The sequence below is a fragment of the Bubalus kerabau genome, chromosome 3 (assembly GCF_029407905.1).
Source record: "Bubalus kerabau isolate K-KA32 ecotype Philippines breed swamp buffalo chromosome 3, PCC_UOA_SB_1v2, whole genome shotgun sequence".
Taxonomy (NCBI): domain Eukaryota; kingdom Metazoa; phylum Chordata; class Mammalia; order Artiodactyla; family Bovidae; genus Bubalus; species Bubalus kerabau.
This window is the reverse complement of record NC_073626.1, coordinates 170,099,225-170,387,582: the sequence shown is the minus strand read 5'-3', so window position 1 is coordinate 170,387,582 and position 288,358 is coordinate 170,099,225. Positions and strand designations below refer to the sequence as shown.

Here is a 288,358-nt window from a genome sequence, read left to right as displayed (position 1 = left end):
AGACGCTTACACTTTGGAGAGCATTACCACGGGCACAAGAATCGAGAACACTGACAAAGCTAAGAAACTGGAAAGGAAGATTTCAGCCAAACTAATTTTTTTCCACTTTCCATGATGTCATACCTTTCATTTGCTGTTTTGAAACATAAACTTCCCAACTACTTATTTTAATGTGATGTACAAAAAGTTACAAATATCTTCCATTAATTCTTTCAGAACTTCATTGCTTAGTTATTTTTTTTTTAAACAGGTGCAGTGATCACTGCAATTGCAAAGCACAAGAATGTTCTTTATTTTGCAAATTAAGACTCTGAGTCTCAGGAATCAAGAGATTTATAGGACTTTGAATGCACATAGATATTTTCTTTGTCTTTGAACAAGTACTATGCCTTAATGTGTAATATAAAAATTACGCACTGAATCACTTCTCTACAACAGTGATCTTTTTTTCCCTGATACTTTAACTTTTTCTTTTCTTTTACTTTATTTTTAAATGGAGAAATGTATATTGTGTTTGTTATATATCTTGGAATAAAAACCTCCGTGCTAGTAATCAGTACAGTCATTACAGATAGTGAAGTAGACAGGAAAAGACTAAGAGGAGAGTGGGGGATGGGTACCTTCACTTTTGTACCCAACCCAGGATGCAGTGTTCTATAAATGTTCATTAGATCCTATTGGTTTATGATCTTGTTATGTCATTCTATATCCTTGATGATTTTCTGTCTAGTTGTTTTATCAGTTGTTGAGAAAAATGCTTAAAGTGTGCAACTATAAATGTAAATTTGTCGATTTCTCCTGTCTGTTCTACAAGTTTGTTGCTTCACATATTTTGCAGCTCTGTTGTTTGGCACATAGGCATTTAAAGTGCCTATGTCTTTTTAACAGATTGACTTCTTTTTTTAAGAAATAAATATAAACTCCTTTATTTCACTCCTTTGGTAGCTTTTTCAAAAATTTGTTTATTTTTTAATTACAGGACAATTGCTTTATAGAATTTTGTGGTTTTCTGTCAAACCTCAACATGGATCAGCCATAGGTATACATACATCCCCTACTTCTCGAACCTCCCTTCCATCTCCCTCCCCAACCCCTCCCCCAGGATGATACAGAGCCCCTGTTTGAGTTTCCTGAGACATACAGCAAATTCCCATTGGCTATCTATTTTACATATGGTAGTGTAAGTTTCCATGTTACTCTCTCCATACATCTCACCCTCTTGTCCCCTTTCCCTGTGTCCATAAGTCTGTTTTCTAAGTCTGTTTCTCCACTGCTGCCCTGTCAATAAATTCTTCAGTACTATCTTTCTAGATTCTGATATATGCATTAGTATATTTATCTATTTTTGACTCACTTCACTCATATAATAGGCTGTAGGTTCATCCACCTAATTAGAACTGACTCAAATGTGTTCCTTTTTATGGCTAAGTAGTATCCCATTGTGTATATATACCACAACCTCTTTATCCATTCATCTGTCAATGGACATCTAGGTTGCTCCCGTGTTCTAGCTATTGTAAATAGTGCTGCAATGAGCAATGAGATACATCTATCTTTTTCAACCCTGGTTTCCTCAGGGTATATGCCTAGGAGTGGGATTGCTGAGTCATATGCTGGTTTTATTCCTAGTTCTTTAAGGAATCTCCATACCATCTTCCATAGTGGCTGTATCAATTTACATTCCCACCAACAGTGCAAGAACGTTCCCTTTTCTCCACACCCTCTCCAGCATTTGTTTGTAGACTTTTTGATGATGGCCATTCTGACCAGTGTGAGGAATGTACTACTATTTCATTGTAGATTTGATTTGCATTTCTCTAATAATGAGCGATACTGAACATCTTTTCATGTGTTTGTTAGCCATCTGTATGTCTTCTTTGGAGAATGTCTGTTTAGGTCTTTTCCCCACCTTTTGATTGGGTTATTTGTTTTCCTGGTATTGAGTTGCATGAGCTGCTTGTATATTTTGGAAATTAATCCTTTGTCAGTTGTTTCCCTTGCTATTATTTTCTCCCATTCTGAGGGCTGTCTTTTCACCTTGCTTATAGTTTCCTTTGCTGTGCAAAAGCTTTTAAGTTTAATCAGGTCCCACTTGTTTACTTTTGTTTTTATTTCCATTACTTTGGAGAAGGCAATGGCACCCCACTCCAGTACTCTTGCCTGGAAAATTCCATGGATGGAAGAGCCTGGTAGGCTGCAGTCTATGGGGTCGCTCAGAGTCGGACATGACTGAGCAACTTCACTTTCACTTTTCACTTTTATGCACTGGAGAAGGCAATGGCAACCCATTCCAGTATTCTTGCCTGGAGAATCCCAGGGACAGGGAAGCCTGGAGGGCTGCCGTCTCAGGGGTCGCACAGAATTGGACACAACTGAAGCGACTTAGCAGCAGCAGGAGGTGGGTCATAGAGGATCTTGCTTTGATTTATGTCACTAAGTGTTCTGCCTATATTTTCCTCTAAGAGTTTTATAGTTTCTGGTCTTACATTTAGGTCTTTAATCCATTTTGAGTTTATCTTTGTGTATGGTATTAGGAAGTGTTCTAATTTCATTCTTTTACATGTAGCCGAATAGTTTAGAAAGACTTCTTTATCACTGAGTAATCTCCCCCTCTGTCTCTAGTAATTTTCTTTGCTCTGAGATCTACTGTATCTGATATTAATACAGCCACTCATGCTTTTGAATAATATTAGCACGATACACCTTTTTCCAACTTTCTTATATAGCTATATTTGAAATTAATTTCTTATATACAGCATATAATTGAATGTTTTAAATCCATTCTGCCAATTTTTGTCTTTTAATTGGTATTTAGATCATTGAAATTTCATGTAATCATTGATATGTGCATGCGTGCATGCTAAATCGCATTAGTCATGTCAGACTCTTTGTTACCCCATCAACTGCAGCCCACCAGCTCCTCTGTCCATGGAATTCTCCAGGCAAGAACACTGGAGTGGGTAGCTGTGCCCTCCTTCAGGGGATCTCCCTGAGCCAGGGATCAAACCTGAGTCTCCTGCATTGGCAGGCATGTTCTTTACCACTAGCACCACCTGGGAAGCCCAATCTTTGATATATTAGAGCTTAAAACTATTCTTTTGTATTTTTTAAAATTTGTTTTCTCTTTTTGTTTCTAATCTCTTTCTCTCTGCCTGTCAGTTACTTATTTATTTCAGTTTTATTTACCCATAGTATTTTGAGCATATTTATTTGTATGGCTTTTTCTTAGTGATTTCTTTACATATTGCATTAAATATACATCACTTATTAAAGTCGTCTTTGGTATTAATTTTGGCTTCCCTGGTGACTCAGATGGTAATGAATCTGCCTACAATGCAAAAGACCCAGGTTCAACCCCTGGGTCAGGAAGATCTGGTGGAAAACAGAATGGCGACCTACCAGTTTGAACAAAGTGTAGAAAACTTATGACTCTTGTGTCCCTTTATTTTCTCCCCTTTACAATACCATTGTCTTAAATGTTTCCCTGCATATGCATCATTCAATGTTATAATTTTTGCTTTATTGTCAAACATGATTTAGCAAACCCAAGAGGAGAAAGGAAACCTATTGTTTTTTATCATACTACTGCTTACTGTGTATTGGATTTTTTTCCTAATATTCCAAGATTCCTTCCTTATAGTTTCTTTTCTATTTGGAGAACTTCTTTGGGCTTCCCTGGTAGCTCAGTCGGTAAAGAATCTGCCCCCAGGGCAGGAGACCCGGGTTCAATCCTTGGGTTGGGAAGATCCCCTGGAGAAGGAAATGGCAACTCACTCCAGTATTCTTGCCTGGAAAATCCTATAGACAGAGGAGCCTGGCGGGCTACCGTCCATGGGATTGCAAGAGCTGGACATGACTTAGTGACTAACCCACCACCACCAGCACTGATGACCAATTTTCTTAGTCTTCCCTCGTCTAAGAATGTCTTGATTTCACCTTCATTTCTGAAGAATATTTTTACTGGACACAGGATTTTGTGTTGATAGTTATTTTCCTCAGCAGTTTTAAAATGTTGTTGCACTTACTTCTTGCCTCCATGGTTTCTGACAAGAAATTTGCTATTGATTTGTACCATTTTTCCTTATGGGTGAGCTTCCCAGGTGTCTCTGGTAAGACAATGCAATTGATACGGGTTTGATTCCTGGTCCAGGAAGATTCCCTGGAGAAGGGACCAGCTACCCACTCCGGTATTCTTGCCTGGAAAATCCCATGGACAGAGGAGCCTGGCAGACTACAGTTTGGGTTGCAAAGAGTCAGACACAACTTAGTGACTGAACAACAGCAACAACCCTTATAGATAAAGTGATGTTTCTCCACAATTGCTTTCAATATGTTGCCCTTGTCTTTAAGTTTTAGGTGTTTGACTATGATATGTCTTTATGTAGATTTATTTATGTTTATTATATTGGGATTTTGCTCCACTTATTGAACTTATACTTTGAAGTCTTCTGCCAAATTTGGGGATATTTTTTCAACTCTTTTTCTTCACATGTTCTTGGGACTCTGTTTTTTTCCTTTCTTAGAACATTTTCTCTCTTTTGTTCAGATTAGATAATTTACATTGCTCTATATTCCAGTTTATTGATTTTCTCTTCTTTTCACTTTATTATGTTGTTAAAATCATTGTGTTATATTTTGATTACTATATTTTCCAGTTCTAAACTTTTCAATTTTTCTTTATGTATGTGTTCTATTTACCTGTAAGACTTCATTTCTTCTTTCATTCTTCCTTCTTGCCTTTCTTTCCTCCTTCCCTCACCTCTCTTTCCTTTTTCTATTTCTCCAATTTTTTTCAGGTGTGTTTGTAATCACTTATTGAAGCATTTTTATTATGGCTACTTTAAAGTCTTTGTCAGATAATTTGAAACCTCTTCGTTATCTTAATTTATTGATTTTTCAAAAACATTGTTTGAAATCTTCTTGTTCTTGGCAAGATGAGTAATTTTCTATTAAGCCTGTACATTTAGGGTATTATCTGGGAGACTGAATCTCATTTCTTCTTACAATGGGCATCTCTCAACAGTGCTCCTGCAGGACTCAGGGGCAAGTGGGGAAGTACTGCCTCATTACTGCCTGGGGGCAGGTGAGGGAAGTACGTCAAGGGATAGAATTCAGGGTGTCCTCATAACTTCCTTCAACACCTGAGAGGAAGGGTGTCCCCCTTGCTACTAGGCACAGACTGGGGCTTCAGGATGCTCCACTAAACCTTCATTGATAATGGGAGTGGTGTGAGTGCCTAGGTATCAATTCCCATGTGGCTTCATTACTTCCAGGCAGTGGGGGAAGCCCTGACTCTCCACCATGGCTCCTCTTACACTCCCCCAGTGCCGAGTGGGAGAGGGACACATTGCTGCTATGTGGCAGCAACGTATAGGCTTCAGGGACACAAAGGCAGGGCGTAGGGGTTGATACATCCTTCTGGAGGTCAAAGTCCTGGCTCCCTATTCAGCTTTCACTGAGCCAACCTGGGCTGGGGGTTTGGGATGCCTCCTAAGAGCCTAGAAACAGTAGAACAAATCTAGGGGCCACACTTGGCCTTTGATGGCATGGTTGAGAGGGACCACAGGATTTTTTTAATTTGATGTTCTGCCAGACAATTTTCTGTCTGCTGGGCTGTCCCCTTCTTGGTCCTTTGGCTAAAAAGAGGAGGCTTTTTTTTTTTTTGTCTGCACTCACGGACAGTTCTGGTTGTGTTCAGCTGCTTCAGTTCCAAGTTTGCAACATAAGAGACAAAGCGGGGGGGAAAAAAAATAGGAACTCAAAATCATGTCATTCCTTGAGTTTCAAGGTCTCTAGTTTGTCAGCTTTCTTCTGTCCAACTTTTGGTCTTCTTATGCTTGTTTTACAATCTCCGGAGCTTTTATCTGTGGCTACCAGGAGGAGGAGGGGCAAGGGCACGTCCTCCATCTCCCCCTTTGTCCTATGTGCTAAGTCGCTCAGTGGTGTCTGACTCTTTGCGAGCCCCCATGGACTGTGGCCTCCAGGCTTCTCTGTCCATGGGATTCTCCAGGCAGGAATACTGGAGTGGGTTGTCATCTCCTTCTCCAAGGAATCTTCCCTACCCAAAGATGGAACCCGCGTGTCTTATGTATCTTGCATTGGTAGGCGGATTCTTTACCACTAGCGCCACCTGGGAAGCCAGGAAATCCCATAGCTTTAGTTTTTTGTTTTTGTTTTTGTTTTTAATTTAATGAAACTAAAGCAGAATCAAGAGTACCTTCATCTTAACAGTCATTTGCAATCATCAATGTCTTCCTTCTTAAGCATCATTTTTTTGCTCAAGACACTGAAGCAGGCATTTACAGATTTGTGTGTGTGTGTGTGTGTGTGTGTGACAGCCCTTCCTTCCAGGGTCTGGTTGCTGGCCTCTGACGGATGACCACTGTCATAGTTTCTGAAATCTCTGCGCACACAGGCTTCTAACAGATGAGGTATGAGTGAGTCACAATTAAGCCAAATGAGTTCCGTGCAGAATTCTGAGAATCAAATCTAGCCCAGGTAAAGGCAAAAGCAGCTGGCAGATCAAAGACCATTGCTCTGAGCGATGAACCATGACTTGGTAGAAGACAAACAGAACTAAAATTCAGGGAGACAGTTCAAAGGAATGGTGAGCGACCAGCGGGGAATGGGGGGCATGGCCAGGAGTTGAGCCTAAATGTGGCAGAGTGGATGAACAACTTCAGGGCTCAGACGGCTTTACCTCAGGGAGAGACGAGGGGACGGGATTGTGAGGCGGGGAGAGGGAAATTCTGTCGGAGTCACCTCAGCTGGGCGCCAGCAGAGGCAGGGAAAGCTCATAAGGCGCCTCTGGCTACCGAGACACGGGCTGCCTAGGAGGAGGGCAGAAGCCGGGTAGACCGCTTGGAGCTTTGGCCAAGCGCACTTGCAAGCTCAGAGGGGACGACTGGGAGGAGACTATTTGACGGCCGCGGGGTTCAACGCTTCCCTGCCAGGGAGGAGCGCGGCTCCGACCGCCCCGCGCTGCGGTGGTCTCAGCCCGCGCGCCTCGGTGCCCGCGCGCGTCCGTCTCGGCGCTCTGGGAACCGTGTCCTAGCACCGCAGACTTCCCATCCCTCGCGCGCACTTTCCGTCTTGCCTCTCTCGACGCGCCCCCAGACAATGGATGGCAGCTCCCTGCTCTCCGCACCAAGGTAAGACCCGCTTTCCCCTCTGCCCAAGCTGACGCGCGTCAGACTCGGTTCTCAGCTCCGAGTCGCTCGCGAACTTGCCGTGGGGGCGCGGGGCTCCCCGGGACACCGAGGACTCGGAACTTACAGGAAGTCCGGCTGCGGGGGTGCGAGGAGCTTCGTGGTCTCTGTCAACTAGCCCACGGGGAGCGCTGCTGGGTGAGCCTGCGCGCCGGAGCCGCACGGGGTGGGGGAGAGCTCGTGTCCGCCTCTAGGGCGGGGGCCCCGGGAAGCCAGGAGCCGGACTTTCTGCGGACCCTGCCCGGAGAGGTTTTGCGCCTTGAGGGGAGAGCGGTTCCAAGGTAGGGATGAAAACAGGAAGGGAATAGGGCTGGGGTACAGCACCCCTACATCCCTTCCCTCCGGACCCCGTAGGCGAGTGTCTGCGGTGGCTGGTGGGGAGGTCGAGGTGGGGGCGATTGCCTCTAACTCCCGACCGGCCTAGACTGCCCCCGCCGGAGACCTGTACCTAAAAGGACCTCTGTCCGCCCCAGTCCCACCCGCCTCAGTTGCCCCCACACCTCCTGCCGGGCTCCTTAGCATCTCTGGGCTCGAGCATTTCCTGACTACCCCAGCCCTGGGATGCTCACGCCAGGAGGTGGGGGGGAGGCCACCTTAGGCGCTGCCCAGGTGGGGAACAACACGTTTTCCCTGGTGTGCGTTCCGTCCTGTTTCCTCGCTTTGCCGGTGCTCCGCGCTCGGTTCTGACTCAGTCCTTTGCGCATTTAGGAAACAGATTTTAGTATTTCAACCCGCGTAAACCTGAGGGGTGAATTGAGGCCGTCGCGCTGGGGGGGTTCCGCCAGCCGGGCAGGTGGGCTTTTGCGCTCTTTGTGCTCCGCGCGGAGCGTCCATCCCCTTGGAGGAGAGGATGCTGATGCTCGCGGATGCAGGTGTCTCTCTGCCGCCCGCACAGCCCCACCTTTCCGAGGCAGAAGGGGCTTCGTGTGGACTATTTTCTCATCCCGTACTTCCTCATTTTCCCCAAGCAAACATCTAGGCAGCTTGCAGCCGAGTGTCAGGCTCTGGAATAGATATTTGGAACTCGAATTCTTGGAGAGCACCTAAATCCACCATGCACCGGCTGAAGCAGACACGGAGCTGATACTATGTTGCCGAGTAGCCGCGACGCGGGTGGGACTGGAGTCGGGGTGGATGGACACCGCTTTTCAAACGTGTTGAAGGCTGCCATCTAGAGACTTAAGTGTTAATATTAATATTCCGTAAGGAAATAGAGCTTTTCCAACTCCACAGGCATTTCCTCTCAAACATCCCTTCCCTGGGGATTAGCAAAGGGCTCTTACAAAGGCTTCTAAGCCTAGCCTGAAGCTGCTCCAGTATCTGTGGAGTCAAACACAGTCAAAGTACCACTAAGTCATTCCTTTCTATCCTAATGCACGAAAAGGACAATAAGAACCGCAGGAAGACTTTTTAAAGCTTTAAAGTATATATTGTCACTTAGTTTGGGTCAAAGTGTGAAGCATTTTAAAATCGAACAAACTGGGTATTCACGTTCTACACCATCAGGTCTACTACCTAAGGTCTTTAGAATGGAAATAGTGAGCTGTGTGATTGCAACATTCCAATAAAATAGAGACATTTTTGATAGGAGATTGCTTGCTCTAAATCCAGTTTTGCTGATCAAAACAGTGGTGCTTGAATCAGAATTATATATCTATTAAACATCTGAGGCATTTTCTAAAATATTAGAAATACTTTATACCAATAACTCCTTAAAATTATTTCTTCTGCACGATTGTAAAATGACCTTTTGAAGAGCAAATAAACTGCCATGAAATTGCTCTGTATCTTGTAGTAGCCTGTAAAAATGTTAATATAGAATTAACACCAGCTTCAGGTATTAAATCTTTTGAATATTACTGCTTATTCGCCAAGATACAACACATTTCCACAAATCAGTGTGATAATTCAGCTATTTTATGAGCATCCTTATTAATATAAAAATAGTTAAGTTTAACCCTTATTTAATTTACTACAAGAAATACAATTTCTTCCTGCAACATTTAATTGGAAGTCATAGTGATATGCAAAAAATAAACTAGAATTTAAAAACAGTGTGTAGAAATTATATTCATTGTACCATTTCTCCACAAAACTTTGAAATTTAAATAATTGATGATTGGATACTCTACCAACTTTTCAAGAAAATGGAAATAAAGAGGAAAAATCAAATTGTTATAAATCAAGATTTGTGTTGTCTAAATCTGATATGTTTTCAGTAATTAATAAAATTAAGTTAGTGATTATAAATCATTGATTCTCTTAAGAATTATAAAAGCAATTTGATGCTCCAACAATTGGATGGATAAAACAAAAAGATTTTGTAATATATCAAGTTAATCAAAGAATATATGTTTTGTGTGGGCCTTTAGATTTTAAAATGTTTAATGAATCAAAGATATAATTGATGAAATTTTAATCAAACAATATTCTGTAGAGATTGATCTTATTTGATTCATACACTGTAGAAATTTTGAAAGATGGTTTTTTTGAAAGGAATTGTTTATGTTTTTTTGAGTTATTACACTATAGTACCTTACCTCTGTGAAAGCTCCAGCTAGTTTTTACTTTGAATATTTTCATCTTTAAATGTGCAATAAGTTATGTGGATTATATTACAGTTTTCTTAAAACCACTGTTTATTAAAGCTGGAAGGTGTCTCAAAGAAGGAAACTAAGCTGTGGAAACATGAAATGTTTCCATGTTAGTTGTATAGTAGACCCAGAACCTAAGTGTTTTCTAATTAGTAATCCAGTTCAAGGAAAAAACAAACACACAAAATCTAAAAAACAAACAAACAAAAAGTTTTGTTTGTTTGTTTGTTTTTAGCTCTAAAAGTTTAGGTAGAGATTCTTTCATCATGTCTTTTACAGAAGGTTTATTTGATTTGCCAAGGCCACATAACTAGGATTTATGAAAACAGAATAGAATCCCAGAGCGACAAAATGCGTTGTATTGCGGCAGCACATCATACTACAATGCAGCAGTCACCTCTCACAGAAGGAAAGTTGATCTGACTTATATTGATTGGTAATACTTTGGCCACCTGATGAGAAGAACTAACACATTTGAAAAGACCCTGATGCTGGGAAAGATTGAAGGTGAGATTGGGGGTAGGAGGAGAAGGGGATGACAGAGGATGAGATGGTTGGATGGCATCACCGGCTCAACAGACAAGAGTTTGAGCAAACTCCAGGAGTTGGTGATGGACAGGGAGGCCTGGTGTGCTGCGGTCCATGGGGTTGCAAAGAGTTGGACACGCCTGAGTGACTGAACAGAGCTGAACTGATTGTGTGAATGGTAAAGTTGAAAGTGGAAGTTGCTCAGTCCGACTCTTTGCTACCCCATGGATTGCATAGCCTGCCAGTCTCCTCTGTCCATGGAATTCTCCAGGCAAGAGTACTGGAGTGGGTAGCTGGTCCCTTCTCCAGGGTATCTTCCTAGCCCAGGGGAAGGGGATCTTCTCAACCCAGGAACTGAACCCAGGTCTCCCGCATTGCAGGTGAATTCTTTACTATCGGAGCCACCAGGGAAGCCCAAGAATACTGGAGTGGGTAGCCGATCCCTTCTCCATGGGATCTTCCAGACCCAGGGATAGAACCAGGGTCTTCTGCATTGCAGGCAGATTCTTTACCAGCTGTGCTACCAGGGAAGTGTGTGAATGGTCAAGTTGGTATTTTATTGTGTTATCCCATATATTCCCCTGGAGGAGGAAATGGCAAGCCACTCTAGTATTCTTGCCTGGGGAATTCTATGGACAGAGGAGTTGGACACAACTGAGTGACTGAGAACATCCCATATACTAAATTATTTGATCATCACATCCATGTGAGTTAATTATAACAAATATAATTGCCTCCATGAATTTGTTGAAAAAAAATTGAAGTAAAAAGAAATTAAATGAAGAAAATAATTAGATTTAAACATTTATACAATAGTATGTAAGAAAGCTCGATCATCTACAAGTTCTTCTGACTTGAAGTTCAATTTCCTTTTTTGTATTGATTGAAAATTCACACATTATTTTAAATGGGGGTAGAGGAAAAGAGATCCCGGTGCACAGTTTGGACAAACTCTGATGTCATTAGAACACGTGGGGGCAGCCTAAAAGCCAAATCATTGTTTAAAGCCAACAAATGCTGAAAATACCATTTTTGCAAACAGAAATAATTTGTCACCTTGACCATGTCTAAGCTTGAACTTCAAATTTAAGGAAGAAGCCTTCTTTTATTTTCTAAATCATTTGCATTTATACTAATTTTGTTCTTTTTGTTCTGTTTAGCTTACTGGATTCTATTTCAGTAATAATTTATTTTTATTGGAGTATAGGTGATTTACAATATTGTGTTAGCTTCAGGTGTACAGCAAAGTGATTCAGTTATACATGCACATATGCCCATTCTTTTTCAGATACTTTTCCCATTTAGGTTATTACAGAATATTGAGTTGAGTTCCTGTGCTGTATAGTAAGTCCTTGTTGATTATCTATGTATGTATACTAGCATGTGTATAGGAAGAAGGAAATGGCAACCCACTCCTGTATTCTTGCCTAGAGAATCCCGTGGACAGAGGAGCCTGGTGGGCCGCTATCCATAGGGTCTCACAGAGTCAGACACGACTGAAGCGACTTAGCATGCATGCATGCATTGGAGAAGGAAATGGCAGCCCACTCCAGTATTCTTGCCTGGAGAATCCCAGGGACAGAGGAGCATAGTGGGCTGCCTTCTATGGGGTCTCACAGAGATGGACAGGACTGAAGGGACTTGGCAGCAGTAGCATGTGTATGTTAATCCCAGACTCCTAGTGTATCCCTCCCCCCACCCATGGCACTCTGAATGAGAAAAACATTAAAGAGAGATATTTGAAAAAATAGATATTTTAATTTAAATTTCCCATCAGTTTAGTTTGCCCAAGCCTAAGTTTAGCCTAGCAATATTTCACTAAAGCCCATCAGAATCAAAATTTTGTCTCCGAGAATGTTAGTACTAGAGGAGGGGAAAAAAGCTGTTTTTTAAATGGAACCCCACTCCAGTACTCTTGCCTGGAAAATCCCATGGACGGAGGACCCTGGTAGGCTGCAGTCCATGGGGTCGCTAAGAGTCAGACAGGATTGAGTGACTTCACTTTCACTTTTCACTTTCATGCATTGGAGAAGGAAATGGCAACCCACTCCAGTGTTCTTGCCTGGAGAATCCCAGGGATGGAGGAGCCTGATGGGCTGCTGTCTATGGGGTCGCAGAGTCGGACACAACTGAAGTGACTTAGTAGCAGCAGCAGCAGCAATAACCCAATGCTGTAAATGAAAGTCTTCCATTCAAATTCAAAACAAACAGAGAAATTTAAGAGTACCTTTACATTTCTGTTTTTTATTTATCAGAAACTCTTTAAAAAAGAATCCATCACTCTTAATAAATTTTGGGGATCAGGGACAAATACCAGATTCTGTCTTAAATCAAAATTTGAGATTATTCTCTAGACTGAAATGCATGTTCTTTACAAGACCAGGGCTGATGTGGCCATATCCCCTAATTTACAATTCTCAGGGAAGCCCTGCTCAGGAGGTGCTGCTTCTTACAGAGAAAAAAAACTGAGACAGCAAAAGAGACACTGATGTATAGAACAGTCTTATGGACTCTGTTGGAGAGGGAGAGGGTGGGAAGATTTGGGAGAATGGCATTGAAACATGTATAATATCATGTATGAAACGAGTTGCCAGCCCAGGTTTGATGCACGATACTGGATGCTTGGGGCTGGTGCACTGGGATGACCCAGAGGGATGGTATGGGGAGGGAGGAGGGAGGAGGGTTCAGAATGGGGAACACATGTATACCTGTGGCGGATTCATTTAGATATTTGGCAAAACTAATACAATTTTGTAAAGTTTAAAAATAAAAAAAAAATTAAAAAACTGCGATTAGTAAGTCTTGGTGCTCAGGACTCAGATTCTACGTTGCCAAAGGGTAATAAACATCTGGAGAAGAGGTGGGAACTCTGAAGGCAGTTTCCCACAGAAACATTATTTTTAAAAGTCTTGAAACCCACCATTTATCCTGCATTTCCCGACCCTTTTAGGGGCACCTGATCTCCATCCTTTTGGTTCCTTTTGAAAAATATTTATCTGCTGCCAAGTAATCAATTTGTAAATGAACTGTTAGAGAATGTCTCATTCACAAAGGGTCCATTTGTCTAATATTTATTTGAATTGAGTTTTACTCTAATTAAAGCTTACAACTAAAAAGAATTGTAGGAAGAGGAAAAAATGATGTGTTTGACATTGGGAGACTATTGGGACATGTAGTGCTTGGTTCTGTTCTGAAATTAATGGCTGTAACTGCGGAATTAATTGTTTGACTTGTTGATTCTCTACCTCCTGTTTACAGTAATGCATGCTCTACATATACTGATCTGAATCCCTCTCACTTCTAACCTTCTATAATGCCATGACCTTTATTGTTACAGGACCTTTATTGGTGGCTTCCCTGGTGGCTCAGATGGTAAAGTGTCTGCCTACAATGTGGGAGACACGGGTTCAATCCCTGGGTGGGGAAGATCCCCTGGAGAAGGAAATGGCAACGGAGTCTACAGTTAATGGGGTCAAAATGAGATGGACACGACTGAGTGACTTCACTTTCTTTCTTTCTTTTAGTGTATCATGTTTCAACTTGACATGATATGAATAAGATCATCCTCTTGAAATATACAGACAAAATCAAGGCATTGAAAAAAGAACCAAAGCAACATTAATCCATTCAAAAAAAGTCCAGCTCAGAGAATCAATGTTTGTTTTTAAATCCCTCCAAAAGGCTCACAGAAGGCAGAATAAAAGCTTACTTTTTTGCAAAGACTATAGATCCTGGTTCTACCTCTTACTACTTTTGTTGTCTTAGTTGTTGAATAGCCCACATGACTCAGACATGAAATCTACTTTGTCTGACATTAGCATAGCTATTCCAGTTTTCTTTTGGGTTATCATTTTCCATCTTTTTGCTTATAATCTATCTCTTCATATTTAAAATTGTTTCTTGTAGACAGGGTATTGTATCTTACTTTTATATTTTATCTGACAATATGTTTTAATTGATGTGCTTAAATTTAGATCATTCACATTAAGATTCTAGATAGGGCTGTATTAAAAGCCACCAACTAAAGCAACAAAAGCCAAAATAAATGAGATAAGATCAAATTAAATAGCTTCTGCACAGCAAAGGAAACCATCGACAAATGAAAAGGCAAACATGGAATGAGCGAAAATATTTATGAATCATATATCTGATAAAAGATAATATCCAAGGTATACAAAAACTGATACAATTCAATAGCAAACAACAACAGCAACAAATCTAAACAATCTGGTTTTAAAATGGACAGAAAAACTGAATAAACATATTTTTCAAAGAAGATGTGCAAATGGCAAACAGGTACTTGAAAAAGTGCTCAACACACTTATTGTCATGGAAATACAAATCAAAGTCATAAATGAGCTTTCACCTCACATCTGTTAGAATGTTAGCTGTGCTCAATCGTGTCTAACTCTTTGCGACCCGGTGGACTGTAGCAGGCCAGACTCCTCTGTCCTTGAAATTCTCTAGGAAAGAACACTGGAGTGAGTAGCCATTTCCTTCTCCAGGGGATCTTGCCAACCCAAGGATCAATCCCAGGTCTCCTGCATTGCATGCAGATTCTTTACCATCTGAGCCACCAGGGAAGGCTCCTCTGTTAGAATGGCTATCATTAAAAAGACAAGAGATAACAAATGGTAGTGAAGGTGTGGAGAAAAGGGAACCCTCTACACTGTTGGTAGAAAAGTGAATTGGTGTAGCCACCATGAAAAACTGTATGGAGATTCCTCCAAAAATTGAAAGTAGAATGACCATTTGAGCCAGCCATCTCGTTTTAGGTGATGATAAAAAGATAGAATACATGGTGGGGTGGTGGGTGGAGAGAGAAAGAAAGAAAGCAGGATCTTGAAGAGATACCTGCACTCTAGTGTTCATCGCAGCATTATACACAATAGACAATGTATGTAAACAGCTTAAGTGTTCATCAACAGTGAATGAGTAAATGAATATTTATATGCATGAAGTGTAAAAGTGTTTGTCACTCAGTCATGTCTGACTCTTTGTGAGTCACTCCTTGGGCTGTGGCAGACACATGGATATTATTTAGCCATGAGAGAGATGGAAAGCCCCTTTTTTGGATTTGGAATGAAAACTGACTTTTACCAGTCCTGTGACGACTGCTGAGTTTTCCAAATTTGCTGACATACTGAGTGCAGCACTTTAACAGTATATGCCTTCGAATTGTAATATACTACGTCACACCCAGTGTAAGAGTCTTATAATTATGTGTCCAAATTGTCTTCTCTGATCCTGTGTGCTACTGTCCTATATTTTATTTTTATTTCTGTTATAGACACTATTTAATGCTACTGTGTTTGCTTTAAAAAGTTGGATATTTTAGAAAATTAAAAATAAGAAGAAGTAGATTTTATTTTACCCTCATTTATTCAGTTTCTGACACTTCATCTGTATAGAGGCAAGCTTCTCTGTCTTGTATGTTCTTTCTGTCTATAGAACTCCTTTTCACATCGCTATCATGCAGGTCTGCTGGCAGTGAATTCTCTCAGTTTTTGTTTATCTAAAGTGTCTATTTTTCCTTTACTTTTCGAACCATACATTTTATGAGTATGGAGTTGGGTTGAAAAAAATTTCTTTTCATTGTTTTAAAGATGTCGTTCCTTTGTATTTGGGCTTCTATGGTTTCTGCCAAGAAACTGTTTTCATTCTTATTTTTGTTCCTTTCTATGTCACGTGTGTTTTTTCCCCTGCCTGTCTTCCAAATTTTCTTTTTGTCTCTTGTTTGGAGCAGTTTTAATGTGATATGCCAAGGAGTGAGTATATATGTTTGTGTGTGTGTGTGTGTTGTATTTATCCTGCTTGGTATTCTCTGAGATTCTCGCTGTGGTTTGGTGTCTGATTATTAATTCTGAAAATATTAAGTTAAAATTGTAATAGGCTGGTTCGGTATGTTGCTTTATCCCTTGTAAGAACATTTTTACCTTGCCTTTTCACGTGGCTTATAATATTTTTACTGAAACCCAGATACCTTGGTAGGATAACATTTCCCCAAGTGGAAACTGAAAGTCAGTGCTACTATTTAATGCACGTGTAAAAGAATACACTTAGGCTTAGGAAGGTTAAATGACTCGCCCAAGGTCATTCAACTAGTGAGTGACAGATGTCAAACTTCACCCTTGGTTTTTACACTCCAAATCTTATGTTGTCTGACTATATCATTGTTACTCTCTACTTCCTAATGCATGTACATTCCCACCCTGGAGGCCTCCAGGACACTTATTGATGCCACATGGCTTCATTTATTTCAGACATTTTTGATCTCCTATCCCCAAGAAAGTTACTGAAGCATGCATAATGATGAGTGAGAAATGGTTCTTGCCCTTCATAAAGGTCACCAAGTAGTTTTAAAATGTCATTATTTTTTCTGAATGCCTTTTGATTCCATCTTTTTCAACATATGGCCTCTGAATCAAAAGCAGCTGCACGGACAGGTGGATGCTCAAAGAAATTTTGAGTCAGCCATAAGAAAGCAATGGAAACCTAGAGCATGATGGAATAAAACATTAAGACATTAATTTAAAAGTTTGTATCTGTATCCAGCGGAGTCTAAAAATTCAGACATTAACACCTCTATCTGAAAACCATGCTGCATTCCTGCCTGAGATAGAAGAAGTGGCATATCCAAACAAATGGCCTGAGAGAACTTCTCGTGGGAAAAAATAGCATACAGACCAGTGTACTTTTTATTCCTTTCATTTTAAATACATATTATTGATATCTTGAAATAATTAACAGAAATTCTTAGAGTATCCATGGCTTTTGAAACAAAAGTTAGTCTTTAGAAATGTAAACATATGGGAATTCCCTGGCAGTCCAGCAGTTAAGAGGTAGTGCTTCCATTGCAGGGGACGTAGGTTCGACCCCTGATCAGGGAACTAAGATCCCTTGCAGTATGGCCAACAATTTTTAAAAATGTCAAGATATTATTTTCATTTTCTATGTTAATTCAGCAAATTGCCACAAAATCAGTAGATTAGCACACAAATATATTATTTTATAATTCTGTATGTTGGAAATCTGACGTGGGCCACACTGAGATGAAATCAAAGTGTTAGCAGGGTTGCATTCTTTTCTGGAATGTTTCAGTTCAGTTCAGTCACTCAGTCATGTCTGACTCTTTGTGATCTCATGGACTGCAGCACGCCAGGCTTCCCTGTCCATCACCAACTCCCAGAGCTTACTCAAACTCATGTCCATTGAGTCGGTGATGCCATCCAAACATCTCATCCTCTGTCTTCCTTGTCTCCTCCTGCCTTCAATCTTTCACAGCATCAGAGTCTTTTCCAGTGAGTCAGTTCTTCACATCAGGTGCCCAGAATATTGGAGTTTCAGCTTCAGTATCTGGAAGGTTTGCTGCTGCTGCTGCTGGGTCGCTCCAGTCGTGTCCGACTCTGTGCGACCCCATAGACGGCAGCCCACCAGGCTTCCCGTCCCTGGGATTCTCCAGGCAAGAACACTGGAGTGGGTTGCCATTTCCTTCTCCAATGCATGAAAGTGAAAAGTGAAAGTGAAGTCGCTCAGTTGTGTCTGACTCTAGTGACTCCATGGACTGCAGCCTACCAGGCTCCATCCATGGGATTTTCTACTCAAAAGTACTAGAGTGGGTTGCCATTGCCTTCTCTGTCTGGAAGGTTTAGGAGGAATCTATTTCCTTGTGTTTTCCAACTTCTGGATACTGCTGGAAATCCTTGCCTCATGACTGCCTTCCTCTGTCTTCAAAGTCAGCAATGGTGGGTTGAGTTCTTACGTCTCATTCTTCTAACTTCTGACCTCCTTTTCAGCCTCTCTTTTCCACTTTTGAAACCTTGTGATTACATTGGATCCACCCAGACAATCCAGGATAATGTCCATATATCAAGGTCATGGATTAATAACCTTAATGCCATCTAGAATCTTGATTCTGTTTTGCCATGTAACAATATTCCTAGGTAGTGGGGATTTGAACATGACCATCTCTTTAGGCCCAGTGTTCTGTCTATCACAAGAATTAATTTAACTAAAAAAAAATGTAGCCTTCTGGCTTTCAAATTGCACTTGAGAGGCTACTAGGAGTAATTTCTCTCTCCCTTTTTCCCTCTCTCCTCATCCTCCTTCTTTATTAAATAAAGGGGAAGAATGATAGGACTGTTTGTTCCTCCACTGCAATATGCAATCCATTCAGTGTGGCCAAAGTGAAACAATCACCCAATTCCAGAATCTTATTCAGTAACATAAGGCCAGATTGGGGTGTACTTGAAGACCTAATAGAATTCACTTGTTGGCACATCTCTTTATTGCAGTGGTCATTAGTGAGAGTCAGGAAATATTTCCAATTGTGTTCCTAAGCATAAAGCCAGGTTGTCCTTGCTTGTCTCCTTTGTACGAGATATGATCTCATGATTTGCTTGAGCCAATGCAAGGTGGGGCTTCCCTGGTAGTTCAGTTGGTAAAGAATCCGCCTGCAATGCAGCAGCCTGGGTTCGATCCCTGGGTTGGGAAGATCCCCTGGAGAAGGGAAAGGCTACCCACTCCAGTATTCTGGCCTGGAGAATTCCATGGACTGTATAATTCATGGGGTTGCAAAGAGTTGGATACGACTGAGCGACTTTCACTTCATTTCACTTCAATGCAAGGTGTGCAGAAGAGACATGTGTCTCATCCAGATGGACGTGTTAAAGGGCCCATATATGATTTTGTTTCACTTCTGCTTTCTGCCATGCTACATAACAGTTCACATAGTGGCTGCTCCATCAGCCTGAGTTTCAGAAGGAGCACAGTGTGGAACACAGCCCCCATTAAATCATGCTGGCCACATAGGATAAGCAAGAAATAGATCTTTGTCATTTTAACCCTCTGAGATTTTGGAATTGTTTGATAATGCAGCATCACCCAACCCACTATGTCTGACCCTGCCACCTTTGGGGTTGGAATGGTAGGTGGTCTGGTGGGTGGGTGGCTCACTTGCGAAGGTTTTCAAAGGATCTCACAGGTTTTTGTCTTGCTCTGAACTTCAAAAGATCCTCATCACTATCTAACGGCATACTCTTGGTGTAGTGATACAAGGATGGTGTTGGAGAAAGGGAGGAATGGAATTCACCTTAACTAATTCATGAAGCAGTCAGGAACCAGGTCCTTTGGACCAGCCTCACGTAATGACAATAAATACAGTGTGGCCTGTAGGTCTCCCATCCTAAGGACATGGCGTGTGAACTAGGAGTCTCACTCATCCTGATGTCAGCTCACACCCTTCCCATTTCACAATCTCACACAGCTGCTGCTTTTTAGGACACAGTAGTGCATCCTATGGGATTCTCAGGTGGCTCAGTGGTAAAGAATCTGCCTGTCAATGTAGTAGTCATGGGTTCAATTCCTGGGTTGGGAAGATCCCCTGGAGAAGGAGATGCAACCCACTCCTGTATTCTTGTCTGAAAAGTCCCATGGACAGAGGAGCCTGGCAGGCTAGTGTCCATGGGGTCACAAAGAGTGGGACATGATTTAGTGACTGAACAACAACAACTGCATCATGTACACATTTAACTCATACAAATTCAATACTACATGTTCATTTTCCTTTTTCATTCTCCCATTTCTCTGTCTCTCTTTCATTTTTAAAAATATGGTAGTTCAGTTCAGTTCAGTTCTGTCACTCAGTCATGTCCGACTCTTTGCAACCCCATGGACTACAGCACGCCAGGCTTCCCTGTCCATTACCAACTCCCAGAGCTTGCTCAAACTCACGTCCATTGAGTCAGTGATGCCATTCAACTATCTTATCCTCTGTTGTCCCCTTTTCCTCCTGCCTTCAATCTTGCCCATCATCAGGGTCTTTTCCAATGAGTCAGTTCTTCGCATCAGGTGGCCAAAGTATTGGAGTTTCAGCTTCAGCATCAGTCCTTCCAATGAATATTCAGGGTTGATTTCCATTGGGATTGACTCATTTAATCTCCTTGCAGTCCAAGGGACTCTCAAGAGTCTTTGCTGGAGAAGGGAATGGCAAACCACTTCAGTATTCTTGGCTTGTGAACCCCATGAACAGTATGAAAAGGCAAAAAAAAAAAAATATATATATATGTGGTAAGCTTATGTTAGCTTGTATTTCTGTCACATTGCACATTTCTATATAGCATACACACACTAAAAAAGAAAAAAACAACACTTTATAAGGCTTTTTTTTTTTCTTTGCAAAATCCAACATGCCATGATTTATAAGCTTCTTAAAGGATTTTCAAAGGTTATTTTGACTCCACACAATTTTCAAGATAGTCTATGACATTAGACCTGAAATCCCACATTAGCTGCTTCTCTGCTTCCCAGTGGTTGTCAAAACACTGATTTTGGTAACCTGTCACCACAAGAAGAGGATGACTGGAAAGTTAATCAGGCAGCACTCTGTCCTGGCTCCTTCACAGTCCTGGGATGTAGCAAGACCCAGTTCCTGCCCTCATTGCATTTCATCTTGGTGGCAGTTGAACTTTGTGAGGAAGGAGACATGCTGGGAAGTTGACACACAGCACCTAGTGACTAGATGCTCTTCATTTCTTGAGGGACCTCTCAGGCTAGCCAAACTGATCAGTTCTCTTCCTGATTCTGAGTGCATTGACCTGAGGGAGAGGTGACCCCTAACTTCTTCAAACAAGTTTTCCCTAATGAGAAACTTACCTAAAATATAGACCTTTTGAAATATCATGCTCTTTTTTTTCTGTGCTGAGAAAGTGGAACCCACTGAGAATGGGATGTTGTAGCTATGAAGATGTTGATAACTGCCACTTTGCTCAACCCTTTTCCTTTACAGATTAAAAAACTGAATTCAGGAAAAGTTAAATGAATTAATCAAATTATACAAATGTTGATATTTATGGATGTGTGTGTGCCTGCTTAGTCACATCCGACTCTCTGAGATCCCATGGACTCTAGCCCACCAGGCTTCTCTGTCCCTGGGATTTCTCAGGCAAGAATACTGGAGAGGGTTGCCATTTCCTTCTCCAGGGAATCTTCCTGACCCAGGGATCAAACCCGAGTATCCTGAATCTTCTGCATTGGCAGGTAAATTCTTGACCACTGAGCCACTTGGGAGAGTCAGGGAGCCAAGAATGAATCCCTAACTAAGCTCCTGATTCCTATGCTTATCACTGCACTGGATTTATTTAAAATAATAATAATAATCAACTCCAAAATGTAGCTGGAAGCTCTTGGCATTTTCCAATACTACAGAACTTGTCAATCACCTGTGTCTAAATACCTTTCTTATTTTTCCTTAAAAAAACAATGTTTTTATGATTGCTTATGTCTCCATTTCACTTCAACTGCCAGTAATGCCAGAAACAAATCAAAAGTTTAATTATAACAGCAATTTAGGAGTTTATAACTTAAATATCTATGCCGCTTTTAACCATGATACTAACCACTTGTCATAATGTCTATTTTCCTTGGCCCTAAGTTTTAAACTATGTCTGATCATTTTATTGTACATACGTTTTCTGTGTGTGCCCATGCGTGCTCAGCTGTGTCCAACTCTTTGTGACCCCATGGACTGTAATCCGCCCAGGCTCCTCTGTCCATGGGATTTCCTAGGCAAGAATGCTGGAGTGGGTTGCCATTTCCTACTCCAGGGGATCTTCCCAACTCAGGAATTGAACCCACGTCTGCTGCATTGACAGATGGATTCTTTACTACTGTACCACCTGGGAAGCCCATGTTTTCTGTTAGTTGTCATATATTTTTAGTGGAACAAGATGGAATACACATCATTAAACCAATCATGCAATCAATTGATTTCTTTATAAGCAATGCAAGAGAATAATGTTCCTGCATATTAGAAGAATTAAATTGATCTGTGGCAAGTTGGAACTCATATGAATCAATGGCCTATGCATATTAATTAAACCTACCTTAAAGACAGACTTGCCGTATGTGAAATGTTATAAGCAATTTCTACAAAATGATTATTAGATGATTAACATTAAAGCAAAACCAACTGTTTTAGAATAAATATAAAATAAAATGTGAAAACTTTGTGAAACATAATTCTCAATTATTTATTAAACGTGATGTTATGATTGTTTAGTCACTTAGTCATGTCTGACTCTTGCAGCCCCTTGGACTGTAGACTGCCAGGCTCCTATGTCCATGGGATTCTCCAGGCAATAATACTGGAGTGGGTTGCCATTTCCTTCTCCAGGGGATCTTCCCAACCCAGGGATTGAACCTGGGTCTCCTGCATTGCAGGAAGATTGTTTACCAACTGAGCTATGAGGGAAGCCCAAATATGATGTTACACGTCTATTTTAAATGTATGTGCATAAGTAATGAATTTCAATTTGTATCAAGGATATTAGTAGCTAAAAGTGCTATTTTTGGTTTGTACATTTTATATTTTAGAGTACTTTGCTCAGGGATTAAAATGCATTAAATAAAATAATAAGAATTTTAAAATACTTTTGTTTTGACAGATACAAGGAGAATTGATAATTTTCTCACATACTTCAGTATTAACATAAGTTAAACAACATACTTAGTTGCTTCTCTTGTAAAAATTTATAATTTTTAACATAAAAAGAATATAATAAGACTTCAATAAATGACTTTTGATACCTTATGCCTATGAATAGATTGATCTGTTCAATTACAATTTGAGGAACTGACTCTTCCACTTAATTTATGAAGACAAATAATTTATCCGATTAATTCAAAACAAAAATCATATAAAAATCAAAGACTGATTGGAGACATTTTTTTCTAAGTGAAATATTGGCTCCATCTAATGTGCTTATTGCTGACTCATACACTCAGTATAACCTGATGATTTTTACCTCTTATTTAACTTTTTTTCTGAATGAATCAACGATGCTTCAAAATAGCAATTAAAAATGCATGCCCTTTACTTGGGTAATTATCAACAGTCAGTGATCTGACCTGACATTCTGTTAAACTGTTAGTCTTCCTCCCTTGCAATAATGGATAAAATATGATGACTTCATCAGAATCAGGTCATTTGGATAATGAGCTGCACTTTCATCACTTGAATCACTGTAAAAGAAGTGTCCAGAGAAGAGATTCGTGATCCAGAGAACTTGTCATCTAGAGAAGCTTTTATCCTAACCCTAGTCACCCTCAGGCCTTTTAGAGTGTAGTCATTCTTTATGAAGGAGAACAATATGCACAAACTGCTAATAACGATGATATTTTCCTCAGTATTTTTACTGATTTTCATATTTTTCCATAATACAGATAACAACATTTATAAAGAATGAATCCGAAAAGGTGAGATCTCTTACGAGTTTTAAGCTTGTAGATTATATGGAACTGGTGTGGATGTTTGGAAATGGAGGGTAAAAAAGTAAGAGGGAGGGTTTACTTTTTACTTGATAGGAAAGAATGAAATCTAATGACTTCAAAGCCATCTTTATCGTGTGAGGACAGTTGGAACCTGTAAAAGGTCACATAAATTTCCTACAGTGAAGATTCAGTTCAGTTCAGTTGCTCAGTCGTGTCCGACTCTTTGCGACCCCATGAATTGCAGCACGCCAGGCCTCCCTGTCCAGCACCAACTCCTGGAGTTCACTCAGACTCACGTCCATCAAGTCAGTGATGCCATCCAACCATCTCATCCTCTGTCGTCCCCTTTTCCTCCTGCCCCCAATCCCTCCCAGCATCAGAGTCTTTTCCAATGAGTCAACTCTTCACATGAGGTGGCCAAAGTACTGGAGTTTCAGCTTTTGCATCATTCCTTCCAAAGAACACCCAGGGCAGTGAAGATTAAATGCTACTAAATAGTGGACAAAATTAACCAGTTTGATTAGAAATGTATCTTTAAGAATAATAACATTTATATTTCAAAATCATTTCACTTTATTTATGTTTTAAAAATAAAAAGTAATTATGAATTATGTAATAATCAAATAATGGGGCTTCCTTGGTGGCTCAGTGGTAAAGAATCCGCCTGCCAATGCAGGAGACATGGGTTTGATCCCCGGTCCCGGAAGATCCCACATGCCATAAGGCAACTAAGCCTGTGCACCACAACTATCGAGCTTGTGCTCTGGAGCTTAGGAGCCCTGACTGCTGAAGCGCAGAACCTTAGAACTCCTGCTTAACACTAAGAGAAGCCACTGCATCGAGAAGCCTGTGCACTGCAACTGGAGAGTAGCCCCCTCCTCTAAAACCCACACATCGAGACCCAGCACAGCCAAAAATAAATAAATAATGGAATCAATACTGTAAAAAAAATTAAAAAGAACAAATAATTTGGTATTGATTGGATTGGAAGATCATAATTTTTCCTTGAAAATTGTGTGCTAACATGGCATATAAAGAATAAAGAAGTCAGTTCTGTAGATATATTCAAGAGCCTCATAAGTTTTGCCAGTTGTTCCTTTACTTCTTTGATTCTCAGATCAGTGCCCTGTGAAATGTCTATCATGTCATCAACCTCACTGATCTTCCCTTCTTCCAATTTAACTGATCTTAATTCAGACAGGCTCTCATTTATCAACAGTTTGACCTGTGATAAAGAGTTCTCCTTATCATTTTCTTCCCTTTCCTGAAGTTCTGCATTTTCTGCGAGATTTTTCACCTTAATTTATGAACATTTTATTTAAATAAAACTGACAACCTCTTAAATCATCAACAGGCAACTACCAAAGATATTGATGCCATGGGCAGAGATAAACACTCAAGTTTGGTTGGGAGGAATCCTCACTGGAGACTAATTGGGAGTGGTCAGTCTATTAGTTCATGAAGTGTTTGCTTTTTTTGTACAATCTTTTATTTACAAAGACTGGAACATGAATAACAAGGACATATGATGTTTAGGAGGACAATTCCCAATGATTTTAAATTTACCAGATTTTTTCCAATGAAGGCACTGCTGAAAATCTTTTTCATTTTCCCAAACATTTTCTTACAGATGAGTGAATTATCTAATGAAGCAATGCAGATACAATTGACTGTTTCAAAAACCTATCCTTCTGGGAAATTATCCACTATTTTTAAGACTGCAGAAGTCTTTCTGTTTCCAAAATATCTCACAGTTATTAGTCCTTTTTTAATGCACAGGTATTCATTTGAATTGAATGAATGAAAAGCACCAAAAGGTGTTCCAGGATAAATGTCAGTCTGCTTCTTTACCCTTTCTGTAAGACCACCGTGTTGATCAAAGTCTAAAAGCAACAAGTAGACCAACAGGATTAAAACCATGTGGTGGGTCTTTAGACAGTGTCTGTGGTGACCAGGATCTTGGTGAAACAGTTTCACGTCTAATCCTTCATAGTCACCGAGTGAGTAAGTGAGTGAAAGTCGCTCAGTTGTGTCTGACTCTTTGCAACCCCATGGACTCTATAGGCCATGGAATTCTCCAGGCCAGAATACTGGAGTGGGTAACCTTTCCCCTCTCCAGGGGATCTTCCCAACCCAGGGATCAAATCCAGGTCTCCTGCATTGCAGGCAGATTCTTTACCAGCTGAGCCACAAGGGAAGCCCATCGTCCCTGAATGCCCCTATGATAGGTCTCTTTATACCTCTGAGGAGGGAAAAAAAAAAGAAAAAACAACTCCTGCCACAGAAAGAAGCCCTTGTTTGTTACTCACTCAGTCATGGCTGACTCTGCAACCCAGTGAACTGAGCTGGGCAGGCTCTTCTGTCCATGGGATTTTCCAGGCATGAATACTGGAATGGGTTGCCATTTCCTCCTCCTAGGAATCTTCCCAACTCAGGGATCGAACATGGGTCTCCTGTGTTGGCAGGCGGATTCTTTACCAGGGATTCTCAGGCGGATTCTGAGCCACCAGGGAAGCCCGATTTATGAAGAGTTAAGGTCAAATGTAAGACATAAGCTTTTAAAAACAAAATACATTTACTCATGTATTTCAGTTCAGTCACTTCAGTCTCTCAGTCGTGTCTGACTCTTTGCGACCCCATGAATCACAGCACGCCAGGCCCCTGTCCATCACCAACTCCCAGAGTTCACTCAGACTCACGTCCATCAAGTCAGTGATGCCATCCAGCCATCTCATCCTCTGTCGTCCCCTTCTCCTCCTGCCCCAAATCCCTTCCAGCATCAGAGTCTTTTCCAATGAGTCAACTCTTTGCATGAGGTGGCCAAAGTACTGGAGTTTCAGCTTTAGCATCAGTCCTTCCAAAGAAACCCCAGGGCTGATCTCCTTCAGAATGGACTGGTTGGATCTCCTTGCAGTCCAAGGGCCTCTCAAGAGTCTTCTCTAACACCACAGTTCAAAAGCATCAATTCTTCCACGCTCAGCTTTCTTCACAGTCCAACTCTCACATCCATACATGACCACAGGAAAAACCATAGCCTTGACTAGATGAACCTTTGTTGGCAAAGTAATAATGTCTCTGCTTTTCAATATGCTATCTAGGTGGGTCATAACTTTCCTTCCAAGGAGTAAGTGTCTTTTAATTTCATGGCTGCAATCACCATCTTCAGTGATTTTGGAGCCCAAAAAAATAAAATCTGACACTGTTTCCACTGTTTCCCCATCTATTTCCCATGAAGTGGTGGGACCAGATGCCATGATCTTCGTTTTCTGAATGTTGAGCTTTAAGCCAACTTTTTCACTCTCCACTTTCACTTTCATCAAGAGGCTTTTGAGTTCCTCTTCACTTTCTGCTATAAGGGTGGTGTCATCTGCATATCTGAGGTCATTGATATTTCTCCCGGCAATCTTGATTCCAGCTTGTGTTTCTTCCAGTCCAGCGTTTCTCATGATGTACTCTGCATATAAGTTAAATAAACAGGGTGACAATATACAGCCTTGACGTACTCCTTTTCCTATTTGGAACCAGTCTGTTGTTCCATGTCCAGTTCTAACTGTTGCTTCCTGACCTGCATACAAATTTCTCAAGAGGCAGATCAGGTGGTCTGGTATTCCCATCTCTTTCAGAATTTTCCACAGTTTATTGTGATCCACACAGTCAAAGGCTTTGGCATAGTCAATAAAGCAGAAATAGATGTTTTTCTGGAACTCTCTTGCTTTTTCCATGATCCAATTCAGTACAAATATTGACCCCTTGCTGTTGTTGCTTTTGTTTATCCACTAAGTCACGTCCGAATCTTTTGCGACCCCGTGGACTGTAGCCCACCAGGCTCCTCTGTCCATGGTATTTCCCAGGCAAGAATACTGGAGTGGATTGCCATTTCTTTCTCCAGGAGATCTTCCTGACCCAGGGATTGAATTCACATCTTCTGCATTGCAGGCAGATTCTTTACCACTGAGCAACCAAGGAGGCCTTACTTTATGTCAGATAATGTCATCTAGATATGCACTAAGGAACACAATTAGATGTAGCCCCATTGTCATTGAAGTTCAGCACCAATGGGACAGAAAGACTTTAGTCAGAGGCAGTTTGCAAAATTATATGTCATGAGGATTTGTGCTTCTGAGGATTTATATCCTGAATCCTTTTTTTTCTTTTTTTCTTTTGACTCATTGATGGGTGAAATCCCTGTGGCACATGACAATTTAACTGCCAACTATCTGAAGCAAAAATAGCATTGTTTCTGGATTGGACCTACATTGAAGTTTTCCCCAGACTCCCTTTACTAACTCAGAAGCCTCTAAGTATGACCTCACCAAGCATTTGTTCTTGTTCATAATATTATTTACTAGATGCCTGCCTTCTCCACTCACTTCAAGTTAGTTAAAAGCAGATTTTATGTTTAACTTCAGTCATTATTGTGTTGGCAGTGCCTTATATAGTATTTGGCACCATATCAGTTCTGATAAATTATTTAGATGAACTAATTAAACACACACATGTTTCCTGATAATTCTTGAGCCGAGAATTTGTTGTTCAGGCACAAAATTGTGTCTGGCTCTTTGTGACCCCATGGAGTGCAGCATGCCAGGCTCCTCTGTCCTCTGCTGTCTCCCAAAGTTTGCTCAAATTCATGTCCATTGAGTCAGTGATGATATCTAACCATCTCATTCTCTGCTGCCCCCTTCTCCTTTTTGCTTTCAGTCTTTCTCAGCATCAGGATTTTCCAGTGAGTTGGCTCTTCACATCAGGTGGCCAAAGTACTGGAACTTTAGCTTCCACAACAATCCTTCCAATACATATTCAGGATTGATTTCCTTTAGGATTGACTGGCTTGATCTCCTTGCAAGTCAAGGGACTCTTAAGAGTCTTCTCCAAAACCACATTTCAAAAGCATCAATTCTTCAATGCTCAGCCTTTTTCATGGTCCAGTTCTCACATCCATACATGACTACTGGAAAAACCATAGCTTTGACTCTATGGACTTTTGTTGGCAAAGTGATGTCTCTGGTTTTTAATATGCTGTCTAGGTTTGTCATAGCTTTCCTTCCAAGGAGCATGTGTCTTTTAATTTCATGGCTGCAGTTACCATCTGCAGTGATTTTGGAGCTCAAGAAAATAAAATCTGCCACTGCTTCCACTTTTTCCCCTTTGTATATTCTAACATATGAGAGATCACGAAAGTCTGTATAAGGAAAGAGACACTGAGTCTGGGACACTAGATGTAAACATTACCTTACAAATATGCAAAATTTTAGAATATCTTGAAAGAATATACTTTAAAAGCATTCTTTGCTCTATCACAGTGTCATTGATTAGTAAACAAAAGTTTACCGCTAGCAAAATAAATACAAGCACATCTCATAGATATTACAGGCCAAGTTCCAGACCGCCACAATAAAGTGATTATCACAGTAAAGCAAGTCACACAATTTTTTTGGTTCTCCAGTTCATATAAAAGTTCTGTTTACCCTGTAATCTATTAAATGTACAGTAGATTTATGTGTTTTCAACTTAAGGTAATTATATCGCTTTTTAAACATAAAGCTACTGCACATTTAGTAGAATTGCAAAAATGTGACAGAGACAAGCAGTGAACACTGTTAGAAAAATGACACCAATAGATTTGCAGGACACAGGGTTGTCACAAAACTTCAATTTATTAAAAAAAAAAACAGTGTCTGCAAAGTGCAATATAAAATGAGGCATGCCTGTATAGTACAGTATTTCATTCAGAAAGTTCACATAGATTCAGACTATCCAGATATAAAGACTCTCTGGATTTCATGATCATGAAGAAGTCTAACATTATTATTGCAATATGCCACCTCCCCTACTTCCAAGCCCACAAATTCCACTGACAATATAAAATCTAAAATCATTCAAAACATCACACAAAGCTAAATTTCCTCCTCTCCAATAAATATTTTGACTTATTTCTGTCTTCCCCAAAATGATGGTTTTACATAAAGACCTAATTTTTCAGCTGAGGGTAGTGAATGCCAAATTCCCTTTGCTCCCTTTCCCAATGAACAAGACTCACATGATGCCGGGAAGGATTGAGGGCAGGAGGAGAAAGGGGTGACGGAGGATGAGATGGTCGAATGACATCACCAACTCAGTGGACATGAATCTGAGCAAGCTTTGGGAGATAGTGAAGGACACGGAAGCCTGGCCTTTTGCTGTCCATGGGGTGACAAAGAGTCGGACATGCTGCTGCTGCTAAGTCACTTCAGTCATGTCCAACTCTGTGCGACCCCATAGATGGCAGCCCACCAGACTCCCCCGTCCCGGGATTCTCCAGGCAAGAACACTGGAGTGGGTTGGCATTTCCTTCTCCAATGCATGAAAGTGAAAAGTGAAAGTGAAGTCGCTCAGTCGTATCTGACTCCCAGCAACCCCATGGACTGCAGCCTACCAGGCTCCTCCGTCCATGGGATTTTCCAGGCAAGAGTACTGGAGTGGGGTGCCATTGCCTTCTCCGGAGTCGGACATGACTGAGCCGCTGTTAACAACAAGAACAACACATGGCTTCAGGCTCCTAGCACCAACCACATTCCCAGCACCCATCTGGAGGGAGAATTTAAAGACACATTTATATGGAAATTACTTCCTCAGATATAGTGAGGATGGTGTAGAAGTGAAGGGCATGGTATCCTGTGATGAGAAATAAGGATGGAGAAGAAGCCAAGGTCTCCACGATGAAAGCTGCACAGTCCATTGACCAAGATGAACTTAACATTTTCCTCATCTTGACTGCACTAGTAATTACCTTTCTTGACTCTGGGAGCAGACTTCTCTTTTTTTAGAGTCCTTTTTAAAACAAAACAAACAAACAAAAAAAAACAAAAGCAAAACTTATAAATTCTTTCTCTGCCTCTCTGGAATGAAAATATTTTCAAAAGCCTCTTACCAGTTTTACAAATTAGGAATATCTTGAGGACCTAGAAGTCATCTATTTGAAATGTAAGCATCATGGGAGATAGTGTGCCCATCTTCTAGCTTCTGTGGGAGAGGGGAGCCAGGATTATGTGAGCATCTTGCTCCAAATTATGAAACTCTCCCATGTCATGAAGATATGAGAGTTTATTTTTCCTTTGGGTAAGGTCAGTTAACAAATACAAATGGCCTGTGCTCCCCCACCAACCATCAGCATCTCTGCTCTTAAACAATCTTCACCCTTTGTTTCAATGGAACTGAGTTTGGACTGCATTCTGGTCTCTGTTTCCTATTGCAATAACTTTGAATAAAGTTTGTCTTACCTGTTTAACTTTGTCTGGTAGAAATTAGCTTTGAGATTATGTTTAAGAACCTGGACTTTGTCTAAGTTAGTAGGATAGTGGTGGAGAACTCAGACTTGGAGGTTTTACAACCTGAACTAGAATTCTGTCTGTACTTCTGCTCATTTGTAAATTACTTTATCCCTCAGTCTGAATTTCTTCATCTATGACACATGAACAGGCATTGAATTCTTTCAGAGGTAATATTATAATAATGGAAAGAACGGGAGAGAATGAAAGATGTATTTGTTTTGAAAGACATATTTAGAGAATAAAATTGGAAAGATTTGGTAATTGATTAGATATTATAGATGAGACTAAAGGAATTCAAAGATAAATTCTAAGTTGTTTTAGTTTGGGAATTTTGGGTTGTTTATGATAGCAAAAGTTGAACTGAAAATTAATGAGGAAAAGCAGGTCAGGTAGAAATAAGTGGACTTTGAGATAGATGCAAGACATATAGATGAAGACATTCAGCAGGCTGTTGAGTTTTCATATCTGAAACTCAAGGGAGAAGTTTGGAGTAAAAGGATGAATCTAGACAAATATATCAGAGGTATGAGATCTCTTGGGTAAATTGTTTAACTAAGAATAGCTGTCCTTAGCAACCTAAATGTTCACCAATAGAGGAATGGATAGCAAAGAGGTGGTACATGTATACAATGGAATATTACTAAGCCATAAAAAGGAATGAAATAATGCCATTTGCAGTAGCATGGATGAACCTAGAGATTGTCATACTGAGTGAAGTAAGTCAAAGAAAAATACACGATATTGCTTATATGAGAAATCTAATAAAAGTGCAGAAATGAACTTATCAACAAAACAGAGTTACAGGTGTAAAAATAAAAACAAAAAAGCAGAAAAATTATGGTTACCTGGGAACAAGGAAAGGAGTGACTGTAGCCCACCAGGCTTCTCCATCCATGGAATTTTCCAGGCAAACGTACTGGAGTGGGTTTCCATTTCCTTCTCCAGGGGATCTTCCTGACCCAGGGATCGAACCTGGGTCTCCCGCATTGCAGGCAGATGCTTTACTGGCTGACCCACCAGAGAAACCAAGGAAGGGAGGGGAGCTATAAATGGGGAAATTGTAATTGACAAATGCACCCTACTATATATACACGTGTGTGCTCTGTCGCTTCTGACCTGTCTGACTCTGCAACCTCATGGACTGAAGCCTGCCAGGCTCTTCTGTCCTTGGGATTCTCCAGGCAAGAACACTGGAGGGGGTTGCCATGCCCTCCTCCAGGGGAATCTTCCTGACCCAGGGATTGAATCCATGTCTCCTGCATTGGCAGCAGATTCTTTACCACTAGCACAACCTGGGAAGCCCATAGCAGTCTATCTAAAATGTATATATATTTAATTTCCTGGTGGACCCCATGTTCACTCTATAGAAATGGCAATAGAATTCAGTCTCTTGGACTTGATTTTCATACTCCCTAGGACATACCTTAAGTTTGCCCCTGGTTTTTCCCACACCTGGCTATTTTAACCACCTCCTGCACTGGATGTGGTTGGTCTCTTGGCCTTATTTTAAACGGTAAAATAATACAGTCTATGCTGGGAAAGAAAGAAGTAAAATACAATCACAATTATCTTACATGCGCCTGTTTTATTTTCGCATAGCCCTCTGAGGTCTGAAAAAGAAGAAAGTAGGAGAAGAATGTAGTTAGTGGACCATTTGGACAGGAAATAGGAAGTTGCTTGGATGATCACCACTGAACGTCAGCACTGATTAAATTCACTGGATAATTAATTGCTTGATTCTCCCTGTTGCCCTGCCTTTGTGAAGTCCTAGAAGAAGCAAATCTGTGAGTGTGTTGTCCATTCTACCATTTAATTCCTGACCTTTTGCAAACACATCAGTCATAATTAACCTCAGTACACTTGGCATGTTGTTGTGCCCTTGGCATCTCCACATCAGTCTTGTGCATTTTGAAGCAGGCCAATAACGATGGCTTAATAAAAAGCAGCACTATTTAAAATTTGATTTCCTGTTTTCCTTGATAATATTACTTTCCCTTCAAGAATCATAATTATTCTACCTAGACAAAACAACTACTACCCATCTGTGGCCATCTAAATAGCCTATGAAAATATTTCAGCCTAGGTGTTTATTTCCAAGTCCATCTAATGAAGGTGTCCTAGCAATTGTAGAACAAGCAGACTCACCCAAATTCCGGTGGTCTCTGCTGGCTATTCCTGTTCTTAGGTACTTATGCTGTTCCTGAGTTTTCTTCCACTGCTTCCCCACCCTAAATATTAACTCCTTATCCCTTGTATTGATAGAACTATGTAATAGAAGCACATGCAATGAAACAGATTAAAAAATCCTCTCAAAGCAAGTACCATAAAAAAAAAAATGTAAAAAGAGAATAACAGGTGTTGTGTTGCAAATTATACAGTTGCTTTATTTTTTTCTCATTGAGTCCTGCTTTCTTTGAAACAATGAGTGGAGAACTCTGAAATATTCAGATGTATATTCAATTTTTCAGTTCGTTTGGCTGTTCTCTTTCCGTGATTCTCAGTACACAACTCTTTGTGAACACTTAATTTACTTTTATTGCTGTGTAGACAATGCTTTATAATGGAAAAATCCCAGGCGTGGAATTGGAAGACAGAGTTGAAATCATATCTTTCGGTATACTGTGTGACGTCAGCAAAATTGTTTACCTATCTTGAAGTTGTCTATTAATGATTCTCATTATTTGTGTGAAGGAAAAAAAAACCTAGGCAACCTAAATGAAAATATTCACTATATAAAATAAACATTTAAATATTTTTAGTCTCTTACATATTTTTAATTTTATGTTTTACTTTTTTCTTTCTTCTCCAATACAACATAAACTCCATGAAAGTGAGGATTTTTTTGTCCATTTTATTACTGCAAGTGCTCAGTAGTTATCTGTTGAAAGAATAAAAGTATGTGAATTCAGTTTTCTGCTTAGTGTTATAATTGCTCAGAAAGTATATTTCTCCTGCTTTTTCTACTTACAGAGTGGTTAGTGGAACTGTTAATAATATCTTGTTAGAAAGAGCTCATTTTGATTGAATTTCAGAAGAAATGAAACATTTGTGTTTCTAGATCTTGCCTTAGAAAATTAGCTCAGAAGTAAATCTGAATCAATGACCAGAAGGTCTGATATATATATCTATGACTATTTATTGGTGTTAATCCTTGCACTTGTAATTTTGGTTGGAGGGATAAACTTAATTCTGTCTTCAGTGGAGAAGACTATTGTTGTTTAATTGCTAAGTAGTGTCCAACTCTTTGCGACCCAATGGACTGTAGCCCGCCAGACTCCTCTGTCCATGGGATTGCCGTTTCCTTCTCCAAGGGATCTTCTGACCCAGGGATCGAAACCACATCTCCTGTACTGCAGGCAGATTCTTTACTGCTAAGTCAGCAGAGAAGACCAGCAATACTGATATAAATAAAGCTTTTTCATGATTCCTGTTTGTAGTTCTCCCATAGCTTCTGTTCAGTTGCTAAGTCATAACCACCTCTGTGACCCCATGAACTGCAGCACGCCCGGTTTCCCTGTCCGTCACTATCTACCAGAGTTTACTCAAACTCGTGTCCATTGAATCGAGAATGGCATCCAACCATCTCATCCTCTGCTGCCCCTTTCTCCTTTTGCTCTCAATCTTCCCCAGCATCAGGGTCTTTTCCAGTGAGTTGGCTCTTCTCATCAGGTGGCCAAAATACTGGAGCTTCAGCTTCAGCATCAGTCCTTCCAATGAATATTCAGGGTTGATTTCCTTTAGTACTGACTGGTTTGACACATTTGAGACATGCATATCAGATTTCGGGGGTAATCCTGTAGACATTATGAGAATAGAGATAAAAGTAACCTTATTTCAAAGAAGGTCTTGATGAAGGGGAAGGAGTCTTATTCTCTTAGTTGGCATATCTTAGCTTAATTCTTTCACAAGGGAAGGTATTCCTCACCATGATAATCTTCTATATAGGACACAGTCTGTTCTCTTCCGCCAAGAAACTGGCTAATGAGTTAGATGGCCCTCTGTGTGCCCTCCCTGAGCCAAGATTAACATTTCCTAAACTTTGAGGCATTGCCTGCCCTCTTTGCCTGTGCTGCACAGAAGCTCTATTTCCTGTGTGCAATGATAATTTGCTATAAATATTAAATTTATGAGATTTCTCTCAGAAATATGTTTTTTTAGCACTCTTGAACACTGAAATAAGGGAATAATTGTTTTAAGCCCTTAAGCAGCCTGGATGTCCCTACATAATCCCTCCAGTGGGATTTGCTCACTGTCTGCTCTCAGCTCACCTTTCTCAGTGGCATCTCATGAGGCAATAAAATAAAATCTCCTGTGCGAACGGATATATTGTCCTAATAATGAGGAAACGTTCATCTGCTCAGCCTCACTAAAATTCTCTGCTCTGCTTCACCTAGAAAGGATGAAATGTGATTTCCAAGAACAAATGACAGTTTCCTGAATCTTGGTGATGTGGGCATCCATAGAGTTATAAAATCTTGTGTATATTTATATCATATTTATGTTATGGCCTTTTTAGTGAACATTTTTCTGTTGCTATAATTCATATGTGGCCTAATACTTGAAGTTCTCATTAATAATAGTTGCATATAGATTATGGTATTTAATAATTTGGGTTCTAGCTGCATTTTAGAAAGTAAAGAATTTTTACTCTTACCAGGTCTTATCTTAGAAATAGCTACTACTGAATGGGTGAAAGGAGTATTCATTGCTAAACTTCCAACAGACATGCTGGTATAATTGGCTTAAAATTTTATCTATAAATTATACAAAGATATAAATTAGCTAATAATATCTGTTATTACAATTTCTGAAATGTTGCTCAAATTAAAGTATCATTTTTAACAAAAAAATTTCCCCTTTAATATAAAAGCTTAGAGGAGTACTATAAAATCTCCCTAATATTCTTTGCACTTTGAAAATGTTTTACGTGTCCTTTGACTCACATACTTTTTTCATGAAGTGGAAAATATAGAGGTATTTATTTTTTGGCTTAAAAGTCAATATATTTAAGCATTATAGCTTAGGACCTAGTATGATAAGCTGGTTTGTCTGTATTTTTATTAATTCATTCACTTATTGTTTAGTTAAATAAATTCATGAAAAAAGAGAAAATAAATGTTTATTTCCATTTTTACAGCTCATTCTAAAACCTAATAGTTGTAAAGTTATTTTTTTTAACTGAACTAGAATAAGAGTCATAGAAAAATTGGCCATTCTACCTGCCTCTCTAATATGTTGGATTGTGCTACTCAACTTCCATTAGGGTAAAAATGTTTTTGTAGAGAAAACAATTTAGAACTGGCAGGGAGAAAGCATGGATCCTACTTGAATTTTGTACATGAGTTATTTATTTAAGGTTTTTCTGAAAATGAGACCTACATACACAATGACAAAATATTGGTATAATGAATTTATAACACAAAAAAAATAAGATTTAATAAGATTATTAACAAGTCCACATAATATGTGTTCTTTGCATGGGCATTTTGATATATTACCTAGAGGTAAACTTCTTCGAAAGTATACTGCTTTTCAAGAAAGACATTGAGTGCTCTTTATTGGTGTGATTCAGTCACTCAGTCATGTCCAACTCTTTGCAATCCATGGACTGCAGTGTGCCAGGTCTCCCTGTCCATCACCATCTTCCAGAGTTTGCTCACACTCCTGTCCATTGGGTTGGTGATGACATTCAACTATCTCATCCTCTGTTGTCCCCTTCTCCTCCTGCCTTCAATCTTTCCCAACATCAGGGTCTTTTCCACTGACTCATATCTTCAAATCAGGTGGCCAAAGTACTGGAGTTTCAGCTTCAGCACCAGTCCTTCCAATGGATATTCAGGGTTGATTTCCTTTAGGATTGACTGGTTTGATCTCCTAGCTGTCCAAGAGATTCTTAAGTCTCCTCCAGCTCCACAGTTTGAAGACATCAATTCTTTGGCCCTCAGTCTTTTTTATTGTCCGTGTCTCACATCCATGTATGACTACTGGAAAAACCACAGCTTTGACCATACAGACCTTTGTAGGCAAAGTAATATTTCTACTTTTTTATATGCTGTCTAGGTTTGTCATTTGGAGAAGGCAATGGCACCCCACTCCAGTAGTCTTGCCTGGAAAATCCCATGGATGGTGAAGTCTGGTGGGCTACAGTCCATGGGGTCGATAAGAATCAGACATGACTAAGCGACTTCCCTTTCACTTTTCACTTTCATGCATTGGAGAAGGAAATGGCAACCCACTCCAGTGTTCTTGCCTGGAGAATCCCAGGGACAGGGGAGCCTGGTGGGTTGCCGTCTATGGGGTCGCACAGAGTCAGACATGACTGAAGCGACTTAGCAGCAGCAGCAGCAGGTTTGCCATTGCTTTTCTTCCAAGGAGCAAGCATCCTTTAATTTCATGGCTGCAGTCACTGTCCATAGTGATTTTGGATCCCCCAAAAATAAAGTTTGTCACTGTTTCCATTGTTTCCCCATCTATTTGCCATAAAGTGATGGGACCAGATGCCATGATCTTCATTTTTTGAATGTTGAGTTTTAAGACAGCTTTTTTATTCTTCTCTTTCACCTTCATCAAGAGGCTCTTTAATTCCTCTTCACTTTCTGCCATAAGTGTGGTGTCATCTTCATATCTGAGGTTATTGATATTTCTCTCGGCAATCTTGATTCCAGCTTGTGCTTCATTCAGCCTGGCGTTTCTCATGATGTACTCTGCATATAAGTTAAATGAGCAAGGTATCAATATATAGCCTTGATGTACTCCATTCCCAATTTGGAACCAGTCCATTGTTTCATGTCTGGTTCTAACTGTTGCTACTTAACCTGCATACAGGTTTCTCAGGAGGCAGGTAAGGTGATCTGATATTCCCACCACCTTAAGAACTTTCCAGTTTGTTGTGATCTATGCAGTCAAAGGCTTTTGTGTAGTCAATGAAGCAGATGTTTTTCTGGAATTCTCTTGCTTTTTATATGATCCAGCGGATGTTGGCAATTTGATCCCTGATTCCTCTGCCTTTTCTAAATCCAGCTTGAACTTCTGGAAGTTCTCGGTTCACATACTGTTGAATCCTAACTTGAAGGATTTTGAGCATTACTTTGCTAGCGTGGAAGATGAGTGCAAGTGTGCAGTAGTTTGAACATTCTTTGGCATGTCCTTTCTTTGGGATTGGAATGAAAACTGCCCTTTTCCAGTCCTGTGGCCATTGCTGAGTTTTCCAAATTTGTTGGCATATTGACTGCAGCACTTTCACAGCATCATCTTTTAGGATTTGAAATAGCTCACCTGGAATTCCATCACTTCCATTAGCTTTGTTCATAGTGATGCTTCCTAAAGCCCATTTGATTTCACACTGTTCATAACTATATATAAATACTTTATTAATTCCCTAGGATAGTTCATTTCAAAATGGGGGTGAAGAACAAAAACAATGTAGGAATGAAAAAAAAGTGAACATCACTACATATATCACAGACAAATTTATGATAATATTGTAAAACATTATGTCAACACATAAACGCTCAACTTAGAGTAAATGGACAATTTTGAATAAAAATATAGTTTACCAAAGTAGCTCAAGAAGAAACAGAAACCATGGTAAACATCAAAGATATTTATTCTGTGATCAAAACCCTTCCAAAAGAAAAGCTTCATCTCCCTTTGTTAGATTTCTGCCAAACATTTGACAATAGATAATTTCCATATTACACAAACTCATCCAGCAAACAGAAAAAAAGGAATAGCTTTAATATATTTTATGAGACTGGCATAACTTTGATACCAACATGACAAAAGAAGAAAGGAAATACAGTCTATCTCCTTCATGATCACAAAGGGAAAAAAACCCCAAGGAAGTTATCAGCAATCTAGGTCTCACAACATATAAAAATGATAATTATTACTATGAAGTTAAATTGAGCTCAGGAATTCAAGACTGATTTAGCATTATAATTCAATTTTTATAATCCATCAAATTAGTAATCTAAAGGGCAAAAATGTGGTTATATCAATAAATGCAAAAAAGCATTCAATAAAAAGCAACACCCTTTTCCAATTAATTGAAAAAAAAAACAAACTAGAAAAATAACAAATAGGCAAAACTTCCTTAGTAAAACTCTATAGCAAATATAATACACATTGGTATAACCCTATGGATTTTTTTTTCATTACTTTATTCAGCATTTCTCTGAAGATCCTAGCCAAGGCAGGAAGACAATAATGAGAAAAAAAAGTAAAAGATATGGAAGTCATGTGTGACTGTTTGTGACCCATTGGACTATAGCCTACCAGGCTCCCCGGTCTGTAGATTTCTCCAGGCAAGAATATGAGAGTGGGTTGCCATTTCCTTCTCCAGGGGATCTTCCAGACCCAGGGATAGAATCTGGGTCTCCTGCATTGGCAGGTGGATTCTTTACCACTGAGCCACCAGGGATGCCCAGATTGGACTTTATATGACCATAAATGGTCACTTATTGACACATGGTGCTCTACCCCATTCCTCTAAATCAAATGTCTCCTGATTTGATATCTCTGATATTTTACTGCCCTACTTTTCTGACATCTTCATCCATAAAGTAAAATTTTCTTGAATTCTAATGATGCATAGGGCTTCCCTGATGGCTCAGTTGATAAAGAATCCACCTGCAATTCAGGAGACCTGGGTTTAATCCTTGGGTCAGGGAGATCCCTGGTGGAGAAGGAAATGGCAACCCACTCCAGTAATCTTGCTTAGGAAATCCCATGGACAGAGGAACCTGGTGGGCTACAGTCCATGGGATTGAAAGAATCAGACACGACTTAGTGACTAAGCCACCAATGATGTGTAAGTAACTACCAGCAGTGGAGATGTGATGATAATTTCGCTGACTTCTCATTTATTTTGTGCTCCAACATATATTGATATTGTTAGTTTTTCATAGCTATAATGACTTTATAGCCTTTTCATAGCTATAATGACTTTATAGCCTTTGAAGTTTGAGGTAATGTACCACTCATTTTGACTGAAAGAAAGGTGCCAGAGCATGCTTACAGGTAAGTGTTGTATAGAAAATTAATTACAAGGCATTCAAAGAAGCTATAACAAATGTCTATAAAAATCTGTTGCCCTACTGTTCTCTTAATATTAACTTTAATATTAAAATAGTAAGTTTGAGTAGCACGTACTGAAAAAACCAGGTTGGAAGGCTGTGGAATTCTTATCTACTAGATGTAATTTGCCTTTTGATGCATCAAAAATGTGGAACCCAAACTTCCAGCATATTACCCAAGACAGGCACTATCTGCATGCAACTTTTGAACACATTTTTGAGTTTTTAAAAATTATCACAATTTCTTGTTTAGCTGTTTTTGTTCTTTTTAAAGACAGCCTGCTGTATGTCTTTCTCCTTGAATGATACTAAAACTTGTTTCTTCCCCACTCTACCCTTCTCCTCTCCCATGTCCTCTCCAAATCTGCTGGTGTATGTAAGTCCTTTATTGTGGGTGTGGTCCTCTCCATCAGCCATGTGGGTAGTTGAACCAAACTCACCTACCTGCCTCTCTGCTGCCTTGTCTGCCAGGAGACCCTCCCAGGAATCCAGGTTGGTCATGGGGTGTGGGGTCCTGGGAAATATACAGCCAAGTCGTGACCAGGACCCCTTCTCTCATGCCAGCATTCCACTGGTGCCCTGGTTCCCAACCCCCCAGATTTTGACCCTGACTCTGAAGGCTTCTTGGTTCACGGAACCACTTTTGCCAAAATGCAAATTGTGCTATGCACCTGACCTCTTTTTTGAACTGTCAGATTTTACCCTTTCTATGCTCCATCCCTTTGGGGTCCTTCTACCCTCTTCTAGTTTAAAGGACTGACTCCAAGTCATTAGTAGGGATTCCATCATGACAATTAGACAGGCTTAGTTACACAGTTTTCCTCGTTCTTTCAATCACAAAAGAAGGATGTTTTCCTATTTCGTTTTCATGCAGGTCTAGGCCTGGTAGCGCGGTTGGCAATGCTCCTCTATGATTCAAGTCCCCTCTTTCCTCCACAGGAGCACGCATCCAGTCTGGTGCAGCAGCAACGTCTCCTCCTACAAACCTTCACCCTTGTCTGCATTGCTCTTCTCTGGGCTCCAGGATCCCCATAAAATGGAAGACCTTAAGGAAAACACGGTTCTTGAGAAAGTTAGCATGTTTTCTAAGGGAAAGTTTTCTAAGGGAAAGAGCACAGACTGAGGGCAGCTTCACCTAGGCTTGAATCCCAAATTGTGCCACTTAATTAACTGTGTAACTCCTAGCAAACTCCAAACCTCTGAGTCTCAGTCTTCCTATGACTACAATAGGGCAATAGCATCTCTCCTGCTCTGAAGCGATGAAGTGACAAATGTAAACGTCCTATCACAGCAACCAAGGTAGACTGGGTGCTCGGCCAAGTGTGTCTACTAACATTAACCGAGACGCCCTTCGTTAACAGCAAATCTTGTAGATAGTATTGGCCCCATTTGACAGATGAGAAAGTGGAGGCTCAGGGAGATAAAGTAACTTTCCCCAGATCGAGCTAGTAAAAGTGACTCAAACTCAAATTTTCTAACTTCCAGTACACAGCAACATTGTTACTAGATCACATTATAAGAATACTTTTTTTATTTTGACATATATATTTATATTAATTGTAATTCTTCTCATGGCCTATTGTTTAGTGTGTGGATGTTATACATTTCTCCATTCTTCTGGTTTCAAATATTGCAAATATAATTTACATGAGTTTTTTGTTGATTTTTAAAAACGACAGTTCTACTTACAGCTTATTTGTACTATTTCTAGCTAAATGTTGGTTTTACTAACATTTGTATTTCAGGACTATAGATTCTCACAGACAAAGACATGGAGATAAAATTAAAAGACCATGTTCACCTTTATCTGACAATTGTGGATAGATCACCACAATTTTTGTGGTGCCATTTTTGGATCCTATCATATTTATTGAGAGCTGCCTAACTGGCAGACATTGTGCCAAATGTTTTGTACGGTTCAATAGTGAATCAGATGCTCCTTTTCACCTCAAGAACTGAGGAACAAATCTGGAAATAAAATCTGGCAGTTTAAATTTAACCTCAGCTAAATTGGAAATTCCTTCTTCATTCAATAGAAAATACAATTATGTCATAAAATGGAGATTCATGTACATTAACATTTATAGGTAAAGTTTACTTACCTGCTTGAGGTGTGTCTGACTCTTTGTGGCCCCCTGGACTGTAGCCCACGAGGCTTCTCTGTCCATGGAATTTCCCCAGGCAAGAATACTGGAGCGGGTTGCCATTTCCTACTCCAGGATGTCTTCCTGACCCAGTGATTGAAACTGGGTCTCCTGCGTCTCCTGCAGGCAGGAGAAATTCTTTACCTGCTGAGCCATCAGGGAAGCTGATACACAAATATATATATATAATATTGTCTGAGTTGGGATTTCTCCAGATACTCTCTCCAAGAAAATACAAACCCAACTCTTTGTTAGTTGTAAAAGTAGCTTGCTGGATAGCTTATGAAATCTATGCTATGACACGAGAAAAGACTTCTTCAAACTCTAATAAAAGTGTGTATCAGAGTGCTCTATTTCAAAATGCAAAAATAATTAAAAAAATAAATAAATCTAAGAGCAATGGTAACTCAAGTCATAGTTTTACAATTCTAAAAATCTGAGGGAAGAAAATCTGAGGCAAAAAATATGTCAAGAATGTTTTTTATTCTGAAGTTGCATGATCAAATATTTTCCAGGCTGACACTTGTAATGAAAATGAGGGCAACAGCATGCTCACAAAGCATGCTGAAATTATTTTTTAATTTTAAATTTAATATTGGAGTGTAGTTGATTTGCAATGTGTATGGGATCACTTTGCTATACACTTGAAACTAAAAAAGCATGCTGAATTTAAACAGGTCCCAAGCTCAACAAGTTCTGCCAGGGTAGCCTGATTTATATATTTCAAGAGGAGACAAAACTCAAACCTTTTAAGGCGCATTCTTCCAGTTTTCAAGAGTTGGCAACTAGTTTAAAATATTTTAATACTGCACAGTTTGTGAATTCTATTTAAACTCTCTTATGGCTAAATGTTTGGGATGTAAAATTACCTCAATTTTAAATTTATTTTGTTCTATTCATAAATTTTTGACATTTAACAAGCTGTACCTTTTAAAGCTATAAAATGAAAATACATTCATCTCTAAGGAATTAAGTTAATTGGACTCTATGAAAATAATCTATAATTGTAGTAATACAAATTCCAGGTTCACTTAGAAGATCCATTTATTAAATCCAAATGTATTTGCAGCAAGTCTGAGAACAGAAATGATCTGGGAAAGTTATCCCTCTACCCTTTGAAAGGAATGTTATTCAGTGTTATTCTAACACATGAAAGGCTTCCTACAGGCTTTAGAAATTTTAAAAGACAATCTGGTATACCCAATAAAGAGTTCAATACAAAACCATTAGACTATTCTGATGGTTTCAGAGAAATGAAGCCATTAGCGTTGGCTGTCCTCACCCATCAGGAGAACAGGAGCTACTTCTTTTGAGAGGATCTCTATTTTGGCATCTCTTTTAACCTGTGTAGGCAACTCCATCCGGCAGCTTCCAGCATCTTCTGCTCCTGATCTAAGTCTCATTATCCAGAATCAGTGAAGCGTTCCATAGGGTTGTCGAAGTTTAATTTCATTTTGCCAGTTATCTACGTAGACAGCTATGAAACTGTTCAACATCTTCATCCCCCAGAGATGTAAGGAAAACAAGATGTAGGCTCATACCCAGTCATCCGTGATAAAGGGTTCTTCTGCATAAAAACTTTGCCATGGAATTTACCTTTAGTTAAGGGCAGCATTTGCTGGTTCTACCAGTCACATTAGTTCATTTTAACTGTAATAGCTGGATTGTCTGTTACCTTTGATGGGACCCATGGGAACTTACTACTAAAATAGTAACCCATATGCTAAAATGGAAAATTTCATTTATTTTGAAGGAAAAAAAATTTACTAACCAGATAAATTCCTTATGAGTGTAGATATAATACAATTTTGCATCTCCATTTTTTTTTTCAGAAGCTCTGGGTTTTCAGAGCTTACAGAGATCACACATTTTATTTATTTATTTTTTTTTAGAATTTTTTTTAATTTAAATTTATTTATTTTAATTGGAGGCTAATTACTTTACAATATTGTATTGGTTTTGCCATACATCAACATGAATCCACCACGGGTTAAAATAGAGAATTCTTTTGAGTCACACACACACATACACATGTGTATGTAAAGAATGTAAAGAATCTAGAAAATGTAGCAAAGAACAACAAAGAAAATGTCACAAGTCATCCCATAAACCAAAGATAAGTTCTGTTTACATTTTTAGGGGCTTCCTTGATGGCTCAGTAAAGAATCCTCCTGCAGTGCCGAAGATAAAAGAAACATGGGTTCATCCCTGGGTGGGGAAGATCCCCTGGAGTAGGAAATGGCAACCCACTCCAGTATGTTTCCATGTATATTAAACTATGTATACATTTGTTTTAAGTAGCTCATTGATTCCACAAACATTGACTGAGCTCTTACTATACTCCAGATGTTATGCTTGGACTGAGAATGCATCATGAAAAATCAACAAATATCCCCACATTTTTGGAATTTACAGCCAGCAGGGTGGAGTGAGGGAGGACAGGGAGGAGAGACTTCTAATAAATAATAAATTTAGTAAATAATGCATCCTATAGAATGTTAGAAGATGAGATTGATACTGAGAAAAATAGAACAAAGTAGGAGAGATTGGGAAGTCCAGTGTAGGGAGGTCGGGGTGATAACAAAAGAGATCAGGAAAAGCCACATTGAGAAGGGGCATTTGGGAAAGACCTGAAGGAGGTGATGAAGGGGTTTTGCAGACAAAGACCATTCCAGGCAAGGGGACAGCTGGGGAAGGGACTAAGGCAGCAGTGTGCCTGTCCTGTTCTCGGAATAGCAAGAGTGGAGAGAGAAAGAGTGTGAAGGACACAAGGCCTCAGAGGTGATGAGATTCCAAGCATGTAGAACTGTGTGGTCCATGGCAATGACTTACAATTTTACTCGAAGTGAAACACAAACCTACAGCAAAGTTTTAAGCATAAAGATAACCTGATCAAGCTTACATTCTAGAAGGATGCCACCTATGTCAATAGTCATATTGTATAACATTTTGTGTTCAACTGTGGTCATTTAACAGGGGAGCATCTCCCCAAGTTATTTTGTATTTATGGGGAAGAGGCATACTGGTTCAATCAAAGTACCCATTAGTGAATGTATTCTTTATTTCAGTTTTCCCTGTTCATAATGTTGAATGGATATCTCAATACATGAGTCTTTATCTCAGACATTACTGTCAGTCCTCTAGCATAAATTCTTTTAAGCGGCAGTACTGAGTAACACGTAAGAAGAGGAGTCATGAAATGTGCATCCAGATTGTTTTCCAAAAGTGTCATATACATTTATGCCCTCAGAAGCAACTTGTAAAAGATGACATTATTTTGATCAACAGAATAATACGTCAGCTTTTAAAATTGATACTAACAAATAGGAGACTCACTTATTTATCAAAAAAGACTTCTTAAAATCCATACAGCAATCAGAATCAGAATGATGGAGGCCCATATTTTTCACACACACACCTACGTTTCTTACCTTTCTTCTTTTATTCCTTTTTTCTTCATTAACCCACTTTCACAGAAGTGACCTGATTTTCTTTAGTGAATCATTGTTGTATTTATTTATTGGCTTCACGGCACAGCATGTGGGATCTTAGTTCCTCAACCAAGGATCAAGTCTGAACCCACTATACTGGCTTGAGTCCATGACCCCTCTCCTCCCTCTCCTAATGTCTCTCTCTCTCTCTCTCTCTCTAATTGAAGGATAATTGCTTTACTTTAATGTGCTGTTTTCTGCCGTACATCAACATGAATCAGCCATAGGTATACACATGTCCCTTTCCTCTTGAACCTCCCATCCACCCTCCACCCCATCCCACCTCTCTACGTTGTCACCGAGCACCATATTTGAACCCCTTCTGTCATACAGTAAATTCCGATGATACCTGAAGCAAAGGCTTCACAGAAGCGTAACTCCCAGTATCTCAGAAGAAAGGGTTTGCCAAGCAAATGAAGAAGGCAAACAGAAACAGAGGAAAATACACATAAAATTTTCTAAGACATTAAAAATGTCTTAGAAAAATAATTCTTTTTTTATCTTTTAAATTATGAAAATATGAAAACACATGTATAGGAGATTTAGAAAATACAGAACAAAGTTACATGTAGTTCCACTATAGAGAAAAGTTATTCTTGTGTATTTATTAAAGTATTCATTTTTTTTTCTATTAAAATAGTAATACCTCTTTCCTCAAGAAACACTTTCAATTCAAATTTTCACTGAAGTCATATTAGTCCTCTGTAAGCTTGAATATTTCCCCCTGTTGACAAATAAAAGACTGTGTGTCTGAACAGGCCATGTATTTGTACAGCTTTAGACTCATTGACGGAGAAGGCAATGGCACCCCACTCCAGTACTCTTGCCTGGAAAATCCCATGGACGGAGGGGCCTGGTGGGTTGCAGTCCATGGGGTCGCTAGGAGTTGGACACGACTGAGCGACTTCACTTTATTTTTTCAATTTCATGCATTGGAGAAGGAAATGGCAACCCACTCCAGTGTTCTTGCCTGGAGAAGCCCAGGAACGGGGGAGCCTGGTGGGCTGCCGTCTGTGGGGTCGCACAGAGTCGGACACGACTGAAGCGACTTAGCAGCAGCAGCAATCAATTGAATCAATTCTATGTTTCCTTGGATTTAAAAGCGGTTAATTGCTCTTTATTTTATAATCTCATGGTGACAGTCAAGAGACAGCATAAGTATGTATATATTTTAGAAACTCGGGTCTGAGAACAGAAAAGGGAACTGTCACTACAACAAGTATTTATTTCTCTTTTTGAGTTACTTCTCTCTGTATGACCGCCTCTGGGTATTAACGCGTGTATGTGGAATCTAGAACAATGATACAGATGAACCAATTTTCAAGGCAGAAATAGAGACACAGATGTAAAAAATAAATGTATGGACACCAAGGAGGAAAAGGGGAGGTTGGGATGAATTGGAAGTTTGGGATTGATGTATACACACTGCTGTGTATAAAATAGACAACTAGTGAGAACCTTGGAGAAGGCAATGGCACCCCACTCCAGTACTCTTGCCTGGAAAATCCCATGGACGGAGGAGCCTGGTAGGCTTCAGACCATGGGGTCGCGAAGAGTCGGACACAACTGAGCGACTTCACTTTCACTTTTCCCTTTCATGCATTGGAGAAGGAAATGGCAACCCACTCCAGTGTTCTTGCCTGGGGAATCCCAGGGACGAGGGAGCCTGGTGGGCCGCCGTCTATGGGGTTGCACAGAGTCGGACACAACTGGAGTGACTTAGCAGCAGCAGTGAGAACCTAGTGCATAGCACACGGAACTCTACTCAATGTTCTGTGGTGACCTAAATGGGAAGGAAATCCTAAAAAGAGGGGATATATGTATATGTATAGCTGATTCACTTTACAACAGAAACTAACACAATATTGTAAAGCAACTATACTACAATAAAAATTAAAAGAAAACAAGAAAATCACAAGTATTAAATGTTTATGCATTTATTCAAAAGGTCTGCACATACTCTGTTTAATTTATTATCAAAATATGCTTAAAATCTGATAAGGAGAATCTTGAGAATAAGTCCATTTATGAGCTTAACATGGTATCATTTCTCAATTTAATATCTAGTGCTTTCCCTGTGCCAGCATTATGCTACTGCTTTACAAGACAATAACCCTATTTAACCACCAGAACAGTTCCATGACACAGCTTCTATTATAATCTGCATGTTACAGATGAGGAAATGAATGCTTAGAGAGGTTTAAGTCACATGTCCAATTTCACCCAGCTAATAAGTACTAAAGTAGAAACTTGAACCTAGACTTTCTCAAATACCAGAGCACTAGGATTTGGCTACATTGGGGCTCATTTAGAGGACATGGTCATGGAAGCCAAGGATTAGAGGGGAAATTAGAAGTTACAATGGAAAATCACATGATGTAGAGATAAGAAAAGCAGAGCAAATCACAGAGCAGTTATTTACCAGGGATATAAACTTGGATTACGTTAACCTCTAACTCCTGATCTATAAAAGAGGTATAATTAAAAGACAGTGTAAAATAGTCCATAGACACGAAGCATCTGCTATGCATTAAATGGTAGCAATAAGTTTAGAAGCAATGTAGAGAAGATTACAGAACGAAGCACTTACCCAGGTGGTTTGGTGGAAGAATAGAAATTAGTTGGGAACGGAGGTGGATACTATACCATACTATATATTACTAATGTATCTGAACTAAAATCTAGATGCAGGAGAATGCAGTGACATACATGACATGTTTTGACCATCCAAACAAATATCACCTGAACCTTTTTTAAGACATAAAGAACTTTGGGATAAGTATGTCAATAGTCATCATCTAATTGCCTTCATGGTGCATATTCATGCAACTCTAACTTAGCAGTCATAGGTACCTTTTGTCTGACATTAAAATAATATTTTCCATATAACATTCATAGGACATATGTTTTCAAAAGTTTCCCATAGCTCTTGTTAACAAAAAGGGGGAAAAAGCTAAACTATATCGTTCTTTGGCTTGATCCTCTTTTCTGAATAAGGAGTTATATTTTCAAGGTTAATTCTTGGGGTGTTGGTGCAGGCTGAGATTGTGAAACTGAGTTTTAAGGTACAAAAATAAACCCCTACGGTAGTGATGAAATTCCTGAGGCCGTTACTTGCTGCCATCTATCTACTCAAAGATAGTATATGAATTTTCAAAGCACAGCAGCTGACACACAGACTATCATTCAATAAATGCTTTTGTATTATGTATATGATCATCAATACACTCCATTCTGCACTACAGTCCTTGTATTATATTAAGCAGCTATTATTTACTTTTTCTATTATAATCTAGTTATTGTGCATAATATCTACTTATGATGGGCTATCAGGCTTTCATTGGATATGTCTGATGGATTTAAGGGTTGCCTGAATGAAAAAGTCTTCATTGAACAGTGTTTGATATAATTTAATACGGAAAATAAAGAAAAAAAAAACAACTACCAACCATTGGTGTTTACAAATTATATCCCACATGAGGTAATAATTCTATTTTTAAATAATCAGTATTGATTTCAGTTCAGTTCAGTTGCACAGTCGTGTCCGACTCTTTGCAGCCCAGTGAATCACAGCACGCCATGCCTCCCTGTCCATCACCAACTTCCGGAGTTCACTCAAACTCACGTCCATCTAGTAGGTGATGCCATCCAGCCATCTCATCCTCTGTCGTCCCCTTCTCCTCCTGCCCCCAATCCCTTCCAGCATCAGAGTCTTTTCCAATGAGTCAACTCTTACATGAGGTGGCCAAAGTATTGGAGTTTCAGCTTCAGCATCAGTCCCTCCAATGAACACCCAGGACTGATCTCCTTTAGAATGGACTAGTTGGATCTCCTTGCAGTCCAAGGGACTCTCAAGAGTCTTCTCCAACACCACAGATCAAAAGCACTAAATTCTTCAGTGCTCAGCTTTCTTCACAGTCCAACTCTCACATCCATACATGACCACTGGAAAAACCATAGCCTTGACTAGACAGACCTTTGGTGGCAAAGTAATATCTCTGCTTTTCAATATGCTATCTAGGTTGGTCATAACTTCCCTCTCAAGGAGTAAGTGTCTTTTAATTTCATGGCTGTAATCACCATCTGCAGTGATTTTGGATCCCCAAAAAATAAAGTTTGACACTGTTTCCACTGTTTCCCGATCTATTTCCCATGAAACGATGGGACCAGATGCCATGATCTTCGTTTTCTGAATGTTGAGCTTTAAGCCAGCTTTTTCACTCTCCACTTTCACTTTCTTCAAGAGGCTTTGTAGTTCCTCTTCACTTTCTGCCATAAGGGGGGTGTCATCTGCATATCTGAGGTTCTTGATATTTCTCCCGGCAATCTTGATTCCAGCTTGTGCTTCTTCCAGCCCAGTGTTTCTCATGATGTACTCTGCATAGAAGTTAAATAAGCAGGGTGACAATATACTAAAGTAGAAACTTCACGTACTCCTTTTCCTATTTGGAACCAGTCTGTTGTTCCATGTCCAGTTCTAACTGTTGCTTCCTGACCTGCATACAGATTTCTCAAGAGGCAGGTCAGGTGGTCTGGTATTCCCATCTCTTTCAGAATTTTCCACAGTTTATTGTGATCCACACAGTCAAAGGCTTTGGCATAGTCAATAAAGCAGAAATAGATGTTTTTCTGGACTCTCTTGCTTTTTCGATGATCCAGCAGATGTTGGTAATTTGATCTCTGGTTCTTCTGCCTTTTCTAAAACCAGCTTGAACATCTGGAAGTTAGCAGTTCACATATTGCTGAAGCCTGGCGAGGAGAATTTTGAGCATTACTTTACTAGCGTGTGAGAGGAGTGCAGTTGTGCAGTAGTTTGAGCATTCTTTGGCATTGACTTTCTTTGAGATTAGAATGAAAACTGCCCTTTTCCTGTCCTGTGGCCACTGCTGAGTTTTCCAAATTTGGTGGCATATTGAGTGCAGCACTTTCACAGCATCATCTTTCAGGATTTAAAATAATTCAACTTGAATTCCATCACCTCCACTAGCTTTGTTCATAGTGATGCTTTCTAAGGCCCACTTGACTTCACATTCCAGAATGTCTGGCTCTACGTGAGTGACACGCCATCATTATTATCTGGGTCATGAAGATCTTTTTTGTACAGTTCTTCTGTGTATTCTTGCCACCTCTTCTTAATATCTTCTGCTTCTGTTAGGTCCATACCATTTCTGTCCTTTATCAAGTCCATCTTTGCATGAAATGTTCCCTTGGTATCTCTAATTTTCTTGAAGAGATCTCTAGTCTTTCCCATTCTGCTGTTTTCTTCTATTTCTTTGCATTGATCGCTGTGGAAGGCTTTCTTATCTCTCCTTGCTATTCTTTGGAACTCTGCATTCAGATGTTTATATCTTTCCTTTTCTCCTTTGCTTTTCGCTTCTCTTCTTTTCACAGCTATTTGTAAGGCCTCCTCAGACAGCCATTTTGCTTTTTTGCATTTCTTTTCCATGGGATGGTCTTGATCCCTGTCTCCTGTACAATGTCACGAACCTCAGTCCATAGTTCATCAGGCACTCTATCTATCAGATCTAGGCCCTTAAATCTATTTCTCACTTCCACTGTATAATCATAAGGGATTTGATTTAGGTCATACCTGAATGGTCTAGTGGTTTTCCCCACTTTCTTCAATTTAAGTCTGAATTTGGTAATAAGGAGTTCATGATCTGAGCCACAGTCAGCTCCTGGTCTTGTTTTTGCTGACTGTATAGAGCTTCTCCATCTTTGGCTGCAAAGAATATAATCAATCTGATTTCGGTGTTGACTCTCTGGTGATGTCCATGTTTAGAGTCTTCTCTTGCGTTGTTGGAAGATGGTGTTTGCTATGACCAGTGCATTGTCTTGGCAACACTCTATTAGTCTTTGTCCTGCTTCATTCCATACTCCAAGGCCAAATTTGCCTGTTACTCCAGGTGTTTCTTGACTTCCTACTTTTGCATTCCAGTCCCCTATAATGAAAAGGACATCTTTTGGGGGTATTAGTTCTAAAAGGTCTTGTAGGTCTTCATAGAACCGTTCAATGTCAGCTTCTTCAGTGTTACTGGTCGGGGCATAGGCTTGGATTACCGTGATATTGAATGGTTTGCCTTGGAAACGAACAGAGATCATTCTGTCGTTTTTGAGATTGCATCCAAGTACTGCATTTCGGACTCTTTTGTTGACTATGATGGCTACTCCATTTCTTCTAAGGGATTCCTGCCCACAGTAGTAGATATAATGGTCATCTGAGTTAAATTCACCCATTCCAGTCCATTTCAGTTAGCTGATTCCTAGAATGTTGACATTCACTCTTGCCATCTCCTGTTTGACCACTTCCAATTTGCCTTGATTCATGGACCTGACATTCCAGGTTCCTATGCAATATTGCTCTTTACAGCATCGGACCTTGCTTCTATCACAAGTCGCATCCACAACTGGGTATTGTTTTTGCTTTGGCAAAACAATATTGAATTAGAGTATAGCTAATTTGTGCTTGTGCTCAGTCATGTCCCACTCTTTCAGCTCAGATGGTAGAGAATCTGCCTGCAATGAAGGAGACCCGGATTCAGTCCCAGGGTCAGGAAGTTCCCCTGGAGATGGGAATGGTGACCCACCCTAGTATTCTTGTCTGGAGAATTCAATTCCATGGACATAGGAGCCTGGCAGGCTACAGTCCATGGGATTGCGAAGAGTCGGACAAGACTGAGCAACTAACAATCACAATTTGTGCTTGTGCTCAGTTGTGTCCATCTCTGCGACCCCATGGACTATAGTCCGCCAGGCTCCTCTGTCCATGGAATTTTCCAGGCAAGAATGCTGGAATGGGTTGCCATTTCCTCCTCCAGGGAGTCTTCCTGACTCAGAGATCAAACCCACATTTCCTATTCTCCTGCATTGGCAGTATCACAAGGCTGAGATTTCTGATTCATGAACAGTGTAATGAGCTTGACTAAAGATTGGCCAGGGAGGGAGTATTTATCAATAGACTGGTCAGAAGATTAAAACAGTGGAATAATTTTTGGGCTCCAAAATCACTGCAGATAGTGATTGCAGCCATGAAATTAAAAGACACTTACTCCTTGCAAGGAAAGTTATGACCAACCTAGATGGCATATTGAAAAGCAGAGACATTACTTTGCCAACAAAGGTCCATCTAGTGAAGGCTATGGTTTTCCCAGTGGTCATGTATGGATGTGAGCATTGGACTGTGAAGAAAGCTGAGCACCGAAGAATTGGTGTTTTTGAGCTGAGGTGTTGGAGAAGACTCTTGAGAGTTCCTTGGACTGCAAGGAGATCCAACCAGTCCATTCTGAAGGAGATCAGTCCTGGACGTTCTTTGGAAGGAATGATGCTAAAGCTGAAACTCCAGTACTTTGGCCACCTCATGCAAAGAGTTGACTCATTGGAAAAGACTCTGCTGCTAAAGGGATTGGGGGCAGGAGGAGAAGGGGATCACAGAGGATGAGATGGCTGGATGGCATCACCAACTCAATGGACGTGAGTCTGAGTGAACTCCAGGAGTTGGTGATGAACAGGGAGGCCTGGCGTGCTGCGATTCATGGGGTCGCAAAGATTCGGACACAACTGAGTGCCTGAACTGGTCAGAAGATGAAGAAATTTACACATCATGTGATTTTTAAAGCAAATGAGTTTTAATTTAATTTATTTAAAATGTAAAGAACAAATCAAAAAACATTCACCCATTTCTTCCACCTACCTCTCCCTTTTGTTTTATAGATGCAGATGATATAGATACAGATAAATACACATATATACATGTATGTTTTCAATTCCACATATAAGAGAGATTGTACAAATAGTATTTGTCTTTCTTTGACTTATTTCATTTAGCATAATGCCCTCAAGTTTCATCCATGTCATTGCAAATGCCAAGATTTCATTTGTTTTTATGGCTGAATAATATTCCAGTTTCTGTGTGCATGTATGCATGCATGCATGCATGCTATGTGTTTGTATTCATCCATCCATTGATTCATGTACTTAAGATGTGTTGGCTACTGTAAATAATGCTGCAATGAACATGGGGTGCATATATCTTTTCAAATGAGTGTTTTTGTTCTGTTTGGGGAAATGCCCAAAGGTGGAATTGCAGGATCATGTGGTACTTTTAATTTTTTGTGGAAACTGCATACTGTTCTCCGTAAGTGACTGCATCAGTTTACATCTCACCAACAGTGTACCGGTGTTCCCTTTTCTCCATATCCTCTCCAATACTTGCTATTTTGTCTGTTAGTCATTCTAACAGGTATGAAGTGATACCTCTTTGTTATTTTGATTTGCATGTCCTTGGTGATTAATGATGTAGTGCATCTTTTCATTGGCCATCTGTATTCTGATCTTCTGCCTCCTTTTTAACTGGGCTGTTCATTTTCTTGCTATTGAAGATTAATGAGTTCTTTGCATATTTTGGATATTAGCCCCTTATTGGATATATGATTTGCAAATATTTTCTCCCTTCCTGTAGGTTGCATTTTTATTCTGTTGATGGTTTCCTTTGCTGTGCAGAATCTTTTTAATTTATTTTTGCTTTTTTGCTTTCATTTTTGGTGTCAGATTTTAAAAAATCCTCTATGAGCTTACTGCCTTTATTTTCTTCTAGGAGTGTTATGATTTCAGGTCTTATTTTCAAGTCTTTAATCTATTTCAAGTTAATTTTTGTGTATGATATAAGGTAGTGGGGGGCTTCCCTCGTAGCTCAGCTGGTAAAGAATCCGCCTGCAATGCAGGAGACCTGGTTCGATTCCTGGGTCTGGAAGATCCCCTGGTGAAGGGATAGGCAACCCACTCCAATATTCATGGTTTCCTGGTGGCCCAGCTGATAAAGAACATGCCTGCAATGCGGAAGACCTGGGTTTGATCCCTGGGTTGGGAAGATCCCCTGGAGGAGGGCACGGCAACCCACTCCAGTATTCTTGCCTGGAGAATCCCCATGGACAGAGGAGCCTGTGAACTGCAATCCATGGGATCTCAAAGAGTTAGGCATGACTAAGAGACTAAGCACAGCACAGCATAAGGTAGGGCGTCCAGTTTCATACTTTTTCATGTGGCTGTTCCATTTTTCAATACCATTTACTGAAGAAACTGCCTTTTCTACATTGTATAGTCTTGGTTCCTTTGTCATGGATTAATTAACCCTATATAAGTGCATATACTTGTGGTGCTGTATTCTGTTCCAGTAATCTCTGTGTCTGTTTTTCATGCTAAGATCACACTGTTTTATAGGTGTTTGTAATATAGTTTGAAATCAGAGAGTATGATGCCTCCAGCTTTGTTCTTTCTCAAGATTGCTTTGGGTTTTCAGTTTTCCAAAAACATATCAGTTTTAGAAAGGCTGACCTAAACCCCTTTTCTTCATCTAACAAATGAATCCCTTTAGATAAGGGTAAAATAAGGACATTCACTTTAGCAAACTTTCATTTTGAACCACACAAATGTGTATTTTAAAATCCTCTAAATTCTAGGTTGTGGCATGTTGTTAAACTGGTTTTAACAAGGGGCACTTGATTTCTTGCTCAAAATCCCTTCTGATAGATAGGAGCTTTTATTTTTCTTCTGGTGTTGAGATTAAAGGATTTAGTATAAGGCCCAAAAATAGATATCCTTAATAGGATTGAGACAATCAAACCAATTACCATATTTTACTAAGAGCATTCTTTATGTGGGGGAGAAACTAAGAATAAACCTTAGCTGTTAGAATCTTCAAATTGTCTAACTTTCACTGTGTTTACTTGACTTCAGCAGCAGCAGCAGGATCCCTTTTTGTTAGAATTATCCTGGGAAATTCTTTAAATTATCTTTTCAGATGTAGCTTATCTCACCATCTGTCACCACGGCAGGAAATTTAGCATTGAACTCAAACACTCTTGAGTGCATAATCTTTTGAGGTCAATCAAGATGCTCAGAAAGATAAGGAAAAACAACACTGATAAACACTAATTGAGCATCCGTCACTGCCTAGTGTTGTCCTAGGTGGTCTATAACAGTGAAAGCACTATGTATAGCCTAAACAGGGAGACAGACAAACCTTATGCAATTATATATCATTTTGACAAGCGCTGTCATAGGACAAGTGCTATTGAAACTCACAAGAGTATCTACCTCATTTCTTGGGTTGAGTTGAGATTGGGAAGATGAGGGTGGAGGAAATGTGAGGGTGTGGATGTGAGTGTGCGTGTGTGTATGCAATTGCGTGCGTTGGGCATTGGAGGTTGGAGAGGAGCAGTGGTCTCCTTAGCAGAGAGAGCGGAAGAAAGAGGTGCAAGAGGTGATTTATAAATGGAGACTCAAAGGATAGAGTAGAGATTATTCTGAAGGAAGCAGGGGTGTGGGCTGGGGTGGGGGGTGGGTACAGGAAGGGTGTTTTTTTTTTAATTGGGGTATAGTTGTTTTGCAATGTTGTGTTAGTTTCTGCTATACAGTGAAATGAATCAGTTATATGTACACACATATCCCAGTGAAAAAGCGGGCTTAAGACTAAATATTAAAAAAAAACGTAAGATCATAGCATCTGCCCCCAATACTACATGCAGATTTCCTCTTCTTGGGCTCCAAAGTCACTCTGGACGGTGACCGCAGCCATGAAATTAGAAGACGGTTGCTTCTTGGCAGGAAAGCGATGACAAACCTAGATAGTGTATTGAAACGCAGAGACATTACTCTGCCAACAAAGGTCCATACAATCAAGAGTATGGTCTTCCCAGTGGTCAGGTACAGTTGTGAGAGCTGGACTGTGAAAAAGGCAGAACACCAAGTAACAGATGCCTTCGAATTGTGGTGCTGGAGAAGACCCTGAAAGCCCCTTGGATGACAAGGAGATCAAACTGGTCAATCTTAAGGGAGATCAACCCTGAATATTCACTGGAAGAACTGATGCGAAATCTCCAGTATTTTGGTCACCTGATACGAACAGATGACTTATTGGCAAAGTCCCTGCTGCTGGGAAAGATTGAGGGGAGAAGGAGAAAAGGGCACCAGAGGATGAGATGACTGGACAGCGTCACCAGTGCAATGAACATGAACTTGGGCAAACTCTGGGAGACGGTGAGGGACAGGGAGGCCTGGCGTGCTGCAGTCCTTGGGGTTGCAGAGAGTTGGACATGACTGGATGACTGAACAACAACAGTCCCCTCCCTTTTGGACCTCCCTCCCACCCCACCTCCATCCCATCCATCTAGGTCATCACAGAGCACCAAGCTGAGCTCCATGCGCTATACAGCAGCTTCCCACTGGCTATCAGTTTTACACATGGCAGTGGATATATGTGAATCCCAATCTCCCAGTTCATCTCACACCTGCTACCCTGTCTCCATGTGTCTGTTCCCTACATCTGCAAATACATTCCTATTCCTGCCCTGAAGATAGGTTCATCTGTACATTTCTAAAAGAAGTGGTATCATGTGCAAAGACGCAAGGGCAAAAACAATATAAATTTAACTTAAGACCTTAGATAAATGCTTCTCAAGCTTTAATGAGAATGTGAATCCCATGAGTTTAGTGTCAAAATGCAGATCTGATTCAGTAGCTCTAGATCCTGGGTAGCAACAAGCTTCCAAGAGTGCTGCTGGTACATAGACTGAACTTCGAGTAGCAACATAAACTGCTGTTTCCAGTAGTGGGTCCCTTCATTCTCTGGTGAAATCACTGAATATTCCTTAAGCTATTTTCACCACTAATGGTTGACCTACTTATTAACATTGCATGAGCCATTGATTGCAGTGTGGTGGAAACTCAGGATCTCATTGATATACGACATTGTTCTACAAAGGTGTCTGCTTCTCCTCCTATAATACTTTTAAAGCCACTACTTTAAATTCTGCTTTGGTGCCTTCCTTCCTACCTTGATCTTCCTCCTCACTGAAATGCATTTAGCAGTTTCAGCATGAAACCAGACAGAAAGGATGTGCTTAATAAATACTGTCAACACTTGTCAAAATCAAACAAAAATGTCCCAGGGAAGTATTTACATCCTTCCCCATTAAGAGCAAGTTATAAGGCTGTGCTGTATCTTGACAGCAGTTCTTTTAATGTCAGTTTGTGCTCATTTTTAATAAATGCATGAGTTTCATGTTCTTGCCATTGCTGTCTCATCCTGTAGCAGCAAATGTTCTGTTTCTAGAGAGAAAACATTTTTGCAAATACTCTGAAAATTCCATCTCCTTCCCAAAGGCATGCGAATAGATTGAGCTGAGTTGTAGTCACCTACTGGAAACTTACATTCATGTCACATGGTTTAAAAGATGTGCCTCTCTAGATATATTTTAGATATAGGCATCATTAAATTGATTCATAATGTGTTTCAGGAGACCAGAAGATGCGTGGAGGACACATTTGTAATTTTGTTAATGCTATACATGGTTGCTGCTGCTGCTAAGTCATTTCAGTCGTGTCCGACTCTGTGTGACCCCATAGACGTCAGCCCACCAGGCTCTCCTGCCCCTGGGATTCTCCAGGCAAGAACACTGCAGTGGGTTGCCATTTCCTTCTCCAATGCATGAAAGTGAAAAAGTGAAAGTGAAGTCACTCAGTCATGTCCGACTCTTAGCGACCCCATGGCCTGAGCCTACCAGGCTCCTCCATCCATGGGATTTTCCAGGCAAGAGTACTGGAGTGGGGTGCCGTTGTCCTTAAACAAATGGAGTGAGACCTGCAGGCAAGCAACACTTTCAAATCCCCTTCTTCACCTTCACTTCTGACTAGGATCTCAATCTCACAATCATCTTAAAGGCAGAAAGATTTTCATACCAGGATATATGTGGGTCAGTCAGTTCAGTTCAGTTGCTCAGTCGTGTCTGACTCTTTGCAACCCCATGGACTGCAGCACACCAGGCCTCCCTATCCATCACCAACTCCCAGAGCTTGCTCAACTTATGTCCATTGAGTCGGTGATGCCATCCAACCATCTCATCCTCTGTTGTCCCCTTCTCCTCCTGCCTTCAATCTTTCCCAATATCAGGGTCTTTTCCAGTGAGTCAGCTCTTCACATTAGGTGGCCAAAGTATTGGAGTTCCAACTTCAACATCAGTCCTTCCAATGAATATTCAGGACTGATTTCCTTTAGGATTGATTGGTTGGATCTCCTTGCAGTCAAAGAGACTCTAAAGAGTCTTCCCCAACACCACAGTTCAAAAGCATCAATTTGGCACTCGGCTTTCTTTATAGTCCAGCTCCCACATCCGTACGTGGCTACTGGAGAAAACATAGCTTTGACTAGACAGACCTTTGTTGGCAGAGTAATGTCGCTGCTTTTTAACATGCTGTCTAGGGTGGTCATAGCTTTTCTTCCAAGGAGCAGAAATGTCCAGTTCTAACTGTTGGTCCACTTAGAGGTCCATACCATTTCTGTCCTTTATTGTGCCCATTTTTGTATGAAATGTTCTCTTGGTATCTCTAATTTTCTTGAAGAGATCTCTAGTCTTTCCCATTCTATTTCCTTCTTTCTTTTCATTGATTACTGAGGAAGGCTTTTTTATCTCTCCTTGCTATTCTTTGGAACTCTGCATTCAAATGGGTCTATCTTTGCTTTTCTCCTTTGCCTTTGGTTTCTCTTCTTTTCTCAGTTATTTGTAAGGCCTCCTCAGACAACCATTTTGCCTTTTTAGATTTCTTTTTCATGGGGATGGTCTTTATCACTGCCTCCTGTACAGTGTCACGAACCTCTGTCCAAAGTTTTTCAGGCACTCTGTCTATCAGATCTAATCATTTGAATCTATTTGTCACTTCCACTGTTTAATCGTGGAAAACAGTGGAAACTGAGAGACTTTATTCTGGGGGGCTCCAAAATCACTGCAGATGGTGCCTGCAGCCATGAAATTAAAAGATGCTTCCTCCTTGGAAGAAAAGCTATGACCAACCTAGAGAGCATATTAAAAAGCAGAGACATTGCTTTGCCAACAAAGGTCTGTCTAGCCAAAGCTCTGGTTTTTCCAGTAGTGAGAGGATATGAGAGTTGGACTATAAAGAAAGCTGAGTGCCAAAGAATTGATGCTTTTGAACTGTGGTATTGGAGAAGACTCTTGAGAGTCCCTTGGACTGCAAGGAGATCCAACCAGTCAATCCTAAAGGAAATCAGTCAATATTCATTGGAAGGACTGATATTGAAGCTGGAACTCCAATACTTTGGTCACCTGATTCGAAGGACTGACTCATTGGAAAAGACACTGATGTTGGGCAAGATTGAAGGCGGGAGGAGAAGGGGACGACAGAGGATGAGATGGTTGGATGGCATCACCGACTCGATGGACATGAGTTTGAGCAAGCTCTGGGAGTTGGTGATGGACAGGGAGGCCTGATGTGCTGCAGTCCATGGGGTCACAAAGTGTTGGACACCACTGAGCAGAATTGAACTGAACCGCATTATTGTAAGGAATTTAATTTAGGTCATATGTGAATGGGGTCTAGTGGTTTTCACTACTTTCTTCAATTTAAGTCTGAATTTTGCAATAAGGAGTTCATGATCTGAGCCACAGTCAGCTCCCAGTCTTGTTTTTGCTGACTGTATAGAGCTTCTCCATCTATGGCTGCAAAGAATGTAATCAATCCGATTTCCTTATTGACCATCTGGTGATCTGGTGACTTGGCATCTCTTCTTTCTCCTAGACTAACTCAGCAGTTAAACTTTTATGTGTATAATAATCACTATGGTACTATGGCTACTCTCCCTGGTGTCTCTGACAGTAAGGAATCTGCCTGCAGTGGGGGTGACCTGGGTTCGATCCCTGGGTCAGGAAGATCCCCTGGAGAAGAGAATGGCTATCCACTCCAGTATTCTTGCCTGGAGAATTCCATGGACAGAGGAGCCTGGCAGGCTACAGTTCCTGGGGTCCCAAGGAGTCAGACACGGCTGAGCAATGTGGCTATTTGCAGCCATGTACAATGTGCTTTATGGGAAAACAAGGAGCTTCCATGGCTGATCTTTTACTCTAACCTAGGTTCCCTGATTTTGGACCTACCCAACGTTCCCTAAGTTAGATGTGATCCACCTTTAGAGAGATACCAATTGCTGAAGCTCTGTTTCTATTGTGTTTTGTATCAGGTTTGTGTCCACCTCATTTCTCAGCCTTCCTCCTTCCTACTCTCAGGACTGCTAACCCTGCAATGAGACATGGGGAATGTCCCAACACTGGACTTAAATCCTTTGGTGGCCTAGATGGAAGTGATCCTCCAGGTCACTAGAGATGCCTAATGGACATAGCAGAAGCTGGGCAGGCAGCTATGTAAACTCTTCCGCCTGTCTCTCTGAACTGCACACAGAGCTTTGACTGGCTCCCACTAAGAATAATAACTCAATTTCTTTTGAGTCATGGGCCAAGTTGTTACAGACCGTAGTCACCTTGGTCAGTGATCCTATCTTCCATGTGTAAATGATTTAGAATCTCACAATGATAACCTATTTGGTATAAAAGTCAAACTCTCCTGTGGCCGAGAAAGCATTCAGAAGGCCTGGAGCTAAGTTTGAGGGAGAATCACTTACTGATAGTAAGTAGGGTACAGGCCTTACATTGCAAGAAGCCTGTAAAAACAGGACTGAAAACTCAGACTCGCGATGATACTTTGAAAGTGAGGTCCAGAGCTAGCAGGGACCACAGACTTGACTCCAAGCATTTCATTTATGAACAAAAAAGAACAGACCCTGAAAAGCTAGGCAGTGTCTTGGCTCAGGCGTTAGAACCAGGATCTAGAGTCAGTTACCTTCTTCCTCTGTTTCCTGATCCCTCCCCCTCCTTCTTCCCTTTTCTTTCCTTCCTCTATCCCTTCCTTCCTTTCTTCCTTTCATCCTTCCTTTCCCAATCTTTCCCTAGTTCATCAAAAATAATATGGATGCTGTCTTTTCATTCTATTCTTCAAGGTGGCAGTTACTCAGAAAACACTACATAATGTTTAAAACAAAACAGACTTTACTTGAATTATTCTATAAAATTTTTACCCAAATTTTTGATCTGTTACAGAGCACCATCTGTGGTCATGTGAAAAAAGAATGTTATTCATAGTAGTTAATAACAGAAATACAAATGGACTACATGCATGCAACATTTGACTTATGGCTAATTGCAATGCAGTGAAAATTGACTAATTCAGAACCTCAGGCGTAAGGCTTATAGGTTATTTAGAAACACAATGTTTATTTAACAGATCTTCTGTTTGGTGCTTCTTAATCTGAAGAAAAAAATTCTATATGTTGTGTTGATAATTACATAAAGAGTCATTAGACAATATTTCAAAAAATGTGTTTTAATGAATTGTACATGTTCTATGTGGTCAACAACCACAAAAATAAAATATGTAGACTTGAGATATCAGTATACTTTTTTAAAATCTAGCTTTGCATATTTTCAGAAGAAAATTATTCAGCCTAATTTAAATATACAGGAAGCCCTCTGAATCTTAATATTTCTCAGCTCAGCTCAGTAAGTCACTTAGTCGTGCCTGACTGTTTGCAATCCCATGGCCTATACAGTCCATGGAATTCTCCAGGTCAGAATACTGGAGTGGGTAGCTGTTCCCTTCAATATTTTAAAACTATTTTCTAAAAATAATTTTGATTCTTATCATGTCTTGAGGCTGTAAGCAATTTCAGATCTTTTAAAATATGTATACACCCCTGTATATAGTCAAGCCCACCAAGATTTGACAGGAACAGGGGAGGAGGATTTAAGTCTAGAATTTTGGAGACAAGAAAGTTAAGATACTGTCTCCAGTCACAGGGATGATTAAGAGATGACCTGTGTTTTCTAAAGCTCATGTTCTTTTCATGGTACCACACTGCTTCCCAATTAAAATTGTTTTCCTCTCATTTGAAAAAATAATATGAGTATTTTTTATGTATTCATTTTGGCTGAGTAGAAATAATGTGACAATGGAAAGAATATTACTTGGGTTTTAAAACCGCCTGCTTAAGAAAATGTGTCAACTCTGCTAGAACTCATGCAGATGTGTCCATCCACAGTCCATGGAGGGCGATGGGTCACAATGTTATATTCAGAATGGAATAGGTCATCGTGGTTCCACCAAATACAAAAATGAAACCAGCAAGGAAACAAATATCAATGTCAGCAGAAGGTTTGCAGTGTCCAGCTCAATCTGAAAAGATGATTTTGCATAAAGCGCATTGTGCTTCTTTCTTTCTGAATATGCAGATGACTCACTGAATGTGTTCTCTTTTGTGTTTTGGGGAACAAACAGCAGCTTGGAGTCACCCCTGATGTACCAGGTTCCGGAAACGCAGCAGGGCAGTGCCAGCGCCAGCTCGGGAAGTAGCCTGGGCGGCTCCATCACTGCGTGTAAGAAGGTAACGCTGCTTCTAACACCGCTCTCTCCGAACTGATTGAGCTGACTGAACACTGGTTTGAGTTTTCAAGCACTTCTTCAAAAGCAGAAAGAGCAGTAAAACCACACAGCAAATCATGCACAGTTTGCTCATGGGGATAACCCCCTGATGACATTAAACATGTAATTCATGGAAATGATCAGAAAACTCAAGCATTTCAGGAAGGTCTGATTTAAAAACTCTAAGCCTCCAGTCATACACCGCACCTCCAACCTTTTCTAGTAGCTCTTCCTAAACTTAACCATGGGTAAGGGCTTCTTGGATCTCCTTACAGAAAAATTTTCACGGATTTTGAATGACTCAACTTATTATAGTAAGCTCCTAAGTCTATATCTAAGAAAAATACATTCATGGCTGTTTTCCTTTAGCTGTTTTCTTAAAGGGGAGGGTACGCTTGGTTATTTTAATAGGAACAGAATTGCATTTCCTAAAGATTTTAGAACTGATAAACAAATCTTGCTTTCAGACACTTGTAGAAAGTTGCCATTTGAACAACATAAAATCATCTAATTTAACGGTCCCATTTTTCAAGCCAACCTAACCCAATTTCAGGCCCAGAAATTTAAAGCCAAATGCTCACTTACCTATTTAATGCATTTGTCATTATTTGATGCTGAATTCCAGAGGAAAGTGTATTTCTTTTCTTGAAAACAAAAATCACACTGGATTATTTCATTTATTGTTAAAAAAAAGTTCAATTATAAAGAATGCTTATAGTTATACATTAAGACAAATTATTTTGCTGATCATGTTTTATATGTATATTTAATTATGATAACATAATGTACATTATATATGCATATATATTTCAGTCTATTGATTACTGTTCTGAGTGAATCAGCAGTATTCACTGTTCATGTGATTTCGTATAGTTTTCAAGTACCAAAGAAAACAAATATCTTCAATACAGAACATACATTGATTATAAACAAAGTAGCATTAAACATAATCTTAAAAAAATATTTGCATGCATATATTCATAACTAAATATAAAAATAAATGTGCCTGATTAATTAAGGCACACGTGTTATATAATCCTATCTTACTATCACGTGTTACATAATCCTATTTTCTCTCCTCTTATAAAATTCTTGTAGAGGATTCAAAGCTATAAATTCCAGATTTTAATGCAGAAAACTGAGGCCCTGTAATGCAAACTGGTTTTGAGTTGCTTATGAAAGAACTAAAGCTGCAGGTTTCAGGCCCTAAATATGGTCTATTCAGCTCTGTAACTCTAAATTATAAAGTCACCACCAGATGCTGTATCTTTCATAAGGCTAAATTATTTTTAATTTATTCTAACTTTTGAATAACTCTATTTCTATTGATTAGAATTCCAGTGGCATTTAAAAGAAGGATTGAAGCCAGACTGCCTGAATTTGACACCCAGTTCTATGATTACTAGTTGTGTGATTTTGAGCAAATTACCTCTTCATGCCTCAATTTGCTCATCTGAAAAAAGATATTATTACCCATTTCACTGGGTTGAGATGCAGGTTCTCCAATGAGTGTATCAATAGGAAATGCTTAGAACAGCATCTATATTCAAAAATAAAGATAACCTATAACTAATATTAGTCTAAAGAATAGTTTTATCAACTGGTAAACAGTGCCAGAAAAATTCAATATTAGCATTACCATGCTAAGAGAGTTAGTACTTTATGATCTGTTATTTCAATTATGCTTATTTCCCTAGAAAATAGTCATATTCATTTTTTAAAAAATCATGTCTAGAAGCTAATGAACTAATAATAAAACCATTTGGGACTGAATAGCTTCTAGAAAAAGTAAAACAAATTCAATGATCTATTCTAAATGATCTATTATATATGCATATATATATATATGATTTTAAATTTTTGAATATAATTCTACTCATTTCACAATTATTTCTAGAACAACTGTTATTAGGCTGAACCATATAAAATTCACTTTTTATTGATCATTTATCAAAAATGACCAAATATGGGTAATTTCATACAATCCAACCTAAATACATTTAAAATTTTGTTAGCTCCTAAGGAAAGATAGGGGCTTCCCTGGTGGCTCAAATGGTAAAGAATCTGCCTGCAATGCAGGAGACCTGTGTTCAATCCCTGGGTTGAGAAGATCCCCTGGAGAAGGGAATGGCAACCCATGCCAGTATTCTTTCCTGGAGAATTCCATGGACAGAGGATGCTGGCGGGCTACAGTCCTTGGGGTTGCAAAGAGTGGGACAGGACTGAGTGACTAACACACACACACACACACACACACACACGCACACATGCATGCACGGAAAGATACAAGGATAGATCACAAATGGCCCCCACTCTAAAAGAATTTACAATATGGTTTGGGAGATTGTACTGGTTTCTGATGTGAAAAGTCAAGCAGTAAATAATAAGTTAAATAATATAACTGCAGTGACATATCAAGATAGTATAAATTAGGTGACAGATGAACATTATGGGTATTTATAGCTGAGAACACAGAGAGACACTGGATTTGTAATAAACAACAACCTTCAAAAAGAGAAGTGGATGTTAATTTAAACTTTGAAGTGTGAATAAGATTTGAATAAGTGAAGAGATTATCCAACTAAATTTAAGAAAGTGAAGCCAAATCAATGTAGGAGAAGCCAATACTTTTGTGTATGGCAATATTTTTCTAATATTCATGGTACATTCCTTTCATTCTTAAGCTTATGTAAACATTGCATTTTAAGACAATTTAGTAGCCTTATATGACATAAGTTATACACCATGGGGACTCTAATTGTTTTTCTTGCCTTCCAAAAAGTAGCTCACCAGAATTTTTCTTCTTTGTGTCAAGACCATGGCCCCACAATAAAAGGCATGAATATTGAAACTTAATTCCTTTATTTTATTTTTATATGTAACTACAGCTGATTTAAGTGATCATGATTATGTTTTCATTGCATTAATCACAGGTCACAGGATTGGGGAAGTAAGGATCTGTATGTTCACAATTGCACATATATGTTCTGTACAATAATTACAAAAAGAGTAAGGACAGTTCTGTCTTAGAAACAGCAAGACTGTCCAGCCAAATCTCTACTCTTCACAATGAATCAGCCTTCAGTAAGAGTAACACGGATAATTGAAATCTATTGGTAATTCCCCAAACTCATTTTATGTAATAGCTTCATCTTCTTCTCCATCAAACCTTCTTATCAGAACTGACATATTGTTAAATTAACCAGTAGAAGAAATAAAACAAGGGTCCAAAAGATAATGCATTAGTTGGATAATCAGCCTCTGAAAAATTGCAAATTGACCAAATGTATTTCATATGCTGTATGCTTGACAGTGAATCTCAGAGGTTTTTGGAATCCTATCCAGGTTCAATTGCTTTAGTTTCTTGTTGTTAAGGAAATATGTCACTGGACGCCATAGCTGTGAAAAGGCCATACCATTAGGAAAAAGAATTTAGTGGTCTTATTTGAAGGATCCACTTCTTATTTAACTCCTTAATATATGTGTTTATTTGAGAGGGACTGTCTTTCCCCAGAGCTAAGATTACCATACCGTTCAATCACAGCTAATATATACTGTCCTGGCATTTTGTTGATCGAATCCCCTTTTGCTCTCAAAAATTCCCTGGTATGCACAGTGTCATATGATTATCCCAGCTCTAGCTTCAGAATTATTCTTTCTCTTCTTTCTCCCCTTCCTCTAAGTGCTATGAAAGTTATCAGATAAACTCACACTGCAGTGTTAGTAACTACACATCTTAATGTTGTTGTAACAAATAAAAATCTGTTTTTACTTAACTACTGCTACTGCTGAACTCGTATGATTATCACCTCCTTCAACTGACATTGGCAACTGAGCCTATAGAACCTGGACACGATTTCAGAATTCTGTTCTTCACAAAGCATCAATCCATCCAAGTTGCGATTTAAGCTAACTTTGATGTCACCCTAATTTAATGAGCACCAAGACCCATCTAATTCTGTTTCACTGACTATACTAAAGCCTTTGACTGTGTGGATCACAACAGACTGTGGAAAATTCTTAAAGAGATGGGAATACTAGACCATCTTTCCTCCTTCCTGAGAAATCTGTATGCAGGTCAGGAAGCAACAGTTACAACTGAACATGGAACAACAGATTGGTTCCAAATAGGGAAAGGAGTACATCAAGGCTGTATATTGTCATCCTGCTTATTTAACTTACATGCAGAGTACATCATGCAAAATACTGGGCTGGATGAAGCAAAAGCTGGAATCAAGACCTCCGGGAGAAATTTCAACAACCTCAGATATACACATGATACCATTCTAATGGCAGAAAGTGAAGAGGAACTAGAGAGCCTCTTGGTGAAGGTGAAAAGAAGAGTGAAATAGCTGGCTTAAAGCTCAACATTCAAAAAATGAAGATCATGGCTTCTGGTCCCATCACTTCATGGCAAATAGATGGGGAAACAATGGAAACAGTGACAGACTTTATTTTTTTTGGTCTCCAAAATCACTGCAGATGGTGACTGCAGCCATGAAATTAAAAGACACTTGCTCCTTGGAAGAAAAGCTATCACAAACCTAGACAGTGTATTAAAAAGCAGAGGCATTACTTTGCCCACAAAGGTCCATCTAGTTAAGGCTGTGGTTTTTCCAGTAGTCATGTATGGATGTGAGAGTTGAACTATAAAGAAAGCTGAGCACCGAAGAATTGATGCTTTTGAACTGTGTTGTTGGAAATGATTCTTGAGAGTCCTTTGGACTGTAAGGAGATCAAGCCAAACAATCCTAAAGGAAATCAACCCTGACTATTCATTGGAAGGACTGATACTGAAGCTGAAGCTCAGTATCAGTCCTATACTTTGGCCACCTGATGTTGAAGAGCCTACTCATTAGAAAAGACCCTGAGGCAGAGAAACATTGAAGATAGGAGGAGAAGGGGACAACAGAGGATGAGATGGTTGGATGACATCACCAATTCAATGAGCATGAGTTTGAGCAAGCTCCAGGAGATGATGAAGGACAGAGAAGCCTGGCATGCTGCAATCCATTGGGTTGGAAAGATTCAGACATGACTGAGTGACTGAACAACCACCAGACCCAGGGGAGTTTTAATGTATGCAGTGTTGTTGTTGTTCAGTTGCTAAGTGTGTCCAACTCTTTGTGATCCCATGGACTGCAGCACACCAGGATTCCCTGTCCTTCACTGTCTCCCGAAGTTTGCTCAGACTCATGTCTATTGAGTTGGTGATGGCATCCAACCATCTCATCCTCTGTTGCCCTCTTCTCCTGCCCCCAATCTTTCCTAGTATCAGGGTCTTTTCCAATGAGTCAGCTCTTTCCATCTGGTGGCAAAAGTATTGCAGCTTCAACTTCAGCATCAGTTCTTCCAGTGGGTATTCAAGGTTGATTTCCTTTAAGATTGGTATGCAATATAATGCATTTAAATGATAAAATTCTAAATACTGCCAAGGGAAAAAAATGAGAGAAAGAAAGAAAGCTGCTGGTGAAGAGGGAACACTGGAGCCCTCCACGGTGTCTCTTAAAATTGTTTCTCACCTGGACATTCCCTGATGTTTCCTTCCCTTATAGGATAATTCCTCCTTACAAGACAAATACAACCACCTTTGTTAAACCGAATCGTATGGATTTCCCTTTAAATAAGCTAAGTTATTATAAATGTTATCCTTTTTATCTATTAAACACTAAATGAAATGTCCTTAATATTCTCTTTATAATAAAGCACAATCTGTTATCTAAAGAGAGGCAGTATGGGGAAGGGAGGTGGGAGGGGGTTCAGAATGGGGAACATGTGTACACCCGTGGTAGATTCATGTTGATGTATGGCAAAACCAATGCAATATTGTAAAGTAATTAGCCTCCAATTAAAATAAATAAATTTATATTTTTAAAAAAGGGAGGCAGTGAAGTGCTGTGTAGCAAAGCTGAACTTGGAATCCAAAGTCCCGAGTCAAATTTCAGGTTTCTCCTTTTACTGTGTGATCTTAGGCCAGTGATGTAACTTCTCTGACTCAGATGTCTTAAGGGTTGGGAAGCCTTCATACCAACCCTTAAGACATCTGAGTCAGAGAAGTTACATCATGAGTCTAAGAGCTTGGACTTCCGTTGTAGCTCAGCTGGTAAAGAATCCGCCTGCAATGCGGGAGACCTGAGTTCTATGCCTGGGTTGGGAAGATCCCCTGGAGAAGGGAAAGACTGCCCACTCCAGTATTCTGGGCTGGAGAATTCCATGGACTGTGTAGCCCATGGTCTTGCAAAGAGTTGGACAGGACGGAGCGACATCCACTTCCGCTCCACTTTCACTGGTTGCTCAGTGGTAAAGATTCCGCCTGCCAGTGCAAGAAACAAGGGTCTGACTCCTGGGTTGAATAGATCCCCTGGAGGTAGGAAATGGCAACTCACTCCAGTATTCTTGCCTGGGAAATCCCACGGACAGAGGATCCTGACAGGCTACATACAGTTCATGGGGTTTGCAAAGAGTTGGACACGAGTTAGTGACTGACAACAACAACATGACATTTATATGCCAAAAGCTTTGTGTAAGTCTTTAGTACATAATTCATGCTTAATAAAAATTAATTTTTTAACCAAAAAATAAATAATCTTTTGTTGTTGTTTAGTTGCTAAGTCATATCTGACTCTTTTTGGACCCCATGGACTGTAGCCCACCAGGCTTCACTTTCCATGGGATTTCCCAAGCAAAAATACTGGTGTGTGTTGCCATTTCTCTGGGGGATATTCCTTACCCAGGGATTGAACTCACATCTCCTGCATTAGTAGGTGGATTCTTTACTATTGAGCCACCAAAGAAGCCCACAGGGTAAAATTTATTTAAGTAGAATTGACAAACTAATCTGCATGTACCACGCAATGTGCTTTCATTGTGTTGATATCTGTTGGACTCTTCTCTAGTTTGAAAACATTATGAAAGTGAAGTGAAAGTGCTAGTCACTCAGTCGTGTCTGACTCTTTATGACCCCATGGACTGTAGCCCACCAGGCTCCTTTGTCCATGGAATTCTCCAGGCAAGAATACTAGAGTGGGTAGCCATTGCTTTCTCCAGGGGATCTTCCTGTCCCAGACATCAAACTGGAGTCTCCTGCATTGCAGGCGGATTCTTTACCATCTGAGCCATCAGGGAAGCCCCTTGAAAGCACTATAGTCGATGTCGTATGTCCACAAGAGCAGGGCATTTTTGATTCATGCTTTACATCACAGACTGAAGATTTGCTACTCAGGATATAGTAGAACCAACTGTATGAAAAGAATTTTGGAGAAAAATCAACACCTCAAATATCCTTCTCTTTTTAAGTCATGTTAATTAAATCCACCCTAGAGTTGGACTTAACAAAGGCATCAGACTGAAAACACATCAGGTTCCCAGAGGCAAGATTTGATCTTAACATGACATCTGATCGTCTCTTTGAAGCTTCAAAAGCATGCTTTGGCTTGACTGACCTCTTTTAAACTGACTGAAATTTGCTGTCAACAGTGGCACAGATACAACTGAAGAAAAACAGAATGGAGGCCTCTTGATATTTTACCTGCTCTGATATTACCCTGCTCTGTAAGATACATTTCATCTCAGCCCATATCTTTTTGATGACATGTAATTAAGAAAAGCAATTCAATTAATATGTTCATGCACGAGCATACAAATTGAAAGGCTTTTTCAGAATCCTATCCTTTTCTCTAAAGATGTTTTTATTAATCAGAATTACATTGCTCTTGGCCAAAAGCCCCAGTAGTAACTCCAGGAAGTACATGATGGAAAATAGCTATAATAGTCTGTATTTGTAGAAGCTGTTTCCTTAAAGGAAGGAAGGGCTTTTAAAATATATATAACTAAGTAAGTAAAATTAAAACAAGGCCAGCATAACTGGGCCATAATCACCTTTCTGTTGAAGGCTTTCCCTCTGGGATGTAACCCACTCACAGATCTGTAAACACTCTTCTGATCAAGCAACCTGTTAGCGATGTTCAGGTGCACCTTCTGAAACCAGAGAATGGCCTCTTCAAGTTTTGTCAAACAGCAAGGTGTCTTATTTTATTGCCGTTCTACAGGAATAATCAGAGGCATTGAAGAAACGGAGACTTTTAAGAAAAGAAACGGATTCATTTTGATATTTGGCAAAACTAATACAATTATGTAAAGTTTAAAAATAAAATTAAATTAAAAAAAAAAAAGAAATGGATATCTTCCTAAAAGTGGTATTTGAAGATGGTTTGTCTAGTAGTTCTAAAGGCAGTTACTTAGAGAAAAATGAGAGTGAAATCTAGGATGTCAGAAGAAGCATAGCTTATATGGATGGGAAAGCAGGGAGAAGAGAGGCAGACCCTGTATACAGAAAGTGAGAGGAAGGAAAAGCAAGCTCTGGGACAAGACACATGAGGAAGTCAAGGTCCATAGGATTCCATGACGTTGAGAGTTAAACAGAACCACGAACTCTATTTGAGCCAAGACATCCATGAGTGGTGAGTCATTGAGGTCACTGGGAAGAGGAGCTAGGAGACAAGGTATTGGGCTCACAGGTTCAGATTTAGCCCAGTTGCATCTGAAGAGCCAGCCACAAAATTCCCTCTGGGGGTCATTTCACTGACTGCCCAAGGAAACATCTACCTGTCCTGAGCCACACTAACATCTAGAAGGCTTCAAGGGTGCTCTGAGGCCAGAACACAGATAATGAGGACTCTGGTGGGGACTCATTTCCTCTGCCTTCAGCAAAAGCAAATTGAAATGATAAACATTTTCTCTTGCCTTTAAAGCAGCCTGGTCTACTCTGAACTAGAGAGGTGTGCTACATGGTGAGTTCATTCTTTGACAAATGTCAGTTCAGTAATCTTAGGTGGGAAACTGTTTAAAACTATCAATTATGGCTCATTTTGCAATCTGAATGTGATTCAGCATCTTATTCCAATAGTCAGGACTTCTATTCAGGATTCCACACCACCTCTCCTTCCTGCCAACAACTGCCATATAGACTGTTTGAGACTCCAATACGCTAGTCTTTTTCTGTTCTCTACAGTTCATTCCTTGAGCATCCTCTCTGCTATGTGTGAAGAACTCCTAGAAGGATTTTGCAGTGCCTTTTCTTTCTTTCTTTTTTTTAACCAAAAAGTAGGGCTCTGAAAACTCAAAATAGCTTAGAACATTTTGTGGAATGGAAGGTGATGTTGTGCTGTTGAAACCAGGCAAGTGATCTTTTTTTTTCCCTTGAATTATTTTAATTGCCCCAAACCTTTGTATTAGCTATTCAAAATTTCTATTCAAAAATGGAAGGGGTCTATATTTTTAAAACATCTAATATGGAATTCAGAACTCTCTGTTTTTCCCTTCAGGCATTTAAAATATCTTACCATCCATGCTCCCCATCACTAGCCTTTTGCTTTTTCTCACTTTCCCCTTAGTCCTCCATCTAAGCATCCCTCTCGACTTTGTAGTCTGGAGTAAACACTCTGTTCCCCACCAGTCCTAAGAGGATTCACTTTCCCTGTATCCTGCCAGGCTTGCCTTTCTGATAAAAGTGCTCACTTTTCAGTTCTGCCAGTGGCAGGGTGGGAAGAAAGAATGTGACTCAGATAAACTTGAACAGTCCTCCTTAAGAGCCTTCTGGTTCATGAATCCCTGAGACTGAGTCTCTCTGCTGTGTGTGCCTGCATTTACTAGGCTTTTCTCTGTGTCTAGAGAAGGAGACCCATCTTGAAAGACCCAGATCAGGGCTTTTCCTCTCAAGGATGAAGAGCATCCAAGAAGCAGGTGTGTCCCTTAGCAAAGTATGTGTCCCTCTGCTTACACCTTAGAAGGTAGTTGTTCCCAGCAGCATCTTGCAAAGAAACGAGTCAAGATGAGAATTGCCACTTTCTTATAATTAAACGTGTCATCGCTCAGTTGTGTCTGACTCTTTGTGACCCCATGGACTATAGCCTACGAGACTCCTCCATCCATGGGATTTTCCAGGCAAGAGTACTGGAGTGGGTTGCCATTTCCTTCTCCAGGGGATCTTCCCGACCCAGGGATCGAACCTGGGTCTCCTGAGTTGCAGGCAGACGCTTTACCCTCTATGCCAAAGGCCAAATACACATACCAATACTCAAGTGTTGCAAGGCCAAACCCGCTGTCCCTTTGATGAGTAGCAAATCTGCACCATGTACACTTTGCACAAGAATCATCCAAAGTCAGTGGCAGGCCTGGATGTACATTATGGGATTCCCTGGTGGCTCAGATGGTAAAGAAACCGCCTGCAATGAGGGAGACCTGGATTCGATCCCTGGCTTGGGAAGATCCTCTGGAGGAGGGCATGACAACACCCTCCAGTATTCTTGCCTGGAGAATCCCCAGGGACAGAGGAGCCTGGTGGGCTACTGTCCATGGGGTTGCAAAGAGTCAGACATGATTGGAGCTATTTAGCACGCAGCACACAGAGATGTACATTATAGATTTTCCTATATGTGTTTTTTTTTTCCTGTATTTTGCTTCTCCTAACATGAAAAATCCTATTTCCATAACAGGTCATATCAACATGACAGCATTACATGGCACCTAAATAGAAACTAAACAGAAATTAATCAGCTATCTTCCATTTATGTCTAATTTGATGCTATTTAAATCAGACCATTCATAAGTTATGCTATAATTGCCTTTACTGAGTATATCTGTTTCTGTAACTCTTGCATTTTATGCTTGAGACAAACTTGGTGATCATTTTCATGTGGAAAAAGCTCTGATCAGCTTTCAGAGCATTCTTCAGCCAGCTGACATCTGTGTGGTATGGAGAAGTAAACAGCGTGGCTTGATACTTCTAAATTGTCCTCTGTGCTCCGATACCATTCTTGTGATTGCATTGAAATACAATGTAACTTCCAGGATACAAGTAATTGTGTGGTGCAGAAAAACAGAAAGCTACTTAAAACTGCCTACCTAGTTCATTTCTTGACGCATTAGGATACACTCTGGGCCAAGATAATGTACAAAATCTCCAGATTACATCGATGGGAACTTTAACTTCAAAGGAGAGAGCCCTCTTGTTCATGAAACATTTCCATTTTATACTCAGATACTTGCACGTGTGACATTTGTTGGAAGTACTTATAAATCAGTGTGTTGCTGTTATTGCTTAGTGGTTAAGCCGTGTCTCACTCTTTTGCAACCCCATGGCCTGTAGCCCACCAGGCTCCTCTGTCCATAGGATTTCCCAGGCAAGAATATTGGAGTGGGTTGACATTTCCTTCTCCAGGGGATCTTTCTGACCCAGGAGTCAAACCTACGTCTCCTACGCTAGCAGGCAGATTCTTTACCACTGAACCACCAGGGAAGACTGGTATAAATCAGTATATTTCCTGTTTACCAGAGGCAAGCTTAGTTAGACTGGGTACTTATTGCTAAAAGCATCCCATAGATAAGGACTCTGCTGCTATAAAAGTGCAGTTTATCTGGAGGTTAGTATGTTTACAATGAAATATGAGAGTGTCACCTTCTTTCTTCTCTGGGAGTATTCCCTCCCACTCTGCTCCATAGTCAAGAAAGAATTGCAGATCCACTGCCAACCATTTCCTTCCCAAACTTCCAAACCAACAATACCTTTGATCTGGTGCTATCGAGGTTCTTTGCTTCTTAACAATGGAGAATCGCTAGTTCCAAGGTCTTAACAGAACTCCATTTTTTTCCAATACTTTTGCAGCAATCAGTTATAAGATTGCTACTTTGTACTAGGTGTCAACCTTGTCATGAAAGAATGTTTCACATCTAACCAACATGATTATTCATACTTTGAAAATAGTTTCCCCTTTTTGTCAAAGGAAGCTAAATACACAAAAAGACAGGCAGTCAGCCAGAAGAATCATCATTAAAAAGCAAATGTTATCTTAATATTTCATTCAACCTTCTGAGAAACTGAGACTAAACCACTGAGTGTTCTGTGCTGCTTTTTTCCTCCACACAATCATTTTATTTCCAGTCTGTTTCTTTGTCTTTTCTTAGAAATTCAGTGTACTTTCTAAAGCATAAGAGTTTCCCTGTGAGGTTATGAAAAAATATTATCCCAGAGTGGAACATAAAAGATTACAGAGTTCTCAGAAAGTTCCCTAAGGCACAGATTAAATCAACATAAAATTAAGTGTGTAAAGTGACACAAAATCTTCTGACTTCTAATTCAGTGTATCTGGTGGAGGTAGGCTTGTAAGCTATTATAAAAATTTAAGCAAACAATTAAGCATTCTTGAGCCAGTGACTAAATATCCAAAAATTATAATTAAACATTTTTTAAATTAAAATTTAGAGTACTTCATGACGTTAAAGACTATCTGGCTCCCTTAGCCATGGGTTTCTTTTCAGTGAAAGATAAAATGCCCTTTCTTATCCCTTCCCCAACCATTCACACTGCACCAGCCATGATGGATTCTCTGCTGCTCTTCAGCATCAACAAACGCATTTCTTCTTTGAGCCTCTGTTTTTTTTGCTGGTGATCTCTGCTGAGATACTCTTCCTTCAGGTGGGTGTATGGCTGGCACTCATTTCTTTCAGATCTCTGCTCCATGTCACCCTCACAGAGGCCAGAAAATACTTCCCCAAACAGTACCCCTTACATTTTCATTTCTTTTTCTGACTTTATCATCACAATGGTCACAGTAGTTTTCACAGAGCATACATAAATATGGAAAATTTATTTGATTGTGGTGGGTCCTCCCTTGGCAGAATGAGAACAAAACTGTATGCTTTCTTATTATTTTTGTTTTGCCCACCCCCCGATGCCTAGCAGCATCTTCTAAAAACAGTAGGTGTTCAACAAGCAGCCATTGAATGAATGAATGAGGGAATTAAAACAGCATGGATGGCTTATCCTTCTCTTGGAAATGATATCCCAAACTTAGTATCAAATGTAGAGTCTATTTAATGCTTTATGATTGATGAATATGGTTTGCACCAATATAGAATCTAAATTAAAATTTTTAATTTAAAAAAAAGGAGAAAAATCTTTTAAAAATAAAAGGAAAGTAAGCCATGATGAAATACCACGGTGCACCAAGTAGAATGGCTAAAACTTGAAAACAAAAACTGACAATACCAGGTACTGACAAGGATGAAGAGCAGCTTGACCTCTGATGATGGGAATGAAAATGGCAAATTCACTTTAGTAGACAGTTCATCAGTTTCTTACTGAGTTGCATCACTGCCTAGTAATCTCACTCTCAAGCAAAGCAAAAACTTAAATTCAGACAAAAACCTGTAAGTATATATATATAGCAGCTGTATTCATATTTGGGCTTCCCTGGTAGCTTACCCCCAAATAGAAACTACTCAAGTATTCTTAATCTGGTAAATGGATATTTTTGAAAATATGCATACATCCAAAAACTGGAATACTGCTGGCAATAAAAGAAAATTAATACACACAACTATGTAGATAAATCTTAAACACATTACGCTCAGTGGGGGGGGAAAAAACAGGTCACAAAAAGGCAACAAACTACATTATTCCACACATACAACATTTCAGAAAAGGCAAATTTTAGAAGTAGATATCAAATCAGACTGCGAGAGTTTGGGATTTGGGTGGCCTTTGGACTAAAAGGAGCAGACGTGAATTTTGGGAGTGATGAAGCTGAACAGTTGTTCTACATTTTGATTGAGATGGTGGTTACACAACTATGTGGTTTCTTCAAAACTCATAGAACTTTACACAAAAGGTGCGTTTTATAAGAATGTGTTATCTCTATGAATAAAATGTTATCCACAGTAGAGATACCACTGTTTATTGCAGAGCAAATATATAATAGTATTTAGTGAGTAGCTACCTTCATTCTTCCCTAGTATCATTTTCATCAGCTCTTTGGCATCTTTTTTTTTTTTTGAGGGGGGGAATTCACTGTGCAGCATGTGGGATCCTAGTCCCTGACCAGGGATCAAACCCTCACCCCCTACATTGGAAGGTGGAGTCTTAACCACTGGACCGCCAGGGATGTCCCAACTCTTGGCATCTCACTATGCAAATCTAATTGACCTGCTCATTTTACCATCTCTTTGTGTAAGGAAAATTTAATTGAGTTTCCTAGAAAAAGGCTAGAACTGCAGTAGTGGTCTGGAGAGTCTTCTCTGAGGAATACTCAGGACTCTCTTAATGGGCTTATCTGGCTTCCTTTATCTTATTGCTCCTCTTTCTTTTTCTTTCCTTATCTCCAGCACACATCCATGGAAACTGTGTACCACATTTGAAAGAATGATTTTTCTTTAAACAGTGTTTCCAAATCTTTTCCACATTATGATACATATTTTTAAAATATTTGTTTGGAACTCCAGTAAGCAGATGGTCAAGGGTGCTTGCCCTAGAATGGCCAACCAGGCACTGTCCAGCCTTCACACAGCTGAGTGCATCTCAAAGTCCCAGCACTTCTCAGCTTTTCTGAGTCCACTTGTTTGGGGGTGGGAGGGAGAGTAAATCTGCTGCTGAAGGTGAATGAGCTTGTTGTTCTGATGATGTTATTCAGTTGATGTGAAGCACAATTCCATCATTAGTTGTGATACCTGTCATTGCTGTTGTTGTTTAGTCACTTAGTCGTGTTCAGCTCTCTTGCAGCCCCATGACTGTAGCCTACCAGGCTCCTCCGTCCATGGCATTTCCCAGGCAAGAAATCTGGAGTGGGTTACCGTTTCCTTCTCCAGGGGATCGTCTCAACCCAGGGATCAAACCTGTGTCTCCTGCATTGGCAGGCAGGTTCTTTCCCACCTAAGAAGGTTCTGAGCTGGGTTCTGGGAAGCCCCAATCATGATACATACATTAGGCAAATACAGTATTTTGTGTGTGAAATTTTCTCTTTTAAGAGCATTGATGTTGCTTTACATCATGATACTTAAAATTATCAGAAAAAAAATTTGACAGTATTTGATAGTATAGAACTACAAATGTGACAAAACTTAAATTGCTGTCTTCTCCAATTTAAGTACTTTTATTAATTTTAAAGCATTGCTCAGTAACATTTAGAGCTGTGTTCAGGTTACCAAGAATTCATCCATGTTCAGGTGCATGGATTCCATATCAATTGCAGCTTGGTTTTCTGTATAAAAACGGAAAATCACTGTACAGGAAAGCAGAATGATCTTTCCTCGTTGTTTAGGACACAAAGAAATTTTAAGAGAAAATGTGTCATTATTATTTCAATCTTGTGAATGCATAGCATGTTTATCATTAGCTCTTCATCTGAAATAATTGAACCTGCAGCTAAAAATAGCAGATAAATAAATGAGCCATGGAAAGCCTGGTGAGTTTTTCTTTTTCCCTACCCCCATCAGAAAGTGACTGTCTGCAGGGAGATTATATTCATAAAGCTTTAAAATCATTACACTCTCAAACACATATTCTTCTTTCAAGCATTCTTCTTTTTTTCTAGCAATTTGTCTAAACCATTACACCAAAAGCTTTTCACGGGTCATAATTGCTTAACACATGATGCTAAATGGTTTACTGATGCCTGCATTTTTATTCTCTTTGCTTATTTGCTTCTTAATATATTTGAGAATTGGAAGAGCTGAAGGAACGAAAGGAGAAGAGAGGCAGAGAATTACTATTGTTCCAGAGAAGGGTGCTTCAGATCACATGATTTCATTGTGTACAAAGGACAAACTGAGCCTGGGAGCTGGTGGGTAACCTGACCACACAGACAGTAGGGTCAGAACTAGAACTCAAACCTTCTGACCACGCAGACCAGGTCCCTGAGGGACAGATGGATAAATGCATAGACACATATTTGGTAGAACTGGAAGATGAGAAATTATGTAGCTTTAATACTTTGCAATGGATCAATCTGTTATGGGGACTTTGGGACCAGAGAGACTGGTTCACAGAGTGTGAAGAAAAAGTATAAATCCCTTGAAGTCTGAGCAAAGAGAATAATAATTTTTATAAGAGCTGATGTTTATTGATGCTTTTGAACTGTGGTGTTGGAGAAGACTATTGAGAGTCCCTTGGTGAGCAAGGAGATCCAACCAGTCCATCCTAAAGGAAATCACTCCTGCATATTCATTGGAAGGACTAATGCTGAAGCTGAAACTCCAAAACTCCGGAAGTTGGTGATGGACAGGAAGGCCTGGCATGCTGCAGTCTATGGGGTCACAAAGAGTCGGACACGACTGAGCGACCGAACTGAACTGATGTTCCTTGAACACTTGCTACATGCCAAGAACTATTTTAAGCACATGTCACATATTAGCCCTCAAATTCTACTTCATAAGTCTAGGTGTTTAATTCAGGTAATAACTAAATAGGACCTTAGCCCAGAGAGTTCTCAATTAAATGTAGTATTTCTTCATCAATAATTAAAGAATATAAAGTATTAAATAGTGAATAACCTCTAAATATCTCTAAATAAACAGTGAAATTTAATTGTTGATAAAATCAAGTAAGCTATTTTTTAATTATGATAAAATTCACATTTTAAAGTTACACAGGGAATGATTATTCTCACAAGAGACATTCTCTTCAAAGTATTTGTTGTCAAGCAATTGAAAGATGTAGGTTTCATTTTAGTTATTTTTTAAATGCATGATATATTTTATTTTTCAGAGCAGTTTTAGGGTCACAGCAATACGTGAAACTGAACTTACACTTTTTACGTCAGAAGATTTGCTAAAGAAGATTTGTCTTCACACATCTGAAATGTTTTCAATGTACTAATTTCAAACAAAGGCATCCAATTTTCTATTTTCCTTTGTGAAAGTGAAGTTGCTCAGTCGTGTCCAACTCTTTGTGACCCCGTGGACCGTAGCCCACCAGATTCCTCTGTCCATGGGATTCTCCAGGCAAGAATACTGGAGTGGGTTGCCATTTCCTTCTCCAGGGGATCTTCCCAACCCAGGGATCAAACCCAGGTCTCCAGCATTGCAGGCAGACGCTTTAACCTCTGAGCCACCAGGGAAGCACTCTTTTCCTTTGTAGTTCATAGCAAACAGTAACAATGAGAACCATGTATTGAGAGGATGACGTACCATTTTGCACACTGCCGTGTTTGACACACATCATCTCACTGAATACCCCAGTGATCCCACCTCCAAGTGGGTATTTACTGTCTCCATTCATAGGTGTAGAAACTGAGACAGAATTTAAATTGGCCATCCAAGATCTTCTTGCTACTAATAACCAGGACAAGATTTCAACACAAATCACAAATGTCTGTTTTCTTAAATTCTATTCTATGGTGGAAGTAAAAGTGAATGGCAGTGAAAGAAGTGGACTGAGAATCTTTTTCTACTTCAAATAAAGTTAATCTAGATCAGTGGTTGTCAATTTTAATGTTTCTGAAAATCAAAACTCCTTTGCACTAAAAAAATGTTGGGGATCTTGTGAAAATTTTGATTATATGGGTTGTTCTTACTGGTATATTCCATATTATAAATTAAACCTAAGCAAAGTTCTGCATATATGCAATATCATATCATATCTGTCTTTGACTCACTTGTGGAATCTAAGAAAAATGATACAAATAAAGTTATTTGCAAAACAGAAACAGACTCAGAAACTTCAAGAACAAATTTATGATTACCAAGGAGGAAAGGTTGGAGGAGGGATAAATTGGGATTTAGGATTAACATATGAACCCTATTGTATAAAATAGATAACCAACAAGGACCTACTATATAGCACAGGGAACTCTGCTCAATACTCTGTAATAATCTAAATGAGAAAAGAATTTGAAAAAGAATGGATGCATATATATATATATAACTGAATCACTTTGCTGTATACCTGAAACTAATGCATTGTTAATAAACTATACTTCAATATAAAATAAAAATTTTAAATTAAAAAAATTAAAAATAACTTTTTCTATTTGCTAAATTGTATTTTCAGAATATTTTGATGAAGTCTGATGCCACATAGAAACAAAAATACCAAAACTTGTCCATGTGTGCTAAGTCTCTTCAGTCATAACTGACTTTGTGATCCTATGGACTGTTGCCCACCAGGCTCCTCTGTCCATGGGATTCTTTAGGCAAGAATGGGAGTGGGTTGCCATTTCCTTCTCCAGGGGATCTTCCCAAACCAGGGATCAAACCCATGTTTCTTATGTCTTCTGTATTGGCAGGCGGGTTCTTCACCGCTAGTGCAACTTGGGAAGCCCCAGCAAAATCTTAAAGCAGCTAAATAAACGTATAATTCATAAGAAAAAAGCCAAGAAAATTCTAAATACGTATTTCTTTAATCTTGAAATAACAATTAGAATTTAAATAGCCATAATTTATTATTTAAAAATAAACATACTGCAAGTTAACATACATATTTTTATGGCCAATACCTATGTTTTCCAAAACAAAACAGTTTAGTGAGAAGACTAACTTTATTTTACATTTTTAGCAAATCTCCTTAATATCTAACTTAAAAGAACTCAGCTAGACTCTCCTATTTGCTTCTGCATTTAACCTATTACATTATCATACCTCATGTGGACCCTGGAGAACTCCACTGAGTACTCAGGAGACAATTCAGTTGAAAAGAGAAAATAAAGACAATATTATTATAAAAATAATTTGACCACTGGACTCCCAGAAAGACCCCAGGGATCTCTATAGGTCCCAACTCACACTTTAAGTACCACAATTTTTAGATAAACTCTAAGAGACCTGAGAAATTCCATCTCGAACTTTCATCTCCAGTGATAACTGAAGTCCATCCACACTGTCTCTTGGTATTGTTCTGGAAAAGAATGATGAAAATTTGTTATCTCCAGAATAGTAAACCTTGAGGGGGAAAAATATTAAAATAATATCATGTGGCTAACACAAAAATGTTATAGAAAAATGTGTCAGAATTATATTTGGTTAACTCAGTATGCAGAGACAGAAATTAAAGTATTTTTATAGAACAAAGGAAGACAATCCTTCAGTGTGCAAATGAAATATAATTGAAGTGTCATTCTATTCTTGTGGCAGTAACCAAACTGATTAAATCTATTCTATTACTTAAGTGAAGGTGGTTGGCAGACATGTGCCCTAATAGAGTAGAGAGTACCAGGAGAGCACTGGAAATCTTTTATGAGAAAAATCTTATACAATATTTGACTTGCATTAAAACATCAGAAGCTGAATCATTTGGTTGTTTATGAGACTACATCTTGAAAATGTTTCAGTTCAGAAATAAGATTTTTCTTTATTTCTTTAAAATCAAAGCCCAGAAACAAGACATTTGTAAACCATATTTGGTGTTGTTAATTTGTGTATTGAAATTCACTTTGCATTACCATACTGTTTCTACAAGAGAAATGGTTGTTGTAATGCATTTATTTATTCCTAATAATTTTTAAACTTAGTGTAGTACCCTAAATGTTCTAAAAGAACTGTGCCTTATTTCATAGATAGGTTAGCACAGCTGGAAATCTAAAGAAGAATAATTTCATTATTGCACCAAATGGAGAAACACTACATTTCAATCAAAAGTATTCATAGAATGTAAAAGAGCTCCAACACTTAAATGAAGTGTGATCCCCATTGCCAATTGAACCATATCCCAAACAGTCATTTGACTGCAAGTTATGCAAAAGTCACAGGTACACTGAAGTTTCCAGATGTTGAATTAGATGAGAGAAGAAACAACAATATTCACGTCAGTACGTTCCTTTAAAGTGGATTCTTGGTTGACTGTTTTATACATTTTAGAGGTACTATTATCCTGGAAGTATTTTTTTTTCCCTAATATCCAAATGCAATGTGGCCAGCAAAACACTTCTAGATTCTTTAGAAAAGAGCTCTTTGTTTAAATAGAAAGTCTTGCCAGTAGCTCTGAGAAGGTTTTCTTGGTTCCCTTAGGTTCTCCGCAGTAATAGCCTGCTGGAGTCTACAGACTACTGGCTGCAGAATCAGAGAACACCCTGCCAGATTGGTTTTGTGGAAGACAAGTCTGAAAACTGCGCTTCTGTAAGTAAACACAGCTCCGGGGCTGAGGGCTGAAAAAGTGGGGAGTCGCGAACCTGTGCTCATGAGGACCTAAGCACTTAATACAGCATTGGGAAAGTAACCTTTTGAAAATACGTAATTGGTTTATACAGAGTGTGACAGGCCAAAGCTCATAATTCTTCTGCTTTTCTCATTTCAACAGGCAAATTAATCTTACCAATTCTCTATCCATGTTGTTTTTATTTTTAAAACTGTGAAAAAGATTCAGAAATAGAATTGCATGATCAGAAACAAAAACCTGGTCAAGAGCTCTCTTAGATTCTTTTCAATATATTTTATTACTTCTTCTAATAGGTATTTTTCAACGTGAAAACTGTAAAAATATTCTACCACTTTTATATGTTATTGTCATTATTTGAAAACCTTCTCAACATAAGAAATTACAACCATGAATTTTAATATTCTGTACTGTATCTGAGCTTTACATATAAAAACCCTCCTTTTCAAGGGAAGAGATGTTCTTATAGATAAATGTTTCTTGTGGCTTAGATTGTAAAGGTGTATTGTTGATATGAGAAATCAACACTGTGATCTCTCCTTCCTTTATGAAGTAGTCTGCTTCCTGTATGTTTTACAAAGCTATATGTTTCATTTTAACTGAAATTACCTAGCTTTTATGGGGTCATAATTACAGAAATTGGGGGAGAATATTTCCAAAGAGGAGAGAAATGTAATTCTCATGACTAAGTTGAGAGCATCAGCTCAGAGCTATTCCTAGAGGTAAGTTGCATGCCAGCATTTCTGTTAAAAGAAAAAAAAAAAAAGAAGAAGCTGAAAATGGGATGGAGAAGCTTTTTATATATAATGAGCAGAACCAGAATTGGCAGACAGAGAATGTAAAACATTTCACACTGCAAAGTCTCATAGCCCAAAGAAAACAGAGTCCATTCAACACACTTAATTCAATCTCTTTGTTTAGGCAAAATGATTTGATTGTGCTATTTTGGGGACTTTTTAATCCCTTGTCCAGAAAACCAGTTGATGGCTAAAAATCTTTGGTGAAAACAAAAAGGATTAGGTGGTGAGTTATTTAACAGTGATACCTTCTTTGGAAATTCAGTTCTAAGATGAGGTAGAAAATTCAGACATTTGCTGATACTAATCTCTAATTATACAGCTATGAATTGCAAAAGGGAGAGAAATGGAGAGGAAAAGCTATCAGCATCTACACTTCAGTCAAAGGCTTCATCCTGGCAGCTCCTATATAAAGGAATCTGTCATTTGCAGCAGGCACAAAAGTTGAGGCACTAACAATTGCATAATAAAGGGCAAGGAGGTCTTTTCTAAACTTTATATTTTGGGAATCTGTATTGAAGATCTACAATTAGAAATGATAAATTTATAGCCAAAGTTAAGATCACCATTGGATCTTAGATCTCTCTAAGCGTAAGAAAGTTCTACTCACAACCCCCGCCCCTATCTCAAGGAACTCATATTTGGACGTAAAACTGTATGACTTTCTTTCTTAACTCTTTGTCCCTTTATAGTTTCTAATGATGTCGGTGAGTTTGAGCTAGCTGATTCATACTGTCTTTATGGTTCTTTCTATTCTTCCCCAAAGGGGAAAAATCTAAACACAAATAAAAGGCATACTGGAAGGTTTATTTTTCTGCAAGAGTTTATAATAAATGAAACGGACTCAAATGTTGAAAATTGTCCATGACTCTAAACTTAAAAGAAATTTCAGAATCCCTATGAAAAATAAACCCTAATCTCTTAAAAAAGTACTTTGTAGTTTACTTTTTCTTAGTTTACAAGTCCTTTCTCTCTTAGTTGGCATAGAAAGAGTCTAGACCTGGACATTGCTGAAGCGACGCTATTATCTAGAGGGAAACAGAGCTGATCTACAGCAGTGGTCGGCCTGCCCCGGTGGCCCAGCAGTACAGAATCCACCTGCCAATGCAGGAGACGCGAGAGATTCGGGTTCAATCCCTGGGTCAGGAGGGAAGATCCCCAGGAGACAAAAATAGCAACCCACTCCAAAATTCATGCCTGAAAACTCCCCTGGAGAGAGGAGCCAAGTGGGCTGTAGTCCATGGTGTCGCCAAAGACTCAGATATGATTTAGTGAGTAAACAACAGCAAAGACACAGCACTGGTGGACAGGACAAGAATTTCTTGCCCAAAACAGCTACACACAAGGAAGTAGCCACATGGTCAGGGGAAAAGTACATAATTCCTTTTCCAAACAAATCCTCCTCAGTGGATAAACATGAAAGTGTAATTTAAGGAAACCATAATACTGTGTTTTAAAATAATATCTTCATTAAAGTCTAGTTTAAGAAATTATTCTAAAGAGATCATTCTGAATCTACATCTATTAACAAATAATCACAACTGAATTCTGAGGACCCTCTAGCAAAGTTGCTGCATATTTTATTACTTTGTACTCTGTTCTAACTCTGGGGGATGCTCCGCTGTGTTAACTGTTTCGTCTTTAACTTATTTCTTCCAGATCAAACTTTGTATACAGCTGTTTCACATACAGTTTTGATTGGCTTGTTATCCATCATGCTAAACTCTTAAGTATCTGGATTTGCAGTTTCTCATGGCACCCTACTCCAGTGCTTCTGCCTGGAAAATCCCATGGACGGAGGAGCCTGGTGGGCTGCAGTCCATGGGGTCACTCAGAGTTGGACAGAACTGAGCGACTTCACTTTCACTTTTCACTTTCATGCATTGGAGAAGGAAATGGCAATCCACTCCAGTGTCCTTGCCTGGAGAATGCCAGGGATGGGGGAGCCTTGTGGGCTGCCGTCTATGGGGTCGCAAAGAGTCGGACATGACTGAGGCGACTTAGTAGCAGCAGTAGCAGCAGAACTAAGTGCGTCAGAGTACCAATATTTTCTGAAGACAAGATCTTCATTTAAAATTTTTACTGAAGGACAGTCTCAGGCATGGAAGCCCTTCAGGGTGTTATGGGCATGGGTCAGTACAGCTGTTTGTTCTCAAGCATCAAACGAGCTTCACAAACCAGATTTGACCATTATCTCAGTAAAGAACTGCTTTCACTTCATAGCTAAAATGATGTGTCTTAGTGAGCTGTCTGAAACTATCAGAAATACGATAAGTGTTCTAACGTGATCTATATGGGAAAAGAATCTAAAAAAGAGTGGATATATGTATATGTATATGTATAACTGATTCACATTGCCTTACAGCAGAAACTAACACAACATTTTAAGTCAGCTATGTTCCAATTAAAAATCAAAAATATAATAATAAAATTAAAAAAGAAATATGATAGGCAAGCCAAACTTGACAGAAATCTGACTCAGAAGCCCCCTGAAAGTCACTCTTAATATTTTTTCCAAAAGAGATTAAATATGAAAACTGTGGTTTTGCTTTTGTAAGTAGAGTTGGCTTTCCAGATGGCTCAGTGGGTTCAGAATCTGGCTGTAATGCAGGAGACACAGGAGATGTGGATTCGATCCCTGGTCAGGATGATCCTCTGGAGGACAGAATGGCAACCTGCTCCAGTATTCCTGCCTGGAGAATCCCACGGACAGAGGAGCCTGGTGGGCTACAGTCCATAGGATCACAAAGAGTCCGACATGACTGAACAACTGAGCACGGAGCACAATCAAACTACATTACATTTTTTTTATTTCTGATTTGCCATTCTGAGGGAAAAAGCATATATCAGCCTTGGAGATTTTTTTAATCTAATTATTAAAAGAGGAATGTAGAATAATAACGTTGGAAGCCAATATCTAAATCCGGAAGCTGAGGCATTATCTTAGTAGAAGTCCTTAACTTGAGTGGTAGGATGTGGATGCTTTAGGAAGCCTGACATTTTTAAATTAAAAACTAATTTAGTTGCTTTTTAACCCCCTATTTCTCTTTCAGTTCAGCTCAGTCGCTCAGTTGCATTTGACTCTTTTCGACCCCGAGGACTGTAGCACACCAGGCTTCCATGTCCATCACCAACTCCCGGAGCTTGCTCAAACTCATGTCCATTGAGTCAGTGATGCCATCCAACCATCTCATCTTCTGTTATCCCCTTCTCCTCCTGCCTTCAATCTTTCCCAGCATCAGGGTCTTTTCCAATGAGTCAGTTCCTCATATCAGGTGGCCAATGCATCACTCCTTCCAATGAATATTCAGGACTGATTTCTTTTAGGATTGAATGGTTTGATCTCCTTGCTGTCCAAGGGACTCTCAAGAGTCTTCTCCAACACCACAGCTCAAAAGCATCAATTTTTCAGCACTCAGCACTCTTTATAGTCCAACTCTCACATCCATACATGACGACTGGAAAAAACGTAGCTTTGACTACATGGACCTTTGTTGGCAACGTAATGTCTCTCTGCTTTTTAATGTGCTGTCTAGGTTGGTCATAGCTTTTTTTCCAAGGAGCAACCTTCTTTTAATTTCATGACTTCAGTCACGAAAATCATCTGTAGTGATTTTAGAGGCCAAGAAAATAAACTCTGTCACTGTTTCCATTGTTTCCCCATCAATTTACCATGAAGTGATGGAACCAGATGTCATGATCTTCGTTGTTCGAATGTTGAGATTTAAGTCAGCTTTTTCACTCTCGTCTTTCACTTGCACAAGAGGCTCTTCAGTTCCTCTTCGCTTTCTGCCATAAGGGTGATGTCATCCTGCAAATCTGAGATTATTGATATTTCTCCCGGCAATCTTGATTCCAGCCTGTGTATCATCCAGCCTGGCATTTCTCATGATGTACTCTGCATATAAGTTAAGTAAGCAGGGTGACAATATACAGCCTTGGCGTACTCCTTTCCCCTTTGGAACCAGTTTGTTGTTCCATGTCCAGTTCTAACTGTTGCTTCTTGACCTGCATGCAGGTTTCTCAGGAGGCAGGTCAGGTGGTCTTGTATTCCCATCTCTTTAAGAATTTTCCACAGTTTGTTGTAATCCACAAAAAGGCTTTGGCGTAGTCAATAAAGCAGAAGTAGATGTTTTTCTGGAACTCTCCTGTTTTTTCTATGATCCAACAGATGGCAGTTTGATCTCTGGACCTCTGCCTTTTCTAAATCCAGCTTGACCAACTGGAAGTTCTCAGTTCAAGTACTGTTGAAGGCTAGCTTGGAGATTTTTTAGCATTCTTTGCTAGCTCACATACTTTGCTAGCATGTAAGATGAGTGCAATTGTGTGGTAGTTTGAATATTCTTTGGCATTGCCTTTCTTTGGGATTGGAATGAAAATTGACCTTTTTTCTGTCCTGTGGCCACTGCTGAGCTTTCCAACTTTGCTGGCATATTGAGTGCAGCACTTTAACAGATAGCATCATCTTTTAAGACTTGAAATAGTTCAGCAGAATTCCATCACCTACACTAGCTTTGTTCATAGTTATGCTTCCTCTGGCCCACTTGACTTCAAACTCGAGAATGTCTGGCTCTAGGTGAGTGATCACACCATCATGGTTATATGGGTCATTAAGTTCTTTTTTGTATAGTTTCTCCGAGCATTCTTGCCACCTTTTCTTAGTATCTTCTGCTTCTGTTAGGTCCATACCATTTCTGTCCTTTATTGTGCCCATCTTTGCATGAAATGTTCCTTTCGTATCTCTCATTTTCTCGAAGAGTTCTCTAGTCTTTCCCATTCTGTTGTTTTCCTCTGTTTCTTTGTATTGATCGCTGAGGAAGGCTTTCTTATCTCTCCTTGCTGTTCTTTGGAACTCTGCATTCAGATGGGTATGTCTTTCCTTTTCTCTTTTGCCTTTAGCCTCTCTTCTGAGCTACTTGTAGGGCCTCCTCAGACAACCATTTTGTCTGTTTGCATTTCTTTTTATTGGGGATAGTCTTGATCCCTGTCTCCTGTACAGTCTCACAAACCTCCATCCATAGTTCTTCAGGCACTCCTCTGTCTATCAGATCTAATCCCTTGAATCTATTTGTCACTTCCACTGTATAATCATAAGGGATTTGATTTAGGTCATACCTGAATGGTCTAGTGGCTTTTCCTTACTTTCTTCAATTTAAATCTGAATTTGGCAATAAGGAGTTCATGATCTGAACCACAGTCAGCTCCCAGTTTCATTTTTACTGACTGTATAGAGCTTCTCCATCTTTGGCTGCAAAGAATATAATCAATCTGATTTTGGTATTGACCATTTGGTGATGTCCATGTATAGAGTCATCTCTTGTGTTGTTGGAAGAGAGTGTTTGCTATGACCAGTCAATTCTCTTGGCAAAACTCTGTTAGCCTTTGCCCTGCTTCATTTTGCACTCCCAAGGCCAAACTTGCCTGTTACTCCAGGTATCTCTTGACCTCCTAGTTTTGTATTCCAGTCCCCTATGATGAAAAGGACATCTTTTTTGGGTGTTAGTTCTAGAAGTTCTCATACGTCCTCAGAGAACCATTCAACTTCAGCTTCTCCAGCATTAGTGGTTGGGACATAGACTTGGATTGCTGCGATATTGAATGGTTTGCCTTGGAAACGAACAGAGATCATTCTGTCATTTTTGAGACTGCACACAAGTACTACATTTGGGACTCTTTTGTTGACTATGATGGCTACTCCATTTCTTCTAAGGGATTCTTGCCCACAGTAGCAGATATAATGGTCACATGAGTTAAACTCACCCATTCCAGTCCATTTTAGTTTGCTGATTGCTAAAATGCTGATGTTCATTCTTACCATCTCCTGTTTGACCACTTCCAATACCTTGCTTCATGGACATAACATTCAGATTCCTATGCAATATTACTCTTTATAGCATCAGACCTTGCTTCCATCACCAGTCACATCCAGAACTGGGTGTTCTTTTGCTTTGGTTCTGCCTCTTCATTCTTTCTGGAGTTGTTTCTCCACTGATTTCCAGTAGCATACTGGGCACCTACCAAGCTGGGGAGTTCATCTTTCAGGGTCCTATCTTTTTGCCTTTTCATACTGTTCATGGTGTTTTCAAGGCAAGAATACTGAAGTGGTTTGCCATTCCCTTCTCCAGTGGACCACGTTTTGTCAGAACTCTCCACCATGACCCATCTGTCTTGGTTGGCCCTACATGGCATGGCTCATAGTTTCCTTGAGTTAGACAAGGCTGTGGTTGATGTGATCTGTTTGCTTAGTTTTCTGTGATTGTGGTTTTCATTCTGCCTGCCCCTTGATGAATAAGGATAAAAGACTTATCACTTTGCTCTTTACTAGAATTTAATTCTAATTTTTCCAGAACTATCTTTTGGTTTAATGCTTCATTAAAATTGCCTTGAAATTCACATTATTTCTACTCATAGTTACAGGCAGCTCTTTCCTTACTGATCATTTTAAGACTTTTGGCTATCACCCTGCAAATAAATTATACCCTTTAGCATGCATTTTAACTGATGAATCTTGGCATTTGAAAATGTTTTGTATTTGCCTTAAATTTGTGAATAAATTAATAAGATTTTCGAGCAGTCTTTAAAATTTCAGACATGATATTGTGAAACTAGGAAGATATTTGACAGCTGTTCAGTGGGTCTCTGATGTGAATGAAACCCAGGGGCAACAATGACAGAATGGTATCTTGAATAACTGCTTTTTATTTCATATTATTTCTCCAAATATGTCTGTATCTAGTCTTTTCTGAAACTTAGTAGAAAAGTTAAGGAAGAGACAAATAGCCCACTTGATAAGTTGGTCTGTGGAAAAATCTAGGTTTACATGATTAAGGAAATATAAAATGTGAAGAGATATTTACATGATCTGGTACAGATATTTACCAAGTTTTCAAGGAACTATTAATGTTCTTTTTTTCCCTAAAAGAATACTCTTTGGAACTTCCTTTTTAATTCTTTAACTTTAGGCTTACAGAAAAGTTGCATGAAGAGTGCAAAGAATTCACAGATTCCTGAAATGCAAAAATGTTACTGTAGTTATTTCACCTTCTCCTTTGTGCATGTATATGCATCTGTGTGTAAATATACAGAGGTGTTTTTTTTTTTCTAAAACTTTTGAGAATGACACGATGCCCCTTTATCCTTGCATACTTCAGTGTGAAATGTAAATATTTGAAATTCAAGTTGAACCCAGAGTTGCAGAAACCCTTCTTTAGGCGAGGAACTCAGTACCCACTGCATAATGGTATTCTGTAAATATTTATTCAGCAGTTTTCAAGGAGAAGCTACATTCTGCCTGCAAAAAGTGAAAAATCAAAGGATGATGATGGAAGTCAGACAGACTGAGCAAAACAAAAGCTCTAGATAAAACAGACAAAGGAAAGCAGCATGAGGGCAGTAGAGCTGGACCATGCGACCTCACTCACCTGGGCAGTAGCTTCGGAAACATCTTAAAAATCCAAGCATCCCGGAGAAAACTTTGGTCTCTCAGTCAAATGAAAGTTTTACTGAACCTTCTCAAGCTTTTAGAAGCCAGTGAATTGGAAAGGCACTTTATTATGAAGCATGACACAGAGGGCTGGTAGAGAAAAGAGTTTCCCACAAATCACCTAGGTGGCTCTACATCTATGAAGGTCATGTGCAAGAAATCAAAATCTAGAACAGTGATCAGTCAAACTGAGAAGAAGCTTTTGATAAATAATTTGAGGGCTGAGTCTAAACTGTGTGGCCAGTCAGTACTGTAGTAGTTTGGAGGTCAGATGGTAAAGAATCTGCCTGTGATGCGGGAGACCTGGATCCGATCCCTGTGTCAGGAAGATCCCCTGGAGAAGGAAATGGCAACCCACTCCAGTATTCTTGCCTGGAGACACCCATGAACAGGGGGGTTGCAAGGAGTTGGACACGACGGAGCTACTAACACTTTCACACTTTAACTTTCAATTTGGGAGTAAGTCTTAGGCTCAGTCCATACATTTATCAGTGTCTTAGATCCTGAAACTGTTCAGGAGGACGTTTTTATAAGTTTACTTTCATTGAAAATTGAGTCCAAATTCTATGTCCTAAAGTGAAAATCGCTCAGTCATGTCTGACTGTGACTCCTTAGACTGCAGCCCACCAGGCTCCCCCTAAGCTGTAGGTAAAATGATACGTAATAAAAATTAAGATCATTGACTTTGTTTACTGTCCCAGAAATTACAATATATGTGCTCAGATTTTCAGTCATGTCTGACTCTGCAGCTTCATGGACTATAGCCCACCAGGCTCCTCTGTCCATGGGATTTCCCAGGAAAGAATACTGGAGTTGTTGTTGTTGTTCAGTCACTCAGTCATGTCTGACTCTTTACAACCACAAGGACTACAGCACCCCAGACTTCCCTGTCCTTCACCATCTCCTCAATCTTGCTCAAACTCATGTGCATTGAGTCATGAGTGATGCCATCCAACTGTATCATCCTGTGTTGTCACCTTCTCCTCCTGCCTTCAATCTCTCCAAGCTTCAGGGTCTTTTCTAATGTGTCAGCTCTTCACATCAGGTGGCCAAAGTAGTGGAGCTTCTGCTTCAGCATCAGTCCTTCCAATGAATATTCAGAATTAATTTCCTTTAGGATTGACTGGTTTGTTCTCCTTGCAGTCCAAGGGACTCTCAAGAGTCTTATCCAACACCACAGTTCAAAAGCATCAATTCTGTGGTATTCAGCCTTCTTTATGGTCCAACTCTCACATCCATTCATGACTACTGGAAAAACCCTAGCTTTGACTATATGGACTTTTGTCAGAAAAGTAGATTGCCATTTTATCTAAGCATTAAATAAGTGGAATGAGACTTGTAATATTTCATAATAGAAACCAAGGCTCCCAGTGTAATTATTTATTAAAAATATGCTTCAAAACTGTGCATATTATGTATTCAACAAAACACTTTAATGAACTGAATGAAAAAAAGAAGTCAAGGATAACTGCTATGTTTTTGACATAAGCTCTTAGGTGGATTTAAGTTACCATGATGGGGGAGACTAAGGGTTGGGAGAAGTAGTTGGAGGTAGGAGGAGGGAGATGATTCTGAGTGTCTTTTAATTATCCAGGTAGAAATGTCAACTTGGTAGGTGGGTGTACAAATAGGAATTATTGGCAAGATTAAGAAGAGAGAGAAAGGATTTGAGGGCAAAAAGTAGAGATCAGTCACACCAGGGAGAATGTGTGGAAGAAGGGAGCTTGTAACTGTGAGCTGGAGTATTCTGATAAGTGCTCATACAAGGATCCCCATCTCCCAAGGTCCCCCTGAAAGCAAGAGATTATTTTTTAAGCATGTAAGTCTGAATTTCAAATACACAATAAAGTGTTTTATGTATCCTGGTATTTTTGTCACTAAAAATACAGACAGATGAATAGATCTGAATGTACTTTTAAACTTGGGTGTTCAAACCGTTTCCAGTTTTTTTAAAAAATTCATTTTGACAGAAGAATCTCATTATTAAAATAGCTCAGAATAGCTTTGAATTCCATATTTCAAACAATTCCTGCAATTACAGCAATTTTCCTTTGAGTAGAAAGCCAATCAGTCAACAAAAACCAAGAGCAGTAAACACTGTTTCTCATTAAAATACCTTTAAGCTTCAGGGATATTTATTACATAGTTCAGGTATCTCTTTAGCAGAATTATTTGTTTTGGTAACTTGTCTTTCTTGATCAGTTATTCCAAAATCCAGGAAAACTAGTCAGAAGTAACAGCATTAATTTTTTTTTTCATAACTTAGAGTCTAAAGGTTAAAAACAAATAGATAAGAGGAAGAAACAAAGTGTACCTGGCTAATGACCACCATAGAATGTCTGTTTTCAGTTCCAAGCCTCTGGGGTATTATTTCTCTTTTATAATAATGACACAAGCTCACCCCTAGACCTTTATTAAAAATGAGAAAGTGCTCCAAGCAGAAATGCTGCCCTTCTACCCTTGTATATTACATTCTTTTTAAGACCAGAGACAGCCCTCACTATATATTCCAATAGGACCGTTAAAGAGACAGCCTAAGTCAGCAGACACGACTGATTAACTAACACTTTCACAGGTCAGCAGTATCTAAGGCGGTTTTGCTAGGTACCCAGGATGAATTCTTCCAGAAGAGAGTCTTCCAATCTTCGGCACCATTGCCAAACAAATGTCTTCATTCTTAATGAAAGTATTCTTCACTATTGCATTCCTAACAACATTTATATACATGCTTCCCCTCCTTCCTTATAAATATTAATTCTTATGTCCTTGCAAATCGTCTTTAAAAAGCAAACATTAAAACAAGCAAAACACTTTCTTTGACTCTCTCCCTGTGAAACCACTCTCCCTATGTTCCTCCTTCTCTTGACCACCAAACTTAAAAACTAGTAAAAAGCATATTGTCTATTCTATCTGGGCCACTATCTGACTATCTTACCTTTCTGCTGAAATTGTTCTTATCCACTGACGTGTTGTCACTGCTTATGTTACTCACTTTTGAACAGAACAAACTAAATGCATACCCCCACCCAGCTTCTGAAGAGTAGTTATTTTTTTTTTCCATGGCTTCATGAACATCATTCTCTCTTCTAATTATTTTCCTACCTCTCGTATCATTTCTCCTCTGTCTTTTTCCTGGACTTCCCAACCTAGCACTTAAATGTGGCTTTTCCCAAAGGTCTGGGCAAAAGCCCATCCTTTCTTTCTCACAGCTCTCACTGGATCATTCATCCATAACTAATGGCTTTAGCCACATCTATATACCAATGACTGCCAGCTCAGGACTACAGACTTCTTTCCAAGTGCCTGTTAGATAAACTCATCTGAAAAATCTCAAAAATAACACATAGTCAACATAAATTGGGTAAATATCCAAAATATGGTCCTTCTCCCAAAATTCCTGTTGGTGGTTTTATAATCTACACATTTTCCCAGGCTGCAGTCCTTAGAACCACACTCATCTTATTTTTCTCTTAGGCTTCATCTCTAATTGATTATCAAAAGCTGTTTTTATTTCTCAGTTCTGACTGTGCCTTTTTCAGCCCTACTTTATTGTTTAATGCCCCACATATTTCTTCTAAATATTTAATGTGCAAAAATCTAAAGCAAACACAGAAAACAAGAGACAAAAAAACAAAGAAGACCTTAGCAATCCTGAAAGTCCGCTGGTATTTTGGTATCTTTCTCTCCTGAGTTCCTTTGTAGCATCAAATTCCTAGACTTACTTTAAGGTTCTAGTGTTACAAATAATTGCATTACCAGTTACCCTGCTACCATGCTGTGTCACATAATTCCTCAGGGGCCCCTTAGTCAGTTCAGTATCTAATTCAAGACCATGACTCTAGTTTTTAATTGAATTGAATATGAATTCCAAGGAAATATGGATATGATTCACCCTGTTATCCTGGGTTTTATATTTTAAAACTTTTTATTTTGTGCTGGAGTGGTGTGCTGCGATTCATGGGGTCGCAGAGTCAGACACGACTGAGCAACTGAACTGAACTGACCTGAATAGTCGATTAACAATGTTATGATAGTTTCAGGTGGACAACAGAGGAACTCAGCCATACATATACATGTATCCATTCTCCCATAAACTCCCCTCCCATCCAGGCTGCTGCATAGCATTGAGCAGAGTTCTGTATGCTATACAGTAGGTCGTTATTTGTTATCCATTTTAAATGTAGCAATGTGTTCATGTCCATCCTAGTTTTTAAAGGGCACTGCAAAATGATGGGTCGAGGAAGAAGCACTTTGACACTGGTACTCTCTGACATTGAAGATACAATCACAGTATTCGTTTGCCAGAGCCTAGCAGCAGCCCCATATATGCATTCGTCATGTCTGACTCTGTGACCCCACTGAGGAGAGCACGGCAACCCACTGCAGTAATTTTGCCTGGAGAATCCCCATGGACAGAGGAACCTGGCAAGGCTGTGGACTATAGGGTTGCAAAGAGTTGGATATGACTGAAATGATTTAGCATGCATGCACACAGCAGCAGCCCCAAAATAAAATAGCTTAAGTAACCATATTTAAACACATGCTAAACTAACAGAATGTACTAGAGTTCTCCTATAGTGCCAAACTACCAGTAACGCTGAAGATGAACAGTTTTATGAAGACCTACAAGACCTTTAAGAACTAACACCCAAAAAAGATGTCCTTTTCATTATAGGGGACTGGAATGCAAAAGTAGGAAGTCAAGAAACACCTGGGGTAACAGGCAAATTTGGCCTTGGAATATGGAATGAAGCAGGGCAAAGGCTAATAGAGTTTTGCCAAGAAAATGCATTGGTCATAGCAAACACCCTCTTCCAACAACACAAGAGAAGACTCTACACATGGACATCACCAGATGGTCAGCACCGAAATCAGATTGATTATATTCTTTGCAGCCAAAGATGGAGAAGCTCTATACAGTCAGCAAAAACAAGACCAGGAGCTGACTGTGGCTCAGATCATGACTCCTTATTGCCAAATTCAGACTGAAATTGAAGAAAGTAGGGAAAACCACTAGACCATTCAGGTATGAACTAAATCAAATCCTTATGATTATACAGTGGAAGTGAGAAATAGATTTAAGGGCCTAGATCTGATAGATAGAGTGCCTGATGAACTATGGAATGAGGTTCGTGACATTGTACAGGAGACAGGGATCAAGACCATCCCCATGGAAAAGAAATGCAAAAAAGCAAAATGGCTGTCTGAGGAGGCCTTACAAATAGCTGTGAAAAGAAGAGAAGCGAAAAGCAGAGGAGAAACTAAGACATACGCATCTGAATGCAGAGTTCCAAAGAATAGCGAGGAGAGATAAGAAAGCCTTCCTCAGCAATCAATGCAAAGAAATAGAGGAAAACAATAGAATGGCAAAGACTAGAGATCTCTTCAAGAAAATTAGAGATAACCAAGGGAACATTTCATGCAAAGATGGGCTCGATAAAGGACAGATATGGTTTGGACCTAACAGAAGCAGAAGATATAGAAAGAGCTTCACGACCCAGATAATCACGGTGGTGTGATCACTGACCTAGAGCCAGACATCCTGGAATGTGAAGTCAAGTGGGCCTTAGAAAGCATCACTACGAACAAAGCTAGTGGAGGTGATGGAATTCCAGTTGAGCTATTTCAAATCCTGAAAGATGATGCTGTGAAAGTGCTACACTCAGTATGCCAGCAAATTTGGAAAACTAAGCAGTGGCTTGGAAGGAAAGTTATGACCAAACTAGATAACATATTCAAAAGCAGAGACATTACTTTGCCAATAAAGGTCCTTCTAGTCAAGGCTCTGGTTTTTCCAGTAGTCATGTATGGATGTGAGAGTTGGACTGTGAAGAAAGCTGAGCGCCAAAGAATTGATGCTTTTAAAGTATGGTGCTGGAGAAGACTCTTGAGAGTCCCTTGGACTGCAAGGAGATACAACCAGTCCATTCTAAAGGAGATCAGTCCTGGGTGTTCTTTGGAAGGAATGCTGCTAAAGCTGAAACTCCAGTCCTTTGGCCACCTCATGCGAAGAATTGACTCATTGGAAAATTAGTCCCTCTGAGGCTGGGAGGGATTGGGGGCAGGAGGAGAAGGGGACGACAGAGGATGAGATGGCTGGATGGCATCACTGACTCGATGGACATGAGTCTGAGTGAACTCGGGAGTTGGTGATGGACAGGGAGGCCTGGCATGCTGCAATTCATGGATCGCAAAGAGTTGAACACGACTGAGTGACTGAACTGAACTGAACTGAACTGAAGCAGTGGCCACAGGACTGGAAAAGGTCAGTTTTCATTCCAACCCCAAAGAAAGGCAATGCCAAAGAATGCTCAAACTACCACACAATTGCACTCATCTCACACACTAGTCAAGTAATCCTCAAAATTTTCCAAGCCAGACTTCAGCAATATGTGAACCATGAACTTCCAGATATTCAAGCTGGACATCTTTTAGAAAAAGCAGAGGAACCAGAGATCAAATTGCCAACATCCGCTGGATCATCGAAAAAGCAAGAGAGTTCCAGAAAAACATCTATTTCTGCTTTATCAACTATGCCAAAGCCTTTGACTGTGTGGATCATAATAAACTGTGGAAAATTCTGAAAGAGATCGGAATACCAGACCACCTGACCTGCCTTTTGAGAAACCTGTATGCAGGTCAGGAAGCAACAGTTAGAACTGGACATGGAACAACAGACTGGTTCCAAATAGGAAAAGGAGTACGTGAAGGCTGTATATTGTCACCCTGCTTATTTAACTTCTATGCAGAGTACATCATGAGAAATGCAGGGCTGGAAGAAGCACAAGCTGGAATCAAGATTGCCGGGAGAAATATCAATAACCTCAGATATGCAGATGACACTCCCCTTCTGGCAGAAAGTGAAGAGGAACTAAAAAGCCTCTTGGTGAAAGTGAAAGAGGACAGTGAAAAAGTTGGCTTAAAGCTCAACATTCAGAAAACGAAGATCATGGCATCTGGTCCCATCACTTCATGGGAAATAGATGGGGAAACAGTGGAAACAGTGTCAGACTTTATTTTGGGGGGCTCCAAAATCACTGAAGATGGTGATTGCAACCATGAAATAAAAGACGCTTACTCCTTGGAAGGAAAGTTATGACCAACCTAGATAGCATATTCAAAAGCAGAGACATTACTTTGCCAACAAAGGTCCGTCTAGTCAAGGGTATGGTTTGTCCAGTGGTCAGGTATGGATGTGAGTGTTGGACTGTGAAGAAAGCTGAGCACCAAAGAACTGATGCTTTTGAAGTGTGGTGTTGGAGAAGACTCTTGAGAGTCCCTTGGACTGCAAGGAGGTCCAACCAGTCCATTCTAAAGGAGATCAGTCCTGGATGTTCTTTGGAAGGACTGATGCTAAAGCTGAAACTCCAGTAATTTGGCCACCTCATGCGAAGAGTTGACTCATTGGAAAAGACTCTGATGCTGGGAGGGATTGGGGGCAGGAGGAGAAGGGGAGGATAGAGGATGAGGTGGTTGGATGGCATCATCGACTCAATGGACATGAGTCTGAGTGAACTCTGGGAGTTGGTGATGGACAGGGAGGCCTGGCGTGCAATTCATGGGTTGCAAAGAGTTGGACACGACTGAGCGACTGAATTGAACTGAACTGAAGTGACTAAACTTCTCTTCATGAAATTGCACACCCCAAGGGCTGGAATAAATCTGAGAAGATATACTGCCCATTCCACTTACACTTCAAATGAGAAAACAAAATAGCAGTGAGGAGAAGGATTGCTCAAAGCCACAAATTAAATTAGCAGCAAGGCTGGGTCTAAAGCCCAGATCCACCAGTTCCTAGCAAAATTAATACAGCACTTTTTCAATATTCTGGTAGATCCCCTTCTACAGTAGCTATAATAATTTTATTAAAATTTAATAAGATGTACAATTTCTTTTGTAGGGTTATTTTATTTGAAGCATGAAAGATTTTTATTACTAATCCATGCTGAAGACCTTAAATTATTAAAAAGTTCCAAAATATTTAGCTTTATGACTGTTTTTAGTAAATTTAAGATTGTCACATTTTGTATACATAATACAAATTATATCTGGGGCACATATAATTATATCATTCATAGTTATAAATACCATTAAGGTTTGGGTGGCTCAGTTGTAAAGAATCCACCTGCAGTGCTGAGACATGGGTTTGATCCCTGGGTAGGAAAGATCCCCCGGAGAAGGAAATAGCAACCCACTCCAGTATTTTTGCCTGGGACAGAGTAGCCAAGTGGGCTGCAGTCCTTGGGGGTCATAAAGAGTTGGACATGACAACAACTAAACAACAATCAAGTTTGATATGTCTGTACCATCAACCAAAGCAACATAGCCCTTGGTAACATTGCCATTCGAGGGGCAGTGCCTACACTTAGTCCTCCGGCTGACATTTATCGAGTCTTATGATGTTCAAATCACTCCACTAGAGTCTCTGAGGTACATGGAAACATGAGCAAAGATTCTCTACATTTTAAGTAGCTCAGAAAACTGGACATTTTAACTAATGTGTGCTAAGTCACTTCAGTCATGTCCAACTCTGACACCCTATGGACTGTAGCCTGCCAGGCTCCTCTGTCCTTGGTATTCTCCAGGCAAGAATACTGGAGTGGGTTGCCATTCCCCTCCTCCAGAAGATCTTCCCAACCCAGGGATTGAATCCGCGTCTCTTACGTCTCCTGCATTGGCAGACGGGTTCTTTCCCCCTAACGCCACCTGGGAAGCCCATTTTAAATAATATGCCATAATAATTCTGGATACTGATTCCACTCCCACTCTCCTGGGCTTATATTGTTGTTGTTTTCTCCAATTTCTTTTTTGGCTGGATTGGTTTAGTGAAGTTTATTTCCTTTTCATATTGTGAAGTCTTTGGTGTCACTCCTCAGAGATGCACAGCCTTGGGCCTGTGCACAGTCACCTCGACAACCATGATCCTAGCAGGTCTCTCTCTCTGACTGTGTCTTTCTCTGATCTTCCTTTTAAGCTGCTTGTTTCATTTGGTAGTACATTCCTGCATGTTAGCCTCCACTACTTGACAGGTGGTTATTCTATTGCTTTTAAAAATGCCTTGGAATATAAATTGCTCAACAGACTGATGCAATTAAACTTAGGCAGGTGTAGTTTCTGTAGTTTTGAATTTTGTTCTGACCCCATGAGAGTTCTTTTTAGATACCTTTCTAATTCACTCTAATAAACTAGCTGACTATGGTGTAGCTTGTCGATCTTAATTAAGAAAAGCTATTATTTTTAAGGATGCACTCAGGCTTGAACTTCTCTAGACACTGTCTCAATAATCACTGTGCCTTTTGGAAAGAGCTTCTGGGTTCTCTTTTCTTATGGATTGCCTTTTCTCCTAGGCAACATCTCTTAAGTGGTCATACAGGGCACTGGGTGTAACAGTAGCCTCTGATGTTCTTGGCTTGCCTTTCTAAGTCAGAACTGCTACTTTCTACAAGACACTGGAGCGAGTCCAGCTTACTCTGCTCATCTCACGACAGGCCAATAAATCAAAGACAAGGTGTTGAGGCAAGGAATACGACTTGGAAAGCTGACTGACTGAGAAGATGGCAGACTAATGTCTCAAAATGATCATCTTATCTGTGTCTGGATGCCAAGTTCTTTTATAGATCAGAGATAAGAGGAGGGGAGGAAACAAAGTAAAAAGGACATTGATCTTGCAAATATCTCCTAGAATGACAAGTCTCAGGCAGGGGATGTGTTATTTTCTTTCTGCCATCTACAAGTGGACAGGATTCTGCAAAGGCACTTTAGTTTAACAGTTAAGCAGAGGGGCAGGATTCTCTGAAGCCATTATGTGTGATTATAATAACAAAAGCAACTAAAAGCTAGTTGAAGCAATATTTCCAACATGGAGTCAGAATTGACTTTTCCCCGCAATAGCCCTAGTATTCCCAGCCTGCTGTATCTAAGTAGCACCTGGATGGGACCCACATGGAAGAAAGAAGATCCCAGTTTCTTGGTTTCACTCACCAAGTATTTAGCCTCTTCACTTTGGATCTGGAAGGGATGAGTAATGCTGGCAGTTTCTTACTGTAGGTGAGAAAAGATAGAGTAACTCTTGTTTGGGTGTTGAGGGAACAGGAGACCCAAATGGAGCCTCAGTCAAATTGAAGTGAAGGAAGCAGAGGCAGGGGAAAGGAGAAAGTGAGGTGTGGCATAAATACCACAGACTTTTTCTCTATTTCGGGTTTTAGTAGATTTTCTTGAAAATATTTCCTTTTCTCGGTGTTCTCATGACAGTTTCTAGGGAATTAAAGCATTTGCTTTTATAGTTTCTCCCCTCTGCTGCCCCCTGCTGTTTTGCTTCCTTCACTGAGGAGTTGGTCCAAAAAGCTCTTCATGCTGCCATCCCAGGCCTGGAAATTTCTATTATATTTATGTTACCTGCCTGACGCTTGGAGATGTTCAGGTTTGTGACCCAGGCAGGGTTTACAAATAAAGTCAGGCATTTCTTATCACCAGTTAAACATCTCTTTATATCCTTTAGCTTTCAGCCTTGTTGAGGATAGAGCTGACATTCCTCATGAAAGTTAAGGAATCTAATTTCCCCAAAGAAGAGCATCTCATTTTCTTATAAAGTTGACAAGTGAATGTTTGGGGAGAGAATCAAGATTTTTCTCAGGAAAAAAAAAATAGAAGTTTCTTATAATCCATGGAGTTCAACTTCAGGAGATGCTTCTACTGATTTTATTCTGAAAACATTTAACAGATGTCACAGTTGTCTAGAGAAGCTGTCCATTAAAAACTTGTTAAATAATGATTTTTCAACTTTAAGGACTATAATTTCATCATTAGCCTAAAAAATAAACTGTAAAGGATTCCTCTTGATACTGCATGAAGTGATTCACAATATACTTTTTGGTTGGAAGCTACTTAGACGTTAAATGAGGTCTGGCAAAGGATGATAAATGTGAAATAGCTAAAACTGAGTCATTCTCTCTAGTACTAATTGTATAGCAAACCCAATTGTCTATTCATTTAATTTGTTTTTTCTAATAAAATTGTATTATCAACCTCCAATAGAATTTAGTCATGTATCCTTAAAATCCACAGAATTTTGTGAATTTTCAAGTAGAAATTCATAGATAGGTGTATCTGTATCAAAGACAATTCTCTGGTCACTGTAATTTTTGTCTATTAGCATTAATAAAAAGTAGGTTGTGCAGGCTAAAAAATTTGATATTAAAATTAAGGGACACATTTCATTTATCACAACAAATTCCCAAGTGACTTGGCCTATGTGACCACAAAGCTTCCTTCCAATTTTGAAGATTCTTTTCAGATGCATATTCATTCTTCTTCAGGTAAGTTCAGTTCAGTTGCTCAGTCGTGTCCGACTCTTCGCGACCCCATGGACGGCAGCATGCCAGGCCTCCCTGTCCATCACCAACTCCTAGAGTTTACCCAAACTTATGTCCATCGAATTGGTGATGCCATCCAACTATGTCATCCTCTGCTGTCCCCTTCTCCTCCTGCCTTCACTCTTTCCGAACATTAGGGTCTTTTCAAATGAGTCAGCTCTTCACATCAGGTGGCCAAAGTATTGGAGTTTCAGCTTCAATATCAGTCCTTCCAATGAGCACTCAGGACTGCTCTTCTTTAGGATGGACTGGTTGGATCTCCTTGCAGTCCAAGGGACTCTCAAGAGTCTTCTTCAACACCACAGTTCAAAGGCATCAGTTCTTTGTCTCTCACCTTCTTTATAGTCCAACTCTCACATCCATACATGACTACTGGAAAAACTATAGCTTTGCCTAAATGGACCTTTTTGGCAAAGTAATGTCTCTGCTTTTTAATATGCTGTCTAGGTTTCTAGGTTGGTCATAACTTTCCTTCCAAGGAGTAAACGTCTTTTAATTTCATGGCTGCAGTCGCCATCTGCAGTGCTTTTGGAGCCCCCCAAAATAAAGTCTGACACTGTTTCCCCATCTATTTGCCATGAAGTGATGGGACTAGATGCCATGATCTTAGTTTTCTGAATGTTGAGCTTTAAGCCAACTTTTTCACTCTCCACTTTCACTTTCATCAAGAAGCTTTTTAGTTCCTCTTCACTTTCTGCCAGAAGGGTGGTTTCATCTGCATATCTGAGGTTATTGATATTTCTCCCAACAATCTTGATTCCAGCTTGTGCTTCATCCAGCCCAGCGTTTCTCATGATGTACTCTGCATATAAGTTAAATAAGTAGGGTGACAATATACAGCCTTGACATACTCCTTTTCCTATTTGGAACCAGTCTGTTGTTCCATGTCCAGTTCTAACTGTTGCTTCCTGGCCTGCATACAGATTTCTCAAGAGGCACATCAGGTGATTTGGTATTCCCATCTCTTTCAGAATTTTCCACAGCTTATTGTGATCCACACAGTCAAAGCAGAATCATTGTTCTTAACAGTGCAATATTGGAAGAAAGTGATATTGTGCTTAATTAGTGAAAACAGCAGAATTTTGCTGCCTTTATTTTTTTACACTGAACTTCAGCATGGTGTTCTGTTAATTCAGCAGACTGCTGTTGTTCTGGTGTTAAGTACGTGAAAACACATTCTGTTTGCTTTGCTTAAGAAGCAGAGAACTAGGGGCATATATTTGGTTTACCTTGGTAACTGCAAAGGGAAGTCATCAATCAATGTCACAGGCTTTGAGCTATTCTTATGACAACTCAATTTTATTGATTATTTTTTTTCCTTCAGTAAGTTTGTCTGTAAAGATGCTCTTTTCCCCTTTATCCATCACAGCCCTTTCTCACTCTTCATATAGGCAGAGATTTCTTTGATCTGAAGAGAAGTTCCTTCAAAGTGGGAAAACAAAGAATTAGACTTGAGCCCTGCTTATGTGTCTTGAAACTGAAGGGAGACATAATTTGTTCAGGCAAAGTCCTCTTAAGTTTTTAGTTTATGAAACACTTTTGAAAACTAATCAATCATGAACATTTTAGAAACTACCTGAAATGAAATCCCACAAGACATTTAAGATGATACAATGGGGTGCTTGAAAATTTACATCACATCATTTGTTTGAAAAACAAAACCAAAAGAACTTAAATGGCTTATAATAATCAACATTAATATTTATGTACGAATATATAAAAATGAGATATTAACAGATGGATGTTTTTGTAGTGTGTTGATAATTATGAAAAAAATTATTGAAGGCTTTCAACTTCTTTCAGATCAGCTGTGCAGGCATTTATTTGCCTTCTTATTCATAGCCATACTGCTATTAATGTCATCTCTTGTTTAAATTTCTTTAATTTTAATACTATCAGTGCCAGAAAGCCATTAATAATATATGCTATCTGTGCAAGATGAAATGGGGAAATAATAATATTATTTTTTATTATTTATTATTTCCACAGAAACTCTATGAAATACCCAGAATAGTTATTGTATGTAAAGAAATGTGCATTGGTGTTGAAAGGTTTAATGTTTGTCCAGGATCAAAAAGTGATGGACTTAATGCTTGAAATCAGGTCTCTGGTTACATTTGCTAAGCAACGATTAATTGGGAAAGTAAAGTCTTATGATTTCACATTCTTGATTTTCTAGAAACGCAACTGACAAAAATATAGTCCTCAGGCCAAATCTGGCCCACTGCTTGTTTTTGTAAATAATTTCATTGGGACACAGGCACATCCATTCTGTTCCATACTGCCTATGACTGTTTCCCCATCACCACAGAAGAGGTGAGTAAATGCAGCGAAATCTTTTGAAAGATAAATACAGCTTCTTTGCATTATTGATTTAGTATGGGTAAAAACAAGACTATTTCTGTTCTATCTGTGGAATCTCTCAGATCTGTTATACATCAAGTGTTTGAAGGACATTACTTTTAACCATCAAGACTTGAATTTGTCGATCTCTGCTTAAGATTCTCGGTGTATTGAATTGTGCAAAGTAGAGTGACTATAAGCTCTGTGGACTGAACTTTAACTGAAGTCTTAATTTTTCTTGATAGAGAACTGTACCATAGGATTTTAAATTCCCCAGGATATTTGATTTTCAAGTTTCCACCTAAATTTGGGGTTCTTTTAATTGACTTCCCTATTCGAATAATATACTTAATTTACCCTGTTGAAAAAAAAATGACATGTTTTGAAATTTTTATCAAAGAATAGTTCCATGGCTGTTTCCCACAAACTCTGTTATTTTCGTTTCTCGTTAGTAAAGCCTTTTTGTGCTTCACCTCTTAGTGGCTTCCAATTTCACTAGTCCAAGTGTCCTAAGAAATTACATGTTTCATAGCATTTTCTCCTGGCTTACTCTTGAGAATTAGACCAATACATTGCCTTTTCTTGTCCCTCTGAAGAGTAATCTGGCATCTTTTAGGAGAACAGTATTGCTTCCTGCATGAATCTAGCTTTTGTTTGTCTCAAAGCTATAATTACTAACTGTATTTTTAGTTCTGTAAACCCTAATTTGCCATCCCATTTTCTTGCTGCCTGTTAATCACAACCTACCAGAAGTCACAAAAGCCATGGTCTTTGAGAAATATTTGATGTGCGCTTGGCAATTCAGAAAGAACAAACGCTTGTCAGCTCTTTAGAAAAGGAAAGCAAGTCCTTGGTAATTCAAAGAGAGTGGGATCAGATTTCGTGAAGTAAGTTAGTGGTGGTATGCACATACACACCTAAGTAAGTACACCCTAAGTAAGCACACACACCCTAAGTAAGTCATTATTAACTTAAAAAATAGACACATTTGTGTATACCAAAAGACAATATACTAAAAGTTTACAACATCCATGGCATAAAAGAAAAAATGCAGGTATTATAAGAATGTTTTCATCTTTGAGGTCCATCTTAGTGATGATATTCTGTAATTTGAATTTATTTCCATAATTATGTTCTTCCTACCTTAATAAGCATTGTCCTGCTCCCTGGAACTATAGTGGTGACTAGATCGACACAGTCTCTGCCTTTTTGCATTTAAAATTTTCTTGGTTTTGGAATCTTATTTTTTGATGATTATATTGGCTATCTTATATAACTGATTGGAGGAATACATGTTGAAAGGACAAGGGAGAGAGAAAGAGAAGGAGGGAAGAAAGGAGGGAGGGAAGGAAGAAAATAAGGCAGGCAGGCTCAAATAAAATAAAAGCAAGTGAAAAGTGAAGTCACTCAGTCGTGTCCGACTCCTTAGTGACCCCATGGACTGTAGCCTACCGGGTTTCTCCGTCCATGGGATTTTCTAGGCAAGAATACGAAAGTGGGTTTCCACTTCCTTCTCGAGGAGATCTTCCCAACCCAGAGACTGAACCCGTTCTCCCGCATTGCAGGCAGAACTTTACTTTCTGAAATAAAGGCAAAGTTACATACAATTGGGGGTACTTCTGAAGACTTCACTAATTCAAGATTAACATCTTATGAATATTAACAAAGAATACAGCTAATGGATCTGAGAATATATCAATTAACCCCCATTATAGAACATTTTTGCATTTAAATACATGTTTTAATCACAGTATATATTTACAGAAATTTTTGCATTTCGAAGATCTCTTTTCACATGGTCAAAAAATACTGCCTGCCTTAGCTTAAGTTGCTTAGCTTAAGGTCATAGGGGCACATTATGGAAATTTCTACCTTAGGGCTAATCTCCATAAATTTATCTTTGTCTAGCTGAACAGTGATTTTTTTTTTTTTTCTTGTTTTCTTAACACTCTCTTTGCTATTTCTTTGGGTTGTTTTCTCCTAAATTAACTCAGGTCATTGGGAATGGTTCCTTGGTCTTTCTTATGGCACCATATCACTGCTAACTTCAGATCCAAAGGCATTAATTTTATTTAAAAAAAAATTGTTTCAAATGACGGTAAGAGTAACTTAAGTAGCATATATTAAAATCCGAGACTGGCTGAGGCATGTAAACCTTCAGGCCACATCGTCCTAAAGGCAGTAGGTTTGACTCTAAACAGATTAAGTATAGCGGTCACGTGGCAATGGTTTAAGACTTCGGAGTGCACCAGAAATTATGTAATTATTGATTTGTTGTTGTTGTTTAGTTGCTAAGTTGTATCTGACTCCTTTGCAACCCCATGGACTGTAGCCTGCTGGGCTCCTCTGTCCATGGAATCTCCCAGACAAGAATACTGGAGTGGGTTGCCATTTCCTTCTCCAGGGGATCTTGCTGACCCAGAGAGATAGAACCCACCTCTCCTGCATTGGCAAACTTATTCTTTGCCACAGAGCCAACAGGGAAGCCCCATAATTATTGATATGTTGATGTAATTTGGAGAGCATGGTGGCATATATCTTTTCTGCATGTTCAGCAGTACATTAATAATGCAGTTTTTCTAGACTACTCACCTAAATTTTGTAGATACTCTCCTTCAGTAGTTATATGTTAACTAAAAAATACAGTTACAACATGAAAGTAGAGAGTGTTTTATTTGGTGGGAACACTAGGACTTCAAGCCCGGGAGGCAGCATCTCAGGTAACCCTGAAAAACTTGCCTGAGGAGCCAGGGAAAGGAGTCAGGATATACAAAAGTTTGTAACAAAGGAGGGCAGGCAGTCTGAACATCAAAGGTTACTGTTAATTAAGGAAAACCAGGTATCTCAAGGAATTTAGTGCTCTTCTAGGTCTGGGAAGATGCAAGAGTCTAGGATTATTGAAGTCATTCATTTCATATGTACCTCTGGTCTGGGGCAAGCATCCTATTTTTTTATCTCTTATATTCCCCCTCTCCCAATCCAGCTCCTCAGCAATCTCCATGGGAGGGTGGGGGAGGCAATATCTGCTGGATTGCAGGCTTTATTTTCCCTTTGGGGGGCCCTCACTAACATTTGGAGGTTTGAAAGCACTGTAGGCTGTTACATCTTTGTTTATTGATATGGCAGCAAATATTCCATTTCACACATCTGGCTGAATCAGAGTTGGAAAAATTCCTGCATCCCCCTACCTTCCACCTATTACCCATATGCTTTATTCAGCTCAGTTCAGTTAAGTCTCTCAGTCATGTCCAACTCTGTGACCCCATGGACTGAAACATGCCATGCCTCCTTGTCCATCACCAACTCCTGGAGTTTACCCAAACTCATGTCCATTGAGTCAGTGATGCCATCCAACCATGTCATCCTCTGTCGTCCCCTTCTCCTTCTGCCTTCAATCTTTCCCACCCAGCAGCAGGGTCTTTTCAAATGAGTCAGCTCTTTGCATCTGATGGCCAAAGTATTGGAGTTTCAGCTTCAACATCAGGACTGCTCTCCTTTAGGATGGACTAGTTGGATCTCCTTACAGTCCAAGGTAGTCTCGAGTCTTCTCCAACACCACAGTTCAAAAGGATCAATTCCTCGGTGCTCAGCTTTCTTTATAGTCCAACTCTCACATCCATACATGATTACTGGAAGAACCATAGCCTTGACTAGATGGACCTTTGTTGGCAAAGTAATGTCTCTGCTTTTTAATATGCTGTCTAGGTTAGTCACAATGACACAGGACCACAGTGACACAGTGTGGTCCACTGGAGAAGGGAATGGCAAACCACTTCAGTATTCTTGCCTTGAGAACCCCATGAACAGTATGAAAAGGGAAAATGATAGGATACTGAAAGAGGAACTCCCCAGGTCGGTAGGTGCCCAATATGCTACTGGAGATCAGTGGAGAAATAACTCCAGAAAGAATGAAGGGATGGAGCCAAAGCAAAAACAATACCCAGTTGTGGGTATGACTGGTGATAGAAGCAAGGTCTGATGCTGTAAACAGCAATATTGCATAGGAACCTGGAATGTCAGGTCCATGAATCAAGGCAAATTGGAAGTGGTCAAACAAGAGATGGCAAGAGTGCACGTCAACATTCTAGGAATCAGCAAACTAAAATGGACTGGAATGGTGAATTTAACTCAGATGACCATTATCTACTACTGCAGGCAGGAATCCCTTAGAAGAAATGGAGTAGCCATCATGGTCAACAAAAGAGTCCGAAATACAGTACTTGGATGCAATCTCAAAAATGACAGAATGATCTCTGTTCATTTCCAAGGCAAACCATTCAATATCACAGTAATCCAAGTCTATGCCCCAACCAGTAATGCTAAAGATGCTGAAGTTGAACACTTGTAAGAAGACCTACAAGACCTTTTAGAACTAACACCCAAAAAAGATGTCCTTTTCATTATAGGGGACTGGAATGCAAAAGTAGGAAGTCAAGAAACACCTTGAGTGACAGACAAATTTGGCCATGGAATATGGAATGAAGCAGGGCAAACACTAATAGAGTTTTGTCAAGAAAATGCACTGGTCATAGCAAACACCCTCTTCCAACAGCACAAGAGAAGACCCTACACATGGACATCACCAGATGGTCAACACCGAAATCAGATTGATTATATTCTTTGCGGCCAAAGATGGAGAAGCTCTATACAGTCAGCAAAAACAAGACCAGGAGCTGAGTGTGGCTCAGATCATGAACTTATTGCCAAATTCAGACTTAAATTGAAGAAAGTAGGGGAAACCACTAGACCATTCAGGTATGACCTAAATCAAATCCCTTATGATTATACAGTGGAAGTGAAAAATAGATTTAAGGGACTAGATCTGATAGAGTGCCTGATGAACTATGGAATGAGGTTTGTGACATAGTACAGGGACAGGGATCAAGACCATCCCCATGGAAAAGAAATGCAAAAAAGCAAAATGGCTGTCTGAGGAGGCCTTACAAATAGCTGTGAAAAGGAGAGAAGCCTAAAGCAAAGGAAAAAAGGAAAGATATAAGCATCTGAATGCAGAGTTCCAAAGAATAGCAAGGAGAGATAAGAAAGCCTTCCTCAGCAATCAATGCAAAGAAATAGAGGAAAACAATAGAATGGCAAAGACTAGAGACCTCTTCAAGAAAATTAGAGATACCAAGGGAACATTTCATGCAAAGATGGGCTCAATAAAGGACAGAAATTGTATGGACTTAACAGAAGCAGAAGATATTAAGAAGAGGTGGCAAGAATACACAGAAGAACTGTACAAAAAAGATCTTCATGACCAAGATAATCACGATGGTGTGATCACTCACCTAGAGCCAGACATCCTGGAATGTGAAGTCAAGTGGGCCTTAGAAAGCATCACTACGAACAAAGCTAGTGGAGGTGATGGAATTCCAGTTGAGCTATTTCAAATCCTGAAAGATGATGCTGTGAAAGTGCTATACTCAATATGCCAGCAAATTTGGAAAACTCAGCAGTGGCCACAGGACTGGAAAAGGTCAGTTTTCATTCCAATCCGAGAAAAAGACAATGCCAAAGAATGCTCAAATTACTGCACAATTGCACTCATCTCACACACTAGTAAAGTAATGCTCAAAATTCTTCAAGCCAGGCTTCAGCAGTACGTGAACCGTGAACTTCCAGATGTTCAAGCTGGTTTTAGAAAAGGCAGAGCAACCAGAGACCAAATTGCTAACATCCACTGGATCATGGAAACAGCAAGAGAGTTCCAGAAAAACATCTATTTCTGCTTTATTGACTATGCCAAAGCCTTTGACTGTGTGGATCACAATAAACTGTGGAAAATTCTGAAAGAGATGGGAATACCAGACCATCTGACCTGCCTTTTGAGAAACCTGTATGCAGGTCAGGAAGCAACAGTTAGAACTGGACATGGAACAACAGACTGGTTCCAAATAGGAAAAGGAGTACGTAAAGGCTGTATATTGTCACCCTGCTTATTTAACTTCTATGCAGAGTACATCATGAGAAATGCTGGGCTGGAAGAAGCACAAGCTGGAATCAAGATTGTTGGGAGAAATATCAATAACCCCAGGTATGCAGATGACACCACCCTTATGGCAGAAAGTGAAGAGGAATTAAAAGGCCTCTTGATGAAAGTGAAAGAGGAGAGTTAAAAAGTTGGCTTAAAGCTCAACATTCAGAAGACTAAGATCATGGCATCTGGTCCCATCACTTCATGGGTAATAGATGGGGAAACAGTAGAAACGGTGTCAGACTTTATTTTGGGGGGCTCCAAAAGCACTGCAGATGGCGACTGCAGCCATGAAATTAAAAGACACTCCTTGGAAGCAAAGTTATGACCAACCTAGATAGCATATTCAAAAGCAGAGACATTACTTTGCCAACAAAGGTCCGTCTAGTCAAGGCTATGGTTTTTCCTTTGGTTATGTATGGATGTGAGAATTGGACTGTGAAGAAGGCTGAGCATCAAAGAACTGATGCTTTTGAACTGTGGTGTTGGAGAAGACTCTTGAGAGTCCCTTGGACTTCAAGGAGATCTACCCAGTCCATTCTGAAGGAGATCAGCCCTGGGATTTCTTTGGAAGGAATGATGGTAAAGCTGAAACTCCAGTACTTTGGCAAACTCATGCGAAGAGCTGACTCATTGGAAAAGACTCTGATGCTGGGAGGGATTGGGGGCAGGAGGAAAAGGGGACGACAGAGGATGAGATGGCTGGATGGCATCATGGACTTGATGGACGTAAGTTTGAGTGAACTCCAGGAGTTGGTGATGGACAGGGAGGCCTGGCGTGCTGCGATTCATGGGGTCGCAAAGAGTCGGACACGACTGAGCGACTGAACTGAACTAGGTTAGTCATAACTTTCCTTCCAAAGAGTAAGCGTCTGTAAATTTCATGGCTGCAATCACCATCTGCAGTGATTTTGGAGCCCCCAAAAATAAAGTCTGCCACTTTTTCCCCATCTATTTGCCATGAAGTGAGGGGACCAGATGCCATGATCTTAGTTCTCTGAATGTTTAGCTTTAAGCCAACTTTTTCACTCTCCTCTTTCACTTTCATCAAAAGGCTCCTTAGTTCTTCTTCACCTTCTGCCATAAGGGTGGTGTCATCTGCATATCTAAGGTTATTGATATTTCTCCCAGCTGTCTTGATTCTAGCTTGTGCTTTATTACAAGTATGCAATTCTCATTTCGAGATTGGCTCTGCCTAGTGGGTAGGCAGGCTATAACTTTGGGGAACCTCAGAACTTACTGGTCCAGCGTAACCCATGCTGAGTATCTGGAACTATAGGAACCAACATTCATTCAGAGAGAAGGTTTTTTCCAATTCAATAACTCATATATGTTTTCTCTACCAGACCATCATTCTCCCCACACATCACAAGGAGAATAAGACCACTGCAGTGCCATTAATGAGCTGTTAGGTAATGGGTCAATTATTCTGACTCTCTGAGCTAATTGTATCATCTGTAAAATAAGCTGCTTTAACCAGATGGTCTCAAAGTTCTTTCCCATCTCTGAAACTCTGTGTTTTTCCAGTCATCTCTTCTAGTTAGTACAGATGCACGAACAAACTACCCCAAACCTTAGTACCATAAAACAGCTTTCAATATGCTCATTTTCTAACTAAATATTAAAGAAATACGTTGAGTGGGAGACAGTCATTATAGAGATTCAAATTTGTAGTATAGGAGAGAAAGCAAAAGAAATATCTCTAATGCTAATTTTAGAAAATAAAACCATATGAAAAACCTCAGAAATCTAATATGAGAATGACAGAAGCTTCTGAAGGAGAAAAAGGAACATGAAAGGAAAACAATAATTAAATAAGAAATCTTTGCCTGAATTTTAAAAAGACCTTAATCTATAGGTTTAAATGATTTGCCAAGCTACTGGAGGGGGTTAACAAAAATGAAATGGCAAAGTAAGTGCATAGGAAATTAATTCTTCCATTAAAAAGCAGACAGTAAAAAAAAAAAAAAAAAAAAAAACAAGTGCAAGGAAGACCATGCACTTTACCAAGGAAGCATGCTTTTATGATACTTAATGATAAAAGCAAAAGTTTAAAAGAGCAATATTCCTATAATACTGATATGGAAAGGGATGTTTTAACATATTGCTGATGGGCATTTAAGTTGCTCTAAGCTGTTTAAACATGCAGATGACACCACCCTTATGGCAGAAAATGAAAAGGAACTAAAAAGCCTCTTGATGAAAGTGGAAGAGGAGAGTGAAAAAGTTGGCTTAAAACTCAACATTCAGAAAACAAAGATCATGGCATCTGGTCCCATCACTTCATGGCAAGTAGACGGGGAAATAGTGGAAACAGTGTCAGACTTTATTTTTTGGGCTCCAAAATCATTGCAGATGGTGATTGCAGCCATGAAATTAAAAGACTCTTACTCCTTGGAAGGAAAGTTATGACCCACCTAGATAGCATATTAAAAAGCAAAGATATTACTTTGCCAACAAAGGTCTGTCTAGTCAAGGCTATGGTTCTTCCAGTGGTCATGTATGGATGTGAGAGTGGGACTGTGAAGAAAGCTGAATGCCAAAGAATTGATGCTTTTGAACTGTGGTGTTGGAGAAGACTCTTGAGAGTCCCTTGGACTGCAAGGAGATCCAACCAGTCCATTCTAAAGGAGATCTGTCCTGGGTGTTCATTGGAAGGACTGATGCTAAAGCAGAAACTCCAGTACTTTGGCCACCTCATGCGAAGAGTTGACTCATTGGAAAAGACCCTGATGCTGGGAGCAATTAAAGGCAGGAGGAGAAGGGAATGACAGAGGATGAAATGGCTGGATGGCATCACCGACTCTATGGACGTGAGTTTGAGTGAACTTTGGGAGTTGGTGATGGACAGGGAGGCCTGGTGTGCTGCAATTCATGGGGTCACAAAGAGTCAGACACGACTGACCGACTGAACTAAACTGAACTGAACTGAAGCTGTTTAAATAGTAAACAAAAAACATTTGTTAGAACTTAAATTATGTGCCCTTCAACCCCCAAATCCCATTTTGTGTGTGTGTGTGTTGAAATCATAAAAGTAACGAAAAACAAAAATCTTTAATATGGAATTTCTTCACAACGGCCGCAAGAGAAAAAACAACAACAAACAAACAAACCTGTAAGCAAATTCCCATTAACAATTTGGAAAAATTACCCTACCTCAGTTCATAAGCCAGAAAGCAGTCATACAAAAGAATGAGCTGGGGATACGTCACTATTCTTGGAGGGGTTTAAAGAAGGGCTTCCCTGCTGGCTCAGTGGTAAAGAATCCTCCTGCAATACAGGAGACGCAGGAGACTCGAGTGAAATCCCTGTGCTGGGAAGATCCCCAGGAGGAGGAAATGGCAATCCACTCCACCATTTTTGCTGGGACAATCCCATGGACAGAGGAGCCTGGCAGGCTACAGTCAGGTGGTCACAAAAAGTCAGACATGACTGAGCATGCACACACGCATATATACGTATACATACACATATACACACATATGTAGACACACAAGAATATATATTATATGTCAACTTCTTATCATAAGATCACAGTGTGGAAGAACAGAGATTTAACACAAACATGAAAGTCAGAGTAGTAGAGTAAATTCAGTAAAAAGGAAATGGATAAAATAAAGATTGCACTTTGCCTCAGCATATTGCCTGCCCCACAAAATACACACTCACATATTGCAGATGAAAAACCCAACATGTACTCTTTGTTATTATTGTTCAGTGGATAAGTCATGTCTGACTCTTTGTGACCCCAACTCTCACATCTGTACATGACTACTGGAAAAGCCATAGCTTTGAGTATTCAGACTTCTGTCAGCAAAGTGATATCTCTGCTTTTTAATACACTGTCTAGGTTTGTCATAACCTCTCTTCCAAGAAACAAGAGTCTTCTAATTTCAAGGCTGCAGTCAGCATCCACAGTGACTTTGGAGCCCAAGAAAATAAAATCAGTTACTGTTTCCACTTTTTCCTCATCTATTTGCATGAAGTGATGGGACCGGATGCCATGATTTTAGTTTTCTGAATGTTAAGGTTAGCCAGCTTTTTCACTCTCCTCTTTCACCCTCATCAAGAGACTCTTTAGTTCCTCTTCACTTTCTGCCTTTAGAGTAGCATCATCTGCCTACCTGAGGTTATTGATATTTCTCCCAGCAGTCTTGACTCTAGCTTGTGATTCACACAGCCTGGCATTTTGCATGATGTACTCTACATAGAACTTAAATAAGCAGGATGACAATATGCAGCCTTGATGAAATCCTTTCCCAATTTTGAACCAGCCAGGGATTCTATGTCCAGTTCTAACTGTTGCTTAACATGTATTATGATCCCCATTTATGGAAAGCTATAGTTTATGTATGCAACACTAGAAGAAAAAATATATAGAGAAAGTTAGATATATGGGTGTCCATGAGAGAAAGCATGTTATAATATATATAGTAAAATTATATTGTTGCAAAATAAAATCTTTATATCATATACATACTGATAAACAGATAAAGATATAAAGATACAGATGGAGACAGAGAGATCTGTATCTTTAAACACATAGATATATCAATATAGATTCGCTTGGAGAAGGATGTAGAAAGATACAGATTAAGCTATTAAATTTGTTCACCGCATTGGCAGGTATTGGAAGAAGGAAGATGTGAGAGAAGGTTGAAATGATCAGTTTTACCTTTACGTATCTCTTATTATTTTTTGTTTTATTTACTGTAATGACCATATTACCTGTAAAAAATAAAAGCATTTTAAAAATAAATAAAGCTAGATAAGTCGTATCTACCAGACACTCCACAGGGCTGGAGGAAATTTCAGATTTTCTCAGCTACTTCAGTGTGATGCTTTAGCACCAATGCTACAACTGAGGGAGGTGGGATCACAGGAGAGGCGGAAGTTATTTCTGGTCAGAGAAGGTGATGGAAAAAGCTACACATCAAAGTAGATGTCTGAGATGTGATTTTGTTTTTAAGTCACAGCATGAAAAATAGGAAAACATTAACTGAACAAAGAAGGCAGGAAAGAGAATTTTAGTCGAGTGCAGAAATATGACCAAAAGTAAGCACATATATTTGTACACCAGACTTAATATACGTTAAAGATCCTAATGCATTTTTGAAAAAAAAGATTATTGGACTTTCGTGATTTTAAAACCAAAACTCAATGGCTTTCTAGTTATCTGGCAATTGGTTTTCATCAAAAACAAAGCTCAGAGTAATATTAAAATCCAAAGGACTAAAATATAAAATGCCACAAGCGAGAGAAAAATCTTTGAAACTTTAAGCAATAACAAACATCTCCTAAAGATAACTGAAGAACCTCTGAACTTACCATCTTAAGGTGCTCAAAATATTATGCCGATATATTCTTACTTGGTTTAGTTAACACTCCTAAAATGTGTTTGGTGCCAAAGAGAAAGGTTTCTGTCTCTTTATATGTTTAATAACTCACACTGAAGTTTCAGTGATTATTCATATATGTTTGTAAATTCAAGCACAGCCTCTGAATGTGCTCTGCATCAGTGTCTTTTTTTTTTTAAGAAGCAAAACCCTTTTTTTCAAATGAAATCATATCTGTCTCCCAATATACATGACAAAGAGAAGAGAGAAATGACTAACTGCTCGTTTAAAGGCCTAGAGCCCTGATTGGAATGAGATTCACTCACAGCTCTCAACTATAGGCCCTCAGTAACATGACAGATGACCGAATGATGGTCTGTCTCTCTGACATGTACCTGTCTGTCTGAGGGCTAGCTCAGTCCCAGGAGGCCCTATCAACACTAAGTCAGGATGACTTAATTGGAGCATATGAAATGAGCTACCTCCTCTTTCCCAGATTCCCAACTCCATGTATGCAGTTTGTGTACAATTTTACATTTTGTAAGCTTGATATTTAGCTTCTCTCAAGTTTATTTCATCCTGTGATTCCAAGAGTAGATTCATTTTCACTGTGATTGGGAAAGTCCATCAATAGTCCCAGCAAGTGTCATTGAGTGGTTGGGATTCAAATAATTGAGCCTCAGGAGTACACAAATAGAAAGGGCAAACACTTTCTCCGGTTCTTAGCTTTTTAACTCCTGTGCTGACGGAGAGAAGCAGAAGAATCTTCTGCCCTGAAGCCAAGGTTGCTGAGTCTTTGAATGGATGTTCTGTGGTTTGCACTTTTAAAGTCACATCCACCGAAGCTGAACTTTCAGATTAGGTGATGAAGGTCAATCCTGGATATGTTCACAATAAGGAGAAAGAGCAAAGAAACAGGACAGATGGATAAAAAATGAAAGGATGCTTAATAGGCAGGATAATAAATGAAAAACACATTTTTACAGTCTCTGAAATATTATCCCTTCAATTTCTTGCCTTGGTTTATTTTTTTTTTAATTTTTGATTTAAAAAAAAAAAACAAATAGCTTTTAAATTAAATCACACTCGGTCCGAAAATATAATTTAGTAAAGAGTTAAGAATTGTCTCCGTATTATCTCTAAAAAAATAGTTTACTAAGTAACTACAGTAAAAATATTAGTGAAAATATTTTTTAATTGAAGTGTAGTTGATTTGATTTACAATGTTGTATTGGTTTCTGGTGTACAGCAAAGTTATTCAAATTATATATGTATATATGTGTATATATATAGTTTTTATATATTCTTTTTCATATTCTTTTCTGTTATGGTTTATCACAGGATGTTGAATATAGTTCCCTGAACTACACAGTAGGACCTTATTGTTTATTCGTTCTATATATAATAGTTTGCATCTGCTAATCCCAAACTCCCAGTCCACTCCCCACTACCAACCACGTGTCTGTCTGCTGTCGTTCAGTCACTAAGTCAAGTCTGACTCATTGTGGCCCCATGGACTGCAGCATGCCAGGCTCCCCTGTCCTTCACTATCTCCCAGAGTTTGCTCAAACTCATGTCCATTGAGTTGGTGATGCCATCCAACCGTCTCACGTCACCCCCTTCTCCTTTTGCCCTCAATCTTTCGCAGCGTCAGGGTCTTTTCCAGTGAGTTGACTCTTCGCATCAGGTGGCCAAAGTACTGGAGCTTCAGCATCAATTCTTCCAATGAATATTCAGGGTTATTTCCTTTAGGATTGACTGATTTGATCTCCTTGCAGTCCAAGAGACTCTCAAGAGTCTTCTCCAATACCACAGTTCAAAAGCCTCAATTCTTCTGCCCTCAGCCTTCTTTATGGTCCAACTCTCACATCCATACATGACTACTGGAAAAACCATAGCTTTGATTATATGGACTTTTGTCAGCAAAGTGATATCTTTTGCTTTTTAATACACTGTCTAGGTTTGTCATAGCTTTTCTTCCAAGGAGCAAGCGTTTTCTAATTTTGCGGCTGCAGTTTGTTTCAATGGGTGCTTAAAAACAAGAGGTGAAATTTTAAGAGATTACCTTCTCTGGTCAGTTTGTGTTCTAATGAGAATTGATCATGGAAAAATGGATGCTCCTGTGGCTCCAGACAGCTCTGCTGCTGCTGCTGCTAAGTCACTTCAGTCGTGTCCGACTCTGTGCGACCCCATAAACGGCAGCCCACAAGGCTCCCCCGTCCCTGGGATTCTCCAGGCAAGAACACCGGAGTGGGTTGCCATTTCCTTCTTCAGTGCCAGAGAGCTCTACTAGTTGAGAAACATGTTCTCTTTTGCATGGATGCAGAAATGAGTATGATTTCTCTCTGTCAGAGCAACGTGCAGCCTAGAAACTAGAAACAATTGTGCTCATCATAGCCCTGGGATCTGCGTCTACTGCCCCCACACAATGTGCGCCTCAGGGCGGCACCAACGGGCCTGAAAGGTATCTTCTCTGGAAGGTGAAGGGAACTTTGCGTGGGCTGATTCCAACAGCTTGACTGTGCCTTAAATGGGAACAGAGGGTAATTGTACAACCTTCTTATTAGAAGAGGATAAATTTCCAAGAGACACAAATAACCATTTTATAGAAAATTAATTACCTTGTGTCAGGGTGAAACCCACAGGAGAGAGATAAGAATGGAAAGTGTAAAAAAGATGCAACCTCTGGCTAATGATGAGGTCAGGTGTGATGGGATCCCAAGCCTGGAGTTTCTGAACACAGGCATATTTCAACTTGCCCATTTCATTGAAAATCAATCAGAGACCAAAGTTAAGAGAAAATATGAAACAAACAAACAAAATCCGCTTGGAGCTTCTCTGGCTTTTATTTAATTGCCTGATTATTAGGGGGATTATTAAGCATAATTCTTTCCTACTTTCTTGTACTGCTACAGGTTTTTGTTTTGTTCTTCCCTGGTGGCAAACAATAAAGAATCTGCCTGCAGTGTAGGAGACCTGGGTTTGATCCCTGGGTCAGGAAAATTCCTTTGAGAAGGGAATGGCTACCCACTCCAGTATTCTTTTTTCTTTTTTTTAATTAAATTATTTATTTTAATTGGAGGCTAATTACTTTACAGTGGGCTTCCCTGGTGGCTCAGAGGTTAAAGCATCTGCCTGCAATGCGGGAGACCTGGGTTCAATCCCTGGGTTGGGAAGATCCCCTGGAGAAGGAAATGGCAACCCACTCCAGTATTCTTGCCTGGAGAATCCCATGGACGGAGCAGCCTGGTGAGCTACAGTCCATGGGGTCACAAAGAGTTGGACACGACTGAGCGACTTCACTACTTTACAATATTGTGTTGATTTTTGCCATACATTGACATGCATCCGGAGAAGGCAATGGCACCCCACTCCAGTACTCTTGCCTGGAAAATCCCATGGATGGAGGAGCCTGGTAAGCTGCAGTCCATGGGGTCGTGAAGAGTCGGACACGACTGAGTGACTTCCCTTTCACTTTTCACTTCCATGCATTGGAAAAGGAAATGGCAGCCCACTCCAGTGTTCTTGCCTGGAAAATCTCAGGGACGGAGGAGCCTGGTGGGCTGCCATCTATGGGGTCACACAGAGTCGGACACGACTGAAGTGACTTAGCAGCAGCAGCAGCAGACATGCATCAGCCATGGGTGTACATGTGTCCCCTATCCTGAACCCCCTTCCACCTCTCTCCTCATCCCATCTAATGAGGTGGATAAAATGAGCCTATTATACAGAGTGAAGTAAGTCAGAAAGAAAAACACCAATACAGTATATTAACGCATATATATGGAATTTAGAAAGATGGTAACGACCCTATAGGCGAGAGAGCAAAAGAGACACAGATATAAAGAATAAATTTTTGGACTCTGTGGAAGAAGGCAAGGGTGGGATGATTTGAGAGAATAGCATTGAAACATATATATTAACATATGTGAAATAGATCACCAGTCCAAGTTTGATGCATGAAATAGGGCACTCAAAACCATTCCAGTATTCTTGCCTGGAGACTTCCATGGACAGAGAAGCCTGGTGGCCTAAGGTCACAAAGAGTGGGACACGACTGAGCCACTAACACTTTCACTTTAGGCCTAACGGCATATTTAAGTCACTGTAAATTATTCCCTTCCAACGTAAAAGGTGGGTTTCAACTGGTGGCTTGCTCACTGATGCAAAACCCACCTGCCAATGCAGGAGACACTGGTTCAATTCCTGGGTCAGGAAAATCCCCTAGAGGAGGAAATGGCAATCCACTCCAGTATTCTTGCCTGGGAGATTTCCATGGACAGAGGAGCCTGGCAGGCTATAGTCCGTGGGGTCGCAAAGAGTCGGTCACGACTTAGGGACTAAACAGCAACAAAAGCTAAACAGGAGCCTCCTGGGATAAAGAATGCTTTTTGAAGTTTCACCTCTCTGCTCTTTAGCCCATCCTACATGGATCATTCTGACTCAAAGTCTTTACAGAAACTATTCACACTTCTCCAGACCCTCTATTCCCTACTTTGGTGACTAATAGCCCTTCATTATTCACAGCTCATCTTACTCAGCATCTCTCTGAAAGCCTTCTGAAACTCTAAGGGCTGGAACTGTATCATCTTCTACACCCTGGTTATCGTCACCCAGTACTATTCTTGGTACTTAGGTGACTCACAATAAGAATGTTGAATGCAGGCAAGGAAGTCACCTCTATAGTCCAGGGTTGGTTTTCTTGGGGGCAGATTCCTCCTGAGTGTCCCCCAGAGGCAGCCTCGCCACAAATGCAAAGGGGTTTCCTTCTTCAATTCAATATAATGCTTCTCTTCAGAAAACTATTATAATAACCCTACAACTTCACTGCAACTAGAAAGTAAATGGTACCCCTTGGCCTCTTGGAATTATACTACAAAGCACACTTGCACAACCATACCAGCTGTCTTAGCAAGAATCCCATAGAAAATCATTAAATAACTGGAAACTTGCTGCCAGGAATTAGAATCCTCATTTGACCCTGTATCATCTTTTAGCAGTTACCTTCTATACTCTCATTTATAGCCAAACATATTAAAATAGTTTAGACTCATCTCTTTGGCCCTCAGCACTCCATGGAAACTGTTCTTTGCCAAGTTTATTAAGGGCCAATAGACCCTTTTTGATGTCTACCTTTTTTTTTAATTACTTATCATTTGTTTCCTTTCTGTTGAAGTGTAATTGCTTTACAATGTTGTGTTGGTTTCTGCTGTACAGTGAAGTGAATCAGCTGTGTGTATGCATTATATGCTCCCTCTTGGACCTCCCTCCCACCTCCCTCTCATCCCACCCATCTAGGTCCTTACAGAGCACCAAGCTGAGCTTCCTGTGCTTCTGAACACTTGGCAGCATTGGTAGCTCTTCTCCTGAATGAGTGTCTAGGACTGTGAAAGAGCTGAGATTTTGCCCTACTTTCAAGCTGACTGTTGCTGTTAGGTGAATGCTTGGAAAAGACATGAGATTTCTGGGTCAGAGAAAAAGTTCTTTATTCCACACAGCACAGCAGTAGCCAGAGTCAGTATGTTTGCGTCAATTTCCCTCGCCTCCCAAGAACCATGGGGATGACTCAGATGGGTCCCAGGCGTATGTCATGCATACGGTGAGTTTGCGTTGCAACGAAGGAATGCTGAGTGTGCAGCATCTACTGATTTTATAATGAACCAGGAGCGACTGTACTCTGTTGGTGGGGAAGGAAGAAATTAATTTCATCCTTTAAGACTGCTTTCTGCAGGCACAAGGCCAAGAAATGGCCCTAGGAAAGAGAATTCAGACCTTGCATTTTTGGTGTACCCAGCAAGGACAGAGATGCTCAGGGCTCATGGTAGATAGCCTCTGCTCTGCCACCAATGTCTTCCCTCAAGCCCTGCAGCCCCACATTCTCCTGGTTTTCTGGTTACCTCTCTGGGTACCCGTGTCCTCTGTCTGTTCTCTTACTCTGCCTGTATGTGAGCATTTTAATGAATTTTGTGTTGGCTCCTACATGCTCTTTCTCTTCATAATCTTGTGCTTTAATTCACATCTGTATCAGGAAACACGACCTCAAATACCTAAAGGGGTGAAGCAGGTAATGAAATGAGTGACGCACACCAGGAAAAAGGCTGGAATCTGCCAGAGACAGAATCATCTGCCATTCATTTTTACTGAACAAAGACAAAAATACCTAACATAGTATGGATGGATACTGAAAATAATTTTAAAGCCAACATTTAAACTATATACTGTAAAAAATAGAAACGTCCCATTATTACATTTTATGTGTTGTAAGTTAGTAGAACTTGTTCTGAAACTTAAAAAAAAGAAAACAAACATGTGAAACCTTTTCTTCTACACACCATGTCAATAGCAGGTGTTTTTATTTCAGTTTACAATGTGTAATATCAAATTCAGTCATGGTTCCTCTAGCCGGGTGTGATATTTACTTTTATTGCTTCCCATAATGGAAAACAAGTGTTCCCAGACATAAATATATAGACCTGTAAATTTTTGTTTTTTAGACCTCTCCCAGATGGAATTACTGTGTCCCAATGTCATCGTTTTTAAATGCTAGTACTTAATGATTTTTACGATCCTATATTTCAGTGGTATCCAACAGTAGTTCTCACTTCACAAGTGGAAATATTAAGAGAGAGAAACTGAGCAATGTTAATTAATTTTACTTGCAGTTTAACATCAACCAGAGAAATCTTTTTAAACATCAGACTTCAAAACCATAGTGTGGAGTATGTGGTTCCATTTCATTAGGGAGACTGACTTTAGCATATAAAAAGGGAGGAGGGTTCAGGATGGAAAACACATATATACCTGTGGTGGATTCATTTTGATATTTGGCAAAACTAATACAATTATGTAAAATTTAAAAATAAAATAAAATTTAAAAAAAAATAAATAAACAAAAAAGCAGAAAAAAAAAATAGATAACCAACAAGGACCTACTGTATAGCACAGGAAACTATACTCAAAACATTGTAGTAACCTATAAAGGAAAATAATCTAAAAAAAAAAAAGAAATAAATAAAAAAATAAAAGTGGACCAGATAATTTCTTCCCAAATGGTATCTCCAAACACATCATCTCAGGATTACTGGAGCAGTGAAATCATGCATTTTAATAGCTATTCAGTGATTAGGTGAGTTGTACCGGCAACTTCAACAGCCAGATCCTTAATGCAGTCAAGGTTCCATGAATAAGTCAATGTTTTGAACAGTTAAAACTCTGCTCAGTATTTTTTCATATGAAGCTATTAAAAAACTATGTCTTACTACCTGTCCAGTTCATCCAGAAATCTCACTTTGGCTCAAGCTATAGGAGTTTATTGAGTTAATGGAGTTAACTACAATGTTCATAGTATTGTTTAGTATTAACTTTTTAACCGAAACAAATACTAGTTCATAATGTACTACATGAACTAAAATTCTACATTCTTGAAAAATATTACCACCCTGTATGTTAGTTCCCTCATGTCTAACTTTAATACCAACCACAGCAGCAATACCACCCAACCAATTTTGACCAGTCTACAATAAGTTATTCGACTTCTCTCAGTAAAGTAGCTCATTTCTTGATATTATGCCATGAGGGACACTATATCCAAAAGTTCTCAGTAAAATCAAAATCATCAAAATACCAAGAACAAATATAAATAACTGGCTGGTACTACATAGACAGATAGATAGATATGATTTATAGATAGACAGGAATCAATCTGTGCTTTGAGCAGAGGCCACAAATAACATTTTCCATGTAAAGTATACAGTAAAATCTTAATAGTAGCTTCAGTATGCCAAGCAACATTATTTCCAGCTAGACTTTTACTTGTAAAACTTGTTTCTGTTCAGAACACATGATTTCTGTTATACTCAATAGACTTTGTTTAATAAGCCTGTCATCTGTAAAAAGCAATTGCACAGACAAATTATTTCCCCTAATGCATAACTAATTCCACAGGAGCATCAGTTATTTTACTCACATCCAAAACAAATGCTTTTAAATTTTCAGTCCTTTTCAACAGATCACCAATTGTTTCACCATACATCTTTTCTCTATACCTGTGTGGTTCTTTATGATGAATGATTTCATAATATTATTTTATGATTTTGTCTTGTTTCTTTTGAACACAGATACACTTTGCATATCAAACATGTGGATCTAGCACTCACTTTCACAAAGAAATAGGTTCACTACCATTTTTCTTTAAACTCACGGTCTTGGCATTTTCATTTCCCCACTTGGGTATGGAGACATATGTCTCTGTTCTTAAAAAAATAACCAATGCAGAAACCAATGGCATGGCATTTACCATGCAACTTCAGAGTCCAGAATACAATAGGAACTGGTGGAAGACTTGACACACTTAAAATGATCTGGGGACAGTTGTCATATGGAAATGAAGGTTTTTGTCCCAGAGTTTCTCTGCTGCTAAGCTGCTAAGTCACTTCAGTCGTGTCCAACTGTGCGACCCCATGGACAGAAGCCCACCAGGCTCCCCCGTCCAGAGGTTGGAAATTCAGAACTTTTATGAAAAATCACTTAATTGTTTAATGTTACCTTGATTTTACTTAAAACACTACCTATGCACACTACATATTTTCTAGACTGGATATCAACTGATTTTGGAGTGAAAATGTCAGTTTGCAACATGTGAAAGGAGTTTAGTGATACTTATTCTATCAGGGCTAAACAGGCTGGAGTCTAGATTCGGTCACTATAAGATCCATTAGTTTTTCAAGGAAAGGAATTTTTTGTGGGCTTCCCTTGTGGCCCAGCTAGTGAAGAATCTGCCTGTGATGTGGTAGACCTGGGTTCAATCCCTGGGTTGGGAAGATCCTCTGGAGAAGGGAAAGGCTACCCACTCCAGTTTTCTGGCCTGGAGAATTCCATGGACTGTATAGTCCATGGAGTTGCAAAGAGTTGCAAAGGGTGCATGTAGATGCTACAGCTAATGCTCTTTTCCAAGAAAATCCATGTCCTGGATATTCAGAGTATAAATGCATGTGTTAGTAGCTCATTCATATCCAATTCTTTGAGACTGCCATGGACTATGTAGCTCACAAGGTTCTTCTGTCCACGGAATTCTCCAGTCAAGAATAGTGGAGTGGGTTGCCATTCCCTTCTCCAGGGGATCTTCCCATCCCAGGGATTGAACCCAGATCTCCTAAATTACAGGAGTATAATTACCTTGGTCCAAATATCACCCTGATGTTGGGAAAGATTGAGGGCAGGAGGAGAAAGGGGCAACAGAGGATGAGATGGTTGCTTGGTCAATAGACATAAGTATGAACAAACTCTGGGAGATAGGGAAGGACAGGAAAATCTAGCATGCCACAGTCCATAGGGTCGTAGAGTCAGACACACACATCATATCTGAAGCACATACATGAAAATGGAGAACTTCAAGATTCCGCAAAAGTTGTCCAAGTCTAGTGCTAAATCCAGTGTGGTTAATGAAGCCTCCGGCTTCAACCTTGGCTCTGCCCTTAGAGATGAGGCCCCTGCCTTCCCCTCTTATGGGCTGCTCTTGGTGGTGTCTCTTCTTCCCTTGGTCCTTTCTCCATCAGCCATCAAACTCAGAATACTTCCTGAGAGCTGTCACCCTCTCCTTGGGGAATACCTCTCCCAAGCTCTGCCATCCATACTGGCTCCTACTTCAAGCTCTTTGAGATTAACCAAATCACAGTTGAGATTGACAAGAGATGCCTTGAGAAGAAAAAAATTCTCAGCAACCATCATGGCTTCAATCATAAATATATTAAAGACCTGGAAGTAAGTATCACATTCCAATCACTAACTCATGGTTTTTTTAAAAAAGACCATCTTAGACTGCTAGAATGAAATGTTGACAGTATATGCAATTTTTAATTGAACTAGAACCCTTAGCAGTCTATCCAATTCATCTTTTAAAAACAACATAGTAAAAAAATATATATATAATATAGTATGTCACATAACATATGTAACATCATATATAATTATGATAGAGCATATAGTAACTACTATGTTAAAAAGATAATATAACATGGTACAGACCTCTAAGACAGACTACTTGTGAATGAACCCTACCACTCAGCAGCTCTGTGACTCTGCACAAGTAACTCAACTTTTCTGTGTCTTAGATTCCTGACATGAGCATCATAATGGCATCTTTATAGGATTTTTATGAGCACCAAATGTCTGCCTGAGAAGATGCATAATGAAAGTATCTGCTATCACATTACTTCTGAAGGTCTAAAATGAGCATCAGTATGTGTGCATGCTACGTTGCTTCAGCTATGTGCGACTCTTTGGGACCTTACAGACTGTAGCCCGCCAGGCTCCTCTGTCCATGGGATTCTCCAGGCAAGAATACTGGAGTGGGTTGGAATTTCCTTGTCCAGGGGACCTTCCTGAACCAGGGACTGAACCCATATCTCTTATGTCTCCTGTATAAATTGCCTGAAAACTTTTTCTAATTAATTTATGTCTAACTATTAATGTTTGAATTTCTGTAGACATTTAATTAACCTTCTCCCTAAGGACTATATTTATAATCAAAAAGGAAAACAGAAATCTTCGATGGGAACAGTTCATCCCAAGGCCTCATATTATGTTGAATTAAAGTGGCAAGAGTGGACATCCTTATTTCATTCCTGATCTTAAAGGAAATGCTTTCAGCTTTTCACCATTGAGTATGATGCTGTCTGTAGGTTTGCCATATATGGTCTTTATTATGTAGAGGTGTGTTTCCTCTATACCCACTTTGTTGAGAGTTTTTAATCCTAAGTGGATATTGTTGTTTTTCAGTAGCTCAGTTATATCCAACCCAACTTTTTGCAACCCCATGGACTGCAGCACGCCAGGCTTCCCTGTCCATCACCAATTTCCAGAGTTTGCTCAAACTCACATCTGTTGAGTTAATGATGCCATCTAACTATCCCATTCTCCAATGCCCCTGTCTCCACCTGTCCTCAATCTTTCCCAGATCCAGGTCTTTTCCAGTGAGTCAGCTCTTCACATCAGGTCGCCAAAGTATTGCAGCTTCAGCTTTAACATCAGTCCTTCCAATGAATATTCAAGGTTGATTTCCTTTAGGATTGACTGCTTGGATCTCCTTGCTGTCCAAGGAATCTCAAAGAGTCTTCTCCAACACCACAGTTTGAAAGCATCAATTCTTTGGTGCTCAGCCTTCTTTATAGTCCAGTTCTCACATCCATACTTGACTATTGGAAAAAGCATAGCTTTGACTATACAGACCTTTGTCAGCAAAGTGTTGTCCCTGCTTTTTAATACAGTGCCTAGGTTTGTCATAGCTTTTCTTCCAAGGAGCAGGTGTCTTTTAATATCATGGCTGCAGTTACCATTCACAGTGATTTTGGAGCCCAAAAAAATGAAGTCTGTCACTGTTTCGATTGTTTCCCCATCTATTTGCCATTAAGTGATGGGACCAGATGCCATGATCTTAGTTTTTTGAATGTTGACTTTTAAGCCAGCTTTTTCATTCTCCTCTTTCATCTTCACCAAGAGACCCTTTAGTTCCTCATCACTTTCTGCCATAAGGGTGGTGTTGTCTGCGTATCTGACATTATTGATATTTCTCCCGGCAATTTTGATTCTGGTTTGTGCTTCATCCAGCCTGCCATTACTCATGATGTACTCTGCATGTAAGTTAAATAAGCAAGGTGACAATATACAGCCTTGACATACTCCTTTCCTGATTTGGAACCAGTTTATTGTTTCATGTCGGGTTCTAACTGTTGCTTCTTGACCTGCATACAGGTTTCTCAGGAGGCAGGTAAGGTAGTCTAGTATCCCCATCTAATAGTGGGTATTAACTAATGCCAGAAACTTTTTCCACATCTTTTGAGATGATCATATGATTTTTATTCTTAAATGTGTTAATGTGGTATATTGTGTTGATATCAATAGGCTTGTGGTCAGCATGCAGTTAACTTCTTCTTCTACCTGGTAGGGGTTTTAGTATCTGCAAAACAACACAAGAATATGGCTCAGGATGTTATCTGTAACCCTTGAGGAGAAATTAAAGGTCTTTGACTTTGTTTTATGATGAAACTATTATTTTTTTATTTTGCTTGACTGTTTTCCTTTGTTTCTGCATTTTTTCAGTTTTCTGATTAAATTTGCTCTTTGAAACTCTGAAAAGCCTGAAGGTTTTCTACAATCAGGTTGCAGGTCACAAGGAGGTGGGTGGTTCCTGCTTGGTTTCTGTAAGATAAAATTTACCATCAATTCCATATAGGAATACCTGAAAGCTGTTTGCTATATTTTAAGTTTCACATAATCAAAAAGCAAGAATTGGAGGATAAGGTAACAAATAATGAACTCATGTTTCAGATTCTGTTTTTCAGAGAATTTTTTTCCTCTCAATCAGCCTTTGCACTCCCTGGATGGAATATTTAGCCAGCACATGCAGTTTCTTCTTCAACATCATGACTGCGATTCAGTCTTGCCGCTTGTATAAGTCAGTTAACAAAATGATTGGGGAAGATGATTTTTTCAGCCACATTAAAAAATTACAAAAGTGAATAAGCAGGGAATAAAATACAGTCACTCTGGAAAAGAGTTTGGCCTCTTCTTAGAAGATAAACATACACTTACCACAAAACCAAGTAATCCCATTCATAGGTATTGCCCAAATTGAATGAAAACTTATATTTATATGAAAACCTGTAGTCAGTGACTAAGCAGATGAATAGATAAACCGTGATACATCTAAACAAGCATACTATCAAGCAATAAAGAGAAACAAACAGTAAATACACACAACATGGAGAAATCTCAAATGCAGCTTGCTGAGTGAAAGAACCTACTCTTAAATGATTATGTTGTTGTCCTTGTTGTTCAGTTGCTAAGTCGTGACTAACTCTTTGCAGTCGTGGACTGCAGTATGCCAGGCTACCCTGTCCTTCACTACTTCCTGGGGTTTGCTCAAACTCATGTCCCTTGAGTCGGTGATGCCATCCAACCATCTCATCCTCTGTGACCCCCTTCTGCTCCTGCCCTCGATCTTTCCCAGCATCAGGGTTTTTTCCAAATCAGCTCTTCCCATCAGGTATATAAATGGTTATATACTATATGATTCCACTATCACAACATTTTAGAAAAGGCAATACTATAGGAATAAACAACAGGTCAGGGATTGTAAGGATTAAGGAGGGAAAGAGGGTCTGCCTATAAAAGAGCAGCACAGGGGAATTCTTTGGGGATGTTGAAAGTGTTCTATATCTTCTCATGGTTACAGGAATGTATGCATGTGTAAGACTGCATAGATATGTACACCCAAAAAAGTGAACTTTATTGTCTGTAAATTTTACTCTACATAAATTTAAGAGCTAAGAAAGTAAATAAACAGACCCTTCTAATAGGGAGGTGATGAACTACTGAAAGAAACCCCTTCTATTTATTCACGTGAATGCTACATAGGAGTTCTTAAAAACAAATGCTAAGAGGGACACAGCACTTCAGAAAATCTGCAAGTGGAGGTATTGAAGAAGGTAGCATATTCAGGTCTGAATGGATGTTCTGATGAGGGGGTGGGGAGCAGAGCAGAGGTAACGTCTCCCCATTCCAGCAGTGCTAAAGGTGTGAGAGAGGGAAGAAGACTCTGGGCATATTCAGCAAACAACATCGGTGGCATTTGCCTGGAGCTTAGAGAACAGGGTCGACAAGCGAAGTGCACTGAAATGATAGTGCCTACCTTGCCTGGGGGTGGTGAGGTTTAAATGATATAATGCAAGTACAGTGGTATAATATATGTGAAGATTAAGGGGTGTAAAATGTAACATAATGTCTGTATAATGTATGGTTAAGCACTTAAGACATGGAGTGACTCATAGCACTTACTGAGGTTTTTCTAGACATTAAAGGAAAATGGAAGTTTCTTAGGCTGGGAGGGGCAGGACACAGAATGGGCTAGATCTGAGGGAGCTACTCTTAGTGATCCTAATTAAAAGCTTTTGCTCCTGGTTACAGAGAAATGTTCTGAATCGGGCAATGGCAGCAAGAACAAAACAGAATGTAGACTCATGTCTGCAACTCTAGATGTTCAAGGAATGAAACTAAATGAAACTAATTTTTAATCTGATCTTTAGAATTGTGGAGCGGCATAGAGCTCAGGGGAAAGAAACTGCAGGCAGAGTGGTCTTTCCAAAACAGAAACATTATGTCATAGAATAAATGTGTCCTTCCAGAATTCATGTGTTGAAATCCTATCACCACAGTGTGACAGCAGCCTTAGGAGGTGGGGCCTTTGGGAGGTGATTAAGATCTGATAAAATCATGAATGTGAAGTCCTTCTGCATGGGATTAATGCCCTTAGGAGAATCTTAAGACCCTCTGCCTTGTGAGGGTGCAATGAGAAGTTAGCAGTCTGCAATCTGGAAGGGGGTTCTTATCAGAGTCTGGCCATTGTGCCCCCCTAATCTCACACTTCCAGCCTCCAGAACTGCAAGAAATATAATAGATTTCTCTTGTTGATAAACTATCCAGTTTACAGTTTTTGTTACAGTTTCGACAAGCTAAGATATAGTTGAAAGTGAAAGTATTAGTCACTCAGTCGTGTTCAACTCTTTGCCACTCCATGAACTGTAGCCCACCAGGCTCCTCTGCCTGTGGGATTTTCTAGGCCAAAATGGTGGAGTGGGTTGCCGTTTCCTCCTCCAGGAGATCTTACCAACCCAGGGACTGAACCTGGTTCTCCTGCATTACAGACAAAGATATAGTTATGTCTCCTCTTATGTGGGAGTCTTTCTCTTTACTGCCGTTCCATTGCATTCAAGATAAAGACAAAGTCTTTAAAATTCCCTCCAAATTCCCCATACTCCAAAACCTTATTCCTCTGGCCTCAGAGTGTCCTATTTATCTGCTCACTCCCTATATTCCACCAATCCTCCTTACCACTTCTTAAATGCACTATTTTTAAAAACTTGACATATGTTACTTGTCTATCCGGAATCCTCTCCCAGCTTACCACCTTTCCACTCATCTTCCATCCATGCCTTGACCTCACCTCTAAGACTTTCAGATCTTCCTTCAAACTTCACCTCCTCAGGAAGCCTTCCCCTCCCTCCTTTATCTGTTCAGTATTATCTGGCACACAGTCTGTGGACTCTTCCTTGCAGATTTCATGTCACAGTTATTACTTTCATAGGGACTCAAATATTTTCTCAAGGGATGAATGAAACGTCTTATAAGTTTGAACTTCAAATTGTTCTTGTTCAGTTGCTCAGTCATGTCCAATTCTTTGTGACCCCATAAACTGCTACACACCAGGCTTCCCTGTCCTTCACCATCTCCCAGAGCTTGCTCAAACTCATGACCATCAAGTCAGTGATGCTATCTAACCATCTCATCCTCTGTCGTCTGCTTCTCCTCCTATCGTCAATCTTTCCCAGCATCGGAGTCTTTTCCAATGAGTCAGCTGTTCACATCAGGTAGCCAAAGTATTGGAGCTTCAGCATCAGTCCTTCCAATGAATATTCAGGATTGATTTCCTTTAGGGATGGACTGGTTGGATCTCCTTGCAGTCCAGGGGACTCTCAAGAGTCTTCTCCAACACCACAGTTCAAAAGCATCAATTCCTCAATGCTCAGCCTTCTTTATGGTCCAGATCTCACATCCATACATGACCACTGGAAAAGCTATAACTTTAACTCTACAGACAAAGTAATAATTGGCAAAGTAATGCCTATTTTTTAATATGCTGTCTAAGTTGGTCATAGCTTTTCATCCATGGAGCTATCCATCATAGTCTTTTACTATCATGGCTGCAATCACCATCTACAGTGATTTTGGAGCCCAAGAAAATTAAGTCTGTCACTGTTTCCATTGTTTCTTCATCTATTTACTGTCAAGTGATGGGACCAGATGCCATGATTTTCATTTTTTAATTGTCGAGTTTTAAGCCAGCTTTTTCACTCTCTTCTTTCACCTTCATCAAGAGGTTCTTTAGTTTCTCTTTGCTTTCTGCCATAAGGGTGGTGTCATCTGCATATCTGAGGTTATTGATATATCTCCTGGCAATCTTGACTCCAGCTTATTCTTCAGATACACAGGTGGAAATGGAGGAACACTGGGAACGGATACAGTTTGAATGAGACAACTTTGCTTTGCATTTGAGAATTTTTTGCCTACTAGCTCAATAAAAATAATGTATATTCAATGATACATGTCAAGGTATTTTGAGTCAATAATAGGTGTTACATGAATAAAAAGACTTATTTAATATTTATTTCCTATGGCAAGATTTCTAGTATACTTTGCAATAGTATTCTCTTTAAAAATAATCTAGAATACTTGTGAAGAACATCAGAACATTTTCTGCATGTATGGTATATAAGATAATTTTAAAGAAAAAAGTAGAATGTCAAGTCAAGTCGATTTCTACTTTCAGTCATGCCTCCCTTCCTAATCGTACAGTGGCATTTGAGAATGTATGCCTCTGTCAGATACAGATGTTTGATGCAACTGCCTCAGTCCACTGAACAAGTCAGACATGCTTTTGAGCACTGATGATTTATGACATTTCTTTCTTAACCATGGGAGCCATTCTAAGCTACTCTCAGAAATACTGCTAGACCAGCCCATCTTAAAACTATTCCTGGACATTCACACATACAGTCATTCAAAGTAAATGAGGCCCCTATAGTGCGAGCTGCAGGGAATATGAAGGTAATTATGCCTCCTTCTACTTGAAAGCTGCCTGACAATTGGCTTAAAAGTACACTTGCCAATACTTTATAAGCAAGTTTTTATTCACTGTTTACTCCCTGTGCAAATATGATTTCCTGTGGCTCATGCTCATATGTAATAAAGATCAGAGATATTATCTTTTATTTATTTTACTCTCTTCACATTTAAAGGGAAAAATAAACATTTAAAGACCTCTTAAGTCATAAAGAATAAGAATTGCTATCTCAGTGCTTAGAGAAAACAGGTCCCCCAGATTAGGCCAAGATTCACTATAACATAGTTCCAAATCATGTTGGGCTGTGTCCAGCGAAACACAGATTGGGGCCAAAATGGGCCACTGATATGGCCAATTCAAGATCTCTATATCTTCATCTATGACCTGGTCATTCTTCATGTACTTAGCAGCTGTTGTCTGGACATCTGCTGCGCCATGCACTTGGGGAGATACACAGTTCACACTGACAAGACAGCGGTCCCACTCTTCATTAGCCTACCTTCTATTTGGGAAAAGGGCTTCCAAGGTAGCACCAGTGGTCAAGAACCTGCCTGCCAGTGCAGGAGACATAAACGAAGCATGTTTGATCCCTGGGTCAGGAAGATCCCCTGAAGAAACTGACAACCCACTCCAGTATTCTTGCCTGGAGAATTCCATAGACAGAGGAGCCTGGAGGGCTATAGTCCATGGGGTTGCAAGGAGCTGGACACAACTGAGTGACTAACACACACACACACACACATGTTTGGGGGAAAAGACAGGAATAATTTAAAAATGTTTATGCAAATTGTAATGACTGCTGTGAAGGAGAATTGCATGGTGCTATAAGCAAAAAGCAGAATCATCAGAAAAATTCACTGTGACAAGGTAGTTCGTAAGGAGGTCTGAGAGATATGAAGAAATCTGACCCTCATCATACCCTTCAAGACTGAATTGGAGATCAAGTACACAAAAACTCCCATTGGCTGTTTCTCCATCTGGGGTCTCTGGGCTGTTGAAGACACTGGCAGCAATGTGCCCCCCAGAACTGGAGTAACAACTTAAGATCCTGGAATCTCTAAGAATTGTACTTAAGCCCTTAAATACTACTGTTGGTGTTTGCAGGAGACCAAGATTTGCCACAGAGTACAGCTTGTGAGAGGCTTTACCAGGTGGCGCTAGTGGTAAAGAACCAGCCTGCCAATTCAGGAGACTTAAGAGAAGTGGGTTTGATCCCTGGATTGGGAAGATCCCCTAGAGGAGGGTATAGCAACCCACTCCAGTATTCTTGCCTGGAGAATCCCATGGATAGAGGAGCCTGGCAGGCTACAGTCTATTGGGTTGCAAAGAGTTGTACATAGTTTGCAAGGGAGCTAGAAAACAACAGAGCAATGTCTTCAAATTTTTGAGTGAAATGATTTTTCAACTTGGAATTTCAAATTTTTATTTACTCCTAGTAAAGTAAAAATTTATTTGACAAGACTGATTTGAAACCCAGGAATATTTTTGTGCTCTCTTCTCCTTTCCTTTCAAGTGAGAACATATTAGCTGACAACAGACAAAGCATGATGATGAGGTGTGGACATTACAAAGGAACAAAAGTCAGGGCTCCAGCTGTCCTCGCCCAGACACTACTATCTCCTCTTTTGCACAGAGAAGGGTGCATTTTTTTAATCTTTCCAAAAGCTCAACTCAATTCAGTCACTCAGTCATGTCCGACTCTTTGCAACCTCATGGACTGCAGCATGCCAGGCTTCTCCATCCATCACCAACTCCCAGAGCTTACTCAAACTCAGGTCCATCAAGTTGGTGATGCCATCCAACTGTCTCATCCTCTATTGTCACCTTCTCTTCCTGCCTTCAGTATTTCCCAGCATCAGGGTCTTCCAGTGAGTCAGTTCTTCGTATCAAGTGGCCAAAATATTGGAGCTTCAGCTTCAGCATCAGTCCTTCCAATGAATATTCAGGACTGATTTCCTTTAAGATTGACTAGTTTGATCCTCTTGCAGTCCAAGGGACTCTAAAGAGTCTTCTCCAACTCCACAAAAGTAGACAATTCATAGTATCCTTCAGTTAAAAGCTGACATTTGGAATCTCAGACACAAACTATAATAATTTTTTTTTAATTCTTGATGGATGCCTCAATGATTGAAGTCAGAAACCATGAAATATTAAGTCTAAACACAAAATAAAACAAAAAACACTTTCCTGCTCTCTTGCTATCAATGATTTCTGGAGAGGTCAGAGAATGTGAAGTGTTTGAAGAGCATCTGAGTCACCTATCTATTTCAAACACTTGATCCCATAATCAAAGCTTAAATTCAGCTTGTTAACAGCAAGCCTAGAGCTAACTTGAATTAACATCTCCATTACAAAAGTCATTTTTCCAGAAGTCATTGCCTTAAATGAATAAAGTTCAAGAAAGTAAATTGGAAAATAAGCCAGAATTAGGATATATGTCAGTTTTACCAACAGAGACAAAAATCCAATGAAGGGGAAAAAAAAAAAAAAAAAAAACAGTGTTCATCATGCAGACAGTCTCTTTGAAACATGAATATTTTAATAATCAAAATCATTGTCAAAGAAAACAAATGTGAAAGACTAGTTTTTATCTCTTCAGAACAATAGATAATCCCCTCTGGTATTTTTTTGTTTCTCTCTAATTGCTTTATCTATCTATCTGATTATTTATTCATTGTGTGAAAATGACAGACTTCAGAATTCCAATTTTCAAAGACTTGGCTTTAATGGCCATTAATTTGAAAAGCAAGTTACATCTAAGCACTTGCCAGTCTGTTAGAACATTTTACCTTAATGAGTCTCTGAAGAGCTCTAGGAATCCAAGCTATAGGCAGCAGTGATTCAGATACATGCTTGGAGCTAATGACTTAATACGTAGCCACAGAACAGGCCAAATAAAGTAGTTCTTACACACCCAATGAAATAGAATTGAGAACAACTTTCAATGTAGATAGTGAATCTGAACAGTTGTTTTCAAAAGAAGGAAAAGTACATCTGTACCGTTAGCAGCTTGATTTGAGGACTAAATTATCTAAATACTCAATTCACTTTTCTGTGTGGCTTCAACCAGGATGCACATTCAGCAGTTGCTGTTGCATTTTTCTTTTTTATACTTTTTTTTTTTTTTTTTTTTGCATATACCAGTGGAATGACAGCATCCCTTAATTATTGACAGGGACACAGTTTTCGCTCAAATATACCTAAGGCATCCGGGAGAGGTAAAGCTTGGAGTTATTTGTTTGTTTGGATGTCACATAATATAAGAGATGCTAGTTAAAGGTCTATTTTAGATTAATTATTTGTATTTTAAAATTAGGTTCAGTATCATTTATTTCCAGTGATTGTAAGTATTTAAATGGCCTTTCATCTACTCTAAAATAATTGAGCTGCTAAGGCTACAAACATCCATTTCTACACTTTTTACATTTCTTTGTACAAATATTTATAACTTTGAGAAGAGGAAATGGTGACATTACAGGTGAAAATTAGAAATAACTTTAATAGAATTTTAAAGAGTTAAAACATAAAATTCTACAAAATTTAAAGCCATGCAATATTTTTGCTCAGATTACGCTCAGTTTATCTATTGCATTTTGTTCTAACACACATCATCTAATGCATTTCTATTGCATTCATTTCATGCCATAGTCAAAACTCAATATTCTTATCATGCCTGAAGGAAGATTTTGTCAGTTAACTGATCAGCTTTTCAACATTGATGAAAAGCACATTCTCAGCTGATTTTTTAAATGTTTTAAAATAAAGCTACCCTATATATGCTTTCATATGCTGTATTGAGAAATTGAAATCATGCATTGGATTCAATGGGGTGATATGTATGTATAACAGTTTATGTTTTCTCATTCTCATCAAAGACATTTATTTCTAAGAATAGAGTCTATTTTGCCTGCAGATCCATATAAGTTCCCTCAAACAGCACTATTCATGTTAAGCAACTTAGTAAGTGATGCTTGTTAAGCAGTGGTTGATGTTTTTCACATGTCTACATTTCTGCTGCAAATTATAATCTTTTTACTCTCTCTATGTGTAGTTGTCTCCCAATTTCATGTCTGTTGCAATCACCCGCTGGTTTTATGGCATGTGATAACAATATCACCCATAGCACTTTCAGGTATTTAGATAAATAAGTCATAAATGCCCCTGAGAAAAAGAATGAAGGCATTTCTTAATAAAATGTTTTATAGCTTGAAAAATACAGTAACACAGTTCTTGTATATATTAGATTCCAAATAGAGAAGTAAACATTTACTAAAAAAAAATAGTTTAATGTTCTTCTTTCTTTAATCACAAGGATTTATTCTGCTTTATCAAAACTCCAGAGAAGAAATTCTTTAGGCAAAACTTCTAGGACTCTAAGAATGACTTTTTTTATTAATAATATGATATTTTTAATCTCATGCATTAAAAAAAATTATTGTCTTATGGTTGCTTTACAATGTTGTGATAGTTGTGTTACTGAACAGCAAAGTGAATCAACTATATGTATACATGTATCCGCTCTGTTTTGGAATTCCTTCCCATTTAGGTCACCACAGGGCACTGAGCAGAGTTCCCTATGCTATGCAGTAGGTTCTTATTAGCAATCTACTTTACACATAGTATCAATCGTGTATATATATATCAGTCCCAATCTCTGGATTCATCCCACCCCCACCCTCTTAGTGTTCATACCTTTATTCTCTACTTCTGTGTCTCTACCTCTGCTTTGTAAATAAGATTGTCCATACCAGGTTTTTTTTTTTTTTTCAGATTTCACATAAATGTGTTAAGATATTTGTTTTTCTCTTTCTGACTAACTTCACTCTGTATGACTGTCTGTATACAAGAAGCCAAAATTTAATTGCTTTAAACTCAGAAATAGCTGTTCTTTATAAAATTCTATTTCGTGTTGTTTAGGTTATTTAGATTAAACCTTATAAAATGTTTTGTGTGAAAAAAGTTAAAGAGCAGCACTTTAAAATAGTTCACCTTTACAGATTATAATCCAGAAAGCAATAAAATGTCATCGAGTGTACTCCAATGTTCTTTATTTTGTATTTCATCTAATCTTCACAGGAATTCTGCAGATTATTATAAATTTATGACCCCAATTTTTCCCATGGTTTATTAAGACTGCTGCTGCTGCTGCTAAGTCGCTTCAGTCATGTCCGACTCTGTGCGACCCCATAGACGGCAGCCCACCGGGCTCCCCCGTCCCTGGGATTCTCCAGTCAAGAACACTGGAGTGGGTTGCCATTTCCTTCTCCAATGCAGGAAAGTGAAAAGTGAAAGTGAAGTCGCTCAGTCGTGTCCGACTCTTCGCGACCCCATGGACTGCAGCCTACCAGGCTCCTCCGTCTGTGGGATTTTCCAGGCAAGAGTACTGGAGTGGGGTGCCATTGCCTTCTCCTTATTAAGACTACCAACTATTAAGAAGTGAAATCAGGATATGAAAGCTAAGCTTGCCTGAAAGCAAAGCCCTTCTGTTTCTTCTGTACTCTGTGCCTCAAAGATTGGTCCAGCCATAGACAGGGATCATATTGTCCCATTTACTGTTTCTGGAATTTCCTCCACTGGTATTTGGTGAAACTTCTAAAATTTTAATATTCTGAACAATGACTTTGTCCTCTACATAGAAAACATAGGACTACTTTGAAAGCTTTGAAAATTGGGTGGCTTTCTGCTTACATAGCTTACTTATTTCTTCAGTTCTTTGTTGTTAGTTCCTTTATTATGGCTGTTCATAGACTTTAAGGATCTGGGTTATTTCTGGCTTTCATAACCTAAGGACAGTCCTGTTCTTTCAGTCTTTCTTTTCTAGAGTATATTTATCCAGATTAAGTAGAGTTAACCCTTTGAACTGAAGGCATCCAAGGGAATGCAAGAACTTGTAAGGAAAACAGCAGTTTGACAATGAATTTTGAAGAGTGAGATGTGTAGAGCCATCATATTGAACTTGATAACAAGTAAGAATTTCCTGCTCAAGTAGTGTTTCAGAATCAGCAAAAAGATCTCGCCTACCATCTCCTGAGGTGTTGTTCACCTGTCAAAAGAATGTGAAGCCTCTGACTACTCCCCCTACCTGACACATGCTCTATTTTTCCAAGGGAAAAAGATACATATTTTTTCCCTATTAAACATGCTAGTGATTGTTGTGATTCTCTGAAACTTGGTTTAATTACAGTAGGCAAAATGGGGACTTGAGAAAGCATCTTGATCAAAAAGAAAACAGAAGTTTGCTGTTAAGCAGAAGATCCCCCACTGCCATTGAGGATATCTATAGCAAGTCATCTACTCAGTTGATCAGCATCTGAGTTTTCTTTGCCTGCATTACCCCTGGACGTGACTCCTGAGAGTTTAGGACTGTATCTCAGCTCTTTGTATTAGTAATCTTAATAACCTCTGTGAGAGAAGAAATAAACAAGGTGGAACCAAGTCTGATACATTCTTTTTCTTTTCAATTTAACATGCAAAAAAGGTAAAACTTCCAGATAAACCCTGTTCTAAGGGAAATTTGACTCATCCCTGCCCCTCCACCCTTGGGCATCACTTTTATTTTAGAATCATCCCCTATTATCAAGAAGAGATAACAGGAGAAACTCTTATAGCCGAGATGATAGATGACAAAATTACAATAAAAAATTATCATATCCTAAGAGTCCCAAATCCTTTTACCAGGGGAGATTTTGAAAAATAAATATTTTCTTGGAACAACCCAAATATCCATAAAGGAACAAATAAAATGCAGTACATTGTAGTGTTGGAGAAGATTCTCTAGAGTCCCTTGGACTGGAAGGAGATCAAACTAGTCAATCCTAAAAGACATCAATCAATGTAATACACCAGGTATTCATTGGAAGGGCTGATGGTGAAGGTGAAACTCCCAAAACTTTGGCCAGCTGATCCAAAGAGCCGACTCATCGGAAAAGACCCTGATGCTGGGAAAGATTGAGAGCAGGAGGAGAAGGGGGCAACAGAGAATGCGATGGTTGGGTAGCATCATCTACTCAGTGGACCTGAGCTTGAGCAAACTCAGGGAGATAGTGAAGAACAGGGAAGCCTGGTGTGCTGCAGTCCATGGGGTTGCAAAGAGTTGGACATGACTGAGCGACTGTGAACAATAAATTTTAATCACCAAAAAAAAACCCTTATGTTTTGTTTCTAAGACACATGATTTTAGTTGTACTAAATGTCCAAAACAGGCAAATATGTAGAGATTTAAAGTAGATGAGTGATTGTCTAGGGCTAGAGGGAGGGTACCTGGGGAGAAATAAAGATTGACTGCTAATGGTACATTTCCTTTCATGGATGGTAAAAATATTCTAAAATTTACTGTGGTGATGATTGCACAACTCTGTGAATATATGAAAAACCATAGAAGCATGCATTCTACATGGATAAGTCATATGGTATATTAATTATATCTCAATAAAACATATATTTTAAATGGAAATCTAAAATAAATATGTGTTCTTTATCTGGTAAATGTATATTAAACATTATATTTAAATTTATCCTCATACTCCAAAAGAATTGTCTTTAAAACAACAAAAATTTTGGGAAAATGAATAATTACTCTAGAGTAGCATCCTTATTTTTCATTTATTTTTTAGGTTAGCAATAAAATTGGCCTGACGTATGCTTAGTTAAAAAGCCTGTCATTGCTTGGAAGTCTATGCCTTTTACTTGAATAACTACCCCCCAACAGCATTTCAAAATTATTTAAAAAAAAATATTGCCAATGAAAATAGAGGAAAATTTGACAGTCTCAAGTGTAAATAAAACTTCATATTTTATTTTGCGTGATTGCTGAAATCATTTCAAAACAATAACTGGATACACATACAGTGTCATTCCAAACAGTCAAGTATGTTCTAGAATGTCTGACAGCTCTGTGGCTTGACAACGTTGATATATAAATTGCTGTTTTAGTTTTCATCAACCTAAAGGACTAATCAGGGGAAAAGGCACATCCTTTGAAAGGTAACCATGGTCCTGGATCCTGAATCTAGCAGAAGTCTTTTGGTTGATGAAGAAAGGAGGCAATTTTTCTTTTGAAAGGTTTGTCAATCGGCATTTTAAACTACCAAATTAAGAGATCCTCTCATCACCACATGGCCAGATGGCTGCATTGTTAGAAGCTGCAGAAAAAAGGAATTGGAATTCTTCTAAGATAAAGCCTAAGTATATATTTGGTCATAGTAAACATTCAAATGCCTAGATTTCAAAAGCAATTTGACATCATGATCTTTGTTAACATTTTCTAAGCAGAATCTCCATAAGAATAGAAATAGATTTTAGCTGACTTCAGGAGAGATGAAAACATACCCAGGAAAGAAAAGCAAAGTTCCCACATTCTGGGCTAAAACCCATTTGTCATATATCCTCTTGCACAGCGATTTGCTTTTAGTGGATGCATTATGTAATGGCATTTCTCAACTGTTGCATTTGACAATCTGAACAATCCAAATGTTGACTAAAATGAATACATGAAAAAATAAAACTGTCCACATACAGTGGATCACTTCAAAGACTGAAATCTGAAATTTTTACTTGACACATTAGTATTGTTTTTATCTGACTTAATTTGCATTGAAATAAAACTATTTATTCAGTTCAGTTCAGTCACTCAGTCATGTCCAACTCTTTGCGACCCCACGAATTGCAGCACGCCAGGCCTCCCTGTCCATCACCAACTCCTGGAGTTCACTCAAACTCATGTCCATTGAGTCAGTGATGCCATCCAGCCATCTCATCCTCTGTCGTCCCCTTCTCCTCCTGCCCCCAATCCCTCCCAGCATCAGAGTCTTTTCCAAAGAGTCAACTCTTTGCACGAGGTGGCCAAAGTATTGGCGTTTCAGCTTTAGCATCAGTCCTTCCAAAGAACACCCAGGGCTGATCTCCTTTAGAATGGACTGGTTGGATCTCCTTGCAGTCCAAGGGACTCTCAAGAGTCTTCTCCAACACCACACTTCAAAAGCATCAATTCTTCGATGCTCAGCTTTCTTCACAGTCCAATTCTCACATCCATACATGACCACGGGAAAAACCATAGCCTTGACTAGACGGGCTTTTGTTGGCAAAGTAATGTCTCTGCTTTTGAATATGCTATCTAGGTTGGTCATAACTTTCCTTCCAAGGAGTAAGCGTCTTTTAATTTCATGGCTGCAGTCACCATCTGCAGTGCTTTTGGAGCCCAGAAAAATAAAGTCTGACACTGTTTCCATTGTTTCCCCATCTATTTCCCATGAAGTGATGGGACTAGATGCCATGATCTTAGTTTTCTGAATGTTGAGTTTTAAGCCAACTTTTTCACTCTTTATTAAATATAGCTAACTTAGAAAAGTTGTTATGAATTGTTTCTTTGTAGTTGTTTTGTGTCCAACTCTTTGCGACCCTATGGACTGCAACACACAAGGCCTCCATCTCCCTAACCATCTCCCAAAGTTTGCCCAAGTTCATGGTCATCGTATCAGTGATGCCATCCAGCCATCTCATACTCTGACACCCTCTTCTCCTTCTGCACTCACTCTTTCGCAGTATCAGGGACTTTTTCAGTGAGTCATCTGTTCACATCAGGTGACCAAAATACTGGAGATTCAGCTTCAGCATCAGTCCTTCCAGTGAATATTCAGGGTTGATTTCCCTTAAGATTAACTGGTTTGATCTCCTTGCTGTCCAAAGGACTTTCAGGAGTCTTATCCAGCACTACATTTCAAAAGCATTGATTCTTTGACCTTCTGCCTTCTTTACAGTCCAGCTGTCACAGCCATACATGATCACTGGGAAGACCATAGCCTTGACTATAGGGACCTTTGTTGGCAGAGGCACGTCTCTGCTTTTCAACACACTGCCTAGGTTTCTCATCGCTTTCCTGCCAAGAAGCAATGGTCTTCTGATTTCATGGCTGCAGTCATCACCCTCAGTGATTTTGGAGCCCAAGAAGAGGAAATCGGTCACTACTTCCACCTTTTCTCCTTCTATTTGCCATGCAGAACTTCCAGATGTTCAAGCTGGTTTTAGAAAAGACAGAGGAACCAGAGATCAAATTGCCAACATCCTCTGTATCATTGAAAAAGCAAGAGAGTTCCGGAAAAACATCTATGTCTGCTTTATTGACTATGCTAAAGCCTTTGACTGTGTGGATCACAATAAACTGTGGAAAACTCTGAAAGAGATGGGAATACCAGACCACCTGACCTGCCTTTTGAGAAACCTGTATGCAGGTCAGGAAGCAACAGTTAGAACTGGACATGGAACAACAGACTGGTTCCAAATAGGAAAAGGAGTATGTCAAGGCTGTATATTGTCACCCTGCTTATTTAACTTCTATGCAGAGTACATCATGAGAAACGCTGGGCTGGGAGAAATATCAATAACCTCAGATATGCAGATGACACCACCCTTATGGCAGAAAGTGAAGAAGAACTATGAAGCCTCTTGATGAAAGTAAAGGAGGAGAGTGAAAAAGTTGGCTTAAAACTCTACATTCAGAAAACTAAGATCATGGCATCTGGTCCCATCACTTCATGGCAAATAGATGGGGAAACAGTGGAAATAGTTTCAGACTTTATTTTGGGGGGCTCCAAAATCACAGCAGATGGTGATTGCATCCATGAAATTAAAAGCGCTTACTCCTTGGAAGGAAAGTTATGACCAGCCTAGATAGCATATTCAAAAGCAGAGACATAACTTTGCCAACAAAGGTGTGTCTAGTCAAGGCTATGGTTTTTCCTATGGTCATATATGGATGTGAGAGTTGGACTGTGAAGAAAGCTGAGGGCCAAAGAATTGATGCTTTTGAAGTGTGGTGTTGGAGAAGACTCTTGAGAGTCCCTTGGACTGCAAGGAGATCCAACCAGTCCATCCTATAGGAGACCAGTTCTAGGTATTCATTGGAAGGACTGATGCTGAGGCTGAAACTCCAATACTTTGGCCACCTCATGCGAACAGCTGACTCATTGGAAAAGACCCTGATGCTCAGAGGGATTGGGGGCAGGAGGAGAAGGGGACGACAGAGGATGAGATGGTTGGATGGCATCACTGACTCAATGGACATGAGTTTGGGTGAACTCCAGGAGTTGGTGATGGACAGGGAGGCCTGGCGTGCTGCAATTCATGGGGTCGCAAAGAGTTGGACACGACTGAGTGACTGAACTGAACTGAACTGAATGGAGCCAGATGCTATGATCTTAGTATTTTTTAATATTTAGTCTTAAGCTGGCTCATTCACTCTCCTCCTTTACCCTCATTAAGAGACTCTTTAGTTCCTCTTCGCTTTCTGCCATTAGAGTGGTATCATCTGCCCACTTGACTTCACATGTTATGAATTACAATCTACTTAAAATTATTTATATTTTCTTATTTTAATATAGTTTAAGGTTAACCTTTTCTCATAGTAGCTTTCACCAAAACATCTTAAATCACTATCTAATAAAATATAGTAAAATTTTATTTTTACATGCCTACATCCTCCATTTATGAAAGTAGACTTATAGGTAAAATGCTTGACTTAATAATCCAGAGAAAATAGTGTATTGCCTACAAACATTAAAATGTTTACTATGTGTGAGTTCCTTTGAAGAATATTTTATTAGATTATTGAAAAGTCAAAATCATAAAGTGGCATAATTTTCTGTGATACTTATTCCTACAATGTTTCATTTTAAAACCTTAATAATGACAGAAGCTGCTGCTGCTAAGTCATTTCAGTCATGTCCGACTCTGTGCAACCCCAGAGAGGGCAGCCCACCAGGCTCCCCAGAATGACAGAAGAGAGTCTTTGAATTTAAAAGTTATGCACAACCATAAAATTAGCAAGAAAAGTTGTTTGTGTTCTCTTGATGATGATACTGTGTTTCCATCTGCTTTAACTGAATGTATCTGCAGATGCTCTAAACAAGGACAAATGCAGACACAATGTAAAATCCATTTTATGTGAAGAACAAGGAGCCTTGAGTCCAAAAAGAAACTAGTACCTTTTATGTGTATTTATTATGGAGAAGGCAATGGCACCCCCACTCCAGTACTCTTGCCTGGAAAATTCCATGGACGGAGGAGCCTGGTAGGCTGCAGTCCATGGGGTCGCTAAGAGTCGGACACGACTGAGCGACTTCACTTTGACTTTTCACTTTCATGCAATGGAGGAGGAAATGGCAACCCACTCCAGTGTTCTTGCCTGGAGAATCCCATGGACAGAGGAGCCTAGTGGGCTGCCGTCTATGGGGTCGCACAGAGTTGGACACGACTGAAGCAACTTAGCAGCAGCAGCAGCAGCATTATGGTTCTCAACTTTTTGCCTGTTTCTCTTTTTTAGCAAATCCTTATTAGGGGATAAAGAAGCCAATTTTTAAGCACTTTAGGCCCTATCAACAGCCTGATTCATATTAGCCCAGTTAATCCTCCTATAACTTCTGTACTTAATCCCTTACATTCTTGTTAGAAGAAAACTATGCAACAAATAAGGAAAATATTTAGTTAAATTGATGATTATTACACCTATCACCTGTGACATGACTTTCACTTCACACATATACATTTATCAACAAGGATTCATTGAGTACCTCTGAAATGCCAGGCTATGATAAGCACTAAGAATACAGTGATGACCAGAATCTGACCTCATGAACAAATAATCTAGTCCAGGCTGAAGGAAATAAACTGTGCTCAAGAACAAAGGTAATTAAGTAAACACCTGTACTTTAATTCATGTCAATGTATGGCAAAAAAAAAAAAAAACACCACAGTATTGTAAAATAATTAGCCTCCAATTAAAATAAATAAATTAAAAAAAAATCTTTCCCCATATCACTTGACATACAGTAAGCCCCCTACATAGAAACAAGTTCTGTTCCAAGAGCACATTTCTAAGTCCCATTTGTTTGTAAGTCCAACAAAGTTAGCCTAGGTACCCAACTAACACAATTGACTATATAGTACTGTACGGTAGTAGGTTTATAATACTTTTCACACAAATAATACATAAAAATGAAATGCAAAAAAAATAAAGTATTTTTAATCTTATAGTACATGCCTTGAAAGGCACAGTAATATAGTGCAACAGCTGGTAAGCGAGGGCTGGCATTGAGTGAACAGGCAGGAAGAGTTACTGACTGGAGAGAGGAGAGAAGGTGGGGACAAGGTAGACATGAGGGATTGTCAGCAATAGCAGATGGAGGGCAAGCTGCAATTTCATTCACCTCTGACATTAATAACACAGGTTCTGATTCCTTGCTGGATTCAAATCTATCTACCTTTTGGAAAAAATGATCCAGTGATGTCTGGGTAGTAGCTCTCTTTTTTCTCATCATGGATGGTATGTTCACATTTTTGAATGTTTGCAAATTAAAGTTTGTATTTTGAGGACTTACTGTATTTGGATTTGCACATACAGTCATTTGACAGATAACTCAGTGACATTGAGAGTCCTTTGGACTGCGAGGAGATCCATCCAGTCAGTCCTAAAGGAAATCAGTCTTGAATATTCATTGGAAGGACTGATAATGAAGCTGAAGCTCCAGTACTTTGGCCACCTGATGTAAACAGCTGACTCATTGGAAAAGACCCTGATGCTGGGAAAGATTGAGAAGGGGGCAACAGAAGATGAGATGGTTTGATGGCATCACCTACTCAATGGACATGAGTTTGAGCAACCTCCAGGAGTTGGTGATGGACAGGGAAGCCTGGTGTGCTGCAGTCCGTGGGGTCACAAAGAGTTGGACATGACTGAGTGACCTAACTGAACTGTAACATCACTGGAGTAACATCACTCCAGATTGAGATAAAGTATCAACACAGAGCAGTTACACTTATTCCTAATTGGATGATGTCTCAGACATACCAACTCAGCCTCCATGCAGCCCATTAAACCATAATGAATAATCTCCCAGGCTTTAATGTTGGTCATACATAACACTTACCCTAAGCTGTTAGAAACTTTAACTTCCTGTTAGCAAGTTTCCTTATATAATGTCCTCCTGTTTAAGTTTCCTCCTGTAATAACATGGGAGCAGTCTCACTTGCAGGAATGGAAATACCTAATTCTAACCTATAGGTCTCCTTCAATTCTTATTGCACAGGTAGTGTATGACAAAGTTATGAGTTCCCCTTTCATTCATCTTTTAAAAGTCTGCTGAATTATTCCCAGAGTCTTTTATTGTTCAGAAAGAAGGACATTTTGTCCATCCACTTTGATCTTAATCTGGAATTCCTGTAGAAAGTTTTCCTTGCCTTGGATTTCACAACCTTTGTCTTCTCCTTCTCCTCAGCCTGTGCTTAATACAGAGATTCTTATCATTCATTACTCAACAGCTGGTCAGGGGAAAACCATCCATTCGTTGTTTTGTACCATTTTCCCTCTTCTGCTAATTACATGTGTCCTGCCTGCCTGCCTGCCAAGCTCACCTTAAATCTATCTTCTCAGAGATGCCATTTGTGATCAATCCCTTTGTCCCAGCTTTCTCCACGGTACATGGTGCCTGTTACTTCTGTAACACTTCATGGTCATCCTTTTAGGGATGCATTCAGCCTTCAGCAGACCAAAACTTTCTGAGAGCGAGAAAAACATCTGTTTGTCTTCTCAGCACCCAGCACCAAGCCGTAAACCTCGGAGGTGTAGGGCCCTTAGTCCTCTGATCAACGTATACAGTCTCCACTCCCTAGCGACCATTCCCCAGTCCTACTGGACAGCAGCTTGTCTTACACGTTCCACTCAGAGTTCAGCATCAGAGGGTGGCGGAATCTCAAGTAAACAGTCCGCAGTATAGAGAGTGAGCGCATCCTAAGAGCATTGCCATCACAGAGACCATTTCACTGTGAAGTGCACGGACAGTAAAACCACCAAAGCTTCAAATTCAGGGCTCCTCGGGTACGTAGGATCCTCTCGTAGGCACTCACAAAGTTATGTGCTTTTGTGATTTTCGAATTGAAGATATTTAAACTGCAGTTGTCTCTTTCCATTCAGACTCCCTGCATCTTACCTGTTCTCATGTGGAGGGTCATCAGAGTGACCCCAGACATGTGTGGGGTCTGGCTCAAAAGAAAATGAGTGGATTTGTATTTCCTTGAGATATGTTTATGTAGTTTGAGATCACGTCCGTGTAGGAAGGTAGGAATGTCTTCCTGAATGCTCCCGTCATGGACAGAGGGTAACCCAGCCAGACGTTGCACCAAGAAGATTTCAGATGATAGACGGTTTTCCAATTGAATGTGTCCTTCCATCCCCAATACCAGAAATACAAAATAGTAAACAAGGTTTATGTGCCAGGAGCTAGTCTGTGTGAAGAATTCTAGTCACCAAACATGTAAAATTACAAATACAAGATTGGGTTCCACTGGTGTCTAGACAACACAGAAATTCCCCCCAGTGGAAAATTCCGTAACATAGCACTGAAAATTATAAATGTACCATGTCCTTGTCTTTCTTTTTCAGTAGGAATCAAAAGAGAATTTATCCAAATGTTAGTTTGTAAAGCACAAATTTTAATAGTATTAAAATGAATGAATATACCTATAGCCACTCATATATGAAAGAAATTATTTAGTGATTTCTCACTGAATTTGACAATAACCTGGAAAATGTGCAAGATATTATCAATATAAGTTTTTGAAGCTGAAAAAAAATAAATCAACAATATTGGGGATGAATTATCTTTCTATTCTTGCTAGAGAAAATGATATTATAACACTGCTTTTATAGGAAGAGATAATCAGAGTATTGAGCCAGCACTGTAGGGGGAAATATTATGTAGGTGTACCAGGCTGTTTATTAATAAAAATAGCATTTTTCAGAAAGTTCTTGTGTTTATGGTATTTGTCAATCTTTTTAAATTTGAGATTTGTTGTGATTTGCTTTCTCTTTCTAAATAATAGTCACTTTCACATCTAATTTAAGCTTTTCGATTTCATCATTCTTTTTCTAAAGGAATGTCTCCCAAAATTGTATGTATATCAGGCCCTAAAAACTTCCCCTACCACCAACATCCAGAAAGATGTATGGGTTCAGTACAATATAAGCAAGCAACTGGTTTGTGTCTTGCTTTGTTCCAGTCTTGGTCCAGCCAGCAAGTATGGAGAGTTTCCTCCTCCAAACATAGGCAGAGTTTCACATTGTAACACAAAATTAATTTTAAAAAATGTTCTTCTTCAGAAACGAAATACAGTATCAGAGGGCAGAGAAATGGTTATTATAGATGCTTTTCTTGGGTCTCTCTTCCACTGTGAAATAGGATAATAGAGCTTTGTGACGCCCAGGGGCCAGGTAATGCACCTTTCTTTAAGGTGAATGGAATATTGTCTAATCAATTCAATAACTGCCATCCCAGCTGCCTGTAATGAAAAGCCCCTGAGTACTAATGGATACTGAACCAGCTTTCCAAGGGCAGAGTTACTATTATTATATGAATATTCTCAAGCTGCTCTAGATTGTAAACCAGGAGGCACCTACTCTCTATGCTTCCATTTGCTCTCTGTCTGCAAAAGGTCTCATGCCCGAATCCTCCCTATTAACCAAAAGATTGAGAGTGTGGGTGGCGTTTCACACCCTTCCTTATTCCAAATGTCCATCAAGTTATTCTTAACAAGCAAATACTGTATCCAAGAAATGTACGGCAACGATATTGTGAGCCCCGGAAACTTGAAGAAATCTCTCAATAATTAGGATTAAAACAATAGTGAGCTTTACACTTCATCAATATATAACTATTTTAATTTTTAAGGCCTTTCCCAAAATCTTTCCCTTATGGTTCTTTTCCAACCCCAAAAAGAAAAACGATGGACTCTAAGAAAGGATGACCCCAAACAACTAACTGAAATCAGAAATCCCTATATGCTTTCAGATATCCACTTAAGTCCAAATATCTGACTAACTATTCAGGTAATTAATATTCTCATCCAGTTTTTTATGGTCCTACTGTTTTTCTTCCTTTATTTTTTTTTTTAATTAGAGGATAGTTGCTTTACCACATTGTGTGAATTTCTTGCAGTATAGCAAAGTGAATCCGCCACTCACTTACATATGTCCCATCTTCCTTGGATTTCCTTCCCATTTAGGTCACCACAGCGCACCAAGTAGAGTTCCCTGTGCTATTAAGTAGGTCCTTATTAGTTATCTATTTCATATATAGCAGTACCCATGGTAATTTATTTTAATTAATGTCATGTGGTTGTGGTTGTGTTCAGTTGCTAAGTCATGTCCAGCTCTCTGTGAACCCATGAACTGCAGTACGCCAGGCTTCTCTGTCCTTTACTATCTCCTGGAGTTTGTTCAGACTCATGTCCATTGAGTCGGTGATGCCATCCAACCATCTCATCCTCTGTAGCCCCCTTCTCTTCTTTCCCTCAATCTTTCCCAGCATCAGAGTCTTTTCCAGAGTTGGCTCTTCACATCAGGTGGCCAAAGTATTGAAGCTTCAGCTTCAGCATCAGTCCTTCCAATGAATATTCAGGGTTGATTACCTTTAGGATTGACAGCTTTGACAGGGGAGTCTCAAGAGTCTCCTCCAACACCACAGGTCAAAAGCATCAATTCTTCGGTGCTCAGCCTTCTTTATGGTCCAACTCTCACTTCCATACATGACTACTGTAAATACCATAGCTTTGACTATACAGATCTTTGCCAGCAAAATGATGTCTCTGCTTTTTCAATACGCTGTCTAGGTAGTTTTTCTTCCAAGGAGCAAGTGTCTTTTAATTTCATGGGTGCAGTCACTGTCCACAGTGATTTTAAAGCCCAAGAAAATGAAATCTGTCACTGTTTCCACTTTCTCCCCATCTATTTGACATGAAGTGATGGGACCAGATGCCATGATCTTACTTTTTGAATGCTGAGTTTTAAGCCAGCTTTTTCACTTTCCTCTTTCACCTTCATTAAGATGCTCTTTATTCCCTCTTCACTATCTGCCATTAGAGTGGTATCATCTACAAATCTGAGGTTGTTGATATTTCTTCCTGCAGTCTTGATTCCAGTTTGTGCTACATCCAGCCCTGCATTTCATATGATGTACTCTTCCTAGAAGTTAAATAAGCAGGGTGGAAATATACAGTTTTGACATACTCCTTTCCTAGTTCAGATCTAGTCTGTTGTTCCAAGTCTGCTTGTGATGGTTTTAAATTATAACAATTCTTTGACTGTTGCTCTGAATTACTATTTAATCTTGTAGCTATTGTTTTTACACTCTTATTTATCCAGACACTTATTTAAGATATCTGCAAAAGTGTCAGAGTTTACAACAAGATTAAATACATTAAAAATTAACTAAAATAATGAGACACGAAGAACTCCATTGATAATACATGATATGAAAAGTGGGTGGAGAAAGGGAGCAGAAAATAAGAGAAAAGAGAAAACCAGCAAGAAATATTTGCTGCAATTATAAAGAGTTTGCAAATATTAAAAGCTTTTTTTTTCTGTTTCATGAGATTTAACAACCCTCTAAAAACCTGAAGATTGTGTTGAGACTGTTACACTGGTTTTGTACAAAGAGGTTTTGTTTTGTTTGCTGGGCCATGAAAGGCAGAGGGCATTTGGTGTAATCAGCGGGAATCATGAGTAGGATATTAGAGACCCATGCAGAAGCTCAAAGGTAAGATGGCTGTTTCTATGCCAGGTCAACTATATGAAAATATTTGACTCTTGAATCATTTGCGTGCAACTAATTCCTGCTTTCTTCAAAAAGGACTGTCAGGTTTTTCACTTAATTGACAGTTGTTGCCCTTTCCCAGGTCTGCTTTGTGAACCTGGATGTGAACAAGGATGCATGCAGCACGGAGCGCCTGCAGCAGGTAACTCGGGGAACTGAGCTCTGGGAGCTCCCTTCAAGGGCTGGCTGCACTGACGAGAGACCGATCATGGCTCTGCCTCAGTGATGCTCGCTTTGTAGGAGACTCATTAATTAGATGATTTCATCACAGCCTGTCTCCCTGACCTCCTCTTGACATTTTTCTACACAGTTTGCTCTCCTTACATTTGAGAATTGCTTTCCCAAATAGTCTAGGCTGTTTCCTAAGCAATCTCTTTCTCCTGCACCCCCAGTGCCTAGGAGTGACTTTTCTACTGCCCTCTTCTATGCACTCAAGCACTCTTTCTGTGAAAGAGTGAAACTTGTCCAGTTTTTCCAAAACCTGCTTGATACCAGCTAGCCCTTCCCTCTGGCTTGCTCCTTCTTGCTGCTCTCATCAAATATTTTATATCTAACCTCAGTTTCTCAGCCCCACACTCATCTGGGACTCACATTTTTTTGCACTCTGTGGGAGATAAATATTCTAAACTTATCCAAGGTTGTGAGATTTCTGATGTAAATCCTTGACAACATGCAAAAACTTGAAGACTCACTCAATCCTTTGGAACCAGAGCCTATAGGTAAAATGGGAAGGGTTCGTTAGTGTGATATGATTTATCATTTCATGCCCAAAGCTGAAGATGGTTTGATTTTACTGTTTGGTACAACACTCTTTAATGTATAATAGTACACCATCTGCATCTCGATTGCCATAGGACAGTGGATCTGAAATTACTCAGTTACTCCTGTAACTTTTTTTTCTTGACAGTGCTACACATGAAGATTCTCAAATTTAATTGCCCATACAGATTATTTATTACAGATTTCCACTGAGCCCCAAATATCCCTCATCTGTGTAGTACTATAGAGATTTTCAAAAGAAATTATACAAATAATTTCATTTTATAGAATTGTGGTGCTAAGTCCATCAGAGAGAGTAGGAAGGAACAAGCAAGCTGTTATCTTAAGAACTGTGTGTTTCCATCAAACTTTATAATAAAGAAAATACACGTTATAACATAACAGCATTTTTCCCACTTTTATTTATCCAATTAATGTGATCTTCATGGAAACAAAAATGTTTCAGCAGTGATCTTTGGGACAGCTATTGCAGTATTTAAATACGCAAATAGATGACAGATATTTTTAAATATGTGTGAAATGAAAATTTGGTAATATTATGAAAATTACATTTTCAGAGTGTATAAAATAAATATGTAGATGTGTATTTCTGATTAATCTGTTGTATATGAATCTCTTAGTAGTCTCTGTGTTCTCAGGTTTTGATTTTTTTTTTGTATCAAATAAACATTCTTTTGTTTGATATGAAAAAAATAAGCATATATGTCAAGCACAATAAAAGACTACAGCAAAAAAAAAAGAAGACTGTATTTAACAAATTTATGACTGATTTGAGACAGTCTTCAGCTATTGCCTAAGGGCATACATAAGCTGATTTAGCTACATAAAGTTGTTCATCTCATCTTTCTGGATTTCAGGATACTTATGTGTGAAAATAAAGTGATGGTGCTGCCTAATTCATTTGGGGGTATTGCCGTGATTGAGTGTAGCAATGTACCATACATGCAGTCCTTAATATGGTACCTCATACACAGAAAAATCAATGCCAGTAATTATTTTATTATTAATATTATTGCTGGGGGCTTCCCAGGTGGCTCTAGTGGTAAAGAACCTACCTGCCAATGCAGGAGACATAGGAGACTTGGGTTTGATCTCTGAGTTGGGAAGATTCCCTGGAGGAAGGCATGACAACCTACTCCAATATTCTTGCTTGGTGAATCCCATGGACAGAAGAGCCTGGCAGACTACAGTCCACAGGGTCGCAGAGAGTCAGACATGACTGAAGCGACTTACCAGGCAATTTTATTATTATTAGCTTCATTAGAACACATGATTATTAGTCAATGAGTCTCTTATTCAAGGACTTAAAAGGGAAGAAAATTCCCAAATGACCAGGGATCCCTATGGTGTCACAATAAAATCATTAAGTGATTACTTTGGGAAACTTCAAACTAAAAATTGTTAAATCTTTATGTTTAGGAAATTTTCTATTCTAGTCTAAACCTTTATGCTTCAATTTTATACAATCTCTTCTTGTAATAATCTTAGTAGATTCAGTCATCTATATTATGAATAGTTATATGAGTATATTAGTTTTGCAAGTAAAATAATTTTGAGGTAGTATTTTGGAAGTGAAAATAAATGATCTCAACTAATAAAGATTCTTGTTCTACAGAAGCTGGTCAATGTTTCACCAGATCTTCCAAAACTTATAAGCTCCTTGAATGTCCAACAGCCAAAAGAAAATGAAATTGTCCTCCTAAGTGGGTTAACATCTGGAAACCTACAGGCAGATTTTGAAGTTTCACAGGTAAGAAATAGTAGCTCTTGATAAGCAATTCACTAGTAAGTTATCTGTGGTCGGCTCTTGGCACAAATCAGCAAGAGGCCCAAATGAATGCAATATGTAGACTCCCATAGCATGTGAATCTAAACATCTTTGTATCCTATAATAGACTTTACTTGTACTTCTTTTAAATATTACCCCTACTCTTGCCTGGAAAATCCCATGGACAGAGAAGCCTGGTAGGCTGCAGTCCATGGGGTCGCACAGAGTTGGACACGACTGAGCGACTTCACTTTCACTTTTCACTTTCATGCATTGGAGAAGGAAATGGCAACCCACTCCGGTGTTCTTGCCTGGAGAATCCCAAGGACGGGGGTAACCCTAGTGGGCTGCTGTCTATGGGGTCACACAGAGTCGGACACGACTGAAGCGACTTAGCAGCTTAGCAAAGTTTGACAGAGTTTCCCTTACGTTGATTTCTAACATATATTATCTTCTCAAGTTTATGGTACTAAGTTGCACTTAAACTAAAGCAGACACACCAGGCATTGGTTGGTTAGCTTGGTTTTCTACTAATCTACTGAGTAATCAAAACCAGAATTGTCTTCTGTTTCAGGAAAAATAGCAAAATTCTAATTCATACCATGTGATGCCAAAATGGCATAATTTCTTCTTTCTGGATGCCATTTATTTTTTAGGCTATATCAAACCAGCCAAGCTAATAAATACAGGATAGCAGTCCCAAAGATGAAAATGGAGTTTCCTAGGCCCAAAATGAAGTTCCCAGAAGAAAAGACTGTTACTGAAAATAGAGTTTAAAATACTATTATCACTCAATCTATTAAACTAATGTTCGTTATTATTAAATAAATAATTATAATGCTGAAAAAACTTTAACATTTTAAATTGTTTAATCAATTTACATAAAATTTCTAAAGACATGCTGTATAAAAGATTGTGAATGTTCTCACATAAGATACGTGAATAGTGATTGATAGCTACAGACTAAAATAATGAGCATTTATTTTCCTCTATAAATTGTTCTTCCTTGTGTTTTAGTTTTGCTAGAAAGTTTTTAAATCTTCTTTTATTCTTTAATCCTTCAAAATATCAAAAAACGTTTAGTGGCCACCCACTATTTCTTTCCATACTTCAGATGCTCATTGAAAATCTACATACAGCCCGTTACAATTTGCTCCTCAAGACTAGAACAAGATTATTCCCAGTCAATCTAATAACACATTTCTTTAGTGGGCAAATTGTTTGAGATGAGAATATGGAAGTGGACCTAAATGCTGTCTATTTATATTAGGCAAAGCCATAATAACCAAATGTATTTTTTCAAACCTGAGTTTTAAGAGTGGTTTCTGCACCAGACCTATTAGTTATGATTTCTAATTAAACTCTCTGTGAGGAGAGTTGGAAAAAACACAGGAACTGGAGTCCAGAAGACCTGAACTGCAGCAGTGGTTCTTCCCCTTTATATTTCTGTGACTTGGATGAATGAAGAGACAGAGATTGACACATATACACAATTGATGCTATGCAGGTCAAGAAGCAACAGTTAGAACTGGGCATGGAACAACAGACTGGTTCCAAATAGGAAAAGGAGTATGTCAAGGCTGTATATTGTCACCCTGCTTATTTAACTTCTATGCAGAGTACATCATGAGAAACGCTGGACTGGAAGAAACACAAGCTGGAATCAAGGTTGCCGGGAGAAATATCAATAACCTCAGATATGCAGATGACACCACCCTTCTGGCAGAAAGTGAAGAGGAACTCAAAAGCCTCTTGATGAAAGTGGAAGTGGAGAGTGAAAAAGTTGGCTTAAAGCTCAACATTCAGAAAACGAAGATCATGGCATCTGGTCCCATCACTTCATGGGAAATAGATGGGGAAACAGAGGAAACAGTATCAGACTTTATTTTTGGGGGCTCCAAAATCACTGCAGATGGTGACTGCAGCCATGAAATTAAAAAACACTTAAATTCCTTGGAAGGAAAGTTATGACCAACCTAGATAGCATATTGAAAAGCAGAGACGTTACTTTGCCAACAAAGGTCCATCTAGTCAAGGCTTTGGTTTTTCCTGTGGTCATGTATGGATGTGAGAGTTGGACTGTGAAGAAGGCTGAGCGCTGAAGAATTGATGCTTTTGAAGTGTGGTGTTGGAGAAGACTCTTGAGAGTCCCTTGGACTGCAAGGAGATCCGACCAGTCCATTCTGAAGGAGATCAGCCCCGGGATTTCTTTGGAAGGAATGCTGCTAAAGCTGAAACTCCAGTACTTTGGCCACCTCATACGAAGAGTTGACTCACTGGAAAAGACTGATGCTGGGAGGGACTGGGGGCGGGAGGAGAAAGGGACGACAGAGGATGAGATGGCTGGATGGTATCACTGACTCGATGGATGTGAGTCTGGGTGAACTCTGGGAGTTGGTGATGGACAGGGAGGCCTGGCCTGCTGCAATTCATGGGGTCACAAAGAGTCGGACACGACTGAGCGACTGAACTGAACTGAACTGAACTGATAAAATCGATAACTAATGAGAACTATACTCAGGTCTCTGTGGTGACCTAAATGGGAAGGAAATCCAAAACAGAGGGGATATATGTATGCATAACTTGACTCACTTGGCTGTACAGCAGAAACTAACACAACACTGTAAAGCAACTATACTCCAATAAAAACTTTGTATAAAAAGAATTGGCCTTTCTGTGCCTCTATCTGTAAGAAGGCAGTAGCACCAGCAACCTTGTAGAAAATGGTTAACATTAGAGGCAATAAGATATGCAAAGCACCTAATAGACTATCATAAAAATCATATACTAATATCTGCCACTATTTTTAATTAATTTTTATTGGAGTATAGTTTCTTTACCCTGCTGTATTAGTTTCTACTGTACAGCAAAATGAATCAGCCATACAAATGTTGATACCTGTTCAGTTCAGTTCAGTCGCTCAGTCATGTCGGACTCTTTGCGACACCATGAATCACAGCACGCCAGGCCTCCCTGTCCATCACCAACTCCCGGAGTTCACTCAGACTCACGTCCATCGAGTCAGTGATGCCATCCAGCCATCTCATCCTCTGTCGTCCCCTTCTCCTCCTGCCCCCAATCCCTCCCAGCATCAGAGTCTTTTCCAATGAGTCAACTCTTCGCAGGAGGTGGCCAAAGTACTGGAGTTTCAGCTTTAGCATCATTCCTTCCAAAGAAATCCCAGGGCTGATCTCCTTCAGAATGGACTGGTTGGATCTCCTTGCAGTCCAAGGGACTCTCAAGAGTCTTCTCCAACACCATAGTTTGAAAGCATCAATTCTTCAGCGCTCAGTCTTCTTCACAGTCCAACTCTCACATCCATACATGACCACAGGAAAAACCAAAGCCTTGACTAGATGGACCTTTGTTGGCAAAGTAATGTCTCTGCTTTTCAATATGCCATCTAGGTGGGTCATAACTTTCCTTCCAAGGAGTAAGAGTCTTTTAATTTTATGGCTGCAGTCACCATCTGCAGTGATTTTGGAGCCCCCAAAAATAAAGTCTGACACTGTTTCCACTGTATACCCATGTATTTCCCATGAAATGATGGGACCAGATGCCATGATCTCCGTTTTCTGAATGTTGAGCTTTAAGCCAACTTTTTCACTCTCCACTTCCACTTTCATCAAGAGGCTTTTGAGTTCCTCTTCACTTTCTGCCAGAAGGGTGGTGTCATCTGCATATCTGAGGTTATTGATATTTCTCCCGGCAACCTTGATTCCAGCTTGTGTTTCTTCCAGTCCAGCGTTTCTCATGATGTACTCTGCATAGAAGTTAAATAAGCAGGGTGACAATATACAGCCTTGACGTATTCCTTTTCCTATTTGGAACCAGTCTGTTGTTCCATGTCCAGTTCTAACTGTTGCTTCCTGACCTGCATACAAATTTCTCAAGAGGCCGATCAGGTGCTCTGGTATTCCCACCTCTTTCCTCCCCTCTCTTTTGGATTGCCTTTCCATTTAGGTCACCACAGTGCATTGAATAGAGTTCCTTGTGCTATTCAGCGTATTCTTCTTAGTAATCTATTTTATACATAGTATCAGTAGTGTATATGTGTCAATCCCAATCTCCCAATTCCTCCCACCCATACCCCTTTTCCCCTAGGTGTATCTCCCAGTATTTTCCAGCCTCTACTATTTGCCATCATGTACCTAAGACACCCAGGATGTTTATTTACTGTCAAGAAGATTGTAAACAAAATACAGTTTCTTCCTAAGGGTACCACATCTGTGTAATATCGCATGTTTAATAACATCCTTTCCCTAAGTCTGTCTTGAAGTATGACTTAACTGCTTATATTACTTTGTTAACATTCCTTTTGATTTCTGTCCCATTTCACCTTATTTATATTTAGTCTAAATGATATAAAATAACCAATCATTTTAATCTGTATATGTGACAATTTCATATGGTTCAACTTTGTTATGATTTTTATTCCTATGTGATCTACTGGGAATATATCGTGCCATATTCCCTAGAGTAATTATTTGATTCATGTTCGTACCTCCATTTCATAGAAGAAAATCTATGACAAACCTAGACAGCATATTAAAAAGCAGAGACATTACTTTGCCGACAAAGGTCCATCTAGTCAAAGTTATGGTTTTTTCAGTAGTCATGTATGGATATAAGAGTTGGAACATAAAGAAAGCTGAGCACTGAAGAATTGATGCTTTTGAACTGTGGTGTTGGAGAAGACTCTTGAAAGTCCCTTGGACTGCAAGGAGATCAAACCAGTCAGTCCTAAAGGAAATCAGTCCTGAATATTCATTGGAAGGACTGATACTGAAGTTGAATACTTCAGCCACCTGATGCAAAGAGCCAACTCACTGGAAAAGGCCCTGATGCTGAGAAAGATTGAAGGTGGGAGGAGAAGGGGATGACAGAGGATGAGATGGTTGGATGGCATCACCAAGTCTATGGGAATGAGTTTGAGCAAGCTCTGGGAGTTTGTGTTCCCTAAGCCTGGTGTGCTGCAGTCCATGGGGTCGCAAAGAGTAGGACAAGACCAAGCAACTGAACTGAACAGAACTTGTACTTCCCAACATATCTTGCATATAATAGGCACTCAGTAAATATCTGGCAAATTTCACTTTATTGTCTTACTTCTGAATTCAGTGGAAAGAAAAGTAATCAAGTCAGCCACCATTACTCTAGAGCAGTGGGTCCTCACCATTTGGAGGAATCACAGATTCTTTGTGAATTTCACAGAATCTATAGACCAGTACTTCTCAAAAGTTAATGCATGTAGGAATCACCAAAAGTTTTCTTGAAAATGTAGATTCTGATGTGGTAGACCTGGGTGGAGTCTGAGATTATATATTTCTATCAGGCTCCCATGTGATGCTGAGGCTGGTAGTACACAAACCACACTTTGAAAAGCAAGGCCACCTTCCTTGATTCACTTAAAGACATAGATAAATCTTATTTCTGAGCCTCCTAGGGACCTCTGTACTCAGAGAAAGATTGAATTTTTCATTTTATAATCATCTGTATTAGAGTTACTCTAATTATATATAGTATACAGTCAAAGATATTGATAAATGATATTTACACACAAAAATATACTACTTTCAGAGATACAATATGAATATCTATGTGTATGTATTCTTCTGCATGTATGCATCCTCACCACTCGCATACACACATATATATACTTATATACATATATATATATATAATACATTCAGATATCTACATTCAAACTCAAGCATTTCAAAATGGCAAGTTAACTAGGATGAGACCTAATTACCTCCAACCACATAAGCATGTGTTTTAAATAATCTCTTTTTATAAGAGGAACATGTAGACATAAAATATTCCCAAGCATTTTAAATTCCATCTTGAGATAAATTTATTTATCTTCCCTTTGCCCACTGTTGTTTCCATGCAAATAATTTTCTCTTAAAAATTGCTAGAAATCAGCATATTGTTCCTCTTACAAAGATGAAAACCCAATGCACAAGTCATATGTGTAACTTACTAGTAATCTGTGCAAGGGCGACTAAGACTTTACTGTTGTTCTAACGAACAACACTATGAATGGTGAACATGTGCAGTGGAGAATGGGGAGGCAGTCTGTAGCCTTGAAACTGAGGAGAATCAGCAGGTCTCTGTGGGACACTCTCCAGTGATCTGCCTCCCTCACTGCTGCCCCCATAAACCTGTCCTTTAGAGAGAACTTGATCACTTTTAGTGGATTTTTTTACATCTCATTTTGGCTGCTTCTTCAAATGAACACTACAAATTATAAAATATAACCATAGTTGATAGAACACTTTCCATCTGTGTGAAATACTAGCAAAGAGGTTGTACTGAATATCAGAAAGGCAGAAAAACTATTGGTCTGAGAACCTGGGAATCATTTAATCAAAAGGAGCACCCAAGACAGCTTTAACTTTCCCCTTGGCTTTATTAAATTTTAGACAGCCTTATTCCTAACTCCAGACCCCAAACTTCCCTTTTCTTAGAATATTGATTTTAGAGAACTTATTTTTATAAATTGCTTCTCTGCCCCATTGAGATATAAATCATTTTAAAAGCCTTTTGACACTGTACAACCCAAGAATGTCTTTCTCAAGGACCTTGGACCCATCTCTTGGAAATGTCATCAAAGAAGTTAGTGTCCCTATGTCTTTGGAAGGATGGGAGCCTAACTTCTGCAAGCACTTTGCTCCAATTTACAAAACTACCTCCAGCCAAGAAGATACAAGAAGTTTCCTTTTCCTAAGCAAACACATGGACTTCAGTCCTCCTGTACCAGCTCTTCAAAACCCTATTGCGTTTTTTTTGTTTCAGTGGAGTTGTGATCCAACCCAGTTCTGGCCTCCTTCTCTTATTTTAAAAGCTTTGAATGAGGTCTTCTGTGCCTGCTAAACTTTGCCTAGTGCAATTTTCACCTAGACAGGAGAGAACAAAAATATGCCATACAATTAGTCAACTTTTCTCCTAGATACCCTGTGTTCCAAAGCACCATTTGAATTTTTTCAAGCAGTTCATCAATATACGCCCTGAAGATATTCCAAGTATTTTGGAATATCCCCATTCCTTCTAATGGGAGAGACTAATAGAAGAAAGGTTGGAGGCAATGGTTTTATATTTTCTCTTGTGTGTGTGTGTGTGTGTGTGTGCTGTTGTGTTGGACTCTTTGTGACCCCACAGACCGTAGCCCACCAGGCTTCTCTGTCCATGGGATTCTCCAGACAAGAACACTGGAGTGGGTTGCCATTTCTTTCTCCAGGGGATCTTCCTGACCCAGGGATCAAACTCGCATCTCTTACATCTCATGCATTGGCAGGTGGATCCTTTACCACTAGCATCCCCCAAGAATCTCTGTGGTATTTTGTTGTTGTTGTTGTTTTTAACAATGCCTTTTTCTCTCTCTACTTGCAGTGTCCTTGGATGTCAGATGTCTGCTTGGTCCAGTGTGCAAGAGGGAACAGACCAAACAGTACCAATTGCATCATTTTTGAAATCAACAAATTTTTGATTGGTCTGGAACTGGTACAGGAGCGGCAGCTCCACCTTGAAACAAACATCTTGAAAGTGGAGGATGACACGAACTGTTCCTTGTCTTCAATTGAAGAAGACTTTCTCACCGCATCCGAGCACTTGGAGGAGGAAAGTGAAGTGGAAGAGTATAGGAACGGTGAGAACTTTCCTGTAAAATGAATGTGCATCCTGAAATTAGTCACCCTATAAAAATGCCTTGGTTACATTTCAGAAAAGTTTCAGGCCACATCAGTTTGGCTGACACATCACAATCTTCACGTAAGAAGTTTCAGGAGGGAGAGAGAATAAGAAAACACTAGTGAGGATGCTGACGGAGGCACTTTAACAGATTTAATGGTTAGATGGCCCCATTCTCCGTAAAGATGCCTTAGGGATGCTGAAGGAAATCTCTGTTTTAAAACAAAATCTTCCTGCCTGCCAAGAGGTGGAGACTATCACTTGGAGGAAAGTTAATTTCCCTAAGATTTCCATTAAAGCCATCTGTTAGCTGAGGCTGAGTGAGATTGGCCTGAATCCAAGCACTGCCTCTTTGAGGCTGTGAAAGCTGGGGCCAGTGATCTAAGTCTTTCTGAGCTCCAGTTTCCTTATCCATAATTTGGGAGTATAACAGTGCCCGCAGAACTATTATATGTATTATATTTAGCCATTTAAAATATATATTTGTTACATTTCTGGGCTTTCCAGGTGGCTCACTGGTAAAGAATCTGCCTACCTATGCAGGAGCCACAAGAGACCAGTGTTAGATCCCTGGGTTAGTAAGATCCCCTGGAGGAGGAAATGGCAACCCAGTCCAGTATTCTTGCCTGGGAAATCCCATGGACAGAGGAGCCTGACAGGCTGCAGTCCATGGGGTCGCTCGGACATGACTGAGCCAGCATGATTATTTTTCCAGGGCAGGAGCAAGTAACCCAGAAAAGTTCTTGCTGCTGCTGCTGCTGCTAAGTCGCTTCAGTCGTGTCCGACTCTGTGCGCCATTGCCTTCTCCAGAAAAGTGCTTAGCGTGTGTTTATTAATTCTTTCTTTTGACTCATTAATAGAGCTCAGTGAACAATGAGTTGCTCTTCCCCAAATAGGAAGGGATACTCCAGATTCTGTTCTCACTGTCCTTGGGGCACAAGAGAAACTCTCTCAAAAAGGCCCACAATATCCTGCATATCCTGCCTTCTCCCTCTGTACCCACTGGGCAGCTGCAAGACACAGTTGTCTTGGTTACTTTCTTGCCAAAGCACGGTGACCAGCCCTCAGCTCCCAGATGCCCTCTTCCACTCTAGCACTGGCATTTGTACTCCACACTGAAAGCCATTCTGTTGAGGGCAGTTCACAATGAAACTCGAAAGCTTTTGCAGATTCATATTTCTTGAAGAAATATTCAAAATACTATTTTCAAAAAACAGAAAGAAAAAGATAACTGATCCTTTAAGGCATTTTTGGAAATAAAGATTATTTTAGACTCATGTGAACCTGCTATCTAAAAAGTAATGGTGCATGTAATTTCTTGAATTATGGCTTTTTATGTTTGTTTGTTTTTGTCTCTGTTCCATTTATATCTGCTCTGATCTTTATGATTTCTTTCCTTCTACTAACTTTGGGTTTTGTTTGTTCTTCTTTCTCTAAAAAAAATAGTACAAATGAACTTATTTATAAAACAGAAATAGAGTCACAGATGTCGAAAACAGACTCATGATTACCAGGTGGAAATGGTCAGGGGGGCGGGTGGCGGGCTGGGAGATTGGGAGTGACATATACACACTGTGCTGTGTTGTACGTAGTCGCTCAGTCGTGTTCAACTCTTTGCAACCCCATGAGCTGTAGCCAACCAGGCTCCTCTGTCCTTGGGATTCTCCAGGGAAGAATACCAGAGTAGGTTTCCATGCCCTCCTCCAGAGGATCTTCCCAACCCAGGGATTGAACCTAGGTCTCCCGCATTGCAGTAGGGTTCTTTACCATCTGAGTCACCAGGGAGGCCCAAAAATGCTGGAGTGGGTGGCCTTTCCCTTCTCCAGGGGAACTTCCCAACTCAGGAATTGAACCAGGGTCTCCTGCATTGCAGGCGAATTCTTTACCAGCTGAGCCACCCGGGAAGTCCCATATACACACTACTGTATATAAAATAGATAACTAATAAGAACCTACCGTATAGTGCAGGGAACTGTATTCAATACTTTGTAATGACCTACCTGGGAAAAAAATCTAAAAATGACTGGGTATATATATATATATATATATATAAAATTGATTCACTTTTCTGCATACCTAAAACCAACACAACAATGTAAATCAACTGTACTCCAATAAAAAAAAAGTACTCAGAATTGCAAAAAATGGAATAAAAGCAGATGATCAAAAGTGAAAAAATAAACAATATTTTTACTTAAATAAAATAAATAAGTAGTATCATTTTCTCTTTACCAGGTTATGAAAATATAAATGTCTCAACCAGTATCTTGGAAAATAAAAAGCCAAAGGAAGCCACTAAGGAGGAATGGAACTACAGCAAGGAAAAATTACTTTATGCATTGGAAGACAAGTATGTTAGCAAATACCATACACCACTGGTTAAAACAGAAGGATCTCTGGGAAGAGTGGCAGAATATACAAGTCTGCAGAGTCTAGATCCTTCAGCCAAGATATCAAAGTGGAAAGGTGAAGCTGTGGTGAATGAGCAGTCAACCACAAAGGATTATTATTCAGAAAAGTGTAAAAGTCAAGAGGAAAAATCACAGGCACTATGTAGTCCAGGCAATGCTTATTTCTCAAAGATGGTTAAGAGGGATGGACTTTCTGCATGTGGGACTTCCTCTGAGCGTGACAGCAATTTAGACCCAGGAGACCATGAAGACCGCACAAGCTCTCTTCTTCCCTTACAAGATGGAGAAGCCACAACAGGCGAGTATGCCACGAATTTAGCGGAATCTGTGCTGCAAGATGCATTTATTCGACTCTCTAAGTCTCAGCCTGCCCTCCCCCAAGAACCTGCAGTCAGTGTTTCTGTAGGAAGTGCTCTGCTTCCCAGTGGCTCTTCCACAAAAGATATCGTGGTACCTCAGTCATGGAACGAGCTCCCCAAAATCGTCATTGTCCAGAGTCCAGAAGGCAATGATGCTGGCCCTGAGCCAGGCATCTCCTCGTGGCCCGAGACAGAAGTCTCCAGTGAAACTTCAGGTGGCCCCTCTGGAGAGAACTCCAGCAGACACCCCCAGAGTGCTCTAGAAGTAGCATTAGCTTGTGCAGCCACTGTTATTGGAACCATTTCCAGTCCACAAGCCACAGAAAGATTCAAAATGGAGCAAGAACCTCTGGTTTCACCCCGTCCACTGGGAGGTGATGAGCCTTTGCAAACTCAGGCCTGTCAAGTACTCAAGGACCCCTCCCTCAGTGAATGCTCGTTTGCATCTGCTTTATGCGGCATGGCTCAGGTGGCCAGTGCTGTTGCTGTCTGTGGCCTGGGAGAAACAGGAGAGGTGAAGTGCCCAGTGGCTTCCAGTGGCTTCCTGTCTGCAGTTGAGGCCCCTGCAGCCATCCCCCCACTTTGTGGTTTAGTGGCAGAAAAGAGCATGGAGCTGGGGAATGAAGCCATTGCAGAGGCCTTGCTCAAGGAGGTTGCCTTGGTCTTAACAAGACCTAACGCCTACAGCAGCATTGGAGACCTCATGGAGTCAGTGAATAGGAGGATCATAGAAGCTGTTTCAAAGCCTCAGACCTTGTGCTCAGAAAATGCCCTTGGGAATGAACTGGCACAGACCCTGTCTAATGTTATCCTGAAGCATTCCATTGATGAAATTCACCAGAAAAATAAAATGATAGACCCCAGTGATGACAGGGATTCATCTGAAACCCTGGAATCCTTAATGGAAAGTGTAAATCAGCTGCTCTTCAATGTGATACACTTCACGTTCGAGAAGATGAGCCACCTTGTACAGCTTGGGGGATGCCCCCCTGTCCTTTCTAAGGAGACCATCAGATGGAGGGAAACCGAACCAGACTTCCAGCCAACTGATCAAGCCATTTGCCCAGCATGGACAAAAGCCACTGAATACTCCAATTGCCATCCACTTAGCAGCCTGCATGTCAGCAGTCCTGTTATCAATGATCTTGTAGATGCTGGACATCCGAAGCAAGATAGCAAGGGTCCAGCACAGTCAGGTCTTTCCCAGATTCCCACACTGCAATCTGAATTATCCTGCAGTACCAGCATGTCTGCTAAAACACCACCCGAGGAAATATATCTGAAAGGATCCGTGGTGGAGGATATGAAAAACCCTCCTGCACCACCCAGTGATAATGAGAATGAATGCAGAGCCCCTCCAGAGGAAGAAATGACACCAACAGTTGGCAAGCACAGCACCAGCTCTCAGGACACTGAGGACAGCATCATTGCAAATGCTCAAGAAAAGTACAGTGGTGCCTTGCCTCTGAACAGTGAACTTCAAGTTTGCCCGTCTTTGTTGGGGGATGATTTGCTGCTTCCTGCTCAATCCAGGCTACCAGAAAAAGACCCAGACATATACTGCATTGCAGACTTCGCAGAAGAATTAGCAGAGACGATCGTCTCCATGGCAACGGAAATCGCAGCGATTTGCCTTGACAACTCCAATGGAAAACAACCCTGGTTCTGTGCATGGAAAAGAGGGAATGAGTTTCTGGTTACCCCCAACATCTCCTGCCGATCCTTGAAGAGGAAGAAAGAGAGCCTGGCCAGCGGGGCCACTGTGAGGAAACACAAGCCCCCGCGACTCAGCGAGATCAAGAGGAAAACCGATGAGCACCCGGAGCTGAAAGAGAAGTTGATGAACAGGGTGGTGGACGAGTCCATGAACCTCGAGGACATCCCAGACTCTGTCAGTATTTTTGCAAACGAAGTGGCAGCCAAGATCATGAACCTCACAGAGTTCTCCTTGGTGGACGGTGTATGGCAAGCACAGGGCTACCCCCGGAGTCGGTTACTGGGTGGGGACAGGTGGAACCGCCTGAAGGCCTCCAGCTGCGAGAGCATTCCAGAGGAGGACTCTAACACCCGGGCCTATGTGAACAGCCTGGGTTTAATGAGTACCCTGAGTCAGCCAGTTAGCCGGGCCAGCTCCGTCTCCAAGCAGTCGAGCTGTGAGAGCATCACCGATGAGTTTTCCAGGTTCATGGTGAACCAGATGGAAAATGAAGGAAGAGGCTTCGAGTTACTGCTGGATTACTACGCAGGCAAGAATGCCAGCAGCATCTTGAACTCAGCTGTGCAACAGGCCTGCCGGAAAAACGACCATCTGAGTCTGAAGCCAAGCTGTCCCTCGAAGCAGTCCAGCACCGAGAGCATCACTGAGGAGTTCTACAGGTACATGCTGAGGGACATTGAACGAGAGGGCAAAGACGGCCCCTCCTCCAGGCAAGGCAGCCAGGACTGGACCACTGGCTTGCTCTCGCCTTCTCTGCGGTCCCCCTTGTACTACAGACAGTCGTCTGTGCCCGACGGCAGATCCCCGGGCGCCAGGCTCACGGTGAACGTGCCCATCAAAGCCAACTCCTTAGACGGCTTTTCTCAACACAGCCAGCAAGACTTCCTCAGCGTCCAGCCAGTCGGCGGCGCTTCCTCCTCTGGTCTCTGCAAATCTGACTCTTGCCTGTATCGCAGAGGCGGGGCTGACCACATCACAAACATGTTAATTCACGAGACGTGGGCAAACTCAATCGAGGCTCTCATGCGGAAGAACAAAATTATAGTGGATGATGCCGGCGCGGCTGATGCTGAACCTGCTTCAGGGGGCCCCTCCTTGCAAGTGGAAAAGTGTGCGGGCAGGTTAGCTTCGGGCAGCGTGCAAAGTGGACCAGCTCTGCTTGTGCAGGAGTCTGTGGATTATCCAAGGAAAAACTCAATCACAGAAAGCAGCCATCTCCCAGGGTCGTCCCCAAGCAAAGCTGCTCCTCTTACAAGTCACAGCAGTTTAGATTTTAAAAAGGAAACTCCCTCATGCCACCATGCGGTCCCTCTAAGCCACACCCGGCGATCACTTTGTTCAAGGGAAGTGCCTTTAATCCAGATCGAAACAGATCAGAGAGAAGAATGTGTGGGAGAATCTGAACACATTATTTCCGAACGCAGCCCCCTAGAGGAAAAAGAAAGGTGTTTGGAAGAAGAAAAGGTCCCAGAGGCAGGGAAGGGTGAAGACGCTGCCCTGAGTGCCTGCCAGAACCCCAGGTGAGTGAGTGATCTCTTAGACGAACTAAGGTTCATGGGACTGCAGTTTGCACCTTAATCACTATTTATTCTAAATCTTAGGAAGTTATTGGTGCAGGAACTGAATTCCTGAGATAGTCATTGGCCTCCCTGAGTTAATATACACTTTCCCAGGTGGTGCTAGTGGTAAAGAACCCTCCTGCCAATGCAGGAGACATAAGAAATATGGGTTCAGACCCTGCGTTGGGAAGATCCCCTGGAGGAGGCATGGCAACACACGCCAGTATTCATGCCTGGAGACATGTCCATGCCTATGGACAGAGGAGCCTGGCGAGCTACAGTCCAGAGGGTGGCAAAGAGTCAGACACGAAGTGACTTAGCATACGTATAATAGAAAGGCAGAAGTAAATTTTTTTAAATTTCTAAACAGATTGGATTTCTGTGTATAATAAAAGAAATGCAATATCATTCTCCCCATTAAAATTAATCTCCCGTAGTAAGCTACCTTTTGAAATTAATTCATGGCAACTTTCAAGGAAAAAAGAAAACACATCAACTTGATCACTTGAAAAAAAAGCTAAATTTAAATAAGTTTTAATATTGGAATCTGACATTAAATATTTTGGTGTAATTTTCCCCCAGGTTCTCTCGAGTTTTTCTTTCTTGTCTTACTCTAAAGATCTTTGCAAGGACACCATGTCCCACAGTGCTGACTCTTTAGATTCATAGTATAATACAGGCTTCCATGCAAGTGGTAAAAAATACCTGCCAACCCATGAGATACAGTTTGATCCCTGGGTGGGAAAGATTCCCTGGAGAAGGAACTGGCAGCTCATTCCAGTTTTTGTGCCTGGAAAATTCTATGGTCAGAGAAGCCTGGCAGGCTACAGACCATGGGGTTGCAAGAGAATCAGACACAACTTAGCAACTAAATTTCAACATAATCACGGTAGGGTAAGTGCAGAAATAAACACTGGGATGTTGTTATTTCAATAGTTCTTTTCCCAGAAAATCATAATGCAGGTGACAGTGCATTTTGAATTTGACATAAGGTAATTATTTCTCTCAGGCAGCTTAAAGAAATATCAGTTCCTTTTACAACTCCCATTTTCTGTAGCAAATTCATAGGATTCTTGAATATGAAACCATTGTAGCATTTAAAAATTTGATATATACTTTAAGTTTTTTTTAAGCTACAGAAATAAACAGAGACAAAAATTAATCTACTGGCTTTGGGAAACATAAGTTGAGAAATAGCTTGCATTATCTTTTCAGAGATACACATCTATCATTCAGAGAGCTTATGATTTTTAAGTGTTTAGCTGCAATTAATCAGTTGAACATAGGCTTCTTCAAATTTTGTCAGCTCTGGAAAATCCCTAGGACATCCACACCCCCACCAAGAATGAGAAATCCCCCAAATGGATCCATCTTGAGGTACAAACGATCATTATAAAGCATCTTTACAAGTTATGGGCAGTGGGTGCTCCAGTTGCACTTTCTTAGCTACTTAGTGCTAAGACTAGCTTTCCAGTTGGATTAAATCCTAGAAGAATGCAGGTGACAAAGGCATGAAAACGTACAAGCAAAAGAACATGAACTGACTAAGAAGACAAGTTCTTACATATCTGTAATTCTCCGACAATACTTGTCAAAATCTTACAGAAGTACCATACCTTACCATAGTGTTCACCACCTCCAGGAAATATGATGCACGACAAGTTATTAATTGTGATTAAAGACTTGTTTTGGATTCCAGGTTTGACTTGAAAACTCCAGCTGAGATTCTTAGTAAAAGAAGATCATCTAGCTAGGGAGCATTCTTGAACCAATAGTTCAACAAGGTTCATACTTGTAGGCTCAAATCTAATAGTGGCGGTCACTGAAATTAGATACCATATATTCTACAATTTTGAGTTAAATGTCACAAATGATACTCAAAATAGGTACAACCTAAGAACATTCCAAAAGGTTGGGAAATAGGCATGAATAAACTTCCAACTGAAGTAGTTTGTGTTCCCAATAAATGACCCAAACACATATTATCTCATAATGTGGATTCCTGATTCAATTTTCCAACACTGAAAGAGAAAAAAAAACTTGGTAGAATCATCAGCCTTCAAAATTTGAGAGCTAAATCTTTTCTCAAAGCATCCAGACTAAGTATTTAATATATTTTTCTTTTGGGCACAATATAAAGAATTATAGGAACTTCCCTTGTGGTCCAGGGGTTAGACCACAGGCTAAGTGCTTTCAGTGCAAGGGGCATGATAGCCCACCGGGCGAATCTGTCCCTAGGATTTTCCAGCAAAAATACTGGAATGGGTTGCCATTTCCTTCTCCAGTGGATCTTCCCAACCTAGGGATCAAACCATGTATCCTTCACTGGCAGACAAGTTCTTCACCACTCAGGCACCAGGAAAGACCTTACTCACCTGCTGTTGTTCAGTCACTCAGTCATGTCAGACTCTTTGCAACCTCTTGGACTACAGCAGGTTTCCCTGTCCTTCCCCAGCTCCTGGAGCTTGCACAAACTCATGTCCATTGAGTTGATGATACAATCAAACCATCTCATTCTCTGTCATCCTCTTCTCCATCATCAGGGACTTTTCTAATGAGTTGGCTCTTCGCATCAGGTGGCCAAAGTATTGGAGCTTCAACTTTAGCATCAGTCCTTCCAATGAATATTCAGGACTGATTTCCTTTAGAATGAACTGGTTTGATTTTCTTGCAGTCCAAGGGACTCTCAAGAGTCTTCTCCAACACTGCAGTTCAAAAGCATCAATTCTTCGGCACTCAGCTTCCTTTATGTTCCAACTCTCACATCCACACATAACTACTGGAAAAACTATAGCTTTTATACAGACCTTTCTTGGCAATGTCTCTGATTTTTAATACACTGTCTAGGTTTGTCATAGCTTTTCTTCCAAGAAGCAAGCATCTTTTAATTTCATGGCTGCAGTCACCAATCTGCAGTGATTTTGGAGCCCAAGAAAATAAAGCCTGTCACTGTTTCCATTGTTTCCCCATCTTTTCCCCAGGAACTGAGGGGACTGGATGCCATAATCTTTGTTTCTTGAATGTTGAGTTTTGAGCCAGCTTTTTCACTCTATTCTTTCACCTTCATGAAGAAGCTCTTTAGTTCTTCTTCACTTTCTGCCATAAGGGTGGTGTCATATGCATATCTGAGGTTATTGATATTTCTCCTGGCAATCTTAATTCCAGCTTGTGCTCCATCCAGCCCAGCGTTTCTCATGATGTACCCCGCATATAAATTAAATAAGCAGGGTGACAATATATAGCCTTGAAGTACTCCTTTCCCAATTTGGAACCAGTCTGTTGTTCCATGTCTGGTTCTGTTGCTTCTTAACTTGCAAACAGATTTCTCAGGAGGCAGGAAAGGTGGTCTGGTATTCCCAACTCTAAGAATTTTCCACAGTTTGTTGTGATCCACATAGTCAAAGACTTTGGCATAGTCAATGAAGCAGAAATAGATGTTTTTCTGGAATTCTCTGCTTTTTCTATGATCCAATGGACGTTGGCAATTTGATCTCTGGTTCTTCTGCCTTTTCTAAATCCAGCTTGAACACCTAGAAGTTCACGGTTCACGTACTGTTGAAGCCTAACTTGGAGAATTTTGAGCATTACTTTGCTAGTGTGTGAGATAAGTGCAATTGTGCAGTAGTTTGAACATTCTTTGGCATTGCCTTTCTTTAGGATTAGAATGAAAACTGACCTTTTCCAGTTCTGTCACCTGGATTTTCCAAATTTGCTGGCATATTGAGTGCAGCACTTTCACAGCATCATCTTTCAGGATTTGAAATAGCTCAGCTGTAATTCCATCACCTCCACTAGCTATGTTCATAGTGATGCTTCCTAAGGCCCCCTTGCCTTCTCACTCCAGGATATCTGGCTCTAGGTGAGTGATCACACCTTCGTGGTTATCTGGGTCATGAAGATCTTTTCTGTGCAGTTCTTCTGTGTATTCTTGCCACCTCTTCTTAATATCTTCTGCTTCTGTTAGGTCCATACAATTTCTGTCCTTTATTGTGCCATCTTTGCATGAAATTTTCCCTTGGTATCTCTAATTTCCTTAAAGAGATCTTTAATCTTTCCCACTCTGTTGTTTTCCTCTATTTCTTTGCATTGATCAGTTAGGAATTCTTTCTCATCTCTCTTTGCTATTCTTTGGAACTCTGCATTCAGATGGGTATATCTTTCCTTTTCTCCTTTGCCTTTGCTTCTCTTCTTTTCTCAACTATTTGTAAGGCCTCCTCAGACAACCATTTTTCCTTTTTGCATTTCTCTTTCTTGGGGATCGTTTTGATCATTGCCTCCTGTACAATGTTACAAACCTCCATCCATCATTCTTCAGGCACTCTGTCTCACCTGTAGGCAGTAATCATCAGAAGATTCTTAAGGTTTACATAAAGAAATGTAGCCAGGCTCTTAACTCAGCACCTAGTCTATTACAAACACTCAATAAATGTTTACTCTATAGTTGTTGTTTGGGCTTAAGGTATATGGTTGCTTTTATTCCAGAAGATCTTTTTCCCAAGAGAAACTTGTTATAAACAGTGTGAGAATTTTATTAAAACTAGAGAATTCTCAGGATTTGCAAGAGGGAAATTAGTCATACTCAGATCACATTTTCTAAGTTCAGGGTTGTTATCAGGAGATTTGATGTGTCAAAATACCTAAATATGGAGCTCAATTCCCTATGAAAGACTTCCTACCCACTTATACACAAGAGGGAGAGAGATGACATAGGCACACATTAGATTGTTTGGAAGTGGGGAGGTGTCATGTCCTGAAGATATTATTAGGCTATTCTCTGAGGGACATTTTCATAATTCTTACTAAAAGCTTCGTAAAAGCTCAACATAATGAAATAAAAATCACATTCTTACTTTTTTGTTATGTAAAACCAGAATTCATCATGGCCATCAGACCCAAATAGAAATACTGTAGCTCAGACAGTAAGGAATCTGCCTGCAATGCAGGAGACCCAGCTTCTTTCCCTGGATTGGGAAGATCCTCTGGAGAAGGGAATGGCAATCCACTCCAGCATTCTTGCCTGGACAATTCCATGGACAGAGGAGCCCGGTGGGCCACAGTCCATGGGGTCGCAAAGAGTCGGACACGACTGAGCAACTAACTCCAGTACTGCTACTGTTGTATTTCAAGCCATCACATTTGTCCACATACCAAATTATATCAATTTTAAAGAGCTTAAGTGATTTAGGATAGCCCAGTTCTTGATTTCTGGGAAAATATTATCCTATTGGTGAACAGCAATGTGTTCTTAACTCAACCACCTTCTCTGAGATTATTGAAAAGCAGTTATCTAACTTTTTGATAGTTGGAGACCAAGGTATAAACACCAAACTGAAAATTTTGATCATTCACATGTTGCACTCACCTTATATAATTTTTTAGAAATATATTGTGTATTCAGTTATGTTTGCTTCAAGAAAAAAAATTTTCACCTGACAAATATTTGCATGCTCATCTGTGATACACATTTCCACTGGAGCTGCAAGCACAAGAGAACATAAAGATGTAGTGCCTGCACCCTTGGCTCTTGGGCTTCCCTGGTGACTCAAACAGTAAATCATCTGCCTGAAATGGAGGAGACCTGGGTTCTATCCCTGGATCAGGAAGATCCCCTGGAGAAGGAAATGGCTACCCACTCCAGTATTCTTGCCTGGGAAATCCCATGGACAGAGCAGCCTAGAGGGCTACCTTGCACACCAGTGGGAGAAATAGACAGTGTGCATGGAAAAACCCTTTTGAAAAAGATTACTGTAGAGTGTGATGAGAGGAAAATAAGAAAAGTAATGTGACAGAAAATAACTAGTTGGGGGGAGTGGCTTCTTAAGATAGAATGTTGGTATTTGAGACAAAATGTGAAAAAAGAAAAATTATGCCAATGACATGAAGAATTGAATTGAACTGAATCTTTAACATCATTGTGTTCTAGATAGACAAAAATTGTCCCAGGATGAATCACCTAGAAATCCTAGATTGAGTATAATAAACATCCTTTTAAATCTAGGGCTGAACTTAATAATCATAATCATATGACAATCTCAGAGGCAGAAAATGGAAGGATCTGAAACAAAAGTGACAATCTTGTTAGAGTGTTTTGACCATTAAAAAATTAATGCACTTAATCAGTTCAGTTCAGTCACTCAGTCGTGTTCAACTCTTTGCAACCCCATGAATCGCAGCACGCCAGGCCTCCCTGTCCATCACCAACTCCTGGAGTTCACTCAGACTCACGTCCATCGAGTCAGTGATGCCATCCAGCCATCTCATCCTCTGTCGACCCCTTCTCCTCCTGCCCTCAATCCCTCCCAGCATCAAGTCTTTTCCAATGAGTCAACTCTTCGAATGAGATGGCCAAAGTACTGGAGTTTCAGCTTTAGCAGCATTCCTTCCAAAGAAATCCCAGGGCTGATCTCCTTCAAAATGGACTGGTTGGATCTCCTTGCAGTCCAAGGGACTCTCAAGAGTCTTCTCCAACACCACAGCTCAAAAACATCAATTCTTCGGCACTCAGCTTTCTTCACAGTCCAACTCTCACATCCATACATGACCACTGGAAAAACCAAAGCCTTGACTAGACGGACCTTTGTTGGCAAAGTAATGTCTCTGCTTTTGAATATGCTATCTAGGTTGGTCATAACTTTTCTTCCAAGGAGTTAGTGTCTTTTAATTTCATGGCTGCAGTCACCATCTGCAGTGATTTTGGAGCCCCAGAAAATAAAGTCTGACACTGTTTCCACTGTTTCCCCATCTTTTACCCATGAAGTAATGGGACCAGATGCCATGATCTTCATTTTCTGAATGTTGAGCTTTAAGCCAACTTTTTCACTCTCCTCTTTCACCTTCATCAAGAGGCTTTTTAGTTCCTCTTTCTGGCATAAGGGTGGTGTCATCTGCATATCTGAGGTTACTGATATTTCTCCCGGCAATCTTGATTCCAGCTTGTGCTTTCTCCAGCCCAGTGTTTCTCATGATGTACTCTGCATAGAAGTTAAATAAGCAGGGTGACAATATACAGCCTTGACATACTCCTTTTCCTGTTTGGAACCAGTCTGTTGTTCCATGTCCAGTTCTAACTGTTGCTTCCTGACCTGCATACAGATTTCTCAAGAGGCAGGTCAGTGGTCTGGTATGCCCATCTCTTTCAGAATTTTCCACAGTGTATTGTGATCCACACAGTCAAAGGCTTTGGCATAGTCAATAAAGCAGAAATAGATGTTTTTCTGGAACTCTCTTGCTTTTTCAATGATCCAGCAGATGTTGGCAATTTGGTCTCTGGTTCCTCTGCCTTTTCTAAAACCAGCTTGAACATCTGGAAGTTCACGGTTCACATATTGCTGAAGCCTGGCTTGGAGAATTTTGAGCTTTACTTTACTAGCGTGTGCTGCTAAGTCGCTTCAGTTGTGTCTGACTCTGTGCGACCCCATAGACAGCAGCCCACCAGGCTCCCCCATCCCTGGGATTCTCCAGGCAAGAGCACTGGAGTGGGTTGCCATTTCCTTCTCCAACGCATGAAAGTGAAAAGTGAAAGTGAAGTCACTCAGTTGTGTCCGACTCCTAGCAACCCCATGGACTGCAGCCCACCAGGCTCCTCTGTCCATGGGATTCTCCAGGCAAGAGTACTGGAGTGGGGTGCCATTGCCTTCTCCGTACTAGCGTGTGAGATGAGTGCAATTGTGTGGTAGTTTGAGCATTCTTTGACATTGCTTTTCTTTGGGATTGGAATGAAAACTGACCTTTTCCAGTCCTGTGGCCACTGCTGCATTTTCCAAATTTTCTGGCATATTGAGTGCAGCACTTTCACAGTATCATCTTTCAGGATTTGAAATAGCTCAACTGGAATTCTATCACCTCCACTAGCTTTGTTCATAGTGATGCTTTCTAAGGCCCACTTGACTTCGCATTCCAGGATGTCTGGCTCTAGGTGAGTGATCACACCATCATGATTATCTTGGTCGTGAAGATCTTTTTTGTACAGTTCTTCTATGTATTCTTGCCACCTCTTCTTAATATCTTCTGCTTCTCTTAGGTCCATACCATTTCTGTCCTTTATCGAGTCCATCTTTGCATAAAATGTTCTCTTGGTATCTCTAATTTTTTTGAAGAGATCTCTAGTCTTTCCCATTCTGTTGTTTTCCTCTATTTCTTTGCACTGATTGCTGAGGAAGGCTTTCTTATCTCTCCTTGCTATTCTTTGGAACTCTGCATTCCGATGCTTATATCTTTCCTTTTCTCCTTTGCTTTTCGCTTCTCTTCTTTTCACAGCTATTTGTAAGGCCTCCCCAGACAGCCATTTTGCTTTTTTGCATTTCTTTTCCATGGGATGGTCTTGATCCCTGTCTCCTGTACAATGTCACGAACCTCTGTCCATAGTTCATCAGGCACTCTATCTATCAGATCTAGTCCCTTAAATCTATTTCTCACTTCCATTGTATAGTCATAAGGGATTTGATTTAGGTCATACCTGAATGGTCTAGTGGTTTTACCTACTTTCTTCATTTTCAGTCTGAATTTGGCAATAAGGAGTTCATGATCTGAGCCACAGTCAGCTCCTGGTCTTGTTTTTGTTGACTGTATAGAGCTTCTCCATCTTTGGCTGCAAAGAATATAATCAATCTTATTTCAGTGTTGACCATCTAGTGATGTAATAAACATCCTTTTAAATCTATGGCTGAACTTAATAATCATAATCATATGACAATCTCAGAGGCAGAAAATGGAAGGATTTAAAACAAAAGTGACAATCTCTGCTTCTTGTTAGAGTGTTTTGACCATTAAAAAATTAATGCACTTATCAGCATGCCTGAGTTTCATTATCATCTTGAAAATTATTTACTATTTGTGGTTTCTTTGTTTCTGTGTATCCAAGTTCCAATCAGTATTGTTTTCCTTCCGCCTAAGGACTTCCACTGCACTTCTTATTGTGCAAAACACCTAGTGACATTTTGTTGAATAAAAATTGCTATTTATTGATAGCCTTATTTTTTCATTTTTTTTAAATAGGCTTAATTTTTTAAGAGCAGTTTTAGAGTCACAGTAAAGTGGATAGAACAGAGAATTTTCCATGTCCTCTGCCCCCATATAAGCATAGCCTCCCCCACTATCACCATCATATACCAGTGGTTCACTTGTTAACGGCTAATAAATCAACATAATACATCATTTTCACCCAAACTCCATCACTTACATTAGGATTATTGTTACTGTCTACCTGTGGTGAGTGATTCCTGCTTTCCATTTATGGTAATGACTCAAGTTTTCTTTCTAAAATAAACATATTTTGGTTATATAAACTAATTTTAAAATGTTTATTATTATTATAAAGGGTAATGCAAATATGGAAAAAATTATGACAATGGTTTGCTAGCAAATGGAGTTGGAGGAACTCTGAACTAGGTGGTCTCTGAGGTCCCTGCCAACTCAGAAATTCTACAGTTCAATTTGATGTCAGATCAAGTATGGTCTTTTAAAGCACTGTGTGTGAGCTGTAAGATCAGAAGTAGGAAAAAAAGCCAACACATACATCTGCAAAACATATATGTGCATTATTCATAAATAAATGAGCAAAGCTATAAATTTCTCTCAAAAGAAAATGAAAACTACTATTTTAGATAATCATTATTCATTCTGAATTCCTGGTTATGTAACATGGGATATGAAGTTTACAGTAAATAGAGTGTGAAATTGAGATAAAATAAAATATTCTGACAGCTTCATTTTTTAACCTGAATGTTTAATGTCAATCACTGAGATTTAACTTCTGCTTTAGTAAGAAATGTCCTGGAACGAATTTTGCTAATAATATAAGGTCCTAACTCAGTAAGGAATTGGTCTAGGAAATTATTTTTCAACCAAATGAACAATTGGCTTAGGATCTCTCTCCTTTGTGCTCAACGCCTGGCTCATTTCCACTTGGGGGAACATGTATATTATTTCCATTTGTCATCAATGAACTTCTCTTTCATTTGAATTTAGTTAAATTCAGTAAATGTTTCTTTGGCTGCATCTATTCCTCCCCCACCCCTTTTCCTTGCTCAATTTAGAAAATCTCAACATTTTTGAAAGAAAGATCAAGTTTATATGGGTCTCTTTGCACCACATGTTAGCAGCAGACTGCACTGGAAGCAGCCACACCCCAACACCGCACTTGTCCAGATGCTGTGAGAAGGACTCTGAGCTCTTGTGTGAAATTACCAAGGTGACACGTTCACATTTCAGAGGTGGTATTTAATCACACCCCCAAAATTAAGCATTTGAAATTCTGTGAAGTGAAATGAAGTGAAAGTCGCTCAGTCATGTCTGACTCTTTGTGGCCTCATGGACTATAGAGTCCATAGAATTCTCCAGCCCAGAATACTGGAGTGGGTAGACTTTCCCTTCTCCAGGGGATCTTTCCAACCAAGAGATCGAACCCAGGTCTACCACATTGCAGGCGGATTCTTTACCAGCTGAGCCACAGGGGAAGCCCAAGAATACTGGAGTGGGTAGACTATCCCTTCTCCAGTGGATCTTCCCGACCCAGGAATCAAACCAGGGTCTCCTGCATTGCAGGTGGATTCTTTACCAACTGAGGTTTTTTTTTTTTTTTTTTTTTTTATACAATCATTTTTGGAAAAAGGATAACAGTACTCATTCTAAGATTGAGGAAAATTATGTAGACTTTTAGGGCTTGTACCCACTACCAATCAAGAAAGGGAATGTAGATGGTCATATGCTCATGGTCGACTGACAGTTGCTCTGTTGTGCATGTCTTCTGATAACTTGGTCTGTTATAACCAGTATAGAATATTTATGAAGCCTTAACTGGCTTCTAGCTCTCTAAGTTTACTTGGGGAAGCCCTGCAGTTAGTGTGTATCCACTGTGTGCTCTCCTGGGCAAGTCTGGGTTTAGAGATCAGATTGCAACCTTTTCCAGTAGGCCACCCTTGCTACTCATGCCTAACTTCCTACCTAACACAAGAATTTTGAATGAAATTGATCAAGTATCTTAAATTGTATTTCCCAGGAACAGACCTTAAAGAGAGCAGCAGACAGATAATTTTTGGAGTGCTCTCCAGAGAAAAGTCTACATCCGTGTGTAAGGAGCAGGGAAAGACAAGATTAGACAGAGGGAGATGGTCCCCCCTCCCCAAATGTGTTTACAACTGAAAGCACAGCACAGCCTACAGGAAACCCTGAAACCAGGATGCTCTGTCAGGTTTAGTGCAAATGGAGCCAACGAGTAGGTTTTTGTAGCTCTGTATCATCGCATCCTTGGGGTACTCACTGGGAAAGGGTATAACCTTAGCAAGACAATTCCAGACCTGAGGACAGTCCTCACTGGAAGCCCTCAATACTTTCTACAGCCAGTGCACAACGGCCAAGGAAAGCATTCCAGTGTCCACTCACTGAGTTACCTTATTCTTCATCGTCAACTGAGAAATACACTCTTGCTTTTTGTTTACAGTCATTAAAGCCCTTCTCTTCCATGCTATTAGTTTTCGATGAGCCTATGGAGAAAAGTTTGCATGAATCTCTCCCCATTTCTGTACATTTGGCTCTCTGAGCAAAGAGCCCTGGCATCTGGATTGATGGTTGATCAATTACGAACCCTCAAGTTAAGAGACTTCTAGAGAGATACAGAGCTTCATTTTCCTAGAGCTGGTTGTTTATATTCCGGGATGGTGACACCAACTCCTCTCCACAGAGAAGATTTTAATTTATTTATAATCTAGAGCAAAGTTCTCTCTCTTCCATCCGTCTCTCTCTCTCCCCTCTCTCCCTGAAGAAAAGGAGGCAGATGTGTCCTAGCGTCTTAATTTTGAGCCTCCTCTCCTGTGATGCAAACCTCACTACATCTGCAGTGTGCACTAAGAAATTGGGACAGACTGAGGAAATGGATGCAAAGAAATGGTCTGATCCTTAATCTAGAGCACCTGTGTACGTGTGCGTGTATAACTGCCAGGCAAACAAATGGAAAGTCAAGCTTGTCAAGAACCCTTTTTCACCAAGTGTTAAAGAAAGTCACTCAGTCATGTCTGACTCTTTGTGACCACATGGACTGTAGCCTACCAGGCTCCTCCGTCCATGGGATTTTCCAGGAAAGAATACTAGAGTGAGTTGCCATTTCCTTCTCCAGGGGATCTTCCCGACCCAGGGATTGAACCTGGGTCTCCCGCATTGTAGCCAGACGCTTTACCATCAGGGAAGTCCACCAGGGAAGTCCACCAAGTGTTAGCAGCAGTTGTTTTTACGTTAGTACATTGTGCCCAACTCTTTTGCCTAGAGTGTGATAGAAACTGCCACATCTCCATACTGTAGTTATCCAGATCTTTCCACCTGGGACTTAACAGGTAGGGCTACCTAAATTGAGAGTATGCATCTAATTATGAACTGCTGCTGCTGCTGCTAAGTCACTACAGTCGTGTCCGACTCTGTGCGACCCCATAGACAGAAGCCCATCAGACTCCCCCCGTCCCTGGGATTCTCCAGGCAAGAACACTGGAGTGGGTTGTGGGTTGCCATTTCCTTCTCCAATGCAGGAAAGAGAAAAGTGAAAGGGAAGTCGCTCAGTCGTGTCTGACCCTAGCGACCCCATGGACTGCAGCCTACCAGGCTCTTCCGTCCATGGGATTTTCCAGGCAAGAGTACTGGAGTGGGGTGCCATTACCTTCTCCAAATTATGAGCTAGGCAGTTTGAACAATAACATGTTCATTTATGGCTTCCCTGGTGGCTCAGACAGTGAAGAACCTGCAATGCAGGAGACCTGTGTTCAGTTCCTAGATTAGGAAGATCTGTTGGAGGAGGTATGACAACCCACTCCAGTGTTCTTGCCTGGGAAATCCCATGGACAGAGGAGCCTGGCAGGCTACAGTCCATGGGGTTGCAAAAGAGTTGGACACAACTAAGCAACTTTACAGACACACACACATTAATTTACAGAATATTTAGTGTGCCCACAGCTCTACCCCAAACACATACAAACTCTTAATAATATATGGGATATACACTAGGGGCAGTGAGGTTCCCCAGAAAAGTTCAGTCTTATGCCTACACTCTTAGTAATGTCTTACCATCTACAGTGAAACCCTTGATGCCAGAGATGTACCGGAGGCTGAAGTCTCAAAAGAAGGCAGAGCCCTGGATGAGTTCTCCAGCCCTCCCGGCAGCAGTGGGGAGAGCATGGACAGTTGGTCCCAGCTCGCCAACGAGGAGGACAACCCAGACGACACAAGCAGCTTCCTGCAGCTCAGTGAGCGATCCATGAGGTACCTGCTCTTTAATTGACTTCCCAGGGAAATAAGTCTCAGCGCAGATTCCAGAAATGCATTTTAAATCATTCTCTCCAAAGGATCCCTGATAAGAGCAAAAAGGAAAGCTCCTGCTAGGACCAAGTGCCTGCCTGTCATGATTTGTGCTGAGAGCTCTTAATATCCAGTTATGGTTTCAATTAGCTCGACCAAAGTTGAGAGTCATCTGTGTTCCCTTCTCTGCAGGCTCCAGCTAGTGCATTCAATTATGTGACAACTGTGAGGTTGGTTTGTATTTTTTTAATGAGTTGCTATTACAGCTGGTGTGTTTGATTCTTTCTGGTTCGTTTGTATTTCAGATGCAAGACAGGCTGGGTTTACATGAGGCAAGTGTTTTCACACTGTGTTGTGTTTTTTGGACTGACTGTTGCTCCCTTTCTCTGCCCTGCCCTGCCCTCTGTATTGTTGCTCTAGAAAGCTAGACAGGAGCTTAGAGAGATTAGATTTAGGAGAACCTAAGCCACTCAGGAGACATAAACTAAAAACTAGTCCTCTGTGAGGTGAAAATGAAAAAATCTTCACGTTTCTATCCCAAATCTTATTTGATACCAGGCCAGTAAGTCTAAGGACTTTCCAGAAAGATCAATTGGAAAGTGGCTTCAGTTGCATCTGAGTGTATGCCTCCTGGAAAGGTTTTTCTTTTTTTCCTGCAGTTCAGTCTGTTTAGACTTAGAAAATGTTACAGTGTTAAATGATTTATTGAAAATTTCAAACACTGGTGGAAATGTTACAGTATAGCAATAAAAAGCAAAGAGAATTTGAATCTTTGGGTTTATCATAAGTTTATACAGTTAATTACCTCCAGCATAATGTTTGAGTCATCAAATTTCAATCAGTGAATACATTCAGTACCCCTACGTGAAACCCAAGACAAGAATTTGAAATGAGGGGGTTCAGTTGTTTATTCATAGAACTCCAGAGGGAAGACCGTTCCATTACGCAACACTCCAGCACACATCCTTAGAAAACCTTACTTGCAAGAGAAGTCATTGGAAATTAGAGAAGGTATGAGGACACATGGTGAGTTTGGTGAAATTGGATACATTCCATTGTGCAAGTACAGACAGAACCTAAAAATGGGCTCAACTCTTCTGTGTTTCAGTAAATAGATTCCAGGCTAGTAACTAGACCATATGTTGATTGTGCAACCTACAAAAATGATACAATATATAATTCCTCCTTCTCTACAACACACTGAAGTATCAGATGTGGCTCCTTCTCAAAGATTTTAAGATAAAGGAGCTATAAAACTTTGACATTACCCAACTTTGTACTTACAAATTCTGTAGCCCCATAGGAAAAAAAAAATGAGACAAGTGCATATCCTATGGAATATGCCTCAGAAAAATCCCCTGAATGGCAAAGGGAAAACCCTACTGGTTTCTGTCAAAAAGCCAAGAAGCAGCAAGATCTCCCCCAAGCCAGCATTCTCAGAAGTATCTTAGTCTCTGGAGGTATACCCCAGAAGCCTGTTGCTGATGGATAAACATTCCCATTGTTACTAGAATGAGGAAGTAAGGGGTTATGCTGATTGTCACCCACCAGGTGTGATCCACCAAGTCTGAGCCCACTGCAGAAATTACAAAATACTGATGATGAGGATGATGGTGGTGAGTCAAAAGAGTCTTTTATTGTGTTTTCTCCTGATTTGGTCAGAAATAAACCTCAATTTAGGGGTCCTAGACACAAAGCAATATTCTCCTGGGGATCAAAGGAAGGACCTCTTAGAATGGTGGAACATCGGTGTCGGCAGCGTGGCCAGGTGGCGGAGACTGGCATTAATATGTAAACTTTTGCTTTGTCAGCAATGGCAACAGTAGTGCCACTAGCAGTCTTGGCATTATGGACCTGGACATTTATCAGGAAAGCATGCCATCTTCTCCCATGATTAAGTAAGTAGCCACTGAGATGCAGTGATTGTGAGCCCGCTACTCTGATTCCATCTGGCAATCCATTTTGATCATTCAGGTTGTGCCCGACCACCGGCTTCATCATGTCTGTCCTACCAAGGTTCCCGGAGACGTGTGGTTTCATGTCACTGGAGTAAGAACTCAGGCGTGCCGTAGCCTCACCCTACCATCAACCGCTTTCTATATTTCAAGTCTATCCCTTATACTATAATCGTTTTGGATAAAGCTTATCCATGTGTTCAGACATATATGTCATTTTACCTAGATGGATACAGAGAACCAAAAACCCATTTAAATTGTACCATACCAACCAACAAAGACTATTGTTCAGTAGAATATAGTGTGAGAGGCTTTTCCTTTTCTTGTAGACACCTGGGACTATTGCCATTAATGAGTCCAATACCAAATGGCACTATGATGGAGATACATCACCTGCTCCCCACATTATGAGGCCCTTCTAAAATACCAAGGGAAAAAAGTACAATCAATAAGGCATGAAATATGGTATATAAAGGGAGAGCAACATGAGGTCAGGACTTCATCTAGAATTTGTGATTGTTCTGGAAAATTAAATGAACCAAAAGCTATTTTTGACCATTAGGACATTATTTGGAGATTTCTGAAATTTCAGAAAAATAAAAATGAGATATAGGGCTAAAGCTTCTCCCTGTTCTATTTTTTTGATTATTATCCATAGCGAAAGCACTTTTATGTCACTATTTAATCAGTATCCTGCCTGCGGGAATATTCCTCAGTGATTAAAAGTTGCAGTGCATCCTTTATTGAGCCACACAGCCATAACTCGCAGCTAGAGATGAACATAAACATTATCTTGGGTCTGTTTTGGTTTTGAAAGGAGACAAAACAAACAAAACTACTTTGGGGTAAATTTCTTTTTCTCCTTCAGACAACATTTGTTTAGTTGTCCGTCTTTCTCCCCAGGATGAGTCTAGGACCCCACAGAATACAGAAAGAGAAAACCAAGACCATCTCTACTACCCCTGTTAGCATCCTGCTGCTTCATAACAGCAGAAACTGTATCTAGTGGCTCATTTCACTTATGTTCCTTGGATAGAGATCTACTGAAAAATACAGACCCTTTGGGAAATTGGCCATTCTTCCACAAACAAATAGGTGTTCGTGAAAGAAAACAATTGTACTTTCTCTGGACATTAGGAATACAATGGAATTTACTAGCCAGATTTTAGCAGTAACAGAGAATATAAGGAGAATCCTCCCCCATAAAGAGACACATTTTTAAGAGCACCTGCAGTTTAATTTCTAGACAGGACAAAAATACGGGACAATGATGAATTTCCCAAGATGACCACTTGCTTTCAGCTACTGGAACATATACTCTAATTTTAAAATCATTTACTAAAGCTTCCCACTATTTGCAAGGCTCCCTAATAAGTACTCACTATAATGAAAATACCTCAGATATTCAACATGCCTATATTTAATGAGATCCTTACTTCGGTTTTCAGAGTCAGACATGACTGAGCGACTGAACTGAACTCACTTCAGTTATGAGTCTCTAGTTCTAAACAACCCTCAGCCTGCTAACAATTCCCAATAAAAAGAAAAAAAAAGAAAAATTTCAACTAATTGAGATATTTTGTCGTACAACTTAAGATCTAAAGTTTGTGATTGTGTTTTTCCTCATTTCAGGTCAAAGAACCAGATATATGTAGAAAAATATTTTCCCAGACTAAAATGCAAATTTATGTTGCTATCATGGTATAGAAAAATAATCAGTCTTGAGATGGAAATACAAGATCCTTTAAATGACAAATAAAATGCAGAAGAAGGATAAATCCTCCAATCGGATCTAGTTACCTACTAAATATTTTCTTGACTATTCAAACCTGTGAGGGTTTGTAGAAGGAAGGTTGAGAAGAATTGAAAATTGCATCTCTCAGAGTCTCCCACACCAGTCATCTCAACTAAAACCATGCAGTTTATGTGGCCTTTTTTTTAGGGGCAAGAATATCTATTTCAGACCCAGTAGTCCAATGTAATAGCCATGTTAGTACTTCTCTAGTATTCGTTTACTCCACAAAAACCATAAATATATTTCAAGAGCTTTTATATCAATAAGACCCATCACTTCATCTTCCATTTACAGCTTGTTCTTCCTAAACATTACCAACCATATACTGTTGTTTTCTCCCAAAGTGAATTGGTAGAAGAAAAGGAGATTCTTAAAGGACAGGCAGAAACCATGGAGGGTAAGCCACTTTCCCATAATTTTGAGACACAATTTGCCTATGATCTTCCCATGGAAAGCGTAGTAAGGTGGTTATGTCTGTGTTCAGAACGTGCCTCTGGAACGCCGGTGGGAACAGCCAGCCGCCAGGGGAGCCTGCTGGTGATCAACTTTGACCTGGAGCCAGAGTGTCCTGACACTGAGCTGCGAGCCACTCTGCAGTGGATAGCTGCATCTGAACTCGGTATCCCCACCATCTACTTTAAGAAATCTCAAGAAAACAGAATCGAAAAGGTACCTTGACCCCTGTTTCAATATCATAAGGCTTTGTGTTTTTATCCCTGCTTGAAACTGAGTAAATGTTCAGTTGGCCCATTTGAATGTTTTTGTTATTGCCTTTTCACCTTAGAATTTTGCTTAGAACTTTGAGGCCTTCCACCTGCATAAATGTGATCATGACAACTCTTTGACTGGCAGTTTGTCTCTACTAGTTGGGGATGATGAGAAAGTAAATTGAGGAGATGGAATATTTTCAGAGTCTGTTATCTTTAGGTGTGTTTCCTTGCTCTTGAATTGACCTTTTCCTATGTTCATTTAAATTAAAAGTAGAAAAGCAAAGATTTGATAATACTAGACCAAAGTGAGGTCACACTGATAATTAAAACAAACTGGCATGGTGTCAAAGAGAAGGCATTTTTAATTCCTTATGAAACATATTTGCATTGGATGGATTTTCTCATTATTATTCTCCACCTACCAAAAATATAAAGCTAAGGAATAGATCTTTGGCCAACGTCAAAATTAATAGCAACTGTCACTCTAATTCCTATTCTCTAAGACCAATCACTTACTATTATAGAATATCAATTATTAAGGTTAAAACAAGAATTCAACTGCCAATGACTTCCCAGGTGGCTCCGTAGTAAAGAATCTGCCTACCTCGGTAGTAAATCTCAGTAGCAAAGGATGCAGGAGATGCAAGAGACATGGATTCCATCCCTAGGTCAGGAAGGTCCCCTGGAGAAGGGAATGGAAACCCAGTCCAGTATTCTTGCCTGGACAGAGAAGCCTAGCAGACTATGGTCCAGGGGGTCACAGAGAACTGGATATGACTGAACTATTGATCATGCACACCAATGTTTTCAAGCTCAATTTCCATAATTTAAAGGTATACTTTTAAAATAATTAAAAATAATGTTGCTATATTGGTTTTCTATTTCTGTGTTACAAATTTACTAACTTAAAACAGCAACACCCAGGTCTGTCTGTTGTTAGACGTTTGGGTGAATTCCATTCTCTCTACTGAGGGACTTACAAGGCAGAAATCAACTTGCCATCCTGGCTTGGCACTTATCTGGAAGCCACAGAGAAAAATAAGCTTCCACACTTGTTAGGGTTGTTGTCCTGACTCGGTTCCTTGGGGTTGTAGGACTGAAGTCCCATTTCCTTGCTGAAGTCCACTCTCAGCTTCTAGAAGTTGTACAATTTCCTGTCATGTGGTCCCTTTGTGCCCTCATGCCGTTAGTTTCCATTACTTCTTCTGCACTAGCCACAGAAAACTCTGCTTTTAATGGGTTCATTCAATCAAATTACACAGATTAAGTTCACCAGATAGTCCCCCTTTTGATTAACTCAAAAGTAACTGAAGAATCCCATTTTCCATTTAAGATATGCCCTAATAAGGGCATTAATTATCTCATCCTACTCATGGTACTGAGGATTAGGGCAGAAAATTTGGGGAGCTAATTTAGGATACTGCCTATCATTACCACTGTGCATTTTTTTAATGTCTTATTGTTATAAAGTATTTCCACATACTCATTATACTTGGTTCTCAACAACCCTGTGAGAAGAGCAGAATGGATATTATCATTCCTTTTATACTGATGAACAAGTAAGGACTCAGAGAGGTTGGTCCATGAGAGTCCTCAGATAGTGATGGCTGAGCCTGGTCCTAGAACCTCACTATCTCTACATATACTTCTCGATAGTTTATCTCTCTCAAGTTAAATTGCCTTGAAGTTACAATCTAGATTTTCTTAAAAGGTGTAACTGCATTTTAATTTTTATTGCCAAAATCTAGCATCTTGAAACATCCTGAGATGTGAGGTCCTTTACTCTCTGGCTCAGGCTTAGGTACATGGTAGTTAGAATAGCATCTCTCTCTCTCTCTTTCTCTCTGTCTCTGTCTCCCCAGACAATGGACTTGGCTACTGGAAAAATTGAGAAGACTTAGTTTATTTTCCATACACTCATCCACTTTGGCTTCTCTTTCTAGCCAGTGATTCGTGTTTCTGTTTATGCCTAGGACTGCCTACAGTTCTATCTTCTCTGAATCTAGATGCTACCCCATACTTGGCACACCTTTATTTTCAAGGTGATGAGTGGTTCACTATACTACTGCTAAGTTGCTTCAGTTGTGTCCGACTCTGTGCAACCCCATAGACGGCAGCCCACCAGGCTCCCCTGTCCCTGTGATTCTCCAGGCAAGAATACTGGAGTGGGTTGCTGTACTGGTTCACTATAAATTCTCCTCCCACCTTACCATCCAGCCAGCCAGTGCAAAGGGTGCAGTGATAGAGTGCTTCCGTGTTGCCCCCTCCCTCCTGCCACACATAATGCCAAGACCGCCTGCCAGGGGGAGGAGAACAAAGACATTTTTAGCCAGAGTTCTTGGTTTTCTGGAAAAATGAAAGGCAGGTTGGTTTTAGTTTTATCCCCAGCCTCTTCCTGCATAAAAGCATTGCATAGTGTATTTTAGATGATTTCTTAATGAAACAGATTTTTATGTTATTGTTCAGTTGCTCTGGGTCCAGCTCTTTGGGACCCTGTGGGGTGCAGCATGCTAGGCTCCTCTGTCTTCTACTATCTCCCAGAGTTTGCTCACATGCATATCCCGTTGATTTTTATACAGTCCACCATTTTGAAGAAACAGCGTAACACTCTATGTGAATACATGTCTAATAAGTTTTTGTTTAGATGAAAGGACAAGAAATATGTCGCTAACACCTTAATTATGTAAACAATGCTTTGACATGATATTTATTTCTCCCCAGTGATTTTCAGTTATCAAAGGGGATACCTGTCTTTGCTTATAACAATTTTTCTGTAAAAATAAATGTTCCATTAGTATGTCAAGATACATTAAATGATATTTCAGTCCTGTCTAGCATCATCTCAAGGGACTTACTTCTAAGTAATATAATTTTAGAGGGCTGAATCATCTTATTTTTCTGAGTCAGTTAAAATTCTCTACGGGTAATGGCTTCTCCATAAAAGGGCACTGCCTCTGCCCAGTTCTGTGACAGAACTGGTGAAATAAAGCAAACCCTTATGTAGAATTTTGATATCCTGTCTTTTATTTGGAGCCCTCATTCTGACTGTTTTTTAATTAGTCAGGAAGTTAAGTGGCCATTTTCAAGTGGTGTGAAAGAGAGACTATGGCTTCCCACCAAGGAGGCTGTGCCACTTGAAAGCAGCAGTGTCTCATTAGCTCCTCATCAGCTTGGAAAAGGTGAAAGAAGTGTCTCTGTTAAGTTCAGCAATCAAAAGGCCAAGGAGAAAAGGAAAGATATACCCATCTGAATGCAGAGTTCCAAAGAACAGCAAGGAGAGATAAGAAAGCCTTCCTCAGTGATCAGTGCAAAAAAATAGAGGAAAACAATAGAATGAGAAAGACTAGAGATCTCTTCAAGAAAATTAGAGATACCAAGGGAACAGTTCATGCAAAGGTGGGCACAGTAAAGGACAGAAATGATATGGACCTAACAGAAACAGAAGATATTAAGAAGAGTATTAAGAAGAGGTGGCAAGAATACACAGAAGAACTATACAAAAGGGATCTTGATGACCCAGATAACCACGATGGTGTGATCACTCACCTAGAGCCAGACATCCTGAAGTGAAAAGTCAAGTGGACCTTAGGAAGCATCACTATGAACAAAGCTAGTGGAGGTGATGGAATTCCAGCTGAGTTATTTCAAATCCCCAAAGACGATTCTGTTAAAGTGCTGCACTCAATATGTCAGCAAATTTGGAAAACTCAGCAGTGGCCACAGGACTGAAAAAGGTCAGTTTTCATTCCAATCCCAAACAAGGTCAATGCCAAAGAATGTTCAAACACCACACAATTCCACTCATCTCACATGCTAGCAAAGTAAAGCTCAAAATTCTCTAAGCTAGGCTTCAATAGTATGTGAACCAGGAACTTCCAGATTTTCAAGCTGGATTTAGAAAAGGCAGAGAAACCAGAGATCAAATTGTCAACATCCATTGGATCATAGAAAAAGCAAAAGAATTCCAGAAAAACATCTACTTCTTCTTCATTGACTATGCTAAAAACCTTTGACTGTGTGGCTCACAACTGTGGAAAGTTCTGTGGAACTGTGGAAAGTTCTTAGAGAGATGGGAATACCAGACCACCTTACCTGCCTCCTGAGAAACCTGTATGCAGGTTAAGAAGCACCAGTTAGAACCGGACGTGAAACAACAAACTGATTCCAAATTGGGAAAGGAGTACATCAAGGCTGTATATTGTCACCTCCTTATTTAACTTATAATGCCATCATGAGTAATGGCAGGCTGGATGAAGCACAAGCCAGAATCAAAATTGCCAGGAGAAATATCAATAACCTCAGATATGCACATGACACCACCCTTACGGCAGAAAGTGAAGAAGAACTAAAGAGCCTTTTGATGAAGGTGAAAGTGGAGAGTGAAAACTCCGGCTAAAATCTCAACATTCAAAAAACTAAGATCATGGCATCTGGTCCCATCACTTCCTAGCAAATAGATGGGGAAACAATGGAAACAGCAAGAGACTTTATTTTCTTATGCTCCAAAATCACTGCAGATGGTGACTGCAACCATGATATTAAAAGACAGTAGCTCCTTGGAATAAAATCTTTGACAAACCAAGGCAGAGTATTAAGAATTAGAGACATTACTTTGCCAACAAAGGTCCATCTAGTCAAGGCTATGGTTTTTCCAATAGTCATGTATGGATGTGAGAGTTAGACCATAAAGAAAGCTGAGCACTGAAGAATTGATGCTTTTGACCTGTGGTGTTGGAGAAAACTCTTGAGAATCCCTTGGACTGCAAGAAAATCAAACCAGTCAATCCTAAAGGAAATCAGTCCTGAATATTCATTGGAAGGACTGATGCTGAAGCTGAAACTTCAATACTTTGGCCACCTCATGCTAAGAGCCGACGCATTGGATAAGACCCTGTTGCTGGGGAAGATTGAAGGCAGGAGGAGAAGGGGATGACAGAGGGTGAGATGGTTGGATGGCATCACTGACTCGATGGACATGATTTTGAGCAAGTTCCGGGAGATGTCATGATTGAGTACAGAAGCATCTCATCTGTCCCATCACTGCCTGTGAACTTGGCCTTGGAGTGGAAGGACACCTAATATCAGCTTATAACTACCTGCAGTCTTATTTCAATTCAAAAGATGAATTCCAAACATTCTGGGTCCCTAATGTCCTGTCACTCCTCTCCAGTAAATGACACCTTTATTCTCAGGCTTTCTCTTTTAGTGTTCCATCTAATTATTAAAATGCTAGGTGCATTTGAACATCATCCATGCAGGACATTCATCAAAAGTTTATCGAATATGTACAGCATGCCAACGTTGTTCTAGGCTCTGGAGACACAGGGAACAAAAGAGGCAAGATGTTCTACCCTTTGGGAGTTCATATTCCAGGTTAAGAAGGGCCCAGGGCAGGGAGAGGGTAAACCAAAGGAGGCTCAGCTTGTAAAGACCAAACTTGAAATGTAATGGGAGCATATTCTGAATAAGGAAAAATGAGAAACACACTGAAACAGTACTTTCTGCCCTGCAAACCATGAGCCAAATGCAAAGAGTCACCTGGGACACTAACTTATAACTCACATCTTAGGCCCCTTCTTGGAGCTTCCTTTCTAAGAGTGGGGCCTAGAGATATGCATTTTTAACTTATTTGTTCAAGTATGATGATTCTGATGAACACTAAAGTTTGAGACTCCCTTCCATAAGAAATGGGCTTTCCAGGTGGCTCTAGTGGTAAAGAAGCTACCTGCCAATGCAAGAAACAATAAGAGATGTGGGTTCGATCCTCAGATTGGGAAGATCCCCTGGAGAAGAGCATAGAAACCCGTTGCAGTATTCTTGCCTGGAAAATCCCATGGACGGCGGAGCCTGGAGGGCTCTAGTTCATGGAGTCACGAAGAGTCAGACATGACTGAGAAACTAACACTTCCATAAGAAATATCTTGAAGGAGTGACAGGATTTGAGGTGGCTTTTAAGTATGCTAAATTCCAAAGGAAAGTTTGCTGAGAATCATGGCACTTGAAAATCTAAAATACAGTTTATAAATTTAATTCACAGTGACCTTGACATCAGTTAAATTTAATCTACTTAATTCATGGAAGGGGAAAAATCATGAGAGCCATTTTTTTAAAAAAGGATATCAATTAACTAATTGTTCTGCTTTGTGGAGGCAATGTATTATTGTTCTGCAGCTCTTTACTTCTGTTTAAATTCAATAATCGGGGAGCCGGAATGAGCTGATGACTGGCCTCATAGTAAATCAGTTGCCTTCCTCATCATTAAGCTCATTTGGGGAATTACATCCTTCTCTTGAGGGCAGTGAATAGAACAGAACGTCCTAAGAGGAAACATGTATACCTGCCTTCCTAGGAATGTGGGTGTCAGAAGAAGACTCGCTTCTCCTTTAATGTCTTACTCTTTTCCACAAGCAAAGTAGAGGAAAGAGAATGAGAGAGAAAATATTGATGTCATTTACTATTAAGTTAACTTTCCCCAAAATACTACACTTAAAGTTTCAGTTTTGAAAACAGTACCTGACAAAGGAAAAATAAAGAATTAAATATTGTCTTAGTCAGCTCAAGCTGCTCTAATAAAATAACATGCTGCTGCTGCTAAGTCACTTCAGTCGTGTCCAACTCTGTGCGACCCCATAGACTGCAGCCCACCAGAATCCTCGTCCCTGGGATTCTCCAGGCAAAAACACTGGAGTGGGTTGCCATTTCCTTCTCCAATGCATGAAAGTGAAAAGTGAAAGTGAAGTCACTCAATCATGTCCGACTCCCAGCAACCCCATGGACTGCAGCCTACCAGGCTCCTCCGTCCGTGGGATTTTCCAGGCAAGAGTACTGGAGTGGGGTGCCATTGTCTTCTAATAAAATAACATAGACAGTGGCTTAAACAGCAGACATTTATTTCTTAGAGTTCTAGAGGTTAGAAAGTCTGAGGTCAAAGTGCCAGTAGGTGCATTTCCTGATGAGGGACAGCTTCCTTTCTGTGCTGTCACATGGCAGAGAGCCAGCTCTGGTATCTCTTCATCTTCTCAGAAGGGCATGAGTTCCATCCTGGGAGCCCCATCCCCATGACCCGGGGGATGCTTTTATGGCCCGATGCTCGAGCCAATCAAATCAAACTCTTCTCTTGGGATGAACCAGGCTTTGGGGTTTTCTCAAGATCCCTGGGGAGTCCCAGGGTACAGCCAAGGCTGAGAATCTCGACTCCTACAGGCCATAGTTGCGGGAGCAATATAAAGACCAGCTCACTTGTGCTTAATGAAATGGACCGCCTTGGAACAAAAGAAGGTAGCTGCTTTCAGAAATCTGCATTGAGTGTTTCCCAAAAAATCTAAACAATTTGCAACAACTCCCATAGGTTCCTTTTGATCCCTGGATCAGGGAAATCTCCTGGAGAAGGAAATGGCAACCCACTTCAGTATTCTTGCCTGGAAAATCCCATGGACAAATGAGCCTGAGGGGCTACAGTTCATGGGGTCACCAAGAGTCAGACACAACTTAGCAACTAAACAACAACAACCCATAGATCCCACCATATGATTTTATAAACAAGTAATCTAATTGAGTAAATGCACCTGAGAATATAAAAGGTACCTACCATGTGATACTTTCCTTCCAACAGGTCAACAACATACCATCGGCAGGATGTAAATTCTTCTAGCTTCCTAAAACAAAACATTTGCTCAAGGAAATGGCAACTATGATACATAGGAAGGGAACCTAATTGTTATTAATTGTGCAATGATAGGAAATGAAAATTTTTTATTTTTGTCAGTTTTTCTTTTGAAAGAAAAACTCAGATCCCTGACATCCTAAAGCTGATTACCAAGTCCATAGCATGGACAGACAAAGTGAAAGATATAGGGAAAGATATAGGGACAGCTGCTAAATAGAATGCAGTTTTTAAAGACTGTAATAATGAACTGGAGGTGTCCTTTTCTGGTTTATTTACAATCTTAGCTTCATTTTTGTCTAGAATTTTTTTTTAATAAAGGAAGAAAAGAAAGTGTAAGACCTTCCTTACTCATCAACCCCACCGATGTTTCAAGGTCTTAATGTCTGAGACGAAGCCATCACAGACTAAGAGCATGCTATATTTAGTGGGACCAGATCATTTTTAAAAATCGCTTTATTGGGATGTGCTTAGCCGCTCAGTCATGTCTAACTCTGCGACCCCGTGGACTGTAGCCTACCAGGCTCTTCTGTCCATGGGAAGAGGATTCTCCAGGCAGGAATACTGGAGTGGGTTGCCATTTCCTTCTCCAATTTATTGGGATATCAACCTGACTTTAGAAGTCATGAGACAGATTCTAGCATGTGGCCATTTTACAAAGTACTGATAGAGTAGCCTAGCTGGTAGGACATTTTGACAATTTGGGGTCAGTTCACAACATCCTGTGGTCATCATCACAGACCGCAGTGGGAGACCCTGCTTCAGCCCAAGATAGATGGAAAGTAGCTAATATTGGAAAGTAGCTAATACCTTCCAGAAAGGTCTGAAGCAGACAGCCTTCTGGGAAGAGTTTAGCCAATATTGATATCTGCTCTGTAATTTTCATTCTCTCCCAGAGCAATGACTCAGAGATTAAAGTTGGGAATAAGATGGTGGCCCAGAAAACTAGAGTGTACAGAAAGAAAAAAAAAAGTGCCTAGACTAAGTTTATATTTCTGTGTACTTTATACTGCATCTTTATAAAACATGCTAAAGAAGAGAAAACACCCTCAAGGGATAAGTCTGGTCTAAGACCGCTGATGACCCTGAAGGAAAATCTTGACGAGAAGTCGATGAATTATTAATATGAGCCTCTCCCAGTGAGACCTCAGAAACTTGATGTTCAAACCTTCTGCACTGGGAGCACCTTTCTCCAGTAAGAGCTGGAAAAGTCTGATTAACAAAATCATGCAAAGACATCCTAGCTTTTCTCCCCTTTTTCCTGAGGCTGCATATTTTTGCCACCTAGTCCAATAGAAAAACATGCATGCCTGGGATCTTTCATACACACGAACATACAAGTAATAGCTCACAAAATTATTTTTATGCAGCTCCATGAATTTACTAATAACCACCTAGAGTGTTCCTCTTTCTGATGGTATTTGTGTTCTGAGCAAAGTCTTAACCTAAAGGATTTAAGTTCTCTAAAATTTCAGGAGTCTAACAGACAGCTCAACAGACTTGTGAGGGATACCGGACAACTAACAGTCTGAAATTCTGTCACTGAGCCTGTTGGAGCTGATTGGAGCTAACCTTCCAGGGCTGTTGTAATAATGACCAGTGAAGAGGGGTCCCGGGCACCCCACCTTCACAGCATGCATGCCCACTCCCAGTCACAGGTGATGAAACACCTGCCCCATGACCATCTCTGACTTTGCTCTTTGCCCACTACCAGGGCACCAGTTCAGGCTCTGCCTTTGCTTAGGTTCTCAGCCTTGACTCATTTTTTGGAGCATCCTATCAGTAGGGAATTATTGAGTAAGCAGCCCCAAGATGTGCCTGGTAATTTTTTAATGGTGTAAGTGCAAATATGTAAAACTCAAGGATGAATATTTATACAAGGTTCAGCTTCAGTGATTCTGGATGTCACTCCATATTTCAAGTAGTCTTATTATCATTTTGAATGCATTTGATATATTTGACTCACATTTGGGTGTTCCGCCTTCTGCAAATATTTATTGAGTCCCTAGTAGGTACAGGCACAAGATATTGGGTTGGCCAAACAGTTCATTCACGTTTTTTCCATAAGATGTTACCAATATTAAGTGATTAAGGACTTCCCTGGTTAACTTTCAGTGGTTAAGAATCCGCCTGCCAATGCAGGGGACATGGGTCCAATCCCTGGTCTGGGAAGATCCCACAGATTGCAGAGCAACAAATTTGGTACACCGTAACTACTGAGCCAGTGTCAGACTTTATTTTTTGGGCTCCAAAATCGCTGCAGATGGTGACTGCAGCCACAAAATTAAAAGACGCTTACTCCCTGGAAGGAAAGTTATGTCCAACCTAGATAGCATATTCAAAAGCAAAGACATTACTTTGTCAACAAAGGTTCGTCTAGTCAAGGCTATGGTTTTTCCAGTGGTCATGTATGGATGTGAGAGTTGGACTGTGACGAAGACTGAGCGCCGAAGAATTGATGCTTTTGAACTGTGGTGTTAGAGAAGACTCTTGAGAGTCCCTTGGACTGCAAGGAGATCCAACCAGTCCATTCTGAAGGAGATCAGTCCTGGGATTTCTTTGGAAGGAATGCTGCTAAAGCTGAAACTCCAGTACTTTGGCCACCTCATGCGAAGAGTTGACTCATTGGAAAAGACTGATGCTGACAGGGATTGGGGGCAGGAGAGAAGGGGATGACAGAGGATGAGATGGCTGGATGGCATCACCGACTCGATGGACGTGAGTCTGAGTGAACTCTGGGAGTTGGTGATGGACAGGGAGGCCTGGCGTGCTGCGATTCGTGGGGTCGCAAAGAGTCGGACACGACTGAGCGACTGAACTGGACTGAACTACTGAGCCTGTACTCTAGAGCCCGTGACCCTCAACAAGAGAAGCTATTGCAATGACAAGCCCTCTCACTACAACAGAGTAGCCCCTGCTTGCTTCAACTAGAGAAAGCCCACACGCAGCAACAAAGACCTGGTAAAGCAAAAAAAATAAAGGCAGGCCAGAGGTAGTTCAGATGGTGTCCTTTGGCAGGGAGATTACAGTCTATAATACTGTTGCCATCAGCTTCCCACTGGTCTCCCTTTTTGCATCTTCCTAAAACTCTTTGAGATGATGTTTATGTTTCCATGTATTAAAAGTTAAGCATTTTATTTTCCAGCCTAGAAAATTGCTTTATTCTGATTAAGCCAACACAAGGCGAATGAGTACAATAAAGCACTGATTTTTGTAACTGCAATAGCTGATGCTGTCACAGCAGCTGGAAGAAGAAACATAATTTAATAGTAGCTCTCTGGGAAACAACTTCCCAGTAATTGAAATGAATTAGCAAATTCAAACTGAAGGGGGTGGGGGAAGATCAGAAAAAATTAGCATTCCAATTTCTGGCTCATCTTCAAAGTCTGAGCAAATGTGAAATGAGCAGGGCAAAGAAATTCTAGAAGGAAACATTGAAGAAATAGTAACTAAAGCATATCTCTCATCTTTTTAAGAAATAGATTTTTCTTCCTCAATAAACGAGACTAGAGTCCCAACCTTTCCTTTATCCCAATGTTCCAAATAAATATTAATGTCTTATTATTCTACTTTGGAGAAGGAAATGGCAACCCACTCCAGTTTTCTTGCCTGGAAAATCCCATGGAGAGAGGAACCTGGCAGGCTACAGTCCTGCTAAGTCGCTTCAGCAGTGTCCGACTCCGTGCGACCCCATAGATGGCAGCCCACCAGGCTCCCCCATCCCTGGGATTCTCCAGGCAAGAACACTGGAGTGGGTTGCCATTTCCTTCTCCAATGCATGAAAGTGAAAAGTGAAAGTGAAGTCACTCAGTCATGTCTGACTCTTAGCGACCCCATGGACTGCAGCCTACCAGACTCCTCCATCCATGGGATTTTCCAGGCAAGAGTACTGGAGTGCGGTGCCATTGGCTTCTCCAAGGCTACAGTCCATGGGGTCGCAAAGAGTCGAACATGACTGTAGTGACTTAGCATATTCTCCTACCACCAAAAGGCATGGGCTACTGTAGCAAAAAGAGCTTTGGTCTGCAGTGTCAGAAGACCATGCATCCTGGGACTTCCCTGGTGGTTCAGTGGTTAAGACTTCGCTTTCCAATGCAGGGGGTGTGGGTTCCATCTCTGGTCAAGGGGCTAAGATCCCACATACCTTGTGATCAAAAAGACAAAATGTAGACAACAGAAGCAATATTATGACAAATTTGATAAAGACTTTTAAAATGATCCACATTAAAAAAAGAAGACCATCTTAATGCCAACTTTGCATCTCACAAACCCACAATTTTTCATCTTTAAATGCCTGCTTTGCAGCGTTGTTGACGGAATTAAATGAGATTACATGCTTGAAAGGTACTTCCTACAGGTTTTGGCTCTTAATAGTTGTTACTTTTCTTTATACATATCTGACTAAGGATTTTGAGAGGACTTCATGCTGAGCTTTAGGCTACAGTAGTTTCATGAAGGGGATCATCTGTAATGATTTTCCCATCTTCCAGTGCTCCAACTCAACCTGCAGTCAGACGCTTTCTAAGTTGTGGCCAATTGAAAATGATACAATTAGCCAGGTGCTGAGTCTAGGATGTTTCCTCAATCTTTCCTTTTCCTGTTCCAATGGAAAGACAGTGTCTCTTGAAACTTGGTGGAGGAGGGAACTTTTCAAAGTGGAATGAGGAACAAGTAAGTAAAACTACCCAAAAGTTTGTTGTTCAGTCGCTAAAGTCATGCCCTACTCTTTGTGAGCCCATGAACTGCAGCACGCTAGGCTTTCCTTTCATTCACTATCTCCTGGAGTTTGCTCAGATTCATATTCACTAAGTCAATGATGATATCTAACCATCTCATCCTCTGTCGCCCCCTTCTCCTCCTGTCCTCAGGCGTTCCCAGCATCAGGGTCTTTTCCAATGAGTTGGCTTTTCACATCAGGTGGCCGAAGTATTGTCCTGGAGCTTCAACATCAGTCCTTCCAATGAATATTCAGAGTTGATTTCCTTTAGGATTCACTGGTTTGATCTCCTTGCTGTCCAAGGGACTCTCAAGAGTCTTCTCCAGCACCCAAAATTTTAATACAATTTATCTGGCCTAAATGGTACATCCTATGAAAGATTGTGTATCGCACTGATAGAAGGGACTGGGAACCATGCTATACAGAACCATTAGACAGAGTCTAACCCAGAGAAAGGTGGATCTGAGGGAACTCTTCAAATACCTAAAAGATAAGATGTTGAAAGAAGAATTCCATGTAGACTCTCAAAATTGGTGGATGGCAACTGCTGTGAGGAAAATCTCAGTTCAGTTGAAAGAACCCTCTAATAATCTGGACTGTCTACAAAGAAAATAGACTGTCCTGAAATATAGTTCCCTTCCACTAGAGGTATTCAAAAATAGCCTGGAGAGCCATTGGCTCTGGTAGAATGGTTGAATGAGATGACTTTGAGGATCCTCTGTGATATGTGAGTCCTAACTCTGTGCTTTTCTCTAGTTTCTAGATGTCGTGCGGCTGGTCCATCAGAAGTCCTGGAAGGTGGGGGATATCTTCCATGCAGTGGTTCAGTACTGCAAGATACATGAGGAACGGAGGGATGGGACCCCGAGTCTCTTTGACTGGCTCTTGGAACTGGGCTAAGGCAGCAGTCTCCTGCAGAGTATCTCTTTCCTTCTTTCCAGCTTAGATTACAGTGGTTTGCTCTAAATGCTCTAAACTTTCTCAAAACATCACATCACATTATCAGAGCTAGGAAAAAATCTGCTCCTCAAGTCTGCTGCACATGGAATAAATCTGAAGGAAAGCAAAATATAGGTCTGTACAAATCAACACAACCTGTAGGTGAGTTTAAAAGAGCTTGTGTTAGAATGGCTGGAGAAACAGAAATTGTAATGGGCCCAAATGGAAAACTTCAGGCTAGGCCTAAACTCCAGGAGAGTTGCACTTGCATATGTTTAATAACATAAAATGTCATGTAATATCTCCAATTACATGAATCAACTGGAAACAACATCACTGGTCAAAATCATTTTATAAACTCTGCTATAATCTTTATTTTACTTTTTTGAGCAGATTAAAGGGTCTATCAGCCCAGGTAAATATTTAAGATATGGGTGAGAAATTTCCAAAATTTTGATATAAAAGCTTTTCAGTTTTAGACCATTTTCAGTGGATATTAACAGAGATGCAAGGATATATCAGTGTTGCCTATAAAGGTGATTTCATTTGTTCACTCTAGCCCACTGATAAATATTTCATATCTCCCCAGCAATGTCTTGAGTTCCCAGCTAATGAAAAGACTCTTGGTGTTCAGCTGAGAGAGAGAAAGGTGGAAGATTGTCTTATTTCCATCTGTTTATTACATGAGTGACATGGTTACAGAACTCTTACCCTATGGGAAAGCTTTCCTACTAAAGAGAGTCTTTGGAGAGAAAATCTCCTTGTATATTAAATTATATAAAGTATAAACTTTCATTTTTATTGTAAATTATGAAGAGACTATCATAAATAATATATCAAGTTAGCCTTAGAGGTTCATAAAATATGAAGAGATTATTGTTTTAAGTTGTATATTGACACTTGAGCCCTATGATTTCATTATAAACACGTTGGTACCCGTATGGCAGACTTGCTAGTCAGATGACATTTATAATGATGGATGCAAGGTTTGACATATCCAGTTAGGATCATATACTTCCTAATTTAAGGATATTGGCATTTAATTTCAGAAAAAGAAACTATTGTCACATTGAAGTATTTTAAAAACAGAGATTTACTTTTTTGAAAAATAAAGGTATTTAACTTCTCCCTAATAGGTCTTTTTCCCTTTCAGCTAAATGAGCTAGACTGGCTTTTATTTTCTTGATCAAAGAAAGTGTTTATTAAAGATTTCCTGAAATACTATGCTTTTACACTATTTTTAAGATTGTCAAGTAATTTTAAATGTGAACAAAGTCCCACTCCATCCATACCAGCTTTCTGTGTCATCCATGTTGACAAGAAATTGAAATTTCTTGAAATGTCAACAAACTTTATTGGGAGTCATCCTCCCTACCACCCACCCCCCAGAATCCTTTCCAGGACTCATTAGGCATTTATTATAGAAATATAGTCCATATTTGGGTTATATATTTAATTGACATGTGATACAAATACCAAACTTGAACATTTATCCATCCTCTCAAAGTGAAAGTTCTTTGTGATACTAGATGGAAAAGGATATGTTTATTTTTTAAACAACCCCAGAAGATTGTAATATTCTGTGTAGACTTCTGTTGTGCTCGAATGTTTACTTATCCTACAAAGCACAAATACTGAATTATAACCATGTGATGAAATATATGTTGTATCTAAAGTTGCAAACTAATCAATAAATTTTTGTTGCCAACTGGTTGATCATTTTTTTCTCCCAGAGCTTAAGTGCCTCATAGGAAAAGTAGTCACAGTGTGATTGGATGAAGGTAGATTTATCTCTTATACAACTTCACTGTCCCACTTTCAATTTTTGAATAAGCAGATATTCTTTGGCTAAATTGTTGGGATCAGTAGTATTTACATAAATCTGCACTTCTCAGTCTTAGCACCACTCTCAGGTAAGGCTGGATAATTCTTTGTTGTGGAGGGCGGGGATACTGTCCTTCATGTTGTCGAATGTTTAGTAGCGCCCCCTCTCCCAACTTCTACCTGTAGATGTCAGTGACTATCTCCTCCCAGTTATGACAACCAAAAAAGTAGATCCTGGGGGGCAAAATCACCATTGATTGAGGATCTTTGGTGTAAATAATGTCTTGAAAAGGCAGAGCCTGAGGCTCTAGGAGGCATTAGGTTAAAGGAGGAAGCCCTGTATAGCCCCTAGGCTGGAGAACCCCAGTAGGAACCCAAAAAAACAGGCATTGGGAAGATCCCTGGAGAAGGGAAAGGCTACCCACTCCAGTGTTCTGGCCTGGAGAATTCCATGGACTGTCCAGTCCATGGGGTCGCAAAGAGTTGGACAAGACTGTGTGACTTTCACTTTCACTTTTCACTTTCGCCACACCCTCCCAGGACTGACTGGGCTGTGGCCTTTACAGTAAGTCTCGGCGACAAGAGAGAGAGGCACAAGGCAACCAGGCATCTCCAGACCTGGGACTAAACCAACCTAGAAGCAAGTAAGCTAGAGGTAAATGTTCAGTCTTAGAGATAAATGGACTCTTTGAACTCATTAGAATTTATTGTGATGCAGATATATAGCAAAAGAAAAAAAAAAGATTATTGAGGTAATTAAAAATAAGGATAACATATCTACTATTCTCAACAGTTTTTTAGTTGAAATTTTTATGATGATTTTCCAAAAGTGGAAAGCTAAAATATAGAGAACCTAAATGATCTGTACAATGCTTAAAACAATGAGGGGCAAAAGTGGGAGCTGATAAGACTGAAAGAGGTGAGCTAATTTTTTCCAGCTCCCACAACTATGAAGAATTTGAGCACAGGCAGTCTGACTGCAAATCTTAACCACTGTACCATACTTCTGGCTGTAAGCATGTGCTATTTTTATAACTTGAGTAAATGAAATAAGATCTAAAATTTTTTAAAACGAGATCTGTTTTCCTAATACCTGTATGAAAACTGGAAAGATTGTGTAGAAATAGCTAGACAGTTGTATCAATATTTCAATTACAGTCTGATGTTTTCCAACTGCAAAGCCATATTTGGTAAAAATTTATAATGCATCTCTTACAATCAAAATTATTTCATTGAGGTTAATTTATGTATGAGACAGTGTGTGTGTGTGTGTGCTGACTATTCAGATATTTAGACTAATGAAACAAAACATTTTCTTTTCCTATAGGTTAATTATGTTTGAAAAAAACACTCACCATGAACACCAGCCCACATAAATAAAAACATATTCAACCTCAAAAATTATTAGATTTATATAAAGAAAGCATTGAGATACCTGAGCATTTTATTTTATTCACTAATAAAAAGGCTTGGATATGCTTATGTAAAGAATTCTCCATCTGCCAGAGGACAATGCCAAATAAAAATAAACTCTAGGCATTAGTAAGGAGTGACTTTATTTGAAAGGATTACTACAAGAAGGGGAAAAGGACTGTTACAATAGGAAGGAAGGGGGACTATTTCTATTAAAAAGTAAGAAAGCTCCAACTGTGAGATCTACAAGTGTTCTGGGAAAAAAAAAAAAAAAAAGAGGTTTTATTTCAAAGAGAAAAGGACTAGAAAGAGCCAGGTGTGGAGAATGAGATGAGCCGGTACAGGTGTTATGATGGGGCAGTAGATGAGAGAATGTTTTATGCTGGGCTCAGTCTATTCTCAGGAGGGATTCTTTAAGGAGACACTATATACAGGATCCTGCCAACAGGATGGCTCAAAGTTAAGGAGCCTGGAGAAAATCGAGAAACTTAACTGAAGTTTGGTTAAAAAGTATATTCCTCAAGTTGATCAGTGGGTACAAATAGTTCAGCCAATGATTTATGAGACCAAGAATGGAAATTTGGAGGGTCCTTGTGAACAAGGGGGCTTCCATGGGTCCAAGACTCAGAGCTCAGCTCCTAGGAGCCAGTCAAGGGCAAGACCTGAAATCAGACCTCTTTTAGGAAGAGGTATGTGTGAGTACCAAGGCCTTCTAGATTAACCATCTCAGTCTGCCTTCCAGCATGATAAGCTGAATATCTATGTCTCCATCACTGATTGTAAGCTTCTTGAGGATGGAGCCATCTTTAACTTATGTATGGACTTGGTCATCATCTCTAGCACAATGCCTTGTCCATGGTAGATGTTGAATTGAACTGATAAAGCTAATGGACCTTGGATAATTGAGGCTTTGATTTACATCTAGTGATGGTCAACCATTAATTTGAGAAACACAATTTTACTCTAAAGTTCTCCTTAGTTTTCCAGAGACCTGCCATATTAAATGTCTCAAGACTTTGTATAAAATTGCTTTTTTACTTATGTAAGTGAAACTTTCTAAAAATATTTGCCTTTTATTTTAGTTGCATTAGAACATTCAGTCACAGAAAGGAGAATGTCTTCATGGTACTGGGATGAATTTAAGTGATATCCAGGACATTATCAGCAAGACTTAGAGGCCAGTTGGGTGCAGATTAGGTCTGAACGAGGTGGACAAAGGGAAGAATCATTTGATCCTTGCTTCCTATCAGTAAAGATTTTCTGTGCTCAAACAAATGAAGAAAATGCTAATCCACTGCTACTGATGTAAGAATCCTTTGACCACCTAAGTTTTTCTTTTCCTGAAATAATCCCCTCAAAAATACCCTTGCAAAGCCCCATATCCAGTTTTACTTCTTCTCAGTTTCATATCTCCTTCCCATTTCTTCTGCTTTTGTCCTTAAAAACAGCCTTTCATTAAAACTTATTAATTGTCGACTTAAAAAAAATACATGTGAAAGTTGGGAGTCAAGTTTTATTTTGGGGCAAAATGAGGATTATAGCCTGGACTTAGCACCTCAGATAGCTCTGAGAAACTGCTCCAAAGAATCAGAAGGAAAGGTCAGTATTACATGTGATTTTGGTGAAGGGAGAATACATGCAATCAAGTGCATATTTTTGCAGATTTCTGCTCATCAGAAGGCGCAATTGTCACCATGATTTCAGTGCTTTTCTATATATGAAGAGCTATAAGAATTGAGCTCATAAAATCAGCTTCTAACCATATCCGAAGACTTGTTATGCCAGTTTTCCCAAAACACAGTAGTGCCTTATTTCTGCTCTCCAACCCGAACTCCTTTCAGGGGGTGTTGCAAATCAACAACTGCAACAGCACATGATTTAATCCTTGTAGAGGAAGATGGCAAGTGCTAATGGCAAGTGCCAATTTGTAGTTCACATCAACAATTATTTGTTTGCCTTTGGGAGATGCCCTCTGCGTTGTTGAATTCTGTCCCATCTGCCACTTTACTCTCTGCTCTGCCTGTTTCTGGTCCATAATGTAGCAAGGACTCCAGATTCTACCATGATGCTCTGAGCACCACAAAACCCAGGTGCAAAGATTGTTTCACGGCAGATTGTGTTGTGTCTGGGCTGAACACCTGGTCCAAATACTTATACACATGCAACATTTTTCTCTCATCATGTCACAAACAGTAGCATGTGGCACAGATAAAGGAGGAGCAAGCACTCTTTTCCTTCTTTCAGAGGAAAGCAGAAGAAACCAAATTGCCATTTGTTAAGACAGAATAAAGATGGATGATACCAGGAGAGCCTCTAGTTTCAGTGGATTCTTCTCCACTGTCACATGTTACATTTGTGAAGGTTACTCTTGCCTACTGTTTCAAACAATAGGACAGTTGTTTACACCTAGCAACATTTTTAGTGAAAAAGATAGTAGACCACATATTGGCTTTTTGTGAAACTCACAGAAATATCTAATAAAGCTTCATCAGATTAGTTCACTTACTTCCTTCTTTCCTCATGTTTGACATCAAGATCTCCTTCTAAAACTTAAGTGCAAAGATACAGTAGAAAAATAAGTAACTTAAATCCCAGCTATATGTGCCCTCCAGCACAGGACTAAATGTTTCTGAAACATTTTGTTTTTTGACATAACAAATAAAGGATGCAGATAAGGCAATATATGAGAAGACTTCCAACTAGAACATTCTACAAATTGCTATTTGGCAGAGAGAAAGGTAAATGTAAAGATGATACCAATACTTGGTATCATCTTTGGAAAATAATTCATGGTTCCTAAAGAGGTTTCCATTCAACTCCAGGAACTTCTAGTTTCTCTTCAAATCCTAGGGATTGAGGGCCTGATGCTACTCCCCCAATCATGCCATAAGAATCTGTTCTTTCATCTGAGTGAGTGCTAGGTCCAGTCTGACTCTTGTGACCCCAGTGGACTCTAGCCCATCAGGCTCCTCTGTCCATGGGATTCTCCAGGCAAGAATGCTAGAGTGGGTTGCCATTCTCTCCTCTAGTACATCTTCCCAACCCAGGGATCGAACCTACATGTCTTATGTCTCCTCCATTGACAGGCCATTAGTGCTGCTTAGAAAGCCCTTCATTAGGGCTTCCCTGATAGCTCAGGTGGTAAAGAATCTGTCTGCAATGCAGGAGACCCTGGTCTGATTCCAGGGCTGGGAAGAGTATTCTTGGGCTTCCCTTGTGGCTCAGCTGATAAAGAATCCATCTGCAATGCAGGAGACCTGGCTTCAATCCCTGGGTTGGGAAGATCCCCTGAAGAAGGGAAAGGCTACCCAAGTATTCTGGCCTGGAGAATTCCAGGTACTGTATAGTCCATGAGGTCGCAAAGAGCTGGACACAGCTAAGCAACCGTCACTTTCACTCTCTTTCCTTCATCCAGGTTTGTTGAAAACAGTGATCACAGTTTTAACCACCTGCCACTCAATGCAGATGAAATGTATTACTTGTCATTAAAAATGCACCAAATACAATGGTTAAGACAGTAAATTCCATGTTTTTTACCATAATAAAAAAAAAATTCAAAAATACATCAGTTAAAATAGAACTCCTGTACACAGCTCTGAAAAAAACAGGAAGTCATAACTACTTGTGCTGGAGAAGAAAACAGGCAACCCAGTCCAATACTCTTGCCTGGAGAACCCCCATGGACAGAGGAGCCTGGCAGGCTACAGCCTATGGGGTTGCAAGAGTCAGACACGACTAAACCACTACCACCAACTTCTTGTGCCCATAATAGCCTGTTGCATGTGTGTGTGAGAGGTTGTTTCAGTCATGTCTGACTCTTACTGACCCTATGGAATGTAGCCAGTCAGGCTCCCCTGTCCAGGCAAGAATACTGGAGTGGGTTGCCATGCCCTCTTCCAGGGCATCTTCCCAATCCAGGGATCAAACCTGAGTCTCCTAGGTCTCCTACATTGGTGGGTGGGTTCTTTACCTCTAGACCACCTAGGAAGTCCATAACATCCCATTAGTATCTGACTAAACATTTCTCAATATTCCATCACAGGCCTTCCTAGGCCCAGAATCCAACTACTATTCAACTCCCAGGAAAGAAAGCCAAGAAAAGAAACCTAGCTGAATGTCTGGTGTTCTCAAATGTATGGACACCAAGGGAGAAGGGGTGGGATGAATGGGAGATCGGGATTGACATATGTATACTATTGATACCATGTATAAAATAGATGACAAATGAGAGCTGACAATAGAGCACAGGGAACTCTACTTAATGCTCTTTTTTGACCTAAATGACAAATTCAAAAAAGAGGGGAGATAAATTAGGAGCTTGGAATTAACATATAGACGCTGCTGCTGCTGCTGCTGCATCACTTCAGTCGTGTTCGACTCTGTGCGACCCCATAGACAGCAGCCCACCAGGCTCCCCCGTCCCTGGGATTCTCCAGGCAAGAACACTGGAGTGGGTTGCCATTTCCTTCTCCAATGCATGAAAGTGAAAAGTGAAAGTGAAGTCACTCAGTTGTGTCCGACTCTTAGCGACCCCATGGACTGCAGCCTACCAGGCTCCTCCGTCCATGGGATTTTCTAGGCAAGAGTACTGGAGTGGGGTGCCATCGCCTTCTCCGACATATAGACACTACTATATATAAAATAGGTAAGCAACAAGGTCCTGCTGTATAGCACAAAGAACTATACTCAGTATCTTGTAATAACCTATAATGGAAAAGAATCTAAAAAAGATTATATAAGGAATTCCCTGGCAGTCCAGTGCTTGGGACTCTGCTATCTCACCACTGACAACAAAGGTTCAATCCCTGGTTGCGGAACTAAAATCCCACAAGTTGTACAGTGTGGTCAAAAATTTTTTAATTAAATTAAATTATTTAATTTAATTTAAAAATAAAAAAGAATATGCATATATATGTGTATAACTTAATCACTTTTCTGTACACATGAAACTGTGCTTGTTAAGTCACTTCAGTCGTGTCCGACTCTGCGACCCTATGGAGAACAGCCCATCAGGCTCCTTTGTCCATGGGATTGTCCAGGCAAGAATACTGGAGTGGGCTGCCATTTCCTCCTTCAGGGGATCTTCCCAATCCAAACACTGTAAATCAATTATGTATCAATAAAAATTTAAACATTTTATTTAATTTTTAAAAAGAACAGAAATCTGCAAGAAGCCAATGCGTCCTTATTCTCTGGGCAGTTTTTCCTCTCACCCCTGCGTTTCTCAGATTGTATATTTTCCCACTTTCAGCTAAGATCCCAATACATTCTCTCCTGACATTTTCTGAACTATCTCCAGCTCTTGCTGCCCCACCCCCATCAGGTTGTATATTTCCTTGCTCTGTAGGAATGCATGGGTTGATGACTCCTTGAGTACACTGTTGTCTGAGGTATGGAACCTCATCTTTCAGAATGTCAAGGGCAATACTGTCATCATCAGAATTCCTCTGGCTAAAGAATAAGTAACATTTAAAAATAAATGAGCTTCTTCCTGGGAGAAAATTAATTTTCCATACTCAGCATTGGAGGTTTGGGCAAGCCCTTGAGTTGGAAGATGGTGACATCTGCTAGCATCTAACTGAAGTTCGAGCCTCGTCAACTTCTGATGATTCTGAAAACAGAGGAGAGCCCGGGTACGAAGCTTCCTGGTATTAATTCACCAACACTTTACTAATGACCACTCCCTCTGTGCTCCTCGTTCAGGTCCATATAAGTCATCTGAGTATGGAAAAAAAATTATGGCTCCAGTTTTGCAGGGGAGAAAGTGGAGATTCAGGGGTGAAAGGGAACTTAATCAAGGTTTCAAAGGATAATAAGAAAAATAACAATGTAACTAAGATTTACTGAGCATTTGATCCACGTACCAGAGGCATGTGAAGTGTTCTACATGTATTAACATTTAATCCCCCCAACAGCCCTCTGAATTAATAAAGTATTGTTATTATCATTTCATTATTGAAGAATCTGGAACATGGTAAGAAGTAACTTGCTTATTTATAATCACAGACCTAGAAACAGGTAGAGCAGGATTTACCCCCAGACAGATGAGAGCCTGCCCTCTGAACTTCTGCTGCAAGGGTTTTAAATTAGTATAAATTAGAGGAATGAGAAGTGAGCCAGGTCAAAGGAGATACAAGGCAGACAGGAAAAAAAGCAGAGTCTCAAACCACAAATCATCCTTATTGGTTCAATCGCATCTTTTCTCAGCTACCGTCATGCTCCCCGAATAAAGAGAGAGAATAGATAAACTGAACTCTGTGTTACTTACTTGACATGGACAGCAGTTAAGGCTGGGAAAGTGGAGGTGACGACTAAAAGTTTGGGTTGATTCTTTAGAGCTGTGGTCCCCGACCTTTTTTGGCACCAGGGACTGGTTTTGTGGAAAACAATTTTCTACAGATGAGGGGGTTGGGGTGGTTTCACGATGATTCTCATGAGCGCTCGACCTAGACCCCTCACTTGCGTAGTTCATGTAGGGTTCACGCTATTATGAGAATCTAATGTCACTGCTGATCTAACAGGAGGCAGAGCTTAGGCAAGTGATGGGGAGTAACTGCAAATACAGAAAGAGCTCCCCTTGGTCACCTGCCACTCACCTCCTGCTGGGTGGCCCACTTCCTTACAGACCAGGGACCAGTAGCAGTTCATGGTCTTGGGCCTGGGGACTCCTTATTTAGAATATCCCCATGCAAAGAGATCGTACTTCTAGGTCATTCACATAATCTCCCTCCAGATAAACACTTCACTTAACTGCAAAATGTAAAGATGTACTCAACCTGGATAAACACCAGGTTACAAGAGGTTTCCCAAAAGTTTAAAATCACGATAAAATTTTATTCTTAAATCATTAAAAAAAAAAATAAGTATTTGGCTCCTCTCATAATGCTTTCAGAAATGTTTATAAAATATTGTGTGATAGGTCATTGTTTTTAATGTTATATTAAACATTCACAACCAATAATGCCATACCTTTCATCTATTCAAAATAAGTTAGTGAACTGAAGAGTAGAATTGTTCTACGGAGCACAGAGGAAGTGAGTGCCAGCCAAATTTTCAGCATGGGGAGAATGAACATCACAGAGACACACTGGGAGATGAATTTTTAATTCTGTTTTTAGAGCATGACTCCGGAAGATAGCAAGAAAAAAGAAAAAAAAATTAAAAGAAGAGTGTTTTCAAAGAAACAAATACCAAGGCTGACTCATGATGGATCTGGGAGTTAGAACAACCACTCTGAAGGCCAGTCAATGGGTAGAAGAGTGAGGATGATTAACTGACCAGAGCACACGGGTCTTTGGTCAGCAGTTACCTGCTGGAAGTGACACACCCGGCTTTCCCTTATCTGGGCATGAGCGACTCCCACTGACTGTGAGGAATGGAGGAGATCCTTGCCATGGAGCAGCCCAAAGGAAATTGGTCAACACTGCTCAGGGCAACTGGGTCATCACAAATGGAGGCAGATGATTATCACATATGGTGGCCCCACGCAGTGGGGAGTTTTGGTGGCCTAGTCAGCAGCATCTCTCCTTCTTACCTGATGATGTGCAGGAATTCAGCTTCCTCCACATAACCCATATAATGTAGGAGAAACTAATTCCAGCCCAGAACGCGGATGGATACAGGCTAGGCTAAGCCCATTGGAGCCAGTCTTCCCTTGTTAGAATTCTTATCAGTTCAGGAGTCAATTTGGGACCTAAATTTCCCAAGCCAAAGGGAAGAAATTATATAGAAGATTCTATCTATCTTTCTCCAGCTCCTGAGAAAAAGTGAGCAGGAAAGCATTTCTCTGGCTACTTCTGGCAGCCAAACTGCAAATGTAACTGCAAACTGCAAATGGTTTATTAAATGACCTGAATTACATGAGGCAAACAAAACATCATGCATTTTTAAGTTCCTTCAACTGCTGGGCCAACTGTGTTCTGTCAAATATATTTTTGCCGTCCTATGATAAATCTAGGGTAGATCCCATAGTTTCTGTTCTCTTTCATTACTAAACTCTCTGGCCAGTCTAATCCAATTTGTAGCCTGGCTCTGGTGTGCGATTTAAAGTTCTTATTCCCTTCTGCTAAGCACCAGCTAAGCTTCAGCCTAAGGAGCTTGAATTTGGAAAAGGGACAGTGCTGCTGGTTGTTTTTTTTTTGTTTGTTTGTTCTTCCTCCCCAAACTTTTCTGGTTCTATCTTGGTCAGTGTTAGGCAGTAGGGGAAGGAAAGGAAGCAGGACAGATGTCTCTCGTTTTATCTGGAAGTTGAACTGCAATTCTCTGTTGACTATGATTGCTTCTCTGGTTAATATCAACCCCCTGGTGATGTGCTTCTTGGAGCAGGAACCCAAATAACTGCTCTGCCCATGGGATACACGTGTTTTGGAAGGCCTTGTTGGATCATGGTGAACATATTTCTCTGAATAGAAAACACAAGTACTTGACTCCAGTCAGAATGGCCATCATCAAAAAATCCACAAACAATAACACTGGAGAAGGTGTGGAGAGAAGGGAACATTTCTGCACTGCTGGTGGGAATATGAATTGGTAGAGCCACTACTGAGAATGCTTTCAATATTCCTTTAAAAACTAAAAATAAAACTACCATGTGCTACATGTGCTAAGTTGCTTCAGTTCAGTTCAGTTCAGTTCAGTTGCTGAGTCATGTCCAACTCTTTGGGACCCCATGAATCGCAGCACACCAGGCCTCCCTGTCCATCACCACTTCCGGGGGTTTACCGAAACCCATGTCCATCAAGTTGGTGATGCCATCCAGCCATCTTATCCCCTGTCATCCCCTTCTCCTCCTGCCCCAATCCCTCCCAGCATCAGGGTCTTTTCCAATGAGTCCACTCTTTGCATGAGGTGGCCAAAGTATTGGAGTTTCAGCTTCAGCATCAGTCCTTCCAATGAACACTCGGGACTGATCTCCTTTAGGATGGACTGGTTGGATCTCCAAAAGCATCAATTCTTTGGTCCTCAGCTTTCTTCACAGTCCAATTCTCACATCCATACATGACCACTGGAAAAACCATAGCCTTGACTAGACGGACCTTTCTTGGCAAAGTAACGTCTCTGCTTTTCAATATGCTATCTAGGTTGGTCATAACTTTCCTTCCAAGGAGTAAGCGTCTTTTAATTTCATGGCTGCAGTCACCATCTGCAGTGATTTTTGAGCCCAAGAAAATAAAGTCTGACACTGTTTCCACTGTTTTCCCATCTATTTCCCATGAAGTAATGGGACCAGATGCCATGATCTTCGTTTTCTGAATGTTGAGCTTTAAGTTAACTTTTTCACTCTCCTCTTTCACTTTCATCAGAAGCTTCTTAGTTCCTCTTCACCTTCTGCCATAAGGGTGGTGTCATATGCATATCTGAGGTTACTGATATGTCTCCAGCAATCTTGATTCCAGCTTGTGCTTCTTCCAGCCCAGCGTTTCTCATGATGTACTCTGCATAGAAGTTAAATAAGCAGGGTAACAATATACAGCCTTGACATACTCCTTTTCCTATTTGGAACCAGTTTGTTGTTCCATGTCCAGTTCTAACTATTGCTTCCTGACCTGCATACAGGTTTCTCAAGAGGCAGGTCAGGTGGTCTGGTATTCCCATCTCTTTCAGAGTTTTCCACAGTTTGTTGTGATCCACACAGTTAAAGGCTTTGGCATAGTCAATAAAGCAGAAATAGATGTTTTTCTGGAACTCTCTTGCTTTTTCAATGATCCAGCAGATGCTGGCAATTTGATCTCTGGTTCCTCTGCCTTTTCTAAAACCAGCTTGAACACATGGAAGTTCACAGTTCATGTATTGCTAGACAGAGTGCCTGATGAACTATGGATGGAGGTTCATGACATTGTACAGGAGACAGGGATCAAGACCATCCCCATGGAAAAAAAATGCAAAAATGGCTGTCTGAGGAGGCCTTACAAATAGCTGTGAAAAGAAGAGAAGCAAAAAGCAAAGGAGAAAAGGAAAGATATAAGCATCTAATTGCAGAGTTCCAAAGAATAGCAAGGAGAGATAAGAAAGCCTTCCTCAGCGATCATTGCAAAGAAATAGAGGAAAACAACAGAATGGGAAAGACTAGGGATCTCTTCAAGAAAATTAGAGGTACCAAGGGAACATTTCATGCAAAGATGGGCTCGATAAAGGACAGAAATGGTATGGACCTAACAGAAGCAGAAGTTGCTTCAGTCATGTCCAACTCTGTGCCACCTGTCCATGGGGATTCTCCAGGCAAGAATACTGGAGTGGGTTACCATGCCCTCCTCCACGGCATCTTCCCTGGAGGGAAGCTATCATATGACCCTACAATCCCACTTCTGGGTATATATCAGGAGAAAAATATGATCTGAAAGGACACAGGCTCCCCAGTTGCCATTGCAACACTGTTTACAATAGCCAAGATATGGAAGCAGTGTAAACGTCCATCAACAGAATAAAATATAAAGAAGCTGTGGTACATATATACAATGGAATATTGCTCAGCCATAACAACAAATGAAATAATGCCATTTTCAGCATCATGAATGGACCTAGAGATTGTCATACTGAGTGAAGTAAGTCAGACAAGAAGAAATATCATATGACACCCTTAATATGCAGAATCTAAAAAGAAATTATATACATAAATTTATTTACAAAACAGATACAGACTCACAGACTTAGAGAATGAACTTATGGTTGCCAGAGGGAAAGACTGGGGAAAGGGATAGTTAGGGACTTTGGGAAGGCCATGGACACACTGCTATATTTAAAATGGATAACCAACAAGGACCTATTGCATAGCACAGGGAACTCTACTCAATATTATGCGGCAGCCTGGATGGGAAGGGAGTCTGGGGGAAAATAAACACATGCATGTATATGGCTGAGTCCCTTTGCTGTCCACCTGAAACTACCACAACACTGTTTATCGGCTATGTGTGTTCAGACGCTCAGTGGTGTCCAACTCCTTGCAACCCCGTGGACTGTGGCCTGCCTGTCTCCTCTCTCCATGGGATTTTTTTCAAGCAAGACTACTGGAGTGGGTTCCATTTCCTCTATTGTTAATAATTGGCTATACTCTAATATAAAATAAAAAGTTAAAAAAATAAAAGGAGGAAGAGAATAAAGAGGTTAAAATTAAAAAAAAAAAAACAGAAGATACAAGTATAACTCCAGTTTTACTTTTTCTTCATATAGCCCACACTCATATGACCCCTCTCTCTCTCTCTTCCCTACCACATCCAAGCTTATTGCACCTGGTTTCCAATATTTAATAGACAACTCCCTGGGTGCGCACCATCAGAATAGTTCAAATACAGTCACCTACCCCTATGTCTGCAATGACCTTTGGCAAATGCATGACACTGAATAGGAAGAATCTTATCCGCACCAAAGCTGTTCCTCTTTCCCCCTCATCTGAGCTAGGTTTTCTCTCTGGAATGTTCTTCTCCACTCAGATGTGCGAAAGTGAAATCGTCAAGTTGGCTGTCCAAACAGGCAGCCAATCAAAACTAAGTAAATCAGAATCCCTACCTTCCTGGTTGATCTTGGTTCATCTTAATGTCCCTTCCTGGGATTTCAAGGAAAGGGAAACAAAAATACCCTCCCCACAAGGGTGAGACAGAGGAGAGCACAGGTTGATGACCCACTAGTCATGCGGCTGACAACAAAGCAGGGTGGCTGAAGTGGCTTGAGCAACACAGCTGTGCAGCCTTGCTTGTCTTGTTTCTAGAAATCAATTTTGGGCAGAGAAGTAGTGCCAACCAAGAGAGAGGGGATTTCAAAATTGGCCAGTTAAACAAGAAATGACTGTTTCTTTCCTTCTCCCTCCCTTCCACGCCAATTTGTTGGAATAATTAAAATCAAGGAAGCAGGACGAGCTGCAAAATTTGCAAGCTTCAGTGCAAAATGAAAATTGTTAAGATTTTCCAGATTGCAACAACAGAGTCCTTAAACCAAGTGCAAGTCTTTCCTAAGTGTGAGGCCCAGGTTACATGACCCACTGAGTCCAGAAGGTAGAGCATCAAGCTAAAAAGGACCATTCTTGAGCCTTAATGGCTCATGGAGTTAGCCTTGTTCAGTTCAGTTCAGTTCAGTCTCTCAGTCATGTCCAACTCTTTGCTACGCCATGGACTGCAGCACGCCAGGCCTCCCTGTCCATCACCAGCTCCCGGAATTTACTCAAACTCATGTCCATTGAGTCAGTGATGCCATCCAGCCATTTCATCCTGTCATCCCCTTCTCCTCCTGTCTTCAATCTTTCCCAGCATCAGGGTCTTTTCCAATAAGTCAGTTCTTCGCATCAGGTGGCCAAAGTATTGGAGTTTCATCTTCAACATCAGTCCTTCCAATGAATATTCAGGATTGATTGATTGCCTTGTTAGGTACTGAGTTTGCTTGGGACCATTCGTGTCGTCCTTCTTTTTCATACCTCTAGGTGACGATAGAGGTAAAGAATCCTCCTGCCAATGCAGGTACCATCCCTGGGTCAGGAAGATCCCCTAGAGGAGATCATGGCAACCCACTCCAATATTCCTGCCTGAAAAATTCCATGGGCAGAGGAGCCTGACAGGCTACAACCCATGGGGTCACAAACAGTCGGACGCAACTGAGCACATCAGGAATAGAAATGTCTATCCTATTCACCACTGTGTTTTAGAACCATTTGACTTATCTGGTTTCACAGATTCCCAGCTGGAGAGGAATTTTGCCTCACGGTAAATCTTACCTCTGGTCTCATTCATATCTGATTTAGGTGGCATTCAGATGAGACTTTAGACTTTAAATTTGCTATCGAAATGAGCTAAGATGTCTGGGTCTCTTGGGATGGAATAGATGTCTTTTTCATGGACATAAATTGGGGGAAGCTAGAGGCAAAATGCTACAGGTTGCATATTTGTCCTCCCAAAATTCATATGTTGAAGCCTTGATCCCCAGTGAGATAGTGTTTGCAAGCATAGCTTTTGGCAGCTAATTAGGTCATGAGGGTGAATCTTTCCTAAATGGAATTCAGTTCAGTTCAGTCGCTCAGTCGTGTCCGACTCTTTGCAACCCCATGAATTGCAGCATGCCAGGCCTCCCTGTCCATCACCAACTCCCGGAGTTCACCCAAACTCATGTCCATCGAGTCAGTGACACCATCCAGCCATCTCATCCTCTGTTGTCCCATTCTCCTCCTGCCCCCAATCCCTCCCAGCATCAGAGTCTTTTCCAATGAGTCAACTCTTCGCATGAGGTGGCCAAAGTATTGGAGTTTCAGCTTTAGCATCAGTCCTTCCAACGAACACCCAGGACTGATCTCCTTTAGGATGGACTGGTTGGATCTCCTTGCAGTCCAAGGGACTCTCAAGAGTCTTCTCCAACACCACATTTCAAAAGCATCAATTCTTCAGTGCTTAGCTTTCTTCACAGTCCAACTTTCACATCCATACATGACCACTGGAAAAACCATAGCCCTTTATAAGGAGAGCTGTGGAAGAGGTCATCTCTCTCTCTCTCTGTCTGCCATAAGAGGATACAGAAGGAAGATGGCCATCTGCAAACAGGAAGTATTCCCTCAACAGACACAAGATCAGTTGGTGCCTTGATATCAGACTTACAGCCTCCAGAATTGTGGGAAAAAAATGTTTATTGTTTAAGTCCCACAGGCTATGAGATTCTGGTACAACAGCCCAAACTGACTAAGATGACTTCAGATTTCAGTGATTTTCCCATCAGCCTTCCTGCTATTACACACACACACACACGTGTGCACGTGCGTGTGCACACACACACATACTGAGACAGAGGGATGGTGTTGGACAGGAACAGAATTATAATGAGATAGCTTGAGGGGTTAGCTGGGGAATAGAGACTTTCAAGTTCCATGTGGTTGTTCCTCAAATCCCAAATCAGATTTGGAAAAGCAGAAATGGAAGACATGTTGGGAAGAAAATTTTAAGCAAAAGGAAGAAAGTAGACAATAGGATGGGTATCAAAGCCAAGACAATACAGGATACAAGCAATACAGATGGGAGAATGGAAAACTATGATTTGGAAGTGGTTGGAGACAAAATTTGGAAGGTCTTGAATACACAACTTCATCTGAGCAGTATGGTGTTTTATATATATTTGTTCTCAAAGTGTGTGCATGTGTGCTAAGTCTCTTCAGTCATGTCCGACTCTGTGAGACCCTACAGACTGTAGCCCGCCAGGCTCCTCTATCCAATGGGATTCTTCAAGCAAGAATACTGGAGTGGGTTGCCATGCCCTCCTCCAAGGGATCATCCCAGCTCAGGGATAGAATCCGAACCTCTTATGTCTCCTGCGTTGGCAGGGCAGTTCTTTACCACTAGTTTCACCTGGGAAGCCTGTTCTTAAAGTATGTTACTTGCATTTTCTATTATCCTAATATGCTGATTATAGGCAAATTATTGCTATAATTCCAGTTATGTGGAACAGCTTAAAACATACGTACTCTGTGATTCAAGTCATACTTTCATAAGGGAGAAGCTTCTGATAATGCCTGCTTTATTCATGATAGGAAAAAGCAACAGCCAAAATAATGCTGGATTTGGAATAAGGGAGTCTAGGCTTGAGACTCATTTGCCACTGACTATCTGTATAACTTTGGGAAAATCACCAACCTTTCTGAACTTCAGTTTATTCATCTGTAAAATGGGTATCAACATATATTCATCTTACAAATAACCCAATTTCATTCCTTTATCTGGCTGCACAATATTCCATTGTGTACATGTACCTCATCTTCTTTATCCATCCATCCGTCAATGGACATCTAGGCTGTCTCCATGTCCTGGCTATTGTAAATAGTGCTGTAATAAACACTGGGGTACATGTATCTTTTTGAATTATGGTTTTCTCAGGGTATATGCCCAATAGTGGGATTGTTGGATCATATATTGTATCACACAGAGTGAAATAAATCAGAAAGGGACAAACAAATATCATATACAAACACATGTATGTGAAATCTAGAAACATGGTACAAATGAACCTGGTTCCAGGGCAGAGAGAGAAATGCAAATGTCGAGAACAAACATGTGTACACAGGCGGAGAAAGGGAGGGTGGGATGAATTGGGAAATTAGGTTTGATATAAATGCACTATTATGTATAAAATAGATAGCTAATGGAGATCTGCTTTATAGTACAGGGAGCTCAGTTTGGTGCGCTGTGATGACCTAGATGGGTGGAATGGTGGGAGGGGAGCCACTGGGGGAGGAAGAAGGAAAGTCCAAGAGAGCGAGAATATATGTATACAGATAAGTGATTCAGGTTGTTGTACACCAGAAATTAACACAATATTGTAAAGCAATTATACTCTAATAAAAGATAAATATATTAATAAAAATGATCAAATATATATATATTTATTAAGCAGTTGTAAATATTCAATATGGCTACATTTATAACTATGCTTTGTAAGTAAAAGGCACTATCCAAGGTACAGTGTCAATGTGATTCCTGAGTCCTTGACTCCTTTGGAAAGGTCACATCAATTGATGCCTGCTTGTAATGACATATAAGTCTGCTGAGACAGAGTTAAAACAGGCTAAAGTATTTATAAATCTAGTTTTCAGCTGGGCAGAGCATACTTTTGACAGATGATTCTCAGGGGAAGCCTTCAAGTGTCAAGTTCATGAGCCCATGAATAGAACTTGTAATTGAGAGTAGTCAACTTTAGCTTAAAGAACAGTTGCTAAGATCTTGGAGAACATAAGTGTTTTTTTCTTTAATGAAATTTTATGTAAAATTTCTGCATTTATACTTGCCTATTCCATATATTTTCCAAGTCTCATATCTCAGGTCCATGAAAATACGTATTTCTGTTTTATTTGGAAAGAGTGTTGATAATGAATCAATTATGTAATCATCCTTCAGTGTGACATAATTATAGCCTGGTTCCTGTATTTTTGTGGGCAGAGATGTTAGGTACTACTTACTTCAGCCGTAACAGTTCCTTGCCATTACCCACAAGCAATACATGATCGTAGAGAAACTTACACAAGCCGTTTTTTCTGTTTGTTTGGACTATACAGTCTCCCATCATGGACAGTGGATATTCTAGCATCAATTTTTCCCATGCCAATGACTCCTAATTTCCATCCTTGTATCTGCTTGCTTAAAGGGAAACCAATACCTGCCAAGCCCCCAGGGGTTGACACAGGACCTAGGCTAATCCAGTCACTGCTTTCTATTTCCTTGGCCCCAGTGGTTGATTCAGGGGTGGACATACAACTGAGCCTGGAGTGTTAATCAAGGGTTGAGTGACTCTTAAAGTGTAACTAAATAGATGTATTAGGATAAATGGGCTTGTTTGTTTGTTTTTACTTTTCCATTTTTCTAACATGTTCATTAAACATTTGGGGTGTATGTGTGTGTGTGTGTGTGTGTGTGTGCACATGCTCAGTTGTGTCTGACTCTTTTTGAGATCCCATGGACTATAGCCTGCCAGGCTCCTCTGTCCATGGAATTTCCTAGGCAAGAATACTGGAGTGGGTCGCCATTTCCTTCTCCAGGGTATCTTCCTGACTCAGGGATCAAACGCACATCTCTTGCATCTCCTGCATGGGCAGATGGATTCTGGTATTACATATTAAACTGATGTTTCTTGCCATGTATTCCTTTCTAAATATGGCAGGATCATTCTGGCAATCTTTTAGAAACCGTTTAATTGTTGTTATAGAAACCCAGTGGTCAAGAAACTGATTAAATGTGTCTCTAAAGAATCCCCATGATATCTTTCTGTGGAACAAGATGTACTTAGGCCTGGGCATCTCTTTTCTGGTAACCAGTAGCCTTAAAAGTCAATTATGATAGATGCCCAATAAAGCACCTTGAAGGTCATATCAGACCAATTTTGTTTAAGTAAATGCAATAATTCATGACTCTAAGAAGAGTTGTCCTTAGTTCATATCCAGCTTTTTGTAATTTTATAAGGTAATTTTTTTTTTTTTTTTTCAAAACAACCATTGGGCAGTGTCTATGTCCTGTACTTGAATCCGAGCATGGATCTGACATTTTCACACAAAAGTGCTGAGTAAAAGCAATGCTATGTCATTGATAAGGCTAGATAATTAAATGACAAGCAGTTTCTGCCTGGTGCTCTTGAGTACTCACTATGAGAGAATCCAGCTGTCAAATAAAAAATCAGACTAGTCAAACATTACTAGGGTGGTCAGACCAAGTGCACGCTCCCTGCTGTCAATCCCAGTGAGTGTAGCCTTCAGGTCACCCAGACCAAGAACCACATGCCGTGGAGCAGGGGCAGATCATCTCTGCTGCGTACTGTCTAAATTCCTAACCCACAGGATTTTATAGCACAGTAAAAATGTGTTGTGCCACTAGGTTCCCTGTTACAAGCAAAGTAACAGAAAGATTCACCTTACTACTCTTCCTAGATCTGAAGTCACATTGGGCTTGTCCATTGTTCTGTTGGTTCTCATTCATGTCATCCTGGTTCCTTATACATCTGATATTTTTGATAGCAACCTGTGTATTCTGTTTGGAAAACTATTGTATAAATAATTTTAGGCATATGATGGTGAACCTTCTACAAGTGAGAATTTTTTTCTTGCTCTGCCTGACATCTTTCAGTCCAGACTGCCTTAAGTTCACTTTGTATTTTATCCCGACCTTTTTATTTATGTCAGTGGTGGTGTGGCCTAAACTACCTAACTCACCATTACCTAAATTCAGGGGATGACAGAGTAACAGAGACCAGTGTTCTCAAATTTTAAGACACACACAGTTCACCTGGTACCTTGTTAAATGGTGGCATTGTCAACAGGAATGAAGATTCTGATTCAGTAGGTCTAAGGTAAGGACTAGAAGTCTACATTTTAACAAGCTCCCAGATGATGGAAATGTTAACATTTGAATAAAAAAAAAAAAGATACATGTGTAAAGCTGGCTAGGAATATTGAACGGGAGTTGGGAAGATTAAAACTCATGATAGAATATCCTAAGTATATTCTTTTTAATAGTACGCTGCTCAAAATCAACCATGTTTGAACCTTTCTTTGGAATATATTATATATATAGATATTGGAGAAATTGGGGCATGTCTAACGGTACCTGCTACAGTGGGCCTCTCAGCAGTACTCCTATTTCAGTAAAGATGATCTGCAAGAAGTGGGAAGTTTATGAGTTAGACTGAGGAAGAGAACAGAGAGTAATAGGACATCTGCCCCCATGCCCTGTGGTAGGTGAGTCTGCAGATAAAAGTTGAAGGAAGTTTTTTCACAGGGAACTATGTGAGGCATAGGGGTGTAAGCAGAAGGTCGTTTATCATCATTAGGTCTGGTAGCTTTGGAAATTTGGGGAAGCCAACCTGTGACTTGTCCTCACTAATGGGTACCCACTAGGCAAATTTTCAAGGAGGGCATGCAACCCACTCCAGTATTCTCACCTGGAGTATCCCATGGACAGAGGAGCCTGGCGGACTACAGTCCATAGGGTCACAGAGTCAGACACAACTGATGTGACTTAACACACACAGGCAGATGTGCAGAATGGGTGGTTCCCCTCAAGTTCAAGAGCATATTCAAGGCAGCCCAGAACAAAACACTATGAGTAAATTCAGCTGGCAAGAAACACTTACAGGAACTCCTAGAAATAACTAGGATAGCTTTTAAATGGGAGCCATTCAGGATACAAACGAATATAAAAATGCAGTGGAGTTTAAATAACTGCTGTTTGTTGTTGTTTGGTCTCTGAGCTGTGTACGACTCTTTGCTATCCATGGACTGAAACACGCCAGGCTCCTCTGTCCTCCACAGCCTCCTGACAGTGGCTTTACAAATTCATAGCCATTGAGTTGGTGATACTGTTATTTACAACTAATTACTGTGAGTGTTGACCTTATGATGTGTAGTATAAAGGCTCTATGAAGCCTTTTTTAGCATCTAGGGGCCATATATATATTAAATTTCAAAATGAAGGGATAAGGACTTCCTTGTCCAGTGGCTAAGACTCCACACTCCCAATGCAGGGGCCCAGGTTCAATCCTTCGTTAAGAAAGTAGATTCCGCATGTAGCAACTTAAGGTCCTCAGGCTGCAGCTAAAGATCAGCAATTAAGACCCAGCACAGCCAAATAAGTAATTTTCTTTTAAGAAGGGGGTAATTCTTAAGTAGTTTAGGCAGTATGGTGTATTGGAAAATGTGCAAGAATTTTAAGCAGACGTTTTCGGGTTCAAATCTCTGCTGTCATCACAAGCAGGGCTGTTTGGGGCCAGCTACTTACCTTCTTAAATTCAGGTAGTCTGCGAAGATGAAAAGCAACAGGCTTTACAAATTACTTGCCAAGTATTAGATACTTAAAAACAAACGTACATATCTTTATTTTTCCTTCCCTTATTACCAATAACTTAAAAATATATCCGCATCCCAAACACAGCTTTATCCAGTTAGGATTGTGATGCTAGAAAATCTGGAATATTTGCTCAAGAGATGCTCAGAAAATCAACAACACTATTGTATAAGAGTTCAAAGCAATTGGAGATTAAGTTCTCTACTCTTCACTCCAGTTTTAGAAAACTGATGTACCAAGCCAAGAGCAATGACTTATTTGGTCACACCATTTCAAAGCTGAGGCAAACAGACTTGGGATAATTGACTAATAAATTTTTTTCTTACTTAATTACCAAGGGAAAAGATAATCTTTGCATATCCTCAAAGTAGGTCATTCTCAGATTCTTTTTGATGAAAAGTGGTAAGCATAATTGATCAAAAAGTTTTACTTTTTTACAAAGGCCAAAATATAAATATAATTGTCTTCTATATCCCCACTCTAACTTGTTCAGACATATTTATTCATAATAAGTTGTGAAAGCATAATTCACAAAACAAATCTGCCTAGAACAAGAGTGCTTTTATTTACCTCCCCAGTACCACATGCTGGTGCTCACTGGGCAGCCCTGAAAAATAATTATACAGCATCAACATGGTAAGTTTAAAATTGGGATCTATTTTAAAACCTGAAAAATACATTTTCAAATTACCCTCTGAAAATGCCCTCAATTAATGAAACTGAAATCAAAGAAGATTGCTTTTTTATATTGGAAATCATTCATGTAGGCTTAGGAAAATTGTCTTTCGTAACAGATACTCAGTTGAGTATACATATATCTTCAACACCAGCATTTCCATACAGGATGGGCAGTTTAGTGAGATAAAGAGCTTATCCTGAAATGAAAACATGGTGACTACTTTTTAAAATATTTATTTATTTATTTGGCTGTGTCAGTTCTTAGTTGTGGCACACAGGATTTTTAGTTATGGCATATAAAATCTATCTAGTTCCATAGCCAGGGACTGAACCAGGGCCCCCCACATTGGGAGCACAGAGTCTTAGTCAATGGGCACCAGGGATATCCCCAAAACATGCAATTTTTGTTGTTGTTGTGTTGTTTTAGTAATCTTTTTTATTTATTTATGTTTTTTAATTTAATTTAATTTTTTAACTTTACAATATTTTATTGGTTTTGCCATATATCAAAATGAATCTGCCACAGGTATACATGTGTACCCCATCCTGAACCCGCCCCCCTCTTCCCTCCCCATACTGGGATGATCCCTCTGGGTCGTCCCAGTGCACTAGCCCCAAGCATCCAGTATCGTGCATTGAACCTGGACTGGTGACTCATTTCATATATGATATTATACATGTTTCAATGCCATTGTCCCAAATCATTCCACCCTCTCTCTCTCCCACAGAGTCCAAAAGACTGTTCTACACATCAGTGTCTCTTCTGCTGTCTCGTATGCAGGGTTATTGTTACCATCTTTCTAAATTCCATATATATGCATTAGTATACTGTATTGGTGTTTTTCTTTCTGGCTTACTTCACTCTCTCACACAGCTGGGTCTGAGACATGAGGAAGCTTGCAGGTCTAGAAAAGACTTGACCTCAGGGTTAGCTTCTCTTTCCCAGGGAAGCCTCCATTCTTCAGAGCTGTGTGGACTGGGGAACTTCTGGGGACAGTGCTGGATAATGACATTAATCTGACCAGGGGACTGCATTACTGATTCTCCACAGAGTTTAGCCAGGTTCATTGCAAACAGACTTCTTAAACTGGGTAATATCTGAAAGCTCTCTTTGTCTTTTATTGGGTCTGAGGAGGTGAGGGTCAGTGGTAGTCTGTGGTATCAAGGAAACTTTCCTTTATGGGTGCTATCATTGTGGTTGGGATCACAAATGTCTCAGGGCCACAGATATGAAGTTGCAAGTCTGTGGAGTGGTAGACTTGGAGAGCTAATGAGCTGAGAAACACCTCTCCACAGAGAAGGATTCAACCCACTACACACACACACACACACACACACATATACATACACACACATATCAAAGAACAAAGAATGTGTGGTGTGTGAATTCTCAGAATATTTAACAAGTCCTTACTATGAGACAGTTATTGGGCTCAATGCAGAGATATGAAGCCAAATCAACTAGATCTTATTAATGAGCCACCCAGAGGGAACAGCTGCCCTGGAGAGTCACCTAGATTCATGGCAGAGAAGTGAGAAATAAATCTCTTTTTTTAACTTCCTGAGAAGTTAGGGGTTTTATTTAATTGGAGCACACTGGTATCAATTCTAATTGATAGTGAAAAGTGTGCATGTTAGTCACTCAGTCATGTCCCACTCTTTGTGACCTCATGGACTGTAGCCTGTCAGGCTCCTCTGTCCATGGAATTCTTCAGGCAAGAATACTGGAGTGGGTGGCCATGCCCTTATCCAGGGGATCTTCCCAAACCCAGGAATCGAACCTGGGTCTCCTGCATTGCAGGCAGATTCTTTACTGTTTGAACCACCTACTTGCCTTCATTAGACTTACTGTCCAGGAGGTGACTTCAAGCATTTCAGTGGCTCTAAGAAGAACCCATTTTTTAAACGAAAATAATTATTTCTTTCTAATTTATGTATTTTTAGTTTCTAAGATGGTCAGACAGGAGATGGCAAGAGTGAACATTGACATTCTAGGAATCAGCAAACTCAAATGGACTGGAATGGGTGAATTTAACTCAGATGACCATTATATCTACTACTGTGGGCAAGAATCCCTTAGAAGAAATGGAGTAGCCATCATAGTCAACAAAAGAGTCCAAAACGCAGTACTTGGATGCAGTCTCAAAAACAACAAAATGATCTTTGTTTGTTTCCAAGGCAAACCATTCAATATCACAGTAATACAAGTCTATGTCCCAATGAGTAATGCTGAAGAAGCTGAAGTTGAACGGTTCTAGTTCAAGAACTTCTAGTTCTTGAAGTTGACATACAAGACCTTCTAGAATTAACACCCCCCAAAAGATGTCCTTTTCATTACAGGGGACTGGAATGCAAAAGCAGGAAGTCAAGAGATACCTGGAATAACAGGCAAATTTGGCCTTGGAGTACAGAACAAAGCAGGTCAAAGGCTAACAGTTTTGCCAAGAGAATGCACTGGTCATAGAAAACACCCTCTTCCAACACAAGAGAAGACTCTTGTCCATATGTACATGGACATCACCAGATGGTCAATACCTAAATCAGATTGATTATCTTCTTTGCAGCCAAAGATAGAGAAGCTCTATACAGTCAGCAAAAACAAGAACAGGAGCTGACTGTGGCTCAGATCATGAACTCCTTATTGCCAAATTCAGACTTAAATTGAAGAAAGTAGGGAAAATCACCAGACCATTCAGGTATGACCTAAAGCAAATCCCTTATGATTATACAGTGGAAGTGAGAAATAGATTCAAGGGATTAGATCTGATAGACAGAGTGCCTGATGAACTATGGACAGAGGTTCATGACTTTGTGCAGGAGGCAGTGATCAAGACCATCCCCAAGAAAAAGGAACACAAGAAGGCAATATGGTTGTGTGAGGAGGCCTCACAAATATCTGAGAAAAGAAAAGATGTGAAAGGCAAAGGAGAAAAGGAAATGTTCCAAGTTCCAAAGAATAGCAAGGAGAGATAAGAAGCCTTCCTCAGTGATCAATGCAAAGAAATAGAGGAAAACAATAGAATGGGAAAGACTAGAGATCTCTTTCAAGAAAATTAGAGATATCAAGAGAACATTTCATGCAAAGATGGGCTCAAGAAAGGACAGAAATGGTATGGACCTTACAGAACCAGAAGATATTAAGAGGTGGCAAGACTACACAAAAGAACTGTACAAAAAAGATCTTCATGACTCAGATAACCACAAGGGTGTGATCATTCACCTAAAGCCAGACATCCTGGAATGTGAAGTCAAGTGGGCCTTAGGAAGCTTCACTACAAACAAAGCTAGTGGAGCTGATGGAATTCCAGTTGAGCTCTTTCAAATCCTAAAAGATGATGCTGTGAAAGTGCTGCATTCAATATGCCAGTAAGTTTGGAAGACTAAGCAGTGGCCACAGGACTGGAAAAGGTCAGGTTTCATTTCAATCCCAAAGAAAGGCAATGCCAAAGAATGTTCAAACTACCGCACAACTGCACTCATCTCACACACTAGCAAAGTAATGCTTCAAAATTCTCCAAGCCAGGCTTCAAAAGTATGTGAACCATGAACTTCCAGATGTTCAAGCTGGTTTTAGAAAAGGCAGAGGAACCAGAGATCAAATTGTCAACATCCACTGGATCATCGAAAAAGCAAGAGACTTCCAGAAAAACATCTACTTGTGCTTTATTGACTATGCCAAAGCATTTGACTGTGTGGATCACCACAAACTGTGGAAAATTCTTCAAGAGATGGGAAAACCAGACCACCTGACTTGCCTCCTGAGAAATCTGTATACAGGTCAAGAAGTAACAGTTAGAACTGGACATGGAACAACAGACTGGTTCCAAGTCGGGAAAGGAGTACGTCAATGCTGTATATTGTCACTCTGTTTATTTAACTTATATGCAGAGTACATCATGTGAAATGCCAGGCTCAATGAAACACAAGCTGGAATCAAGATTGCTGGGAGAAATATCAATAACCTCAGATATGCAGATGACACCACCTTTATGGCAGAAAATGAAGAACGAAGGAACCTCTTGATGAAAGTGAAAGAGGAGAGTGAAAAACTCTGTTGGCTTAAAAGTGAACATTCAGAAAACAAAGATCATGGCACCTGGTCCCATCACTTCATGGCAAATAGATGGGGAAACAGTGGAAACAGTGAGAGACTTTATTTTGGGGGGCTCTAAAATCACTGCAGATGGTGACTGCAGCCAAGAAATTAAAAGGCGATAGCTCCTTGGAAGAAAAGCTATGACAAATCCAAACAGCATATTAAAAAGCAGAGACATTACTTTGCCAACAAAGGTCTGTCTAGTCAAAGCTATGGTTTTTCCAGTAGTCATGTATGGATGTGAGAGTTGGACTACAAAGAAAGCTGAGTGGTGAAGAATTGATGCTTTTGAACTGAGGTGTTGGAGAAGACTCTTGAGACTCCCTTGGACTGCAATGAGATCCAACCAGTCAATCCTAAAGGAAATCAATCCTGAATATTCATGGAAGGACTGATGCTGAAGCTGAAACTCTAATACTTTGGCCACCTGATGCAAAGAATGAACTCATTGGAAAAGACCTTGATGCTGGGAAAGATTGAAGGCAGAAGGAGAAAGGGATGACAGAGGATGAGATGGTTGGATGGCATCACCAACTCGACGGACATGAATTTGAGTAAGTTCCAGGAGTTGGTGATGGGCAGGGAAGCCTGGCATGCTGCAGTCCATGGGGTCACAATGAATAAGACATGACTGAGCAGCTGAACTGAACTGAAGATGATGAAAATATCATTTCAATATCAGAACACATATAAACCAGGACAGCTTTAAAAAATCCAATCTCTTTAGAGCAGTTATTCTTAACTCAAGCTGCATATTAGACCTGCCTGGCAGAACAGTTTCAAAGCACAAGTTCCAGGGCACTAATCTCCATAAGTTTTGATTTAATTGGTCCAGAGAAGGGTCAAGTTATTGTAATTTTTCAAAGATACCTAGTTTGACATTCAATTAATTCAATAGTTGCATTAAATTCTTAAAGTTCAGTCTTTAAACATTAAATTTATCTCTAAGCTTCCAGCTAGACAAAAGAATATAGAAATAATTTCTTCTCTTTCCTGAGTCTTATTGTGATATTTTTGTGTGGTTTAGTGTTCTTTCCTGTGATGGTCAGTTTTATGTGTCAGCTTGACTGGGCTACAGTCCTGGTTATTGAATCATATACTACATAGCAGTTGCTGTCAAGGTACTTTGTAGTGGTGATTACAGGTCTAATCAACTGACATTACGTATAAAATAGTTTGCTAAATAATCTGAATGTGCCTGATTCAATCAGTTAAAGTCCCTAAGATCAGAACTGCTACTGCCAGAAAAACAATTTTTACCTGTGAACAGCAGCTTCAGCTTGTGCCTGAGCCTTTCACCCTGATCATCCTGATAACCTATCCTGAGGATTTCAGATCCACCACAATCGTATAAGCCAATTCCTTGTAGAGAATCTCACAATGTATCTCCTACTGATTCTGTTTCTCTGGTTGAACTTTGACTGATATGGTCCCCATATTTGTGAGTGCTTGGTTGCTCAGTCATGTCCAGCTCTTTGCAAGAATACTGGAGTGGATTGCCATTTACTCCTCCAGGGGATCTTCCCAACCGAGGGATCAAATCTATGTCTCTTGTGTCTCCTGCATTGACAAGTGGATTATTTACCACTGAGCCTCCTTGGAAGTCAAATATACTCCTCGAGTCCAATTAAATTGTATGTTCTGAAGGCAGAGGTATCCATGTTATTCATTATGAATCTCAGTACCTGACATATAAAACTCCAATACTTTGGCCACCTGATGTGAAGAACTGACTCATTGGAAAAGACTCTGATGCTGGAAAAGAACTGAACTGAACCCGACAACATGTTTGGTGCATAACAGGCATCAATGAACACTTGAATGAATGAACAATATGGTGAGGAAATAAACATGCAACATAAAGAGTGGACCCTGAAACTCAGTAAATACTGTGAAATTCCACACAAGAAACAAGCACATCCCCCCATGGAGATTAAGGAAGATTTGAAATGAGCTGATTTTGAAGGTTTGAGATTGAGGAAGCAAAAATATAAAGATTGGAAGTGGCATACTGAGATCAGCTGTATGGCATATTAGATCAGTTGAACTAGACAAAGAAATCATGTAAGCAAACAGATCAACGTGAGTTTAAAACAATAGATCATGACCAGTCTTTCATGATTAAATGCAGAACTGTATTCTCCACCTGATGATCTCTCTCTCCCTTAGAGATTATAAAACCTTTCTCCAAATCCTTCCCTGATAGCTCAGTTGGTAAAGAATCCACCTGCAATGCAAGAGACCCTGGATCAATTCCTGGGTTGGGAAGATCCCCTGGAGAAGGGAACGGCTACCCACTCCAGTATGCTGGCCTGGAGAATGGCCTGTATAGTCCATGGGATCAAAAAGAGTTGGACACAACTGAACGACTTTCACTGCACTTCACTTCTCCAAATATACTTTACTTGTAGGTGAAAATCAGGAATAAAGTGTTTTATAAAATTATTTTCCTTTATGCTTTATTGATGATAATGATGATTTAGTAGCTAAGTCATGTCCAACTCTTGCAACTCCATGGACTATAGCCCACCGGGCTCCTCTGTCCATGGAATTCTCCAGGCAAGAATACTGGAGTGGGTTGCCATTTCCTTCTCCATTATGGTTTATTACAGGATATTAAATATAGTTCCTTGTGTTATATAGTAAGACCTTGTTGTTTACCTATCCTATATACAATACTAATCCCAAACTCCCAAATCTTCCCTGCCTCCTCTGGCCTCCCGTTTTGCAGCCATAAGTCTGTTCTCTGTGTGATCCTGTTTTTTAACGAAGCTCCTCTGGTTAAAGAAACATGCAGAGGACACAGTTCTGTGTGCTCAGCCCCTTGCTTCCTCCTCTAAAGAACAGTTAATGTCCCACAAAGCATCATTTGAAAATCAGCATTAAAGTAATTAGCCACAGCAATCTTCATTCACTCTATTAATCAATCAGTTCAGTTCAGTCTCTCAGTCATGTCCGACTCTTTGCGACACCATAAAAGGCAGCACACCAGGCCTCCCTGTCTATCACCAACTCCTGGAATCTACTCAAACCCATGTCTATTGAGTCGGTGATGCCATCCAACCATCTCATCCTCTGTCGTCCCCTTCTCCTCCTGCCCTCAATCTTTCCCAGCATCAGGGTCTTTTCAAATGAGTCAGTTCTTCGCATCAGGTGGCCAAAGTATTGGAGTTTCAGCTTCAACATCAGTCCTTCCAATGAACACCCAGGACTGATCTCCTTTAGGATAGACTGGTTGGATCTCCTTGCCATCCAAGGGACTCTCAAGAGTCTTCTCCAACACCACAGTTCAAAAGCATCGATTCTTCAGCACTCGGCTTTCCTTATAGTCCAACTCTCACACCCATACATGACCACTGGAAAAACCATAGCCTTGACTATATAGAGCTTTGTTGGCAAAGTAATGTCTCTGCTTTTTAATATGCTGTCTAGGTTGGTCATAACTTTCCTACCAAGGAGTAAGCATCTTTTAATTTCATGGCTCAGTAATCAATCAATCATTACCTATTTAGAGCAATCTACCATACCAGGGCTTCCCTGGTAGCTCAGACCATAAAGAATCTGCCTGCAATGCAGGAGACCCAGGTTCAGTCCCTGGGTCAGGAAGATCCCCTGGAGAAGGGAATGGCAACCCACTGCAGTATTCTTGCCTGGAGAATCCCATGGACAGAGGAGCCTGGTGGGATACAAAGTTCATGGAGCTGCAAAGACTCAGACACAACTAAGCAACTAACATTCACCACACCACACTCCAGAGAAGCTCAGAGTTGAAGAGAAACCTTCTTCTGAAAGTGGAAGCAGCTTGAGAGGCCGTTAAATGCTCTCCTGAGGTTGCAAATCATTCCAGGCATGACTAAGGTCCTAAGAGTCAGCTTTCCAAGGGCTTTGAGGTTTATTCCAAAGACAATTTGTTTCTGATAGAGGAGACGGGTTGTGTAAAAACTGTGAGTATGTGCTTACTAGATTTTCCCCGTCCTTGAACTTGTACTAGAGCCCTAGGGAGAAGAGGCAAAAATAAAGTTGTCCAACATAAAAAATATCTGAAACACAGGGCAGTGACAAAGCTGCTTCAGAAACCATGCTGCAAACCACAACACGGAGGCATTGCCAAAAGGTATTATCTTCACGTGAAGTGGAACAGTTTCTAAAATGGGATATGAGAGAATATCCTCTATCAGATGAGGGAAAGTTGAGGGTCATGGTGGCAGGATACTTGTCACTCTGCCTGCATCCTGTCTTGAAAGAGGCAGAAGTTCTGAAAAATCCAAAATGGCCCAGAAAGACTTTAAAGTCTATTTGCCTAGTTTCTTTTGCATTGCAGGCTTTCAGCTTTTCTGTTTCCCAACACCTTCATTTACAACGTCCTGGATTCTTTCCAGCCAAAGACCGTCTCACAACCCAAAAGAATTTCTACTCAGAAAGTCCTCTAAAAGACTTTCAGTTTCCCCTTTCTCTTGGTGGTTAATTCCTTCATCATCTGTCTTTATTCATTTCATTGCCCATATCTCACAGCAAACCAACAGAATTCTTCTCACCTTCACTCTCAAGTTTGAACTCCTGTTCTTTTATCCTGGTCTCTCTGAAAACTCCAGGCCAGGACCAGTGTTGGAATGTCCCTTCTTCATACCTGTGCCAGGTGGTATGAAGCATCAAGGATGAGAATCACACAAGCACAATGCAAGTGAGTACAGCAAATCTGTGGTCTCTGACCTTGACTTTCAGTGTTGCCCAACATCCCTTTGTGATTCTCTTCAGTGATTACCCAAAAAAAGATCATCAACATCCATCTCAGTCTCTAAGCACCTCATTCTCTGCAGATGCCCTACAGGAACCAAGGTCATTAGGCACTGATCAGCAAGGTCTTGGTGTTGTTACTGCCTAATACAGCCAGGCTTTGGTGTTCTCATAAACAACTTCACAGGACATCAACATTGGAAAAGGCTACTCTGTGCTCAGGATGTGTTTTGCCGAAAGGTGTTTTTTGGGTTTTTTTTTTTTTGGTAACAGGAATTATATATATATATATTGTGTTTTTTATTTTACTTATGCATGTGACTATATTTTGATGAATACAAGGTAGAAGAAAGAGAGAAAGAAGCATAATAAGGAACTGTAATTTGCTTACTTGATGATGTTACAATAAGTTCAAATGCTGGAGCCTTAATTGTTGTTTAGTCACTAAGTCATGTCTGACTCTTGTGACCTCATGAATTATAGCCCACCAGACTCTTCTGTCCATAAGATTATCCGAGAATACTAGAGTGGGTTGTCATTTTCTTCTCCAGGGGATCTTCCAACTCAGGTATTGAACCTGAATCTCCTGCATTGGCAGGCGGATTCTTTTTTTTTTTTTTTTTACCTTTAATTGGAGTCTAATTACTTTATAATATTGTAGTAGTTTTTGCCATACACTGACATGAATCAGCCATGAGTGTACATGTGTTCCCCATCCTGACCCTCCCTCCCCATCCCACCCCTCAGGGTCATCCCAGAGCACTGGCCCTGAGCACCCTGCCTCATCCATCTAACCTGGGCTGATGATCTATTTCACATATGGTAATATACATGTTTCAATGTTATTCTCTCAAATCATCCCACACTCACCTTCTCCCACAGAGTCCAAAAGTCTGTTCTTTACATCTGTGACCCTTTTGCTATCTTGCATATAGGTCATCATTACCATCTTTCTAAATTCCATATATATGCATTAATATACTGTATTGGTGTTTTTCTTCCTGACTTACTTCACTCTGTGTAATAGACTCCAGTTTCATCCACCTCATTAGAACTGATTCAAATGCATTCTTTTTAATATCTGAGTAATATTCCACTGTGTATATGTACCACAGCTTTCTTATCCTTTGTCTGCCGATGGACATCTAGGTTGCTTCCGTGTCCTGGCTATTGTAAACAGTGCTGCGATGAACATTGGGGTACACGTGTCTCTTTCAATTCTGGTTTCCTTGGTGTGTATGCCCAGTAGTGGAATTTCTGGGTTGTATGACAGTTCTATTTCCAGTTTTTTAAGGAATCTCTGCACCATTCTCCATAGTGGCTGTACTAGTTTGCATTCCCACCAACAGTGTAAGAGGGTTCCCTTTTCTCCGCACCCTCTCCTTGCTGAAAGTTTTAACTTTTGTTTCAGGTTCCAAGGATTTGTTACCAAAACAAATCACTCATACACAAATAAACAATTCCAATATCTAATAGAGAATTATCTAACTGAAATGGCAACCCACTCCAGTATTCTTGCCTGGAGAATCCCAGGGATGGGGGAGCCTGGTGGCTGCTCTCTGTGGGGTCACACAGAATTGGACACGACTAAGGTGACTTAGCAGAAGAAAAGAGAAGCAATAACTAATAGAGAATTATCTCTCTTACTTTCAGTGAATAATAATTAACAAGAAAGAGAAATAGAACAGCAGCTACATCACCTAATTGGGGCTGGCTAGTATCCAGACTACAAATAACGCTGGGAAGTCCCGTGTAACAGCAATCTGGTGTCCCAATCAGGAAACAGTCCCAGGCAGCATGTTTGCTCTGTGGGTGAGACTTCATAATTGCATTTTGGGGAGTTCCCACTTACCATCCCAGGCTGCAAACTGATTTCATCAGAAGTTTGTGGAAAAACTGCAGCTCTGGTTTTAGGTTAATCTTTTAACAGTGCTCTTTATCTTGCCAGTCCTAGGATGTTGCTAAACACTGGGCTTGGTTGGCCAGACCTCCTCCAAGGGCTCAACAACTCCAAGACCCACTCCTTATCTTATCTACAGTTCGCCTGGACTTACTGGTATCCATAGATGCACTTGGAGCCGGCACATGGTCAGGGTAGTGTCCAGGCTGGGCAAAAGCAAGATCAGAGGCCTCCTCTGCTTTCATGTTCCTGAAGCCTGAACAGAACTACTTTAACTTCCCTAACAGGATGGATCAAGACAAAACACCACCACTCTATTTTGTCTGCTGCTGAAGCTGCTAAGTCGCTTCAGTCGTGTCCAACTCTGTGCAACCCCATAGACAGCAGCCCACCAGGCTTCCCCATCCCTGGGATTCTCTAGGCAAGAACACTGGAGTGGGTTGCCATTTCCTTCTCCAATGCATGAAAGAGAAAAGTGAAAGGGAAGTCACTCAGTCATGTCTGACTCTTCACGACCCCATGGACTGCAGCCTACCAGGCTCCTCCATCCATGGGATTTTCCAGGCAAGAGTACTGGAGTGGGGTGCCATTGCCTTCTCCTGAACACAAACAAGATATAAGCATTATTCAAGCCACAAAAATGTAGTAAATCAAACATCCCCCTCTTTTAGTTAATATAAGCAGCAGCTACTCCTTTACCAATGACAACTTTAGTCTTGCATAAAAGTTTTGAAGATACCCAATCACACTTATGGGGCTTCCCTGCTGGCTCAGATGGTAAAGAGCCTGTCTGCAGTGCAGGAGACCTGGGTTCAATCCCTGGGTTGGGAAGATCCCCTGGAGAAGGAAATGGCAACACAATCCAGTATTCTTGCCTGGAAAATCCCATGGACAGAGGATCCCGGCAGGTTACAGTCCATGGGGTCACAAACAGTCAGACATGACTGAGCAACTTCACTGATGAATCACACTCACTTCCTGACAGCATCTAATCCAGAGAAAAGTCCTTTAATACTTTCCAAAAGAACCTAATACAAGCCCATATTTTATAATCAACCCTTTCTAGCATTCTTTTTCCGAACTGATCCATGGTTCCCCATGAGAGCGTCTTCTTCCTCCAAGGAACAATCAATCCAGTTTGTTCAACTACAGGCATATCCCTGGTGGTTAGGCATTGACAACAGTAATAAGATTTATTTTTATTGATGATCACTTTGGTTAGGTTTTGTGCTAAGTACTTTATGTGTGTGACCCATTTAACTGTTTAATGACAGTAATGATTTTACCCATTGTAGACATAGAAACACTAAGGCTGAATGAAATATAAAAGCCATTGATGTCACAGATCCAGCATAACAGGTGAAGGAATTATGGCTCAAGAGCTTATAAACTCAAGGATTTTTGAAATAAACTACGAAAGTAGCAAGACTCTTTCTCATATCCCTCTTCCAGTCTCAGAACATGAGCTGGCCCTCCTTTCATTCTCAGCTCTTCCCTCTGTTCTTTGACCATCTCCTCTGTCATCTTTTATAACTGGTTCCAAGACTTCCCTAGTGGAGCAGTGGATAAGAATCTGCCTGCCAATGGAGGGGACATAGGTTCAATCCCTGGTCCAGAAAGATTCCACATGCCACAGAACAACTGAGCCCGTGTGCCACATCTACTGAGCCTGTGCTCTAGAACCCAAGAGCCACAACTCCTGAGCCTGTGTGCATACAGCCTGTGCTCAACAAGAGAAGCCATTGCAATGAGAATGCACACATCTCAATGAAGCGTAGCCTCCATTTGCCATAATTAGAGAAAGCCGGCATGCAGCAATGAAGACGCGGTGCAACCAAAAATTAAATTAAAAAAACAATAACGGTTCAAAAAAATACAAATTTTTTTTCTTTTAATTTTTCAACCTTTATTTCTTTACTGGAATCGTTTCCTCAGTCTAAAATCAGGCATAAGCCTCTTTCATCCTAGTAAAAAACCAAAATTACCTCAATGGTCCCATGGTCTCTTGATCTTTTTCAACTCCAGCAAGTTCTGGAAATTCTGGTCTTTATTTTCCAGAATAATATGATTTAAAATTATAAAATAGACATGCATGAACAGAATTGAGAGGAAGATCTTTTCTACCTTGGAGGAGTAAGGGTGGGTAGGAGAGGAGAATTCAAGAGAAAAATTGTATCTGAGGAATATATGAAGCATTGGAGGGGGGAGTTCCTAGCTAGAGATATAAGAAAAGGAATCTTAGGGTAAGTAAATAGGTAACTTACTTACCTATTTATGGTAAGTTGCTGCTGCTGCTGCTGCTAAGTCAGTTCAGTTGTGTCTGACTCTGTGTGACCCTATAGACAGCAGCCCACCAGGCTCCCCCATCGCTGGGGTTCTCCAGGCAAGAATACTGGAGTGGGTTGCCATTTCCATCTCCAATCCATGAAAGTGAAAAGTGAAAGAGAAGTCACTCAGTCATGTCTGACTCTGCGACCCCATGGACTGCAGCCTACCAGGCTCCTCTGTCCATGGGATTTTCCAGGCAAGAGTACTGGAGTGGGGTGCCATTGCCCTCTCCATTATGGCAAATTACTTGCCCATTTACTCACAGCATTTTATGGTAAATGCTGTAGACTGAATGTTTGTGTTCCCCCAAAATTCATGTTTTGAAAATTAACCCCTGATGTGATACTAGGTGGTAAGTCCTTTAAAAGGTAATTAGACCATGAGAGTAGAACCCTCATCAAGACATTAGTGCCCTTACAAAAGCAACCCCAAAGGGCTCCCTTGGCCCTTTTGCCCTGTGAGGACACAGTAAGAAAAACGGCCATCTGTGAACCAGAAAATTCTGTTGTTTACAAGCCACTGACTCTATAGTATTCTTTTATAACAGACCAAATGAGCTAAGAGAGTAGGTAATAGTGAAATCACAGAGAAAGGAAAGTCTGGTATATGAGATCTGGTGAGTAGTCTAGTTAATCTGGTGTATCATCTGCTCAGGCTGCCATAAGAAAATACTGCTGACTGGATACTTTCAACAACAGAAAATTGTTTCTCACAGTTCTGGAGGCTGGAAGTCCAAGATCAGCTCTACAGACAAAAATCTTCCTGCTGTGTCCTTGTGTGGTCTTTACTTTTTGCACCACAACCCTGGTGTCTCTTTGTATATCCAAATTTGCTCTTTGGTCACCAGATTGGATGAGGGACAATCCTAAAGACCTTAATTTCATCACCTCTATAAAGATTTTATCTCCAAGTACAATTTCACTCTAATCACATTCTGAAGTGGATTAGGACTTCAAAATACAAATTTTGAGAGAACACAATTCAGCCTGGGATGTAGGGTAGCAGGGAAGATTAGGCCAGAAATGTATATTAGGGCCAATTCATAGATGCCTTGGAATATAAGAATAAGAAATCAGTACTTCTTCTTTATGCAGTGAACTCTATGAATGTCTGATATGACATTCCTTACCTCATTGGACTGTTAAATATTGAAGGTGAAACCTAATATGACTTATTTACTGAAATTATTTCTATATATTATAATGTATATTTTGCAACAACTGAATTCCCTCTAAAAAGACTTGCTTTCAGATATATATTCATATACCTCTATTTTTATCCTCCTCCTTCAAACTAATCTAAAAAGATCCTCCAGATATTTAGAACATTGTCTGAAACAATATCTTTACATAGAACCAATGCTTAAAACACTTTTGATTAACACTTGTAAGCATTCACTCAAATGCTTAACAGCTGAAGCTATTCTAAATATAGGCCACCTGTTTTTCCCAAGGGAGTCAGAAAAACCTGAGTGGCTGAGAGAAGCACATTTACACGGAACATCTCTACATGGCAATGTGGGCAAAGACCTTCAGAAAGGCAGAGAGGCTGTCCTTGCTCTGTCCAAGGACAGTTTGTGCAAGATCCCTTTTTCAACACAGGAGTCAGCACTGACTCCATTCTCAAAGGAGAAATTGAAGGTCAAGGACACACATTAAATACCAAATACACCACAAGCCTTGGGCTGGTTTTTCTCTGTTGTGTATTGTCTCATTTCATTCTATTATTGTCTTTCCATTTTATAGATAAGCAAACAGACTCAGAAAGATAAAGTTACTTGCTCATAAGAATAGAATAATGAGTTGAACACGGTCTTATTCCAAAGTCCACTATGTTTGCCATATGCCATCTTAAGTGGGTTTTCTCTACCACGATTATGTAGGTCAAAGTATCATCAGCCTTTGTTTGAATCCCATCATCAGCTCTCTGCGGGGGGAGGACACCAGGATGCAATAATGGTTGTGGGTCACTATCAAGGATCTGTTTGAGGACAAACCTGAAGCAAAAAAATCTCTCAACCTGCACGTATACAGCAATGTATTAGGTTGAACCACACGAAAATTTTTGTAAATCGAAATCTGTCAAAATTTTATATGATGCAACCTAATTGTTTATTCCTGGTAAAAATTCAAGAGGTAATAGCTGTAGCTGCTACTCTACTTAACAATGGAGATTTTCTATCCTAGAAGAGAATTGTTCACGTTCTTTAGCCTCAGGCACACCTAGAAAACAAGTCTCCTCTTGCCTCGGGGGAAAAAACCCAGTGTCATCCTCCTCTCCAGGAATATACACTCCTCTGGGAAAACAGGGGAAAACCACATGCACACGGAGCAGAAATTCAGGCATTCCCCCTTGGATTGCTCTTTCCATAATTAAGGATGAGAGTGTGTCCTAGAAATACTTGCAAATAATAAGGTGTATAAGATGAAGAAAAATACTAAATCAGGAACCAGACCACAGGAGATTCCAAGGGGATCATTACACATGCGGCATAAGCCTGCACCCAAAATATTACAGGGCAACGCACTGGAGGTGCCAAAGGAAAGTGTGTCTGTGATCACCCTTACTGAAGAGGTGCCAGCTTCTTTGATTGATTGACACTGTTGTTGTTCAGTTACTAAGTCATGTCTGACTCTTTGTGACCTTATTGGACTGCAGCAAGCCAGGCTTCCCTGTCCTTCATCTCCCAGAGCTTGCTCAGACTCATGTCCATTGAGTTGATGGTGCCATCCAACCATCTCATCCTCTGTCGTCCCCTTCTCCTTCTGCCCCCAATCTTTCCCAGCATCGGGGTCTTTTCCAATGAGTCAGCTCTTCACATCAGGTGGCCAAAGTATTGGAGTTTCAGTATCAGTCTTTGACTGACACTGTGAGTAATTAAAACTCAAATTTAGGGGCATTTGTCAATTTCTCCAGTATGTAGGAATCACTGAAATTTTAATAGGCACATCAGAACACCCTGGGGAATATTGCCACCTTTAAGATATTTTTAAGAAGTATTTGATAAATTCCCTCTAAATTTTCTAATAAAAACATCTTTTCTCAAAAACCAAGAGGATAACTTCAAGAAGATTTTTTAAATTTCACTTAATAGCATTTTCCTCCTCTTCAGTAGTGATTCCTGAGGCCGTGAGGGCTGGATGAGGCTTTACTTAGAAGGTCACAGCTTTGCAAAAGGAGGGAAATACTGAAACACTGAGCTAATTAAGAGCCATGATCACTACATGTGGATTAATCTGAACCAAAACTTTATTCTCATGCCTCAGTCCATAAGAATTTATGAGAGATGGACACTGATACTCGCTGCATTTATCTTACTCCCTATCAGTTTCCTTGGAGAACCTTCCTTGGGAGGTTTTGAATATCTATTGCAGAGATATTACAAATCATAATAAATTCATGAGAATATTTGCCTTGAATATGTGAATTCTTTCTCTGGTCTTAAGTCCTTTAAATCCAAGCCTCTGAAGCCTTGTATGCAAATAATATTAGCTATTCATTAACTGAATATTTATGATGTATCAAGTTCTGTTGCCATTGTTGTTCAGTTGCTAAGTCGTGTCTGACTCTTTGCAACCTCATGGACTGCAGCACGCCAGGCTTTACTGTCCTTCAGTATCTTCCGGAGTTTGCTCAGATTCGTGTCCACTGAGTCAATGATGCTATCCAACCATCTTATCCTCTGCCACCCGCTTCTCCTTTTGCCTTCAATCTTTTCCATCATCAGGGTCTTCTGCAATGAGTGGCTCTTTGCATCAGGTGGCCAAAGTATTGGAGTTTTAGCCTCAGCATCTGTCCTTTCAGTGAATATTCAGGGTTGATTTCCTTTAGGGTTGACTGGTTTGATCTCCTTGCCCAAGAGACTCTCAAGTCTTCTCCAACACCACAATTTGAAATCATCAATCCTTCAACACTCAGCCTTCTTTACAGTCCAAGTTTCACATTCATACATGACAACCGGAAAAACCATAGCCTTGACTGTATGGACCTTTGTAGGCAAAGAGATGCCTCTGCTTTTTAATATGCTGTCTAGGCTTGTCATAGCTTTCTTTCCAAGTTCTTCATGTATCTATTAATTTATTTAATCCTCACAAACTCCCCACACACTATTATCAGTCCCATTTTATAGATGAGAAAACTGAGTCAAGGAGTGTTTGAAATCTCGAGGTCCCACATCAAAGAAATATTTGAGCAGGATATTAAAACAGACATTTTGACTGCAGTGAAAATGAAAACCACACAGTCATGTCCAACTTTTTGTGACCCCATAGACTATATAGTCCATAGCATTCCCCAGGCCAGAATACTGGAGTGGGTAGCCTTTCCCTTCTCCAGGGGGTCTTCGTAACCCAGGGATCGAACCCAGCTCTCCCGCATTGCAGACAAATTCTTTACCAGCTGAGCCACAAGGGAAACCCAAGAATACTGGAGTGGGTACCCTATCCCTTCTAATATTATTCGATTGCAGAGTCTACATTTTTAATCACCAAAATACTCACTCTTGAGAAACTGGCTGTCATGGCAGCTGCCCCACCACTACCATCAAATAAGAACCTTCATGACAGTTTAATGGCCACAAAGCACCCAAGGCCTCTACAGAAAATCCTCCACCCATGACATTGAGTAATCCTTCCTTCTTTAAAAATGTCTTCAAACTGCTTTATTGTCCATTGTAGCCAGTGAAATTCTGCCAGATATACCTGAAAACCAGTTAGAAAGTTACCCTGAAGCTGCCACCTTAATAAAGAATCTGTCAATCAGAGATTATCTCTGTATTTCATCTTTCTACTCTATGAAACTGATTCTCCTTTGAAACTTGGAACTCCTGCTGAAATGAAAGTGACAGCAGATGGTCTTCCTTTATTAATAAATAGCCTCTGTTCATTTCGTCTCAGAATTTTGTTGTCTTTGAAAATCAAACACAAACCAGATTGACCCTTTCGATTTACAATTATGTTAAAATAATTACATTCAAAGTATCCACAATTCTTGGGCTCTTGACCCACTGAAATTACAATCAATTTTATTAAAACATAAAAACTGATCAAGTATTTCTTGATCTTAATTGAATGTTTGTTTACTTGATAGATTATGTCATTATAAAATAAATAATTAGAACATGGTTTCCAATAGAGGGATCTATAGAGAACAAATAAAACTATCTCTTATCTTAGTGGGTGGTGTTCTCATAAATACGTGGAAAAACATCTCTATACTGCATCAGGTTTAATGAGATATGTCATTTGCCCCAGATATGCCAAAATGGTCCTATGCTTTAAGCCATACCACAATCTGAGCATTGTTATATAGCTGCATGTAGCTTGAGCTTTAAAGAACCCAGAATACAAAGTTTACTCTTTAGACTCTTCATTTGTAGCTGTAAGTAAAGAATTTATTTGCCAAAAGATAAACACTGCCACCTGCTGAGATAAGAGAATAAAAGTGAGTAAGCTTATGTACTTTTAAAACAATATTTTCTACTTTTCATTAGTGAGATCAGTGAAAAGCAGGCTTGTCATTTCTCAGTAAAGTACAAGGACATCGACTTGTGGTGATCACTTGATTAGACCTCACAGTCCCAACAAAGTAGCAGCAAAGGCAACTTTTGATCAAAAAGATTCATCCAGCATTTCCCAAAAAATAGAATAAAAAGTCTTTGTGCTCACTGTATTTACAGCTTCTAGATAACTTTTCTGGGATTCTCATATCTTGCATGACCACAGAGAGTCATAAACTCATTTTTCAGTTCCAGGTAACTGAATCTGAAGCTCGAAACTGAAGAGGAATAAAGACAAAAAGCATAAAACTCCTAGAAGAGAGCATAGGCAAAACATTCTCTGACATAAATTGTACCTATGTTTTCTTAGGTCAGTGTCCCAAGGCAAAAGAAATAAAAACAAAAATAAACAAAAGGGACCTAATCAAACTGAGAAGCTTTTGCACAGTAAAGGAACCATTAAAAAAAAAAAAAAAAAAAAAAAGCCAATCTACAGAATAGAAGAAAATATTTGCAAATGATGCAATCAGTCAGTGAGTTCAGTCACTCAGTCGTGTCCGACTCTTTGCGACCCCATGAATCGCAGCACGCCAGGCCTCCCTGTCCATCACCAATGCCCGGAGTTCACTCAGACTCACGTCCATCAAGTCAGTGATGCCATCCAGCCGTCTCATCCTCTGTCATCCCCTTTTCCTCCAGCCCCCAATCCCTCCCAGCCTTAGAGTCTTTTCTAATAAGTCAACTCTTCGCATGAGGTGGCCAAAGTACTGGATGCAATAGACAGGGCTTAATCTCCAAAATATACAAATGTAACATGAACCATTTAAAACTGAGCAATTCATTACTACTTGGTGTATTCAGAGTTTTGTGCAATAAGCATCTCTAATTCTGTAACATATTCATCACCCCTAAAGAAAACACCACACCCATGAAACAGTTGTGTTCCACGCTACCCCCAGTCTTTGGCAAGCAACACTCTACATTCTCTCTCTATGGATCTACCTATTTTGGGTATTTCATATAAAGGAAATCACACAAGAGGTGAGCTTTTGGTCTTACTTCCACTGAGCATAATATTTTCAAGATTCACCTTATCAATATTTCATTCATTTTTGTGGCTAAGTAATACTCCACTATATAGATATATATCACAACTTGTTTATCTCTGTACCAATGATGGACGTTTAAGCTATTGTGAATAGTGCCTTAATGAAAATGCACATACATGTCCTTAAGTACCAGTTTTCAATTTTGGGGGTATTTATTTAGAAGTGAAAATGGTATATGGGCCATATGGTAACTTGATGTTTACCTTTTTCAGGAATCTCAATATTGATTTTTAAGTTGAGAATAATAACAACGCAAAAGTTGAAGCTTGCCAAGTAGAGAGTAGGTCATGATACCACGAATCAAGTGAGGACAAACCATACTATAATCTCACTGGGACCCAGGAATCTCCAGGGTGAGTACAACTGTCCTCAGGATGAGGGGAAACTTTTCAAAATCTATATTCTTTTTTACTGTATGAATAGACCAGACCCATAAAAAGAGTGAGAAATGTGTTGTAATATGAGGAAAGGAGAAAAGGTGATCATAATCTGCCACTAAGCTTACTGTACTCATAAGTCAAAACTTACTACCTTGGATACAACAAATTACATTTATTGTAATAGGTAACAACCATTAGAACTGTGGTGTTGGAGAAGACTTTTGGGAGTCCCTTGGACAGCAAGGAAACCAAACCAGTCAACACAAAAGGAAAATTTATGACCAACCTAGACAGCATATTAAAAAGCAGAAACATTATTTTGCCAACAAAGGTCCGTCTAGTCAAGGCTATGGCTTTTCCAGTAGTCATGTATGGATGTGAGAGTTGGACTATAAAGAAAGCTGAGCACCGAAGAATTGATGCTTTTGAACTGTGGTGTTGGAGAAGACTCTTGAGAGTCCCTTGGACTGCAAGGAGATCCAATCAATCCATCCTAAAGGAAATCGGTCCTGAATGCTCTTCGGAAGGACTGATGTTGAAGCTGAAACTCCAGTATTTGGCCACCTGATGTGAAGAGCTGACTCATTTGAAAAGACCCTGATGCTGGGAAAGATTGAGGGCGAGAGGAGAAGCAGGTGACAGAGGATGAGATGGTTGGTTGGCATCACCAACTCAATGGACATGAGTTTGAGTAAATTCCAGGAGTTGGTGATGGACAGGGAGGCCTGACGTGCTACAGTCTATGGGGTTGCAAAGAGTCTGACACAACTGAATGACTGAACTGAACTGAACTTTATACACTCATGGTTTTGTCTTTTTTTCCATTGTTTCAGAAAGAGTGACTTCTGACACCATGCATTTTTAAAATGAACTCCACAGTAATAGAGGCTTCCCTGGGTGGCTCAGAATCCACCTGCAGTGTAGGAGACGAAGGTTACATCCCTGGGTCGGGAAGATCCCGTGGAGGAGGAAATGGCTACCCACTCCAGCATTCTTGCCTGGAGAATCCCATGCACAGAGGAGCCTGCAGGCTGTAGTCACTCCATGGGGTAGCAAAACGTCAAACACGACCGAGCAAATAACACTTTCATGTTCCACAGGAATACTAAGTGGGGACTACCTCTATGGTAGTTACTGTTTACAGAGTATAGAAACTTCTAACTGAGAATGAATTACTTGATTTCACCACTTCACACAAGCTGTCTATTGCTAAATGGATCTCTTACATCACTGCCATATCTACCTTTCAGCCTCTAAGTGTGAACAATCAGAATCTCAGACTTTGCTCTTTACATTTCCAAAAGCTATTATGAATATTTGCATTTAGTTTCTATAATGTCTGGAAAAAAGCATTTCTAATCTGTTACAATATAATTGCCAGGGGAAGTGTGAATTCAGAACCACCAGATCACAAGGAATTGAGACTCTGTCACTAAATAATTGTATGTATAATAAAGGTCCAAATTGAAACTCTTTTTACTTGGAAAAACAGCACCATGTTTTATAAAGTTAATTTTATAAAAGTTATTCAGGGAATTCAAAAGAAATCCAGACCAAAAAAGAAAAAGATATGTGTATCACCAGCACATGAAATGCACTCTCAAAAAACATAAGCCTCACATTAATATTTCATAACTTCTTTTCTCTATTTGTAAGACACAGCCTTTCAAGATTTGAGTCCATGTCTAACCAACTATCAGCCAACTGATTTTGGAGTAAACCACCTCTTAACTCTCCGAAGTATGTGTTATCAGCTCCAAATTCAGTTTCTAAGCATTCCTACTTTGTTCCTCTTCATTAAATGAATTGATGTATGCAAAGTCTTGTAAACTGTAAAATCTATAAACATTTGGAGATTTTTCTGTTTATTTTAGAAAGGAATAATCTGATGGAACTAAAGGAAGCCAAAGTAATTAAGTAGACGCTGGTTTTCAGTTTCTGGTGCAGGGGTTATGAGATGATAGATTACAGATTAAAATGGTAATAAGACCGGAGACCTAGGGTTTGTTTTTGGAGGACAGTGCCTAGGATTCAGTGGGTAGATGAAATACAGGTGGAGAAGTAAGAGAGGATTTCACTGTCAGCATGAATAGAACTGCTAAGAACAGCAAGTTGAAATAATGAGAGATGTAAGAAACTCTCTTCTGGATTTGATGAAATTAAAAGAGATAGCAAGATACATAAAGTAAGAAAATAGTGTCAACCCATCTGGCAGCTAGGAAAGACACACAGGACAGAAGCCAACAAGGATGGTAGAGGGGGAGCCCCCAAATGTCATGTCCTCGGTCACCATGCCACTGAATAGCTCACTATGGGACTAACTAACCTTGGTTAAGGCAATTAAGTATTTCATTACTTATAGCCCAAACTGAGATAACAGAGAAGCTAAATTAAACAAAACCTAAGATAATCTTGGTAAGATAACTAAAATGACTGTAGGTATTTGGGGTTAGTTTATGAATCTTTTTTTGAAAAAGAGTATGCCTTTCATTATATTCACAATTTTTTAACTTCAAATTTCAAAACCCAAAATTGTTTTAAGAGAACCAGAAGCAATGGGAAAACATAATAAATTCCTTTGTAGTTTAAACGATTACTGATGCTTTTTAAAATGGCAATAGAAGACTTCTGTGTATAAAAAGCACTGTTTAGTTCAAAGAGCATTTATTTTGCCTTTAAATCAGACATTATGCTAAGTCGTGAGCTACTACAGTTTTAGAGATGAGTTGTTAGAAAAGATACTTCATTTTTATACATTTGAATCAGTTCTAATGAGGTGGATGAAACTGGAGCCTATTATACAGAGTGAAGTAAGCCAGAAAGAAAAACACCAATACAGTATACTAACGCATATATATGGAATTTAGAAAGATGGTAACAATAACCTTGTGTACGAGACAGCAAAAGAGACACTGAGGTATAGAACAGTCTTATGGACTCTGAGAGAGAGGGAGAGGGTGGGAAGATTTGGGAGAATGGCATTGAAACTTGTAAAATATCATGTATGAAACGAGTTGCCAGTCCAGGTTCGATGCACGATACTGGATGCTTGGGGCTGGTGCACTGGGACGACCCAGAGGGATGGAATGGGGAGGGAGGAGGGAGGAGGGTTCAGGATGGGGAACACATGTATACCTGTGGCGGATTCATTTTGATATTTGGCAAAACTAATACAATTATGTAAAGTTTAAAAATAAAATAAAATTAAAAAAAAAAGAAAAGATACTTCATTTTTATGAGGACAGTTCACTCTCATAAAATTCTACATGAAGTCTAAATGCATGAGGATAGATTAGACCATAATCGTCTATATTAATGATCTCCTCACATCTCAGCTTCTCTGAAAGAAAACCTTTAAAAGGAAGTTATAAAAGACTTAAATTTTAAATTGACAAAAATTTGATTTATAATCCTCCCTAAGATGCTTTTAACAAATTAAATGAGTTATATTACAACTATTATTTCAGAGAAAACAACACTGTGTTCTTCCCTGGAAAATGTGTTCATATATTAAGTGCAATTTGTTTTGAAGAGGTCTCCTAAGTTATTGATCATAAATAATAACAGAAAACATTACCCTCATGCTTGTTATGTGCCATGTATTCCTAATCCTCAAAACAGGAACTTTTATTGCCACCAGTTTCCAGATGAGAAACCTCAGACAGAGTGGTAAGGTATTATAACTTGTCCAAGAATAAGAGTCTGAATCAGAATATATACGTAGAGAATCTGACTCCAGGCCCCACACACACTTCACTGTACCTGACAATACTCCAGATGAAAATAGAGTGGGTATATGTAGTGAAAGTGCCTGACAATAAGCTTTTGACTACTGAGGCATCCATTTCAAAGCTATCCATCTCAAATGGGCATATTTACAGCTCTATGACGACACACACACTAGGTAGACAATCGGACACGGAGCCAGGCGACCTCATCTATGACGTTCCTCTTTTAGAAAGCCCCGGGTGACCCAGATAACGTCACGTGAGTGACCCTGATTCTTTTCTTCCCAAGCCCTAATTCCCACTCTTATGTTTTAAATTCACCACTAAAGTGTGCACCTGTGAAACCTCTTCTTTCACCTGGCCTCCTGTGTGACCTTGGGTGTGACTTGTACCCTCCAGGACTTGTGTGTAATAAAACCTTGTTTTTTTCAAAGTTCCCTAATGGTTGTTGCTGAAGTGCCTCTTAAAATCATGTTACCAAGTCCAAGCTCATTCTGCTTGCCACATGACAGGCCAATAAACTGGGAGATGAGGTGTTGGGGCAAGGAAGAAAGATTTTATTTGGAAGGTTGGGAGCTTCAGAAGACTACAGTCCTAGAGAACTGTCTTACCAGGGTCTGGATGCTAGTTTCTTTTATAGGAAAGGAGGAGGGGAGGGCAAGAGGTAAAGAGAAAGGCCCCAAAATTTTGCAAATATTTCCAGATTTGACCAGACTCTGGGAGGGGATATGTTCCCCTTCTTCTTTCCTGCAGCCATTCACAGGTGAACAGGGTCAGAATGTTTCTCTGTGAGCTGAACAAAGGTATATCAGTTTAGCATTCAGGCAGAAGGGGCAGGTTCCTTGATATGGGCCATTATATTTGCTTCTAACTGGAGACATTGTCCTTTTAGTAATTCAGTTCAGTTCAGTCACTCAGTCGTGTCTGACTCTTTGTGACCCCATGAATCGCAGCACGCCAGGCCTCCCTGTCCATCACCAACACCCAGAGTTCACTCAGACACGTCCATCAAGTCAGTGATGCCATCCAGCCATCTTATCCTCTGTTGTCCCCTTTTCCTCCTGCCCCCAATCCCTCCCAGCATCAGAGTCTTTTCCAATGAGTCAACTCTTCGCATGAGGTGGCCAAAGTACTGGAATTTCAGCTTTAGCATTATTCCTTCCAAAGAAATCCCAGGGCTGATCTCCTTTAGAATGGACTGGCTGGATCTCAAAAAAAAAAAAAAAAAAGCAACAGAAAGCAAAGGTTAAACTAAAAGAAACACCTAATATGGAGTTCGATTTGTTCTTCCCTATTAGAACCATATAAAGAACCAAGAGGGCCAATCCAGCCACACACATCATTTTCAGGTGGATAAATGTCTATGTGGACTCACCACAAGGAGTAGGAGCTCAGGTGAGCATTTCAGGCGTTGCTAGCCAATAGTATCATGATCAGTGGGCTGAGACCAACACCCAGCAGTATATTATTGCTTTCCCTATGATCTTAATAAGCACTTTTTAAAGTAGAATGGGATATCTGAAAGCCATCACAAGCATTCTATAAAGAAACAATTCCTCAAAACATAAAACTTAGGAGGTTAAGTCATTTTATCGCCAAGAGTTTCACTTTGGTCTGTAAGACGTAGGATAATCTCCATGACCATATATTTGCATAGCAGCAGGACCCTATGGAACCTTCCTGAGACAGGTCTTCTTCCATGTCCTCTACTTTGTTGTTATTCAGTTGCTGTGTCCAGATCTTTGTGATATCATGGACTGCAGCATGCCAGGCTTCCTTGTCCTTCACTATCTCCCAGAGTTTGCTCAAACTCATGTCCATTGAGTTGGTGATGCCATCCAACCATCTCTCCCTCTGTCACTGCCTTCTCCTCCTGCCCTCAATTTTTCCCAGCATCAGGGTCTTTTCCAACGAATTGGCTCTTTATATCAAGGTGGTCAAAATACTAGGGATTCAGCATCAGTCCTTCCAGTGAATTTTCAGGATTGATTTTCTTTAGTATTGAGTGGTTCAACCTCCTGCTGTCCAAGGAACTCTCAAGAGTCTTCTCCAGCACCACTGTTTGAAAGCATCATTTCTTGGATGCTCAACCTTCTTTACAGTCCAACTCTCACATTCATACATGACTACTGGAAAAACCATAGCTTTAACTAAATTAAATGTTGTTGGCAAAATGATAACTCTGCTTTTCAATATGCTGTCTAGGTTTGTCAGAGCTTTTCTTCCAAGGGGCAAATGTCTTTTAATTTCATCCTCTGCTTTAGCTCCTCTCTAAAGTACCTATTGAATAGGTAATAGTATCTGAGGTACATTTCCTGAGTTGTTTTGCAGATGTGAAAACACCCCCCAAATGGAAGATATAACTGCTTGATGACTGTGAGCACATAGCCTCCTGGAGCCTAAGGACTGATAAAGTTAACGTCTGTGACACCACCCTTTTCCACATCATCAGCTAATCAGAGAATTGTGCATGAGATGATCACATACCCTGTGCCTCCCCTCCTTCACCTGGCTTTTTAAAATGTTTTGCCAAAACCCTTCAAGTAGCTCGGGGCTTTTTAGGGCATGAGTCACCCACCTCCTTGCATGTCCTTGCAATAAAACTTTGTCTGCTCCAAACTCTGACATTTCAGTTTGTTTGGCCTCACCGTGTGTCAGGCACATGAACCTAGGTTAGCAAATTGTCTGAGTCTTATAAATGATTTAGCAAAATAGTATTCTCACTGTGGACTGAAAGTATATATTCATACGAAAATATGTATACAAGTTGAGCATTATGTCTTATTTGGTGGGAATTTTTAGGACTTCAAGGCCAGGAGGCAGCATCTCAAATAACTCTGAGAACTGCTGCAAGGAGGCAAGCTGAAAGCTAGGATATATAAGAGTTTTCCAACAAAAAGCGGGTAGTAGAAACAAAAGATTACTGTTAATTAAAGAAAACTAAAAACCTCAAGGAATTTATCACTTTTCTACTCATGGGGAGATGCAAGAGTCTGGACTCACTGAAATCATTCTTTTGATATGCACCTCAGGTATCTGGGGCCAGTATCCTGTGTTCTCACATCCAGACTTTCTTCAGGGCTCACCTCGGAGAGTGGCTGCAGTCTGATGACTACTAAATAGCAGCTATTCTTCTCCTTGCTGAGTGCCCTTAGGCCCCCCAGCTTACAATTGGCTATGGCTGCAATTGCTGATGACTATGATATCCTTTGTTTACTGATATGGCAGAAAATATTCTGTTTATCACCACCTTTCCCAAAGCTATCAAAGAGTTAGAAGGAAAAATCAAGGTCCACTGATTCTTTAGAATTTTCAAAGCAGCAGCTAAATTTTGGCCTGAAAGCAAAAGTCACTGAGTTATGTCCAACTCTTTGCAACCCCATAGACTATACAGTCCATGGAATTCTCCAGGCCAAAATACTGGAGTGGGTAGCCTTTACCACTCCAGGGGATCTTCCCAACCCAGGGATCCAAACCAGGTCTCCCGCATTGCAGGTGGATTCTTTACCAGCTGAGCCACAAGGGAAGCCCAAATTTTGGCCTGGTTTTCTCTAATTCAAGCTCTCATTGGCTGTTCCACCTCTAAACTTATTTACTCCTTTCTAGCACTAAAGTTTTGTTTATTTTTTTCTTCTTGAGGCATCCACAGATGATCTGAGAGGTAATTCTCACCCCAAACCTTCCTACTGGCACATCTGATACTGTTTGGTCATAATTAAGACTTTTTCACTTAAGAACGTATTATATGAAAGTGAAAGTGTTAGTCACTCAGTCCTGTCTGAGTCTTTGTGACCCCATGGTCTGTAGCCTGCCAGGCTCCTCTATCCATGGAATTCTCCAGGCAAGAATACTGGAGTGTGCTGCGATTCCCTTCATGGGATCTTCCTGACCCAGGGATCAAACCTGCATCTCCTGCATTGCAGGCAGATCCTTTACCATCTGAATAAATCAGGGAAGGCCAGGAAAGGCTTTCCTGACCACCAGGGAGCATCAAAGAACATAATATAATGGAATGTAATCCCTGGGCTCTAAATCCCACTTCACTAACCAATATTTGATGTCTTTAGTAAATTATTTAACTTCACTGTGATATACCTTTCTCAGTGTAAAATCAGGACTGCTATCTGCATTGTAACAGATAACAGTTGTAAAGATAAATCTTGTGCTTTATCGTTGAACATTAATTTTTAAAATGCATTGTGGCACTTTTACATAGAAAAGCCTTTTTAAAAACATTGTCTAGTGTTTCAGCATCAATCCACTTGGTGTTTGATGATTTCTCTGGTACCTCAATTGTTTAACAACCAGATTTTTAAGTTCAAAAGTCTGAATTTATATTGTTTAGCTTTTCCTCAGAGAAAAATACATCTTCATTTTTTACACTCCAGTCTACTATGAAATCAGAATACATTTGCTACTAAGTGAGATCCATTTTATTTTCCCTATATGTTTTTCTGTATTTCCCTATATTTTATTCAGTGTCCTTTCTTGACTTTTTCACTGGAGGAAGGAGGAGTAGGTGTATTCTTGAATACGAGGGAAGGAAGATAAAGCTTCTATTCCTATTTGCCTCTTTCTTTTTGAGCTGGAAAAAAGTAAAATAGCTAAATAAATAATAAAACTTCTAATCACATTCCAAACTTACATATCCTCCTAAAAAATGTTGGAATGTAAATTGGTAGAGCCAATATGGAAAGTAGCATGGAGGGTTCTCACAAAAATTAAAAATATAATATAATCCAGCAATTCCACTTCTGATTATATGTTTGAAGAAAACAAAAACCCTAACTGAAAAAGCTATATCCACCCCTATGTTCACTGCAACATTATTTACAATAGTCAAGATGGAAAAATGGATAAAGAAAATGCACGTGCACGCACACACACACACACACACACACACAATGGAACACTATACAGCCATAAAAAAGAAAAATCTTGTCATTTGCCACAACACAGATGAACCTTGAGGGCATAAGACTAAAATGAAATAAGTCTGACAGATAAATGTCATGTGATCTTACTTATATGTGGAATTTAAAACAAACAAAAAAACACTGAACTTATACAGAGAACTGAGGCAAAAATGGATGAAGGGGATCAAAAGGTACAAAATTCCAGTTATAAAATAAGTAAGTCATGGGGGTGTCATGTACATCATGGTTCCTATAGTTAATAAATCTGTACTGCATATTTGAAAGCTGCTGAAAGAGTACATCATTGAAGTTCTCATCATAAGAAAGAAAGCATACATCATACAGACATGCAAATTCACAGAAATTTTCTCCAGAAACTTTATTCAACAGAAATTATAATAGCTTGCAAAGTAGAATGTAGGAGATACATTGTTAAATCATTCTGGTTTCATTTATCAGTATGGTGATGCTATCAAGAAATAAAATAAAATTGAAATAACCATTTTGCCAAGCAGTATGCTCACTCCTATCATCTTCATCAGACATCAAGGAATGATATAACTTCATCAACTTTAATGGTCATATCTGTGAAACTAAGGACAGTATACACATGGTTGATTTGTGGACAAAGAGAAAACATTTGAAATATCAAAATAGCTTGCTGGCTGTGTGTGATGCTCCAGCTTTTGATCACCATGGTTGGCAAGTTTCTTTGTTGACTGATTCTCTTCAATCACCGCCATATCCTACAGGTATTATCCTTGCTGCCTAAATAAAGCAAATTTCACAAAGTCATTTTTCTTTGTTTTACTCATTTAACTCTCTCTGTGTTTACAGGTTGACATTTTCTGCATCGTTGTGGATGATCAATGTGCTCAATATGCTAGCTCCCGGGTGTCCAGCTGCAGAGCCCGTTAGCAGTTCAGGTGTTTGGGGAGAGGGGATATGTTTGTTTCTCTTGCCCATTGATCATAAATTGGGCAAATTCACAGTCTACTCCCCTATGTAAGATTCATGGCATTTTAGGATTACAGAGGACCTGAGAATGCAACCACATCACCCACCCCTCTGCTTATCCCCGTCCCGCTTCACGCATCGCCACTAAGTGGCAAATATGATGACTTTGAACATCTCCAGGTTTGAGTGATCGGTTTATGAGGAAGCAGCACATTCCACTTTGGACTGTTTCAAAATTACAGTGGATTTTTCTCCTCGTCAGTCAAAATGTGAAACTCCTGCGCTCCCCATGACAGCGATAGACACTCTTCCAAAGCAGCCTTGATACACTCCTCCCGAGAGACCCCATCCACATTTGGGCCCTGGGAATGGCAGCCCCAGTATGAAGCACTGCTGGGCGCTGCTGATTTTTTCCACCTCAGGTGCCAGGCATGTATCATCAATACAAGCAGTGTGGGGGCTGTAAAAGCCTGTGCAGACTGTACCTTGTACCCAAAGGTATCTCATCTTTTTGAAAGTGTCCTGACCACTTTGGACAGTTTGCTTCCATTTTGTGATTCTAAACCCTCAGGCAGCCCACTGAAAATGCATGCAGTTAACCACACCAGGGTCCACCAGGAAAACAGGGCAGATTCATGTTCAAACAAAGTGCTCTGCTGATGGCAAGGAAGACATGTCACTTCCCATTCTCATAAATGCTGTCATCGAGTGGACCAGTATTTAGCATATTGGTGCTTTTATTTATTTATTTTTGGTATTATTCAGTCACTAAGTCATATCTGACTCTTTGCAACCCCATCGACTATAGCATGCCAGGCTTCCTTGTCCTTCACTATCTCCGGGAGTTTGCTTTGGGAAATACTAAATAAACTAATAATATCTTAAAAGAGCTCAGGCTTTTGAAGGCCAGCATTAAAACAAGGCACAAACAACTAATATTCCTTCCCTAAATTCCTCAGGGCCTTCTGTGGATGAGGAAAGAGGTATTGCAGGGCTGGCCCGGCTTAACACAAACAGGGTGGACTAGGAAAGGTTGGTCCTCTGACAAAGCAGCCCCAACTTCAGTGTTCTCTGTCACAACCACTCACATCCTTCATCATCAAGAGAAAGGATTTGATGCTATTTACTATGATATTGTCTTAGGAATACCTACATTATAGTAACACTTACAAACCCTAGGCCCGAAGAAAGTAATCTGTAATTTTAGAAATCATCCATAATTAAGTAGAAAGGACTGGAATTTTAGGGCAAAGGCAGAGATTATTCTCAGCACCTTTGAAGTTGTCTGATTAAAATAAAGAAAATCAGCCAACGTATGAAGCCAAGTTTGCATATGAGACATTAAACTCCTTAGACCAGTTAAGCAATTTAAAAATTTTCTCAACACAATGAGAATCATTCAGAGTTAAGCAGATTCATTCCCCTGTGGGTATCCCCACCCCACACTATCATTTAGCACCCTGCTCCTTGCCAGGGTTTCCTCCAGAGGCACCTACTCACGTTATGCCATATTCTTGGCATTTTCTCCCTTTTTTACAATCTCAACTAACCTGCTCTTAATCCAGTTCTTATGAAACATTGCTGATATAATTCACTCACAATAAATTGTTAATGGTTGGAAAAATGTTCAACATGTGCTCTTTTCCCCACATATTAATGGGTTACAAGGGGACATCCAAGGAGAAAACAGTTTTGCTCAAAGAATAAATCTCTAATGGGCTGTAAATCCCACTCTGCAGAACTCAGGTCCTGACTTGTTTTAGTTACTAAGACTTACTGCCATCAACTGAATATTAACCACTGGATGGATGATGCCTGGGGATATGTAGTCAACAGTAAGACAGGCTACTAAATTCTTACCCTGTCTGGGGCACTTGAAATTCGGGATTCACAAAGCCTTATAGTCGCAGGCTGAGCCTACTCCTGAGGTCCTGCAAAACAGCTAAACCTAAATAATGGCCCCAGGTGAGCTAGGGACCCTGGAAGAAGGGTGGGGATAGGAGTGGGCTCCTTTTGGTATTCAGCTCAGAAACTCTAACAGCCAATTGAAAGGAAAGCTGAGTTGATGAGGTCTATTTCTCCCCTACCTGTAATGATTATGTCGCCTTTATAGTTGAAAGCACAGGAGAAGATCTCATCCGTGTGTCCCTCAAGAACCTGGAGGCACTGACCAGCCTGAGCATCCCAGATTCTAGCTGTTTTGTCAGAACTGCCAGTGAGAAGGCGGTTGCCTTGGGGGTTGAAAGAAATCTACAGGCAAGCAAGAGGGGGGGAAATTGACCACAGGTTGGTTTAATTTGATTCCCAGTATATTTTTCATTAGTAAAAAGCGGACATCACTAAGTTACCAGTTCACCTTCCCAGCCTGGTACTTATTCTCACCTAGAACAGTTCTTTCAGGGTGGGAAAAAGACTGCAGAGACTAATACATGAAAATTAAAATCTAGACAATGGTGTCTGATTGCCTACCCCTCACACACAAGTCTAAGGATAAAGACCACGGCTCCCTTATACTTTGAGTGTTCCCCACCCAGCTTCTTTTTATTTCAGGAGCAAAGGCTGTTGACACCAACCTCTCCACTCAAACCAAGAGGCAGAGCCCCAGTGTGGATGAGAACACAAGTCAGGCATCTTCACACCCAAACCTCGGTGTCACCTCTATAGACCAACTTTCTGTCATCACGAGTGTAGAGATGGTCCTTCAATCTGTGGCACAGAATGTCAGGGTCCACAGGAGAGGACTTTCTGTGTTGCTACCCAAAGTGCAGCAGTTTCCATCCATGTGGGCTTGAGAGCCCCAACGGGCCAGGCATCGTCACATGGTATGTGAGCAGCAGAGAAAACTGTCAGTCCTCAGCTCCTCTGGAGGTTGTGTTTATAACCTTTCCTAAATCATGAGAAGATGGTGATGTGGGTCACTTCCTCCATGACTATAGGTTTGATGAGGGCAAGCCCCAAGGTTATGGCTTTTTTCATCACAGTGTCACCAGGGCCCAGCATGATACCTAGCATAGTGGGAGCTCTCAAAATGAATGAAAGAATGCTTTAGCTTGGCACCCCATAGAAATGCCATTACTGGATGGCAATTCAATAGGTAATATATCAGTTAACAAGCATAAAATGCAATAATGTAGAGTCTGAAAACTCTTTCTACTCATACACACACAAAAACATATGCATTTGTTGAGTGTGCCACGCCAGACACTCAGAAACATAGCACAGTCTCTCTTTGTGGCCTGTTTCCCATGGCCACATCCCTCAGCCCTCGTACTACCAATCTCCCGGGCCTCCCAGCCTAATGCAGAGGATGTTCTCGGCAATGTCTAAGAGACCAACCCTGATGGCCAGGAGGGCAAGGGCCACCAATAGCAGGGGAGCCTGCAGAGACCTGAATCCATTGAGCTGATTAAAAAGAATGAAAAATCTCATCTTAGGCACGAGACCAGGGAATTGGGCTGAGCTGGGGGTGATAGTCACCAGTCCCAGCCTTCTCTACAATTTTCTGAGGACATCTCTAAACCTCAGATCACTGACTGGATGGCCGTACTGCATGGATAAGCTTTTGGGAGGAGTTCATATGAAATCCTAAACTACAGCTTTCAAGTTTCAAGATAGGTCATTTTTAACTTTTGTAAGTGGTAAATACTTCTAGGAAATGCTTCCTCAATGGCATGTGATCTACAGGACACTTGAAATTTGCTGTGCAGCCTGTTCTTTTTCATAATATAAAAGGGGTGTGTTTACTAGAACCAGGAAAAGCACTTTACTAGCTTCTGAATAGCTTTAATGAGTATCCTTTGTTAATTGAAACTTTTTTCATGGCTGAGGAGAATGCTGTTTTATACTTTGTAAAAGGTTTTAGAAATCATTTTATTACACTGAGTTTGAGGGCACATTTGAAAACTTACTCTTCAGGTAACTGATTTCTACAAAGAATGAGATAACTGGGCAAAACCTCGGTACTATCAATGACAATAGACTGATTTGTATTAAGCTTGATGCTTATTTTTGAAAATAAATAAATTGCTCCAAACGAGAAAAGCAACTCACCTTTGAAATTTCTCCTTCATGACCTTCCAATTTGGTAACACATTTTCTTGTGGCCGCACTGAAAATTCTTGCTGTTCCTTTTTGAGGAGTGGAGATTAATATATAAATTCATAAGAAATGCAGGAATTGGGGCCACATGACTTGAATTATCTAAATATCTATCCCTCTGACATATAAGCTCTGTGCTAAGTTTGTCTTCTTGCCTGTGGTGAGAGCCAGACACTTAATACTATAAATGCAAGCTGATCCCACTACAGGAGAAGAACGGGGGAAAGAAGCATCTCTCTAGCCCCAGCTTATTAGAAGAGACACTAGGTTCCAAGATAGATGGAGGTGCAGAGACAAGAAATCAAAAAGAATCAAATTTTAAGGAGAAGAAATGGGGACTCACAACAAGTTTTGATGATTCTGATTACCTACAGAAATAAACAGCAAGACTAATATCAAACACCAAATATAAGTCTAAGGTTACAGAAGACACAAGAGGCCTTCTGAGAGGGGTCAGCAGCCACTACTTACAAAGAATGAAGAATAGGTGCTAGGAAAACCTTTTCAACAGAAAAGGCAAATAGAACGATTTGTTCCCTGCTGTATATCCAGTGCCTAGAAATGCCAAACTCGTATTAAACACTCAATAAATAGATGTAGGATGGATGGATTGATGGATGCATGGATGCATGGGTAGACGGATGGATGGATGTGTAGATGGATAGATGGATAGATGGATGGATGGATGGGTAGATGGATGAAGGATAGATAGACAAATGGATGAATGGATGGATGGATGGATAGATATAACATTTCCTTATAATTAAAGAATAGAGTCATTACATAAGCATAGAAGGAGGAAAAACAGAAGTAATAAAATTGTTGCCATTAAAAAATTAAAATTTATCTGGCCAGGTGAAGGATGCTGTCTCAACACAAAGTATAAAATCAAGGTAAAATTTGCAAAGATAGGGAATTTTGGTTACTTAATTTCCATTTAGAGAGAAGCAAAATATCTTAATTTTTAACTTTCCTCTCTGACAACTTCAGGAGGAAGTAGACAAAAATTGCTATAGTAGAATTAATATGATTAAAATATAATGTTGCTACTTCATTGGATATTTCAAAAGCTTTAAAGGAAAGTGATCCACTTGTTTTAAGAGTTTGTGAATAAGACAAAAATATGCAGTATAGACTAATACATCAAATTTTGCAAAAGTATTTTTAAGTTTCAGAAAACACAAAAATAATATAGCCTGACATTGCAATTTTTTATAAGATAGAACTATGAATAAGACATCAAAGAAATTCAGCCTTGAGAGCAACTCCAGTGAAGGTGAAAGAGGCAATAAATATAAAGAAACAGCTTGTAGCCGTACAGGCAACTAACTCTGTTGAATGAGATCAAATTTTAAGATGCGAATGAGGAGCAAAGACCAAAGGTAAATAAAAAATGGCTCTAAACATCAAGGCTTCTTAGGAGGGACAGAATGAAAAGAGGTTTACAACACAAACCAAAAGAGAAAGATATTTTTTGAAAGTAATATGCTATTGAAGAAAGGAAAGAACAGAATCACTGTTAGAGAAAACAGCAGATGATAAAGGACAAAACTAAAAGAATTGAGCTTATATTTTATTCATGTCCATCCCTCAGCATCCTGATCACTTGTCCCTGCTTGTTTCTTCCCCTATACCACTGACAATTCCTGACATTCTATATAACTTAATATTCTATATAAGACATATGTATGGTATTGTTTGTGGTCTCCCCCTTCGAAACATAGCTCTAGGAGGGAAGAGATGCCCATCTCTTTTTTCCATCGATATATCCTGTGTTCCTAAAGAATTCCTGGCACAAAGTAGACACTCCATGTATATTTAATAAACAGATTCTTTTGTATAAATGAGAATGATATTTAAAATGAAAAGGGCAGATTCATTATTTTTAAGGGATGATTTTTAAAAGCCAAGATCTGTGAGAAGATGAGAAAATAAGTAGTTAGTTTAAAAAATAAAATTCTCCAGATTCAGGGTGTTTGTATTCCAGGATGCAAAAAATAACGTGTGTATGATCAAAGGATCACCTTTGAAAAGTCCTAATGAGTAAGAGAACAGTTTGAAAATATAATTTTGAAGAGTGAGACAGTAATAAAGACTGTAATAAAAAGGAATCACAGGCAAAATTCTACAACTGATTATAACACAAAGTAGCTACTTAAAAGTATGCTAGTCACAAAGAGCAAATATAGGCAAAGAAGTGAACAGAAACAGCCTAGAAACAGAATTTGATTTTTGCCAGAATTTCTTAAAAAGCTATTAAGGATTTATACAAGCATGATGTAGTCACATATGTTCAGTAAGGGAATTAAACATATGTGTAGCATCATACCGGAGAAGGCAATGGCAACCCACTCCAGTACTCTTGCCTGGAAAATCCCATGGGCGGAGGAGCCTGGTAGGCTGCAGTCCATGGGGTCACTAAGAGTTGGACGCAGCTGGGCGACTTCACTTTCACTTTTCACTTTCATGCATTGGAGGAGGAAATGGCAACCCACTCCAGTGTTCTTGCCTGGAGAATCCCAGGGACGGTGGGGCCTGGTGAGCTGCCGTCTATGGGGTCGCACAGAGTCAGACACGACTGAAGCGACTTAGCAGCAGCAGCATACATGACTATCAGAGAGGTGACTTAGAGTGAAAGCTTGCTCACATTGTCAGGACAATGACACAGTCGTAGAGTAGCAGGACATGCACTCACAGCGGGTGACAGATTCAGAGTCATCTGTGGTTATCACAGAGAGGATGTAGACATAGGAGGGCATCAAGCATGATGGCATCATGAGGGACATGGCACAGACATAGTTTAGGGTCAAATGTGATCAGAAGGATGATGCAGATAGAGTGTAGCATCGCACATGTTCATCAGGGAGATGACCTAGACACAGCATAGTGTCATGGGTTACTGATAAGAAGATCTCAAGGATATAGGAGATGACACAGACATAGCGTAGCATGGTCCATGACCATCAGTAAGACGATTCAAGTGTAATGTAGGGTCATACATGGCAGTCAGAATGTTGATGCAGACACTGTGCATTGTGTGTGTAGTTACCATAGAGATAACACAGCTTTAGTATAGCATGATGTGTGCTTCTCAAGATGATGAAAAGACATAAGGTAGCATCACACAAGCCTTCAAGCAGATAATGGAGACATAGTCATCTGTGGCCTGTAGGGAGATAACACATATACAGCGTAGCAACATATGTGGTTATCAATAGATGACACAGATATGTTGCAGCACCATACATGGCCTCCATGGATATGAAGCAAACTGAGTCATCACACACAGTTGTCTAGGAGATGATGCGAAATAGGGCAGCACTCCACATGATGGCGAAGGAAATGATAAAACAAGGTAAAGCATCACACTGAGCTTTTGAGGAAAGTACATGCACACAGACATTCATCATGTGGAATTATCAAAGAGATATAGTTATCAAAGAGATAATATAGCATCACATGTGCTTGCTAAACAGACTTTGCACACACAGCACTGCATCATATATGGTTGTCAAGGTGACAACATGAACATCTTATGGCACAATCTAGTGTCATCAGTGAGATAACCGGCAGCATAGTGGCATACATAATTTTAAAGGACATAGCTATAGCATAACTTCATTGTTGTCCAACACTTTTGTGACCCCTTGGACTGTAGCCCACCTGGCTCCTCTGCCCACGGGATTTCCCAGGCAAGATACCGGAGTAGGTTGCCATTTCCTTCTCTAGGGGATCTTCCTGGTCCAGGGATCAAACCCGCATCTCCTGCATTGGCAGGTGGGTTCTTTACCACTGAGACAACAGGGAAGGCCAGACAATAACAACATACATAATTATTTTAAAAGGATGTAGATATAGCATAACTTCATTTGTTATTGTCAAGAAAATGATGCAGACAAAGAAAAAAACTATACATGCTGTCAAGATGATTAGACAGTATAGCATCTGACTGTGGTTATCAGTAAGATGACATGGGCATAGCATAGACTCATAAGTGGTACTCAAGAAGATGAGGGGTAGCACAGAATTATATGTGTTCATCATGAAGATTTGCTAGACATTGTAGAGCAGCACCGCTACCGCTAAGTCACTTCAGTCGTGTCCGACTCTGTGTGACCCCAGAGACGGCAGCCCACCAGGCTCCCCCGTCCCTGGGATTCTCCAGGCAAGAACAGTGAAGTGGGTTGCCATTTCCTTCTCCAATGCATGAAAGTGAAGTCGCTCAGTCGTATCCAACCCTCAGTGACCCCATGGACTGCAGCCTTCCAGGCTCCTCTGTCCATGGGATTTTCCAGGCAAGAGTACTGGAGTGGGGTGCTACTGCCTTCTCCGGTAGAGCAGTACCTGTGATCATAAAGGAGAAAATGCAGATTTATTATATCACCATTGATAACAGTCAAGCTGATGAGAACAACATAGGGTAGCATAATGCATGGTCATCAGGGAGATGACCCGAGATGTACTAATACATATAGTACATGCATATATATAGTTATCAAGAAGATGATAGAGATATAGTTTAACATCATATGTGGTTGTCAAGGAGGCGATACAAACCTTCTACAGCATTGCATGCAATATCAAGAATATGATACAGACAGTGTAGTGACATGCATGGGCATCATAGAGATGAGGCACATGTCGTTTCTATCATAGCTGGTCATCAGGGAGATGACTTATGATGCAGACTCACCTATGTTTATTAAACAAAACATAAATCCCTCCATAAATTAAATGTACAAGCAGATTACCTACCATCGGCTGAAGCAGTTGCAATAAGCTTTCCGGTGTAATCAAAACAGCTGTCTAGTATTTCATCATCATGGCCTGTTAATGTTGCCACGCATTTTCCATTTACAGCATCCCATAGCTACAATTTAAAAAAAAAAGATGAAGACTATGACTTTCTCTCTAACACACAAAGATGGCCAGTAGTCATTATGACATGTTTACAGCTGATTAAATAAACTGTACCAAATTCATGCGTGTAATTTTCACTTTTTGTTCATTTTCTTTTGATTCACAACCAGAGACTGCAACCAACCATCTAACAAGGCAAGCTTTTGACACAGAGAAGATCAAAGACAGACTTCAGAATACAAATCTGTCACTATTTTAGGAAAAAAAATCTCAAAGTGCGTGCTTCACTGATGGAGTAGAAGCAACCTCTTTTCATATGAAGGTCATCAAGTAATAAAAAGCTTGATCTAAAACTACAATGCTAAGAAATAAAAAGTACACTCGGATTATAATACATTTAATATACAATCTATATATCTAATAATAATTCTAGAGCATAAGCTCTTAGCAACAGAAACACAAAGGCAGGGAGACGTCATGTTGAGACTTCTTGAAGTTTATGCTAATGGAAGTTTAATAAAGGAATAGACAGACATTAAACAAAGATAATGTGCCTTCATAAAATAAGATATTTTAGCACAAGGAACTCTACTCAGTGCTCTGTGGTGACCTAAATGGGAAGGAAATCCAAAAAAGAAGGGATATGTGTATATGTGTGGGTGATTCACTTGGCTGTATAGCAGAAACTAACACAACAATATAAAGCAAATGTTCTCTGATAAAAAAGATCTTTAAATACCTTTGAATCATCAAAGCTATTTTACATCATAAATCCTTCAAACTTGTAGGATCATCAATTTGAAACTTAAAATTACCAATTTTTGGATAAATTAATATCTTAATTTTCTAGCACCTTTAAAATGTGTTAATGCTGCAATGAATACTTGACACAGTACAGAGCCCAGACACAAGAGTTATAAAGCAAAGGTATTTCTCGAGCTTACCTTGCAGGTTTTGTCCATAGAGCCAGTTAATATCAGAGAGCAATCCCAGTTGAACAAGGCGCTGCTGATCTCAGCACAATGTCCGATTAAAGTATACACCTTCCTACAAAACAGAAACGGTTCAGACTGGTGAAAGATGCATTCATTCAGGATATGTGGACAAAGAAAGATGTCAAGCCATCAGTGTACAAGGTGAATTTCAGTTTTCACAAAATATCTGTGATGGCTTAACTGTAGCTCAAAAAGAGTCAACTAGCCTCTTAATTTCATCTCAACAAAAATATACTTAAAATTTTAGGCTTAAGTAGGCTTCCTGGGAAACTCAAGTAGGCTTCCTGGCTAACTCAAATGGTAAAGAATCTGCCCACAATGCAGGAGACCTGGGTTCGATCCCTAGGTTGGGAAGATCCCCTGGAGAAGGGCATAGCAATCCACTCCAGTGTTCTTGTCTGGAGAATCCCCATGGACAGAGGAGCCTAGTGGGCTACAGTCCATGGGGTCACAAAGAGTCAGACACGACTGAGCGACTCACATAAGCACATAATGAAAATTCAAACAACCCAAAATAACAACATTACTTAAGACAATGCTTCAGAAAGGCATGGATAATCTGAATCCTGGAACTAATTGTACACCAGATGGGTGCACCCCTCTGTAGTTCAGAAACTATCCATCAGTTGTCTAAGAACCCTTCCTTCTCAATGCATGCATCTTAATTGGGATCCCTGAAAACTGAGTGGAGTTTTACAACACAAATAAGCTAATTTAGTTAACTTCTTAGCAACTAGAACCAAAAATAATTAGGGAGAAAATTGAAGTTCTTGGACTAAATTAAATTTGCATCATTAGCCATGATTTTATTTATTCATGATTTCCATGCTGACCCTAAAGACAAGTCATTCATTGACATTTGATTACACAGTACATAGAATAAATAATAGCTATATAACCAGGCTATTGCTAACATTCTCCTTTATGTTGCTGTTTGCCATTATTTGCTCAGAATTCTGAGGAAGCATATATACCAAGTAAGTCAGAAAGAGAAAAACAAATTTTATATATTAATACGTATATGTGGAATCTAGAAAATGGTACCAATGAATCTATTTGAAGGGCAGGAATAGAGACATAATGAAAAGATTTTGGACACAGCAGGAGGAAGGAGAGAGAGGGACGAATTGAGAGAGGAGCATTGAAACGTATACATTACCATATGCAAAATAGATAGCCAGTGGGAAGTTGCTGTATTAACACACGGGGCTCAATTCAGTCCTCAGTGAAGACCTAGAGGAGTGGGATGGGCTGGGGGTTGGGAGGGAGTCTCAAGAGGAGGGAGATACATGCATGAAAGTGAAAGTGTTAGTTGCTCCATCAGATCCAACTCTTTGCGACCCCATGGATTTTAGCCTGCTAGGCTCCTCTGTCCATGGAATTCTCCAGGCAAGAATACTGGAGTGGACGTGTTTGGAGCTGGAGACGGCCTGGGCGCTGGCGGAGCGGCCGCCCGAGGGAGAAGACACTTAGGATGCCCCTGGTGACACAGAGGCTGAGGGATCCTGACGTAAACCCTTGCTTGTCGGAATCGGACGCGTCTACCAGATGCATGGCCGAAAACAACTATGACAAGGAGAGCTGTTCTTCTCACTTCTTGAAGTACAAGAACTGCCGGAAGTTCTGGAACTCTGTCATGATCCAGAGAAGACAAAACGGAGTGAAGCCGCCCATGCCCACGGCAGCAGAGAGAGACGAGATCTTGGGAGGATTGGGGAAGATGCCCTATTGAGTGCTTGCATTAAAATTATTTATTTAACTTAGGACCAGATAAATATTTTTAATAAGTGGTTACTGCATCTTCATAAGACTTTCCAGGCCTTACCTAGACAGATCTTGGATTCCTCAGGGGAAGCCCCGTGTCCTCCACTTCTGCTCTCAGTGCCGCAATGAGAGCAAGCCACCCCGGCTCTGCCACGTCCCCGACTTCAGGGGGGAATGCAAGGGGGCCTTAGGAACAGCTCAGTGGAGAGTTGAGCTTTTCTGCCAGGTCTCGAGAGAAAGAAGTAAGATGCGAACAAGGGAGGGATTAAGGGGGTGAAAGGGAGGCAGTGTCTCCAAGGAAGAAGTGATGTGCGTGACAGCACGACAGGAGGGCGGGCTGGAGCCACGTGTGGAGAGCAGTGTGTGGACTGTCCCCCTGAAGGGGAGGTGGGGACTGAGTGGTGGGGAGAAGACTGGACAGCAAGTTCAGGGTGGATACCCGATGGGCCTCAGTCTCAGGCATGTTACTAAGGTCTCTGCCCTGATCTCAGTCCTTTACCTTGATTTAAAAAGCCCTGGGGAGGCACGGGTGTCTTTAAATGACATACAGAGAACTGGTTTTCTTTATGTTTCCTTAAGGATGGGCTTAGTCAAAGGATTCTGAGACTGAAGTCTGTGGTTACTGGACAGCCTTCTAAAGAAAAGGTGGTGCTTTCAGAGGTGGGGTTTCACCTGAAGGAGGAGATGGACAGGAGGGGCTGGGGTTCATCAGGTGATGGCAACACAGGATGAGGCTGGAGCTGAGCTTCATTTTATGATACAAAAGTGAGAATATTCAGTATCATGACTCGGGTGGGGTTGTAAAGCAGCTCTCAAACCCACGCCTTTTAAAATCCAGGGTCTTTCATTTACAGGATTGCTTTGTAAAAGACACATTATTTGATCAAATTTCATGTGTACAGAAAGTGAAAACATAGTTTGTGTCCCTTCTCTTCATCTGGTCCTGGTGCAGGAGTATTACGATGGCTGCTGACACAAACTGTCCAGCTCGTTGGTCCTAGTCCAAAATCCAGGTCAGAGGTTTTTAAACTATGCAACCTTTATTTTCAAATGTGATTCTATTTGAATAAAAGGTAGAATTGTTTCAGAAAAAAAAAAAAAAAAAGAATACTGGAGTGGGTTGCCATTCCCTTTTCCAGAGGATCTTGCCAACCCAGGGACAGAACCCAGGTCTCCTGCACTGCCAATAGATTCCTTACCACCTGAGACACCAGGGAAGCCCTATGGCTGATTCATGTTGTTGTAAGGCAGAAGCCAACACAATATTGTAAAACAATTATCCTCCAATTAAAAATAAAACAAAAAAGAAATATCATTAAAGAATGAACTGATTTGCTTCCAATTTGCCCTATTCCTATGAAATCCAAGGCACAGTTAATAGGTTTAATATTAAGCTGATCAATAGCAAGTGTTGTCTTAATCTTCTGATCCAGGTTTTAAAGAAATTCTTAAAAATCAAGGATACCTTCCAGTAGCAGCCTCCCACACTGTAACTGTGTGATCGAAAGAGCCCGTGATGATCCTGTTTCCTGACGTGTTAAAGGACAAGGAGATGATTTCAGCTGAGTGTCCCTAGGAAAAGAGCATATATCCACATGCATACCTATAGATGAAACAATTTCTACCCATGTATCACATAACAGTCCAAAAGAAAGCACTGCTGCTGCTGCTGCTAAGTCACTTCAGTCGTGTCCGACTCTGTGCCACCCCATAGACAGCAGCCCACCAGGCTCTGCCGTCCCTGGGATTCTCCAGGCAAGAACACTGGAGTGGGTTGCCATTTCCTTCTCCTTTGCCTGAAATTGAAAAGTGAAAGTGAAGTCGCTCAGTCGTGACCGACTCGTGGAGACCCCATGGACTGTAGCCCACCAGGCTCCTCCATCCATGGGATTTTCTAGGCAAGATTACTGGAGTGGCTTGCCATTGAGAGGCAAAGCTCTATAGGGAGAAGAGAGATTAGCAGTTGGAGGGTGGGAATAAAGAAAGACTGTAAACCAAGGGCACAAGGGTATTTTGGGGGAGGGGGGGTGGGGAGTAATGGAAATGGTCGAACACTAGTGTCTTGGTGATGGTTGTGCAATTCTGCAAATTTAGTAAAAATTGAGGAGATCCAACCAGTCCATCCTAAAGGAAATCAGTCCTGAATATTCATTGGAAGGACTGAAGCTGAAGCTGAAACTCCAATACTTTGGCCACCTGATGCGAAGAGCTGACTCATTTGAAAAGACCCTGATGCTAGGAAAGATTGCAGGCGGGAGGAGAAGGGGATGACAGAGGATGAGATGATTGGATGGCATCACCAACTCGATGGACGTGAGTTTGAGTAAATTCCAGGAGTTGGTGATGGACAGGGAGGCTTGGCGTGCTGCAGTTCACGGGGTCACAAGGAGTTGGACATGACTGAGCAGCTGAACTGAACTGAACTGAACTGAAGCTGTTTTACAAAAAAAAAGAAAAAGAAAAGGATATGTGTTGGGAAATCAAAGGACTTCATTCATACTGTTGTGGAAACACTAAAAAGATCTGTATGCTTAATGGGCTAATTTTTTTTTTTAAGTCTTACTCAGTCATCTCCAACTGTTTGCAGCCCCATGGACTGTAGTCCTCCAGGCTCCTCTGCCCATGGAATTTTCCAGGCAAAAATACTGGAATGGGTTGCACTTCCCTTCTCCAGGGGATCTTCCCAACCCAGAGATTGAACCCAGGTCTCTTGCATAGCAGGCAGACTCTTTACCATCTGAGCCACCAGGAAAACACCCTGTATGCTTTATGAGCTAATAATAGGTGATGGGCAAAAGACAAAAAGCTTGTGAAATAAAGCTAATGTTTTAAAAACTAAAATTCTTATAGTGAATTAACATGAAATAGATTAATAAATATCTAGCCTTTGGCCTGACTTTCATCTGGATGTCCTCTGGGGTGGATGAATCAAACTGTATGAGACAGTGGGAAGAAGGGCCCCCCTCTGCTGTCGATTCTGCTTGGATGTGGCCTTCATTTTGCTTAATGATTTCAGTAAATTCACTTAGTTACTTTTTTCATAATAAAAAAATTCATTTACAAATTAAATTTCTGGTTGATTCCAAATGACAAAGATGAAATGGAGCTGAACATTAAAATTCTGAGCACACAAATGTATTCCTGGTGTTGGACAGTGTGCAGAGCAGGACATATGCCTTCCAATGCTCTTAGGCATTTGTCTGAAAGAAGAGGTGGTGAAGAAGCCCAATGCACAAAACTGATGAAGGTGAAGATGTGAAAAATATGCTTATGTAACTAGAACAAGACACTCGTTTAATAAAGAAAAACTCTTGCTGTCAGTTAAAAGCACTGTTTTTCCTCTCTTTTTCTAGTCCTTTTTTAAGCTTTCTGAGAAAAAGCTCACCTATAAAATGGGTTCTATTTTTTAAATCCATTTATAATTCAGAAGAATAGGATAACGTGATTTCCCATTCAACTGTTCCCACCTATTGCCACTGGGAATCACCCTTTTTCGTTTAGCTGGGACAGGAAGAAGTGGAGGGTAGCGTCAAGGATGGTGCTGAATGGACGTGTGGTGGAGACAGACAGGACCCCCACCGAGATACAACATCAGCATCCACTCTTTGGGCAGTGCCCTTTGACCTTTTCACCTCCTTCCGCTTGCCCCTTATACTTCATTCTTTGTGATACAGGAAGCTTCTGGGACTGGAGGTTAGAGAAGAAGGGAATTAAAAGTTATTCTTTAAAGACATTTTCTGGCAGGTTCCTCCAGTTCTGCCTCTTCCAAAAGGTGCCAGTCTCCACATCCTCTGCTTCTAACCAGGTAGATGACCATAGGTTTTAAGCAATAGCCACTACCTTTTATAGACTGAAGCTAGTTGAAGTAAAATGCCCATCAGGCTTTTTTATGGGCTTTTAAAAAGCCCAAAGTCCAATGTGTCCATTTAAGTCTTTGGGAATAGCCAGCAAACCAACTGAAACACTTTTTTACTGCAGTCTGAAAACCAATTGCTCAAAAACATCTTCTAACTTAGAGTTCATTTTGTAATAAAAGTACCAATTTAAAAAAAGACTCAGGTAAAAAGCTTATCCAAAGGAACAGCTAATGAAAATGTAAAGGTTTTAAAGTTATTAACATTAGCAACATACTGTTAAGGTGAAAACTTCCTCTCCACTCTGAATGTCCCACAGCTTGGCTGTCGTGTCCATGCTTCCAGTAGCCACCACTGTGCTTTGAGGATTAAATGATAAACATACCTGAATTACATGAAATGGGAGAGATTTTAGAAAGATAGTGTTTCAGATTGTTAATCCTATTATACAGAAGCTTGAAGCTGCAACTCCCTTAGCAAATTCAGCCTAATTCTTTGCACAGATAAGTAGGCAAAATACCAGATATGAGTAGCCATCCATCTGCAGGTTGACCCGGAAGCATTCTCTGCTTGAGCAGAGGCTGCTGTTCTCCACATCACCCAGCTCAGGCTTGGAGGGGCACTGGTTCCCCTTAGTCACTTCTAGACCACAGAAGATCAAGAACAAAAGCAAAGCCCATTCCTTTGAGATTCATGCTGTCTGGCTCCCTTCCATTTTTGTTTATTTGTTTTCACTTTTTGGCCACGCCTCGGGGCATGTGGGATCTTAGTTCCCCATCCAGGGTCTGAACTCACATCACCTCCAGTGGAAGAGCAGTGGACCATCAGAGAAGTCCCTCTGGCTCCTATATTCCTCTCAATCACATCCCCTCACTTGCTTAGGACTTTGGTTATTGGCTTACAGTCTCAGTTCCAAGTCCCCAGTACCCTTCCTGTGGGCCATTCATCCAACACCCCTGGACCCATGATCCCAGACTCCTTTTTGTAGTCACCCCCATGGCTACACCCTGACCTTGGCATCACCTCCTCTAGGAAATTCACTCCTGATACACCAATCTCTAGTTACAATTTCCTAGTACTTCTGCTTTTTGTCTTCTTCACCAAGCCCAGACCCTTTACCCGCTGCAGGATGACTTCCATCTCATGTAAACCCCTCTCTTTTCTTCTGGTCCATCATGCCCCAGTCAACTGACACCTGGAGAATCACTCTTGCCAGCATGCCCAAAACTCCTACCCCCATCTTCCACCTGCACCCTTCACAAATCTCCTAACAACTTGTATTAGCCTGGGATTTATTTACTTGTATTTATCCACTCATTTGCCAGCCCTACCTCATCACTCAACCAAGGTAGTTTAAGAAAGCAGCATGGCAGACAACTAGTGTTGCTCATTCATGCCTTCCATCCTCAAATGTGACCTCAGTACCATTCCCTACTTTGCCCAACATGCCTCTGACTCAGTACATTCTACCATTCCCTACTCTTGACTACACTCCCATCTTTATTCCTGCTCATCAGATAACTTTGCCTCCTAACACTTCCCTGAAAAAACCTTACCTGTCTGGTGGGAACTTCCTCCCTTGACCCTCACTTTCCTCTCCCCGAGTCTCAGATTCAGAGAGATTGCTGCCATTTTAAGACACTGCATTCCCTGCGCTCCACGGGGAGATGCTCTCACCAACTTTCCTTTCACTCTAAACTAGATCCTTCCCAATAGCCTATAAACATGCTTGAGTTCTTCCCACATGAAAACAAATTCTCCCTTGACAATATCTGTCCCTTTTTAAACTAACATTATTTCCCATTACAACCAAATTCCTTGGAAAAATTGTCTACCGGCACTCGCTTCTCATCTTCTCTACTGGGACCACTCTGGATAAATGTCCAGTTGAGAGGCTTGGTTGGTCTTGGTCATCTCACTTAACCTCCTTGAGGTTACTGATATTTTCTTCCTTCTTGACTATTTTGATAATGCTCTGCATTTTTCCTCTTACTTCTTATCTCTTCTGTTGTATCTTTTTAAAGTTTCTCTTCTCCATCTTTCCAGGATCCCACCAGTTTTCTCCTCATAGTCTACCTTTCCCACTGGGAACTTTTCAGTTGTTTGGTGGTTTCTACTGCCACCCAGATGCCAGTGACTCACACATCCATGTCTTTTACCCAGACCTTACTGCTCAGCTCAGCCCCAAAGAGCCAACTGCCAAATGGATGCCTCTTTTTGGACATCACACAGGGAGATTTTATCACCCTGTCTCAGACATGCAAATCAAATGAAGAAACCTGTTTCTCTCTTATGCACAGACTTGGTGAATGACATTGTCAGTTGCCCAGGTCTGAAATCAGGAAATCATCCTAAATACTTTCTTCCTTCGTGCCTCATATCTCCCTGGTAACCCAGCCCTACCCCTCCCACCCCTTGACTTCTCTCACATTCTTCTCACGACAGGGCTTTGATATCTTTCTTTGCATAGTTACCAGATCCCCACTGGCTCATACTTCCCATTTTATCCTCCCCCCATGTCTCCTACACAATGGCAAAAGAACCATCTTCTCCAAATGCAAAAACTGACCATGCCCCCTCTCAGGTGAAAACTCTCAACAGTATGGCAATATCCCCAGGATAAAGTCCCAGTTCCTTAGCACAGCATTTAAGACCCTCTATAGATCTGCAGTGTAGCCTCTCCTGCCTCCCCTACTTCCATCACACAAAGACTGGGATCTAACCTTGCAGGTCAACACATATGCCAAGTCATTGACACCTTTGGGCAACACCTGGGATCCCTGCCCATCACCTCTGACTGTGGGCAGGCAGTGCTTACAAGTGTGTGTATCTCCATATAAGCACTTTCTGTGCAGTGAAGCTGGGGAAGTGCTGCTCTGGACACTCAGCCTCCTGAGTTCTCAAGCACGTATCATGGTTACATACCTCCTCTGGGCATTTGTTGGTGCAGCTCACTCTGCCCGGAATGCACCTGCCGCTTCTCTGCAGAGTCTTTCCTGAATACCTCTCCTGGCCAAGGAGGCTTGGCTGTTCCCTCTGTGCTCTCAACTGAACTTCACACCAACTTCTAGCCCACCTACAATACATCTTTGAACTTAACCATGGACACCTCTACTCCCTCTAGAAAACTACAAAATCTTCGGGGGCCAAGAACTACAGTTTGGCCCCCCACACAGAGACCAGGGCTTCACACAGTCAGTACTTAGCAAATATTCATTGGGTTGATGTTGTTGATTCCAAAATATGAATGTCTTCCTAGGAACTACAAAAAAAAAGAAAACCTTCAAAATTCCAAGGGAGTGTGGAAACACGGCCACACTATGAAAATGAGGATTGTGTCTTTCTTATGACCTTGTGCGAGTTACTTAAGCTCTGTATACCTCAGCATCCTCAACTGAAAAATGGAGAAATAGCTACCCGTTAGGGTTGTTACGAGGAACAACTAAGCTAATACATGTAAAAAAAAAAACTGTATAATTTTTCACTGCAGCATCCCCAGCAAAGTACCTTGAACATAGCTCTTGTTGGATGAAAATACAATAAATATGAAGAATGAATATAAATAAATTTTACTCCTAAAATAAGCAAACTCTTTAAAAGCTAACAGTTGTTCCACAGGGTGCAAATGATCTCACTAATTGTTGTAAGACATTTAACACAGAATTAGTTAAGGATGAGGGCTTCCCAATAGTGAAAGCGATTTAGAGTATCAAACTACTTATGCAAATCTGAGTTCTAATTTTATCCAGGAAACAATCAGCTTAGATATTTTACATGGTATAAAAAGTTAGTTTAAAAGCTATTTTAAGAAGTCCGCCAATCCTCAATCAAGTCAATTCTCTAAAGTCAATGAAAAAGACATCAGATTGGCTATTGTACTCATACACTTATCTCATTATTTTTAGTCAATGCAGGATATGAGTCTTTGACAGTATCTGCAAGATATTAAAACTAGAGTAGTTTGCGAATGATATAAACCCCATCATATATAATATAGAGAAATTTAAAATAACAGATTTTTAAATTAGTTATAAAGGTATAACAACTACTTTTGCAATGAATCCTAAAAAGAAATAACAACGATGTGAAGCGCCAATGTAAACTCATCCCTTGCCATATACGTGCTGCCCTGGTGGCAACGCTGACAATGGGCGTGCTTTGGAGGAGAGGTGGAGGGATATATGGGAAATTTTTGCACTTTCCACTCAATTTTTCTGTCAACCTCAAACTTCTCTAAAAAATAAGATCTACTGAAAAAGATAAAAATAAAAACATAAAACAAAGCAAAAACAAAAGGAATGACAACATAAAAATATAATAAAATATACTCACTATTTCTGCTGTATGACCCCTAAAGGTATGGTAACATTTTCCAGTTTCTACACTCCATAGTTTACAAGTCTTATCAAAGGACCCAGTGGCAATTTTGTCACTAAGATTTAAAAAATATACATATGGAATTTGAAAACAAAGTCAATCACAGTATTTGATACACTGAATTAAGACAAGATATTAATACATGGATCTCTATTTAGAAATCTACTTCGCTTTTTATACTTCAATAAAAATTAATTTTAAAAAATAAATAAGTAATTTATTACTCAATAATTTATTTTCCCTCAGGAGTCCTGAGGATGGGAAGTGCCCCTCCCCACCCAACCCCCACAGAAAATTTTATTTCACTTTTAAAATAATAAGCAATCCAGTAAATCAACTATACTCCAATGTAAAATAAAAATTTTAAATAAGCTAAAATAATAAGCAATCCTGTATCTGTTGCAGTGGAAAACAAAATAATATTCTAATTTTTGAATAATATCTCTTTATGTGTTCAATTTTAAATATTTTACATTTTAAATATAAATTGTGTTTAAGATTGCAAAAGTTTTTTCATTAATGAATATGGTAAAGGATTTAGTTTAGAAAATTACTAACAAGTGGAAATTAATAATATGTAATATGGTTGTAGGAATATGGAAAAATTCTGTTAGATATACTGAAGACAGTAATATCAAATTTAAAAGAAGGAAAATGGAAAGATATAAATCCAATTAAACATGTGGCTAGATAAGGTTTTGAGAAGTTAGACAGTAAGTGTCTCCTTGAGAAAGTAAAATCTGTATTATTCCAATTGTAAGGTCTTTAAAGAAGAAAGAGGATTTGGAGAGGAAATACAATAAAGACTTCAGTTCCTTTCAAGCAAGAAGCTTCACACATCTACTGTGGATCAGGGCTACTGATCAACACCCAACAAGTAAGAGTAAATTAGCCTGTTCAACCCTCAACCAGGGAACTAACATCTTTTCCTTTATGCTGAACCCTGTCTGTCTTTTGTACTAATAGCAAGTCATCAAAAGTTCACACAGTTGGGCCATCACTTGCAGTGCAAGCTCACTGTTCAAAAGTGTAGGAAAGTGTTCATTTTACCCCGTCTTCAACAACGTTGCTGTTCAGTTGCCTAGTCACGTCCAGCTCTTTGTGACCCCCGTGGATGGCAGCATGCCTGGCCTCCCTGTCCCACACCATCTCCCAAAGTTTGCCCAAGTTCATGTCTATTTCATCGGTGATGCCATCCAGCCATGACATCCTCTGATTCTCTCTTCTCCTTCGGCTCTCAATTTTTCCCAGCCTCAGGGGCTTTTTCAGCAAGTCAGCTGTTTACCTCAGATGATTAAAATACTGGAGCTTCAGCTTCAGCATCTTCCAACGAGTTTTCTGGGTTGATTTCCCTTAAGATTGACTGGTTTGATCTCCTTGCTGTCCAGGGGACTTTCAGGCGTCTTCTCCAGTGCCACAGTTTGAATGCATCGATTCTTTGGCGTTCTGCCTCCTTTACACTCCAGCTCTCACAGCCATATATGACCACTGGGAAGACCATAGCCTTGACTATATGGACCTTTGTCAGCAGAGTAATGTCTCTGCTTTTCAATACACTGTCTAGGTTTGTCATTGCTTTCCCACCAAGAAGCGAACGTCTTCTGATTTCATGGCTACAGTCACTCTCTGCAGTGATTTTAGAGTCCAAGAAGAGGAAATATGCTACTACTTCCACTTTGTCCCCTTCTATTTGCCATGAAGTAATGGGGCCAGATGGCATGATCTTAGTTTTTTTAATATTTAGTTTTAAGCTGGCTCTTTCACTCTTCTCCTTCATCCTCATCAAAGAGGCTCTTTAGTTCCTCTTCAACAATATGGCGTGTAATTTATTAACCTCTTAATTTTTGCCATTCAGATGGCCAAAACATAAAAATAATTTTTAAATTCATATTTACCTAGTTGTTAAGTACGTCTATTCATATTTTTGACTATTTTTCCAATGTGTTGTTTCTATTGATTTGTAAAGGAGTTCTTTACATGTTCTCCGCAATAACTCTTTGTTGCATATGTTACAAATTTTCTCACAGTGATCACTTTTCTTTTATGTATTAATTTTTTAAACATGCATATGTTAAATTGTATGTACTGAAGTCCATCAGTCTTTTCCTCTGTAAAACAAAAATGTGAGGGGTCCTATGGCCCAAAATACATATCCCACAGAAAATTATAAGCGCTCAGCACAGCTGCAGACTTTATAATTATCCAGACTAACTCTAATGCCTTGAATCTCTCCTCTGTTCTCAGTCCCCAGACATGGTTTCCTGTGGTCTCTAATACTAAATGAAAAGAGGGTCCTTTCTACAATGTCTTCTCTAATTTTTATAATGTTCTCATCTACAACTTCATTTAGTAACAGTTTTTTCAAATATTTACCTTATCTGTGTTTTCATAGGAGACAACAGCTTTAATTTCACGCATCATATTTCACTAGCTTAAGCAATATCTAATTAAATTAGATTATTACAAATTGAAAGCACAACCCCCGACAAGCAGGTTTGTGGAGAAATACAACTAATTCTTGGTAAGCTGAAAATGTCCCCAGTGGAAAGAGAAGTTAAGTGTACTGGTGGATAGACTAGTTGCTACAGGCATTCAAACAGCTATAGGTACAAGTAGTGTGTCATTCAGGATAGAGGACCTTGGTAAGATCTACTGAATGGGTTAACTAGAAGTTAGCTTAAAAATGGTTCTGCTGCATTTTGTACTGTTATTTAGCATGTCACTATACATGGTTTTATACCTGATAAGACTATAAGTTAACTGCTACACAGAGCAAACCATGTCATGCATGTACAGCTATCCTCTTGTGGTCCAGTGCTAGAAACATCAGCAGGAACTTCCGGTCAGGGTTCATCTTCCGGTCAGAGAACTTCCAAGGGCAGAGAGTCAGCCCTGCATCAGCGGGAACTCCAGCTCACCACTCTACTACTGTGTGATCCTGGGAGGGGTGGCTGAATTTTATCTATGTTATGTGAGGCCAGTAATACCTCTCCCAAAGCTACTTTGAACACTGAAGAAGATATTTAAATTTATTTTTTTTATTTTATTGTTGGAGTATAATTGCTTTACAAAGTTGAATTAGTTTCTGCTGTACAATGAAGTGAATCAGCTATATGTATACATATATCGCCTCCCTCCCACTGTCCCATCCCACCCTTCTAGGTCACCACAGGCCACCAAGCTGAGCTCCCTGTGCTATACAGCACACTAGTTACCTATTTTATACACTAGCTATCTATTTTATACACACATACATATATGTGTGTAATGCTACTCTCCCAATTCATCCCATCCTCTCCTTCCCGCAGCGTCCATATATGTCTGCATTCTCTATTCCTGCCCTGCAAATAGGTTCATTTATACCATTTTTCTAGATTTCGTATATATGCCTTAATATACAATATTTGTTTTTCTCTTTCTGATTTACCTCACTGTGTAGGACAGACTCTAGGTTCATCCGAACCTGCAAACATCCTAATTCGCTTCAGTCATGTCTGACTCTTTGCAAACCTGTGGACCACAGGCCGCCAGGCTCCTCTGTCCATGGGATTGTCCAATTAAGAACACTGGAGTGCGTTGCCATGCTCATCCTCAGGGATTTTCCTGACCCAGGGATCGAACCCACGTCTTTTCCATCTCCTGCATTGACAGGCAGGTTCTTTACCACTAGCGCCACTTTACCACTAAAGTTCTTTACCACTTTACCACTTGGGAAGACCTAGATTCATCAACATCATTACAAATGACCCAATTTCATTTCTTTTTATGGCTGAGTTGGGCTTCCCAGGTGGCGCTAGTGGTAAAGAATGTGCTTGCCAATGCAAGAGACATAAGAGACATGGGTTGGATCCCTGGGTTGAGAAGATCCCCTGGAGGAGGGCATGGCAACCCACTCCAGTATTCTTGGCTGAGAATCCCACTAAAGGAGGAGCCTGGCTGGCTGCAGTCTGTGGGGTCACATAGAATGGAACATGACTGAAGTGACTTAGCATGCACATACTATAGCACACATCAGACACTCAACAACTTTTTGGTTCTTCATCTTCCTCTTTTCCTTCCCCACTAGATGGAGGGAGTGGTGAATAAAAGAACCAGTGGATTAATAAGGAATCACTGGACAAGTGGATGTCTTCTTACCCATAAGGGTTGTTGAACGCTATGGCATACACCACATTCCTGTGACCCTCCAGGGTGTGAAGCTCCTCTCCAGAGGCAGTGTCCCAGAGCTTGCATGTCCGATCATAGCTTCCCGTGATAAAGCTAACACAAGCAGTGGAAATACAGCAAAGGTGAGACCAGCAGTGTGTTAGTAAAGACCTCATGTTTTTGCCTGCAAAACTATAACCTCGTTTATCTTGCTTTTTACACTGAAAATTGTGTATGTAAAACAAAGAGTTAAGTGAAAGTGACTTAGTCATGTCCGACTCTTTGCAACCCCATGAACTATACAGTTCATTGAATTCTCCAGGTCAGAATACTGCAGTGGGTAGACTTTCCTTCTCCAGGGGATTTTCCCAAACCAGGGATCGAACCCAGGTCTCCCGAATTGAAGGTGGATTCTTTACCAGCTGATTCACAAGGGAAGCCCAGAATACTGGAGTGGGTAGCCTATCCCTTCTCCAGGGGATCTTCCCAACCTAGGAATCAAACTGGGATCTCCTGCATTGCAGGCAGATTCTTTACCAACTGAGCTATCAGGGAAGCCCTCATAATCTCATTTATCTCATTTTTTACAATGGAAATTGTGTATGCAGAACAGAGTTGAACTGAGAACAATATCTAAATCCTTTGACTTGGAAACTTTTCAATTGTAGACCAAACCCAAAAAGGAGTTACTAAATAAAGAGTAATCCTTACAATAATCATTCTTATACTATAGTTACATAACTAAAAAATGTTAATAATTGGTAACCTTTTCTGAAACTCTAATATATCTTAATAAATAACATCATTCTTCCAGTCAGTCAGACCATAAGATCTTGGCTTCGTCTTTGACGCCTCTCTTTCCCTCACATCCCACACACAATCTATCAGTAAATCATTCTATTCGCCCAATCTCAGCATACATCCTTAGGCTGGCCATGTCTCACTAGCTCCATTGCCTCCATGTCTTGCCTAAACAAAACCATCTTCTATTAGGGTGTGGCTCACACATGGTTCTTACAAATCTATTTTCCTCATAGAAACTGCATTTACTTTTTTTAAACTTCCTCAAATGGCTTCCTAGTAATCTAGAGGAAAATGCAAACTCTGCTCATGATCCACAAGACCAGCAGCCCTGGCTAACTCCAGGACCTCAACTTCACCCAAAAGCATAGCCTGATCAGTCACATTCCCAAAGCTAGTCCCTGAAGACCTGGATTGTTTCTTTCATAAATGTTCGTCTTTCTGCCCATGTGGTTTACCACCATCGCCGCCAGGCCCTGGAACGTGACTGGCACACTAAGAGGTGTTCACTAAATATCTGTTTAACATTTAACAATCCTTTAACATTACTGTTCTACTACAGGAATTGTTAGTATATTGTTCTCTTGAGTTAAAAATCATAGTATCTTTATTATTCCTACATATTCCATTAGGGAAAAAAAAATCCCAAGTACAGAAAAAATGCACAACGTTGAAAAGCCAGTCTTCATGTCAAGTGGTGGTGATAAAAGGTGAAACAAATTCTTCTATCTAAACCCAACTAAACAGGAAAGCTAACAAGGCGGTATATTTTTCGTTCTCTTCTTGGTACTTTCCTCCTAGCTTCTTGGGGAGTGTAAATTGGTATGACCATTATGGAACACAGTATGGTGGTTACCAAAATAATTAAAACTATATCCCATTTCTGGGCATATATTTGAAGGAAATGGGATCAGGATCTTGTAGAAATGCCTATACTCCCATGTCCACTGTAGCACTGTTCACTATGACTGTGATATGGAAATTACCTGAATATCTGCCAAAGGATGAATAGGCGAAGAAAATGTGGTATATATCTATAGGCAGATCGATAGATACAATGAAATATTATTCACCTTTGAGAAAGAAGGTGATCCTGCCATTTGCTGCTACATGGACAAAGCTGAGGGACATGATGCTAAGTGAAATAAGCCAGACACAGAAGGACAAATGTCACATAATCTCACTTATATGTGGAATCTAAACAATAGCAACAAAAGAGTTGAACTCACAGAAGCAGAACAGTAGTTACCAGGGGCTGGGGAGGTGGGAGAAATGAGGAAACACTGGTCAAAGGGTACAAAGTTGCAGTTATGTAAAAGGAGTAAGTCTAGAGATCTACTGTACACCCAGGAGGACTGTAGTTAATAATACTGTGATGAATACTGGGAATACCCTGACAGAATAGATTTCAGGTCCACCAAAAATGGTAACCCTGTGGAGATAGGATGGTAATAACCTTGACTGTCCTAAACATTTCACTATGCATATGTATCAAATCAACATGTTGCATATATCATGGGTGCCAGCACTCAGTTGCTCAGTCATGTCCGAGTCTTGGCGACCCCATGGACTGCAGCCTGCCAGGCTCCTCTGTTCATGGGGATTCTCCAGGCAAGAATACTGGAGTGGGTTGCCATGCCCTCCTCACATTATGGGTAGGCAATTTTTACTTTAAAAAAGATTTGTATCCCTTGGTTGTTAAAAATTAGAAATTAAAAAAAAAAAAAAACAGAAATAGACATACACACAGAAATAAATAAGCAGTGCACAGAAGATTTTAGGACAGTGAGAAGGCTCTGTGTGATAACATAGCACTGGATAGATGTCGTTATACATTTGCCAGCCCACGGAACGTACAAAACCAAGAGCGAACCCTAATGAGTACTATGAACTTTCAGTGATACTGACGGGTCAATATAGCTCAACAGTTGCAACAGATGTAGGTCTCTGTGGGAGATGGTGATAGTGACTGAAGCGGCTGGGGGGTGGGGATGCAAGGCAGAAGTGATTCATAGAGAGGAAATCTCTGCGCCTTCTGCTCAATTTTGCTGTGAACCTAAAGCTGCTCTAAGAAAATAAATTCAATAAATTTTTTTTAATAAACAGAGGACCTTACCATGAGCCTGATTTATTAAGTGCAACGTTAGTCAGTGGCAGTATATGTGCTCTGAGAACCTTCAATAAAAGAAAACACCATTTATTTCAAACTCGAACAAAATTATTCCACTCATTCATTTTAACTTCCAACCAATGAAGACATTCAAATGCATCTTCATTATACACAATAAATGGATAGTATCCAGTATTTGAACAAAGGAGGAAAATACATAGGACTTCCTGTTCTTAAGATCAATAACATCTGGAGGTTACAAATAATTACAGAAGCATGATCAAATCTATGTTTTCTATCAATTTGCCTTGAGATAGATTATAGCTATGAGATACAAATAGCTGTTGTTGTTCGGTTGTTCATTGTGTCTGACTCTTTGTGACCCCATGGTCTATAGCACACCAGGCTTCCCTGTGCTTCACTAGCTCCCAGCGTTTGCTTGAACTGATGTCCACTGAGTCAATGTTGCCATCCAACCATCTCATCCTTTGTTGCCCTCTTCTCCTCCTGCCCTCAATCTTTCCCAGCACCAGGGTCTTTTCACTAATTTATATTCTCTTGCACATATTGTACATGGTTTGTATATATGTATAAACAGTATATATAGGAAATAAACCAAAGATGTTTCAAATACAGATTAACAATGAATTATTACTTTTTGAATCTTAAAGCTTCTTTAGAGTCGGGATATGTCATGGAATTTATATTTCCATCCCTACGTTGCCTAGCATATAGTGGATGCTTTATATTTATTGAATGAATATACTTAAATTGGACCATCTGTTTTTAGGTAGGATGACTGGCCAGACTGGAACAGTCCTAATTACGTCTACTGTCAGAGTGTAACTATTAATAGTGTCCTCCTTCACTCAAAATATTTCCTTTGAAAGATAAATTACAAGGTCATCTAAGTTATAGAGCTCATATTTGAAGTAAAATAGTGCCACCTGCTGGAAAAAGAATTATTGCAAGAATGACCATCTTTCACTAAGTTGAAAGAAGGAATACAGAAAATTGTTGAATACTTCATATCAGACAAAATATGCTGAGTATATAAATAACAAGTATATATAAGTCATAAGAAATAAAATCAGTGTAATATAAATCATTTCTAGAATAAAGCATTAAATGTTGTTAAATAATAAAGAAAAATGAAAGCTGTTATTGAAGTAATAAATGACATTTATTTTAATTTAGTTGCCAAGATTATAGATGAAAATAAGCATATCTTTATGGAATTAAAATTATTATACAATCCATATCAATAAATAATTTACTGAAATATAGTTTAGTTCATATGGAAGCAAAAAATTTGAAATGTTGATACACCATGAAATACATCTTACTATTAGTCCAACTGGAAAAAAAATTTAATTATTCAATAACTTAGAGCTACTTTAATGATTATTCTTTAGACTTATCATTATAAAGCAAAGTTAAAGTTACTAATGCAAATCTTTATTGAACCTGTCAAGAAACCAATTTTTGAATTTTATTCATTCATTCAACAAACATTTAAGATTTAGTCTTAGCAAAAATGTGGGGGGACCTGAAAGAAAATATGATTTATATTTTATTTTAGACTAGCAGAATTAAGTAATTCATTAAAGTTCTTCTACTTAGTATCTTTAAACGTGCATTACCTTAAACAGATAGAATTTGTGGTTGCTGTGCTGTCCGAGTTTATTTTGTAATCTCTGTATTAAAAGTTTGACCTGGTCTGATCGTGAAGCCGTGATGAGAGGTTCTGCTTTCTGTATCTCTTCTACTAATGCACTGACATCTGTACTGAAATTCATCAAAAAATAAAAACAGTTACTTTTTTCTATGTCAGAAATTACATATACATTCACTACATGAAGGATTGCATTGCTTTATGAAGTTCAAGATTTATAAATTGTCAACAGCATCATCATGTTCACCAAGAGATTTCCAGGGGAAAAAAAATCACAGAAATCAATAAAGAGCATCTTGGCACGGATGAAAGCTGCCTGGGTTCTCTTCAATGCCTTTCCATTACCTGAGACTTAGCTCGAGGAAGGTGTGCAAAGATTCTGATTTGCTCATCTAAGAAGGCCAAGTGCTGCTTCTAAACAAGAGCTCTTTTTTTTTTTTTTTTCCTGTTTCTCTCTTTTTTTTTAATAAATATCTATTAAAGTTGCCCAATCCTACTTTACTTACCTTGTTACCTATGATGTCCCATGTAATCCTATAACAACCCTCTAAAATTTAATGCTTTTCATAACTATTTTGGGGATGAAGAAACTGAGGTTCAGAAAGTTTTAATTTGCTGTATTTTAGGGGAAAGAGAAAGTACCTCACTAAAACAGACATTCAAAGAACTATCATGATTATTAATTTCTTAATGCTATAACATTGTCTCCCTGAAAGAGAACCAGTGTGAAAAATACAGATGCAAGTTTCTCCAGCATTCAAATAATCTGCAGCAATTCTAGTAAATTTTGCTAGTTCAGAATATTAATTCAAGACAAATAATAATGTCTGTATACCACAAAACATACAGAATAGGGTCATTTTGCAAAACACATCCCCAAATCGAGAAAGGATTCACGGACCGGGCTGCTGTGGGAGAGGTTGGCCGACGGCCTCCAGTTGCAGCTCCTTCAGGATTCACATCAGAGTTTGGGCCGAGGGCTTGCTCTTCTTTGCAGCCCTGAGCCCCTGGCTAAGCCAGAGCGCCACACAAGAGCCTGGCCACTTCTGCCCTGTGAGCCTGGCCATTTCCCCTTCTGCCCAACCCTGCCTAATTTTCTGATCTGTCCTGGGGTCACCTCCCAGCAACCTTGTACTCGCCTACTTCTGTCTCAGCATATGCATTAGAAATGCATAGTCTAATAGGCATCCTCCTTTTCATAAATAAACATGTCCTGAGCCCCAGGTTTGTGCAAGGCACTGAACTAGGAGACCCTTCATTCAATTAACATTGATTACTTGCCAAAAGTTAGGCTCAGGGAGTGTCCAAGATACGGTGCCAGCTCTCAAGCAATACAGTCTTTCAGAATAAAAGTGAATATTTGGAATGGAAATGAATCAGAGATGGTTCCTAACGATGACTTTGAAAAACTCAGGGGTCACAGAGTTAGACCTGCATAAGAATTCAAAAGATAATAATGCCTCTTGGAAAGATTTTCAACAAATGTTATGAATCAAAACAGATTTTCAAACCAAAAGGTTTATTTTTTTAAATAAGGTTGGTTTGGGAAGAAGAAAAGGACAGACTGATAATCCTTTTCCCATGCCCTCCTCATTCAGCAAGAGCCATGTTTGGTCACTTCAGTCATGTTCAACTTTTGGGGACCCCATGGACTGTAGTCCGCCAAATTCCTCTGCTCATGGGATTTCCCAGACAAGAATACTGGGGTGATTGTTATTCCCTTCTCCAGGGGATCTTCCCAACCCGGGGATCAAACCCACATCTCCTGTCTCCTACATTGCAAGGATCAAACCCACATCTCCTGTGTCTCCTACACTGCAAGGATCAAACCCACATCTCCTGTGTCTCCTACATTGCAAGCATTTGCATTTACATTACATTTACTGCTGAGCCACCCCAGAAGCCCATTCAGCAAGACACTAATATAAAACTCACTGAAACAAACAGGAAATAATACACCCAGAACAATTTTTTTAGTAATGTATTGTCAGTAGTTTTATGAGCTTATCTACACACCATCCTATGTCAGGGTTTCCCAATAATGATTTTGGATATGAAACACATGCTGCATTATATAGCTACCTTACCTGGGATCAAGATCAAGCAAGTCTATGGATTTGGTCTTTAATTGTCCACTTTTTTCATATTCCAACATAATTCCTAAAAAATAAACAAATATATTATAAAACACTTATGATGACAGCCTAGGCCAAAAGTTAACCTACTTAGATACAATTTTTTCTTTTTTTTCCATTTTTGAAAATTTTCAACATAAAACATATGCATATATTCAATAAATAATCGAGTAAATAAATAATGTAACATTAAGTAATATAATCTCCCATAACTCAGAGAAAGGTTGGAAAGAACTTAATACTTCAGAGCCCACACAGCATAATCCATTTTCCTAAATAGGTGCATTTTCAAAATCTAGCAAGCAAATTAGCAAAATTGTTTTCCTTATTCACAACTATCTTATTCTTAATAAGATGAAAAATGTTAAACATTTGTATGCCAACTACTAAAAATTAGTTGGGTTTCTGTAAAAATGAATCCAGAAAATAGAGTGCAAAATCTGAAACGTGTACATTTATATGACTGCTTCACTGTGACAAGACATTAAGGCAGTATGCTCACTGAACTCCAATACAAGCAAGAGGCTGTGATGTGTGCAATGAAAAGTATAAGCAGAAAATAGATAAAGATGCTTCCAGGAATACATGTTGTTCATCAGAGACTGTTTCGCACAGTATCTTAATATTCTTGATCTTCTCCTGGCTGAACCATAGGTAATGTGTGATTCTTGATCTTCTCCTGGCTGAACTATAGGTAATGTGTGATTTCCAAAACACTTGGGTAAGAAGATGATCACCCCTCCCCAAATCTGCAATGTACCAAAAGGCCAAGCTTCAAAAGGTAAAAGAGTATTGCTTACCCAGCTCATATTCAATCAACAGAAACCTTTAAAGTGCACAAAATACCAACCAGTTCACCCTGCCGCTTATTTAGATCCTTCTTCTGGCCAAAGAACAAGGGGCCCACATGCAATAAATAAATGACAAAGATCATCATAACTGAGTCAACTGAAAAGCATGTATTCAACACCTACTCTTCACAAAGCAATGAGATTCTGAAGAATAAAAAATAGGGAAAGCCCCAAGTTTGATTACCCACATTACTGCTATGTTCCTTTAGTCTTCGGGAATCTAGGTTAGGGAGAGGAATTATTCAGTGGATGCCAACAAAAGAATGCTCCTGACCTATATGCTATTCAAAAGAGAGTGGGAGGACTGAAATTAAAAGATTAGGAGGTGAAACATAATTGCTTTATGCACAGAAGGGATAAAGATAACATGAAAATTATTCAGTGGTGAGCCATACTTTTCCTATTTGATAATGTTATTTAACACCCACCTGCTATTCAGTAGTACCTTGGAAACTTGCAATATCATGTGGCTTACCAAAGATCAGAATTTAAGTATCTAACATGCTAAGTGAGATGATCTTATTTATTATAAGATAATCATTAAGGCAATAGTCACAACCATGAGTCTAAAGCTTTTACTTGAGTTTACTTGCTTTTAGAATTCTGGATTTAGAGTCTGACCCACTCACATTTCAAGGTGGATTCTACACATTCTGCTTAACCCACATCATCTCATTTAAACTGTTCATTTATTTAACAAATATATGAGCACTCATTTATGCACTCAGCTCTACTAGATGCTCATTTAGAGGTTCTACTTTAGGAGCTACAGATACCATTGTAAGTGAAATTAGCAAAGTCCTTGCCCTCATGAAGTTGATATTCTAGTCGGGGAGACTAAGCAAGATAAATAAGTAAAATTTATTTTGGTTGAATTGAGATAATGCTAAGAAAAGACAAAGCAAGGAAGAGGGTTCTGAAATACCATGAGGAGAAGTTGTAAATTCTAGGAAGGAGGGGACTTTACATTATTCACTTTACTTATGTTTTATTTAAAAAAAAAAAAAAAAGCTAAAGAAGCTAAAAGTAACAATATCCAGGGAAAGATTATTCCAAGCAAAAAACCAGCAACTGCAGAGACCCTGACTGGGGGCATGCCTCGCCCACCCGAGGAACACAAAGCAGAGAAGTGCTGCTGGAGGGGGAGTGAAGTCAGAGAGGCCAAAGGGGGTGGATCCTATATAGTCTTGGGCATCATGGCCCTTCCATTTTAAAAGAAATGAAAGCCACTGAAGGGCTGGAGAAGAATGGTGACATAATCAGATTTTTGCTTTAACAGACTCACCTCCACAGAAGTGGGGCAAGTATAGAGCCTCTAGCAATAAAAAGAATGGTGGCCATGATTCTGAAGAGAAGTTGTTGAATTCTGTATATATTTTGGAGGTGAACTGGCAGGGTTTGTCCCTGGACCAAACATGGAGTGAGCAAGAAAGGAGAAAAAGACAAGTCTATGGTTTTGGCAGAAGTAAGTGGAGGAATGGAGCTTCCATTGACTGACAGGAGGTGGACCATCAGAGGCCCCATGTGAGATATTATGTTGGACATCTGAATGAAGAACCAGGCAGGCAGTCAGGTACTTAGGACTACTCAGGATGATATTTAAGCCTTGAGAATAGATGAGACCGTCCAGCAAATGAATAGAGTTAGAGAAGTCCCCGATGGCTCAGCAGATAAAGAATCTACTTGCAATGCAGGAGACACAGGAGATGTGGGTTCAATCTCTAGGCTGAGAAGGTGTCCCTGGAGGAGGAAATGCCACCCACTCCAGTATACTTGCCTAGGAAATTCCATGGACAGAAGAGCCTGGTGGGCTACAGTCCAAAGAGTCCCAAAGAGTCCAACATGACTGAGCATGACCATGGACGGATGGGGAGAAGTCCAAGGACAAAACTCAGGGACACGCCAACATTAAGATCAGAAAGAAGAGGACAAGTGAACAAGATAGACCAAGGAGTGACAATGAGGCAGAAGAAAACATGGAATGTGTGTCCTGGAAGTCACAGGAGGGCAGAGTGAGCCAATGGATCAAGTGCTGCTGCCTGGTCAAAAAAGACAAAGACTGAGATGAGATGTGGCCAGTGGATTCAGCATTACTGGAGGTGGTCATTGAGGATCTTGAACAGTTTCAGTGGATCAGTGAGGGTGAAACCATGATAGGAGTGAGTTCAAGACAAAAGGGAGAAGAGAAATTGGGGACAACATTCTTTTCAAGGAGGTTCACTCCCAAGAGAGATTTGAGAGACTAGCTAAAGGGAGTCAGTAGACGTATGGGATAAGTATTATTACCACCACCTGACTAATGCCTTAACAAATCAAAACCAAACAAATCCTTAAGTTCCACATTTTCACATGCTGATATCCAGTTATTCTTTTAATTAATTTTAATTGGAAACTTAAGAGGGAAAAAAACTGAGTGTCCTTACTACAAACTTGCTAATAGCTTCATGTCAAAGTTGCACTCATGCAGGGAGGCAGAAGGAGGATCTCCTGAGTTTTTAAACATTTATTTTAAAATCACAAGTTCTAGGTCTGGTTCAACCTCATTTATGATACACATTCATTTACTAATAAACTCACTCCATAAACACTGAGGGCCTCCTATAAGCCAGAGTCTCTTTTACAGCTGAAGAAGAGACAAGGTCTCAGTTCTCATGGAGCTTACATTTTATGGAAAAGAGGGAGTCATTCAAAGCACAGACAATAAATGTCCTTTGATAAATATAAAACAAAATGGCTGAGAGTAAGATCAATGAGGGGAAGTGCTTCTTTGAACAGTGATAATGGAAGGTCTCTGAGTAGGTGACATTGACCAAGACCAAATGAAGAAAAGTGGCCAAAGTCTAGGAACGTCTGAGTCCAGAAAGAGAGACTGATGAGTGACATGCCCTCCATGAAGTCTTGGAAGAGCATTTAAAGAAATCTGAAGTGTAGTGAGTGTAAGCTAAATCCTACAGAGTACGGATCTTATTTTGAATATAATGAAAAACTATTGGAGATGCTGAGTCCAGATTCCACTGGCTGTTAGTGACATACAGACTGTGGAGGATGGAGTTAAGCCAGGAATCCAGTTGACAAGCCCAGGGATGAAGGAAGAAGAAGCGATGGCAGGTGGGATGGAGATAGGGACAGAGGTGAAAGCAGGAAGGTGTGTTGGGTCAAGGAACTCATGCCAAGGAAATGAGAAGAATGTGACAGACTCACAGAATACTTTGAAAGTAGAGCTGACAGCATTTGTTAATGAACTGGATACGGGAGTGCAGAGAGGGTCAGCGAATCACAAGAGAGAAACAAAGGATGGCTGAGGTTTCTGCCAGAAAAAGTGGATGGGGTGGTGATGCCATCAATGGACTAGGCCCAGCCTGAAAGAGCTACACAACGAGGAGGGGACTGGAGAAAATGACCCATGAGGTCTGTGCCTATTAGACATCTTCATGGAGACTGTGAGTAAGCAGTTGGATGCATTACTGTGAACAGTGAGATATTCAGTGCTAAATTCTTCAAGTCCCACCTCTCCCAAAGTTATACTAAATCAAACCAGTCCAAAGTGATATCGCCCCCCCATTTGACATCTTAAAGATAGTTTTTGTTCAGACTTTTCATTGAGCAAGTGGATTTTGTCTTCTACAGCCTTGTGGCAAGTTCTGAGGACTTTTTACTTTATATTTTTAGTTTCAATGTGAGTTCCAAATTAGACGCCAAGAATTCTGCTCCTATTTCTATCCTTGTCAATCTGTATGACCAGTGGACTTCACTTATCCTCTAAAGGTCAAGAGGGATAGGCAAGAGTGTCCTACTCTACACTTGATTTTAGCCAAAAGACCAAGAAGCAACGCCCTACTCTAAAACTAGAGCATTCTAGCATTCTCTGGGTTTATTTCATAGTTCCTGAGCTCACTGGAACTTTTTAAAGCCCCATGTTGCAAGAGCACAAAGTGTCCACAGTAAAGTGAAAGCCTTGGTCATTCAGTCCTGTCCGACTCCTTGCCACCCCACCTACAAGAGCCTGCCATGGAATTCTCCAGGCAAGAATACTGGAGTGAGTTGTCATTCCCTTCTCCAGGGAATCTTCCCGACCCAGGGATCGAACCCAGGTCGCCCACATTGCAGGCAGATTCTTTACCATCTGAGCCAACAGGTAGGGCTTCAGTAAATGTGTCGATGGATTGATATGTACAGTCTGGAATTCGGTCACTTAGGTAATATGCTTTTTAAGTATGCGTTTTTCTTCCCATACTCAACAAACCTTTACTTGATCTTTCTGGTGCCTTTAAAGTAAAAAACAATGTGACCCTTGTCAGCGTCTTCCCTTTCAGAAACAATATTCCACAACATCACTAATCGCCCCCTCTCCCTCCCCTTCCACTTCGTTCCTAGGTAACCAGAAAGCATTACAACTCAGCCATTTAAAAGTTTAAGGACTTTCTTTTTTAAAAAAAAAAAAAAAAAAAAGTCTTTTTTTTTTTTCCCAAAGTTTTGCGAACCCGAGTACACTATCCGAAGCAGTGAAGACCGCAAGTTAGGAAACACAAGGCTTCCCTAGGGATCACCGGCTCTGGACACCACCGCTCGGGCCCCAGCACTTTTCCTCTGCCGCAGACCCTCCCGGTGCAGACCTCCACGTGAAAGCAGAGGGGGGCCGGCCCGTACCTGGCGGGTAATAGCGGAGCAGGAGGCTCTTGAGCTTCATTTTCTCGCTAGGGGACCACCAGCCAACCGACTTGGTCGCCATGGAAACGTCCAAACAGCGGACAGCTTCGGCGCGCATGCGCGGGGACCACTGCCAGCTCCTGGGTCGCGGGGCTTGGAGCTCTAGCTGTTGGGGCTCATCCTGCCGCTCAGGCGTCTGGGGATTGGCTGGGAGGTTCCGGAGATGCGCGGGCGCAGAACGCACCCTGCCCCCTCCGCCGCCCGCATCTGCCTGGGGGTTCCCGGGGCGGGACAGGGAGTCCAGGGTGCCGCGCAGGGAGAACACTCCCGCCCGCGCCACCTTGGCCCGAATCTGCACCTCTCGGTGCAGGTGTACGGGGTGGGTGGAC

General features: G+C 40.1%; 3 protein-coding genes across 3 annotated transcripts; 2 read left to right on the top strand and 1 right to left on the bottom strand.

Annotated features, from left to right (window-relative positions):
- The first annotated feature begins 60,913 nt into the window (after positions 1-60,913).
- On the top strand, positions 60,914-198,953 carry SPHKAP (SPHK1 interactor, AKAP domain containing). Its single transcript, XM_055574472.1, has 12 exons — positions 60,914-60,947; positions 62,748-62,899; positions 82,711-82,818; positions 151,559-151,618; positions 153,872-154,006; positions 161,417-161,672; positions 163,949-167,720; positions 180,813-180,998; positions 182,846-182,932; positions 185,129-185,181; positions 185,269-185,453; positions 198,631-198,953. The coding sequence occupies exons 1-12, from the start codon at positions 60,914-60,916 to the stop codon at positions 198,772-198,774; spliced, it is 5,172 nt and encodes a 1,723-aa protein (XP_055430447.1). The 3' UTR covers positions 198,775-198,953.
- A 52,131-nt stretch (positions 198,954-251,084) lies between these two features.
- On the bottom strand, positions 251,085-288,009 carry DAW1 (dynein assembly factor with WD repeats 1). Its single transcript, XM_055574811.1, has 13 exons — positions 287,970-288,009; positions 282,424-282,496; positions 280,305-280,449; positions 278,668-278,726; positions 275,742-275,864; positions 271,560-271,659; positions 267,505-267,612; positions 264,839-264,945; positions 261,559-261,661; positions 260,510-260,624; positions 255,707-255,783; positions 253,744-253,906; positions 251,085-251,467 (listed from the first exon to the last, which is right to left on the bottom strand). The coding sequence occupies exons 1-13, from the start codon at positions 288,007-288,009 to the stop codon at positions 251,433-251,435; spliced, it is 1,248 nt and encodes a 415-aa protein (XP_055430786.1). The 3' UTR covers positions 251,085-251,432.
- On the top strand, positions 263,008-263,372 carry LOC129647877 (coiled-coil-helix-coiled-coil-helix domain-containing protein 7-like). The gene has a single exon (XM_055574812.1). The coding sequence runs from the start codon at positions 263,084-263,086 to the stop codon at positions 263,339-263,341; it is 258 nt and encodes an 85-aa protein (XP_055430787.1). The 5' UTR covers positions 263,008-263,083; the 3' UTR covers positions 263,342-263,372.
- Positions 288,010-288,358: the final 349 nt, after the last annotated feature.

What these genes read in the sequence shown, in the direction of transcription:
- SPHKAP (XM_055574472.1), top strand. Translation starts at nt 60,914, where the DNA reads ATGGGCCAAGTTGTTACAGACCGTAGTCACCTTG. An exon ending in ACAGGCAGAAACCATGGAGG is followed by an intron (nt 185,182 to 185,268) that starts GTAAGCCACTTT and finishes GTCTGTGTTCAG; the next exon opens with AACGTGCCTCTGGAACGCCG. An exon ending in AAGAAAACAGAATCGAAAAG is followed by an intron (nt 185,454 to 198,630) that starts GTACCTTGACCC and finishes GCTTTTCTCTAG; the next exon opens with TTTCTAGATGTCGTGCGGCT.
- LOC129647877 (XM_055574812.1), top strand. Translation starts at nt 263,084, where the DNA reads ATGCCCCTGGTGACACAGAGGCTGAGGGATCCTGACGTAAACCCTTGC.
- DAW1 (XM_055574811.1), bottom strand. Translation starts at nt 288,009, where the DNA reads ATGAAGCTCAAGAGCCTCCTGCTCCGCTATTACCCGCCAG. An exon ending in GCGTTCAACAACCCTTATGG is followed by an intron (nt 271,660 to 275,741) that starts GTAAGAAGACAT and finishes TTTAAATCTTAG; the next exon opens with TGACAAAATTGCCACTGGGT. An exon ending in TGCAACTGCTTCAGCCGATG is followed by an intron (nt 255,784 to 260,509) that starts GTAGGTAATCTG and finishes CTCCTCAAAAAG; the next exon opens with GAACAGCAAGAATTTTCAGT.